The sequence below is a fragment of the Pseudorca crassidens genome, chromosome 1 (genome assembly GCF_039906515.1).
Source record: "Pseudorca crassidens isolate mPseCra1 chromosome 1, mPseCra1.hap1, whole genome shotgun sequence".
NCBI classification, from domain to species: Eukaryota; Metazoa; Chordata; class Mammalia; order Artiodactyla; family Delphinidae; genus Pseudorca; species Pseudorca crassidens.
This window is the reverse complement of record NC_090296.1, coordinates 130,929,625-131,217,982: the sequence shown is the minus strand read 5'-3', so window position 1 is coordinate 131,217,982 and position 288,358 is coordinate 130,929,625. Positions and strand designations below refer to the sequence as shown.

General features: G+C 44.9%; 2 protein-coding genes and 2 pseudogenes across 8 annotated transcripts; 3 read left to right on the top strand and 1 right to left on the bottom strand.

Annotated features, from left to right (window-relative positions):
• Positions 1–88,754: 88,754 nt before the first annotated feature.
• On the top strand, positions 88,755–125,239 carry ALDH1A3 (aldehyde dehydrogenase 1 family member A3). Of its 2 annotated transcripts, XM_067755861.1 has the most exons (13): positions 88,755–89,425; positions 94,983–95,087; positions 97,227–97,367; positions 102,082–102,211; positions 102,535–102,596; positions 104,697–104,825; positions 106,419–106,532; positions 108,984–109,086; positions 110,670–110,854; positions 115,497–115,661; positions 117,055–117,212; positions 117,989–118,063; positions 123,374–125,239. In XM_067755861.1, exons 1-13 carry the CDS (start codon positions 89,327–89,329, stop codon positions 123,444–123,446), a joined length of 1,539 nt encoding a protein of 512 aa, XP_067611962.1. In that variant the 5' UTR covers positions 88,755–89,326; the 3' UTR covers positions 123,447–125,239. The 2 variants fall into 2 exon arrangements, with proteins under 2 accessions (XP_067611962.1, XP_067611969.1); XM_067755868.1 differs by lacking the exons at positions 94,983–95,087; positions 97,227–97,367.
• Positions 125,240–128,608: 3,369 nt separating this feature from the next.
• LRRK1 (leucine rich repeat kinase 1) lies at positions 128,609–251,855 on the top strand. Of its 6 annotated transcripts, none has more exons than XM_067755850.1 (35): positions 128,609–128,725; positions 133,612–133,862; positions 176,208–176,371; positions 178,891–179,062; positions 183,454–183,633; positions 184,053–184,201; positions 202,592–202,818; positions 203,892–204,019; positions 204,111–204,274; positions 205,110–205,247; positions 206,410–206,522; positions 207,559–207,635; positions 213,043–213,172; positions 213,814–213,926; positions 214,356–214,570; positions 216,567–216,731; positions 217,238–217,410; positions 218,513–218,633; positions 218,891–219,050; positions 219,441–219,717; positions 222,867–223,038; positions 225,389–225,552; positions 226,568–226,707; positions 228,532–228,781; positions 231,212–231,378; positions 234,063–234,260; positions 235,235–235,512; positions 237,112–237,306; positions 238,087–238,238; positions 242,718–242,835; positions 244,083–244,199; positions 247,301–248,151; positions 248,538–248,639; positions 250,514–250,687; positions 251,331–251,855. In XM_067755850.1, the coding sequence occupies exons 2-35, from the start codon at positions 133,763–133,765 to the stop codon at positions 251,470–251,472; spliced, it is 6,186 nt and encodes a 2,061-aa protein (XP_067611951.1). In that variant the 5' UTR covers positions 128,609–128,725; positions 133,612–133,762; the 3' UTR covers positions 251,473–251,855. The 6 variants fall into 6 exon arrangements, 5 of the variants coding, with proteins under 5 accessions (XP_067611951.1, XP_067611959.1, XP_067611948.1 ...); XM_067755847.1 differs by lacking the exon at positions 128,609–128,725 and adding an exon at positions 128,741–129,005; XM_067755853.1 differs by lacking the exons at positions 128,609–128,725; positions 244,083–244,199 and adding an exon at positions 128,741–129,005.
• On the bottom strand, positions 146,959–160,264 carry LOC137207029 (large ribosomal subunit protein eL39-like; annotated as a pseudogene).
• Positions 251,856–263,194: 11,339 nt separating the features above from the next.
• LOC137219841 (polyadenylate-binding protein 2 pseudogene) lies at positions 263,195–266,471 on the top strand (annotated as a pseudogene).
• The last annotated feature ends 21,887 nt before the right edge of the window (positions 266,472–288,358 follow it).

The following is a 288,358-nucleotide window of genomic DNA, read 5'->3' as shown; positions in this document are numbered from 1 at the left end:
AACTGGATGGGGGTTCAATAGACAATCTTTGAGGTCAGTCTCCATTCTAGACTTCTAGGACCCTAAGACAAGTTCAGCAGACCCCACTCCTAGAACCCAGAAAGAGGTACTTCCTTAGGAGGCCTTAGAGGAGGAATGAGACACAGAGAGGATGAGGGCTGGAAGAGATCCCACAGGGGACCCTGCTTAGTCTCTTTTCTTCTCCCAAGTCATTCTTCTCCAGCCATCCAGCAACCTCAGCGTCCCCTCTGACCCGCTGGACAGACCACCTGCCTTTCCCGGGACACACCATGCTCTCTGCTGCCCTCCTTCCCTTCCTCGGCTGCCTGTGACTCTTCCTCATTCTTCTTGGCTCAGGCCCAATGTCCCCTCCCTGTGGCCTTCCATGCGCTCCCAGGAGAGCAGTTGCCTTCTCTTCCATAAGCCTGGGAATGGGGCTGCACCTCCACAGCAACGTTCATCATCTAGTGTGTCCCCAGGACAGGGACAGGGACCATCCATCTCCACAGCTTCCTCCCCTGCCTGGAGACCGGAACAGGATAGCAACATGATAGCTCAATGAAAGTTAGTCTGCATGAAATGAAGTGAGGATCTGCCAGAGGACAAAGAGATGGTACCAGAGTCAGGCAGAAGGCACACATAGGAAGAGGGAAGAGAGGTCATCTCATGGCACTGGGGCTGCAAGCTGGGCACCTGCAATTTGGGAACACTTAGACCTGCATCCTCTGAGGTTTTTATTTTATTTTATTTTTTTTATTTTTTATTTTTTGCGGTACGCAGGCCTCTCACTGTTGTGGCCTCTCCCGTTGCGGAGCACATGCTCCAGACGCGCAGGCTCAGCGGCCATGGCTCACGGGCCCGGCCACTCCGCAGCATGTGGGATCTTCCCGGACTGGGGCACGAACCTGTGTCCCCTGCATCGGCAGGCAGACTCTCAACCACTGTGCCACAAGGGAAGCCCAATTTATTTTTTAAAAAAAACAACATTAAAGTGTCAACTTTAAGAATCAGAAGATGATACTTAAAAATCCAAATTTCTGGCGTTGAGTGAAAAAAATCAGAGGATCCCAGCAGGAGAGGCCAGAGCTGGGCAGGGGCTGCCCCCTCAGCCGGGCTCAGCTTGACAGCCTTTTCCCTCAGTGGATTCTGAGCTGGGCCTGTGTGTCCCCTTCTATGCTGGGAGGTGCTGAGAAGGTTGTTGCCTTGAGGATGGGTGGACAGAAGAGAACCTTCCCCAAATTTGGCTTGGGACCTGCCCGGGATTTTAAATCACACTCCAGAGCTGCCTTTAGCTTCCCAAAAGGAAAAGAGACCTCAGAGGGTGGTTCAAAGCAGCCCCCGCAGCCCCGGTGCCTGAATCTCAGGTTCTCCCGCAGCCTGGGCCTGCAGGAGCTCTGCATAGCGTTGCTCCATGTTTCCCCTGTTTTCCAGAAAACCAGAGCAGGCAGCCTGCAGCAGTCCTCACAGGGGTGTGTGGAAGGCTTGCCCAGCTTCTGGCATGGACCAGAGAAGCTCATCCCTCAGTTTTTACTTCCTGTTGATTTCTCTTCATTACAAGTCCATTCAATGAAATTTAATTTGTTTTAGTTAAAAACATCAATAAAAGCAAGAAGCACAGACTGGGGGTGGGTGAAAGTGGGTGGAGGATGTAGGGAGGAGGGAGGGAGGGTACCAGAGGGGATCCAGGAAAGGTTGGGGTGGGGGGGTGACGATGTGTTCATTATTTTGATGGTGGTGACTGTTTCACGGAAGCCCACCTGAGTCTAAGTTATCAAATTGCACGCTTGAAATGGGCACGACTTGTTATATGTCAGTTATACCTCAATGAAGCTGTTAAAAAAAAAAAAGCACCAACAGAATTTAGTTAAAAGGTGATGGCTTGACATGGAAGCATAAACTTCATTTGTGACTCCTGTTTGAACAGTGTGTTGAGCATTTGGGAGAGTGGGTCAGTAGGGAGAGAGGCCCAGGGCAGGGTTCAGAGGCCCAGGGGCCAGGGAGGGTCCTGGTACCCTCAGGAAATCTTGCCTTTTCCTCACATATGTCCCCCCTTGTCCCCCCCCGGGGCTTTCTTCTCCCTGTCCCCTCAGAAGGGAGGAGTCTTCCAAACCCTGGTGGGAGGAGGAATCCCCCAGCAGATCCTGCCTCCCAGAGGCCCCTCTCTGGAAGTGAAAGGCATGGGACCCGCACCCTCCCTCCTCCTCTGCAGCCACCCATGTCCTATGAGAGCTGCCTGCCAGTGGTGGCCTGCTCGCCACTGCAGCCCCTCCCAGGGGCTCAGGGCTCTGTTTTTGTCTTTGTTGAAACCCACAATGTACAAATCAATAACAAGTGTCTACAAAACAACTAAAGAAGTAAAAATGAGCAGCCCTGTGCCAGTGACAGAAGTTCAACTCTACTGAGCACTCTTTCTCCGCCCCCCTGCTCACCAGCCCCTCCAAAGGCCCGCAGGGCAGGCTGTGGACCAACGTGGGTGGTCGGCTTGCCCAGAGGCCCCTCCAGTCCGGTTCCTGTGGGCAGCCTGGGATCGCTGCTCTCCATCTCCCTAATGAACTCTGACGCTCCTGGAAAGCATTTGTTTGCATAAAACATAGCTAGGGGAGGAGTGGGTGAGTGGAGAAGGAGGGGCACAAGGCCTCTAGGGAAGGTGGGGACAGTGCCCTTCAGGCAGATTTGCCCCTTCTGTGATGGTGCCGTTTGGGGAGACTGGGCTGGGCTGGGCTGCAAGGCAGGCTGGGATCTCCACTGTGGGTGGCCACAGGCCAGAGACAGCTGATCTTACTGCAGGACATGTCTTTAGAGGAGGGGGCATCGGTCCTGTGTCCAGAGAGGCTAGATGCCCTTGGCCTTGCTCTGGCCACTTCAATGGTACTCAAGGGTTTGGGGGGCTCCCAAAGGCGGAAGTGAGGGTGAGGAAGTATCAGCAGTCAGGCTGGGACAGCTCCTGGCTCCAAGTGGTCAGTATCCTAATCGTAGGGTGAGACTGTAGGAAATGGGGCAGTTCTTGGGGTCTTGGGGAGAAGAGGATGACCAGGGCCTGACAGAACATAGCCAAGAACATGTGCATTCAGCACAGGAGATCTGGGTCCAGATGCAGATACCTTGGTCCTACCCTTGCTCTCTGGCCATCTGTCCCATCCCTGCACCCTAGCCTCTCATCATCAAGCAGGCACATCACCCCCAGCCTGCCCTGTCCCCTTTCCCAGTACATCTGTTTCCCCACATCTGGACTCATTTCCTCCTCCTGGACTTGACTCTGAGAATCACCTCTTAGCTTTGCATATTCACTGCCCTCATAGCCCACAAGGCAGCCAGTCCCAGGGGCTACTCAGGTGTGGTGTCAAACACCCAGTAGCCCAAATCAGCTCTGGACCCTGTCTGGTAGCAAAGATCATTCAGGTGATGCCCACAGCTCCGCTCAGGCCTACAGGTGAGACTAGATGAGAGCCCAGTGGTGTGGACTGGACTGGCACCGCAGCCCGGAGCTGGCAGCTCACTGGAGCTCAAGATCCATCCCACCCCAGGCACCTCTCTACCAGACAGTGCTAGGGGACCCCAGGGGGCCTCTGTCCTGCTCTGGATTAAGTCCAGAATTGGCAGTGTTGGTTGAGCAGGGTGTTGGATAGAGCCTGTGGGAACTAGCCCCAGTGACCATTTGGTTACCTATTGCTTCATAGCAAAACACCTCCACTCATACATCAGGCAGCTGATGCTGGCTGTCAACTGGGCCTCAGCTGGGACATCTCCATGTAGCCCCTCAATATACATGGGCTTCCTCACAGTATGGCAGCCAGCTTCCAAGGACAAAGTGTCCCAAAAGGGAGCCTGGTGGAAGCTATCTTGCCTTTTATGACCATGCTTCCCAAGTCATGCTGCATCATTTCTGCCTACTTCTACTCATCAGAAGAGGGTAATTCAGCATGGTCCAGATTCAGGGAGAGGGGAAGCAGACTTTGCCTCTTGATAAGGAGGAGTGTCAAAGAACTTATGGACAGGTTTCAAAACCTCCTGGGTGACTCCTGCTGAGCTGGGCCTGGGAAAAAAAGGCATCGAAACTGAGGGTAATTTCTGGATTTTATCCCCCCTCATTGCCTAGAGGAAACCCTCCAGGATCTTCAAGGTCTCCTACTGATGATGCCCTTATAATAAGCTTGCAGCTCAAAGATGTCTGCTCATGGGCTCAGACACTAGGGACTCTTTAATGGGTGTGACTGGCCTTCTCAGTGAGTACCTGCTCACCTAGGCTGGGGAGTCACACCCTCAGTACACAGCACAGAGTTCACGCGTCGTGGAGAGGGCAGTCCTGCTGATCCCAGGGCCCATGCCCTCTGAGGGATGGTGTGCCAGTGAGAAGGGTCATGAGGCCCTCCTCTGGATTCTTGCCTTTGTGGGGGAGGGAAAAACTTTCCTCTACCCTCTTAGGTTCTTAACCTGGAGACCTGCAAATTAAACTTAAAAAAGACATGTTAGCAAGAGAAAAGAACAGATGGAATTACATATGTATGCACAGGACTTCATGAAGAAATGTGACTCAAAGAGACTCAGAATTTGGAGCTTGTAATACCAATTTAACAAGAAGCTGATAAAAGAAAAGACAAAGGAAAAGAGGCTGGGGCTTCTACAGATGGTGAATTGTGGGAAGATAAATATATGGGAGAAAGTAACAGAAGATAAGGGGTATCTCAGTAAGATTTGTTTATGCAGATTTAAGTCAGAGCAGCCTCTAGTAATGAGTGGTCTCTTCCTGGTATGGGAGAAGGGAGGGGAACACCTTCACACAGGGAAATTTATACCCTGCCTTTAGACAGATAGGGGCAGCGGAGAGAGCTTTTTCTGTGTCTGCTGTTTCTCCATTGCCTTCAGCTCAAAATAATCCTTATGTCCAAGGGGCCCGTTTTGGGGTGGCGTATTCTGATCCCTTCACCATCCTGCCACAGTGCTTTTGAATCTCCCCACCACACTGGCTTTGCTGCAGCAGGGGATGCATGATATGCATGATGGAGTAAGACAGTGTAGGTGAGATTCCCAGCTCTGCCCCTGACCAGTGGTATAATCTCTGGCAAGTCTGGCCAGCTTCCTGAGCCTGTTTCCTCTTCTGTAAAGCAGAGGGAGTCTCCAAGGAGGCAGTCTGAAGCCTTCCATGAGATAGGATGAGAACAGGGATTTCCGAGCCATGCAACACATCACCCTGAACACTCTAATGGATACAATCTCACTGAATCCTTAGAGTTCTTTCACTGTGTGGATGAGAACATGAAAGCTCGGTCCAGTGCTTGGCCCAGGTCACAGAGCCCATGGTGGTGGCTGGGGTTCCTGGTCCCACGCAGCCACTGTCACTGGCAGTGCTCACTAAGGCGATAAAGCCTGACATCCCTTTTTGGTGCCCAAAGGTCCTAGAAAGGTGTGGATGGACGGGAGGTTTGCAAAGGGCTCTTGGCCCTTGGGGAATGTGGGGCTGGGGTGGGGGGAATGTTGTTCTCAAGGCCAACCATCTGGAGTGTTGGAGAGGAGTGGAGCAAAGGGGGCTCTGCTACTGCCCAAGAGAAAAGAAGCAGCAAGACCACTCAGTGTGCTCCTATGTAGAGTGGGACCAGCAGCGCCCAGCTCCAACGATAAATGAGACACATGTGTGCCTAGGCAAGCAGCAGGAAGCCCTCACCAAACCTTGGTTGCTCCTGATTTTTCCTCTCTCACTTTGCGCCCTTTTGGCGTCCAATGATCCCCACCATCGTACTCACCAGAGGAGGTTCCCACATACCTAAGGAGGGTGTCCTCATGGGACTCTCCCCTGGCAGATCCCCACCTACTTCTGGAAACTCGCTCTCCTGCTTTTCCTTCTGAGAGCCTCCAGTCAGTCTCTGCCAATCCCACAGCAGGTCCCAGGGCTGGGGAACGGAGGGCAAGAGGGGGCCCTGAGGCAGGTGGGCAGGATGGGAGTGGGAAGTTGTGGCAGCCTTCTCTTGGCCGCCTGGAGCATCCCTGCAGCAGCTCTGAGACCCCAAGCTGGAGCTACACACTGCACATCTTGCATCTTTGCTCCCAGTAGTCAGGCAGTCCCGACAGACTGGGAGAGCATGCACGTCAATGTCGGTGAGCTAGCTGAACAGCGCCCTTGTGTGGATTACAGAAGGTGTCCCTCTGGGCAGTGGCAGCCCACAGGCATGGCTTAGCAAGTGGGCTGTGGGCTGAATTTCAAGTCAAATATGCCTCCCAGCTGGGCAACTTTGGCACAACACAACTGCACAGCTGAACAGAATGGCCCTGAAGTAATTGACACCTCTTTGTCACATGAGGAAACCATTCCCAGCAAGGGAAACTCCAGTTCATTCCAAGGCCTGATTTTCCATCTAGAGGAGGAACTCCTTGAGGGAGGCAATGGCCTTGCGATTCCCCTCCGGTCCCCTCTCTGCCTCACAGAGAGTGGATCTGTGGTCCCTGTACCTGTCTCTGCTCTGACACTGTGGACAGCCCTGAGTCAGGATCTCTCAGCAGATGCACAGGACCTGGGTGAACACGGGGACAGACACAGTCCTATGGAGGCAGTGTGGGCTCCTGGTTGCCACAGGGCAGTTCTATAGCAAGGAGTGAATGACCCCACACAGCTCAGTGCACCCCCACTCTCCACAGAGATGGGCAGTTCCAGGAGTGGGGGGGGGATGAGCTCTCACTGCCAACAGGCTCCAACTGGAGGACACAGGGATATCATGGAGTCTGCTGTGTGGCCTTGAAATCACAGCACGTTTATCCCCTGCCCATCCTTGGTTAGAAGCTTTGCCACAGTGTGTGTGTTGTAGCCCCTCCACACCCCTCTGAGGGATGAGAGCTCATGCACGTTTCACAGAAGAGGAAACTGAGAGGCAAGAAAGTAGAAGAGAAATCCTTGCTCCAGATCTCCAAGAGGGTCACATCACACCGGGATCTTTGGCCTCCATGTCCCCTGTTCCTTTCTCCACCCCTCCTCCCTGCATCTAGCCACCATGGATGTGGAAGGAGCGTGGAATTCTGAGTGGCCACTGTGCCTTCCAACAGAGGCACCCATCCTTCCATGCATTCTTCAAGGGCAGCCTCTGTAGCCAGGCTGACTGGAGACCTGAGAGGGCCCCTTAATATCTCTGCATGTCCATTTCCTCATCTGCAAAGTGCAGGTGGCCATTACTGCACCCAAACACTTTGAGAACTAGAGAGGAGACCCTGGCCAGCACACACACAGGCTTCAGAAGCACCAGTTATGAGGGGCATGAGTTGCAGCATCCATCCTCAAGCAGGCAAATTCACAGCAAGGACTCCCTGTAATATTTCTTTTATGAGGCTCCCTTCTTCAACTGGCTCTCCCCCTTAATGTGGGGGAGACGTCCCAGGCATCCAGTGACTTCCTCTGCCTCATAGTCAAATATGTTTCCTCTCACAGAAACTACTAAGACCTTCATCGATCACCACCTTGTAAAATTAACCAGTGGATGAATGGATAAACAAAATGTGGTATACTCATACAATGAATGTTATTCAGCCTTCAAAAGGAAGGAAATTCTTACACGTGCTACAACATGTAGGAATCTTGAGGGCACGATGCTAAGTAAAATAAGCCAGTCACAAAAAGATAAGTCCTGTATGATTCCACTTATATGAGTACCTAGGGTAGTTAAATTCATAGAAATAGAAAGTAGAATGGTGGTTTCCAGGGGCTGAGGGGAGGAGGGAATGGGAAGTTACTGTTTAATGGATACAGAAGAGTTCAGTTTTGCAAGATGGAAAGAGTTCTGTGGATGGATGGTGGTGATAGTTACACAACGAAGTAAATGTACTTACAACTACTGAACTATACACTTAAAAATGGTTAAGATGGTTACATAATAATTTTATGTTACATGTATTTAACCACAAAAAAATTTTAATGATTTCTATTAAAAAAAAGAAATAACTGTCCCCCAATCCTAAATTTGATAAGATATAAATTTGGAGATTCAAGAAGCTCAGCCAACTCCCAGAAAAACAAATACAAAGAAATCCAAGCCAGGGTACAACAGGGTCAAATTTTTGAAAACCGGTTTGTTAAATAAAGAATCTTAAAAGAGGCCAGAAAAAAAGAAAAGATGTTTTATATACAAGGGAACAAATATTTGAATTACCACTGACTTCCCATCAGAAACTATGGAAAACACAAGGTATTTATAAGTTTTTGAAAAGAAAAATGGTTAACTTAGAAGTTTATGTCCAGTTAAAATATCTTTCAAGAATAAAGACAGCATAAAGATGTCTTAAAAGATAAGACAAAAGAAAATTAAGAGAATGTATTGCCTGCAATAATGCAATATAAGAAGTGCTTAAGGAAGTTCTTCAGGCTGAAGGCAAGCAATACTGGAAAATACTGGAAAATTGAATATTTAGGAGGGAATAAACATCAGAAATGGTAAATATAAACACTTTTTTTCCTCTTAATTTCTTTAAAATGGAACTGTCTAAAGCAAAAATTATAACAACATCTTGTGGCATAATGTACGAAGAAGTAATACATATGACAACCACAGCATGAAAGCAAGGGAAGTGGTGAGTGGACCTATACAGCTTCAAGGTTTCTACATTTTATATAAATAGTACAATATTAATGGAAAGTAACTGTGAAGAGTTAAGCATGTATAGAGTAATCCCTAAGACAAGTATATAAAAATGCAGAGATGTAGCAGAAAGGCAATAGATAAATTTTTTTAAAAAGTATTTAAATACTTAACTCATAATTTTTTTAAAAAGAGAGGATGAACAGAGGGAAAAGAAAAAGAGAGAGAGAGAACAAACCCCAAACAATTAAGTGGTAGATCCAAATCCCACCTCAACAATAAATGTAAAGAAAATAAACACATGATGGATAAAAGAGCAAAACCCAACTATATGCTATTTATGAGACACAATTTATATAGAAAGACACAGATAAGTTGAGAGTAAATGGATGAAAACAGATGTACCAGGCAACCAGCAAGCACAGTAAGACTGGCATGGTTATGTTAATATTGGTTACAATAGAACACAAGACAAATAGTAATTATCAAAGATAAAGAAGGGCACATCACAACAATAAAAGGGTGAATACATTAGAAATAATAATCATAGATATATTTATGCCTAATAACAAAGCCTCAAAATACAGGAAGCAAAAATTGATAGAAATAAAGAGAAAATTAGATAATTCCACAAACAAAATAGAAAAGTTTATCTCCTAGGAGTAGTTAGAAAAACTAGACTAAAAAAATCAGTAAAGACATAAATGATATGAATAACCTATCAGCCACTTTGATCTAATTGGTATTTTTAGAACAAAATACCTAAAACTGCAATATACCTAAATTTCTTATTAAGTTCACATAGTTCACTCATTAAGATAGACCATAGGCTGGGTCATAAAACAAAGCTGAATAAATTTACAAGGATTTAAATCATGTAGAATATGTTCTCCGATTACTATGAAACTAAATTAAAAATCAATATGAATAAGATACCTAGGAAAACCCTAAATATTTGGCAACAAATAACACACTTCCAAATAACCCATGGGTCAAAGAGTAAATCGCAATGAAAATTTCAAAATACTTCAAACTGAAGGATTTTTTTTTAAACTACACATCAAAATTTGAGATTCAGCTAAAACATAATTTAGAGAAAAATTACAGCTTTAGAGGCTTATATTAGAAAAGAAAAAAAGATCTTAATGATCTGAGATTTCACCTTAAAAAGCTAGAAAAATAAGATCAAAGTAAGTAAAGGAAATACTAAAGAGCAAAATTGAATGAAATAGAAAATGACAGAGAAAAAATTTTAAAGCCAAAAAGTGCTTCATTGAGAACATCAACAAAATGATAAATGCTAGCAAAACTTATGGGAGAAAGAGAGAACACAAATTACCAATATATGAATACCAGGAGTGAAAGAGGAAACATCACTACAAATCCTGCAAATATTCAAAGAATAATAAGGAAATGTTATGAACAGCATTATACCAAAATATTCAACCACTTAGATGAAGTAGAGAAATTCTTTGAAAAATATGACTAACCAAAACTAACACAAATTCTGAATAGCCCTATGTTAAAGAAATTGAATTCTACTCATAAAGAAAACTCTAGGCCCAAATGGTTTCACTGATGAATTCTGTCAAACATTTAAGGATAAATAATACCAACGTTATGTAAACTTTTTGAGAAAATGGAGGATGAGGAAACACTTCCCAATCCACACTCACACGTAACCTTAATAAAAAGACATTACAAAAAGAGAAAGAAGAAAATTACAAGCCAATGTTCTTTATTAACATAGATGCCAAAATATTATCCACCAATATATAACAAGGATATTACATCGTGACCAAGTAGAGTTTATCGCAGTAATGCAGGGTTTGTTTAACATTAGAAAATCAATCAACTTAATTCAGCATATTAACAGACCCATGCTCCCCCCAAAAAGAAAAAATTCTGTCATATTAATAGATGCAGAATAAATACTTAACAAAATTTAAAACCTATTCACATTAAAACTCAGTTCTTAAGGAATCTTAAGTACTGTATCTTAAGTAAGTACCTTAAATATCTTAAAAAAAATACCTTATTTGCTACTTCCTTAATCTGATAAAGAGCATCTGTGAAAAACCTTCAGCTATCATCATACTCAATAGTAAAAGACTGAATGCTTTTTCCCTAACCTCAGGAAAAGTCAGGGAGGCCCCCCTTCCATTTGATTCAACATTGTATTGGAGAGTCTAGATATTCCAGTAGGGCAAGAACAATAAATAAAAAATATCAATATCATACAAGTGACACACTGCTTACATAGAAAAATCCTAAAATGACCTAGAAATCAACTACTACAAATAATAAGTATATTAGCAAATTCACAGACAATAAGGTTAATATACAAAAATCAGTTGCAGCAAACAATTGGAAACTGATTTTTTAAATATGATTTTATTTATAATACCTTAGAAAACATAAAATACTTGGGGACAAATTTAAAAAAGACATGAAAGACCTCCATACTGAAAAATATAAAACATTGCTGAAAGGAATTAAAGAATATCGAACTAACAAAATGGAGATGTATTTCAGTGTCACAGATTAGAGGATTCAACATTGCTAAGACATCAGTTTTCTCCAAGTTGATCTACAGATTCAATGTAATCCCTATTAAAATTCCAGAATGCTTTTTAAAAGAAATTGACAAGTCTCTTCTAAAATGTATATGGAAATATCATATAACTAAAATAGCCAAAGAAATCTTGAGGAAAGGAGAACAAAGTTGTAGGACATATCTTACCTAATTATGACACTTCTTTTAAAGCTATAGTAATCAAGGCTATGTGGTACTTGCCCAACTACCCACAGATAGATTCAAGGAACAGAGTAGAGTTCAAAGTAGGCACACATTCATCTAATCATTTGATTTTGGACCAATGCACCAAACTAATGCAACAGGAAAAGAAAATCTTTTCAAAAATGGTGCTGGAATAACTGGATATCTATCTAGGGGAAAGAAAATGAACGTTGATCCTTGTCTTAATTTTAAATGGACCATAAATTTTTTACAGGCAAAATATGATAGAATATCTTCATGGCTTGTGGGTAGGAAAAGGTTTCTTAGACAAAACAGAAGGCAATAACAACAAAAGAAGAAACCGGTAAATTAGACTTATTTAAAATTACAATCTTCTTCTCGTGAAAAGGTACCATGAGGAAAATGAACAGGCAGACCACAGAGTGAGAGAAAATATTTACAAAATATATACCTGACAAAAACTAGGACACTTAAGGTACTCGTACAACTTAAGAATGGAAAAGAAAAGTTAATTTAAAAATAGGCAAGTGTGAACAAAAGGAAAGCTAGATTAGAAATAACGTCATACAAAATAAAATTTAAAAAACAAAGTAAAAGTATGAAAAGACACACAGAGTTACATTTAATACTAACAAATGAACAATATACCTACAGGGAAAAATAAACAAATCCATAATTATGGTAGATGTTGGCACATCTCTCAAAAACTGATATACCATCTAGACCAAAAATTACAAAAGAATATAGAATGAATAATATAATTACAAACTTGACATAACTTTGCATCCAATAAACAAACAAACAAAAAATACATAGAAGAGTTATAAAAATTGATTACACATTTGGTCACAAAGAAAGTCTCAACACATTCTAAATATTCAACATCATGCAGACTGCATTCCCTCTTCATGATGCAATAAAATTAGAAATCAACAACAAAACATTAGCTAAAAACATCCCATGTTTGAAAACTAAGACTCATAATTTTAAGTAATTCATGAATTAATAAGGAATCATAATAGAATTATAATTTTTCAACAAAATGAAAATAAAACTATTATGTATCAAAAAATATGGGATACAGCCAAGATGATACTTAGAGGAAATGTTCCAGTTTGAATATATTTAGTAGAAAACAAGAAAGACTGAAAAGATGAGTTTAGAATAAATAAAGGGGCAGAAATTAGTGAAATAAGTAAAAATCAGGGTGGGAGAATCATAGATAATAAATAAAACCAAAGGTGTTTGAGAAGACTAATAAGATTTTAAAAAATCCTTTAACTGGACTAACTGATTGAAAAAGAAGGTAAAACCTAGATGGATGGGATAGGGAGGGTGGGAGGGAGATGGGAGATACAAGAGGGAGGGGATATGGGGATATATATATATACACGTATAGCTGATTCACTTTGCTATACAGCAGAAACTAACACACCATTGTAAAGCAATTACACTCCAACAAAGATGTTAAAAATAAACAAATAAATTTTTAAAAAGGCAAAATATCTTTCATTTAAAAGAGAAATAACTACAGATACAGAAATTTTTTTAATCAAGAAAGATGTTATGAACGTGTTAAATCTTTTGAAAAAATAAAGAAAATATAGACTATAAATTGCCAAACTTGACACAAGTAATGGCTTCCCTGGTGGCGCAGTGGTTGAGAGTCCGCCTGCTGATGCAGGGGACACGGGTTCGTGCTCCAGTCTGGGAGGATCCCACATGCCGCGGAGCGGCTAGGCCTGTGAGCCATGGCCGCTGAGCCTGTGCATCCAGAGCCTGTACTCCACAACGGGAGAGGCCAAAGCAGTGAGAGGCCCGTGTACTGCTAAAAAAAAAAAAAAAAGAAAATTTGAATAAATCAATAACAATTAAGAAAATCAAGTGGCAATCCAGAACTTCTTACTAATTTTTTAGGGTATGTTTAAATCAAGTTGTCAAAGAACAGATAATCTCTATTTTTACAAGTTATTTCACATAATAGGAAATAAGTAAATCTGTTTGTTTGTTTATTTATTTATTTATTTATCGTTCCTAACATTTATTTATTTATTTCCAACATCTTTATTGGAGTATAATTGCTTTACAATGTTGTGTTAGTTTCTGCTGTATAACAAAGTGAATCAGCTATATGCATATATATATATATATATCTCCATATCCCCTCCCTCTTGCATCTCCCACCCACCCTCCCTACCCCACTCCTCTAGGTGTTCACAAAGCATGGAGCTGATCTCCCTGTGCTATGCAGCTGCTTCCCACTAGCTATCTATTTTACACTTGGTAGTGTATATAAGTCAATGTTACTCTCTTGCTTCGTCCCAGCTTACCCTTCCCCCTCTGCGTGTCCTCAAGTCCATTCTCTATGTCTGCATCTTTGCTCCTGTCCTGCCCCTAGGTTCATGAGAACCTTTTTTTTTTTTTTAGATTCCACACATATGTGTTAGCATACTGTATTTGTTTTTCTCTTTCTGACTTACTTCACTCTGTATGACAGACTCTAGGTCCATCCACATCACTACAAATAACTCAGTTTCATTTCTTTTCATGGCTGAGTAATATTCCTTTGTATATATGTGCCACATCTTTTTTTAATTATTTAATCTGTATTATATTTAATCCAATATATGGAAAATATTATAATTGCACCATAAATTAGTAAGATTTTTACATTTTTTTAAGACTTTTTTTTGATGTGGAACTTTTTTTTTTTAACATCTTTATTGGAGTATAATTGCTTTACAATGGTGTGCTAGTTTCTGCTTTATAACAAAGTGAGTCAGTTATACATATACACATGTTCTGATATCTCTTCCCTTCTGCATCTCCCTCCCTCCCACCCTCCATATCCCACCCCTCTAGGTGGTCACAAACCACCCAGCTGATCTCCCTGTGCTATGCGGCTGCTTCCCACTAGCTGTCCACTTTACGCTTGGTAGTGTATATATGTCCATGCTACTCTCTCACTTTGTCACAGCTTACCCTTCCCCCTCCCCATATTCTCAAGTCCATGCTCTAGTAGGTCTGTGTCATTATTCCCATCTTACCCCTAGGTTCTTCATGACCTTTTTTTTTTTCTTAGATTCCATATATATGTGTTAGCATACGGTATTTGTTTTTCTCTTTCTGACTTATTTTGCTCTGTATGACAGACTCTAGATCCATCCACCTCACCACAAATAACTCAATTTCGTTTCCTTTTATGGCTGAGTAATATTGCATTGTAGATATGTGCCACATCTTCTTTATCCATTCATCTGTCAATGGACACTTAGGTTGCTTCCAAGTCTTGGCTATTGTAAATAGTGCTGCAATGAACATTGTGGTACATGACTCTTTTTGAATTATGGTTTCATCAGGGTATATGTCCAGTAGTGGGATTGCTAAGTCATATGGTAGTTCTATTTTTAGGTTTTTAAGGAATTTCCATACTGTTCTCCATAGTGGCTGTATCAATTTGCATTCCCACCAACAGTGTAAGAGGGTTCCCTTTTCTCCACACCCTCTCTAGCATTTATTGTTTGTAGATTTTTTGATGATGGCCATCCTGACCAGTGTGAGGTGATACCTCATTGTAAGTTTGATTTGCATTTCTCTAATAATTAGTGAGGTTGAGCATCCTTCCATGTGTTTGTTGGCACTCTGTATATCTTCTTTGGAGAAATGTCTATTTAGGTCTTCTCTCCATTTTTGGATTGGGTTGTTTGTTTTTTTAGTATTGAGCTGCATGAGCTGCTTGTATATTTTGGAGATTAATCCTTGTCAGTTGCTTCATTTGCAAATATTTCCTCCCTTTCTGAGGGTTGTCTTTTCATCTTGTTTATGGTTTCCTTTGTTGTGCAAAAGCTTTTAAGTTTCATTAGGTCCCATTTGCTTATTTTATTTTTATTTCCATTTCTCTAGGAGATGGATCAAAAAGGATCTTGCTGTGATTTATGTCATAGAGTGTTTTGCCTATGTTTTCCTCTAAGAGGTTTTATACTGCCTGGCATTACATTTAGGTCTTTAATCCATTTTGAGTTTATTTTTGTTTATGGTGTTAGAAAGTGTTCTAATTTCATTCTTCTACATGTAGCTGTCCAGTTTTCCCAGAACCACTTATTGAAGAGGCTGTCTTTTCTCCATTGTATACTCTTTCCTCCTTTATCAAAGAGAAGGTGACCATATATGCGTGGGTTTATCTCTGGGTTTTCTATCCTGCCCCATTGATCTATATTTCTATTATTGTGCCAGTACCATATTGTCTTGATTACTGTAGCTTTGTAGTATAGTCTGAAGTCAGGGAGCCTGATTCCTCCCGCTCCATTTTTCTTTCTCTAGATTGCTTTTACTATTCAGGGCCTATTGTGTTTCCATACAAATTGTGAAAATTTTTGTTCTAGTTCTGTGGAAAATTGCCATTGGTAATTTGATAGGGATTGCATTGAATCAGTAGATTGCTTTGGGTAGTCTAGTCATTTTCATGTTGATTCTTCCAATCCAAGAACATGGTATGCCTCTCCATCTGTTTGTATCAAATTTAATTTCTTTCATCAGTGTCTTATAGTTTTCTGCATACAGGTCTTTTGTCTCTCCAGGCAGGTTTATTCCTAGGTATTTTATTCTTTTTGTTGCAATGGTAAATGGAAGCGTTTCCTTAATTCCTCTTTCAGATTTTTCATCATTAGTGTATAGTAATGCAAGAGATTTCTGTGCATTAATTTTGTATCCTTCTAATCTATCAAATTCATTGATTAACTCTAGTAGTTTTCTGGTAGCATTTTTAGGATTCTCTATGTATAGTATCATGACATCTGCAAACAGTGACAGTTTTACTTCTGCTTTTCTGATTTGGATTCCTTTTATTTCTTTTTCTTCTCTGACTGCTGTGGCTAAAACTTCCAAAACTATGTTGAATAATAGTGGTGAGAATGAGCAACCTTGTCTTGTTCTTGATCTTTGAGGAAATGGTTTCCGTTTTTCACCATTGAGAACGATGTTGGCTGTCAGTTTGTCATATATGGCCTTTATTATGTTGAGGTAGGTTCCCTCTATGCCTACTTTTGGAGAGTTTTTATCATAAATGGGTGTTGAATTTTTTCAAAAGCTTTTTCTGCATTTATTGAGATGATCGTATGGTTTTTCTCTTTCAATTTGTTAATATGGTGTATCACACTGATTGATTTGTGTATATTGAAGGATCCTTGCATTCCTCAGATAAACCCCACTTGATCATGGTGTATGATCCTTTTAATGTGCTGTTGGATTCTGTTTGCTAGTATTTTGTTGAGGAGTTTTGCATCTATGTTCATCAGTGATATTGGCCTGTAGTTTCTTTTTTTATGACACCTTTGTGTAGTTTTGGTATCAGGGTAATGCTGGCCTCATAGAATGTGTTTGGGAGTATTCCTCCCTCTGCTATATTTTGGAAGAGTTTGAGAAGGATAGGTGTTAGTCTTCTCTAAATGTTTCATAGAATTTTCCTGTGAAGCCATCTGGTCCTGGGCTTTTATTTGTTGGAAGATTTTTTAATCACAGTTTCAATTTCAGTGCTTGTGATTTGTCTGTTTATATTTTCTAATTCTTCCTGCTTCAGTCTTGGAAGTTTGAGCTTTTCTAAGAATTTGTCAATTTCTTCCACGTTGTCCATTTTATTGGCATGTAGTTGCTTGTAGTAATCTCTCATGATCCTTTGTACTTCTACAGGGTCAGTTGTTACTTCTCTTTTTTCATTTCTAATTCTGTTGATTTGAGTCTTCTCTTTTTTTTTCTTGTTGAGTCTGGCTAATGGTTTATCAATTTTGTTTATCTTCTCAAAGGACCAGCTTTTGGTTGTATTGGTCTTTGCTATTGTTTCCTTCATTTCTTTTTCATTTATTTCTGATCTGATCTTTATGATTTCTTTCCTCCTGCTAACTTGGGGAAGTTTTGTTCTTCTTTCTCTAATTGCTTTAGGTGTAAGGTTACGTTGTTTATTTGAAATGTTCTTGTTTCTTGAGGTAGGATTGTATTGTTTTAAACTTCCCTCTTAGAACTGCTTTTGCTACATCCCATAGGTTTTGGGTCATCGTGTTTTCATTGTCATTTGTTTCTAGTAATTTTTTGATTTCCTCTTTGATTTCTTCGGTGATCTCTTGGTTATTGAGTAGTGTATTGTTTAGCTTCCATGTGTTTGTATTTTTTACAGAGTTTTTTCCTGTAATTGATATCTAATCTCATAGCGTTGTGGTTGGAAAAGATACTTGATATGATTTCAGTTTTCTTAAATTTACCAAGGCTTGATTTGTGATCCAAGATATGGTCTATCTTGGAGAATGTTCCATGAGTACTTGAGAAGAAATTGTATTCTGTTGTTTTTGGATGGAATGTCCTTTAAATATCAGTTAAGTCCATTTTGTTTAGTGTATCATTTAAAGCTTGTGTTTCCTTATTTATTTTTATTTTGGATGATCTGTCCATTGGTGAAAGTTTGGTGTTAAAGTTCCTTACTATTATGTGTTACTGTCAATTTCTCCTTTTATGGCTGTTAGCATTTGCCTTATGTATTGAGGTGTTCCTATCTTGGGTGCATATCTATTTACCATTGTTCTATCTTCTTCTTGGATTGATTCTTGATCATTATGTAGTGTCCTTCATTGTCTCTTGTAATAGTCTATTTTAAGGTCTATTTTGTCTGATATGAGAATTGCTACTTCAAATTTCTTTGATTTCCATTTGCATAGAATATCTTTTTCCATCCCCTCACTTTTAGTCTGTATGTGTTCCTAGGTCTGAAGTGGGTCTCTTGTAGACAGCATATATACGCATCTTGTTTTTGTGTCCATTCAGCCAGTCTATGTCTTTTGGTTGGAGCATTTAATCCATTTACATTTAAGGAAATTATCAATATGCATGTTCCCATTACCATTTTCTTCATTGTTTTGGGTTTGTTTTTGTAGGTCTTTTCCTTCTCTTTGTGTTTCCTACCTAGAGAAGTTCCTTTAGCATTTGTTCTAAAGCTGGTTTGGTGGTGCTGAATTCTCTTAACTTTTGCTTGTCTGTAAAGGTTTTAATTTCTCCATCGAATCTGAATGAGATCCTTGCCTGGTAGAATATTCTTGGTTGTAGGTTTTTCCTTTCATCACTTTAATATGTCCTGTCACTCCCTTCTGGCTTGCAGAGTTTCTGCTGAAAGATCAGCTGTTAACTTTATGGGGATTCCCTTGTATGTTATTTGTTGCTTTTCCCTTGCTGCTTTTAATATTTTTCCTTTGTATTTAATTTTTGATAGTTTGATTAATATGTGTCTCGGCATGTTTCTCTTTGGGTTTATCCTGTATGGGACTCTCTGCACTTCCTGGACTTGGTTGACAATTTCCTTTCCCATGTTAGGGAAGTTTTTGACTATAATCTCTTCAAATATTTTCTAGACCCTTTCTTTTTTTCTTCTTCTTCTGGGACCCCTATAATTTGAATGTTGGTGCATGTAATGTCCCAGAGGTCTCTGAGACTGTCCTCAATTATTTTCATTCTTTTTTCTTTATTCTGCTCCCTGACAATTATTTCTACCATTTTATCTTCCAGCTCACTATCCATTCTTCTGCCTCAGTTATTCTGCCATTGATTCCTTCTATAGTATTTTTAATTTCAGTGATTGTGTTGTTCATCATGTTTGTTTGCTCTTTAGTTCTTCTGGAACCTTGTTAAAAGTTTCTCATATTTTGTCCATTCTGTTTCTGAGATTTTTGATCATCTTTACTCTGAATTTTTTTTCAGGTTGGTTGCCTATTTCGTCTTCAGTTATTTGGTCTTGTATATTTTTACCTTGCTCCTTCATCTGTAACATATGTTTTGTCATTTCCTTTTTTTATTTATTTTTTTAATCAGTGGGGCTGTATTCCTGTCTTATTGGTTGTTTGGCCTGTGATGTCCAGCACTGGAGTTTGCAGGCAGTTAGATAGAGCTGGGTCTTGGTGCTGAGATGAGGACCTCTGGGAGGCCTCACTTCAATTAATATTCCCTGGGGTCTGAGGTTCTCTGTTAGTCCAGCAGTTTGGACTTGGAGCTCCCACCACAGGAGCTTGCCTGCAACCTCCAGCCTGGGAGCCAAGATCCCACAAGCTGTGTGGTGTGGAAAAAAAGAAAGAAGGAAAGTAGCAGTACAATATCAAAGAATAGAAAACAATAACATTTGAAAGATAAAACATATATTAGGAAAGATAAAAATATAATTGAAAAACTGCAACAAGGTAAAATAAAACCACAAAAAAAGGAGGAGGGGGAACAAGCCAAAAGGAGAAAACAATAACAAAGTATAAAGAATAAAATAAAATTAGAAAAATAAAAGATTTATTAGGAAAAATTAAAATATAAATGAATCAACAACAATGAAACAAAAAGGTAAAACAGAACCCCAATGTAAAAGAAGAAAAAAAGTCTTGGCTATGGGGGTGGAGTTTAGGCAGGGGCAGGGTTTAGGGTGGGGCTGGACCTAGGTGGGTGTGGGGGTGATGTTTGAGCATGGGGCAGGGCCTCTGCTTAGGACCTGTGGAAGGGGAGAGGCAGCACGTGGAAAGGAGGGCCTCTGAAGTGTGGAATTCTGGAGTTTGGAGGTAGGGCTCTGAGTGAGGGTGTGTGGGTGGGGTTTAGGCCCAGCACATTGGAGGGGGTCTCCGAGTGTAGAGATAGGGCCCTGGGTGGGGTGTAGGTGTGGGGCTTGGGCTGTGCACAGCAGGAGGGAGGCTCTGAGGGAAGAGGATTAGGTTCAGGAGCCCAAAAGGCCCCCCAGTGCCTAAGTTGACAGGGAAAGCCACATTCCCTTCCATTCCTCTGCACCCCACCCCCACCATCTCCCCCAGGATCTCTTCCATCACCGCTGGATCCCTAACTGTGGGTGGGTCCCTCTGGGTGTAGGAAATCCTCTCCTCCCCCAGCCACCTCTCAGGGGTACCGGTCCCATAGGTCCAGCCTTTACTTTTGCTCCCCTCTCCCTCCCTCCCACTCCCTGAGGACCCGCACGGCTGGAGGGGGCCTCGGTGGGCAGAGGATCAGGCCCAGGATCTCAGCAGGCTCCCTGCTACCCAAGGGGGCAGGGGAAACCTGGCCACACTCCCTTTTGATCATCTGTCCTCCCAGTGGTCCCCCATTTTCCCCCTTCGGGCATTGGATCCCTTCCCCTCCCCTAGCCGCCCCTCAGGAGTGCCAGTCCCATCCCACCTCCACTTCTCCTCTCCCTTCACTCCCCCCATGCCCCATGTCCTACCTGGTCACCGGGGGTCCCACCCATCCCCTTAGGTAGGTGTCCATGGTTCCACACCGGTGCCTGGTAGATGCCCTAGTTGTTCATTTATTTTTGAGGCAAATATAATCTGGAGTAAAATAAGAACTGGAGAGCCTCTAGAAGAAAAGAAAATTACAGGCTAATCTCACTGAGGAATATAATTGTGAAAATCCCACAGAAAATATTAACAATTCTAATCCAGAAGTGCATTAAAATAATAATTTGTCATGACCAAGTCAGGCTTTTATACCAGGAATGCAAAGATTGTTCTGCCATGAGAATAAAAGTAGATATAATTCATCTTATTAGTATGTTTAACATACTAATGAAAAATCATAAGGATCTCTCAAAAGATACAGAAAAAACATTCAATAAAATTTAAAATCATTCACAAAAAAGCCCATAGTGCCTAAACATTAAAAGAAATGTCTTGAAAATGACAACTGGTAGTTATCAAAACCTACTGCAGACAGATATCCAATAGTGAAACAGCATATTTAATAGAAAAAAGTATATATTATCACCACTACTATTTAGTATAGTACTGGAGTTACTAAATGATGCAATAAGCTGAGAATAAGAACTAGAAAAGTAGACAAAATTATAGATAATATAATCATCTACATAAAGAAAGAAAAAATCAATGGATAAAATAATAAAATTAGTAAAGCAGTGAAGAGAGGTATAGGATACAAAGTAAAATTATAAAAATCAATAATATTGCTTTAAATGTGCAATAAGTAACTAGAAAGTAACATTTCAAATTTCACAATTGCAAGACATAGGCATATAACATCCAGAAATAAACCTAACAAAAATGTGTCAAATTTACGGAGATAGTTACAAAACTATGAAAGATATAAAAGAGAAAAACAGTCACTGTTCATACATAGAAAGGCTCAATATTGTAGAGAGCTAGTCAGTTTCCCTCCAAATAAACATATACATTAAGTGCAATTCCAATGACAACTTTTGGGTCTTTTGATTCATCTTGAAAACAGATTCTAAAATTTGTCAGCTCTCTTTGGTTGTTCTTTATATTTTCTAAAAACTTCTTGTAACTTCTCACTCTGTGCATCCATTCTTTTCCCAAGTTCTTGGATCATCTTTAGATCATCACTCTGAACTCTTTCTTGGGTAGATTGCCTATCTCCATGTCATTTAGTTGTTCTGGGGTTTTATCTTGTTCCTTCATCTGGAATATATTCTTCTGCTGTCTCATTTTGTCTAAATTTCTATTTGTATTTTTATGTATGTGGAAGGTTAGTTATGTTTCTCGACCTTGGAGAAGTGGCCCTTTGTGGGGGATGTCCTATGTGTCCCAGCAGTACACTCTCCTCTCATCACCCAAGGGCCAGGAACCAGCTGGTCCCAGGGTAGGTTCTGATTTGTGTTTTCGGACTCTGTTCTGCAGGCTGCTGGATCATAGTTTTCTTGCTTCTGGTGTCTGCTCCCTGGTGGATGAGGCTGGTCTAGAGGCTTGTACATGCTTCCTGGTGAGAGGGGCCAGTGCCTGCCCACGGGTGAGTGAAGCTGGGTCTTGCCCCTTTGGTGGACAGGGCTGCATTTAAGGACACGTCTGGAAGTCGCTGTGGGCTCAGGAAGTCTTTAGGCAGCTTGTCTGTTGATAGGTGGGGCTCAGTTCCCCACTCCCATTGTTTTTTTGGTCTGAAGTGTCCTAGCAGTGGAACCTACTGGCTCTTGGATGGGACCAGGTCTTGGTACCAAAATGGCGACCTCCGGGAGAGCTCACGCCAACGAATATTTCTTTGTATGTCCACCACCAGTGTCCTTGTCTCCACAGTGAGCCACAGCCACCCCCTGCCTCCCCAGGAGACCCTCCAAGACCAGCAGGTATGTCTGGTCCATGCTCTTATGAAGTCACTGCTTTTGCCCTGGGTCCCAGTACACACAAGACCTTGTGTGTGCCCTCCAAGAGTGAAGTCTCTGTTTCCCCCAGTCCTGTGGAGCTCCTGTGATCAAGCCCCCCTGGCCTTCAAAGCCAAATGTTCTGGGGGCCACCCCTCCCAATGCCAGACCCCCAGGCTGGAGAGCCTGACATGGGGCTCAGAACTCTCACTCCCGTGGGATATAATTATCCTCCAGTGTGTGGGCCACCAACCCAGGACAGGGGGTATGGGATTGATTGATTATATCACAAGTGCACCCCTCCTACCATCTTGCTGGGTCTCTTCTTTATGTCTTTGGGTGTAGAATATCTTCTTTTGTAGGTCCCAATCTTTTTATCGACAGTTGTTCAGCAGTTAATTGTGACTTTGGTGTCCTTGTGGGAGAAGGTGAGCTCAAGGTCCTTCTGCTCTGCTACCTTGTCCCTCCTCCCAGATTCTATAAAATTCATATAAATTCATATAAAACAATAAAGGAATTTGAATAGCAAGATCAATTTTGAACACTGTCATCAAAGAAAACCTCACCCTACCAGACATTAAGCTATCTTACAAAGTCAGTGTGGTATTTGTGCAGACACTGGCAAGTAGAGCAATGGATTACAATGGAGCACACAGAAAGAGGTTGGGCATTTATCAGAAGGCAGTGCTTGGTAGTGGCAGCATCAATATGCTTGGGGAATAGGCACTCAGACACAGAAAGACAAATTCCAGATGAATGCTGTGAAGGAAAGGAAAGAGGGACAGTAACAGGAAGGAAATGTAGGAACAAGGCAGTTTTGTTTTGAGGTGTGTGTGTGTGTGTGTGTGTGTGTGTGTGTGTGTGTGTGTGTGGTGTGTTTTAATGACCTGAGTGCAAAAAAGCCAGTCAGAAGGACCCAGGTGACTGGCAGGGTGTAAGCTTAGCAGAGGGAAAGGGTGACATCTGGGCTAACTTTCTGGAGCACTTGGGAGGGGATGGGAGGAGGGCAAGTTTTCATCAGGTCCAGGAAGAGGAGGCAGTTTCTGTCTCTTTATTCACCACTGTTCCATGCACATTCCCTGGTGTACAGTACCTATCTACACTTTAGCATACAGATAGGTAGATTCCATGGGAGCCTTCATGTCTGTGAAGGTCAAACTCAGGGAACTTACCAGCTGCTGCCACTCAAGGACAAGGACCATGGATGAATCATCAGCTCCAAAATAAGGGAGGAAGGCTGCAAGCAGAAATCACCATTAAATGTCTACCCAGTTAACAACATGTCTGCATGTGCAAAGCAACTCCACTCTCACATAGTAAAGTATAAATGCATTCAGTGAGGGATGAGGTACATTACTGGGTTTGATTTAACGTTGGGTGGGACCCTTTAAAATATGATTCTGCTGAAGGAGAAAGGTCTCAAACTAGTCCCATCTGTCTCTCCACTGGTCATTCATTTTGTGAACTAGAATGAAACAAATACACAGATTAAAAGGGACTGAGAAGATACCTGGCCCTCATGCCTAAAGGGAGAATCAAGCTAGACCAAAGAGGTGGGGGACAGGTGAGGGCTTTGGGGAGACAAGGGGAGATATGTGACCCAGGGAAGCCAGGGAGAATAGAGCTAAGGAGTGAGTGAAAGCTAAACAAAAAGTCCTGGAATAAGCCCTGGGGTCAAAAGTCAGGCTGACCATTTCAGTTATTCTATCTGAAGGGTAAGCAGAGAGAAGGGAGATTGGCAAGCAGGACAGGAACATGGTAGGAGGCAGGGAGGAGGTTCTAGGCCTCAGGGTGGGCAGAGGGCATGGGCCCAGGACTTCTTTCCCAGGAAGGACTGGGTGGGTCCAGGAGAGAGGCACAGTCTAATAGGGGCATGCAGTGCCAAGGGAATGGAGAATTGGAGACAAAAATTATTCTGCAGACAAAAATCTGGGGTATCTGGAGCAAAATAAAAAGGAACCAGTGGCTATTTGGGGTCCAGAAACAACAGTTATAAAACCCAAGCATCTGTAAGGACTCAGAGTTAATTTGGCAATGTCAACTGTGGCCCCGTGGAGGTGGGAGTGGGGGTGGGGTTTGAGTGTTGCTGGAATCCTCAGATGATGCCCCCAAACCAATACTCCTAGGCCTGTGGAAGACATAATTACTGTCCATGTGGTTGAGTGTTTTATGCTCTGTTCATTCATTTTGGCTATTGTATCTGGGCTCTATGACAACTGAAAAGTTCCAGAATAGTCCCACCATACAAAAGATCCCCCTGGTCTTCGGAGCCGGATTGTTTCAGACCTATAGGAGAGGTGTTGGTGCCCCGGAATGAGGTTCACTTTCTTTGACAAGAAACCCAGCCACCATGGATTGTTTTTATCATTATCTCTGTAATTATCACCATTGGCAGATGTGAGAATTTCCTCCAAGCAAGTGGCTTTGTACCTGTGAGGAACAGGGCCCAGAGTGTGTGTGTGTCCCTCCATCCCCTTGCATGGTGTTGGGTGTCGGTTCTTGCATACGTGTCCACCGCCTGCCTGGGACAAGCAAGGCCCTGAAGCCTGGGGTCTAATGACACAGCATGAGCCTTCTCTGCTCTCATGTATCTAGGACTCTCAGGCACCCACCCCTGGGAGCACAGGCGATGTAAGCGCCGTCGGGCCATTCAGCCAAAACCTGGAAGCAGCGATTCTGACAGGGGTCCAGTTTCCCTTGTCACTGTGGGCAGAGATTAGCCACCCATCTCCTGCAGGACACACAATCCAGCAGGCTCATTCTCCGCTGAACAACAGACAACTGTCCCGACCTGGCGGGCTACTCAGCTGCCTGCCCAGGCCAATGCCAGACATGGAGCAGGAATCCCAGGAGCCCTTTCCAGCATCGCTGTCTCATGGGCGCAATTAGGGAGGTGGCCTGGGCCTCCAGGGATGTCCTTGCGTGACTGGCCCTGCTGCCCAGGCCTCTTTCCTACCACACATCAAAGGCGACCAGGTTAGAACCTACTTCCCCTTAGTCATAGGCACAAGTTAAACAGTCTCAGATGTCCTCTGATGTCCCCTCTGCCTGTGTTTATTTTTGTGTTTATCCCTACAAACAGGTCACAGCATTTCCTGTAATGCTGAAAAAGGCAGAGCAGGCAACAGCCTGGATTTAACAACAACCAAATAGAAAGCAAAACAAATGAAAAAACTCTCATCTTTGAAGCCAATACCCAGTATCTAGATAGTACCAGCAAACACTAAGACATTCCCTGGTCAGTTAGCTTTGAACTGAGGGGAAAGGTGTCCTTATAGCCAGCACAGCAGGGCCTGTGCAGTGAGCCATGCCTGCTTGCACCTTTCCAGCACTGTCATTTAATCACGGTGAAGGCTAGTGGCCACTTGTGTGAGGTTGGCAGCAATAGATCAGATGCATTTCAGCAGCCCAGAAGGTTCTCTGATCTTTGCTTGTCTCTGGAAACAGACGACAGGCACAGAGGACAGGATGGGGAAATGGAATTTTGGCTCTGAGGTTAGAGTGTGCCATTCCCAGCAGGGCCAGGCTGTGCTCAGGCTGTAGTTGCCATGGAGGTGGGTGTGGCTCAGGCACCAGTGTGCAGCCCAGCAGCAAGTCCTGGGGATGGTCGGCTGGGGGTGCCTGTTGAGCATGGCCCTCCTTCCACAACAGGTTAGGAAGCTCCCTGCCACGCCCAGCAAGCCCTGAAGCAGGACAGCACTGAGCATCTCAGGGCCCCAACTGCTCTCTTTTCCTACCACGCAAAAGACCTATTGATTTCATTTTGCAGTTTCCATCCTTGGGTTTAATGAAGCTCTTTAGGGCCCATTCTCCCAAGCTATTTCTTGAGCAGAGCTTAAGAATATGTCCTGAGACCTTCACCAGCTAATTACATGTGCACAAGGATCTGTGAGCTTGAAGCTTCCAGTGGCCCTAATGGTGGGTCCAGAGAACTTGTTTGTCCACCCTGGGTCACCCGTGGCTGAAGGCACCCAGAGGTCATTAAGAGCCTCCAGGGCTGAGAGGCCTACTTCTGCTACATTGGGTGTTTATTAAGGATGTCAATTCAAGCTCCAGCTCTTTGGAGGCAGTGGGTGCTTTATGAATAAAGACATTATACTTACTTATAGGGACAGTAAACCAACCTGGGAAATATAGCTCAAGTTTCCACCCCCAGGCTCTGGATGAACTTGGGATATCAGGCCAGAAGACATTATTTCCTGTCAACAATTTAAACTCAAATCTATCCAACCAGAAACACTGTGAATAAACACACAGGGACCTGTAAAACACGGAACTGTGGGCGAAAGTGAGTTTATCCCTCCCAAGGCCAGGTATCAGATGTTCACTTCCCAGTCTGTGGGGGACCTGGTAAACAGCCACTAGGGAGCTTCCTGTCCTTTTAATTGGAGTGATTCTTGAAGCAGATGTCCAATGTGAGGGAGATGTGGATGGCAGCTCTGGGTCCTCTGGCCCTTGAGGGTGAAATAATGGAGAAAGCCCAATAGACCAGAACAGGAGAGAATCACTCCATGGCCAAACCACTGGGCCTCAAATCTCCTACACAGAGTAGCACCTTCCTTAGTTTACAACCCTTTGTTATAATATGAAGAACTTAAAAATGTTATTAAATGTGTTGTTTTCAAGCCAGAGTCCAACCATGCTTAGAAAGGCTCTTCTGAAGAAAGCCTTTCTCAATCTCTTTTCTAAACGTCACTTTTCAGAGCCTGAAACACAGGCCAAAAGCTCTTTTCTCTCCCCCACATTCCCACCTGTCCCCACCATGGCTAACATAGATTACACTTGGTCACTTTGGGAAACTCTGGAAAATGCACATCCCAAAACTTGTATTAAAACTTGTTACCTGCAGCAAGGCTGCAGGTAAAAGAGCTTTTACAGTTTAGTTTGAGATTTGCTAGTGTTTAGTCTTTCCATGGAGCTGGAAAAGGGTAGAAACAATTAATATAACAGCAGGAATCAATGCAATATAAGACAGAAAAAAAATAGAGAAAACCAATGAATGTAAATATCGTTCTTTGAAAAAGTCAGTAAAATTGATTAACCTTTAGCCTGATTGACCAAGAAAAAAGATGGAATAAACAAATTACCAATGTGTAGCCGGGAGGTGGGGGGTGGGGTGCTTTTGAAGATATCAGAAGGATAATAAAGGGGTGCTATGAACAACTATATGCACATATAATTTTTATAAATTTATTTATTTATTTACTTTTGGCTGTGTTGGGTCTTCATTTCTATGCAAGGGCTTTCTCTAGTTGTGGCAAGCGGGGGCCACTCTTCATCGCGGTACACGGGCCTCTCACTGTCGCAGCCTCTCTTGCTGTGGAGCACAGGCTCCAGATGCGCAGGCTCAGTAGTTGTGGCTCATGGGCCCAGTTGCTCTGTGGCATGTGAGATCTTCCCAGACCAGGGCTCAAACCCATATCCCCTGCATTGGCAGGCAGATTCTCAACCACTGTGCCACCAGGGAAGCCCATGCACATATAATTTAACAATTTAGATGAAATGGACCAATTTCTAAAAAGCCACAAACTACCAAAATTAAATCAAGAGGAAATAGATTACCTAAATAGTCCTATATACCTATACCAAAGAAATTAAATTTCTAGGTTAAAAATCTTCCAAAAAGGTAAACTCCAGGCACAGACGGTTTCACTGGTGAATTTGGCCAAACATTTAAAGGAGAAATAATGACAATTCCTCATAAACTCTTCCATAAAATAAAAAAAAGAAGGGCCCTTCATAATTCATTTTAGGAGGCCAATATAACTCTTATTGTAAAATCAGACCAAGATAAGTATAAAAAAAAGAAAACCACAAACAAATATCCCCATGAATATAGATCCAAAAATTTTCAATAAAATGTTAGCAAGTTGAAGACAGGAATATTAAAAAGAATCATACATTGTGATCAAGTGGAGTTTATCCTGAGATAAAGGTGGCTCAACACTTAAAAAGTAGTTAATGTAATTCACCACAATAACAGACTATAAAAGTCAGGATTTTTCAGAAGAGCAGAACCAATGGGATACACACACATACACATTCATAACAAAATAAGGATGAAATATTCATGACAATTACAGTCCTCATTTCTGTAACTGATCATGTGGTTATAACTGGTATTCAAGCTACCTTCCTCTACCACCCAATCCATATTCCCTTTGCCTTCAGCCAGTCACAACCTCAGTTGGTCGTCATTTTTTATCTGGTGGTGTAACCCAACCCTTAATTCTAGAAGGGTTTGGACCATTAGTAGTGAATTGGTATATAATCACAGGTCTAGCCATGTCTAGTTCCAAGCAAAATGAGCAACCAGGTGCACTGTTTGAAGTTCTGCCGACTGGGAGGATTTCCAGAAGGAAGCTGGAGAGCTGTGGCTGTCCACTTCTGAGTGATGCCTTCATATCATGCAGAACCATGTGTAAACCAGGCCCAAGTTTTCTTTTCCGCTGTTAATTGATTGTAGGGAACCCCCCATGAGGCCATAGGCACAGACTGGGAGGGAGAAGGTAATATAGCAAGAGTAAGGAACACAGGCATTTGGGCCACTTCTTCATGTAATAAACTTGTGCCTTCAGGGCCTGCTCTGGCCCAATCACATATATACCACTTCCATTTGATGATGGACTGCTGCTGTGCATGCTCAACATTATGGCTTGGTGTGTCACATAAAACCCAGTTCATGGTGGACAGCTCAGGTAACATGGTAACTTTATGGCCCGTGGTTAAGCATTCAGTCTCCACTAAGGCCCAGTAACAGACCAAGAGCTGTTTCAGAGTAGTTATCTGCAGACGGTGGAAGGGCTTTGCTCCAAACATGAGTCTCATTGTAGCAAAGACGGTGTGTGTGTGTTGGCAGGAGTGAAGGGTGTGTGGGTAGGAGGGTCCTGAGGAGAATCAGAATTGTCTTGCATGGCAACTGCCTGGGGTCGGGGGACTCTTACAGTTTCCTCTGCCAATGTAGGGTTAATCCCCTCAGATGGGGTGAAAAGGTAGCTTTTACTGGGAGTGGAGAGGTTGTTTCCTACTGGAAAAGAAGACTCATCAGAATTTAGGGGGTCAATGTCCCCAGGTTCATTTGGGTCTCCCCACACATCCCCATTCCAACTTTCAAGAAAACATTCCTTCCCAATGGGATTACTTTAACAGTAGATGCCTTGCAAATTTGGAAACTCAATTTGCATTGTAAATCAGTCACTCACTGGATGAGATTTGGTTTTCAGCCATCTCAGCCCTGGGGCTACTGGAAATAAGGGTCTCTTTCAGGGCAGACATAGAAGCTTTTAGGTCATTTATTCAGTACTTGAGCTGGGAATTTGATTCCTGAGCTCACTCTTTTTTTTCACCACTTTACCCAGCAATGCTAGAAGCAACCAGCCAGCAATCTCATTATACTCATTAGTTTGACAAAAATGTTTGAAAGTATCATATATATGGCCACTCAGATTCTTGCTTCTTATAAGTGTTTGATTAGGAATATCCAATGGTGATATTTTACATATCTCTATTGGCCAGATCATGCCATAGACTATCAGTGCTCTTTTTACTACCAAAAATAAAGTGCTTAGTGTCCAGATTAAAAAGCCAAATCCAGAAAACTTGGAACCAATTCAGAAAATTTATTCTTAAGATTTTCTTCCTCTAGAATCACCCTCATTACCAAAATCTGTATTAGGCAGAGTTCTGTGGAGAAACAGAACCCATAGGAGATATAATATACACATTACACTTGACTCTAGAACAGCCCAAGTTTGAAGTGCATGGGTCCGCTTATATGCGAATTTTTTTAATAAGTACATACTGCAGTACTACACGATCCATGGTGATTGAATCCATGGATGTCGAACCGCGAATATGAAGGGTTGACTGTAAAATTACATGCAAATTTTTGACTGAGAGGGAGTTGGCATCCCTAACCCCGCATTGTTCAAGGGTCAGCTGTATATTATTATATATTATATAGAATATAATGTATATTCTATATAATATATATTATATAGAATGTATATAATTATGTAGTTACTAATAGAATTAATACATATTATATTCCTTAGAATAAATAGCCAATTCCTTAGAATAATTTTCTTTACATATCTGGCTAGCTATAGTTATAAGTAATATGTAAAGAGATTCATTCAGAAAGACTGGCTTCCCTGGTCAATATATTTTGTGTGTATATATATTTGTATATATATGTGTATATATATACAAATGTATGATTATAAACATAATAACTATAGAGATTTTATATAATAGAAGTGAACTTCTATATATAAATATAAAATATAAATATGTATATAAAGAGATTTATTCTAAGGAATTGGCTCACATGGTTGTAGGGTCTGGGAAGTCCAAAATCTGCAATGTGGGCCTGCAAGTTTGTGGCCCAGGAGAGCTCGTGGTACAGATGAAGCCCAAAGGCAGCCTGATGCAGAATTCTCTCTTGCTCAGGGAGGCCAGTCTTTTTGTTCTACTCATTCCTTTAACTGATTGGAGAGGGCCACCCACATTATAGATGGCAATCTGCTTTACCCAAAGTTCACTGATTTAAATGTTAATCCCATCCCCAAACACCCTCAAGCTGACAACATAAAATAGCCATCATAAAGAATTAACAAGGGGCTTCCCTGGTGGCGCAGTGGTTGAGAGTCCGTCTGCCAATGCAGGAGACGCGGGTTCGTGCCCCGGTCTGGGAAGATCCCACATGCCGCGGAGCGGCTGGGCCCGTGAGCCATGGCCGCTGAGCCTGCGCGTCCGGAGCCTGTGCTCTGCAACGGGAGAGGCCACAACAGTGAGAGGCCCGCGTACCGCAAAAAAAAAAAAAAAAATAGAATTAACAAGAAAAATCACACGATTATATGTGATTATATCAATACCCATAGAAAAAAGATCAAAGCATAATTTTAAAAACTAATCTAGGGGGCTTCCCTGGTGGCATAGTGGTTAAGAATCTGCCTGCCAATGCAGGGGACACAGGTTCGAGCCCTGATCCGGGAAGATCCCACATGCTGCGGAGCAACTAAGCCCACGCACAACAACTACTGAGCCTGCTCTAGAGCCCACGAGCTACAACTACTAGCCCACGTGCTACTAAAGAAGGCTGTGGGCCTAGAGCCTGTGCTCCTCAACAAGAGAAGCCACCGCAAGGAGAAGTCGGCGCGCCGCAACGAAGAGTAGCCCCCCACTTGCCACAACTAGGCCACAACTAGAGAAAGCCTGCGCGCAACAACAAAGACCCAACGCAGCCAAAAATAAATAAATAAATTTATTTTAAAAATTTAGGTAAACTAAGATAGAAATGTACTTCTTCAATCTGATAAAGAGCATATGTAAAACAACTACAGCTAACATAATTCTTAATAGTAAAAGATTGAATGCTTTCCCTCTAAGACGGGAGCTAGACAAAGATGTCTACTTTTACTACTCCTATTCAATATCATACTGGAACTCTTGCAAATATAATAAGACAAGAAAAAAATAAAAGATATTCAGATTTGAAAGGAAAAAAGACTATCTTTATTCAGAGATGACATTATTATTTTATGTAGAAAATTCCAAACACCTAAGCTTTAAAAAAATCTCTTAGAACTGATAATTGAGTTTATCAAGGTTATAGCACACAAGAGTAATATACAAAATCAATTACATTTCTGTATAATAATAGTGGACAATTGGAAACTGATTTTTTAAAAATAATAACATTTACAAGAGCATCAATGAAATTCTTACATGTAAATATAACAAATTGTGTGTAGGATCTGTATGCTGAAAAATACAAAAGATCTAAAGAAGACCTTAGAAAAAAAAAAAAAAGAAGACCTAAACAAATAGAATGACATACTCTGTTCACAGATGATAGGAAGACTTACTTAAAATGTCAATCTCCCTAAATTGATTTATAGATTTAGTCTTAACAAGATTCTTTGTACATATAGACAAGTTGAATCTAAAGTGTATATGCTAAAGTTAAGGAACTAGAATAGCCAAAACAATTTTGAAAAAAAAGAACAAAGTTCGAGGACTTATGTTACCTGAGTTTAAAATAGATGATAAAACTCCATTAATCAATACAATGTAATATTGGCGAAAGGATAGAGACACCCATCAATGAAACACAAAGAAAATCCAGAAAGAGGCCAAACAAATATGGTCAACTGAATTTTGACAAATTTGCAAAGGCAGCTCAGTCAAGAAATAACAGATTTTTCAAAAAATGATTCTGGAACAACTGAACACCATGTGCAAAAAAAAAAAAAAAAAAAAAAAAGAACCTCAATCTACATACACCTCACACCATATTAAAAAGTTAACTCAAATAGGATCATAGACTTAAATGTAAAACATGAAACTATAAAACTCTTAGGAGAAAAATCTTTATGACCTTAGATTAGCCAAAAAGTTCTTAGACATGACACCAAAAATAAATGTTTTTCATTAAAAAAATTGATAAATTGAACCTAATCGAAATGAAAAACGCTTGCTCTGCAAAGGATATTGTTAAAAGAATAAAAGAGCAAGCCGTAGACTGCGAGAACATATTTGCAAATCACATATCAAAGGACTTGTACCCAGAATCTATAAAGAACTCTCAATGATAAGAATAATAATAAAATGAGCAAAGCACTTCACCAAAGGAGACAGATGGATAACAAATAAACACATGAACAGATGCTCAATATCATTAACTATTAGGGAAATGCCACAACACACTTATTAGAATGGCAAAAAAATAAACAAATGAAAGACCAAAAACATGAACAACACCCAGTGTTGACAAGGGTAGAAAACAGCTTTCAAACATATATTGTTGGTGGGAATGCAGGATGGTACAACTACTCTGGAAAATAGATCGGCAGCTTGTTATAACAAACTGTGTTTACACGTAACAACTTGGATAAATCTTGCAGCCATTATGGTTAGTGAAAGAAGTCACTCTCAAAAAGTACCTACCGTGTGATTCCATTTATGTGACATTCTGGAAAAAGCAAAACTGCAGTGATGGTGAACAGATCAGTGGTTGCCACCAGCTAAGGGCAGAATAAGGATTTGACTACAAAGGGGCAACACAAGGGATTTCTTTGGGGTGTTGAAATTGTTCTGTATTCTGTCTGTGATGGTGGTTATAAGAATCTCTGCATATGTAAAGACTCAGAAAACTGTTCACAAAGAAAAGTTAATTTTATTGTATATAAATTAAAGCATTAATATATATTGATATATATATGTTTTAATTTATATATATAACATATAAATGTATGTATATAATAGATATATCTGAAAGTCATTATGTAATATGAAACTGTTACTGATGAGCTAGAAATTTTTTAAATGAGGAAAAAAGAAAAAAAAATCATTTTAGAATGCTTAATTATACATAATTTATTGATGAATAGTCTGTCCATTTTACAAAATTGTCGTGGGAATTGGATTCCTAAAATTACAGTTGTCACATTTCTTGGGTATAATTAGATATGGAATAGCATTCTACATTGTTTAAAAAGAGGGAGTGGGGGAGAAATGTCAAAACTTTTCTGTCTGGCTGAAATGATAGGTCAAACAGCACAGAAATTTCTTTGGTTTTGGAAACTGGCATTTGGGCCCAGATTGTCCAATTATCTGGGCCATCAGCCTCAAGTCTGAGCTGTCCACAGTGATGCTTTCTAGGCCCAAGGCCAAGGCCTCTAGGCCAGGAAAACCCTCACTGACGTCAGGAGCCCGAAACTGGAGAGGAAGAGAGGGAGGGATCCTCCCAGGATCCATGGCTGCCTTGAAGGAGATATTTGACTCTTACTGTACAGGATAAGAAGTTTACCTTTTCAAATTAGTTCACAATGATACAGCATGTGGAAATTCAGTAAAAATTTCCAGTGCATACTTTAAAAGGAGCCCAGGATTGTGGAGCTGGAAGGCTTCTGTCTTGTCCTCTTTCCAACAGTGTATCCCCTCCCCAACAGAGCCCACAATGAAATCCCTCCCAAACTGTGGAACCCTGAGGTGAAAGGTCCCCTTGAAACCAGCACAGTAGAGGCAAATCAAGTTGTGATTAGAGACGGTGCTCAACTTGGGACTTCAGTTTTTTAAAGAGGCTCCCATCTCCTTTATGAGTAGATCAAATCTTATTTTCATAAAGCCTTCACCAACTAGTGGAGGATGACTTGCCAGTGTTTGGCTTTGTCACAACTTATTGGGTGATTTATACCTTCAACTCTGTGCCAGCTTCTTGCAGCAACCCACATGGACTGATATGAAGGGTTCTGGAAACCACCTACTCTCCCAAATATCTCCTCCATTGGCCTCCAAAGGTACCCCAAATGCCTACAATATTTACCCTTTGAACCAAGTTATTAAAATGCAAATGTTAACCAGGATGGAGTAATCCATTAAGTCATCACCACCCAAGTGGTTGGCTATTCCATCGAGGAGGAGAGCCCTGGGGAGATGGGACTGCTTTGGGGGAAGAAAGCATTTAGAATCTAGGACTTTGGGGGGGTCCTATATTTGAGGGGGCTATGTCAATGTACTGGAGGCCTGAGAGAAAGGGAGCACCAAGGGACACATCTACACCTCACCATGTTTATCATTCCTTTCACAAAGATCTCCCAAAGCACCTGTCAGGTGCCTGACTATGCCTTTCCTTGAGTTGCTCACACAGAGTGAGTTAAGAAAACTGGTATGTTTTCCACCTCCTGGCAGCTGACACATCAGCACAGACTATACTGTGCCAGATTGAAATATTAGAAACAGACATCAATTAATAAACTGGAGGTTTATGTTTTTACATTAATGAAAAGCAAATGGGTCAGTGTGTTTGGTGGAGGAATGTGTGAGGAAGGAATTGTGGTAGGAAATCAACACCCTTTATCTAAATACTGGGGGAATTTCTTAGTGGAAACATATCTCAGAAATGTTTTAAGAGCTGGGAAGCAGAGTGCTTTAGTGAGCTGGCAGGGAGCGGGTATTCTAACACAGACATGGCTTTGGGAAAAGGGTGAAACAGGAACAGAATGTGAAAAGATAAAGGGCTTGAATATTTAAGTGCCAGGTGGATACAGGCAGGATGAGGGGGTGGATGACAAAACCCGAAGAGGATGCAGGCTGTGTGGAACAGGCTTCTGTCTTATCCCATTTGATGTCCCCTTGATCTGGGGACATCTCAGATCTCCAGCTCCTCTTCTTGGCAGATACAGCTCTCCTTGGCCTGGGATTCTAGGCATCCTGGACTAAGAACTGGCAACTCTGCTGGTTCATGCCCAGAAACACTCAAAACTCATTTACACCTAGTCAACCCATCAACAGCATCTCTCCCCTGACCCCTGAACCAATCCTGTGGCAACGTGGCCTGGCCTCCCTTGTTCCCTCAGGAACCTAACTTCTCTGTCTTTTCTAGCTTATCTTTGGGGTTCATTTAAAAAAAAATTATTACGGAAATTTTCAAATACACTCAAAAGTAGAGAGACTAGATGAATGCACCCACATGTACCAATCAACAGCTTCAATAAGTATAAGTTACAGATAAGCTTGTTACTTCTACACGCTGACTCTCCTCCCCACTTCCCCGACATACTAGATTATTTCAAAGCAAATCCCAGGCATCATACAATTTTGTCTGTAAATAATGAAGTATGCGTATCCAAAAAGTTAAAGACTCATTTTGAAGAACTAATAATAAGTTCAATATCAGGACCACACCTATTTTTTAACAAAAAGCCTAAGTGCCATCAAATATATGGGATATCTCCTCAATGTGAGCATGGAGTAAGGGATGAAAGAGCTATGGGTTAGGGCTCAGGTTCTGAGTTCTAGGATAGGGTTTTCCTAGAAATCTGATAACCTTGCCAGAATCCATTGTTCTAACTTTCAAGTCCCCTTGCTTTGCCTTCCAGGTCTGCTTTACTTGGTCCTACTCTTGTTGTCCTCCATCTCTGCTTTAAGTCTAAAATAGAAAAAAGAAAAATCTACCTGTGCTTGATGAGTGCCCGTGGTCTCTATTTATTAGCTGTCTGGTCTTAGGTCAAGACTTAAAGCAACAGTTTCCTCATCAATGAAATGAGTTTAAAGCATGATATTGTAAGGCAGTGGCGATCATTGAGGACAATATTTGTCAAACACCTGCTTCACAGTGGGAGCTCAGAACTGTCCCTCTGAATTTGATTCTGAACTTGATGACATCCTGATTTGTTGACTTAGCATCAGACATCAGCTCATCCTGTGCCCACCCAGGCAATGCCCATTTCCTTACCTATGGTTTACTTTCAACCTACCTATATTATTATAACTGAAGTAAGTTTCTTATAGATAGCATATTGATTGGGTCATGATCATTAATCTATTCTGCCAATCTCTGGTGAATTTAGATCATTTACATTTAATATAATTATTGATGTATTAGGGCACTTAGGTCCATTTTATTGTCTTCTGTTTCTCATTCCACTGTTTCCCTTTTCTTTCTTTCTTTCTTGTGAGTTACTTAGACATTTTCTAGAATGCTATTTTTATTTATCTGAAGTATTTTAAGTACATTTCTTTGTGTAGTTTACTTTGTGGTAGCTTTAGGTATTAAAATATGCATACAAAGCTTACCACAGTCTACTGGTATCACTATTTTACCACTTTGAGTGAAATGTAGAAATCTTACCATTTGAGTCCCTTCAGCATCCTTCCCACACTTTATAATATAATTGCCTTAAATATGTCCTCTATGTACCAGTGAGCACCACACTGAATGATGTTATAATTTTTGTTTCATCCACCAAACTTAAATTTTAAAACTCAAGAGGAGAAGTAGAGTCTATTTTATTTAACTCCATTTTACCCATTTCATTATTTCTGGTGTTTGAAGTTTCCTTCTATTATCATCTTTTTTCTGTTTGAAGAAATTTATTTAGTCATTCTTCTAGGATAGGTCTGTTAGTGACAAATTCTCCTGATTTTCCTTTATCTTAGAATGTCTTTATTATCTCTTCATTCCTGAAGGATATTTTTGCTTGAAATAGAATTCTGGGTTGACAATTCTTTTCTTTCGGCACTTGAAAAATATGCCACTTCTTTCTAGACTTGGTGATTTTTGATGAGAAATCAACAGTCATTCAAATAGTTGTTCCCCTGTATGTAATGTGTCATTTCTCTCTATGTTTTTCCTATGTCCTTAGTTTTCAAAAGTTTGATTATGATGTGTCTGAGCATGAATTTCTTGGAATAATCCTGTTTGGGATTTATTCAGCCTCGTGAATATAGGTTTATGCCTCTTTCCAAATTTGGAGAAATTTCAGGCATTATTTCTTCAAATATTTTTCCAGCCCCATTCTTTTTCTTGGGATTCTGATGACATGAATGTTAAATATTTTGTTATTGCCCCACAGGTCCTTGATGCTCTGTTTATTTTTTTCAGCCTATTTTCTGTCTTTTGTTCAGACTGGGTAATTTCTACTCATCTGACTTCAAGTTTACAGATTCTTTCCTCTATTATCTCTTCTTTGTTATCAAGAGCATTTAGAATTTTTAAATTTTGGTTATTATATTTTTCAGTTCCACAGTTTCCACTTAGTTCTTTTTATATTTTCTATTTTTTAATTTGTTTCAAATGTGCTCCTAATTGCTTATTAGAACATTTTTATGATGGCTGCTCTAAAATTCTTGTCAGAAAATTCCAACAACTGAATCATCTCAGTTGATTATTTTTCATGTTGTGATGTTCCTGGTTCTTGGTATAATGAATGATTTTTAAAAAATTATATCCTGGACATTTGGGAATTATGTATGAGACTCTGAGTCCTATTAAAATCTTCCATTTTAGCAGGGAGTCATCTGTGTAGACTTAGCATGCAGGTCCAATCTGCTTCTTTTATGTGTTACCTCCAGGCTAATCTGAAACCCTGGGTGGTATTCTCTACTGTAGTTCTCAAACTTTTTGTCATGTTAATTCTGGTTAGTTTCATGTGTGGGTCACTTGGAGTCACTTCGTATACAGGTTAAAGAGTCCCTTTCTCTAGTCCTCTTCACTCTGTAATCCTCCCAAATCTCTAGTTGAGAAAGGAGGAGTCCAATCTGCCACTTCTGTGTGGTGAATGGAAGTCCAGCCTCCCCACTCATCTTCCCAGACACCACTCTGGCATGGGAATCAGAGTGTTCCCTGCTACTGCTAGACAGGGGGTGGAAGTCCAGGCTCACTTTTCAGCCTACACTGGCAATTGGTGGCTGCAGGGAGCTGCATTTGTGAGGTATTGTCAAAATGATTTCTGCTAAGCAGCCCTTTTCTTGGTCCTTTGGCTAGAGACAGCAGACTTTTCTTGGATATTTAAAAAATCTGGACCTATTGGTGTTTCTGGGTTGTGAGCTTCTCCAGTGCCCAATCCAGGGTATATGAAAGACAGAAAGAAAATCCGGGATCTCACTGCTGTGTTATTCCTCAAGTGCTGAGATCCCTAGCCAGTCCTCTTCTTTCTACTATTCAGAGGTTTCTTATGTTTGTTTGTGTTTTATAGCAAAGATTTTCAGTTGTTCTTATAGGAGGGTTAGGGAGAAATAAGCCTCCCCCATCTTGCCTGGCTGGCTTACCACCTGCAGAGGATTCTCTGGGACCAGGTGAGGATAGCACCACTTGAGCAAGAGGGAGCTGCTTTCTGACTTGGGATGGCTCCTCTTGAAAGTTCAAGGTGCTTGGGAGTCTTGGAGCCATCATGGAACACATTCTGGATTCCACAGTCATGGCTGAAAATGACTCTGTGGCCAGAGGCATCCTGGCTTGTCTGCGTGCATGGTGCCCACCCCTCACTGTGCTGGGGAATCAACCGCAGTATCTTCACCACAGGACTTCTGTCCCCTGAACACAATAGCTGTGCCACAGAACAGTCCCAATATCCTGCCTTCAATACCGGGAGACTGCAAAAGCCAGCAATTAGGGAAAGGAAATCAGTCCCAGAGCTGCCATGTCAACCCTGTGAGCACTTGCTGACTTTATATATATATATATATATATATATATATATATATATATATATATATATATATATATTTATTTATTTATTTATTTATTTATTTATTTATTTATTTATTTATTTATTTATTTTATTTATTTATTTTTGGCTTTGTTGGGTCTTCTTTGTTGCACGCAGGCTTTCTCTAGTTGTGGTGAGTGGGGGCTCCTCTTCATTGCAGTGCATGGGCTTCTTATTGCGGTGGCTTCTCTTGCTGTGGAGCACGGGCTCTAGGCATGCAGGCTTCAGTAGTTGTAGCACGTAGGCTCAGTAGTTGCAGCTCATGGGCTCCAGAGCACAGGCTCAGCAGCTATGGCACACGGGCCCAGGGGCTCCGAGGCATGTGGGATCTTCCCGGACCAGGGCTCGAATCCACGTCCCCTGCATTGGCAGGCAGACTCCCAACCACTATGCCACCAGGAAAGCCCCGCTTGCTGACTTGAACTTCCCAGATTGTTATAAATTGAGGTGCCTGCAGTATTTCTTTATCTCTACTTTTGTCCCAGAGCATAAAAATCACAACTACATAGAGAAGTATTTGTTTTAAAAAGAAAAGATCATATGAAACTCCAGTAATTATATTTTCTCACAGAGGAAACTATTGCTATATAGCAATACTATCATTATAGGTAATCTTTTATCACCTCACCTTTTTTTTTTTAGTTGCTGGATTTATTTATTTTTTAATTTTATTTTATTTATTTTTTTATACAGCAGGTTCTTATTAGTTATCCATTTTATACATATTAGTGTATGTATGTCCATCCCAATCTCCCAATTCATCCCACCACCACTATCCCCCCCAGCTCCCAGCTTTCCCCCCTTGGTGTCCATACATTTGTTCTCTACATCTGGGTCTCTATTTCTGCCTTGCAAACCAGTTCATCTATAACATTTTTCTAGATTCCACATATATGCATTAATATACGATATTTGTTTTTCTCTTTCTGACTTACTTCACTCTGTATGACAGTCTCTAGATCCATCCACGTCTCTACAAATGACCCAATTTCATTCCTTTTTATGGCTGAGTAATATTCCATTGTATATATGTACGACATCTTCTTTATCCATTCGTCTGTTGATGGGCATTTAGGTTGCTTCCATGTCCTGGCTATTGTAAATGGTGCTGCAATGAACATTGGGGTGCATGTGTCTTTTTGAATTATGGTTTTCTCTGGGTATATGCCCAGTAGTGGGATTCTGGGTCATATGATAATTTTATTTTTAGTTTTTTAAAGAACCTCCATACTGTTCTCCATAGTGGCTGTATCAATTTACATTCCCACCAACAGTGCAAGAGGGTTCCCTTTTCTCCACACCCTCTCCAGCATTTGTTGTTTGTAGATTTTCTTATGATGCCCATTCTACTAGTTGCTGGATTTAGAAGTTATATCCCCAAATGGCCCATGTCAAATATCAAAAAAGCTGCAGAATTTAAATCTTATAATTCATAGATCTTGATGTACTTATCTCCAGGCTGACCTATTGGGATACTGCAAGTTTCCACTGAGGAAATGTCTGCAGTGTCCCAGCAACACCCTGCCTCGATGATGTCACTCCAGGAGTGAGCTTTCTGGGTTCATTTCCTCAGCAGCACACCTCTTTTGTCTCTGGCCCTTATGGAAATTCCTTTGCTTTTACTCTGCCCATTCTCCAAGAATTCCCCAAAGTAACTATTCCCTGAGTATCAGGGGCTCTTCAAGGAGTCTCTGCTTGTGGCTTGGATTATATGGGAATGCATAGGATCTCATATCTTCTATACCCTCTTTTTAGAAAAAGTTAGGTCATTACAAGTAGATGGCAGTAGAAAATATGTCCTTTTTAGTGCAGAATAAAATCAAGATCGGAATTCTTTTTTAAATTACCATTAAAGTCCAGGACAATCTCTAACCATCTCCCCAGGCTCTACTTCATCCCTGGAACTTTCCTCTTGTATTTGAAAGTAAGGAGGAGGGGGCTTTCAAAGGAAAAGCTCCACATTTTGGTGGAAATATTCCTATTGCTTCTTGATTCTATTCGTTAACTTGTCCTCACACTTTATCCTATTTAGATAAAGATGAAATTCAAAAGAGGTGAAGAAAATGGATTAATAGCAAATCAAGTCAAATCACTGATGGTTGAGAATCCACCACCCTCATCCCTCATTTTGGGGGCATCCATAGTTCCCAAACATTTATTTGTGGGTGAAACCTCTCATAAGCAACCTTGATTTCTCTTTATAATTAATGTAAAACTACAGAGTCTCCATCAACAGAGAAGTGAATTCCAGCTCCAGATTGGTAATAGGGGTAATTTGCCTTTGTAATGACATAGAGCATGTAATCAGATGGCCATGGGTAAACCTGGGCAGCCAGACCCTGGGAATTGTCCTGACTTCTGACTGTGGTCTTTTTGGGGATTGTCTCCTGGGGCCACTGAGACAAGACAAGGAGCCTCCAGACTGCCCATGAGCCAGGTCAGGGAGGGACCCCCTCTTGTGTCTTGTCCAGGACAATGGCAGAGGGAGTGAGTACAAGAGGTGGCTGGCAGGGCAATACCCTCACCAGGCAGGCACGTGTTAGGGGAATTCCTGGACACTCGTGTGTGGACACCAGAGCAGTAGGACCTTGGGACGAGCTGGGGACCAGTGCTCGATGATGCCGAGTGTGAGGAGCTGAGGGAGCTGTGACAGTCTGTTCAGCTAGCTATGGGCATCCATGTGCTGACTCTAAGGTGACCACTTGATAAGAGGCCCCTCGCAGAGCTGTGCGAGCTCATGATTCCAAAGAGTGAGTGAGGAGCTTTGACAGCCATGTGTCAACAGTGTAACAAAAATCAGAGATTCACATCATGTCTCAAAGCCACTCTAGACTCCTCAGAACAGTAAATTTGTTACCTGAGCTATGGAGAACATGACCTGCCCCTGGAGCCCAGGAGAGGAGGAGAAGGCTTTTCTCCCAGGGGAGGAAGCGTGGGCACACATGGAAGGAAACAGGTCCCAGTGGTTCTTGGGACCCCTCCTGGGAATGCACAGAGCACCTCCCCACCTGTGGAGCCCTTGCTGGGAAAGGTCAGCTCAGCCTTTGGGAACAAGGACCAGCAATGTCCTGCCCAATTGGGGAGAGGAGCAGGAGTCCCAACACCTCCCCCCGTACCCTGACCACAGGCACTCTTGAGGACAGGTGCCCAGCTGTCCACCCCAATGCTGGACGAGGTTACTTCCCAGGCATTTGAAAGAGGCCATGGTCACAGCAGCTGTCTCAGCATATGCATGGCACCTGTGCCACTGTTCCCCTCACCTGTCCTGTTCCTGTGCTAGCCTGGCCTGTGCTCATCTGTCCTCACCTTCCAGCCCCATCTGGTGTTGACCACCCTGGGGATCCTCATCTCCCTCTGGCATGGTCATCTCTCTCTGGCATCCCCATCTCCCACCTGGGCAGCCCACACCCTCTTGGTCCCCTGATTGGTTTCAAGAGTGGCGGTAAAAACAGGTTATGGCCTTAAGTGTTTGGAATGCCACCAGAGGAGAATGGGAAGGGGAGTGGGAATTGTGGGACCTTCTCCTTGGAGAAGCAACCATCCTCAACAAGAGCCCAGAATCCTCAAGTCCCAGACTGATTCAGACACAGCTCCATCCACAAAGATCTTGGCTGAAGCCCAGGATGCCTTAGAAAAGGACATGGAGCAGTTATGATGAATGCAGAGCCATGAGAGCCCCAAAGGACTGGAAAAGTACAATCCAGGTGTTACCAACCTGGGGCAGATGAAGAAACCCGAAACACCCTTGGAAATGCAGATCAGGAGGGAGTTAGGCCACTAGTTGGGCTGCCCCAGTGGCACTCACAGGGAGTGCCAGATGGTCGGTTCAATGGGAGGAGAATAGTGAAGAGTAAGGGATAAGGGGACAGGGAACTGCCAATTTTCAGGACTCTATAGGCAGCTCCACTAGCCTCACCAGGCACAGAGGCAAATGCCCTCAAGAAATTCATCCTTCCCTACCTGGCTTCTTTCCCAGGGAGCACAGGAAATGGGTACAAATTTCCCAGGCAATTTTAACACTTCTGGGATATTCCCTACGAATGATGTTCAGTGATGCTGACATTTTAAATGCTCATTGATCCACGATCATTAGGATTTAACTCAATAATGAACAGATCATAGACCCAGACTGGATTTTCTGAAATGTAGAGGATTTTTTTTCCACAATTTTTGGAAATCCATAAGAATTCCTTTATCTTGTTTCAAAACATACTGGTTTGAGTGGATCTTTTCATTACAGATATCAAATCAAGCAGTTGGCTTCTGATGATCTTTTCTCCACCATCAACCTGCTCTTTCTTTCTTTTCTCCCTCTTCCCCCACCCTCATTTTTGCAGATTTCCCTGGGTAAAGTCATCCAAAGATTATTCACAAAGCATCATTCTAGAACTTTATAGTAAGAAGTCTTTAAACTGTCATTAACTCACTTGCCTTCATTCTAAAGGAAGAAATTAGACCACAAATCAAGAATACAGGGCAAATAAATAATACCTTGTCTCAGCTAAACCACATTTAGAAACCAGCACACAAGTCACGTGCAACGTCAGACATTAGCAATGTCTTTAAAGATGTTATCACACCAATGACAAATTATGGTGAGTGAAGCATGGTGTAGCATCTGAGACAGGGACAGGAAAGAACATGAACCAGCCGTGGATGACTGCTATTTGATGATGGAATTTGCAGGGTAAAAATATCAAAGCTCAAGACTTGAAAAGCATAATATTCCACGTGAAAGACTTTAAGTAGCAGAAGAATGTTCATGACTATAAAAAAAAAAGGGTAGAAATAGTACACTGCAGTAGATTGCCAATGTTTGTTAAAAATTGATCAGAAATACAAGAAAGAGTGAGTGATGATTTCTAACTAATTATGAAAATGAAGCATATCTCAACTAAATGGTTAACACCCGAGACAAGTGACATTTCATTCAATGTGTGCCCAGATGATCTAACAGAAAAATTCCACTTCCTTTTTATTCAGGAAGCTATGGGAGGACATGTTGCACAAAAATGAGAGAGTAAAGCAAAAAAGAGGACGATGTGGTTCCAGGAAATGAGATGCAATGAAGAGGAAGGTAAAGGAAATTGGTGGAATAACGATGAAGGGAACTCTGAGGCCAAGCACTGTGCAGCAGGCCTGGAGTACGGTCTGTGAATATTGGGGTGGGATGGGGACTCTGGGTGGTGGGCTTCATTGTGCAGTGGTCCTAGGGAGCCGGCTGGCATCAGCATATGGGAGCCCACTGTTAAATATTCAGGAAATTTGCAAGCCATTATTTAAAATTAATTTATATAAACTAATATTTAACTAAATTATATTTTTAAACAAAGGTAATAAATATTCAAAATTCATCTCTTTCTGATTATTTTACTACTTTTTCCTAATATTTATGTTCCTGAGGTTACTTACGGTTTTTGTATCTGGATGGTAGAAGTATACCATATGTGCCATTGCACATCTCTCCCCAACTCTTTGTTCAGTGGTGTCACACTGGTAGCTTGAAATTGGCCAGGGCGGGAGTATTTATACTATGGAAATTGGCAAAAGTTACAAATCAGGCCTTGATTTATTATTTTGATGGTCTGTACTTAAGAAAATAATGAAGAAATGGTTAAGAATGTAGATTAAACTTTAAAATATGTCCTGTTTGAAGCCATTATATTGTGAATAGCAGGAAAAAAACAAGGAAGTATTTATTCTTCTAGCATTTGAAAATGAGTATTTGATATAGCAAAGAGTTCGCTCAAATCATTTAGGAACAAGACAAATGAAGTTCCAAAAAAATTCTTTTTTGTTTCATTTTTGTCTTAGTGATACTTAGTAACATAAATGGAAATAGCAACTAACAGTTATTTAAGAACTACACTCATTCGTTATGGATACAAGAGTTTGGCAAAAAGCAGGGGAAAAGTTCTATGAAAATAGAACGGCTATGTGGAAGTTACAACAAAGAGTATTGCATACTTTATGGCTAACTGTATATTGTTCGCTACATGTTTTTATGTCAGCTTAGATGCACTTTGGCCCAGGACAAGCAAGCTACCTTACAGAGCCACCGTGAGAAGGAACCTAGGGCAGTACCAGGTCAGTCTGCTGGCCCACCTTCTTTGCATTAGTGTCACATGTTCACATGCACATAGCCTGCTAGTGTGTACATGGACCCTTAGCATGCACATAGCCTGTGCCTGTTTATAGAATTTTCACAGCAGGGCAGGCATCATTCTTATTACCCTCCCCTTCCATTTACAGACATGGGAACCAAGACTCCCAGAGGTTCATGGGCTATACAAAGTCACACAGTGCGAGATTGCCTCAGCTTGCAGCCCTGCTCTTGTTCCCTGCAAAGCTGCACACCTCCCTGCGTTGGGGGGCTGGAAGCTCCAGAGGTGGCTGGGAGTGCGGGTGAGCCCACCCCGTCCACCCAAAAGGCTCTCTGTTCACCTAATGACATCATCTTCTGCTTTGTATGATTGTGGTAATCCCATCTACCTCATTCTTTCCCTGAGAAAAGAAATTAAAGCAGGGCCCTCTTGGTCCCCAACCCACTTAGTTGTCCTGCCTTCACAGTCTTTGTTTGAGAAACATTCCCCATGTCTTAAGACCCTTCAAGCATGTATCTGTCTTTCGGTGGTTATTTCTGGAATTCGGGCTTTGAAATTCCACTCCATTTACAAAACCTGTTTTATATGTGTCATGTATCTCAGTCACTCAGTCTTCTTCCACCCAGAGAAGAAGCTTCCAGCCAGTCTGCAACATAGGTCCCACAACCTTCACGGCAGATCCAGGAGACTTGCAGAACACCCAGGAGAGCATGGGGTTACACCAGCAAGGTCAGTGAACAAACAGCAGGGGGTAAATGTAGGTGAACGGGCACACAGACAACTGCCACCCTCAGGATTGGATGGTCCAGGCAGCCCCCAGCAAGCCTCATCTGGTTGTACTCCACAGAGTTGGGGCAGAGCCACAAATCAACCCCAACCTTCCCTGAATCACATTAAGGCTCTGAAACCGACATCTGATGCTGGCCAGATAAAGCCCTCTTCCTGCACTGTGTGCAGGAAGAATTATAGATTTTGTGCAGAATGCTTTTAACTTTTATGTATGTCAGGGCAATGCTTGTCTTAACTAAGCCCTAAGTTGTGTGATGACTAGTGCCAGGGCACCCTGGGTGGTCCTGATCAGGAGCACCGTCCAGTGAACCAGGATGGTCTTTTTCCATACTACACAGCTATCAAGAATCAGATTTTAACACTTTCTATATATCCAGAGAGTTGACTACTGGGGATGGCCACGGTCTGCTCAGCCTCCTGGCACACACCTGAGTCCACCTCAGTGCTATTTGCAGACCCGTCTGAACAGGGAAAGCCAGGTCTTTTAGTAGGAGACAAAATCCCACGCAGCGATTTGTGAAACTGAAGAAGATACTAAAAAAGCAAGTGGAAAAGTCATTTTAAGAGCAATCACCAGTGATAACATAAAGTTGTTCTGGGGTTTGGTATTTATTCCAGTTTACCTGAAAAGGCAGGTAGGTGAGGTGTGGTGGAAAGCTGGAATCAGAGAGACCAAGTTTGAAATGAATGAGTTACATGACCTTGGACCAACCATACTTAGAATAGGGCTTGGCACATAGTTAGCGCTCAATGAATGTTAGCCAATTGTTCATTTTCTTTTATTGTTAATATTTGAATTTACATATAGTAAAGTTGACTTTTATTTGGTGTACAGTTCTATGAGTTTTCCCACATGTAGATTTGTATATCCACCACAACAGTTAGGGTCCAGAGAGCTCCCTCACCCCAAACAATTCCCTCATGCTGCCCCTTTATAGTCAAACTCTTCCCCCAACCCAACCCCCAGAAACCACTGATCTGTTTTCCATCTCAATAGCCTTGCCTTTTCCAGGATGCCATATAAAGCAGTGGTCCCCAACCTTTTTGGCACCAGGGAACGGTTTCGTGGAAGACAATTTTTCCACAGACCAGGGCGGGGCAGGGGGGATGGTTTTGGGATGATTCAAGCGCATTACATTTATTGTGCACTTTATTTCTATTATTATTACATTGTAATATACAATGAAATAATTATACAACTCACCATAATGCAGAATCAGTGGGAGCCCTGAGCTTGTTTTCATTTGCCACTCACTGATAGGGTTTTGATATGAGTCAGCAAGCAATTGATTTATTATGGTCTCTGTGCAGTCAAACCTCTCTGCTAATGATAATCTGTATTTGCAGCCACTCCCCAGCACTAGCATCACCGCCTCAGCTCCACTCAGATCATCAGGCGTTAGATTCTCATAAGGAGCGCACAACCTAGATCCCTCGCGTGCACAGTTCACAGCAGAGTTTGTGCTCCTATAAGAATCTAATGTCGTCGCTGATCTGACAGGGTGAGGAGCTCAGGTGGTAATGCAAGTGATGGGGAGTGGCTGTAAATACAGATGGAGCTTCGCTCACTCACTTGCTGCTCACCTCCTGTAACCATGTCGTCCCTCACCGCAAACAACTCCCTCATGCTGCCCCCTGATACAAAGGACTCATACAGTAGGTAACATTTTGAGACTGATTTCTTTCTCTCAGCATAATGCCATTGAAACTCATCCATGTCATTGTGTGTATCAATAGTTCACTCCTTCTTACGGCTGAGTGTACCATTCTTACAGCTTATTCCATGGTGTACATTTCTGTAGTTTGCTTATCGATTCATCCATCCAGACAATGGGGTTATTTAACTTTGGGGCAATTATGAATATTGTGTCTATATGTGTTCATGAACAGGTTTCTGAACATTTTTTTGAACGTATTTCTATTTCTCTAGAACAAATATCTAGGACTGAGATTATTGGATCATATGGTAAGTATGTGATTGCATTTATAAGATACTGACACATTGTTTTCCAAAGTAGCCACAACGGCACCATTTTGCATTCTCATCAGCAACATATGAGAGTGACTGTTGCTCTGCACCCTCACCAGCAGTTGGTGCTGTCAGGTTTTTTTTAAATTTGAGCCATTCTCCTAGGTGTGGAGTGATATTTTATGATGGTTCTAATTTGCATTTCTCTAATGACGTTGAGCATCTTTTATGTGCCTAGTTTTTATCCTTACATCTTTGGTGAAATGTTCAGATATTTTGCCTATTTTAAAAATCATGTTGTTTATTTTTCTACAGTTGGTTTGGAGAATTTTTTTTATGTATTCTGGATCTTTTATATATTCTGGATCTAAGCCCTTTATCTAATAAATGATTTGCAAATATTTTCTCCCAGTCTGTGGCTTGTCTTTTCATTTTAATAAAGCCTTTTGCAGAGCAAGAGATTTTAATTTTGATGAACTCCAGTTTATGAAGTTTTTCTTTTATTGATCAGTCATGCAGTTGATGTCATATATGAGAATTTTTGCCTGACCCAAGGTCATGAAGATGTTCTCCTGTTTCCCCCTATGAGTTTTATAGTTCTACATGGTCTATTTTGAGTTAATTTTTTATAAGGTAATAGGCTTAGTTCAAGAATTGTTCTTAGTTTTTTAGGTTTTTGTTTTGTTTTGTTTGTTGCTTGTGGATGTCCAATTGTTCTGTTGGCCAATATTAACATGAACTTTGTACCCCCTCTTTATATCAATTTTTCTATAAATCAAAGATCATTTTACTTACCTAAAATAAGAAGATATATGTGAAAGGACATGGCCCACTGCCTGGAATGTTGTTCATGGAAAAATCAATAAATATTAGTTTAAAACACACACAGAAAAAAAATGCAAAACAAATCCAAAGATTAATATCTGTCATCTGAAATTAAATTCTGGAATCACAAGGTAAAGTTTGCAGCACTAACTCAAAACCACCAAAAAGTAGTGATCACTGGCTCCAAGGTGGCCCTCTGGAGACCCTCCTGGAGAAGAGTGCCCCCACGTTTCAATAGAAATGAGGTCATCCCCTCGTCCACTCCAGTTAGTGGTCAGATGGACCCGCTGTTAAAATGCATTGACCTCAACTGAGGTTGAAAACTGTCCTCATAAGGTGTGGAGTGTAGCTTGTGTGTGAGTGTGTGTGAGTGTGTATGAAACCCACTCCTTCTGTACAGATCCCCAGACTCTGCCTGTGCAGATCCCCTGTGGGAGCCGTATTCATGTGAATGATTTGCCCCAATGACTTTAAGACAATAGAACCCATGCAACAAAGGAGCACATTTCTTTTCTTTTTTTAATTTTTTTTAATTCATTTATCTATTTTTTGGCTGCATTGGGTCTTCATTGCTGCACACGGCTTTCTCTAATTGCGGCGAGCAGGGGTTATTCTTCGTTGTGGTGCACAGGCCTCTCATTGCGGTGTCTTCTCTTGTTGTGGAGCATGGGCTCTAGGAGTGTGGGTTTCAGTAGTTGTGGCTCGTGGGCTCTAGAATGCAGGCTCAGTAGTTGTGGCACATGGGCTTAGTTGCTCCGTGGGATGTGGGATCTTCCTGGACCAGGGATTAAACCTGTGTCCCCTGCGTTGGCAGGTGGATTCTTAACCACTGCGCCACCAGCCAAGTCCACATTTATTTTCTGACATGGTTAATGTCCTGATTTAATGATCCTCTTATATCACACACAGCAGCCTAAATTATAGGGCAGCCCAGGCAATTATACTTCAGGATTTCACCTGAGAGCAGCAGCACGGTTGTCACACAGCTGCCACTGGGGCTCATGTGAGAGTGGCTGATGGAAGCTTTCATCCCCTCCTGTGAGCAGCGAGCCTTGCCTCTCATTAAAGTAATCGTTTGCACCTCCTTGTTGCTCCAGGTCACTGTCTCCTGAGATTTTTCAACCACAGGAAATATTATGCTGAACATATAACTTCTTGTGTGAAAGTTTACAAATGTCTTTCTTGTTTTTATTACTAAAGAAGCAGAGCCCATGTTTCTTAATTACGTATTAAAGAAAAAAATCCCATCTCCTTGGCATGCTCTGAAATATTTCTGTTATAAAAGGTCTTTTCCATAATGACACTTTAAGATCAAAGTAGTTATGGCAAGGATTTCACAAATGGGAGTCCCTGAACTTGCTCCTAAACACTGCCAGGCTCAGAGTGAGGCCGATTAGGTAGGTTTAGTGCCTAACGAAAATTTGATTGGATGAGTTTGAGATGTTTACCTCCCTGGCATTAATTGTAAAGTTAATATAAGGTAAAAAAGTTTACCATATTTACCGTTTTTCAAGGGCCTACATCCAAGAAAACTGGTGGCAACCTCTGGTTGAATCTTTCTAAGGAGCATTTTTTAGCTTTGATCTATTTATTCAGTAAATAAAAAATGACCTTCAAGTAAACTAAACAGTTGAAAACATAAATTGTCTGTGAAATGAGATTTTACTTTTAAAAATAGGGCTTCCCTGGTGGCGCAGTGGTTGAGAGTCCGCCTGCCGATGCAGGGGACACGGGTTCGTGCCCCGGTCCGGGAAGATCCCACATGCCGCGGAGCTGCTGGGCCCGTGAGCCATGGCCGCTGAGCCTGCACGTCCGGAGCCTGTGCTCTGCAACGAGAGAGGCCACAACAGTGAGAGACCCGCATACCGCAAAATAATAATAATAATAATAATAATAATGTCACACTCTAAAGCTTAGATTCCACTTCATAAATATGGGAAACAAAATAATGTAGTTTCAATGAGACAAAATAAAGAATAACAGGTCATAAAAATTAGCATTCATAACAAGAAAAAATAGCCTAAAATCCTCTAATTATATCAGTTTGATTTGCTAAAAGCAGATCAGGTTGGAAGGAGGGCCTTCATGAGAGAGAAGAATTGCAGGTAGATAATAAGAGGACTGTATTTTCTGCTCCAGACATTGTTTCACTCCATTCTGAATCCTCAGACTCTCTGCCTGACTCTGAGAAAGGATATATTGCCACTTTGGGGGGAAGAGACTCTTAAAAAGCTATAGGAAGGCCTTAGTAATCATGGCTATGTCTTCCTTATGGCACTCCCACAATCACTGGTTATATGATCTGGGCTTTTATCTCATTTCCAATTTAGGTGAATTAGTTGCTGAGAGCCCTCAGTTTCCTCATGTGTAAAATGGGAATAAAAATGCCTATATTATAGAGTTGTTGTGAGGACTAAAGCCTTTAGTCCTCATGTAAAGCCACATGTAAATCCTTTAGCAAAGAATGCCTTGACATAGGGTGAAGATTCAACAAAATTTAGCTAGTATCATTGTCATGGTTATTATTTGATGGATGATACCTTGAGATCATTCGAATTGGGAAATGCTGTATTGTTTCCTGAGCTGATGGTTGACCTAATCAGTGACAATACCAATACGTCCTCATTCTCTTTCTCTCCCTCTCATACACACACACACCACCCACACACCCCACATACAACTGATTTTAATTATAAGCTATTAAGCATTAGAATGCCTGGTTGCTTTCTGGCTCTAAATTATAAAATAATAATTACTATTACTACATGGCACTGAAGTCAAGTACTGGTGGAATTTATAAGGGACATGAGCAAGCTGCCCTGAAATCCATATACAGCTGTTTTTGTTCTAAATAAAAGAAGCTGTGGAAAGAGAAACAAAAAGACATAAAAGGCAAAGTACAAGGGAGAAATAGCAGGTAATGTACTCTATCCCCTACTTTGAGCTGACCAACGCAGGGGACCCAGGCCACTCCCACCAGCTGGCAGCAGAAGGAAGGCCTGGTTCACAGGGGCAACTTAGAACCTTAATGGAAAACACCCCTCAGCCCCATTGGAACTGTAGCCTGCTGTAGCTGATAGCATGTAATACAAAACACATTTGTCATTTTTCTTTATACCTAAATAAATAAATACCCAGGAGGAAGGGGAAGCTCACTACATATTTGGATTTGGTAACGTGTCTTGAGCAAGAATGCACACCCAAGGGCTGGCACAGAAGATGTGGACAGTAATCAGCCAAATGAAACAACCAGAAAAGACCCACCACATTGGGACAGGGTGGAAAATGGTAAATGGTGCAGGCAATGGAACCAAATGAATCCCTTGAGAATTATATCATTTTCATCAGATTGAGTCATTGTGGGAAGATTTGGGGGAGCAAGTCAAAATCCATTACTTACGGAAGCACTCAGGGCTAAAGTCACAGATTTATAGGTTGTGTGCGAATACTAATAAAACCCACGTTGTGTTTTACATGCCACGATTCTGAATGATTTGAAGTAATGCCTTCTCTTGGAGACACACCTCAGATTGTGAAACTGTTGGAGATGCTCTTGACCTCTGCAGTGGCACGTGGGAAAGATAAGGGATGGAGTGTGACCACTCTGAAGGCCAAGGAGTAGAGTGGGGAGTATTGCCCATCTGGTCGAGATAAAGTTATCTGTTCTGAGGTTGTTGGCTAGATTGTCAATTTTCCTAGCTGAGAAATAGAGCTGAAAGTGATGTTAATGATATAAGTAATGTTGTGCTGCATTGTACCAAAGATATTATGTCTGCCAGGGACTCCAAGAACATCCTAGCTTAGCAGTGGAGACTGGAGTCACTTGGCTCCCTAAGATATGAAATACACAGACTTTGGAGCATATTTATGTCTTTTATATCTTATATGTCTCTAACATTGCAATTTTTTTTCTAACTCCTCATTGAACCTAAACTTCTAAACCTATACAACTTCTCAAAATGACATGATCTAATTGTGTATTTTCTTTCATTTAACTGAAATCTCAATCCTGGTAAATTGTGAAAGTAAAGTTAAATTAGTTAAAAAACAAAACGGGAATTGAAATCCTGAAAGTGTGGGGAGACATGGCAGAAATGAAGAGTTTTGTTCTATCTGCTTTTGATTTATCATGAACATTCAAGGCCAAACAATATTCATAGAGAAAAAGTTAACAGTGTTACTCATCTATAAGGACAGATAAATATTTTTCACAAATAAATGTAATCAGTCTTACAAGTGCTTTTTTTAAAAGCAACAAATTTCTGGTCCAAAATGAAATAGAAAACAGGACTGCAGAATATTAGAAAAAAAAAATAATGAATATATGTTACAAAAACTATATGATATAGCTAAAGCAATACTCTGAGGAAATTTCATAGCCTTAAGTACTTAAATTAATAGTATTTGCACTCAGAAATTAGGGAGAAAGCAATAAAATACATTTGAGGATATTACAGTGAGAGAAATAGTAAAAATAAAAGATGAAAAAGTAAAACACAGTAGAACTTCCAGAAAAGTCCAAGAGCTCTTCCCTCCCCTGCCCCAGTAAAATAAACAATTAACCAAATGAAGGAAAAAAACACAAAAAGAAAGAAAAATATGGAAATGAGAAAATTCTTAGTGACAAAGGAAAAATTTTAAATAATGATTACCCTGCTCAGTTCTACAAAAATAAAGTGGAAATCTATATGATTTTCTTAAAAAATATAAATTGGTAAAACTAGAAATCAAAAGAGATAGAAATAGAAACAAAAAATGATTTGCATGGTAGAAATGTTTAAAGTTATCAAAAAGGTACTTTCCCGAAAACACCCAGTCCAGTTGGTATCATAGATAAATTCTACCAAATATCCAAAGTACAAATACCTTCGGTGCTCTTTAAACTGCACTAGATTGTAAAAAAGAATGAAGGTTTCCAAATTACTTATTATTTCAGAATTTTTATTTTGATTTTAGATTAATTTTTAGATTTACGGAAGAGTTGCAAAGATAGTTCAGAGTTCCCACACATCCTTCTCCTAGCTTCACCTAATGTTAATGTCTTATATAACCTGAATACATTTGTCAAAACTAATAAATTAACACTGGCATAAAACTATTAACTAAACTACAGACTTTGTTTGGATTTCACCAGTTTTTTCACTAATGGCCTTTTTCTATTCCAGTATCCAAACCAAGATACTGTGTTGTAATTAGCAAATTATTTTTATGAGGCAAAAAAATTATATAGTGATCACAAAATTTGACAAGGCCTCCTAAAGGAAAGATATTAGATTTTGTTAGTGAGATTAATCTCACTAAGAAAAGCTCCAAAAGGTCTGAATAATCCAGCTGTGCTTTAGAAGAAAAATGCAACACAGCCAACTGGAGCTCATTACAAGATGTGAGACTGTTCCAACTTAGATAATCTATTAATATAGCACAGAATAGGTCAAAGAAGAAAAAGTAAATTAATTTATCCATAGTTTCAGAAAAGGCATTTATTAATTTCAACATAATTCATAATTTAACATTTTTATAAGATAGAAACAGGCACTCACCTTGATTTTACACACACACATGCACAACAACATTTTGCTTAATGAGAAAACATTAAAAGTTTTTCCATTGATGACAGGAAAGAGACAAGGGTGCTCACAATTCCTATGATTATGTAAAATTGTACTAGAATTACTAGCCAATGTAATTAGATAAGAGAAACAAAATGCATAAAAATTGGGAAGAAAGTAAATTTTTCATTATTTGCAGATGACAGAATAGTATGCCTCAAGCGCACACACACACACACACACACACACACACACACACACAAGAATCAACTGAAAAACTATTAAGAGAATTTTATAAGATGGCTGGTGACAAAATTATACAAAAATCAGTAGCTTTTTTATGTGCAAGCAACAACTCATTAGAAAATATAACGTAAGTAAAGAGTTATAATAAACAGAGAGAGAGAATATCTGGGACAGATATTCCGTCCCAGATATTCTGTCCCAATAAGAATGTACAGGTCCTATATTAAGAATCTTTAAATGATACCAATGGACATAAGACTTTAAAATGGGATAAACTGCCTTATTATTGGGTAGAAAAAATGTTGTAAAGATGGTAATTTCCCTAAATTAATGTGATTGCAATAAAAATACTAAAAGGATCTCCTTTTTTAAAAATTACACAAGGTAGTGCTAAATTCACACAGAAAAAAAAATAGACATTTGATCAGTTCCAGAAAAACTGTTAAAACTCAAGAGCAATGAGAGGATCGGCCCACCACATGTTAAAATATTACAAAGCTGTAGTTTGGTTTTTGTGTACAAATAGATCAAAAAGATCAAGGGGACTGTGTAATGAGTACAGAAACAGGCCAAATGCATATGGGAATTTGGTATATGATCAAAATTACATTTCAAATCAGAAGGTTAAAAAGGTCAATGATTCAAAAATGGAGTTTGGGCATCAGGGTAGCAATCTGCAAAGGATGATATGGAGATTTTTACCTCATTTTATTTAACCAAAATCTTCTTGATGGATGAAAAATTTAAACACATACAAAAGATAAAACTACCAAAATATTAGAATAAAACTCAGGAACATTTTAAAGAAATACCCTTGGATGAATAGATAAAGAAAATGTGGTATATACATATAATGGAATACTATGTTGCTAATGAACATGTTTAAAATTTCAGTTATGCAAGATGAATAAGTTCTAGAGACCCACTCTACAACATTGTGCCTGTAGATAACAATATGATATTGTGCACCTAAAAATCTGTTAAGAGCGTAGATCTCATGTTAAGTGTTCTTACCACAATATAAAAAAAAAACTAAAAAAATATATAGTGTAACATAAAAATAAAAAATAAAGCAATTGTTATATATAATAAATAAACAAATATCCTTGAGTGTTTTTGAAAGCCCTTTCTACACAAGACATAATATCCTGACATAATAAGAGTTATGAATCTGACCACACAATTCTGTTTAGGAAAAATTATCATAAACAGAATTAAAAAAAATGACAACCTAGAGGGAAATATTTGTCACAGATAAGATAGAAAAAGGGCTGATTTCCATAATATGCCATGATCTGTTGAGATTCAATAAGAAATTGAACCTTTTTCCATGTAAAAAGGAATATCCAATAAATGACTGCCTAACCTTAATCATAATTAAATAAACTTCATTTGATCTAAAAGTATAAAACTTTTACTTTTCAAATTGGCAATTATAAAAGAGTTTAGTTGTGCACGCTGTGGTGAAGTAGGACTGTCCTTCACCAGCTGTGATAGGTGTAACTTCTTGGGAGGTAAACTTCACACTATCTGCACTTTGACTCAGTTGATGTAGGATTTTATCCATCATTACACTCATAGAGGTGTGCAAGCACAGGCACACACAGAAGAAGATTCTTGGCTACAATGTTTGATCCAAACAACCTAAATGGTCATCAACTAGGAGACTGGTTAAGTAAATTATGGTACATCCTGACAATGGAATATTACAGTTGTATAAATGAATGAGGAAATACAACTCTATCTTTATAAAGGAAAGAAAAAGTAAAACTAAATGAGATATTATTTAGAGATTATTACGTATGGAGTAAAATGATTTTTATAAATTAAGAAACTATGCAAGATTTAGATAGGATCTGGTTCTAAGCTGTGTTTGTGGGTTCAAGGGTCTAGGTTTTATTACTGTGCTTAATACCGCATATTCCTCATATATTCTATTGTATCTGTCAAGTATTATGTAATAATACCTGTTTTTAAGGAAAGAGGTGGCTCCAGGCAACAACATAGGCAGTAGTCACACACAGGTTCTGGGGTCAGAATGCTGGGTTGGCCCTTCAGACTGGTGGCCTTGGGCAAGTCATGCCTTCGTTTCCACATATGTAAAATCGGCTTAAGTAATTGTACCCAGCTCATAAGATTGTTGAGAGGATTAAAAGTATATGTACAAGCACCGAGCTGGTATCCTGCCATTAGTGCAGTGGAGGAATAACCTGCAAAATACACGGAGAAGTGAAAAGAGCAGGAGGCAGATGTGAGTGAGTGGGCACTCCCTTTGGTATAGAAGGTTGGGGAGGACCACGCTTTGTGAATTCCTAGAATATTTACACTCACATCTGGAGAGAACTCAAATGGGAATTTAGGATGTAGGTAGACTTGCCTTTCATTGTATAGTTTGACATTTTTCCCCCCCATGTGTATGAACTCCCTTTTTAATTAAACAAATAAATCTAGTATTAAGCCAGTAATAAGCTGAAAGCTTTCCTGCCCTGGCGAGGAGGAATTCCACATGCCCACAGCCTTTCTCTCTGCCCACTGATGCTTAAGCTATCAATAATTGGAGAGCTTGATGTCATGCCAGTTCCTGGTGGTGTTGACAGGCTCCAGCTCAAAAGTCCCTTTATTAGATCTTGTCCCTCAATAAAGCTTGCAAATTACTCTGATCTTAGTAGACAAAGCCATTGCTCATTCTCTGAATCTCTGAGCATCCTACACAATAACGTAAGAATTGGCGAAAATTACCCAAGATAAAGTGTCCTTTAGAACATCAAAGTCCCTGATTTCCAGGCTATAGGCTGCAGGTATGCGACAGGCCTGACAGGCCAGATGGACGGCAGAGATAAAGCAAAAAGTGAAATTCTCCGGTCAGAGAGCCTGCGTTGGATTTGGTGCTAGGTTTTCTGTGTAGAGGATTAATGTTATCCTTAGAGGCGTGAGCACACATTGCTTTTACCTTCAAAACCAGGTAATGAGCAGCAGATAACAATCAGAGAAGGAAGCCTTTAAACCCTCTGTGAGCTGCAAAGCTTTTCTCCTGCTGGGTTTGTTTAATTCTGGACCAGGTCATCTCAAACTGTGTGCACATATTTCCCATGTTTTGGCTCAATTCCTTGTTTCTAACTTTATTTATGATTTGGGCATATTTCCCTCAGTACCATCCTCATTGTGCTTTCAGGAGCAATGGCAGCCTTGCCTGTGGCATGGAAGATGGTGTCTGGCAAACTTACCACTTTACTCAGTCAACATAAACACTGTACATAAATACAGCCAAGATGGAAGCTTGTATGCATTCCCCAAACTACGTACACACCCGATCTGAAACCAGCAACACGAGTTAGAAGTTTAGATATTCCCTCCGAGGAGAACATTGGTATCTTACAACTCACAGAGAAGTTGCTTAGCTCCAGTTGTCTTCCTGGAAAGGAAATATTTCACCATATAACAAAAAGAAATATGAAACTTTTTGTATTTAACAGCTGGACTATTGGCTTTACTCTGACTATTCCAGCATCAAGAGTTCTGTTCATAAAAATAAGCTCAAGTCACTGAATTGGAACGTGATCTCGTTTATGTAGATTATGAGAAACTAACAAGAAAGAGGTTGGTAATATGGAAATAGTAACAGAAGGTTCTGGTATAAAGTCAGAAGTAAAAAAAATTTTTTAGTTGAATTCAAAGTAATCTTGATGTAAGTATAATTTGTAAACATCATTGACCCACAATAGCCCTGGGACAATATTTTCAAGGAAAGCAGAAAATAACTCAAATAATTCCAGTGCTATGATCTCTGGCTGAGGAAATTTAGTAATTTATAGAATTTATTGTTTAGATAAATGCTTCTTGAACCTGGAAACAACATGCACGTGGCTTGATCTGTGGGGAAATGCTGTGAAATAGAGTGGACATCAAGCTGAGGTCTGTCTCTTGCAGAACACAGCTGTGTTGGAAAAGCATAAGGCATGGCGAATAAAATAGATCCCCAAAGAACGGAATCCAAACTTGCATGTTCAGTTGGGAGCTGCCTCTTTGAGAGGCTGGACACCCACTTCCATGATGGAGTTTTAGAACATTCTTGGAAATGCTATTTAATAAGCCTCCCTCAAAAAAGTGGTCTCATTACTTTTCTTAGGATAGCAAAATGATTTTAAAATAAAAAATGGCATTACCTACAGTGATTATTTTTTCACCAGATCTGAATGATTTTAGAACTGTTTTCACCCTTAAAAACAAAGATTTTTCATCCCAGAGGAAAATCAAAATCCTGCACCACCTGCCCTGAGCTCTTTGGTCATGCTGTAGACAGGGCTGGATCTCTGGAGCAGAGCGTTGTCCACGGAAGAGCCCACTTCTCCCAGGACGATGCTGGCTACTTGTGGAAGAGCAGTGTTTTTGAAGCATGGCCTTGTGGCCTCAGTTGATAACTGTGTAGTATGTGGTTCGCACTCTGAACGGCGTGCTCCTCTGGTGTCACGTCTGTGGAATTTGACTTACTGAAGGGCCAAACAGCCTTCGAATCGACAAGACCCAAACCACACTTAGCCATTGTCCCCAGATCATTTAGGACTACTTTCCCAAGGTCATAGGGAGTCACTTCAGAGGATTCCATCTACTGACCAAGACTTGCCCTTGAAGGAGCTCAGGTCACAGGTGCCAGACTCCAGCAGCTCAGAGGCCTTCTGGCATCATCAGAATAGGAGAGAGAGAGAGGTATGAAGGACCAAAAGACAGCTGATCATGACCTTGTGCATCACAACCCTCTCAAGGAGCAGAAGCCTGGACACACCAAAGCCCTCGATGATGTATTTCAGAAAGACAGCAGGACATCAGGAATTATAAGACTGCTCTGGCTTTTGGTTCATAGTTAGGTTCAGTTCAAGACCCTAATCAGAATAACTTCTTATTTACCTAAGGTATCTTAATCCAATGCATAAACAACAAAATGACATATTTTCAACTGAGAAGTCACTCACTTTCCTGAAGTAACCTTACCCAGAAATAGCTTCTTTCTTTCTATCCCCCCAAGAATTGACAGTTCGGAATGCTTTACAATGTCTTCTGATGTGGTTAAAGCATGTGTACATTTGGGATTTTAAACTTATTTTGAAAATGTGAAGAGAATGGGTGTCCTTGTGCACGTGGGCAGTGTCAGGGGGAGGGCATTGGGCAGGGCAGGAACCCATCAAGCGACTGGTCCTGCTTTGTGAGTGGTTATCATTATGATACTTTATAACTAAACAATGTTTCATACCATCTGTTGTGCATATTAATATATTTTTCAAATGAGAATAAAGGGGGAAATAAACATCTTCAATTGCTCTAAAACAAAAACTGTGGTGTGTGTAAATACATAATATATACAGTGGAAAATTATTCAGCCATAAAAAAGAAAGAAATCCTGCTATTTGCAACAACATGGATAGACCTTGAGGGAATTATGCTAAATGAAGCAAGTCAGAGAGAGAAAGACAAAGACTTATGATCTCACTGATGTGTGGAATCTAAAAACAAACAAACAAAAAACCTGTACTCATAGATACAGAGAAAAGATTGGTGGTTGCCAGAGGCAGAGGGTGGGGTGGGCAAAATGGATGAAGGTGGTCAAAAGGTACAAACTTCCAGTAATAAAATAAATAAGACCTGGGGATATAATGTACAGCACAGTGACTATAGTTAAAAATACTGTATTGCATGTTTGAAAATGGATAAGAGAGTCAATCTTAAAAGCTCTCATCATAAGAAAAACAGTTTGTAACTGTGTGTGATAAATGTTACAAAAATACAATTTTTTTAAATTTTAAATAAAAGAAAAGCTGTTATTTATTGAGTCCACACTCACCAGGTACATGATTACCAACCCCATCCCTGCACTGCACAGGCAGGTGCTATTCTCCCATTGCACAGATGTGGAAACTGAGGCTTGGGCCAAACAGGCCATCCAGCTGAGAAAAGTCCAAGCTGGGACTGAGGCTCAGTCCTGTCTGATCCAAAGCTGGCATGCTTGTTACCCCTTGTGCCCCCTTTGGGTGGACCAAGTATTGGAAAAACAGGCTCACTCATGAACAGTCAGTGACATGGCCCTGACTTTCTTTGTTTTTGTTTTTATGTTCCTTGTTGCTGGATATTTTAAAAAGTAAATAACTCCTAATGCATGCCTTAAACTAAACTGAATTATGAACCAAACCTGGGATATTAGTCAGACAGCATGTAATATTTTATAATTCTGATACATATCACTAAGTTACTTTCTCAAAATTACAGGATCAATTCCCAGTGCCACCAGTAGCAACCGCACAAGCAATACCAGTTTTATTACAACCTTGGGAACCTAAGTGAGCCCCTTCCAGATAACATTCACTGATTTTCATGATCATTAAAATATTTAAAATGTTATACTGGGACAAAGTGAGAGAGTAGCATTGACCTATATATACTACCAAATGTAAAATAGATAGCTAGTGGGAAACTGCTCCATAGCACAGGGAGATCAGCTCAGTGCTTTGTGATGACCTAGAGGGGTGGGATAGGGAGGGTGGGAGGGAGGCTCAAGAGGGAAGGGAAATGAAGATATATGTATACATATAGCTGAATCACTTTGTTGTACAGCAGAAAATTCACAACATTGTAAAGCAATTATACTCCAATAAAGATGTAAGAAAAAATGTTATATATTTTCTGAAATGATTACAGTGGAAAACAATAAAACATCAAAAGAAATATAAAACAGAATTCAGATATTATTCTGTTTATAGAATTTTAGAGCTCAAAAAGACCTTAGGAGGAGAGGAAAGCAGGAGACACTTCACCCTCATCCTTTATTTAGTACGTGAAAAATCTGAGACTCATTTGCCTGAAGTTACAAATCAGGTCAGTAACAAAACAGATGGACAAACCAACTGAGGCCTGCTGGGCTTTTGATGAGAAGTCCAGAGCAAACAAGAGACTCCACCTCCTTCTCCTCAGGCAAAAGCCCCAGAACGAGTAGGCCACTGCCTTTGAAAGGGAAGTCCGAACATTTCCCAGTGATTTCTGATGACTTGGATCAGTGTTAAAGGGCATTTCAAAAGCTACCGCAGAGAGTCTCTCAGTCCCACGGGGCAATGTATTCCAGACCTCTACCCACTTGGATCTCACCGTTTCTCCTTCCTCCTCCACCCTCTTACTTTTTGTTTTTAATAGGACCTTGGAACTAGCTCATTAGGTCAGATCTAAGTCATTTAAAGAACGACTTTCAAGTTGTACCTTTTAAGGAAAATGACTCTTGGTCTCGAGCCTCTATCTGTCATTACACGCTCATGCATCTCAGGGAAATTAGCAACTTGATTCTTCCCCCGGCTGTCATTTAAAATAAAAACATTCTTATTTGCCATTCAAGAAAAAGTACAGTAAACCTAGCACAGGTGGATAGGGGTAATGAAACACAATTAATTGTATTCAGCAGGCTTTCAGTATCATATTTACCTGCATGTTTCTCGGTGGTGTAACTTGGGTATGATAAGTATTGGCAACTGGCAACAGTGCTGCCCATGCAACATGCATGTGGCTGTGCAGTCTGTATGTGATGAAGGGAGCAAGGTGTCCCACAAAATGACCTCAGCATCCCCAGAGCTACCCACACTGTCCCTTTGCTAGATATACAGAACCAGCATGTGGTATCCGTTCAACACAGAGCCTTCAATGAACCCCGCTGTGTATGTATTGAGGTCTCTTCACAGAGGTGGTTGGAAAGGCACCTATATCTTCTGATAATTGATCTCCTCTGACTAAATACCTGTTTTTCCAAACCCCATATTCACCCATGCTTACTGTGTGCCAGGCACTGTCCTAAGCACTTTGCTGATATTAAAATGTAGTGAGTCCTCTCAACAAAGCTACAGGAAGATTCTGCCACTCTTCCCAGATGAGGAAGCCAAGGCACAAAGAGGGAGGATGGTTGTTGCAGATGAAAAGAGACTAGGAAGACACAGTGTGTCTTCTTAGATGATATTACAGTATCACAGGTGTTAGAATTATGATATCTCAGTATTGTTCATTCTCTCAGGGGTGACTGCTGTGTTGTGTCATGCAGGGGAAAGTCCTTAGTCTCTAGGAAACGCATGCTGAGGTCTTCAGGAGTAAAGGATCATGATGCCTGCAACTTAATTTCAAATGGTTTACAAGGGCACGCAGGATACAGAGATAAACCAGATATGGCAAATGCTCACAGTCACAGGATCTAGGTGGGGAGTGCACAGTTATTCATTGTATTGCTCTTTCACCTTTTCTGTGTGTTAAAATTTTTCATAATTTAAGTTGGAAAAAAAATGGATCTGATTATACTTATTTTGGAGTGTGCTGACTAAAAAGAGACCCATAACCAAAACTTAGAACATAACACTTTAGGGGCAGAAGGAAACTGAGACAGCCTATCATTTTAAAGATGAAGGAAGTAAACATATTTAATAGTTATTAAAATATAGTATTATAAATATTCCCATTAAGTGTTTATTTATACTTTTAATGGTTTTCACAATTTTAATAAAGTTGGAAAAAATTAAAATGTAAAGTATCTAAATATTTTACTAATTATTTTTAAATGTTTATTAATTTTAATAAGTTAATAATATTGATAGATAATTACACAGTACAAATATAAATGATTGGCATATTCAGCCCACATTACAAATCAAAGTAGAGAAAGAAATGTCTGGGACTTTACCAAAAGTATAAGTGGGACAGACCAACTTGAGTTTAGTTTGAAACAACTCTAGGAGAGGAAAGGCAAAAGATATTAAAACCTAGGAAAAAGGGGTGGAGAGAGGGTGGCATGTGATGATTTTACTGAGTACTTCTACTTTATTTATACCATTCAGACAACACCTGCTACAATATGTATCTGGGAAGCCGGGTCCAACACGAATGGGCCAAAGCACATCTCAGCTGTCATCAGCCAGGTGTCCAGACGACAACTTTGTGACCTGACAAATGTGCTTTGGCTGGACCAGTGCTGTATGTATAGGCGTCCAGCATGGAGAACGTTCACCTGGGGGACCAGGGTGGAGGTGGGAGACTGGGAACATGGAACTGAAAGTTGTCAATAACTCAAAGTGCCCACATTTGTGGTTTCCATCCTCTTCCCAAACCCTTATGTATGCCACCCTTAACCCCAATGTCCTCTCCCAGCCCCCAAATTGCTGACTGCGGGTCACCAGGAAGGCCCACTGTTCATCAGTCCTGGTCCCCCAACAAATGGACTCAAGAGAATGAGAAACAAAGACATAATCATTAGAACTGTGATTTTACCACAATACCCATCACCCAGATATTTTAAACGTCTCCAGATGTTGTCCCAGTTCTGCATCTGAGAAATTAGCCATGGGCACTCTTGGAATTGGGAGCAAGAGTGAATCAGGGCTTGTAGAGCTGCTCCAGAAAGATTCTCAATCCTTCAGCATTTTGCTGCCTGGCCCTGGACTCTTTAAGAGGCTTAAGTAAATGCATCAGCAGATCTGAGCACCAATAAACACCTTAATAACTTTCACATTACATGTACGTGTTTCTTAATGCTCTTGATTTTAGATAAAATATGTTCCAGTAAATTCTAATATTTTAAGCCCTTCATATATGTAAGTCTACATTATGAATTAATGTAGTAGTACTTTAAATAAAAATTCCTGGAAAGGCATGAATTAATACAATATGTTTAGGAAAACCTGAGGTATTATTTCAACTCATCTTGGGTACTTTATAAAATTATGTTCCACAGGTACCAAATACTATAGCACCCTCGACAAATTTGTAGCAAGTGACTTTTGACACTCTTAAATGTTGACTTAGTTCTGTTACATAATGCTATTTGTTCGGGCTTTAGAGCTACACATTAGCAATTACTAGAAAGACTAAATCACAAGGAATAATATAACACACTTTGGGGTGTTATACTTAGAGAAATGCTAGCAAAACTTCCATGGCGACCCTGACCTCAGAGGTGGCTGGGAAACTGGCAGCCTATCATGTGAGGTTCTGCTCAGAGGACTGAACACTGACCCCACTGAATGCTGCATTAATGAGCTGGGATCTTCCCCCCAGCTCCCTGCTTTGAGTTTTCCCAGTTACTACATGAATCAAATTACGGGCACCTCTGCTGGGTTTCCTGTGAAATAACAGATCTTACTGTAACCAAATATTACCATCTCGGAAAAACTTTATGCAACTAGCGAGGACACTTCATTCTCAGGCAACAGAGAAAAGCTTCTTTGTTTTGAGATTGAACACCTGGAACACGTTATCCAGGGGGGCCTCCCTGGGCCCACAGTGGAGAGGGGGCTCCCAGGACCCAGTCACACCCCTGCCTGTGGAGGGCCGGCCCGCCCAAAGCTCCGTGTGGCCCAGTTTCATCCGGCTTTGCGGTTAGCTGTAGCCACATGGCAGAGGGAACCCTGCATCTACATGGAAGGGCCACAATGGTGAGGACCACAGACCTGCGAGGCAGCGTTCCATGGGACAGAGGAGAAAGGGCTAAGGGTTGAGGGATGGGAGGCTGGGAACCAAATCTCCTGCCCCCAGACCGCTCTCACCCTCCTGAAGCATTTAACAGGTAAGAATGCTGGCTGTGTGTCTGAGAGAGCAGGCAGACACTTGGCATGGCATCAATCAAGGTGTGCAGCTGTGGAGGGCTTCCCCTGGTAACGAATGAAACCCAGTGTTTCCACATTTGCTTCAAAACATTGACTTTCTGTAAGAAAACCTGTGTTGCTTTTTTTATCTTCACACCATGGCAGATCCAGCCGTCACAGGAAGGAATCTAACTTGGGACATTTTGGAGGCGTAAGTTAAGGCTGGCATGTAGGGGTCAGGATGTGGCACCACGGCCTCACCCCTCCTTGTTGAGAGAACAGAAGGCTCCTCAGTGTGGAGAGCCAGGGGCCATCCTAAGGCAAATCCCGTCCAAACACCAGTGTAACTTTTTGAAGATAATATTCCATCTTTGTTCACATCTTTTAGCCTTATCGTAATGAAATATAAGGTCTTTGCTGGAGGGGACACTCATCTTTGGGCCCCTCACTTACGATGCCCAGATGGAGTATATAGTAGTCACCCCATGTTACTGGAACTAGTCTTCCCAAACCCTCCTGTGTACAGTAGTGCCCTGAGATGCAGATTCTGAGTCAGTAATGGAGTCAGGCCTGACGCAGCACTTTCCTAACAAGCTCCCAGGAGATGCTGCGGCTGCTGGTTCAGGCCACACTAAGTTAAAAAGGGATGTCCTAATGACAGTTACTTGCCTACAGAGCAGGCGATTTCCCACATTCAGTGAAATTCCTATCTTTGACTCTGAGTATCTAAGATAGTTGTATGAACATAGCTTTTTTTCACCCCAGCGAAAAACAATAATGTCTGTGTTCTTATTCTTGTGTCATTAGCTCAATTATTTACATGTGAATATGAAGAATAAATCTAAGCAACTCATCAGCACTTTAGATGAGGAACTGAGGAAACAAACTTGAGGAATGCACACTTTTTTACAGAAAGGTGGGAACTGCATGACCACTGAGCTACTGCAAATAGCAATGATCATTTTAAATAAATTTTTTTTTATTAAATAAATTTTAATAAAAACCATTAACTTTTGCTAAAGACTCAGAAATAGGGGTGCTTGTCTTTCTGCTGTGTTTTGAGAGGGACAGAAAACCAGGTAAAGCCACTCTTAAGACTCTATCCTTTGCACAAAAGTGATTGGGAGTCTACACCTCATTGACCCTTTAAAAGTGCGTTCCTTTACTTCTTAACTATTGATAGAGGGTTCTATTGGTTTGCAGATTATTTCCTCAAAATGGTGGGAGTACTATTAATTATTTCCAGCCCAGTGTTCTGTTTCCAGAGACCTGGTGTGCTTCTACTCATCTAAGCTGAGCTCTCTAGCAAGATGCAAGTCAGCTGCTTCATCTCATTTTAAAGCAAGTTTAATTTACTTGATTAAAAGTATGCCTATGTTCAACGCGTCTCCAAAGGGTCAGGGAGAGACATTCATGAAGACTTTCCCTTTGAAATAAAATATACAGATTTTGTTTCCCAGCGTTTTCACGTCGATCTTCCTTGCTTTCTTAGTTTTCATGTAGTATCCAGTATCACAGAGGTTGGCAGCAGACCGACAGGGAAATACTTCTGATGGGGGCCCATTCTCTGGGCTTGTAGGCGTAACATATATTTTACAAGAACAATGAGAAATCAGTGGGATTCACTTTTCACTGTTCCCCATGGAAGAAATTCTCTCTGCAGCAGAAGTGGGGGTGGTGGGTCAATGGTTGTGATATAAAGCCCTCAGCAGAAAGACAAGCACCCCTATTTCTGGGAATTTTCTGTCACTACAATCTCTTTCACAATGTTCCTTTGCCTAGATTGTTCACACAAACCATAAAAATTCGTGAAGAAAAAGGAGCCCTACTGACCAGAATTCTTTACACAATTTTTTTTTAAATGGAGTGTTTTCTATTTATTTGTATGTTTATATCTTTTGGAGGAAAATATGTGACATATATTATTTTTACCATGATGTGCAGAAATTCCTTAAGCAAATATGTGATTAGGCATTTTAAAATATAAGATGTATTTATATATAGCTTACACCCACACATTTATTTTTATTTAGCCAAAAGATTGAAACTGCACTTTCTTGCGCCTTTCTTTGGTTTCCTGTTAAAATATATAATTATGCAGATTTTTAATGTACCTAATAGCCCTGAGGAGACTAAGTAGTGATCTTTTTGAAACTAAAAATATTGGTAGGAAGTGGTTCTCTTCTTTTTTTCCCCAAATTCAATAGCTCAGCTATTCGTTTCCTGTTTCCAACAGCCAAGGTAATTAGACCATAATGAGAACTTTTTGCTTGGAGGATGACATCTGAAAGTTGAAACTATTTGCTGCACAAACCTTGACACAGAGGGAGGGGGCAGGGCTCATCTCGTCAGAGGGAGAAAGTTCTGCTACTAGAATGTCACTCCCCTCAGATTATTTCTTCCTGAAAAGACTCTAAAATCCAGGAGGTAAAGTGACACTATACTGTTTTTTATGGAATGATCAATTCTTCATTGTAGAGGAAACATTTCTAAAAGTTCCAGAAAGAGTCAGAACATGCAGGAAACCTGGTTACCACTTGAACTATCTTTCTTTCTAGGCAGAGCACACATACAATGACATGCACACGTCTGAAAGGTATACCTTGATGAATTTTTCACCTGGGTATATATCTGTGTAACCACCACTGAGATAAAAAATTACATTTCCCACGCCTGAAGGCTCTTAACCTCTTCCTGTCATCACCCCACCCAAGAGAGCCCCCATCCTGATTTCTATCCTCCAGAATGGTTTTGCCTGTCCCTGGATTTCACGTAAATGGAGCCATGCAGTATACATCTTTCTGTCTGACCTCTTTCTCTCAAGGTTATGTGTCTGATCTGTCCACATTGCCCTGGCTAGTTGGGCTCTGGTATCTTCACTACAGTGTAATTTTCCTTTGTGTGCATATACCACCCTTTGTCTGTTCTACCTTTTATGGATGTTTGTGTATGTCCCAGTTCTTAGGAAGAAAGCTGTTGTGAACATTCTCCTCTACATCTGTGGGTGATGTGAACACTTTGGTTCATGTCTTTGGGTGAACGTAAGCACTTGTTTTCCTTGGGTAAGAGTGGAATTCCGGGGGCATCCAGTATGTGCAGCTTTGGTAGATTCTGCCACACCACTTTCCGATGAGGTTATATCAACCAGCCCTGCCACCAGGAGCCCATTGAACACTTTTTGAACATCAATAATGGGTGCAATCTCACCATTGAACACAAAGTCTCAACTGCTCCCAAAAGGAGTCACTGTGTTTGGGCAACAGGAGAGGGAGGAAAAAATAATTCAAAAACTGAAAACTACTCCCAGGGAAGCAACTGTACCCAGGTTCACAGGCTCTGTCCAGGGTCTGACAGTGTACCATTTCCCACCCACTCTGGTCAGGGAGGGCGGGCCAGCAGCGCTGCCTGGGCAGCTCACATCCTTAGGGCTTTTGGCCGTGTGTGTGGCCGGGGCTCTCCCGGGACAAACAAGGCTTTCTGGGGTCAGGCTGCCTCTAGCACTGTCCAGCCCAGTTCATGGCCTTGAAGACTGACACTTGTGTGACTTGCCTACTTAATCCAGTGAGTCACCTGAGCCTTTCTCATTTAGGCCAAATTCCATATGCTCTCTTTTTCCAAAAATCTTTCTAATTATTGACCAAAAAGTAAATAGTGGGACTTCTTAAGGAAGTCTGCCACCCTCACAGCCAGCAGTCCCCCAACTCACAGTGGCCCTGCTGCCCTTTTTGGGTCCTGCCTGCCCTAGGGACAACACCACATCCTCTCCACTTTACTCAGACCCTCGTGGGGCCCAGAAAGAGGCCTTTGGGCTCTGGGCTGTAACTAAGCCAGAATCCCAAGGGAGATAGGAACCCAAAACGTCACTCCCAATCAATTTTAGAAATAAAGGAGACAGAGATTGATACAAGACAATTGTCCTTACTGGCAACTTTTCTGAACAGCCACCATGATGTCTTTTTTAAAACTTAATATACCTGCTGCTCTCTCTCCAAATTGAGAATTCTCCACCAACATCTGTGTGGGTTGCCAAAGAGTGAATCTGGTAGCCCTCTGACTGTCAGTGGCCAGACCCTCTGGGTTAAGGCACCTTGGCCACCTCACGTCCCGCTTCCATCACTCCATTTGCCTAATTCCTCCTAGGTTTCCCCTAGAGCTTCTGCTCCTTCCTCTAGACTCTAGTTTGGTTGGTTGAAATCTCTGCTGGGAGTTTCACATGGGCCAGGATGTTCATCAGGCCCTTGGCCTTGGAAGTTTCATTTGTAACTCAAAGGGTTGGGTGCATAGTGGTTCATAGTTTTGTGGTAGCATAAGGTTGGACCCCAGGCCCTGGAAACTTATGTGCTTAGTATATGCTTAGTTAGTGAGGGAGCCCAGCTGTCTGTTCACCTCTGTGCAAAGGGGCATCTTTGGCTGCTTAGGCTGAGATCCCTGACTCCAACAGTCCACCCACCTGTGGCAGAGTTGAGCTGGGTTAAGCATGAGAAAAAGTTAGGGAGACTTCATGGGCTTAAGTATTTCCCTTCTTTTGTTCTTTTTCCCTTTCAGCAGGAGACTGTTTTGAAAGGTATGCCCTGCTCTCCTCTCACCCTCCTCCTGTTGACCAACAGGGACTGATGGAGAGTCCCAGCTACAAGTGAAGAGGGTTGCACTGAGGCCAAATGGACTCTCAGCCCTGCAGATTGGTCCCAGAATCTGACAGTTAGCTGGGGAGCTCATGCAGGTGAAGGGATATTAAGCCATGACCCCAGATTCTTGGATACTCCTCCCTTTAAGAGGCAATGCTTAATTCCCCTCCACTTAAGTGTGGGCCAGACTTAATGTCTCCATTTTCACAAATAGAAGAAAGCAGAAGTGATGGTGTGTGACCCCAAGACTACGTCCTAAAAGGCATTGTAGTTTCTTGCTTGTTTCTTTTTTTTTTCTTTCTCTCTCTCTCCTCTCTCTCCTTCTCTCTTCCTCTCTCTCTTTCTCTCTTGGATCACTAGCTTTGGGGAAAACCAGCTGCCATGTCATGAATATTCTTGGGAAGCCCAGTAGAAAGACCCACACGGTAAGGAACCAAGGCCTCCTGCCAACAGCTATGTGAGGTGCCAAGTTGGTAGCAAACTGTCCAGCCCAGTCAAGCTTTCAGATGATGCAGGCCCAGTCAACATTTTGACTGCATCCTCAAGAGAGACCCTGATCCAGCATCATCCAGTTAAGCTGTTCCCAGACTCCTGAATAAGAAAATAAATACTTATTGTTTTAAGCCACTAAGTTTGGGGGTGATTTGTTACACAGCAATAGATAACTAAAACAGAAGGGCTTTAGTACTAATAACCAAATATTTCTGGTTCTACCTTCTAATAGCAGGAGGACATATCTTTCTTCTGTGGAAGTTTTAGATATGGATATATAACTTTCTTTGGCTTGTGAAATGTGAGCAAGACTGATGGGGGTCACCTCACTGAGGGCACTTCAAGAGCCAACACACTGTCACCATCTTTCTCCCTCTACCAAACCAATCATCAGTGTTTCCAATAAGGGAACAATGCTTCATCAGCTTAGGGCCCAGAGTGGGGGTGATGTGTCACAGAGCTCCTAGCCAACTGACCATGGATATGTAACAGAAGAAGAAATAGGTCTTTGTGAGTTTTAAGTTATTTATTGGGTGTTTGTTACTGCATCATGACTAGAACTATACTAACTAAAATAAGCAAGGCTACACAGGAACAGGAATCCTCCATCCCCCCACCTCCATCTCTTACCTCTCTTTGGGCAGGAGAAAGCCAACATCTCCATCAAGGTCAGCAGAATTTCACCCTTAACATGGGATCCCACCATCCACACAGGGAACAGCACTTCCTCATGGTTCAGGAGTGGGTTGGGAGGTTGGGTACTGTTGCCGTGGCTCTTGTTGTTTAGAAGCCAGTGGATAGGAAAAGCTTGCATGTGAGTTAGAGGAGTTTAAGGTGTTAAGGGCCCATGTGATCCAGTTCTGAAAGTCACAAAGTCAACGCTGATTGATCCTTTGCTTTCTTTTCCAGAACCATAAAGAATTTGGGGAAAATTACTGTCTGGCCACCCAGAAAACAAAGGCCAGTTAGGGTTTGTTTTATTTTCTCTTCTTAGCAGACCAACCCCCAGTTCCCCAAGGAGCCAGTGTGGTTTGGAGCTTCCTCTGTGCCTGCCTGTTCAGCTCTTCTCCACAGACCCCCTGCCCGGCCCCTCCCAACCCCCTCAACTGCTCTTCTCTCCTTCCCCAAAGCCCCTGCTCCTTCCCCCAGTCCTCAGGCTCCAGCCTCCTCGTTAGGAAGTGTTAGAAAGTTGCTGGAGTGAGAAATGAGCCTGTGAAAGCTCGTCCTAATTAAACTTCGACAAGGAGAGTGACAAGAGGCGACGGGGAGGAAACGGGTGCCACTGGGGTCTCAGCCCAGGCCCAAACTGGGGAGGCCTTTGTCCTGCAGAACAAAAGCTGCTGTTTGCATGTGTTAAACCCCATCAAACCTCATCAGACCCAGGTGCAAAAACCCATATCCCGAATGCCATCCAGGCTTATGCCACCTTCTCCAGCACTGCCGGGGCCCCAGTCATCATTCCTAATCAGGACAGGGCCCCACATCAAAGCTGCACCCCCTCCACAGACAGCTTCTTCTCCAAGATTCATTGTTGTTACAACTTCCTACACTCAGCCCTGGCCTGACAAATTAGGGCACAGAGCCCCACCGTGGCATGGCTGGTCCCTGCTGGCGTTGTTAATGAGGTAGAAAGGGCGGGTTTGTCCTAGCCTGGGACTAACATAATCACATAAAGCTGTTGCTTTGGAACAGACTGAGCTGCCCCCGAGTCAATTTCCCTGAAAGCGAAGCAGAGCAGAGCTTCCTGGGAGAAAACACAATGCTGCCTATTGTCTCTGTCGCTTCCTCTCCACCCTCCCAGCACTGAAGCATCTCCTCTACTCGGAGCCACAGCCCTGTGCACAAGCTGTTTGTGGACGTCCCGCCGCGGTTTCCAAAACCCCGTGAGAAGCAGTTTCTGGCCACAGTCATTGTTTCCAGACTGGCCAAGCCAGCTGGGGAGGAGAAGCCAGGCCCAGGGAGACTGTCTTCCCGGCCCTGGGAAGAGGCCAGGCTTGCAACACAGCACCCTAGCATCTTAGGGAGAACTAGATGCACCTCCATATCTGGGCAGCACCAGGGTGGGGCAAGGACCAGGAAGAGGCTCCCAAGAGGCCGGGTCCCTGGCTGAGGACAGAGTGTGGATCATCTAGCAAGTCCTCAGAACAATGCTGGGCCCCTGACGACGAGCTTCCTGCCAGGACCGGGCAGCCATCTGGCCTCTGCCAACCTAAGCACCTCCTCCTAACCATTGCCCAGTCCTAAGGGTGAGGGCCATTCCCCAGAAGTGGTTGAGGTTGGGAGGAAGTTCCCGTCACCCTCACCAGCTGTCCTCAAATTCATCTCTGCCACCAGTCATGTGGTCTGAAGAACCTAGTTGGGGAGAAGAGGGGAGTGGGCTGGGAAGCCCCCTCGGAGGGACCAGTGAGACAGGGGAGGAACCTGGGCAGGAGGCTGGAGGGCACGATGGAGCCACGTCTTCCCAGCTATGTATTCTTGCTGCATTCACTAGGTCACCAAAGAACCCTGGAAGGCCACAAATATTCTAGGTTGGTTAAGACGTGAGCCCTCTCTTACTAGTTGGGGAGAGCAACACGTGAATGACCAAATACACACAACCCAAGGCGGGGTTTACTGAGGGTTGTTTCAAAGGTTCAAGAGGTGTCCTGAATGAGGAGGAAATAGAAAGGTTTGGTCAGGAGAGAGGAAGCCTTCCTGAGAGGGGCTGTCCTCACTCAGCCTCGATGGGTGAGTGGAATCTTGCAGAGGGAATGGAGCAGAGGTGAGGTGACAGCTTTGCAAAAGCATTGCTTACGAAAGGGGAAAAAGCATGTGTTCTCTTCCCAGCCCTGGGTTAGCCTGTCTCTCCAACCTAGTCCTTGGCATCCATGGAAAACTGATACTTTTCTAATCTGCAGCTGGCCTACCATGTCTTCCCACCTCCCCCTTTGCAGTGTGGTATGTGTGGTGGGTACTCGAGGATACTCACTGATCCTGATGATGAAGCCATAGCACCGGGCCCCTGGAAACCCAAAGGGCCCACTTATGCAGATCACTCTTGGACGCTGGCAAGAGTGAAATCACTTGATAGGTATTTTGTCGTGTGTTTCTTTTTAACTATATAAAAAAAGGGTGGCTGTGCAAAACCCAACCCAAGAATATCTTGGCTCAGGCTCAACTAGATGAAACTTTAAAAAATGATTTAATGTTATGTTAGACTGTTGCATATTAAAGCAATGCAATGCCTTCTAAGAGATGAGAATCAGATCCTGGTAGTGATGACTCTGGTGAGTTTAAAGAGTTATATAGCTCACTTCTCAAAGGAGCAACAATAAACATTTCACCCAATGTGTACAGTGGCCTGGACCTCTCATGATAGTATGAAATATCCTTTTATTCCCAGATTATGATGCTACCACCTTCTATTTCCCTTTCTGAGCCTCACATTTCCAAACAGCAACAACGCGAGGGACAGGAAGCTCCTGGGAGAAGGGAGTATTCAGGCCCGCGTCAGCTGTAGAGCAGGGCTATGTGATCACAAAATCAAATCGCTTTCCAGTAAATGCCAGTTTCCAATGGCTCTCTGGCCAGGGTTGCCAGGGGTCTGTGTTGGGTATGGTGCATCTTGAGCTGTACAGCTGTGGAGACCTCTCTGTACAGAGGCATTCATGGAAAATGATTGGGCAGTCAGCCCACAGCAGATGTGATGGGAAATCAAGCCCAAGGAGCCAGGATGCAGCCTGGGAGGGGACACAAGGAACTGGGAAGCCTCACAAGGTAACCACAGGCGGAAACCCAAAAAATGAAGATATTTTCACCAGTTCCAGAAAATGGGGCTAACTTAAAATGCAGCTCCTTTCCTTGAAGTGGGCTTGGCAGGTCCAGTTGTTGAAAGGCAAAAAAAAAAAAAAAAAAAAAAAACCAACATGTTTTCCATTTGTCTGGCTTGCATATCTAGCTGAGTTCTCTCCAGACCCCCTCACATGCTGAATTGATGTGTAGGATCAGAACAAAAGGAATTTAGAGTAGGCCTTGCTATAGGGCCCAGAGCGCAGGAAGTTGTAATTGTAAAATATTGCTTCATGCATTTATGATACAAAATCAGCAAACAGATAGTGCGGTGCCAAGTCCTCTCGGAAGTTACCGAAAGTCTTACAGCTGTAGCTTCTCTGGCCACTGCTTTAGAGGGTCACATGTGCCCCTTGCCCTCAGAGACCACCTGAGGGTGAAGAAGAGGGAGGCAAAGGTCCATCTCCCCTAACTTTGCGAGTTCCTCTTTGTCCATCACGTTCCAGGGCCTCAGCTCTTCACTGTCCCTCAGCCTGCCAGTGTGTTCTGTAGAGTGGAAACTCGCTCATACCCAAGTGTGAAAGTGGACTCCAGCTTTTTTGGATGGAGGGGAAGGCTCATATTTTTACAGGTCTTAAGCTAAAGTAAGCTCCTGCTAGGCAGATGAGGGAACTATATTTAGGGACAAAAGGTCCATATTGGACTCCTGTGAGTTCCTGAAGGCTCCTTGAGATTTCTTACCTCTGAACTTTATGCAAAGGTTGCTTCTGCAAAGCTTTCTCCCTAATGAACTCATCCTTTCTTTCTGTTTAAAAATGTCACTTCCCCAGGATGGAACTTCTGTGATTAGGAAGTGGTCCCTGTGGCAGAAGCTGCTAGTTGCCAACCAATACCTATAACTTTTTCTTCTTGACTAACAGACCCTTATATTGTTGGGGGCAACAATGGGCCCAGCAAAAAAATTACATTTCCCAGGTTTCAGACATCTGTAGCCAAGGAGATGTAAACATCTTTTGGAGAGGGGTGGTGCGTCAGATAAAGTTCTTCAAAAGAGGGATAGTTAAACCTGAAGGTAGGCTTTCTGCTTTGCCTTTTCCCCTTGGAATGTAGTCATGATGGTTGGAGCTCCAGCAGGCCTCTTGGGACCAACTTGAGGATGGAATGTACAAGCTAAGATGGCTGAGCTGAAGGAAAGACAGAAGACGTCAGGCTTTCTGGTGATTGAGTGTGGAGCTACCTCACCAGCTCTTGACTTCCCATCTCTGCATTTCTTTTATGTGAAAATAAACCTTTATTTTCTTTAAGTCCCCATGGTTTCCAGTCTCTGTCACCAGCAGCTAAACTAAACTTAACTATGTCCTCCTCTTTCTGCACTTCCCCATACTGCTATTCACACTTGCAATGTCTCATTCTGAGTCTGACTTCTCCCTGGTCTGTAAGAGCTATGAGATCACCAGTGTATCTGTTTTTTTCACCTCTGGAGCCTCATCGCCTGGCTTGGAGTCTGGCACATAGTAGCAGCCCTATAAATATTTGTTAAATGAGAGGCCCCTGAAATATGGCTCTGCCTGTGGATAGGCACACTGGGAGCCCCTTTCTATAGAGTTAATCAAACTTCCAGAATATCAGGATTCAAGGCCCATGAGAGGTGAGTGTTTAGACTAATTAGGTCTCAGAAGAGGGAATACCACCTATTTATATTTATTTATAACAATAAAATGGGTATTTTTGAGCACCTGCTATATGCTAGGCACTATATTGGGACTTAACAAAAAATCTTTCCAATCCTCACAGTGGATACTGTGTAGATAGCTAGCATTTCTTACTTTAGTATATGCCCCAGGTCTTGTGATCTATTGCTACATAATAAACTGCCCCAAAACTCAGTGACTTAAAATAATAGGCATTTTATAATTTCTCATGATTCTAAGTACTGTCTGGACCTCAGCTAGAAGGTCCTTCTGCTGGTCTAGTTTGGTGTCTCTCATGTAGCTACAGTCAGAAGTTGGCTGGGTCTGGTCATCCAAGATGGCAGCTAGGGCTGATTGTTCAAGATGGTGACAGGTTTGGACATCCAAAATGGCTTCACCCACTTGTCTGGAGCTTTAGCAGGGATAGATGGAAGGCAGTCGGGACATTAGGATGACTGGTTTTGTCTCTTTCGTCTCAGGGCCTCTCTGTCTCTCTGTAGTCTCTCTACATGGTCTCTCTGAAGGATATCTGGACTTTTCACATGGCAGCTCAGGCCCCCAAAAGGGCAGAAGCAGAAGTTGCAAGACCTTACTTAAGACTGTAGTTAAACCAGAGGCAGGAAGAGCCCAGAGTTAGCATGGGAGGGACCACTCATGGACGTGAACCCCAGGAGGACCATTCATAGGAGCCATATTTGGGGATTAGCTGCCCCTGCCACACCCCATGAGTAGGTGTGACAATCTGTATGTTATAGGTGAGGTGGCTTAGGTTGAAAGGGGTGAGGGGGCTTGCCCAGGCCCCACACCATTGAGGGTGGGAATGGAACCCAAGGCAACCTGCCTCCACAGCCTGCCCTCTTCTTCACTTGGTCTCTCATACAAAGGGGTGTTCCTGAAGGCACATGTGAGGCCAAAGCACACACTGTCAAGCGTTGCATGCATGGGGTTGAGGACAGCTCTCTCCTCCATGTTTTAGATCTGTCATTTACAGCAGTGAGGAGGCTCTGGGAAAAATTTGCCAAGATGAAAGGTGACTTGATGGAAGGCTCACACACAGAGGGACAGGGTCACCCACACCACCCCACACCCATAGCCATTGGCTCCCTCTGTCTACTCCATCCCATTCTATTAAGATTTCTGCCTGTGCGTCATTATCGCAGGTGAAAACATATTCTCACACGCACATTACCTGCCTCACCCGCCTCACCCGCCTCACCCTCTCCCTCCTCAGCCAGGAATTTCCCAGTGGGATCTCTGCAGGTGCAACAGGAACCAGGGGCAGCAACTCACATGCTCGAGGGGTGAGGTGCTCAGAAGGGGGGAGATGGAAGCACGACTCCAAGGCTGGAAGGAGCCCCAGAAGCAAGGTCCCCACAGAGCTTGAGGGTTTCCTGCATCGATTTTGCACAAATGTGTTTTTGGACACTCAGTTCCCAGGGAAGAGTAGGCCAGGCCCCCTGGCCTCAGAGCTCAGCCTTCAGGGTAGGGTAGGAGAAAGAATGTAATCAGAGTTATGGCTTAATGAAATGAACCGTGATGACCGTAAACAGACGTTTGGGATTCGGTTTGTTATTTTGTACAAGGCATTACCTTTTGACGGTGTCTGGTGTTAGGGTCAAGCTTCAAACATTTTCACGTCACCAACAAAAAGACAGTGATGCCATTGTTACACTGTACTTTTCCACCTTAAAATGGGATTGGCTTTGTGGGTTGGGAAAGTTACCAAAAATAAGTTCTTTCAATCACAGAGGTTAACACAAAGGAAGTTGCTCCATCATTTGAAAGATGAGAGACTGTAGGTAAGTAAGTGCTGTTACAGACAAAGGTATGCCAGGTCACCTTTACTCAAGCTTTTGTTATGTTTAATGCCCATAAGAGACAATAAACCCAGTACAACTGGAGGAGAAAAAGTAAGTTTGTCTATTAGTCCCTATATACTGGGTAGAGCTGAAATAGCAGTATGTGATTGCTCATAGCTACATGCTATGTTTTTTTGTTGGTTTTTTTGTTGGGTTTTTTTTGGTTGCGTTGAGTCTTCATTGCTGCTCACGGGCTTTCTCTAGTTGCGTCGAGTAGGGGCTACTCTTCATTGTGGTGCACAGGCTTCTCATTGCAGTGGCTTCTCTTGCTGCAGAGCATGGGCTCTAGGTGCGTGGGCTTCAGTAGTTGTGGTGCACGGGCTTAGTTGCTTCACAGCATGTGGGATCTTCCCGGACCAGGGCTCGAACCCGTGTCCCCTGCATTGGCAGGTGGATTCTTAACCACTGCACCACCAGGGAAGTCCTACATGCTATGTTTTAAGAAAAGCAGTAACTAAAGAATGTTTTCCCTCTTGAGAACCAACACCCTAAACAGTATGCCCAACATGGGTGTGCCAAGCATTCTGACAACGCAGCTTCCTAAGTGCCAGTTCAGGGTGGAGGAGACAGATTGGGGGTGAGGTGCCTCTCTCTCTCCTTTGGAAGGAGGTTCTGCTCTAAGTTGGTGACCTTTATTTTGTGTCCCAACACATAGGCCAGATACCACCAATAATGCCCAAATCAGGCCTTTTTTCAGCACTTCCAGACTCTGCAGCCATTCGAGGACTCCCTGAGGAGTTGCCTATCTTTAAAGCACACACTAGAATGCCTTACGAGGGAGATGCTGGGGGCCAGGCAGAAGTGGAGGGTCCAAAGGATGACAGTGCCAGGCAATACATTGGGCCACAGCTCACCAGCCCCTTGGCCCCAGTGTAATGCACACAAGCCTCACGCAGACTTGAAAGTTGGGACTCTCTGGTATCTTTGGTAGAATTGAGCTGATGCTGCCTGCTCTTATCTTACCTAAGTGGGGTGACAATAAAAAGGCCCAAGTATGTGATCTTTGATTTCTTTCTTTACAAAAGCTTTCCCTATACTCAGGAGTACCATCTCTTGCCTCTCCAGAATGGCATAATATCTTGAATTGATAAGTAATTATGCTGCCTGGACATATTTTCCCAACTAAATTACAAACTCCTTGAGAGCAAAAGCCATATCCTATTTTTCTGTAGTCATGAAGCCCAGCTCATATAATGCTTTAACAAAGTGTCAAACCTTTTGGCTTAGCAGAAGTCCATTTTGCTCAGGATTGCCTTACTACTTTTTTTTTTCTTTCTGGTACGCGGGCCTCTCACTGTTGTGGCCTCTCCCGTTGCAGAGCACAGGCTCCGGACGCGCAGGCTCAGCGGCCATGGCTCACGGGCCCAGCCGCTCCGCGGCATGCGGGATCCTCCCAGACCGGGGCACAAATCCGTGTCCCCTGCATCGGCAGGCGGACTCTCAACCACTGAGCCACCAGGGAAGCTCTGCCTTACTACTTTTTAAAAGATACAAATCAAGAGGGTGCTTGGGCATTTATGCCTGGGGATCATGGATTTCCACATGGTGCAGAAGAAAACATCCTGGACTGGGAATCAGCTAGCTCTATGACTATGGACAAAGGCTACCCCTCCAAGTCCAGAGTTGATTTGCCTGTGAAATAAAGAAATAGGTTTTGGAGATCTGTATGGCCTCTCCCAGGTCTACTACATCAGCTAACCATTGATAATGTTATTTCATCAATTAATGTCCCAGGAATGGATGGGAAGACAAGCAGAATTTGTTTGTATTACTCCAACCCAAAGCCTCATTTTAATTTGTTCTAGAAAGAGAACTAGTCCTGATACATTCACTGCAGACCTACTAATAAACTACCCAACTCACAGTTGATGAATATGCCAAATATATAAATGGCCATTTGCATTTTGAATATTTTGGGGCCCCTTGCGACATCTGGTACCAAACTGTCCTGGGTCCACAACACTACTTGGTGGCTGGTGTGGGGATCTCTACAGTTGTGCACTTAGGTTCTGGAAGCAGGGTTCCAGACAATAAACCAACAATTTGAAAAGTATGAGAAGTGCTATAAAGACAGTAGAATTGGGTGCTGTGAGAGAAGGATGGGGACACTGTTTTAGACGGGTTATTTGGGGAGGCCTTTCTTATGAGCCAGCATTTGAAATAAGACTCTCATGACAGAAGAGGTCCAGAAAGACGCAAGTGCAATCACGAAGGCCCTGAGGTGGAGACATGATGACCATGTTTTCAGAACTGAAAGATACCCTGCACAGCCAGCGCCTGGCAAGTACACAGCATGGTGTGGACGTGGCGTAGAGCAGGAGGGCGGTCACAAGCAGCCTTGCAGGGTGGGAGGAGTTGCTTCATTGTGGGAGGGCTTAGAGTCAGAGAGGAGAGGGCATGGTCCTGCTATGCTGTGTTCCTTCTGTGTCTTGTGCAGTCAGTTCTACTTTAGACAGTGTTTCTTCCTAGTTCAGCCTTTGCTTGGGTATCTCCAAGCAAAGGCTGGACTAGGAAAAGTTCTCTTCCCTTAATCAACCTTCCTTTCCATCCCATTGGGAGCAAAAAGACCCTGACCTTCGTCAGTGAATGCCCTGTGGCATTGGAGAACCCCTCCTTGAGGAGATGAAGGGTGACCACATGCCTAGCCTGACCAGGCACCCTCACCTGGAGAGGCCCATTTCCAGAACAGCCCAGTAACACCAGGTCATCTACACAGCTGTGTGCTACTGAACTGTCCCATTTCACAGAGTAGGAAGCTGAATTTTAGAGGCCTGCCCCAGGTCACACAGCCAGCAACTGCTGGAGCCAGGATGCCCGAGAATATTTACTTCACCTAAGTCCATAATAAAATATGGAAGCAATGCATCGACTCAACATTCAGTGATTTTTTTTTGGCACCTCCCCTATGTTGGCCACTTGGCTTGGCAATAGTGGAGAGACTAGACAGTGTCCCTTTCTTCACAGAGCTCAGTTTAATAAAGAAGACCAATACTGAATCAGTGACTACACAAATAGATGCTTAATTATAATTCTCTATACACAAAATCATATGTTTATTATAATGTAGCTACCCCCTTAGTTGGAATATGTACAATGCCTAGAGCTGATGCTCTTACGAAGAAGCTGGAGGCCCACTGCCATCTCCATGCTCTGGCCTCCCACCACCTGCTTCGACCATCCACTGCCACACTTGCTCCTTGGATGTCACCACTTCAGCCATTCTGGGCAAACACCTTGTTGTAACCTGCTGTCCCCGGGAAGGGAGTCTCATGTCCCAGTGTGGGCCTCTGGGTGTAGTAATATCCATCCAAGCGCCTCCAATGGGCACAAGGCCTAACCACCAGAGTGCCCTAAAAGTCCCCCTACCTTCCCCAAGTCTGTATTTCTTCCTGTTAAAACCTGCCATCCTCAAGCCCCTGAATTCAAGATGGATATAAAGAGCAATTTGTATTCCATGTAATGAAAATATAATCTCTTCATAGTATTGTCCTGGTATTTCTGGGCTTTGATCTTGTAAAACTGTATTGATTTAAATTCTTCAAAGCCATTCCCTTGGGGGCAGCTGTAGGAGCCTCTGAAGAATTTTCTTGGAATTTCCTTGGGCTCATAGTGAAACGTAAAGTCATCTTCAATCTGAAAAGTAACAACTAGAAAGAGAAGAAGGACTTATTTCAGCCATCCTGACAAGGTGGGCTTCAGGTTGGGGATGCAGGGGGCACTTTTCACAAGATGGTGCCTGGTGTCCCTCTCCTGCCATGATGTGCATGTGAAACTCCTGGGGCTCCAGTTAACATGCAGATTCTTTCTCTGTAGGTCTAGGGCAGGGCCTGAGAGTCTGCATTTCTAAAAAGCTCCCAGAAGATGGTGATGCTGCCAACCTAGAAGGGTACTTTCTAAGATACTTGTCAGTAGCTTGTTAGTGGTGCAGAATCCTGAACCCCACCTCAGACTGATGAATGGAGTCTGAATTTTAACAACATCCCAGGGGATTCCTGTGCACCATACAATGTGACAAGGCTGGTTTCTAGGGCTTCCCTGCATGCTGTGCCCATAGCAGACATAGCTAATCTATCACCACTCTGATGATGAGTTGAGATGCTTCTTTGCACAGTGCCACAAGTGCCCTACTCATGCCTGACAGTCAGCCTGGGAAAGAAACCTTATGGCTGATCTGGACTAGTAAGATTAAGAAGAGTCAGCCCTCATAAGTGGTTAATGAAACAGGAGAGAGAAACAAGTCAGAGCAAAGTCTGGCTTGCAGAAGCCCCCAAACCAAAAAGATTTCTAAAAGGAGCCCAGGAAGTGTCTGCAAAGATGAGATGAAGCATAAATATATGTGAAGGGGAATGTTTCACGGGGAGTAGGTCTAGAGTCAGCCAGAGAAGGGTCTCTGAGGTCTGGACCTGCTGAAAGCCACTTGTGGCATTGATCAGGGAGAAAACCAGGAAGAAGGTTCTAGAAGGGTTGAAAAGCTGCCCACCCACCTGGGAGTTGCTTGGCCAGGGTTGAAGGAAGGGCTGGGGTCTGTCTCCCCAGCAGGAGAGTCTCAGGGGGCATAAATGGGGCATCCCCTACACAGCAGGCAGAGACCAGCCGTGTCACATCATGATCTCATTTAGGTCTCTTGACCTGTGATGGAGGTCCCACCATCCCCTTCTGACAGGTGAGGAAACAGTCCCAGAAGTTTTGAATAAAGAGGTTAGAAAATGCTTTAGTGGGAATCTGACCCAGTCTGTATGCTTACAAGGCCCATCTCCTAGGCTCATACATGTTTATCCTTTAGCATTAAAAAATCTATTTCCTGCAGTCTCTTGGCAAATTTCCATTAGAGAGTCCTTGGCTGTCTTGACTGTGTGAGGGACAGGGAGGGAGGAGGATTGGGTGGGTACCCAGGTGGGAGTGATGGTTGGGAGCTGAGGGCAGGCAGGACAGGGCTCTGTCAGATGAATGATGAGTTGGGCAGCAGTGATGTCTTCGTGTCTGTTTCACTGCAAGTGTGCTTGGTGTGTCACACCTGCTCTCTCGTTTAACCCCACGACCCCCTATCTGGGAAGGAACCATGACTCCCATTTTCAGAAGAGGCAGTAGAGGCCTGAAAAGCTCAGGTGCCGGGTCTGAGTACTCCCTGGGCAAAGAATCACACCCACATGTGTCTGGTCTCAAAAGGCAGGAACACTTATAGGCTCAATAAGAAGTGAGTGGGCTTTTGTGGGCTAGCCTGTACACTAATCTCCAGTTCTAGCATTGTGTCTATGATACAATTGAAATTTGAGGCACTCTAATGTCAACACCATTTCTTTGTAAGTTGGGAAAGTCCTATTTCTCACAGTGGAAAAAACTTCACTGGCAACTTCCTACTTAGCTTGGTCCCATCTAGTGGCCAACTGGAAGAGTGCAATGGAATCATTGGACATTGCTAGCAGGTGCAAAGACTGGCACTTCCTGGGATAAAAGATGGGCTGAAATTCATAATAATTGAAGTGTCCATGGAATTTATAAGATGCACATTTAAAACATGTGAAATCTATAATTCAAGTTTTGTTCTTAATGTTTAAGCTTATTAACTATTGCTGGTAGAAAATACACCTTATCCAATCCATCGTCTTTTAACTGATAAACTGTATTTGATGATAATATGATATGACATATAATTAATATAAATAATAGAATTAATAGAATATAAATAAAATATATAATATAATACAAGCCCAGTGCTTGCAGATATGCTTAATAATGAAAAACATAAATTTGAAAATGCTACAGGTCACTAATTAATCTAATCCCCTGAGGGTGGGATGGATGTGTTTGGATCACCATACTGCCATATCAAAAAACAAAAAACCAGATAAAAGTATACATAAATAGCCTTCCCATCTGTCAAACCTAAACATATGCTAAGACATGATGTACTTTCTAGAGACTTTCTAATCACAGGGGAACCTCAAGAGCTCTGCCTGAGCAACTCTTACACCACAAACACAAGTGCAGGAGAATCCCCAGGTCATCTCATGAGAACACAGATTTTAACAACCTCTCCCACCCTTTCTCTACCGCAGGATTCAAGTAATGGCAAAAATCCAAAGGAAGATTCTTTGGTAATTGATGCTTCTTTATAGGGATTCCTGGCTGAAAGGCAGGAGGAAAATCTTGTCACTGTGAGGTTAGGATGGATGAGACCAGGAGTGATTCGCCAAACTAACACACTCAAATTAGTTTTCAGACATTTTGGGTTTGGCAAACTGTATCTTGCTAAGCCCCCTTTCCCGACATTTTTATACCCCTGTGGATTTCAAGGAAAATTTAATATGTATGTTTCGGATTCAATTCGGCTTAACTCAGCACAATTGTTTAGTGAGAGCCACTTTGTGTCCAAGAATCTTCCAGAACCCTTTTATAAGCCCCTTAAACAACTTTCCTTCTAACCAGGAAGTGTGTTTTGTCAGAAGTAAATTGAACTCAAACGCCCAAATAATTCAAATTTGGTTCAGAACTCAGAATCCCTGAATTTTTAAGAGGGTTGGAAAGTTTACAAACAAATCTTCATGTCACTGAGGAAGTCCGGTGGCGGTACTAAGATGTGTAGAGTATTACAAGTGAGATGCAGTGATTACATGTGGTGACATTTTATGTGCTTTAAAGCCAAAAGTCTGACTTCTTGCTGCCTGGATCAAGTGCTGGCCTGGTCAAGCAGCTTCCAGGTCTGGGTGGCCCAGGACCCGTGCAGTCCCATCAGCTTTCTGAGTGCTGGTACCTTCCTCAGCAGGCTGGAGAGTGAAGCCACAACAGCTAACACCCACGGGCACCATAGAAAGGTGGGCTACCTGCCCAGCCCCATGAGGGCCTTTGCAACAAAAGGTCTCTCTTCCATAGATAGGACCTCACCATCCAATTTAGGCAGTTAAATCTGTAGATGAATCAATGAGCTAGCTTCATTTATTCTATCCCAGGGTTAGTTTTGTCTTTTCAAAAAATTTTACTGTAAACCTGAGCACAGAATGTTCAGAGCATTTGATTAAAGCCAAAAAAGTACAGATGGTGATAAGACTTTTTTTAAACGTGCTGCTCTTTCTATACAAACATGACATAATTATTCCAGTTGAGTTTAGAAGTTTGTTTTTCTAGTCATGGTGTTGGGGCATGGTTTAAATAGCCAGCTGTGTCACTTAGTAATGAGGTTCAGCCACATGTAGCAGAAAGCCCAAATAGCAAGCTTAAATAAGACAGGGATTTACACTTTGCTCACATGTAAGAAATCCAAGAAAGGAAATCCAGGGCATAAAGCCTAGTTCCAGGGTCATCAAGGACTTGGGCTCTTCCTGTGTGCCTGCTTCAACCTCCTTATCATACAACTTCCATTCTCAGCATTGCTTTATGGTCACAAGACGGCTGATGGAGGCCCAGCCCTTATGTCTATGTTCCAGGCAGCAGGAAGAAAGAAGAGCCTCTCAGCTGACTCAGTCCCATGTAACGAGCTTCTTTAGAAGCCCAAACCAAAGACTTTGGCTTATATCTAATTAACAACTACTGTCTACCAGAGAGGCTGGAAAATATGTTTTATCAAAGCACATTGCTGCCTTCAATAATATAAAGTTCTACCAGCAAGAAAAAAGTGAAGAACTGGGTGGTCAACCAGTTGTCTCTACCTTACCTGCCATGCTCTCTCCTGCCCTTTTCATAACTCTTAATCACAGCAGTTATTGGTAGAAGGTGGACCAGGAGAAAATCCTGGGAGCCATGAACTGTCAGGCTGAGTGTGTGAGACCTAATCAAGGCCTGATCCACAAAGATTCTGAGGTGTCTTCTTTGCTTTTAGGTACTTAGTTCTCTGCCTCTGCCTGGACTAAAACTGATTTACCCCAGATCAATATTGTGTGTGGAAGATCTTCCCTCAAGGCCAGAAAGGACTAGAGGGGCTGGAGGGGTTGGGTGTCAGCTGGCTCATCTTCCTCAGGCCTGGGCGTTCCTGCCTCTGGTGTCATCACTGATGAAATCTTGCAGGAAAGCAGATGTGTTTACATGTTCCCTGAGGAGAGAATAATGTAGTAGTATGGGGGTCTTAAGTTACAGGGAGCCTGAAAGGCAAGTAGTCCCCTACTCAAGTCAAATTTGGGCAACATTGAACAATACACACGAAACGTGGCATCCACTCCATTGACACCAATTGGGAGGTGCTCGCAGTAAAGTCTTTCCTCACCCCGTCAGCCCAGTTTTTAGCCAAGCAAACTGAGGTGAGGTCACTTGCACTGAAGGGCCACACGTTTCCCTTCTTTAGAGAACCGCCTTCACCCAAGGAGCCTGGCTTTCCATGAAAGGCTCCCACACGCCCAGGTCCTGGAGGCTGACGTTGACTCCTGGGTGCTGGGTAAGGTGAGTGGCCTGTGGGAGGCAGCTCTGCAGCTGGCCACCTGCTCTGGAGCAGGCCTCTGGGAACCCCTAGTAAGGCTTAGGTACCAGACTGGAAATGAGGTAAAACAAAAAGGAGTTCCATTATTATCATTCTCCTTATCATTATGAATTACATTTGCTACAGACCTCAATATCTCCTACAAGGTTTATGCATTTAAAAATGAATTAGGTTGAGATTTTGGAGGGGGTGGAATATCTAACTTAAATTTTATCTCAGTCTTTTATCTCATCTTTATTCATGATTATTTTTATTAAATGTTCATCAAACTAGTAAGCCCTCAGCATGAGATGTCCTGGACTTACATAATTTGAGATGCCAAGAAGCCAAGCAGCAGACAGCAGTAGCACCACCACAGAGTTGAATACAAAATACAAATGCTATTTTTACAATGAAATTAGCTGAGTGACTACTGCTTGACCAGGGAAGTTGGTGGAAGCCAGAGAGAAGCCAGGGAGACTTGCTAACTTCCCAGAAGAAAGCCTACTAAGAGGAATCAATCTCAAGGAAGAATAGGAAAATGTATACAGCACTTTACAGCTTATAAATCACCATTTTCTTACTTTAGCTTCCCTAAACACTATAAAGTGAGATTATTTTATGGAAAAAGAAACCAAAGCTCAGAGTGAAGTGTACAACCGAAGGGCACACAGCTGGAATCCAGGTCAGGGATGTGGTCAGAAGGGTTGAGCCTCTAAAGCCTTAGATGTTCAGACAATCCCCCTGCCGCCCAGACATCCAATGGCTGATAATGGGAGAAAACAGTCCTTCCTCCTTTCCTGGCACCTATAGTCACCACCTCTGAGGCTGGTACCTAAGGGTTTGATTTTTATACAAGGCACACCTGGAGGGATGCTGCTATCATTTTGCACCTATACGTTTGCTGTGCTCTCTGCTGCCCCAGTGACATGGGGCCACAATAGACAGGTGCTGCCCTTGGTGAAAGAAGGGTGCAGAGGAAGGTAAGAGAAATCCCTCCTCCACACCCTGCACCATCCACCCACACAGTCTGGCCTTGGTTCCTCCACTGCAGGTGATGTCTGGTACAAGTATCTGCATGCCTCTGTTTACTTACCCGTAAAATGGGGAGAAGAGCATCTTGCTTTCATCCCTCCTACTGAGTGGCAAGACAGGAGCAGAGGTAGCCTGCTGGTCTGAACAAATCTCGAGCCAGGCCCATCCTCCTAACCTGCTCTCTGGGAGCCGCCTCCTATGGCTGAGTACCCCACTCTGATCCCAGGTTCCCAAGATCATGTGGGTGGATGTCAACAGGAGGAGCCACAGGTGAGGTTGTTGGCCCCCAAGGCCAACTGCTGCTGGTCAGGAGGGTCTGCCTCCAGACCCTGCAGGCCCTGCTGGGCCCATGCACCCAGACGCTGGGGCTCAACATCCAGGTAGAGGCCCTGGCATGAGACATCTGCCCACATGTTTCCAAGAGGCCTGAGTGGGGGCCACAGGGCCAGCCAGGCAAGACAGGGAGCCCAGGGACTTGCAGGAGCAGCTAAGGAAAGAGACAGCATTGTTCTGGGACTCATCAGTGTCAGTAAACCTGGCATCAAGAACAGACTCACTGATGTCGGTCAGCCCCGGGGGACCCATTATCCCCTTTCCCTGCTTCACCTGTGCATTCTAAGCCACAACAGCATAGGACCCTTACATTCCCAGAAGGCAGGTGGTCTGATGACAGGTTTGCAAAAGTTTAAAAGCTTATTCCACTATCCAGGACACTCAGCAGCATTGCAGTGAGGAAGGAGAGAGAGGGTAGAGATGGACACTGAGAGCCCCAAAACAAACAGAAGGAGCCTCAGGACAGTAAGGAGTGTCCGCATTGCTTGGCACTTGAGATTACTCACAGAAGGAAATGGACTGAGGGGTTGAGGGTTCTGGGGATTAAACCACTGCTTTTGTCCTCCAGTTGATGCCCCACATCATCGTTCCAGAAACCTGAGGGATAACATACATGAGAAGCCGCTTCCATGTCTCAGATAGGACCTGGAGCAAGTCCCTGGCTTTGGTGGAACGTTTGAGAGGAGCTGGACGTGCTTCCTTGGCAAGTTGAGCAACCTACGCGATAAGCGCTTCAACACTTAAAGCTGCAAAGATCTCACGTGCTTTCTCTTTTGTTTATTATTTTTTTTAAAAATAAGGTATAATGTATGCCTTAAAAAAAAAAATCAGAACAATTGCATCCCAGGGCCTCGGGCTGGAGCCCCGCTGTGAGCCTGTGAAGGTCAGGGGCCTGGCCGCGCTGGGACGCCACAGCACGGGGAAGGAAGGGCCAAAGGCTCTTCCTTAGCCTTCTGCCCCTCGGCGTGTGACGCCCAGGGCCGGGGGAGATTCCGCGCCCGCTTGCCCGCAGTCCCGGCACGGGCCGAATGGGGCGCGGCGGACGTCGGTCCTGCAAGCCCGGCCCCGGCGTCTGGACTCTAGGCCGAGGCACGTGGGCAGCGACGCGGGGCCTCCCCGCGGGGTCCCCGACCCCGGACGCGGCGCAAGGCCCTCAGCGGGCGGGCGGGAGGGCGCGCCTTCCCGGAGCGCGGGGCGCGGACCGAAGTTGGGCGAGTGCACGGAGCGTCAGCGGGCCGGGGGCGGCAGGTGCCGCGGGCGGACTTGCCAGCCAGCGCAGCAGCCCCGCGCCCCCGATTCCTGCCCCGGCCCGCTGCCCGAGTCCTGGGACTTCCGGGGCCCGGCGGCGTTTCGGGAGCTCCTCCAAGGGCAGCCTCCCGGGCGGGGAGCGCGCGGCGCGGTGGCCGGGCGGGGGGTGGCCGGGCTCCCGCAGGGGCGGCGGGCGGGGTGGGGTGAGGCGGGCCGGCCCCCTCCCCTCCCGCCAGCCCTCCCTTCCTCTAGTCCTGCAGCCAATTAGACAGCCCCCTCGGGCGGGAGGCGTGGGGCGCTCCATAAAGCGGCGCGGAGCTGTCACCCCGCGAGTAGGCTGCGCACCGCCCAGGCCGGAGCAGGCGCCGAAGACTCGGGCGCTTCGGACCCGGGAGCGTGGAGGAGCCATGGCCACCACCAACGGGGCCGTGGAGAACGGGCAGCCGGACAGGAAGTCTCCCACCCTGCCGCGCCCCGTGCGCAACCTGGAGGTCAAGTTCACCAAGGTGAGACGGGCTCGCGTCCCACCCGACGGCCGCCTGGCTCCGCGCTGGGCTGCCCGGCCACGGTGGCGGGGACCAGGGGTCAGCAGGCCAGGAGCCCCGCTGCTCCGCTCCGAGAGTGCGGGGAGCTGGGGCGGCGCGCCCTCAGCTGAATTCGCCCGGCGCTCCTGTGACTCGAGCCTCTCCGCTCAGCCGAGCCCTCCCGAAGCAGCGTTCAGCACTGGGCATGCCGGGCGGGAGTCCACCGCGCACCCCCAAAAGGGACTCCAAGATTCGCACCCCCAGACGGGCTCTCGGGCGCGAAAACCGGGCGAGGGAGGCTCTGCAGCGGCCGCGCGGTGCCAGGCTGAAGCCCGGTGCGGCCCCGACGTGCCCCTGCAGGGCCCGCTTTGAAGGCGAGCGGTGGTGCGCCGTGACTTGGGCGCGGTGGTCTTCCCGCAGACCCTGCGGCGTAGTTTCCGGGGCTGAAGGGGTCGAGCTTCGAGAAGGTCAGAGGGTCCCTGCAAACACCAAGAGCCGACCTGAGAGGTCAGGCTGCCTCGGGAAGTGTCCGGAAACGTCAGCGGGAGCAAGCGGAGAGAAGTTGGGCACCTCCTGTGCTTAGCTCTTACCAGCTTACCAGTAGAACGAGGGCTAGTAGGAAGGTGCTCACTGATGAGACTGTCCCGGAGCCCAGAGACCTTGGTCTTGGCAGATCATGGTCTCAGATCTGGGCCTGGGAAACCGCGGGTGGCAGGGCCCCATTGCGCCGCGGAGTCCCGAGGCTCGCTGTCCTTTTTGCACTGTGGGCTAGGAGGCTGGAGCACCGGCAAAGCGGTGAGAACACCTGCCTAGGGCAGAAAGGAAGATGGCGAGGCCTGGAGCCCGGGCTGAGCAGGGCTGGGAGCTCTGTTGCCAGCAGGGAGCGTGTCCCCTCCGGTGGGAAGACACCCCGAGGCTGTTTGGAGGCCGTTGGGCTGGCTCTGGGGGCACTTCAGGGGTGCAGGCCAAGAGCCACAGTTGGCTTCATTTTGCCCAAGTTTGTCTCCTTTTATTTTTGCATCTTATCCATTGCCCCCAACTCCAGCTGACATAGCACTTAGAAAATTCCTCCATCAATTTTACTTTCACAAGTAGCAATTATGTCTCTCAAATAGTTTTAATCAAGCAGAGAAAGTTGTGGGCCACTATGTGTGGCCTTCACATTTTGATCTCTTGGCGCTTATTGTCGACTGGACCTCTGATCACATGACATTAAAATTAACTGTTTCCAGAGGGCTCTGTAACCAACAGAGACACTTCGATGGAGATTATTTTTAATGTAATTTCCTAAGTAGTATCAGCTTCAAAGTGCAAATTCCAACTCATATTCTGGGAACAGTGAAAATAGTACCTAAATTTTTTTAGCCCCTATCACTCGTGGTGGTCACCTGTTGTTGGTGGTAGTAGCGTTTTGTTTTATTTTTGTTTTATTGGATTTTAAAAAACAGTATAGAAACCAGAAAATACATATATTATTTTCCTATTCCTTTTTACATTTTTTTAGTGCTATCAGAGCAATGGAGCCACATATGGAAAGTTACCTCTCTGTCTGCAGTTCTTTCTGCCCCTTCACAAGTGTAAATGCAGCCTTTAAGTAGAGAGGTGGATTTTAGCACATTCACAGAGTGACCGGTGTTTGTTGTCCTGCTGGCTGCCCCCTCTTCTTAGTGGAACAGAACGGGTTGTGACTAAGGCTGAGGGAAGGGCATGAGATGGAGGGGGCTGGAGAGCCAGGATCCTTAGTGGCTCCTAGGCAATGATGACTGCGGCAGCCTGACAGTAGGCTGCTGTACCTTCCTTTCATCTGGAGGGCAAGGCCTCTGTCTCTCTGTCCTTGCTCCAGGCCCATCTCCACAGAGGCCTCCTCCTAGCAGTTGTGGGGTTGGGGCAGCCTGTGTGGTTGTGACTGAGGGTGGGGAGCCCAGGCAAGCAATGCTTAGGGAGCCCCTGGCTGCAGAGGCAGCCCACAGGGCTGAGGAAAGAAGCGGGAGAAACAGAACTACAGTATCGAGACCCCCCGAGGCCCCCGAGGCCCCCTGGCTGTGGAGTGTGTGAGCAGTAACAGTCTGTTATTTTTCAAACCTGACTCATGGTACTTCTTGTTAATGGAGGACAAGCTGGAAATGGTGGGTCTGAGCCCCAGCCTTGGGGGACCATTTCCCAGGGTAAGTCCAGACTCCAGAAGGACGAAATTCCTTTGTTCTCATGTTTTAACACTGGGCTCTGCTCTGTGATTTTGGTGAGGGGCCGTCCCCCCCAAAACCCCCACATAGGTCTCAGAGGGTAGCAGCCCCTTTCACTTCATAGGGCCCCTTCTTTTCCTTCCAGTAGCAGAAATTCTTTTTTAAGATTTTCTGGCTCATTAAAACACTGGTTTTTATGATCTCTTTAATGAAAAATAAAATTCACTCAGATTTCCTTTTCTGAAAATATGCTCCTTTTGAGTATAGCTGAGGTCCAATGGAAGCTTCTGTAAGTGGCGTCAGCAGAACTCACTTGTGTGACCACCACCTTCGCCTCTTCTGGGGCATCCGTATCTTGACAATAGCTGTGGTTTTCCAGCTCAGTCTGGATGGTATACCATTCCATTCCTTCAAAATGTGAGTCCCATCCACTCAATGTAACATAATTTTATTCCTCTATAAGTTTTGTTTCATACCAATTCACAAGTCAAGGGGAACAGTTTTTTTCTAGACCCATTTTCCTGTTTTGGGGTTCAAAACAATACAGCCAGCATAATTGGTAGGCCACACTTACCCCTTCCTCATTTGTGTTTTTGTTTTCTTTTATTGGAGAGAAAAAGCAACAGTAGAAACCACTTACAAAATTACTTACTAATGTAGTATAAAGAAAAAATTTTTGCTAAATTAGAAACATTGTGATGGGAAAATATGAGTAGAGTTGAGCCGTCTGAATTTTTTTTAAGTTGCTGGTTAGAAAGGACTATGGATCAATGTCATGAACGACCAAGTAATTTTTTTTTTTTTTTGGGAGGAGCATGCTTGGAGATGAAGTATAACAGACATCTGATCATTGCAATCTGTTTTTATCCCCTTATTTATATTCTCTTCTACCACCTTCTCATTTTCCCTCCTCCTTGGAATTGATACCAGGAAGGTCCTAGAATCAGCAGTTTTCACTGACAGTCTCTATTATCTAACCCACGAAATTTCATCTTCCGACAAATGGGCCTCTCTTCCTGGCTGCACTTTCCTCCCCACGCTAACTTAACTCCTCTTCTCTACTTATTAATTTCTCACTGTTACCGAGTGATTGCTTGCTGGATGGCAAAAGTGAACTCTTGGATTTGGTTTCAGCTGGAAGAATAAACCTGTAATTGTAGCCTGGCCTTTTCCGCGCGCTTCCCTGGGGGCCTGGCCTCACGTTGAAGGCGCTGAGCTTCCAGAAGTCAGATGGGCACATCCCACGGTCGAGGGTCACTCTCAGCTCTGGACCCCACACAGGGAGGCAGGGGCCCTCTGCCCACCTGCCCAGCCAGAGCTGGCCTTCTGTGCATTGTCCCCACTGCAGTCAAATTTCCCTGCTTTCCAGGGAGAGTTATCAAAACAGTGCACCAGTGGCTTCCCAGAGCGGGCTTCCTTCCCTGTGAGCTTAGGATTTTTTACAGGACAGCCCAGGACAGAGAACATAGTCAGGTTGCACACTGGATGAGTTGGCTCCCCTCTAATCCATCCTCACTGGGGAGTCAAGTATTCCGAATGAATGAAATTCACAGTCATTGAAATTAATCCTTGTAGTGATGCAATTCTCCCTTTAAATGACTCAAAGATATGCATATAGATATAGAGATAGAATAAATGCGTATAGAGATGTGCATATAAACATATGCATATAGATATAGAGATGGAATCTGATGAGCTAATTCTGTACTTAGAAATTATTGATGGCATTTTACTTGATGGAAATGCTTCTAAAGCATATCAGTCATGTTTGTGACTGGGGTCTCTCTGATGCCACGATGGGCTCTGATGACAAAGGTGTCCCAAGCTGGTACAGCAGGAGATTGCCTGTCCTCTCACTGGGTAGCCAGGACCTCCATTCTGTCAGAACATGTTTTATGTATTATCTGTTACCTCTGTTCCTAGTTCTTTCCCAAAAGCCGGCTCTTTTAATGCTTTTTTAAGGCAGTTAGAACTTAGGGTAAACTAAGAGTAAATAGTACACACATTTCAGTGCATGGACTTGTGAATTCTTTTTAGTTTGCTCATGATGTCTTTTTCTTTTTAATGTCTCTATTCTCGGCTGTGTTCTAGATAACTGAGTCTCTGAACTAAGTGATTTTTGTGAGTTAATTCTTTGGTTCTGGATATAAGCCGTTATTTGCTACATATGTTAATATAACCAGAACATTTCCTAACACAGATATTTATCTTTGTATTCCAATACTGGCTTTTATTAAGCCCAACATGAAAATAGACATTTTAAAGGGAATGGGGGAGGGGGGCTGATGTGCATTAATGAAGGCTAAAGGGTTATAGTAAGATCCTTGTATAATGCCAGTTCCTTGGTGATCTGGCTGGGGCTTGCAGCAGGAAAGAGGGAGAAGGTAGTGCTCACTGCTGACATACTCTTCAGGGACAGGTGGATTTCTTGGCACCATATATATATACACATATATATATGTGTGTGTATATATATATATATATATATATATATATATACACACACACACACACATATATATATGCATGTTTAATCTTCCCCTGAACTTGCTGAGTGTGTAAAATTCAACTTATACCCTTTATGTAACTAACCCTGCTATTTCCCTGTGAATCCATCTTATTGTTTAAAAAAAGAGAGAGAGAGCTTCCCTGGTGGCACAGTGGTTGAGAGTCCGCCTAACGATGGAGGGGACACGGATTCGTGCCCCGGTTCGGGAAGATCCCACATGCCGCGGAGCAGCTGGGCCCCGTGAGCCATGGCCGCTCAGCCGGCACATCCGGAGCCTGTGCTCCGCAACGGGAGAGGCCACAACAGTGAGAGGCCCGCGTACCGGAAAAAAAAAAGAGAGAGAGAATATTTTACATTTTTTTTTTTTTTTTTTTTTTTTGCGGTACGCGGGCCTCTCACCGTTTTGGCCTCTCCCGCTGCGGAGCACAGGCTCCGGACGCGCAGGCCCAGCGGCCATGGCTCACAGGCTCAGCCACTCCGCAGCACGTGGGATCTTCCCGGACCGGGGCACGAACCCGTGTCTCCCGCATCGGCAGGCGGACTCTCAACCACTGCGCCACCAGGGAAGCCGAGAGAATATTTTAGAAAAAAATTCTAAATTAGTTTTATTGTGACAAAATGTAGTTCTCTGAAAATGTATTAAAAGTCAGGAGACTTGGATTCTAATTCTGAGTGTGCTCCCGGTTGGGCATGTGGCTCCATCCCCCTTCCAGGTCCTACCTATAAAAAAGGCAGACAGGTAGGTTGGAGGGACAGAAGGAAAAGACGTTACCTAAGGTCCTCAGTATGTTGGAATTATATGATTTTGATTTAAGCCTAATGCATTACAACTTCCTTTCCTGGTTAGATATTCATCAACAATGAATGGAACGAATCCAAGAGTGGAAAAAAGTTTGCCACATATAACCCTTCAACTCTAGAGAAAATATGTGAAGTGGAAGAAGGAGATAAGGTGGGTGCCCCCCCTCCAGTAATTCAATTACAGATCACTAGAGGAAAAGGAAACGCTTCAGCTGAGTTATAAGGCAGAACGGGCCCACACTGAGATTGGACCTAAGCGAGCTGCTTCTCAGACACTTGGCCCAGAATGGGATCAATTAGGGACGATGTGCTGCAGAGTCACTCTCCTTTGATAGATGTTTCTCCATCTACGAGGATGACCTCAGCTATCCTTTTCACGTGGCTTAAGGAAAGGTTTTTATCAACTGTTTGATACTGGTGGCATTAAATAATCTTTCCAGAAAGCATTTCCGGCTGTTGTGTTTCACCAAATGCAGCATTCTGGCAGGAGACACTTTAAAAAAAAAAAAGACTTGAAGGAAGAACGACTTGCTAAGTCATGCAGAAGTAATAATGTCATGCAACTGCCAGATTTCTTTTCTACCAGAAACTTAAATTATCTTGTAAAGCTATAGTCTATAACCGTATTTGATAGTGCAGGGTATATTTTATAAGCTATATTATATGTATACATTATATATGATATATATTATTATATATAAAGCTAAGGGACTTCTGGAGGTGTCCTTGATACATTTCAAACCATAAAGTATCTTTTGAATATGTATCATTGGGGGAAAGGTTGAAGGTACTGCTTTTGTAAGGAGCGAAGGGAAACGTAACCCTCTCCTCAACCACTAGAGTACTCATCTGATGTTCTTAAGTGTGTAGGTAATGTTGAATGTGAACAGGATGAATGACACATGTGTAAAATAGGCTTGAATTTGATCCTACTAGTGATGGTTTTGTGATAGGTATGCAATGCAGAGTGTTTCCACCTATACATACCCTCCCATGTGCAGCGCCCCATGCTAAGCTCTGTTTACAAAGATACTAGCACTGAGGAGCTCGTGTGAAGATGTGAAGGTGTAGGGGTGGAGCATGATGCAGAGCAGGACTCCCAGGTGCAGTATACAGGTATCAGGGAGGAGAGTAAGATCCCTGCCCCTGGCTCTGGCTCGTCCCATGGTCCCAGTGACTGTTCCAAGCACCAGAAGACAGAGGCTGCCCTGTTCCTGCATCTGGAGAGGTCCTGGCCTCCACTCCAGAGCCTGGGACAAGGAATTCAAAGACCTAATATCTCCCTTGCCAAAGCTTCTGCTCACCTCCAAGCCCACTTTGGAGACACAGAATCTTGGTGGAGTATCCCTCTTGACTGGTGCCAGGTGTCCACTGCTGGCTGCACCTCCCTAAGGAAGAGAGGCTCAGAGGGACCTGGGGGGTGAGCCCCTGCCCATCAGCAACCAGAGCCTCAAACCCCATTTTCCTGAACATAAGAATGGGTGTCAGGGAATTCCCTGGCTGTCCAGTGGTTAGGACTAGGCGCTTCCACTGCAGGGAACCTGGGTCTGATTCCTGGTTGGGGAACTAAGATCCTGCATGCCTCGTGGCATGGCCAAAAAAATAACAATAAATAAAAATTTAAAAAGAATGGGTGTCATTACTCTAAACAGCTCTCATTCTTTCCCAGTAAAGAAGAAGTTTTGATTGTAATTCTTCTATCAGTGCATAGATGATCCAGTTCTTTTTCTATAAAATCATCACAGTTCTGCCCTCAGAGGGTAGGTGAAGTGAGGCTAAAGGGAGAAAAAGTCCCTGATCCTCCCCATCTAGGGACTTTTTCAGTGTGGTCAGTTCTGAGATCCAGAGGAGGACTCGTACCCCCGTTCTTGCTATTGGACTGCAGTCCTCAGCTGGAGTAAAATGCCAAGACAGACATTTCCCACCTAATTGGTGAGCTGTGGGAGTGTGTTTGTATCCACACTGAGATAGCAAGTAGATGATCTTTTCCTACTTTGGTCACCAAGAAAAATAATTAAGGTCAGTGGTTTTATGACTATTTTAAATGCTTTGCATAATCAGAAGGAAAGTTAATCTTTGGCCATTGTAGAAAACTTGAAAGACTTAAGATATAAAGAAGAAAAAAAACACTTGAAAGCCCCCAGCCATTAAAGTGATTGGAAACCTAGCTTTTGCTCTGAGCTGCCTGCCGCCCCTCCTTCCTCTGCAGCGGGCGGAGACTCTGCTGTTCTCTGACAGCTGAGCCCTCAGCAAAAGGTGACACACTCTCTCTATTGTTTCGGCCGTGCAGCTCGACGTAGACAAGGCCGTGGAGGCTGCACAAGCCGCCTTCCAGAGAGGCTCGCCGTGGCGCCGGCTGGATGCCCTAAGCCGCGGCCGGCTGCTGCACCAACTGGCGGATCTCATGGAGAGGGACCGCGCCGTCCTGGCCGTGAGTACATGCACACAGGGGAGGCGTGGGGCCAGCCAGCCTCCCCGAGGGCCCACCCCCCTCAGAGTGTGGGAGAAAGGACCTAGGGTGTTGTTTTGTGTGGCGGTGTTTTGGTCCTTTGAGGTGTGGTTTTCCGGCCATAGGCAGGCATCTATGCTATTGGACGCATACTTTTTGTTTTGAAGTCGGACTTTTGTCCCTTGCAGCTCATCTTCTTGGCCTGGAGGAAGTTCAGCTCCATTAGTGGTTCCCAGACTTGAGATGTTCACAGACAGCTAGGCTGGGCTGGGCTGTATCCTGGACCCACCTGCACAGTTATGAACTTAACTTGTTTTCTTACGTGAACTCCCTTTTAAAGTGAAATTTAACCTCATCCTAAGTGACAGTATCCATGAAATTACAGGTTTAATGTGGTGGTGTATTTTTTCTAATACTTATTAAAATAAATGCTACCACTTGACATAGAAAAAGTGTCCCCATATAGCTTAAAAATCACCCCTATTTCACCCCTGAAATGGGCAGTGGTGAGTGTGTGTGGAGTGATGGTGAGGGCAGGATAACCTAGCTATAGGAAACCTCAGAGTATGAAAGACCTAGGTTCAAACCCCAGCTCTGCCACTTACTAGCTGTGTGACTTTGGACAAGTTGCTTAACCTCCCTGAGCATATGTTTCTTCATGGACAATATCACAAATAATGATATCTGAGTCTTGTGAGAATGATCCATTTAAAATCCTTAGCAGTCCCTGTCATGCAGTAAGCACTAAATAGATGATAGCTATTATTAGTAATGCTATCTCAGGCTTCCCTGGTGGCGCAGTGGTTGAAAGTCCGCCTGCTGATGCAGGGGACACGGGTTCGTGCACCGGTTGGGGAAGATCCCACATGCCGCGAAGCGGCTAGGCCCGTGAGCCATGGCCGCTGAGCCTGTGCATCCGGAGCGTGTGCTCTGCAACGGGAGAGGCCACAACAGTGAGAGGCCCACGTACCGCAAAAAAAAAAAAAATATATATATATATATATATATATATATATATATATATATATATATATATATATATATAATGCTATCTGAAGACCCAGGTTCTAACCTCAGCTACTTGTTCTCCTGGCCAGCAAATTTCTAGCACCTTAGTTCCCCAGCTGCAAAACGGGGATCTTTATTCATCCCACTGCATGAGGTTGGCCTGCTCTCATGAGATGGGCTATGAAGACATTTAGGAGTTGTAAGTACAGAATTGAACGAGATCCTCAGACCTTCTTTTGGTCTTGCGGTGGGTGCTTGATTAGAGGAAATCTTGGGGCCTCCTTGTGCCTTGAGGTCCTTTGCAGCCTGCACACACAGCCCTCATATGGCTCAGACTCCTGTGTAAAACTTGCCCCAGACCTGGAGGCCCAGCTGGTAGGAAAGGAAATCTCCTTTTTGGTCTCTGATTTGGAAAAATGGTTTTTTCCTTTCTTGATCTGATGCTGGGAATGAGTAGTCAAGTGGACACCTGCATGGAGGTCAGTCAGTGCCAGCTAGGACTCTGAAATTGCTCTTGACCCTGAGTGTGTGTCTTGGGGTGGAGGGTGGAGAAACTACATTTCGGGTGCTCCTCTGGGGTGCGTTGCCCTGAGGGTGCATCCACACAGAGAGAACTGCACCTTCCTTCCGCCCTCCCCAGCTGGCCAGCCTGAACCCGGATGAGAAGAGCTCCCTCCCAGGGTCAGCGTCTCTCTCCGTAGAGCCTCTGGTTTCTTCCTGCAATGAAAGCCAGTCTCAACTCTCAAGCTGCCAAACTGGCTTCTTCAAAAACATTTCTGTTTTCACCCAGCATGAGCTCATCGGTCTGCAATGTCCGTGAGGACTAATAGCAGGCGGGAGAGGATGTGCCTGGGCACCCTCCCCACCCTGTCCTCAAGTGTCAGTATCATCTTGGGGAGCAGTGGCTTCAAGGCCACCTTTACCTTCAGCCCTCCTGGCTGTCCTGGCAAGACTGGTGTTAAAGCACATAGAGCAAGTCCCCTCTGCCATCTGACCTCGCTGCCCACAAGAAATAAGATCCAGTTCTTCGCCACATTGTGAAAGGGACAAGAGAATGACTGGCAAATACAGTTTTTAAAACCCAGACCACATCACGGGAAAGCACGCCCTTGATGGGGTTTTCCTGCATTCTCCCGCACAAAGTGCCGCTTTCCATCATGTTCTCTTGCCAGTTTGGTGGCTTTGACAGAGCTGGGCAGTTACTTTGTGTTCAGTGTTTGGAGACCATGTGGCAGATCCAGCAGCCTCAGCTCTCTCCCCTCACTAAAGCACCTGCACCCAGACTCTGGCACTTCGGGCGCTCATCTTGGGAGCCTCGAAATAGGGGCTGTCCCTGTTTGCTGTCTTCTCAAGCAGAGCCCCACTTCTGAGCCCCTCATTTAAGCCTTGGCACTGGGGCATCTGAGGCATGTCCCACAGCACTTTTCCTTCATTCTTTAGTATCTGAGGGTTACCATGTGTTAATTTTTCAAAAGGCATATTTTTCTCCTAAAATGTTAAAAGAAATAAACTTAGAAGCAGCTGTGGTTCCCACATGGTCCAGACACAATAATTGTGTAGAAGTCCCAATGAGTAGCTAACACTTGATCTCTCAGATTCAGGCCTGTGTACTCACCTGCGAATCTTTTTTGATTTTTATTTTTTTAAAGAACTTCCTTTCTAAACCTGTTGTGACCCAGTTTTGCTTGGACAAATTCCATAACACCAACCTGGCAAATTCCTGTTGTCATTCCAGTAAACAAACGTGACTAAGTTAATAATAAAAAACAGTCAATGCTTGTTGAATGCTCATCAGGTACCAGGCTTATTGTGGGCACTTGACCTGTAGTATTTATTATCCTATTTGGAGAATGCTGAGGCCCAGAGAGTTTAGGTAATCTGTCCTAGTTTATCCAGCCAGAGAGGGTAAGCCAGGGCTGGATGTGGGCAGTAGCTCCAGGCCTCGCACGTCCCCACAAAGCTCTGTCCCAGTCTCCTGCCTTTCTCTCCCATCCCAGAAAAGGGCCAAGAGTAAACTCCCCGTTCCACTGACAGACATGTGGATGCTGTATGGAACAGCTGGGCCCTGGAGAATTTTGGCATTATTTGCAATTGTTGGGTTTCCCCTGGGAAAATGCAAGTTCCAGCTTAGCATGTAAATCACTAGGAGCCAAAGGTACAGTGTACTGGCTGTCACACCGTCCTGACTCGGTCCCTGAGCAGCATCTGCCAGGGGTGAGACACACCGGAGACCCAGACCAGCCCTGTCATCTCTAGCAACACACAGCCCTGTCTCCTTGCTGTCCCCAGCTGAGGATTGTGGAGCACCTGTCTGGCCCTAAAAGGGAAAATGACAACAATAGTCAGAGCTGTTAATTATCATCATTTGAGCAGTGGACAGTGCTGTTAGTGCTTTATGTATAGGACAGTGCTGTTAGTGCTTTATGAGGTAGGTGCCATTACTGTTATTGTTGTTGTTTTGCAGATGAGGAAACTGAGGTAGGGAGAGATTCAGGGACTTGCCAAGGCCACTCAGCTAGGAAAGTGGTTGCCTCCTGTTCAGAGAATTCTTGGTTCATTCCTAAAGCAAAGATAGAGTAGCCCCAGCCATTCATGCGGCCATCCTACATCCTTTCCAGATGCAAATGTACAGGGGCAGCAGCCTAAAAAGCAGTCACTGCCCTTACTGAAAGTCAGATGCCCCAGATTCAGTGCCAGCCATGCCGCCTACCCTCTGGATAACACAGATGAGTTTCTGGGCTCTGTTAGCCCCTGTGTCTGCACCTTGAAGTGGGAGCAGAGCCATCCATCTCGGAAATGAGGCATATGCGAGTGCACACGGAGAGGCCTCTCTTCCTTTGTAAATCATTCTCTCAGCCCAGTGACTCTAAAATGAGAATCCTGCCCTGGGCTATGTGTCAGGGTGGCCACTTCCTGCAGCCATGGATGACGGGAGGTTTCAGTGCTGGGCTCAACTGGGGCCGCTTGTCTGAGGGACAAAGGGGTTCTCTTCAGCCCAGCTGGAAACAGAAAAGAATCCCTGCCATTGAGTGGCTGTGCGCTCGCCTGAGGAGTCGCCCCTCACCACCAAAGGCCAGTCTGCTCCCTTCCCACCACGCAGCGCATCCGGCTGGCAGCCCAGTGCGGGAGGAGCTTGGAGTGCATCTTTGTGCTGGTGGCACGACCCCTCTGGGCTCCGTCACTCTTTCCACAGCTGTGCTGGTCAGCAGGGCCAAGAAGAAGGAACCTGCGTCCCCCTTTCTCTTTTGTTAGAGGAGCCGGCCCCTCCCCAGCCACCCCCCCAAGTCCTTGAACCTTCTGAGAGCTCCCCGGAGCGCACAAACCCATGTGTCCAGGTCCCACTGCTGGGGCAACAACACTCCAGACAGATGACAGAAGACCAACACTGAGGCGTATTCCTTCCCAGCGAGGCTCCAAACCAGCCTTGTACCCTCTGTCCTTCGTGGGGACCCGTGCCTGTGCTCTGGCCAACCGTCCAGGCTGAGGTGTTTTGAAAGAAAAGCAGTCCTTGACAGCCTGGGACAGGTCTTATCTTAAATGAGGTATCTTGCTTTCTGATGAGTCCCATGGCTGTGAGGTACTGAGAGCAATGTTCTAGGATTCTGCTCTCTCTCCCTGCCCTGTCTTTAACAACCTGACGGTTAAAAGGAAAACTGTGTCTTAAAAATATTTTGTCTTATTATTGCAGACCCTGGAAACGATGGACACAGGGAAGCCGTTCCTTCACGCCTTTTTCATCGACCTGGAGGGCTGTATCAAAACCCTTCGATACTTTGCAGGGTGGGCAGACAAAATACAGGGCAGGACCATCCCCACAGGTGAGCCAACTCAGGACTCTCAGCCTCGTCCGGGGTCTCTTAGGGGTTCTGTCTTCTCACTCCTCTAGCTAGCCTCTTCAGAGCACCCCCGGGTCTTTTCCCCAGAGCATCCTTCCCACACCCAAAAAGGAAATGGCACTGTGTCAATCCTTCCTCTAAGGAATTTTACTTTTGAAATTGAGTTAAAAATCGCTGCATTATGGAAGAGATAGGACTTAGAGCTGACACTTGGTGGGCTTCTGGGTTTCTTTCTTGTCTTTTTACTCCTTAAGATCCTTAACCTAGTTTCATGCGAGCACGTTCTCTGTTAATCTCTTTTCCAGATGACAATGTTGTGTGTTTCACCAGGCACGAGCCCATAGGTGTGTGTGGGGCCATCACTCCTGTAAGTATGGCAACTTCTCTAGATAGATCTGTATAGATCCCACCCCATTCCCCTGTGGCCTTTGGAACCAATTTCTAGTGGGTTTTGATTCGATTGCACTGGTATTAATTGAGCATTTGCTCTGTGGCATGGAGCTTGGTGCTTGAGGGTCATCAAGATGGATCAGACCCCATGCCTGCTCTCAAGGGGCTGATTCCAGGAGTGCAACAGGAGACACATGGATTCAAACCAAAGGGGTCAGGGATGGCCAGCTCCCCTCGGGCAGTGGTCTCTCAGCTGGGCCTTGAGGATAAGAAAGAGTTGTTCAACAGGAAAAAGGGGTTTCTGAGCAGTAGGAATGGCCTGAGTGAGGGTGTGGAAGTGTCTGGACTACTTGGAGGGCAGTAAAGATAGCTGGTGAGGTCAGAGCTTAGGTGGGGACAAAGTGAGGAAGAGGAAGAGCAGCCAGCAGGTGGTGCTGGCTCAGCATCCAGTATGCCTTGCTTCCCAGGGCCCAGGACTTTATTCACTGGGCCATGGAGAGTCTGGCAGGTGCTGGGGATGCTATGATGCTGCCATCTATTGGAGGAAACACCAGGCCACTGCACCAGCGGGGGAGGCGGGCGGCAGTGTGAAGAGGGTTGGAGAAGGGCTCTGCAGGGGCCAAGCAGACGTGTCCTTCAGCCACCAGTCTTGAGAGCCGGGAAATAGTCAGGCCAAATGTGCTCTTGCCCATCAAGTTGGGAGGGATCACCTAAAGATGGGTGTAGAGTGAGAAAAGAAGAGGGCCTGGGGCCAATCCCACAGACCACCAGGGAATCCCATGGAGAAGTCTGAGCAGCCAGAGTCAGGGGCCTCCCAGGGATGTAATACATTTCCAGAAAGAGACTGTAGTCAGTGGGGTCATCTCCTATGTAGGAATTCAAAAAGACAGAAACACAGCTGTTAGATGTGCTTCCCAAGAGAGGCATCGGGGGAGTTGGGGCTAATGGAAAGGGAGCTGGGCACGTGGGGATGGCCCTTCCAGAAGCTGCAGTGAGAGAGAAGGGAGCTGCTAGAAGAGGCAGAGACCAGGAGAAGATGCAGATTTGCTTGTAGGTGAGGAGAACTGATGGCATTTATGTGCTAAGGAGTGGGGATCCAGAAGAAGAGGGAACCCCGATCACTATTGGGGGAACCCTAAGACAACACCTGCTGTCATTAGCCAACCACACAGGCCCCTGGGAAATGGGATGTTATATTTGTTGTCTAGTTGTAGGAATTCCAGACAGAGCTGGGGGGAGAAATCCAGCTAGCCATTGGTCAGCCCTGCAGGGGGGACGTCATTGGAGTATAAGGAGCCAAACGGACTGTTTGGGGGGTCGGAGGTGAAGCACGGCTAGAATCAAGCTAACTGCGCTCTTGGAGATGCTCGGTTTCATCTCGTCTCATCAAAGATGTTACTTAGGCAAGCTGTGTAGTGGAGGAAACAAGCCTGGGCATGAATCCTGGCCTTCGTCTGAGGCACAGTTCCTCCGTGCCTCAGTTCCCTCTTCTGTCAACAGGAGCGGTAATATGACTGCCCAACGCAGGTGTGTGGGGATCAAATGAGTTCAGATTTTGGAACCGCACCTGGCACACAGTGGACACTCAGTGGGCGAGAGTGCTTGTCAGGCCTGATGTCACAGCAATTTCGATATCCCTGCCTCTGGGGTGAAAGGATGACAAGAAAGCATTTCCCAAGGTGTATTTCACCAAACACCCATTTGGTGGGGGTTAGTATGTGTTCTGTAAAGAGAGAAAGAGATCCTGTGGCGTTTGCGTTTAGGAGAGGCGGGGCTAATTTCTGTGGGACTTTTCGGAGATGTTAACATGCTGATGGCATTGTAAACCTCCAAGAGGAGAAGGTAGTACACCTATAGCAGAATCCTCTTTGCAGTGACCACCTATTAGCATCTCCCAGAATGCAGTTTAGGAGACGCCAGGCAGGAATGCAGTTCTGATCATCGCATACTCCTACGTTACCTCCTATACCCCAAATCTAAACCATGCAAAGCAAGTGCTCCATGGAGGCATCGCAGGGCCTCCAGGACAGTGTAGTAGTGGATCTGGGCCCCCCAACCACTCTGTGTTCTGCTGCAGTGGAACTTCCCTCTGCTGATGCTGGTGTGGAAGCTGGCACCCGCTCTCTGCTGTGGGAACACCGTGGTCGTGAAGCCAGCGGAGCAGACTCCCCTCACGGCCCTCTATCTCGGCTCTTTGATCAAAGAGGTAAGATATCCAAAGAGAAAATATTCTGTGTCCTCAATTACATTGCCACTCCCAGGAACCAGGCCACCGTCACAAGATGAGTCTGCCCCATGGAGCTGTGCTGTGCTTGCCAGCGCCGGCCAGCTCCTGGCCGAGTGGGAAGGGAATGCCTCCTGGGTTTCACTTGGCAGCCGCTCATTCCCTCTCCTGCTTGTGGTCACTGAGATAGAAGAGACTCCATTCCTCCCACTGATCCTAATGAGAATGATTTACTCTTATTATGAGCTCAAACCCATGGTTTATGACCAAATATTTTGTCTAGAGAATTTACAGGAGGGTTACTTGGGAGGCAGGTTCTTTGGGCCCTGCACATGTGGTGTACAAAATGGTCCATTCTTCTTGTGGGTGGGTGATCTCGCCAGCTCCCCCTGGAGGGGCTACTGCTGAGCCCTGAGCCTCCTCACCAATGCTCTGCTCTCGGGTGACCGTCCTCTTCGTGGCAGCCACCGCGTAGGGAAATGGACAGCCCAAAGGGACACCTCCTTCCAGACACACCTGGCAATGTGTTTCAGTCATTTTGTCCCCAACTCGTATGTTGCAAAGAGTTTTAAAAAGAAACTCGAAGAAAAGAGGGATAGGAAGTAAGATCCATTCATTCCACTTCTCAGCTGGGCTAATACGACAGGAAAGCAAGACCTTTATTACTTAGATGTAAGGCTGCAGAGCCAATAATTGACCAATTTCCCACTTTCCTTTGACCCGTGATGTAGGACCTTATGACATCGTAGTAATCAGACTTACAGATTCTAAAGTCACAACTGTTTCAAAAAGTGTTTAGGAAAACTAAAGACTCAAGCACGATGTTGTAAAATCTTGCCTTACTAAAATAATGTGTTTTAATGAAGACACTGGCATCCCCCAGGGGTTCAGCATGCCCCAGTGGTTCAGCATCCCCCACCTGTTCATTTGTGGTGCTCTTGGTTAATAAAGAGGACCCAGCATATGAGGAGCACCAAGCATGAATGTGAAAGAAAAGTCGCTCCCTACCTTCAGGATGTGCTGGCTCTCAGCGTGACCCAGGTTCAACAGCAGGGATTCTGAGGGAGTGAGACCATATTGCCATTTGGAACATTAATGGGGCAGATTTTAAAAATGAAAGCTGAAGCCCAGGAAGGGTATTTTGCAGGTACCTCCGAGTTGGGGACTGTGACCAAGGTGTCCCTTCTCCCCCCAACACACAGACAAACACACACACACACAGACACACAGAGACAGACCCATATAGACACAAACATAGACACACACAGAGACAGACCCATGCAGACACACACACAGAGACAGACCCATGCAGACACACACACACACACACACACACAGAATGGTGCTCTGCTATGAAATGGCCACTGCCGTTTTGCTCAGAAGCCCTTTGGGGTAGGCAGGGCCGCCCAGAAGGAGGGTGTGTGCCTTGCCTTGGCCCCACCCGCACACTGGCTGACTGGGTCTGGTCTTGGGGTGGCGATAGGAACCGGGCCCAAGCTTCCAGGTGAGGGTGCTGCTCTGCTCAGGGACCTCACCCAACCTCCTCTTCTGAACACCATCTCAATTTCCTCCCAGGTGGGATTCCCTCCGGGCGTGGTGAACATCGTGCCAGGATTTGGGCCCACGGTGGGAGCAGCAATTTCTTCTCACCCTCAGATCAACAAGATAGCCTTCACTGGGTCCACAGAGGTAACCCTCCTCGCCGACTATGGGGGACAGTGGCTGTCGCTGAGAATTCTCTGTTTAGAGGCTAAACTATGATGACCCCATTTTAGTACATATTTGTACTAAAAAAAATAGTACTTTTTTTTAACAATCAGTTAAAAAAAAAGTTACTGGTCCAGTTTCCAAACTAAATAAATATCTAATTCATTTACTCAGAAGCCTCAGAAGAAAATATTCATAGATAAGATAAAATAAAAATTGAAATATCCATAGGATAAACAGCATAATCAAGGTTAAAAAATAAGCCTAAGGTGATTGGCAATATTGTAGTATTGATCGTACATTTGAAAGTGTAAACTTTTGTTTCAGAAATTCCATTTTGAAGCAACTACTATTCTCATGAGCATTCAAGGACATACTTTCAAGTATATTGTATCCATCCTATATGACGTTTTACAGCCATTACAATAAGGAAAGCTGTCCATGATCTATTGCTGAAGCACAAAAAAAAAGTAAATTGTAGGGCTTCCCTGGTGGTGCAGTGGTTGAGAGTCCACCTGCCGATGCAGGGGACACAGGTTCGTGCCCTGGTCCGGGAAGATCCCACATGCCGCAGAGTGGCTGGGCCCGTGAGCCATGGCCGCTGAGCCTGCGTGTCCGGAGCCTGTGCTCCACAACGGGAGAGGCCACAACAGTGAGAGACCCGCGTACCAGAAAAAAAAAGTAAACTGTAAGAAAGTATATACTATATATATGTATATACCATTAGTAAAAGGGTGTGTGTAGAGAAATAGAAATTACCTGGAAGGACTCCCCCCAAAAATTCTTACTGTGGCCTCCTCTGGGGCAGGTCCTGGGGCATTAACAGAGTGAGGGAAGATAAAAACTTTCCCCTTTAATTTACACACATCTATATGTGGGAATTATTTCTAATGAGAAAGTACTTCTTCTGTACTTAAAAAAATAAATGGATAAAATTTCCCCAGCAGTAAGTGCTCCCATCTCCCTCCTAGTTTAGTCCAGCCAGAGGCCCAAGACCCAATCCTATGGCTGCTGGACAATAGCTGGAAGACAGGGGACTGAGGGGGACGGAGGGGCAGAGAGGGTCCTGCCCCTCAGCGGCTCCTATGTCTTCCCAGTCTTCTCACCCAACAGCAGAAGCATCACTGCCCCTGCCCCTGCCCCTGCCCAGCTTCTCTCTCTAGGCGACTGCAGGGCTACCCATGGGTCCAGCCGGGTGGGGCTATCACCAGGCAGCCAGCCTCCTGCACAAGAAGGTGGCTTCTGTGACCCCAGGGATTGCTCAACTGACAGGCATCTCCCTAAGAGGGGTGCTTCCCACCGAGGCCCCCAGCTGTGCCTCAGCCTCACAAGAGATCGCAGGCCCACAGCAGGCTGGTTTGCTTCAGGTACTCTCCCTGGAGACAGTCCTTATCACCTGGATCAGGCCATCCACACCTCCTTCAGGCCATCACCCAGGAGCTGGCCGAGTTTTAAAATGCACTCTCGGGGACTTCCCTGGCAGTCCAGTGGTTAAGACTTCACCTTCCACTGCAGGGGGGGCGGGTTTGATCCCTGGTCAGGGGGCTAAGATCCCACGTGCCTCGCAGCCAAAAAACCAAAACATAAAACAGAAGCAATATTGTAACAAATTCAATAAAGACTTTAAAAATGGTCCACATCAAAAAAAAAAAAAAAAAAAAACATTAAAAAAAAATGCACTCTCACCTTAGTTTTGAGGAAATAGCCTCAGCCCTGAAAGAGCCTAGCTCTGCCTCCTGCTGGCTATCCAGCTCTAGGCCCCTGTGTGCACACTGGTCTCTAAGAGTCTCCCAACTCAGAAGTTGGTGGCACCCGGCCCAAGACAAGTCACTGCTGTGTGCTGGGCCAAGCCCACCTCTAGCAGTGCAGGGGATGGTAGGTACATGCGGGAGGTTGGACATCACAGTTTGTTGAGTGGTCCTCCCGTTACTTCATAGGAAAGCAATTCTCTCCCTACCCGCTGGGGGCCCTCAGTCTTAGGGTGTGTTTCCCATCCTAAAGGTTAACTCCCCTATTTCCCTAATTCTCAGAGGTGCCCTCAGATTATACCAAAGGACCACACAGACCAACCTCCCCTTGGTCCCTTGAGCTGGACCAGCCTGATGCCGGGAGGGACAGGCACCAGGACAGGTGACAGCCAGCTCCACCATTAGCCAGCTGTGTGGCCGTGGGCAAGTCACTGAGCCTTCGAAGGCTCTCCGTCCACCCCAGTACGTGGAGCAACTCAGATCCGGGATTCCAGCCGTGTCTGATCCGAGAGGGAATGCTGGGAGAGGCCAGGGGAGTGAGGGGGCAGCATCAAGGCCCAGGGTGCCTGGGTAGGGAGGCCGCAGCCCAGGCCATGCCACACTCATGCCTCCAGGCTTGTCCAGAATGTGTGGGCCACATCCAGCTGTGTCCGAGGCTTAATGTGGTCTGGTTTTTATCCTGAAGGTTGGAAAGCTGGTTAAAGAAGCCGCCTCCCATAGCAACCTGAAGAGGGTGACACTGGAGCTTGGTGGGAAAAACCCCTGCATCGTGTGTGCTGATGCCGACCGTGAGTCTCTCCCCTTCCGGGCATTGCTGGGGCTTTATGGGACCCGTAAATCTCTCCCCACTTCCTTGCCCAAATCAGAACCAATTGAGAAAGACAAGCACACACACAATGGGGATGTTTCTCCACCTCGGGTTATCCCTCCATAAATAATAGGCAGATGGAGATCCAAACGCCAGCTTTACTGCTGGTAGAAAGCTGCGTTGGAGGAGGACATGTTTCCTGTGGTAGCCAGAGAGGCCGCCTGTTTCTGCCCTTCATGAGTTTGCCTTCCCTGTCCTTGCAGAGCTGGGGCCATGACAAGCGGGCTGGGGTTCTTCTCCAGAGCCCCCTGTGTCGGGGGAGAGGGGGAAGGCCAAGAGGAGGAGGAGAAGGGCATGTGCTCCCCCCACAAGCATTCATCATTCTACCCTCCAAGTCGGTACTTCCTATGATGCTTTCAGGCTCTCGAAGACTTGAAATATTTCTTCCTTCTTTGTCTCAGATCTGACAAAACAGAGGCCAGTGGCAGGTGACCCTTAAAGATATCCTGCTGGCCTAGGTGCTGTCTCTCCCTTCACTACCTCTTCCCTGGGAAAGCCACCCTGCCCAGCAGCTTGGGGGCAGTTTGTGTCTCATGACATAATATTAAAATAGACACTCTTCTTGGTTGTCATGTCCAGAAGAGGGAAGGAAGGGCCACATCAGACATTCATCGACCTGCTGACATGGTCCGCTGCCAGATTTTTGGTGTGACTTCCCAAGTACACTAAAACACCTTTGCCTTAAAGAACAGCCTCCCCCACCTGCCCACTGGTGCCAGGAATTCCTTTCATGGAGTACAAAGCCTTCCACTCCACACTCAGATAAGTTTGGAATTGCAAATATCCCTGAGAAAAATGATCCTAGCACAATTTCTCGCCAAGGTGTAAATAACTGGTTTCAGTTCTACTCCTTGAAGCTGGCTTTCAATGGGAGAGGACTGGGTGAGGAAACAAGCCCCAAGGAAAGAAAGGGAGGCTGGGTGTGAAGGTGGACTGCTCATTTTTGCCTGGTTTGGTGCTCCCTGATGGAAGCCTCATCAGTGTTGCTAGTGGTCTCTGGAGCCACACGGAACAGTACTGGGTATTGCCCCACTGTGACCCACATTTGGAGTTCCAAAGAGCCGGACTCCTGTTTTGCATTCTTGTGCCTCCATATCTGGGTGCCCCTTCTGCTCACCCCCTCAGCTCACCCTCTTTCCCTCCCAATGAGGAAAACTACAGCTGAAACACAGGACTCCTGTCTGAGGGTTGGTTTGATAAGGGTCATGTGAGCAAGTGAGGTCATGGGCAAGTGAGGTGAGGATGTGACAAGTCTCTGTGCTCATTAGTGCAGTAAAGACACTAAGTCCTGCAGTCAGGGGACCTATTTAACCCCAAACTCCATGGATCGAAAAATCCCCTTTCCCATGCTCTCTGTTTGGGAAGTGCTGAGCAAAATTAATTTCTGAAACGTAGCCATCCCGGGGCCTGTTTTCTCATGTGGGCAATTAGAGTTGCAGCTGTCGCCAGTCCGGCCTTAACAACTTAATCGCTTCCTCTTCCCTCGCCGCCCCCTCTCTCCAGTGGACTTGGCAGTGGAGTGCGCCCATCAGGGAGTGTTCTTCAACCAAGGCCAGTGCTGCACGGCCGCCTCCAGGGTATTTGTGGAGGAGCAGGTCTATGATGAGTTTGTCAGGCGGAGCGTGGAGTTCGCCAAGAAACGGCCCATTGGAGACCCCTTCGACATCAGGACCGAACAGGGGCCCCAGGTAACCTACTGACGTATCAGATCTTGAGGTGCACGTCTGGGGGCTGAACCAGGCAGGCCTCTGGCCCTGGCCCTGTACAGCTCTGGTCCTCTGTGACTCCAGGGGACTCCCTTACTCACTTGCCCAGCCACTTGAGGCTTTTGTTCAGACGCTGATCAACAGTTCACTCCCATCAGGTCTTGGTAGTGTTATGAAATGGGGGTGTACACACAGAGCTCTGCTCTTTGCAGCAGATAATGCTGAGCTCTAGGCCTTGGTGGAAGGGAGGCATTCCCGGTTCATAAGTCCATGTGACTGCACCCTCCAGCCAAAGGACCAACCCTTCTCTGAGCCACCAGGGTCCCCAGGAGAGAGCCTCAGGCAGAGGCTGTCTTGCCTGGCTGGGCTCCCTGCAGAAGCGAGTTGTAACCCTGGCTAAAATGCAGCAGAGTACAGATGGAGGCAGCAGCTGGAGCCAGAGGCCTCAGCCTGGAGGCCCTTGAGCTCATGTGCATTATAGGACAAAGTGACCATCAGAAACCAAAGAATCCCACTGGAAAGGGCTCGGAGGATGGGGATACATCTCCAGGCAGTAGGAACACATCTCTGGAGACCTGGTTTTTGAAGCTAACGACAGGATGAAAATGATCATAACCACGAGGTTTAATAACCTCTTTAAGAGGGCAGGTCCTGTATCACTTTCTTACTAAGTATGCAGTGCGGCAGATGGATAAATATTTAAAAGAGGGCAGCCTGACCATCCCATGCATTATTAAAATGGAGTTCAACAGCAGCCTACTTTGCTTGTAGCCAAAGTCCTGCTCCAGCCAGGAAATTTCAAATCACATGTCAAGACTCACCCAATTTGTGTCTGTTCCGGGAGCTGGCTACTTACCCACTGCGTTGGCACCACGTGTTTCCACGGGAAGCCATGGATCTGAGGGCAAGTTTGGCTCTGTGATTTTGTGAAAGCCACAAGCTCCTTCCAAACCTCAGTTTCCTCATCTGGAAAATAGTGTAATTGATGAATATTATGAACATTTCAAGGCACTTAATACGTTTTTATTTTTTAAGGGGGGGCATTAAATGGCAGGCCCCCTGATCTAAGTGGCAGCAAATGTCTGTGCATGACTTCAAGCCACATCAGTTAGGTCTTGCTTAACCATCTTGGCTGGGGATAGGGGAGGGCCATGTGGAAAAGGTGTGTTTCTGGCTATAGTGCCCACCCCTGCCTTGCCCCATCCCACATGCTCTGTGGCTCTGGAGCCACGTGACCCTGGTGGAGAGAAACATCTCCACTTGCGGCCAGCACTCCGCATCCTGTCAGACCTCAACCCCAAACCCAGCAGCCAGTGACACAAAGTTGTCCATCGGCCTTGGTTGGATTTCAGGTATGAATACAGACATGGCCACAAGTCATTATCAAATCTGCTGTGATTGTAAAGCTAACCCAGAATCCGTGGGAAATATGTGAGCTGATCCCATTCTAAGGAATCCCTTTTACCCCATCATTATTCATAAGTCTCTTTCCAAGGCTTCAGGCTTGACTTTTGAAGCCAGATATAGAAATCTCTTCCAAAACAGCACAGTGGTGTTGATTTCATCAGTGCTTTTGATGCTGCTGCTGAAAGTCCTTTTGAAAACTCACTTAAGCCATCTAACCTCAGCATATTATTTTAGGATGTTGTTGGGGTTTTTTTTTCTGCCAAAGTGCTTTTTCATCTACGTTAATAAGGCTTTACTCCAAGAGGATTTACAGCTGTCTAAATAGTTCTGTCTGTCTCATGCCTGTAAAACAGCTAGCTGACCAGATAGGTGTCCACTGCAGGCAGCCAGAACACTCCAGAATTATTCAGGTTTGTTTGGCAACTGAGCAAAGATATGCACAGACTCACGCAGGCCACCTGGTGGGGGGCGGGGTCCTGCATCCTCTCTGTCCTCTCCTCTCTGGCAGAGCCACTCACAGCCTTGGCCGTCTGCAGGACCCTGTTTCTCCGTCTTTGGTGCTGTGCCCTGGTGCAGCCTTCACTTCCCAGCAGGTCCTTCTCTCGCACTGTGAGGCACCAGCTGACATTCATGGAGGATTATTAGATTTAAACAACACATTCACACGGACTTGCCAGGAAGAGTTGAGTCTGGACGGTAGAGTTTCCATGGGGCCCTCCGCTGGCTTCAGGACAGACAGTCTTGGAGGCAGAACATGGTCAGTGGCCGCTGAGGGTCTGTAGTTTGATGAAGCCCCACAAGCCTCTTGGTCTCCAAGGAGGAGGAGAGAGCAATCCTGGCACTTTTAACCCAAGACTTGGTTAAGACTTCCCAGAGAGAAGTTGAGGGAACCTTGAGATATTATGAGATATGCTGCAGTTTGAGTTACTTTTTAGGTGGCAGTACTTAACACACGGTCAAAACCCAAAAGACATATAAAGGTCAGTAGTGAAAAAGTTTCCTTCATAGGCATGGTTTTTACCCTTCCATCCATGGGTATCCTGTGTTCTTAGTTCTTAGAAGAAAATTCTCCAGAATTTCTGTATATACAAGCAAAACTGAGTATGTATACAAGAATGTAATATGAATTCTGGTTTCCCTTGTTTTTACTCAAAATATCTATACACAGTACTGTTTTGCACCTTGATTTTTGTCCCCTAACAAGAAACATGAAGAGCTTTCCATATCATACCAAACCATGGGAACCTGCCTTGTTCTTTTTTATATGTACATACACTTCCACTGTATGAATCCAACAGAATTCAAGTAACACGTACTGATGAGTATGTGGGTGTGTGCGGTCACGCACGGTGCCACAGAGTATGTCATTCCACACATACACAAGGAAATCCACAGGAGGGATTGCCCAAGTGGGACTGCTGAGTGAAAGCACATTTATGATTTCTACAAGCATTGCCAAATTACCTTCCAAAAACATGAACCAACTTACGTTCCTGCCAACCTTGTATGAGCTTGCCTGTTTCTCCAGCCTTACTAACAGAATATGTATGGAGTTTTGCCCATCTGATAGTTAAAAATGATATCTCATTTGTTTTTAATGTACATATATCTCTTATAATGAGTAAGGTAGAACATCTTATCATGTTTAAAGGCCATTTGTTATCATGTTTATCATGTTTAAAGGCCATTTATATTTACTTTTCTATCAACTGTGCAAGTGCTTTGCATATTTTTCTCTTGTACTGCTGATCATTTTTTTGTCACTTCTAAGAATTCTTTATATACTAGAGAGAATTCTTTACATACTAGCGCTATTTCTATGATATGTCAATTTTTTCCAGTTTGTTGTTTTGCCCTTTGACTTTGCTTATGCTGTTTTTGCCTTCTTTTTTTTTTTACGTTCTCAAATTTATTAATCTTTTCTTTTGGCTTCTGGATTTCAAGCCATAGAAAGGCCATCAGCACTCCAAACTTATGGAGGCATTCTCCCACATGAGAGAATTTGAAAACTTTTTATGACTTCATCTTTCATGATTAAGTCTTTGATCTACCTGGAATCTATCCTGGTACAGAGTGTGAGGTATGGATCCAACCTGGTGTTTTAACACTGGGTCCACGTTTCATAAGATGACTGGTCAAGGGGCTTGCATGGTTTGTGCCCACCCCTTCCAAGAAAGCCAGCCTACTCCTCAGGGACAGACAGTCATCCAAATGCACCATTGGGTTTGCTTATTTTTTTATTCAAATTTGCTTAAATTAAACCACTTTTTTATCTGAAAGTCACAGCTATAGCAAACCTATCTAACAAAGCTCTGTCTCTCCCAGCCAGAGGGAGGGGATTTGCAACAGGGTCAGGGTCAAGAACAGGGTTCCCACGGATTTGGGAAGAGGGATCACTTTTGGTGGGAAGAGCACTTCCCCCCTTGAGTCTCCCAGAGAGGTGCCCTTTGCCAGCCGGTCGAATACAACATCCACAAGCTGGGTGTTAGGCTGGTGGTACAGGGTACACCCCAGCCCAGGAGACCCCTAAACAAGGTGACAGAAGATGGAGCCCTTCTGACGAGCTGGCTCCCCATCAACCAGGAGCAGCCCCTCTACCTCACCTTGAGCCTCTACTCTGTGTCCAGGGGTGATGAGTAAGGTGGTCAGATTTACTTCTCACTTCTCTGCACTCTGGATGGAGAATTCCAATAACTGTTGGTGCCCTAGGAGCAGGGTGCAGGGTGGCCAGTTAGAATACATGGCACCCAGTTCAAATAAACAGTGAATACATTTTTAGTGTAAGTGTTTCCCAAGTATTGTTTGGGATATGCTTATACTTTAAAAATCATTCATTGCTTTTTAGGAATTCAAATTTAATTGGGCATCCTGTGGTTTTATTTGCTAAATCTGGCAACCCTAGAAGGATGGAAGAGTTAGAACAAAGAATTTGACTACTTCAGATCTTGTTTCACCCACAGATTTGCTTAACAGCATGGAGGGTGTATGAATAAACCTACACCTGGAGAGGATGAGAAAAGCCCATCTCTCCCCTGCTCCAAAGAGCCCAGATTTGTGCATCGGAGGAATATTTGCATACAGGGAACATCTGGTACATCAATTTTTTCTTGGCCAAAACATGATGGGTAGGACAGTGATCACATAGGAGGCCGTTGGACACATAAGTTGATAGTCACCTCCCAGAAGGAAGCCGGGCTTACCTCTCACTGTTTTACAGATTGACCAGAAGCAGTTCAACAAAATCCTCGATCTGATTGAGAGTGGAAAGAAGGAGGGAGCCAAGCTGGAATATGGGGGCTCGGCCATGGAAGACAGGGGGCTCTTCATCAAACCCACTGTCTTCTCAGAAGTTACCGACACCATGCGGATCGCCAAAGAGGAGGTACTGGGGCTGCAGGAAAAACCATGTCCTGTGGGGCCCTGTGCTGAGCTGGGGCCCAGGGGGGTGGGGAAGGGGGCTGGGCCTTTCAAACCTGAGTCTTCTCCAGGGCCCAGGGATCCCAGAAATCTTTGTGAAGGGACTGTTTTCCTTTTTCCTGTGGCCTTTTCCCTCTCCTTAGGGGTCCTTTGGGAAGCCGTCCTGCTCCTGGGACCCCTGAGCCCTGTGTAGAGTTTGTCCTAGCCCCCAGTTCCACCCATTGCTCATTGTCTCCGGGGAACAACAATCCCTCTTCTGTCTTCTAACATGTCCTCAGGTTAGCCTAGGGTGGAGGGCCATTGCAACCTGTGCATTTTGTCAGGAATTGAGCCATGGATTCAGGGCCCAAAGCTGCCTTCAGTTCCCCCAGACCGAACTTAAATGACAAGTGTTCATTCCAAAAATATGTCCTGGCTAGAAGTCTCTTTGAAGTTTTCCATCATGGGCATCCTTAAAAATGGTGGAAATTAAGATGACCCCCAATAAGAGCGTAATTCTAACCGTGTCTTTCAGTGCCACTGTTAAGCTAGTTACAACTGGTTCGCACCTGAGTCCCAGGTGCTTGGACCCCGGAATGTGGCCTTTTGGGGCACACGAAAGAGTGAATCATTGCCTAAGTCTTCCCGGTTCGAGCCTTTTATACACTTTCTCCTTGAGATTTTTATGCGTTACTAACTGTACCCTGATGGCATGAGACTCAGCTCTTTAAACCTCTCTATGACAAGCTCTGTGGGAACCAGGGCAGGTATTTCAGCAGGCTGACCCTGTCCTGCTGGGCTATGGTGCTGAGCATTGAATCAGTTACAAGCTCCTTTCAAAATCACCTTTAAATGTTCAGCCTGTAGCTCTTTCCTTTCCTTTGCTATGTTGTAGATGGTGAGGAACACTGCCTCATCCCCTCCCCTGGGAGTTATTAGGGAAACATTTTAGGTCATCTTCATTGATAGAAAATGCAGCACCAAAAGACCAGGGCCTGCAGTCTGTGCCTGCAAACACCCTTCACAATAACTTTCCAAGAATGACTTCCAAGGTTTTGTCTTCAGTGCATCCCAGCATGCAGGGGCTCCTCCAAAGCTTGAAGCTGGGGCTTCTAGAAGCCCTGACCACATTGAGAGAGCTTCGACCCAACGTATTATTTTGGTTGTTATTTTTTATTTTTGTTTAATTCAGTCTTTCCCTTGGGATTTCAACCATCACACAGCTAAAAAGATGTTTGAACTCTCTCCTTCAGTTATCCTCTTCGTGCGTGTGAGCACTGTGGGTGTTTGAAAAAAGCATAAACGAAGGAAGTGCCTGCTCAGGGCATACATGCTTCATTCCAGCAGGTTCTCACTGCCATTCTTCCAATTAATCATAGATTTTTGGACCGGTGCAGCCAATACTGAAGTTCAAAAATATCGAAGAAGTGATAAAAAGAGCAAATAGCCTTGAATACGGACTAACAGCAGCTGTGTTCACAAAAAACCTCGACAAAGCACTGAAGCTGGCTTCCGCATTAGAGTCTGGAACTGTCTGGTGAGTAGAGCATGAGTGCCCGGCCCCCCTGAGCTGCCGGCCAGCTGGCTTCCTTACCCTTCTGTTAACAAAGAGCTTTTAGTTGTACATTATGCGCCAAGCACTGTCTAAGCACTTTGCTCCATCCTCATGACCACCTTCTGAGAGGGGTACTGTTATCGCCCCCATTTCACAGATGAGGAAATCAAGAGACAGAGAGACTGTGTGACTTGCCCAGGGTCACACAGCTAGTATGTGGCAGAGCAGAGCTCAGGACCAACTGTCCAGCTCTGATGCCCATGCTCTTGACCACCGTGTTAGGCCACCCCTTATTTTTTATTCTAATTCTAAGAGCAGCACATGCTCTTGTGCAAAGTATGGATGAAAGTTCCTGTTTCGCCAATAATTCTGCTGATTACACTATCCCCATTTTAAAGATAATATTAGAAGATAAATATGAATTGGAGGCCAAGAATCAGGAGAACTTTGAGGTCAGGCCTGTCTCATTTCAGAGCTAATTCTTATTCCCTTCGCCATAATTTTCCTCTCCCTTTTTCTCCCTTTGTCATTCCCTTCCTATCCCAGTGAGAAGCTTTATACTTCAGAATATTCAAATTTTAGTTTCTGGTGGTAAGAGCAAGAAGGCAGAGATCAAAAACACTGTTTTCATGATTAAAACCTTGACAAAAAGTCTCCTTTAGGTGACGCTCTACACCAAGTGCCTAGTAGCTGCAACACCTGAGGTCCAGCTGGGTCCTCTCCTGGTGACCCTGAACTTCTCTTTATTCTCTCTCCAGGATCAACTGCTACAATGCCATCTACGCACAGGCTCCATTTGGTGGCTTTAAAATGTCGGGGAATGGCAGAGAACTGTAAGTGTTTCTGTCACTCCATGCCTGTCAGCAGGGCCGATAAAAGATACACTAGGTCCGCAGTGTATGGTGAATGGTGGCCCACCCTCCAGTCCACTGAGCTCTCCCCTGTGCTGTGCTTTCCCCCTGGGCTGGGCCGTGTCCCCCATCTTCTCTCCCCTTCCTGCCCTTCCCTACCCTCATCCTCACGCCACCCCAGGACCGACCCCCAGCCTCAGCATATGTGTCCTCCCCAGCACCCATCCCATGTGGAGATGTTCAGTAGGTACTTGACCTAGGCTCACTGCAGGACAGGGCAGAGCTGGGAAGTGCACTTTCCACCAGACGCAGGATGTCATTACTCACTCAAATCCTGGCCCTCAGCAGGGAGGATGGGCTGTCTCCCAGGTCAGGCTGTGGCCCTTCTGCCCATAAGTAAGTTCCCAGGGACAGAGCGTGGGTGACTCTGGCTCCTCCTCAGTACCTTTTCAGAGGGATACTGCAACATGCTGGACCTCCGAGCCTCTGTCAAACCCACCGCACACTCCTTCATGGTGCCCTTCTGTCTTGCCCTTTGGGAGATTGTGCTCCATAGACCTAGACTAATGGATGGATCTTCTGTGTCTGGCCCAAGATAAAAGACCCAGGCCTAGAGCTGGATGGAGTGTTCTGGGGGTGGGCACGCTGTGGTTTCCAGCCAGATGCTGCCTTCTCTCCCACATCTTTCTTGGTGGTCGTTGGGGTTTTATTAGCCTTTGTGGACAAATAGCTTGTAGGATCAATCTTCCCAGGGAAACCATCTGTGACAACACACAGGGTCATTCCTGGAACATCTCAAAGGACTCTGAGCTCTTCCTCTTATTTAAACAGTTTGTATTATTTATATACAGATGCATCACTTCGTACTTATTTGTACATCTTCCAGTAGGAGCACTCAAATGCTTCCCCTTGGCTTGGGCCTTAGTGGGGCCTTTGGGCAGCTACCCTTCCAGATTCTTAATCAAGATGTATGAAGGAATGAACGGGGCTGGCTTCCATCCCTGAGCACATGCTCTTGACCAGTCTCCAGGGAATTGGGGGCCCTTCCCCCTTCTCAGTCCTTCTTTCTCATTCATCCTGACTCGTGGCAATACAGCAGAGCCATCTGAACATCTGAGTAGAGTGTGTCCATTTGTGTCCCCCTAATTCCTAAAATTGGTTTGACCTTCCAGAACCTCAGTAAATTCTTGGCCATGAAGACCCTTTACAGAAACCTTGTTCCCTCTGTTGAATGGCTTGTTTGTGTTGTGTTCTGTGAGCCTCTGTTCATTACCTCTTCACACTCACCTGTCCACCAGGGACATGAGACCTGGGCTGGGATTACCTGCATCACCTCTAGGGCCCACCAGTAGCACTGGCCACAGCTGACATTTGCTGAGCACAGACTCTGCCGACCTCTATCTGAGAGCCTTGCACATGTTAAGGCATGCCGTCCTTACAACAGTCCCTGGGATAATCTGAGTCCATTCAGGCTGCTGGGACAGAATACAGTAGACTGGGTGGCTTAAACAACAAACATTTATTTCTCCACTTCTGGAGGCTCAATATCCAGGTGTCTGTTGAGGACCCTCTTCCTGGTTCACAGGCAGCCGTGTTCTCTCTGTGTCCCGAAGAAAGTGTTCTCTGGGGTCTCCTTTATAAGGACACTAATCTCATTCTTGAGGGCTCCACCCTCTTGACCTAATCACCTCCTAGAGGCCTCACCTCCTAATTTCTTCACATTAAGGATTAGGGCTTCAACATTTGAATTTCAGGGGGACACACATGTTCAGTCTACTGCAGGTAGGTACTACTGCTACCCCTGTTTTTGGATGAGGAAACTCAGGGATGCCCAGAGAGGTCCTGTGCCTTACCCAGGTCACACTACCAGTAAGTGACAGAGTTGGGATTGAACTCTTAAACCCACCACACCACAGGGCCTTGCTCAGCAGGGGTCACCTCTGTGAGCCACCTGGGAGGAAGCCAGCCAGGGTACACAGAGTCATTTGTCTCCTCGCTCTGCTGCTTCAACCAGTCAGGTTGTGACAGCTGGGGGACCCAGAACCCCACAAGGCCTTCCTCACAGAGGCCAGGCACAGCCTCCTCCCACAGCAAGAACTTCAGTTCCCAAAGCAGATGTCCTTGGATGCAGTAAGGGTGTGTGGGGCCCACCTGACTTCTAGGCAACTGACTCACACCCACTATTACTGCTTTTCTCACCTGCATCTCCCTCCGCATCCCAGGTGGCACCGCCTGCCCGCTGCAGAACAGGGCAGGGGAGTATCCGCTGCACTCAGTCCGTGTGTCATCCTGCCGGTTAGCCAAAATTGGGACTTTTGTCTGTTTTTTCGACCCTTGGCATATATTTTCCCAAAGCTTTTGATAAAGTACTTTAACATAATTCACAAGGAGACTGGAAGCTGGCTTGAAAACAAATTTCCGTTTTCAGTTGTCTCTAATTAATGTCTTCACGTTGCAGTGAGTTCCCCTTTTTTATGCTGGAGCACTATGCGGTGGATTCCATGGTTTTCCCCATCCCCGGCCGCCTGGGTGGGACTGGCTATCTGCCGCCCACCCACCGGCCCCTCTGGGATCTCTCCCTGTACAGGTCTTGGGATGAAGCCTGCAATTTCTCTTCCTCCTGGACACTTTTCTTAGTTCTTTGTTTTGCTTTGCAATATAGTAACAAAAAAAAATGCACACTGTAGAGACACGTGGGAAGTCAAGGTCTCCCTCCCCTGACCCTCAATCCCATTTGTTAGAGGTAACCACTGTCCCATCATCCATTTTATTCATTTTGTTCACTTGTTCATTTGTTCACTGGCATATATTTACTGAGCACCTTTGATGCCCCAGGCACATGCTAGGCTCTGAGCACACAGTAGTGAACTCTATAAACAGCAGTGCCAATGCCCCCAACATTCTGGTGAGGTCCAATGGGAGAAAGGCTGAGCTTATGGATGAGTGAGCGCCAAGGCGGTCACAACTGGGTGAGAAACCATTTAGGAAGGGCCACAGGGGGTCAAATAAGAATGACAAGAACTTGAACTAGGGCGGTGACTGCAGGAATAAAAAGAATGAGGTGATTCATGCACTTAATCTTACAGGAGTGATTTCATATTGGACTTACTAGTTATGTGCTAATTCAGCATGATTTTATCACTTGGTTTGCTTTTCTTTCTTTATGCAGTTGAGAAATCATTAACTGCGTTGAATTTTTACAGTACAATACGATGTGCTCATTTTTAAAGGTTATTGTACATTTTCTATACATACAATGGATGTAAACATGTGTTTTTTTTCTGTTTTCAAATGACTTGGGAGGAAAATACTTTTTGCTCTTAAGAATGGGTTTTGGATATCCTAACCTTCTTTTTATTGGTGGTCTCCTATGATGGACTTTTGAGTTATTTCCAAGGGGTTTTGCTGCTACAGACCATGCTGATGTTCTTCCTTGCGCATAAATCTTTATGCACTTGTGGGGAATTGTTCTCAGAATAAATTCCCAAAATTGGGTAATCCAGCAAATGAAAAATGGGCTCCCACTCTTTTGGTTTGCATTCCTTTAATTGTAAGGGGTTGAGCACCTTATTAACACTTATTGGTAATCTTTATTTTTCTTCTGCAAACTGACTATTCATGTCGTTTGTTGATTTTTCCATTTGTTTTTTTAAATTGGTTTGTAAGAGCTTTTTGTGTATTAAGGAAAACAGCACTACGTTTCTCACACAGTGTTGTAAATGTAATTTTTTTCTAGTTTATAATTTGCCTTTGGGTTTTTTAATGGAGTTTTCTGCTCTGCAAAAGTTGAATTTAGCATTCTGTATATGGCTTTTATATTTTGTTATGTTTAGAAAAAATTACAAAATAATTCACCCATTGTCATGTATCATTCTTGAACTTCGTTTTAGGACACTACCAAAGAACTCAATGACATATTAACAATAAAATAATAATATTACTTTCTACCATTTACTTTTTACCTAGCACATAGTAGGTAAATTTGCTCTATTTGAATCAACTCTAATCATTATAACTGTAGGGAGGTGATGGTATTCCAATTTTACAGATGATGATACTGAGGCTCAGGGAAGGCAAAAAAACTTGCCTTAACTGCATAGATCCAAGCCAGTAGTTATCCAGCTTGAGCTACCTCAGAATCCCATGGCTTGTGAATCCCCTGGCTGTTAAGGCACAGATTTCTGGGCCCCACCCCTAGGTTCAGTAGGAGTATTAATTTTCTATTGCTGCTACAATAAATAACCACAAAATTAGTGGCTTAAACAACATTAATGTATTATCTCACGGTTCTGAAGGATAAATATCTGACATGAGTCAGCTAATTAGCAATTTTAATTCCATCTGCAACCCTAATTCCCCTTTGTCATATAACCTAATATTTTCAAAGGTTCAGAGAATTAGGATGTGAACGCCTTGAGGGGGGGCATTATTCTGCCTACCACAGTAGGTCTGGGGGACCTGAGTCTCTGCATTTCAAGCAAGTTCTGAGGTGAGGCTGGTGCTGCTGGTCTGGGGGCCACACTTTGAGAAGCTCTGGTCTAAGGGATGAGATGGGATTCTGTCTCGAGTGTTTCTAGCTACAGAGCCTCCATGGCCACCTCTTTTCCTAAACAGGTGCACATTCTTATTTACATAATGGCAGAGCAAGTCTTGTAGAGGCTTTTAAATCGATCCAAAGCCACCTCTCGGTTCTGGGAAGGGGATCTGCCCTAAGGATGACTCATGATGCCTGAGATGGGTCACTGGGCTCTGCAAGACTTAAGGAAAGGATGTATACCAGAAACATGGACTCAAAGGCTGCGGACTTCCTCATGTCCACTCTGCTAACGTCCGCGCCCCTTGCCGCTCCATACTGGCCTCACTCTTCTTACAGCTGGTCCCCAGCTCCAGGTCCTCTATGTCCCTGCCCAACATGGATGCTCTGGCCACATACCCGGTCAATAGCTTCGGGCCTCTGCCTCTTCTGTCTCTTCAAGCAGCTCCACCCAGGGATTTACCACTTTGTTTTAAATCCCCTTCATCCTTTGAAGGCAAACCCTTAGTCCTTCTGAATATTTCAGAAGCATCACACACACACAAAACTTGACATTTAACCTTCAGTTACATATCCAGGTACTTAAACTTACTAATGGTCTTACAGTCCTTAGACTCTATTAAGTCCTCACATTCTGGCCTTTGCACAGACTCCAGACTGCCCAACAGAGTACTAGCCTATGAAGCATTAGAACTCGGTTCACACAGAATGGCTAAGTGCCTGCCCATGTTATATCTCCCTCTTTTCTGTGATCACAGAGGTGAATATGCGCTGGCTGAATACACAGAAGTGAAAACTGTCACCATCAAACTCGACGACAAGGACCCCTGAAGGAAAGGCAGGCTCCTTCCTCAAACATCTGACAGCTGAATGTGGCAGATCTAACTTGCTGAAGAAAACCTACATTCTGACCTTCCTGGGATGCTTTCTTCTGGAGACTTTAAATCTACTGGATTTGAACGATTTTTATTTTCCTCTCACACTCCTGTTTTATTGACCAAAATGTTGTGTGTGAAATTGTAGTCCTGCTTGGGGATGGGACTAGTGGCCATTTCTGTTTTCCACTTTCCACCAGATCCCGGGGACAGTGAGGAGGCTCAGGGTGTTGTCAACAGGAAGTGGTATTTGAAGTATCGAGCAGTAGCTTAAAAATGCTTTGTTGACTCTGACTTCAGTAAGAATTTGGAAAAAAAAAATCCCTGCGTGTTCTGCAAACAGGGCTCTGTACCTGCGGGTTCCTCAGGGTTACCTGCCCACAGAACAAGCCCCTCCTACCATTCAGTGGGAAGGAATAGCAGTAAGTTTAAAAAAAAGTTAAAAACAAGGTTGGGAGTATCAGATGTGGGGAGCTTTGGGGAAGCACGTACCATGGAAGGGTCCTGAAGGCCTTGGATGTGAATGGTCTTCAAGGACTGTATGTTGACATTGACAATGGAACTCAGCTTAAAACCAATACTGCCTTTGGAATGTGACCAAATCAACAGCCCAAAGAGCTTATCTAATGCTATGTCATTATCTACCTTAACCAAGGCACTTTCTTAGGCAGGAAATGTCACTAGTGTCACCATCGCTGCTAAAGACCCAGTGCTCTAACACTACAACAGTATAGCAAATCCTAGGATCATTAAGTCCCACATTTTACAAATTAGAGCCATAATTTGCTTTTCCCAGTTATGCATTTCTACCACTTGCCTATGTAGTTTTCCTTTTCTCCAGTTGGGGTATCAACACTTTAGTAAGACGTACACAACTGAAAAGACTGCTGTTATAATACAGCCCTGGTTTTTCAAAGTCCTACTTTGATATTAATTAGTGATTGATTAACAAATAACATCTGGACTTCATGGAGGAACTGGGTCTGCTACTACAGTGGCCTGAGCACAGCAATAACAGGTTGTGAATTTTTCTTTTCCTCTGTGTATCCAAAGGATGTGCAATTCCAAGTTTTAACTTGGAAAACTGAAAGTGTTCCCGTATAGCTTTAAAAACACAAAACCAAACTGAAATTGTGTTATTCAGATACTTTTACTATTACTAACTAGTACTTTTCTAACGGTGCTTATGTTTGAGAATTAAGTTATGTTTGAGAATTAAATTGGGGCGGTAGTAATAAAATGGAGGTCAGTGTCAAAACCAGTGTATGTATAGAGAAAGTCTTAGGTGAAGTGAGGTTATCATTCTTGGTGGAAATATGCACTATGCAATTCACCTTCTCTCAATCAGTTAACACATCACTTAGACTATCAGTCACTTGTTAAATCAGGATTTGACTTCATACACTGAATTTTCAGGATTTTTCTCAAGTAACTATAAACACTAACCTTGATAATAATACATTAGAGGGTTCTTATTCTTTCATTGTACAATAATGCCTTTAATATGAAATGCTACATTATTTATAATTGGTATAATGTATCTTTTTATAGTTGTAAGTAAACAGAGGTGATGTATTTAACCTTCTGTAATATACTGTATTTATCTATATAGTATTAGATTTCACTTCTGTTAAGGTTTACTCCTGTGGTATGGTTTAAAAAATCTACTGGCCTGGGAATTCTGACCCTAACTGCAGATTGTGTTCAACAATGCAACAACTATAAAATAAAATCAGATATTTGAGAAAATTATGTTTTTTCATTTAAAGATCAGACCCCTTTTCATTCTGAGGCTGACCTTTTTCTTAGAACTTTGGTACAAAATGGCTTGTAATAAAGTGGTATCAATCACTTAAGGACAAAATTACATTTGCTCAATCCATCAAGTCCCACTCTTAGCTTGAGTGTGAAACTCACTTCTATGGTTTTGGGGGTGGACCAGGCAGCAAGCTTGGCCTCAGAGGCTCTGCATCTTAGTTGGTGAAGTTGAAGCTGTCATCTGAGCTGACTCAGTCCCTTTTTATCATAAAGTGATGAAGAGATGTGAGTGTGGGAAATGGTGGGGAAGATTGCACGGGGATTTAGGGAAGACACTGTATCCTGCAACTGTGTGCACAAGCATCCATTTTTGCCACTTCTCCACGAGGATCTCGGTGTCTGGGTTTAACTTACCTAAAGTTTCTAAGGCTTCAAACCAGTAAGCCTCAATCACCAAGTCATATGCTGACACTGAAGTTGGATCGAGAACATTCCTGTACTTGGTTAGGTCCACCAAGTTCAACCATGCCCCTCGTGTTGAGAGTCCATATCATTTTGGCCATGTAGAGGTAAAGCTCCACCCTTTCAGAGAAAATTTAAGGGAGGCTTGGATCAGATCCCTTTTAATATATGCACTTGTGTATGCTTTAATGCATTTAGAAACCTCCCATTTCCCAATCAAAATGTGAGCAGAAAATTCAAGGAAAATGGCATTACCTTCATTTGGTTTACCATGAAGTTTTACCATGAAGGTAACCATTCTGAGGACATATACTGGCTGTGGTGTGTGTACATGTGTGTGTGTACACACCTGCCCTTGTGTGCCTGTCGGGGTGGGGCACAGTAGGTTGGCACATTCTCTAAAAGTGGACCCTTTGGAATGCCCTAGCTTCTCCTGATGGTGGACCAAGCCCTTTTAATGTTCTTGCTCCTAGCATGTGGCTGACTTGAGCTTGAAGGTGGATAATTAGGGACATTTTTTAAGTGTCCAAGGAGAAATGTCTGAGGAAACAGAATACCCAGCTGAAGGGAGGTGACTAGAAGAACTGAGGGGTCAGTCAATCACTATACCTTCAGAAAGCAGAAAGGGCAGGTCAGGGAGGTAGCTTCCAACTGACCCCACCTTAGGAGGAGCCAATTCAACATGAGATGCTGGTCAGCGGGGGTCAAGAAGCAGAAAGAAATCTTAACTGACCTGTAGCAGTCACCTCATGCAAACCTGTAACACATGCCAATGGATAGAGTTAAATGCTGGGATACAACCAGCTCAAAACAGGCCACCCGTGTGACAAGTGTCCTGGCTATTTTCTACAGTGGAGACACTTCCAAGCCGATTCCCAAGCTCATTTAAAAGGGAAATTGGGGCTTCCCTGGTGGCACAGTGGTTGAGAGTCTGATGCAGGGGACACGGTTTCATGCCCCGGTCTGGGAAGATCCCACATGCCGCGGAGCTGCTGGGCCCGTGAGCCATGGCCGCTGAGCCTGCACATCCGGAGCCTGTGCTCCACAACGGGCGAGGCCACAGCAGTGAGAGGCCCGCATACAGGAAAAAAAAAAAAAAAAAGGAAATTGCCCTGAGAAAACCATAATTCAAAAAGAGTCATGTACCACAATGTTCATTGCAGCACTATTTACAATAGCCAGGACATGGAAACAACCTAAGTGTCCATCAACAGATGAATGGATAAAGAAGATGTGGCACATATATACAATGGAATATTACTCAGCCATAAAAAGAAACAAAATTGAGTGATTTGTAGTGAGGTGGATGGACCTAGAGTCTGTCATACACTGTGAAGTAAGTCAGAAGGAGAAAAACAAACACCGTATGCTAACACATATATATGGAATCTAAGGGGGAAAAATTGGTTCTGAAGAACCTAGGGGCAGGACAGGAATAAAGACGTAGACGTAGGAATGGACTTGAGGACATGGGGAGGGGACGGGTAAGCTGGGATGAAATGAGAGAGTGGCATGGACTTATATATACTACCAAATGTAAAATAGATAGCTAGTGGAAAGCAGCCGCATAGCACAGGGGGATCAGCTCGGTGCTTTGTGACCACCTAGAGGGGTGGGATAGGGAGGGTGGGAGGGAGACGCAAGAGGGAGGAGATATGGGGATATATGTATATGTACAGCTGATTCACTGTTATAAAGCAGAAACTAACACATCATTGTAAAGCAGCTATACTCCAATAAAGATGTTTAAATAAATAAATAAATAAATAAATAAATAAATAAATAAATAAATAAATAAATAAAATAAGAGGGAAATTGAATTGCCCCCATCCCCGTGGGCTATGTCAGCTCCCTGGTCGGCGCACTGGGCATGCGCTTCCTCACGGTATCGCTAGATGGCAGAGCCGCGCGCCTTGCAGGAGGAGCCTCACCGCCATCGCCGGGCTCACCCAGAACCGTGGACGCCACGCCCTGCAATTTATTAGAAACTTTTCGGTAGCAATCATACTGCCTCCTTTTGCATACTGGAATTAGAACCGCAGTGGTGAGGGCAGGATTGCAAAACTGCACCCACCCTTTTGGAAGGGCGTCTGGTCTAGGAGAGCTGGAGGGGCAGCCTCTAGGGAGCAAAGCTAAGCTGCCCCATGGCCACCTCGGCAAACAGGGGCCCAAGGAGCTTGTCCAAGTGGTCACTGCCTGGATTGTCTGCAAGGTCATAGGTGGAGGTGGGGGTGGGGGTGGGGCTGCAGCTGCCCGGCTTTTGTGAAATAGCAGTGGTGGCAATTTGTCTCTGTTCCTTGAGAATGTTCCAGTCATAACATTACATAGGAGGAGCCTGGGGTGCGGGTCCTGCCAGGGTGCAGAACCATCCGCTTTTTTCCAAGCATGTTTCTCTTTCCCCGGTGGGCACGTGGAGCCGAATCCGATGCCTGCCTGCAAGCATGGACGTGCATCTTTATGATCTGCGTTTGGATAATGGCCTCAATGGTGGTAACATACTTATATTAGGTTGAAACATAATAAATTGTCTACACTCCCTCATGTTTATCTACCACACCACCCACCAAAAAAAACCCAGACAATTTAAAATGATTCACCAGTGACATCTTTGTATATATCCATAATTAAAGTAGTAAATTCATGTGGTGGAAGGGGTTCCACCTTCCACCAAACTGGAATAGTTTGCAAACTATTAAAGCTTTAAAATTACATATTTCTAGTCTGCTCTATAAAGAGGTGTACACAAATGAAAATTCCCGTCTTTTTAATATTTACTGCCAGAATCTACGACCCACATATACTAGTCAGAAGTTCATCAGCGAATCTTGCTGCTGAGCGGAACAGAGGGGCAGGGAAAGCTGGGTTGAGCCGAAAACCAACCAATCTCACCGCTGCTCCTGCCCCGCGTGGAGAGCAGGGTACCCAAACTTGGAGGAGACCTCGCGCTAGAAGGTCTCCCGCGGGCCCTGTGGTCACCCGGGCGGGAGCAATGAGTGTGATCACCCGGGGTTTACGGTGAGGGAAACTGAGGCTGGCGGCCGCAGGGACTCCTCGTGCCCATTGTGGGGAGGCCTCTCAGCGGCTGACCCTCGCCCCGCTCGCTCTTCGCGCCGCCCGCCGCCCGCCCTCCTCAGGATTGAGGAAGTGCGTCTGGCCCGGCCCGGCCCCAGCGCGCGGCCCGAGGCGCAGGGGCGGAGGGCAGAGGGGCTGCCCGGCCCCGATCCGCCGCTGTCCTCCCGGTCCGCGCGCAGCCCCGCGTCCCAGGCGCCCGCGGCCCTGCCCGCAGTCGCCGCAGGTAAGTGCTGACCCGGCCCGCGCCCCGTCGTGGACCCGCCGCCTCCTGCTGCGACCCCGCGTGGAGCCCTGGGCCCTGCAGTCCAGGCCCGGGGCGCGGGGCGATCCCGGGCTCACGGCCCCGCCGCATCCCGCCGCGCTCGCGGGGTGCCGGGTGTGTGGGCCGAGGCGAGGAACCCGAGGCCTCGCGGGACGGCACCGGGGCGGGGGGAGCAGACACCAAGCAACAAAAGGAAAATACACCAGGACGTCTACACATTTCCTCCGCCTTGGGAGAAAACCCCTTGCTTCAAGTTGGAGCGGGCCGTGCGAGCGCGCGTGTGTGCGGGAGTGTGAGTCTGAGTGTGTGGGTGTCGGAGAGGCACTGCCCGGGAGGCTGTCTGCCGGCACGGCCTGGCAATGCAAGACGGCCGAGCGCCTTCGCCCTCTTCGGAAAGTCCGGTGCACGCTTCTCGCCCGAGGGTCCGGATAAAACCCGCCATCTCCTTGGTGGTCTCTGCGGCCGACCTTCCAAGGCGGGGGCGCAGATGAGTGCGGTCGGGGGTGGCGGAAGGCTGGGGTCGGAGGGAGATGGTAACGGCGGAGTATAGGGATCTCTGCGGTCGGTCCACCCTGCTCCTTCACGTTCTGAGGCCATGAAGTTTTTCTCCCACAAGCACATCCCCCTGCAAGGATCAGAGAAGTAGAAAAACAGGAGCGTGCAGTTTTGTTTTTAGCGAGCCTCTCACCAAATGCACTGTTTTGAGAGTTTGCTACTCACGCCCATTGTATTCAAATTCCTCGGGCATTAAAGGGGCAACTAGAATATACAAGATTTTGAAAAATGTTTAACATTCAACTCCTTTTGTGGTCTGACTTATCTTTGTTTATGTCCTGGAAGAATAAAAAATTAAGTTAAAAACATACAAACCTCACACCTAATGTGTCCCTACAGGAGATTTGGGGATCTGCCAAACCTCTCCCTCCCCCAGGCTTCCACACCTCAGGGAGTGGCCCGTAGTAAACGCAGATGCTCAGATAAAAAACGTTGGAGTTGTCTTCCATCCCATTCCCTCGTCCCTTGAATTCAGTTGTTAGCAAGCCCTGTTGGGTCTACTTCTCACATATGTCCAGATCCATTCCCTTCTTTCCCACCACCCTGCCTAGTGCAAGGTACTAGCTTCTCTTTCCTGTACAATTGCAGTACTTCCCGTGCCCCACCCCCCGATTCTCTGTTTGGCAGCCAGAGTAATTTGTTTTTTGAAAAAGGTAAATTAGAGAGTGTCTGTCCTCTGCTTGGAACCCTTCAATAGCTTCTTCTTGTGCTTGGCATGAAATCCAGAAGAACTCCTTCCCTGCATATCCCCCAATTGATCTGGCCTCTGCCATCTCAGACCACCTGGCCATTGCCCCCCCACACACACCCACCCAGCCACCCTCGCCAAACCCAGCCTCACTCTCACATCCCTCTCTCTATGTCCTTTGGGTTGCCACTGTCTGTGTTCCTACTTTATCTGTTTAATTACTCCTTTAACTTACCTGGAAGTCTCTACTGGCACTCCAGGTGTCAGAGACTCTTCCTATGTGCCTACCTTGCTCACTGTTTCATCTTTACTCCCAGAGTTGTCCAGGAGGCACCAAATGCATGCAGGTATAGAGACTGAGTGGTGAATGGACAGCCTTAACTTATTTGTGGCTTTAGACTCATGAAGGGCTTCTGTTCTCATCTGGGATTGAGAACTACACATTTCTCCGGTTTGTAGCTCTGTAATATTTTGATGTCCACAAATGCATTAAACACGTTTTGTAGGCAAACCAATATTGGTCAAGGGATGCCAATAGTGCAAAGACCATGCGCCAACCAGCTCGACCAGCCTTTTCAAAAAAGAGCTGGATGATAAGAACATTTCTAACACATTTCATTTGCAAGTGTCTTCCAGCTCTTTGGCAGTGGCAGCCCTTTCCAAGCCTCCTGAAAAGACAACTGAGCAGGTTCAGGATGTTTCTTCCATGTCAGGAAGTTTACTTACTTAACTGTGTCCTCCCCACCAGCTGTAAGTTTCATGAACTCATGAAGCTCACTCCCCATGGAAAGGTTCCAATAAAAACATTTGTAGAAGGAATATCAGGTTCCTTTTTTTCTTTTCCATCAATGGTGAGGTTTTAAAAATTATTAAAATAATTACTATTGCAGGACACTTCCTGAAACCCTCTTTAGGATATATATACTATAATGTAAAGAAAACATGTAACTTGCAACCATTATTTGTTGCATTGATCGGAACCCAAAAGAAGCAGGAAGAAGCAAAGATCCTTTAGAGGGCAAAGATTGAGCAAAACTTGAGTTACTTCATCTTAAAACTTCTACCTTAGAATCTAAGCCAAAATACAAATTATAACTGAAAAACTGTTCCAGTGGCAAAATCCTCCATTGGTAAAATGATTTTCAAAAGGAAACTGAAAATGAAAAGGGGAACAAAATGGCTGGGTGAAGGTTGGCCTAAAATATTCTTAAGATTTTTTTTTTAACTTAAAAACATATATGGTAAGACACTTCTGTTTTCAGAAGGAACATCTACTAGCATTTGGATTTTTTAGGTGTTGTTGGGTATAATTTGTAGCTGATATCGAGAGGCGTTTGAAAGCAGATAACAACTGTGCGCCTTCGTTTCTGAATGTTGCTGTGTGATTTGGAGCCTTTATTTTAAAATGGAGATTCTGTTTTGCTACTTCTCCCTGTCCCCTCTCAAGTTGATTTTCCAGGTTTTGCAATTTACAAAGCTTTGATTGTCTCCTAAATAGTGTCCAGATTGATCATTCCTTCCCTCCTTCTTGGACTTTTCAGGCTCCCAAACTTCAAACATGGATTTTCCCAAGTGTGGTTTCTCTAAACCTTTTGCTCTTTAGTTCGGAAAGGTGCGGGCTCACAAAGGGCAAGACCTCTGGTTCAGGGCTTTCCCAGCCCCACCTCCCCTTGCCTATAAGAGTACAGACCACCTGGGCCAGGGGCCTGATTTCCAGGCTCTAAGATGAGAAAGTTCCGGTGCTCTCACAGCCTTGTTCTGGAGCATACTCAGTGCCCACCCTGTTCAGGGTACCTTCTAGAACCTGCTCACTGGGGAGACAGTGGGTCTGCCCTCCAGCATTGATTTTCTGAGCTTGTGTTTTTTGGGGGTTTTTTTCTGTGTAGCATGTGGGGTCTTAGTTCCCCAACCAGGAATTGAACCCATGCCCCCTGCATTGGAAATGAGGAGTCTTAACCACTGGACCACCAAGGAAGTCCCCTTCTGAGCTTGTTAATCAGAGGGCAGGTGGGAGACCCTGCTGGCTTCCCAGTCCTCCCACTATTATTGCAAGTAAGAACCACCTCCAGTCCTATTGTAGAAAGTATCTGCAGAAACTTGACCTTGCTGGAAATCTCACAGCAACTGGGAAAAGTTGCCTGGGTGCATGTCTGTTTTTAATAGATGATGTTGTCTTAGGCATCATTTACATGACCTTAATTTTCTTTTTGGACTACACTATCACCCTCTAATTCAGAGTTGTCTATCTCAGAGAACAGCTGCTAATTACACCATACTTTTTATGTCTATACTATAGACTCCACATGAATGCTGGGAGAGACACATGCATTTCATATGGTCATCCCTTCCCATCGTGCGTTTCACCCCGGGCCCTGCCTAGTTGAGCCTGGATCTCACCCTCAAGGTGCTTCTGGTCATTTAATCAGCATAGCAGCCTGTGTCCTTGTGTCAGGGACCCAAGGTCAGTGGGAGCCCAGCATGTGAGAGCAGTGACTTGCCTCATCACAGTCTCCTTAGTCTTAGGAGATGTGTCTTAATCTAACTCAGTTTCTCTGGATAATTCTCGGCTGTGAGCGGCTGTCCTGTGTGCTGTAGGATGTTCAGCAGTGTTCCTGGCTGCTACCTGCTAAATGCCTTTAAGCACCCCCACCCCCAGAGGTGACGACCAAAAATGCCTCCAGACATTGCCAAAGATCCCCTGGGGTGGTGGGGGCAGGTAGAATGTAGGGAGCCCCTTTCTGTTATCTCCCAGGGCTCAAACTGACTTGGGTTCATAACCGGTACCAGTGCCTTCTAGACCCTTCTCTTTGAGATTGCTGTGTGATTACCTCTTTGTCATTACGTGCCCACCTCTGGGCTTCCAGGAGAGTCTGTCCTGGGCAAAGGGAAGCCTTGTTTTGTGTACGTGTGTGTCTGCCCCACCCCAACTGGAGCATGAGCCCTGCAAGGAGGAGCCTCATTTGGTTGTCTTGGTGTCACCGTGCCGGTGACTATGAATATGTGTAGATGGAGCAGTGATTGCGCCCTTTACCAGTAGGTGTTCTACAGTTGTTTGGAGTATCCGGACTCTTCTCAGGCAGATTGGAGAAGCTGGGCAGATTGGAGCCCAGCTGTGAGGTGGGGTGGGGGAGCTCTGTCTTTTCATTGCCACCATCTGACCGGGTGTGACTGGATAGATGGAATGTTAAGAGAAGTGTTGCAAAAAGGGGGAAGGGGAGCACCAATGCGTATTTACGTGACCTTATAAATAAGTATGTGCTTGGGTGCAGGAAGTGACTTGACAGTTAAGAAAAGCTTTCTGACTTGATGTTTTTTCACCACTAGGACGAGACAGCTTTCCACTCAGCCATGACGCTGTGTCTGTGACTTGGTCCACCCTGGACTATAAGCCATGACTTAGTCCACCCCTCAGGGAGCTGCAGCTGCTGTGACCACTGCGGGAACTGACTGGGGAGAGCGGCCACCTCGAGGCTTGATGGTTGGAATGTCTCGGCGACCACCCAGCATGTACTGGTGTGTGGGGCCAGAAGGGTCAGCCGTGTGTCCAGGACACGCCATGGAGACCCATAACAGCGGTAAGGGCAGGGCTGGCCAAGCCTGCTTTGCATGTTCTACGTACGAACAATGGGTTCTCAACCAAAGGATATAAATTGCCAATTATTTGATGAATTGTATGGTTTTTCAATATAAAACATATCATGGGATTCTCACTTAAATTCTAAACATTGAAGGAGCCATGGGACAAAATTTATGTGGACTTAAGATTTATGTGGATCTTAAGAATCAGGGCATCATTTCATGTTTGTTAAAAAGATTTTTTTTAATGGGGATTTGGTTTTGTGTTCTCACTATACAAATGATACGTTTATTAAAGAAAAATTGAAAAAAGAAAAAAGAAGTAGAAAGAGTAATCACCCAGAGTCCCACTGCCCTAAACACAGTTAATATCTAGGTATGTTGTTTTCTAGTCAGCTTCTCTGGGCTGCAGGGACTTTGTTTTAACTTTATTTACTTATTATAGTGTATATACTTCAGTGTCCTACTTTTTTCCCCTAACTTTGTGTCAGTCACCTAGCTTGTGGGATCCAGGGAAATATCATCTTATTTGGGTGCACTGTGTAAAATGATTGACCTAATTCTTACTCTCCCACTGGATGTTTTGGGACATTTGTGTTGCTTCTAGTTTGTTTGTTTGTTTTTGCGGTACGCGAGCCTCTCACTGTTGTGGCCTCTCCCATTGCGGAGCACAGGCTCCGGACGCGCAGGCTCAACGGCCATGGCTCACAGGCCCAGCCACTCTGCAGCATGTGGGATCTTCCCGGACCGGGGCACGAACCCGTGTTCCCTGCATCGGCAGGCAGACTCTCAACCACTGCGCCACCAGGGAAGCCCTGTGTTGCTTCTAGTTGCTGACTCAGGCCAAAATCATTCCATGTCCATCTTTTTATACATGGTTTTGAGATTATTTCCTTAAGATAGATTTACGGATTTGCAGGACTATTAGATTTGAATGTTTTTAAGCCTCTTTACACATATTGCTGGATTGTTCACCAGAGTTGCATCACTTTTATCCCAAATAGGATATCATTGATATTGTTAACAGTAAATATTTGTTAAGCCCTTAGTACATATGGGGCACTGGGTTCGGTGTCTTAGGAAATAACCTCATTTAATCCTCACGACAACCTATAAATGGTACTTCTATCCCCATTTTATAACTGAGGAACATGAGAATAAGAGAGATGTAGAAACTTGGTCAGGGTCAACAACCTGTAATGGGCAGAACTGCCCTTTGAACTGTGTCTTAGCCCTGGACTGTCGTCCTCAAAGTATAGGTCATCCTGTGGGATTTGAGAGGACCTGTGGGTTTGTACCTCTGTGGAGTTAGCGATTCAGTGTTGTACCTGGCTCAGTAGACATTTTGTTCAGTTACTTAGTGTTTTTTCTCCATCGAAAATGCCCAAAGTCTAACTAAGGTGATGTTTCTGAAAGATTTCTTTACACATAAGTCAGATTATGAAATGAGAAAAGAATTTGCTTCTTGACATTGTCCAGCACTAAATGTTCCCAGAGTGTTTGACTTGCATTTTTTGAAAGGTTTTCTTTTTGTTTTTTCAGATGTATGCCTTTTTTTGTTTGTTTTTGTTTTTTTGTTTATTTGCGGTACGCGGCCCTCTCACTGTTGTGGCCTCTTCCGTTGCGGAGCACAGGCTCTGGACGCGCAGGCTCCGGACGCGCAGGCTCAGCCGCCATGGCTCACGGGCCCAGCCGCTCCGCGGCATGTGGAATCTTCCCGGACCGGGGCACAAACCCGTGTCCCCTTCATCGGCAGGCGGACTCTCAACCGCTGCGCCACCAGGGAAGCCCTGGATGTATGCCTTTTTTCAGTTGCTTGTTAGGAAGGCCGTGTCTTATTAGCATGAGATCAAGGTGACGTGCGTGGAATGCTATTCCTGATTTTGGGTAGAACCTCTTTCCAGGGCACTCTCAGCTGCAGTATCCCATCTGCCTCTCCTCAGCAATCCTGAGAAATGATGGTGGGGGCAGGGATGCTGGGTCCTTCTGGGGCTCACTGGATGGGTGGCTGTGTCATCTGAAAAAGTCCCAGAGGAGACTCTGCCCCGTCCTCGTCCTGGTAAAGAGCGGTGGATCTCCACCCTGGCCCCCAGAAACACTGGGAAGTGCCTAAAGCTATCAGTGCGCAGGCACCCCCAGCTCCACTGGAGCAGCATCCTGGGGGTATTTTCTAAAAGTTCTTGCCTCCCCACCTCCACGATCCTACTGTGCAGCTGGGGTTGAGAATCAACTGGTCTAAATGATTTGGACCAGCAAATTAGAGCAGCATTTCTCAAATTGCAGTATATACTCCAGTCCCCTGGGGATCTTGGTGAAATGCAGATTCTCATCCTGTGAGTCTGGGGGCACCGAGAATTTGCGTTTCTAACAGGCTCCCAGGTCGTGCCAGTGTTCCACCAACAGAGAGGCAAGGCTGAGACCTCAAGGTGCCCAGGAATCCTCACTGACTCTTACAGTTCCTGGGGACGTGGGTCAAGGGACCCTGGACAGACCTGGAACCAGCCCTGCCTCCAGGCCTGAGGTAGGGCAATGACCAGGGAATGTTCATGTGCACGAGAGGCCAAAGTGTTGACTCCTAGCCCTCATTTTTCTCCTTTGAGGTCTGGATCTGAACTTTACACTACTCCTACAGCCAGTTGCCTCTCCCTGACAGCTGTGATCACCAGGTGGGAGGGAGCAGGCTCAGAATGGTCTTTTCTGCCTCAGGGGCCTCTTTCCCCAGTGGAATCTCAGGACTCCACACCTCCCTGTTCTGGCTGAGCCTCAGGACACACACAAAGCTTGAGGAGCCTATGGGAATCGTGCAGCCCCCACTGGTACTGTTCTACTGCTTAGGGCTGGAAGGTGCCGACAGGGGAGGTGGTGTCTTGTGAACCCTGATGCTCAGGGATATGTTTATGCACGGAAGAAAACACATAAACACAGAGTTGAAGAAGATGAGAAAAAAGTGACCTGAAATACATTGTAAAATTCTGTCCTATGGCTCAGCATTATGGAAATTATGAAGAAAGTACAAATTTATGCCCATTCTTCAAGAGTTGAAAGGTCCCATAGGTGGTAGCCAAGGAGCTGAGTGTGGAGGGCTTGCCCTAGGACCCCCAGGGATGAAACCCTACAACACTCCCCTCCTGCTGGCAACGGGCTGCTTACATGGCTTAGTAGCCCGACATCAGGCCCCTCCTGGCCTCTTGCAGCTACCGTTCAGCTCACCTGAGAGCAGTGAATGAGGGCAGCAGAGAACCCACCCTGCTTTCCTGCCAGGTCCAGGGGAAGACAGTGACACCACGGGGACCTTTGTGGGTACTGGGAATGCTGAATCCATTACCTGGGCTCTGGATTAAGGAGCCATTACTAACTACCTGTAACCTAGAGTGATGTGTACTTCTGTCACTGTCTTGTTTAGAACCCCACAGCCGGTTTATGACTGTTTCCTTTCACTGAGTGAGAAGGGGTGGGGAGACACTTCTGGGACTCACACAGTGTGATGAGGGCTCAAGAGCCTGTCTGTGGGGTTCATTAGGCCTGCATTCAATTCTTAGTTCTGGGTGACCTCAGCTGAGTGGCTCAGCCTCTCTGAACCCTGATCCAGACAGACACAGAATCTTAGTGGGATGTGCCAATCAGCATCTATTTCTGGCCTCCTGGCCAGCAGGGGTCCGGGGGGTCTCTGCTGTGTGCTGCAGTCTGCACTCTGCTTCATGTGGCTCCTAACCTCCTGAGACCAGCAGGCTGGCAGGGCGCCTTCTTCCCTGCCAGTTGCAGAGGTACAAGCGGGGAAAGCAAAAACATTCCATGTCTCTTAAGGCCTAGGCTCAGAGTGGCACGCTGTTGCCTCCATGCCTCTGCCCTTGGCCAAAGAAAGTCACATGGAGGAGCCCAAGTGAAGAGCTCCCTGCACGAGGAGGCCACAGCCAGGCTGTGGATTCAGGCAGAGGGGGAGGATTGTTGTCCATCATTCATTTACCATGATAGGAGTGGGTGGGCTTCAGTACTTTAAAATTGTATCTTATTTATGTATTTCTATTTATTTATTTAAGCAGCCCACAGAGCTTTTCTCTCATGAAGCTTTACCTGGAGCCCCAGCCCACATAACAGCTATAACAGTGGAGTTGCTTTGATGGACAGTCGTGGAGGGGTGGGGGTGGTGAATCCCACCGCTGATCTTCACCTTGACTGCGGAGCTCTGTGGGCCCAATTTTAAAATATCGCATGTTGGATTTCATTTTCACAAAATAGAACTATATACACCAAGACCATAGCCTGGGAGCAGGTGACACTCAAAGAGTAGCACAGTCACTGGGGATTATAGCCACTGCTCTTTGCTTACCCATAGGGGTACAATGTGCATGCGTTCTTTTGTGGTTGTTTTGCATTACTTTTGCAACCAGAGAATAATATTGCAACTTATTTTAAAAATTGTTTTCTCTTTAAGTACGGAAGTTTTGTGATTAGGATCCAACCTGCGTACCTCCTCCCTCGTTGGGTGCTCATTTCCAAGATCAAATTTGCTTTAACTGGCCTCTTTCCCACGAATTTCTTTCTGGATTAAATGGGGCAATATTTGACTCCAGGAACCTGCAGCTGTGCTTCCCATGGGGCCCACCCTCTGAGTTCTGTCCCCATTGGATGAGCTGGATTTTTTTCTGCCCCACCTTCTCCCCAGAGGAGTCATGCCTCCCCTCCCCTTCCCCCCAGTCCACCAGCCTCACCCCAGGGATGACCGTTGCAGACCTGATTCGCAGCACTGCCTGAGGGAAACTGATTGTCAGAAAGAGGACCAGTGGATACCCAAGTTATTCTCAATGTAGGAGCAGCTCTCTCACCTTTTAAAAATCCTTGGAAGATACCATGCTTTGGAAATAATGTTATAATTATACTTCCAAGTAGAGTTAGGAAAAGATCCAAACTTTAATAAAATTAGTAAAAAACTAACTTTTTACCTTTGGGCTTTTGGTAGTGGTCTTGTGTGTGTGTGTGTGTGTGTACTGGGTGTGTTTGTTGGTGCCTCTACCTGTTTTGACTTACACAATTCACCTTGTGCTTATTGAGAATGGTTAACCCTTTCAGCACCCATGAATATGTGAGTGCTTCTCCAACTAGTACTGTCAGCATTCAGCTGGGCTTCAGTGCAGAAGGAATGTTTAGAGCACGTGGATGGGTTCAGAGTGTGTGAGCTGAGAGAACGAGGGTCAGTGAGATACTGGGCCAGGACTGCAGACCCAGCCAGTTTGACAAACATGTCATTAGACATTCTTCCACATCCGTCTCACACCAGTCAGAGTGGAAAAACCTGTCCTGTCAGCTGAGGTAAGGCTCCTGGGGAGCAGAGAAATGAGGAAACTTCTAGATAATTCAGGCTAAGAACGCTTGGTGAGACTCTTCAGGATCTCACCAAGGGTAAGAGGCGCTTGGACAGACATCACCTGAGGTGGTCCACATCCCCCACCTCTCTGTGAGTGGTCCTGACTTCCGCTGCCTGCCTCTCACAGCATGGACCAAAGAAGGAGAAGGAACATTCCAGAAGGCCTTCAAATCCTAGGTTTTTACATAGCTACTTCCAATGTCCTTTTCTTCTTCCTTTGGCTTTTTCAAATCTGTTTTGAAAATAACTTTTTAATACAAGAGCCAAGTAGATTTGCCTGAGTGGGGGCTCTGCCTGGTTTCCAGAAATAGAAAAGGAAGTGCCCCTCCAGTGGCAGCATGCTTTCTTAGTGAGCCACTGTAGGAACTCCTACAAGGGGCAGATCCATCGTTTTGTGTGCCTTTCAGAGTGTAACCACCAGCCCACATGTTAAGCTGTTCCTGGACTTGGTGTCCTGCTCATGCCTGCTGGGAGGACAGGGCTTTGCTAGGACTGTGGTCAGCAGGGTGCCCTCTCCAGCCTGGCTGCAGGAGCAGCACTGGGCCCCCCAGGGACCGTAGCCATTGTCCAGTAAGGAATCCCTTACTTCGAGAGGTGAAGAGGAGGGAAGCTGTGTGGTGGCCTAGGTCACAGGAGAAACGGCCATGGGCATCCATCCACGTGGGAGCAGTTAACACAGCTGTGCTTCATGCCTTCAAAGTCCTGCCCAATGACAGAAGCTCTGGGTTTGATGGGGCTTTTAACATTAACCTAAATCTGAGGCTTAGATCATCTGATTATTTGTTCGGAATACGCTTGCTTACTTCTAGCAACAGGGAGCTGACTCCTTCTCGAATATTCCAGCCTTTCTGTGGGCTGCTCTGTTGGGAAGTGTGTGCTGCTGCAGAGGCCAGTCCTGTCTCCACTGCCTCTAGCTCCACCTGCCTAGGCCGATTGGCATCCCTTAACCCCTTTCTTGAAATAACTAACTTTGATGCCTTGCCCTCCCTGTGGATTCCTTTTTAGGCTGAGCAAACCATCCCACTGCCTTCAAGAGCAGGCAGCCCACAACGTTACACATTTCACTTGGATATCACCAAGCTTTTGCCTTTTAGTCTGTGGACTAACCGTTAGGCCATGACCACCTGGGCCAAGGGGAGAGCAACCTCCCACCCCTTCCCTCCACCCTGTGTGTGGGGGCTCTCTAGAGCACCCCATCCTCCCACCCCATTCTAGGCGGCCAGAGCCTGAAGTTCACCCAGGGCCTCAGCCCACCTTCCCCTTCCCATTCCCCACATTTGCCCCTGACTCCTTCAGCAGGGCAGCTACTCAGTGGCCAGGGGAGGAGATTCTCTTTCCAGCTCTGTACCCTGGCCTCCACGAAGAGGTCAGTGGCCTGTGAGCAGGTGCCTGCGTGGACGTCCCCAGGCCCCAGTGCAGAGGGATAAGGATTTTCTCCCACTTCCCTGGTTTCCTGGTCCACATCAGCCAGACTCTGAAGAAGCCATAACTGGGATTTTTATGAAATTCTTTAACTCTGGGAATTGAGAGAACTAAATAACATATAAATTATCACACCCGATAACATTTAAGTCCAAACTCTAGTATATTGATTTCACACACATATTCAGGAACTCTGATGAACGAAAATAGGGGCTTCCAATATTCCTTAGAATTCCCGGTTCTGAGTCTGTTCACCATCCTAGCCGCCCCTGTGTTCAGTTCCTCCAGATTCTACTTAACCATCTTGCTATTTATTGACATTTGTTATAAAGAATAAAAGATAAAAAAGCAAAAAACAGAAGTGTGCATCTCAAGCAGTACAATCCTTCCTAAGCCCATAACCCTAATGTTATAGAAGGAATCACACATTAGTTAGAAATTATATTTTCAATTGTAAATAACTTTTTAGGACTGTACTTCATTTTGCTAATTCTTGCTATGTTTGTGCCTCGCAGCTTTTATGTCATCTACATTGTCCAGCATCCAGTGGCCAGGCATGTCACCAGGTGTTGGTTTAAAATCAATTGCTTACCTATTCATTTCAGGAGAACCAAAGCCAAAAATAACTTAGTTGGGGCACTTTGAATTTTTCAGCAAATAGAGATATTTAAAGGCATTGAAAAATTTAGTCCATTATTTTGAATGTAGAACCAAGTGATGATGCAAATTTGAGGTTAGAATTTGAATACATTTTGTATTCAAGAATGACATTCTTCAAGTTCCTTTTAGTAGCTCATTTTGGACTTCAGATGGCCCTGTGAGCTCTTAGACAGGTGGGTGGCCACAAGTGGCCTACACCTGGGAGTTAGAGGTAGAAGAGGCCAGGGCAGAACCTTCAGGCTGTTTGCACCCCTCCCTTCTGCTCTCAGAATCAAAAGCCTCCAATGGGTGGTCACCCGTGTCCCCATGCAAACATCACCAGCACTTCTGGGTTCAAAAGCAAAAACCAAGCAAAGAACCCCTGCCTGATAGCGGGCAGGGGCCTCCCCGAAGTTATGAAAAAGTTACTTGTGTGTAATCACACACATTCTCATATAAAATCAAATGCCATCCTGCCCAGGTGACCACTGTTAGCTGAGTGTGCTGCTTTTCCATCCTCTTCCTACACTCATGTCCACACACACACAATTCTTTTTTGTGTATATTTCTGGGTTTACATGCATGACATTGAATTGTACATGCGTTGTGCAACTTTTGTTTACTTGAGTGATGTACGTCTTGGAGTCTTTTTCATTTGCATCAAGTTCCATAGTGTAAATACAACAATATTTATTTAATCAATCTGCTATTAAGGTGCCTTTAGATTCTTTCCATATTTTGCTTCTTACCATAAGAGTTGAGTATACCCCAGCAGAATGGCAGGATCAAAGAGTAAGCACATTAAAAATTATCAAAGTAATACACAGCCCTGGTTAAGGAAGCAAGTGATACAGATGGACAATAAGGCAAAGCCCCAGTGGCAGCTCCCAAAAATGTCTCTATTTCCTGTTTCTGGTTCTAGTTCTTCAGGTCATCACCATTTCTCTACATAAAGAATATGCCTGCACATTTCTCTTGCTCCATCCGTTGAGACAGAGTCTGCTGCCTGCCTGCCAGCCTGCCACGATAGAGGACGATTTCTTTCCCCTTGCACCACACCTCCCAGATGCTCCCTCCCACTTAATTCTATCAGTGTGGACTCATCTCTGGGTTGCTTTTGCAACATTAAATGATATGTTCTCATTGCTATGACTTGGCCTGGGGACTCAGTGTCATCCATGTTCTGTGGGGCTCAGGAGACGCACACCTCTTCCCTACTTTTTACCTCCACCTGGTTCCCACCTCTTACTCAGAACTCTTATTTTTTTTTATTTTTTTATTTTTTTGCGGTACGCGGGCCTCTCACTGTTGTGGCCTCTCCTGTTGCAGAGCACAGGCTCCGGACACGCAGGCTCAGTGGCCATGGTTCACAGGCCCAGCCGCTCCGCGGCATGTGGGATCTTCCCGAACCGGGGCATGAACCCGTGTCCCCTGCATCGTCAGGCGGACTCTCGACCACTGTGCCACCAGGGAAGCCCAGAACTCTTATTTTGAGCCCTCATTTACCTGGAGCACATGAGTAAGAAAACTCAGAAAGGGCTGTGGTGGCACATGTGAGACTCGGTTTTCCTGAAAGCATCTTCCATTGGTCTTCCCCGTGATCCCAAGTGGAAATCATTTGCCTTTAGACCTTGGAAGAGCCTGCTCTGTTGTCCTCTGATGTGGTCTGATTCTCATCGCTTTGTGGGTGACTTGTTTTTTCCTCTCTAGAAGCCTTTAGAATCTTCCCTGTATGTCTGGTCTTCTGAAATTTCATAACAAAAGACCTGGGTGAGGTTCGTTATCCTTCATGCTGCTTGGTACAGGGTAGGCCAATAATTTATCCCTTTCAGGCCTGGAAAAGTCCTTGTATTTTCATTGATAGTATTATCTTCCTCTGCTTTTTCTCTTTATTGTTTTGGTTTGTTTGCTTTTCTGGAACTCCTGTTGCTTATCTTTTCCCTCAGGTTTTCCAACCCTTCTTAACTTCCAGAAGCTCTTTCCTATTCTTGATTGTTTCTTTTCATAGCATTCTGTTCCTGTCACATATATGCAGTGTCTTCTTGAATTCTCTTGAGGATCCTAATAGGCATTTATTTTATTTTGATATCAATCTTACTATCTTCTCAGTTAATTTCTTAATTTATTTCTTAATGCAAATTCATTGATTAAAATAAACATTTTTACAATGAATTCCAGATAAACCAATAATTATAGGATTCAAAGCATTATTAGGGAAATTTGCAATCAACTAGAAGGCTGTTACCAGAGCTCTGGAAAGAAGGCCCAGGGTAGCCCAGGACGGTGGGGCAGGAAAGGAAGAAGAGGATGGAGTGGGAATCTTTTCTGAGGACTTATGTAACAAACTACTGCATAACTCACTGGCTTAAAACCACAGCAGTTTATAGTTTCCTGGGATTCTGTGAGTCAGGAATCAGCAGGGCTCAGTGGGTGGTTCTTCTTGCCTCACTCACATGTCTGATAATTCGGTGCTCCTCACCGTGACTGCTCTTCCCACATGCTCATCCAGACATCCACCCCCAGCCTGTTTACAGCTTAGCAGTTGAATTCCCAGAGCTCAGAAGCAGAAACTCTGAGGCCTTACTAAGGCTTATGCCTGAACTGTCTCTTCATCGCTTCTTCCGCCCTCTGTTGGTCAAAACAAGTCAGAAGGTAAGTCCGGATTCCATGCAGGATTGGAAATATTAGATTCCAGCTCCCAAAGGAAGGAATGCCAAAAGTTTGTGGTCATCTTTGACACAGCACACCACAGAAATCGATAATGCATTAGATGTGAGGAGTAAAAGAAAAAGGAATCAAGGATGTACACACACTCAGATTTAACTGATATTAATATTAAGCCATTTTCACTTCAACAATTATTTTAAGAAGTAAAACATGACAAGAATAGTTAGAGCCCCCTTTGGAACTCTCCCTGGTAACTGCTCTTCATAAACCCCCAAAGGTGGCCATTATTCAAAGTTAGTATGGACGTTTTGCCATGTTTTATACCATTGTTAATTATGTCAGTGCCTATAAATACGTAGTATTGTTTCTGTCCCACCAGGCAGTCCCCTCTGGTCAACAAAAATTCTGTAACATCACCTGCCTGGGTTAAGGAAGAGGCTTCATTGAGGGAGAGGAAATCACAAAGCCTGGGTCTGCAGGATGGGTTGCCTGTGGTCCCCAGTCTCTCATCCTCTCACAGGGAGACTTGCCAGGGCATCTGCTGCATGGGAGTGGGTTCCAGTCCAGCAGAGGGTCCAGCATGGACCTCCACTCCCAGAGGCTAGCCTCTTCATGATGTGGCAGGGTGGGTGCTGGCTGCCTATAGGGGAATCACTTGGGGCTGTGGGATGTTATAGAACCTCCAGGCACTAGACCCATGGAAACTGAGCTTGGATGCCATCCCTTCATCCAAGGGAGAGGTGGGCATCCCTCAGCTGGCTCATTGTCCAGGTTTGAGGAGTGGCAACCAGAGTCACGTTTGGGCAGTCCTGCTCTTTTCAGAACAGTCTCCATATTTAAGATTTTAAAATAAATATTTTCATACTGTGCCAATCTTTTTGTAATTTAATTTTTTAATCAACACTAAGTTTGTACTGTATAAGAGCTTTATTTTCCAAGAAGCTGGGTAAAACCTTTTACCTATAAAACCGTCTAGGCCTGGTGCTTTTTTATGGGTAGACTTTTACATTATTGATTCCATTTCATTAAAGACTGTAGGTTTATTTAAATTTTCCATTTCTTCTTGAGTTAATTTTGTGAATACATTTTTCTAGATAGTCACCCATTTAATCTAGATTTTCAAATGTATTAGCATAAAGTTCCTAGTGGCTTCAGGATTTAAAATATGTTTTTAGATGACATCATTTAGTTTTCATAGATACATCATACACTCGATATAAAATTCAAAAGTACAAAAAGGAATACAGTGAAAAGTATTCCCTCCCACTCTGGTCCCTAGTTTTCCAGTTCTCCTTTCTTCCAAAGAATCAGAGAAAATAGTTTCCTCTCTCTTTTTTTCCCTCAGAAATCAGTTTCTTAGGCCTAGATTCAAAATGGCTTTTTTCTTTTCATAAATCTTTAGCCTAGGCAGAATTTTGAAATTGTTATGTTTTTATCTCAGTTTTTTTTTTCCATCTTTTATATTATGGAAAATTTTGAACGCATCATAAAAGTGAGAGAATACTGTAATGGACCTCTCTGTATCCATTGCCCCAACTTTAGCAATTACCACACATAGCCAATCTTGATCTATTCATATTCCCTTCCATTTCTCTCTAGATTATTTAGAACCCAATTCCAAACGTCATATGTTAAGAAGTGTTTAAAAAAGTCCAACTCAGTACATTTTATATACATTTTTTAAAATAAAAAATATGGGCTTAATAACATCAGATATCTAGTCAGCATTCTAATGCCCTTGATTGTCTCATAATTTATTTTTATCAATGGTTGACTTGAATCAGGTTTGTTACTGAGTCTCTTAATTTCTACCTTTCTCCCTCACTTCCTTTTTCCTTGCAATTTAATTGTTGATAAAACCACATTGCTTATCCTTTGTAGTTTCCCACAGTCTGGATTTTGGTGATTGCATCCAGTGTGGTGCTCCTCTGTGCTTCCATAGATCCAGAGGCTTGAATACATTCAGTAAGACTTGGCAAGAACACTAAATAACTAGTGTTGTGTATTTCCTATTGTTTCACCACAGGAGTCAAATGATGTCTAATTGTCTGTCTTTGCTGTTCAAATTTTTCAGTAATTTTGGTGTTGTCAGCATGATACTTCATCATAAAGGTTGTAATGGTTTTTCAGCTTTTCACCTAATGATTTTATCAGTCATCAATCATTGCTTTATATCAGTTATTTCTTTGGGGTTGTGAAGTGGTGATATTTTAAGTCTACCATTCTTTCTTCATCTAGCTGAAATGTATCTCTAAAGAAGGACTTTCTCCCATCAACTCTGTGGTACCTTGAGATACGGTTTGTATGTGAAAGTCAGGATGAATGAATCTTTCCCTTATTTTAATTATTTCATTTTCTGAAAATGGATCAATTCCCTAGCATCTTTCAAAGGTGACCGATAAAGTGTGTCCTTTTAATATTATTGCTCATTCATGAATTTTTACTTTTTTATTTCTGATGCTAAAATTATTCATCTTTTGCCAGCTGAAGCCCCTTTGGGTTGGTTTCTCTATCTTTTGACATAACCCCAGGAGTCTTTGATAACATCCTTGCTTTCTGATGTGACAAGATATTCCAGGCTCCTGTGGTCCAGTTCCTGTCCCAGACCTGCCATCTCTCATGATTTAATTCTCTAGTGTATATTTTTGTCTCCTTTCTCATTCCAGATATTGTCCGTACTTTTGCTACCCCCACCCTCGTTTCTTATTTTTTTGATCAATCTGTCAATAAGATTGTTTCATGAGTCCTTTGAAAGAAGCAGCTTTGGGTTTTGTTGTTGCTTTTTTTAGTGTCTTTGCTTTCTATTTATTTTTTTCCAACGAAAGATCTCACATTTATTACTGAGCCAACCCACTAGTGCAGAAACATTGAAACAAAGAGGAAAATTATTTTCCCAATAAAACACATCCAGCTGTCCAAATAGTAGTGGTTTTCAGAGTGATATGGTTAAGATGCACATGACCTTGATACAGCAAAAATACGCATGCCATTTCATGTGTGATTCCTTATAGACCCAGATTGGGTCTTCTCCAATGTCTTCTCTTGGAGTTGTACCTGATTTTATTACATTTTCATCTGAATCCACTGGAGAATAAGACGATTCTGCTTCTGTTTCTTGGCCAGGAATCGCTTGATCCTGAAAGTCTTGGGAGAGGACAGGGTGAGGAACAGAGTTAACCACACACACCAAGATGGCGGACAAAAACTCTTTGGTTTCTATTTAATTAATTTTTTTTTTTTTTGGCTGTGCCATGTCTTAGTTGCAGGATGTGGGATCTTCCTTGCCACCTGGGGGATCTTTGTTGTGGCATACGGGCTCTTAGTTGCGGCATGCGGGATCTAGTTCCCTGACCAGGGATGGAACCCGGGCCCCCTACATTGGGAACGCAGTCTTTTTTTTTTTAAGTTTAACATTGGAGTGGTTTATTATATTAGAAAGCTTCTGTAAGTCTCAGAACGTTAATTCTTTTTTTTTTTTTTAGCATCTTTATTGGAGTATAATTGCTTTACAATGTTGTGTTAGTTTCTGCTGTATAACAAAGTGAATCAACTATATGTATACATATATCTCCATACCCCCTCCCTCTTGTGTCTCCCTCCCACCCTCTCTATTCCACCCCTCTAGGTGGTCACAAAGCACGGAGCTGATCTCCCTGTGCTATGTGGCTGTTTCCCACTAGCTATATATTATACATTTGGTAGTGTATATATGTCAATGCCACTCTCTCACTTTGTCCCAGCTTACCCTTCCCCCTCCCCATGTCCTCAAGTCCATTCTCTACATCTTCATCTTTATTCCTGTCCTGACCCTAGGTTCTTCAGAACCTTTTTTTTTTTTAGATTCCATATATATGCGTTACCATACGGTATTTGTCTCTCTCTTTCTGACTTACTTCACTCTGTATGACAGACTCTAGGTCTATCCACCTCATTACAAATAGCTCAATTTTGTTTCTTTTTATGGCTGAGTAATATTCCATTGTATATATATGCCACATCTTCTTTATCCATTCATCTGTTAATGGACCCTTAGGTTGCTTCCATATCCTGGCTATTGTAAATAGTGCTGCAATGAACTTTGTGGTACATGATTCTTTTTGAATTATGGTTTTCTCGTATATGCCCAGTAGTGGGATTTCAGGGTCATATGGTAGTTCTATTTTTAGTTTTTTAAGGAACCTCCATACTGTTCTCCGTAGTTGCTGTATCAATTTACATTCCCACCAACAGTGCAAGAGGGTTCCCTTTTCTCCACACCCTCTCCAGGGAACACAGAGTCTTAACCACTGGACCACCAGGGAAGTCCCTCTATTTAATTAATTTTTGCTTTTATCTTTATTTTCTTCTTTTTCCTAAATTTACTCCTCCCCTCTTCAACTTCTTGAGTAGTATGCTCTAACTTCTGAGAACCCATCTTTTTTTCAACTTGAGAATGTTTCTTATTTATTTGAGTACATGGTTCTGGAATTCTTATTAGACACGTTTTGAAAAACATCAAGGATCATCTTCCATGTCTCTTTAATTTTTTTGTCTGTACTTTAACTTCTTTGTGTCTTGCTGCTGCACCCTCTGCTTGGTTTTCCACGTTGCTGATTTGTCCTCTAGCTCTCTCCATTATACTCTGCCACCCACTTACTGTGTTTTACAGATCAACTCTTTTGTTTTAATCTCCTAGCTTTTCAGTCAATTCTTGTGTATGGATGCTGCGTCCTCTTGTATCTCTCCAAGACGTCAGTCATATTTATTCTAAGGTCTTGTTCTTGCTTTACTAACACTGGTACTAGATGGAGATGGGACCCCGAGATTCTGGAAAGCCAGAACCCGAGATCCGCTTAGGGGGGCTCAGGCACTGACTCGGTCTTTTCCTCCCAGATGAGAGTAGTGGTTGCTGATAGCAAGTTAATCATCAACCAAAGAGTCTAGAGTTTGTCCACACTCCTTATCTCGGTGACTGGGTTATTTGTGTAGGTTTTCCCACTGAACAGTAATGTAAGGGTGCAGCAAGAGATACAGGCTCTCAGATCTGGAAAGACCCTACCTTGCCTAAGCATTGTCACTGTCAACTGCTGACTTCCCCTTGGGGACTCTGAGGCCCAAGGGGGAACTGCGGTGGGATATGCCTCATCCTCTCCTGCCCTGGGGGGGTCAACATGCTCCCAGTGGCACTGGGTCCTTGGCTAAATAAGCAGAGAACTCAATTTAGCTTCACTTTCTGTGTGTAGGGATGGGGGTGGGGAGGGGTCTCTTCCTGCCCTGCTTGCAGGCTCTGTTATCGGAATTGGGTGCTTCTCCTTTATGGCATTCATCTTCCTCAAATGTTTGTGGGTACATGGTTGGATGTTGATCTTTGTGTTTGGGATTCCCCATAGCTGTCTGTGAACGCAGTTTTGGTCAACGCAGCCTGCAGATAGGGGGGCAGGGAGACTGCAGTGGACTGTCCTGGGGGTGCACCCAGAGTATATCTTCTGGGTGGGGGGCTCCACGAGCTGCCTGAGTGTCACCCACCACCTAAAGTTCCACACTTCCTCTCTAGTGCACAGGGGGCAGAAACCTCTTCCCCCCACTGCCTGGCGCAGGCTGGAGAAAGGCTTACTGTGAGTTTCCCCTCCGAGCAGTCCCCCTGCTGGTGGCTCTAGGGGCCTTGCTTCCCCTATGCTCTCCAGGCAGCCTTGGAGCACTCCTGAACCTTGCCTACCTCATGCACGATGGTTTCTGGACCTATTAGGTCTCCTTCTTGTTTTCTGTGTTCACATGGCTTGTTGAGTTTGGTGTATATATATATATATATATAAATAAATAACTTTTAAGGACTTGGGGCAGGAGGTTGTGGCTACAGCCAGGGCTCAGCCTCCTGTCTGGATCCTATCTCAGCCTGCTGTCTGGATCCTATCTCCCAGCATCTCCTTGGCATCTCTGAGGTGTGCAATTTGCAGGAGAAACTGAGTGATGGTGTCAAGGATGTGGACTTTGCAGTCGGAAGGAGCTGTGTTCAAATCCTGGTCCCTCTGCACCCCAGTCCTCATCTGTAACACAGAAATGGTTAGAATCTGTTTGCAGAATGCTTAGCACCATGCGAAGTGTGCATGCTTGGTAGTTACTCAGTAAATTATGTAGCCTCACCTGGACTCTAGTTCTGTTAACTGAAACTGATAATAATATTACACTGATAAAAATGGGGAGGTCCTTAAAAATGGGAGGCCTTTGATTTTATTGGGCTTGAAGCCATAGAAAGCATGGAATTTACAACGTGTCCAGTCCTCATTTTCGAATGTGTCTATCACTGAAATGTGATGACCCCTAATCTAATCATCAAAATTGTTTTAATTAAAACTGTTTAAATTTTAATTGAAAATGTTTTCATTAAAGTCAAAATCTTTCCTTGCCTTATCTTCAGAATGCTTTTTTGGACCAGATTAGCAAAATCTGTTTGTTTCCTACTAAAGCTTGAAGTTCTAATACTCATGAGTATCTTTTAAATGTTCAGCTGAAAACTGTCCATAAGGAGTGCCTTGAACTCATCGAGAAATAGTGACGGCTGAGTCAGGTTTCGGTGGGCAAAGGGCCACAGTAGCAGAACCCAGGCATTCTTGGGATGTTTGCGGTTTCTGAGGAATCGTGGAGCTTCTTGCTTTAATGATCAGAATATCACTCATAAAAACAAAGGGCCATATTGTTGTCTGGCCAGGGTTTGTATTAACTGAAGAAGTTTGTACTATGTGAGTGGGCATTTCCATAGAGGAAAATAGCTGTGAATGTGGCAATCACAGAGCGGTCTGGTCCAACTCAGCCACAGGCTACAAACCCAGCCGCAGAGGAGTGCGGCACCCAGGAATGTAAACTCTTGCTCAGACTGAAGATCTTCTCTGCGTTTTTGTCTCAGGGCAAAGGGGTGAGGCTGCAGGCGTTTGCTTCTATTAAGCATTATCCTTTATGCAGATACATTTGTGGTGTTTGCTTTTAACTTTTCAGCGGCCACGTTGTAATCACCCAAGGGCTTCCCTTCAAATCTACGAGTTAAATACATCAACTCATAACTCTGCGAGCTACAGAGGACCCCTGATCCTGGCTTGTTGCTTTTTTTGGTTTGCCTGCTTTGGGATTTAGAAGGCAGATGGCAGTCCCTGTTTTGAGGCAAATCAGCTGGAGTCAATTTTTGTTGTTTGAACTCAAGGGTGTGTATCTCTGCCTGAAGACATGCAGAGGAAAAGGCAGAGCAAATGACTTCATGTATTTTTCCTTGCCAAGATCTTAAAACTTTAGTTGTTTGAATATAGTCACACAGCTCAAAAACCATTCTTTGACTTTTACATCCCTACAGAATGTCTTTATGTGTATACAAGCAAAACAAATATAGATTCTTATTTTCCCTCTTTTATACAATGTATAGCTGATCACACACACCGTTCTGTACCTTGCCTGTTTCTTTCACACATTCGTGCTATCATCATCATCATTCTTTTGACAAATGCACAGAATTCTATTATGTTGTACCTCAGTTTATGTAAGCAGTCTCCTTTACTGGACATTTGGGCTATTCTTAATATTTTGTTACAACAAAAAATGCTGTGATGTCTTTTCACATGTATACAAGCATATCTACGCAATAAATTCTCAAAGTGATGGGTCAAAGGACATATGCTTCTGAAAATCTGCCAGATAGTGCCAAATCACCCTCCATGGGAGTTTTTCCTGTTTACACCCAACCTCCACAATGTATGTGCTTGCCTGTTTCCCTATAGGCCTGACAACAGTGTTTGTTATCAAATTTTTGGTTTTTCCTAATCTGATGTGTGAAAAATGGTGTCTCAGTATAGTTTTAATATGCATTTCTCTTATGATAAGTGAGGCTTAGGCATGTTTTAGTGTGTGTAAGAGCTGGTTATATTTACTTTTTTTGAACTCTCTCTTCATATCTTTTGCTTATCAACCTCTAGGACTTCATTGATCTTTCCTTATCTTTCCTAGGAGCTCTTCGCATTGACATTGTATCTAGTGGGTAACTAGATGCCCTATCCAGATCAATTTACAAGCCCAGAAGAACTGAAATGAGAACTTTGAATGTCCAAGGGGCTATAAGTAGAAATGTTTTGCTTTTTTCTTAATTATTGAATTAATATAAATTAAATGTACACTGTCTAGGGGAATTCATGATAAATATACAGGATCGTATGAAGGAAACTTTAAGAATATTTAAGTAAATCTGATAAGGGGTAAATATCCAAAATATATAAAGAACTCATACAACTCACTATAAAAAAAAAAAAACCTGATTAAAAAATGGGCAGAGGACCTGAATAGGCATTTTTCCAAAGAAGACATACAGATAGCCAACAGGCACATGAAAAGATGCTCAACATCACTAATCATCAGGGAAATGCAAATCAAAACCACGATGAGATACTACCTTATACCTCTCAGAATGGCTATCATCAAATCATCAAAATGTCTACAAATAACAAATATTGGCAAGGATGTGGAGAAAAGGGAACACTTGTGCACTGTTGGTGAGAATGTAAATTGGTGCAAACACTATGGAAAACAGTATACAGGTTCCTCAAAAAATTAAAAATAGAACTACTATATGATCCAGCCATTCCACTCCTGGGTTCATATCCAAAGAAAATGAAAACATTAATTCAAAAAGATATATGCACCCCAATGTTCACAGTAGCATTATTTACAATAGCCAAGATATGAAAGCAGCTTAAGTGTCCATCAATAGATGAATGGATAAAGAAGATGTGGTATATATGTACAATGGAATATTACTCACCCATAAAAAAGAATGAAATTTTGCAATTTACAACAACATGGATGGACCCGGAGGGTATTATGCTAAGTGAAATAAGTCAGACAGAGAAAGACAAATACTGTATGTTTTCACTTATATGTGGAATCTAAAAAAATAAAACAAACAAGTGAATATAAGAAGATAGAAACAGACTCACAGCTACAGAGAACAAGCTAGTGGTTACCAGAGGGGAGGGTGTGGGGGGAGACAAGATCAAGGAAGGGGAGGAAGAAGTATGAACTACTAGGTATAAAATAAATAAGATACAAGAGTGTAATGTACAGCACAGGGAATAAAACCAATATTTTATAATAACTTTAAATGGAGTATAATCTATAAAAATCTCGAATCACTATTATTGTACACCTGAAACTAATATAATATTGTAAGTCAGCTGTACTTCAATTTTAAAAATGACAAATAGTCCTCTTGTATAGGAAGACAACATTGTAAATATGTCAATTCTCTACATGTTGATTTTATAATTCAGTGCACTTGCAGTTAAAATACAAACAGGATTTCTTTTTAGAACATGAACAAAGAATAATAAATTCTACCTAGAAAAATAAGCATATAAGAATAGCCAAGAAGATTCAAATGAGGAGGAGGTCAGTTGAGAGGAGGGCAGAGTAGTTCCATCATATGTTAGAATTATTACAATGCCATAGTAATGAAATGTGTTGGAGAGTAGAAATGGAAAGGACAGGGAAAGCAATGGGACAGAGTAGCAACTCAAAAATAAGCCAAAATGGGACTTCCCTGGTGGTCCAGTTGTTAAGGCTTCACCTTCCAATGCAGGTTTGATCCCCGGTTGGGGAGCTAAGATCCCACATGCCTCGCGGCCAAAAAAAAAAATAGGTCCAAATGCACATTGCTTTTGCTTTACTATTTAGGATTTCAAATTAGTCCAGAAAAGAAAGTTTACTTGGCAATAGGACAAAAATAACATATTGCTTTCTCACTTCCACACCAAAATCAATTTCAGATGAATCAAATATTTAAACATAAAAATGAACACCATTAAAAGTCTATGAAAATGATAAATTAAAATAATTTTGGAGGGAGAGGGACTTTTTCCTAAGCACAGCACAAAACCCAGATATCATAAAGGAGAAGATTAATACAATGATTACATAACAGTTAGAACTATTCTGTAGAAAAGCCTCTCAAGTGACAACCAACAAATAGGTAAAAACTATCTTCAACATATACCACAAAGAGCACTGGCAAATCAATGATAGAAAGAATATTACAATTTTCAAATGAACCAAAAAATAGAGTTTAGTTCATTGAAAAAGATAGATGATGGGTAAACTTGAAAATATGCCGAATGTCATTCATATGGAAAGAAATGGAAACCAGAACCAATTATGAGATATGTTATTTTGCTTTGCAGATTGGAAACAATCAGGAAGTTTGATATTATTTAAGGCAGCAAAGATATAACTTATGCTGTTTTTCATATTTTATTTTAAACTAATATTGAGTTGATAATTAAGTAAGGATATAATTGATGCAACTTTTGGAAAAGCAAATTGGCAATCTTTATAAAAATCAAGGCTGACTATATCCTCTGCTCCTTCCACTGCTAGGAATTTAACCTGGAGATACAGTTCAGGTGAGAAATGCACAGGTAGGGATGTTCAGCACAGCAGTGAAGGGGATTACACAGAACTAGACATGCCCTAAATGTCCATCAATGAGGACAAAGGGCTACCATGAAAACAGGTATGATGGATCTCCATGTGCCGACACAGAACTTTTAAGTGAGGGAAGCAAGTTGTAGAACATAATCATAGTATATTCCATTTGTTAAAAAGGAAGAAGAGGAGAAATGAATATATATGTGAGATTCAGGGAAATCACTCATAACCTCTGTATTCCAAGGAAACTCCAGCCTGGAATCTTAAAACAAAATCAAAAAGAAGTTTAAATCTTTACTGAAGTTTCTCAACAGGACATCCACAGGGAATTCCATTTAAAGCATACAGCTAAGCCTCTGAACTCGTTTGCCCAGATCTTTCCCAGAAGTTCACAGAATGCAGTCTCTATCCTCAATCTCTAATCTTGTATTCTCAAGAGACCTCCAGGTATTTCCCCCAAAGCCCACCTGTCTTGTCTTGGTGAGTGTATGTCTGTCTGTCTGCCCTGCTTCTGCTCTTTCCAGTGCAGATACCTCAGCAGCCTGCCCTGACCGCCCTGCACCAGAAAAGTGCACTCTGCCTAGGAGAATGAGGAGATAGAGGCAGGACACCTCCTTGCAGGTTTTCTCCTCACCGTCAGTACTTAAGGATGCATGGAGATTATGGACGGGCATGGGGAGAATCCTTGGCAGTTACCCATAAGTACAGGGCGTGGGCCTCTCCCTCTTTCAGGAACCACAAGTGCTGCACTTGTTCTTCTGCACTGTGCCAGAGCTGCCACTTTGGGGCATAATTCAGGCTCCTCATTTGCCCTCAGCTGAGCCTCTGCCTTCCCAGCTCTAGGATGGGGTGAGCAGACCCAGCACACAGGGTCATTGGGGGCTGGGATGTTGTGTGTCCCATCCAGGGGGGAGGTAATGGGAGCTGCCCTGAGAATCACAAAACAGTAGGAGATGACGCCCCAGTATATAGAACTCTTTCTCTTTCCTTCTTACCTTTGCATAGGACTCTGATTACAGAAGTCCCATAGTTTCTGTAGCCAGTTCTCTATAGATGGACATCTAGATTGTTTCCCCTGCAATAATGATGCAATAAATAATCTTGTGTAGACATCATTTTGCATTTTTGCTGTTGTATCTTTGGCATAAATGTCTAAAATACAGAGTGTTGGGCTGAGGGAAAATGCAGATGTAATTTTGCTAGGTATTGGTAATTCCCCTCCATGGAGGCTGTGCAATTTTGTATTCCCTCCAGCAATGTAAGAGCATGCTTCTTTCATCATATTAACCCTTTGTCTGTAGTATAGGGTTTTCTTTTCTAATTGGTCATTCTAATTTTCCTTTCTCATTTGTCATTTGTCCTTTTATCTAGTCTGTGTGTTTTAGGACACATAGAGTTTTGTGGAGATTTTTCTTTATGTGTTTAAATTGTGTTTGTCCATAAAACAAGCCTCAATAAATTTAAAAGGATTGAAATAAAACAAAATATGTTCTCTGACCACAGTGGTATAAAATTAGAAATCAATAACAGAAGGAAATTTGGGAAATTCACAAATATGTGGAAATGAAACAACATGCTCCTAAATAACCAGTGAGTTAAAGAAGAAATCACAAGGGAAATTAGAGCACACATTGATATGAATGAAAACAAAACACAACATGCTAAAACTTAGAGGATGCAGGTAAAGCAGTGCTTAGAAGGAAATTTATAGCTATACCCACCTATATTAAAAAAGAAGATCTCAAATCAATATCCTAACCTTCCATCTTAAGAAACTAGAAAAGAAGGAACAGATTAAACCCACAGCAAGCAGAGGGAAGAACAAAGATTAGAGCAGAAATAAATGTAATAGAGACTAGAAAAACAATAGAGAAAATCAGAGAAATCTACCAAAAGTTGGTTCTTTGAAAAAAATATTTACAAATTTTCACTTAGAATGACCAAGAAAAATAAGCGACAAGGCTCAGATTACTAAGATCAGGAATGAAAAGGGGACATCACTGTCAACTGTACATAAATAAAAAATAATTATACGAGAATACTATGGACAGTTGTACACCAACAAATTCAGTACCTTAAATGAGGTGGATAAATCCTTAGAAAGACACAAACTACCTAAACTGACTCAAGAAAGAATAGGAAATCTGTACAGACTTATAACAAGTAGAGAGATTGAATTAATAATTTTAAAAATGCGCCACAAAGAAAAGCCAGGCCCAAATGACTTCACTGGTGAATTTTATCAAGCATTTAAAGAAGAATTGGTGGAAAGGAAAATCCAGAAGGGCCTGAAGGTGTCCTTCTCTTTTACCAGGAGAATTCTGTGCCCTGTGGCCATCCTGAATGATATTGCAGATGGGCAAGATTAGAGTGAACCCCTCCCTCACTGACACACAGAGAGCTCTGGAAGCCCAGTGAGTTGAATCCAAGAAGTTGTTAATGAGCACCTACTATGTGCATGGCACAGTGCTAGGGACACACGATGCTGACTGAGTATCTGCAGGCCCAGCTTGCCGGCACCACCAAGCAGAAGGGAGGCAGACAGATCCTCACAACAGGGGTGGTCCCAGTCAGGCCAGGTGCAGACAGAGGGAGGAGAAGGAAGCCCATGGGAAGGGCCCCAGGGCTCCCTGGGGGGTAGCATCCATACTGGGCCTGGAAGCAGGGAAGGGGTGGGGCTCCTTCCAGGAGGGAGAGACACAAGAGTGAAGGCTGAGGGAGCCTGAGGTCCACAGAGAAAGTGGGGGTGCAGTGTCAGTGCCTCACAGTTGCCTGGAGTTGGGGGGAAGGGGACAGGCATTAAGGAAATAACCCCCATTTGTGTGCCAGTCCTTTTATTTTGGGGAGCATGCATTTTTCAGCATTGTTATATGTGTCATTTTTTGTTTGGGGATTTTGTTTTCGTTTCTGTTTTTCACAAGAAGATGACAAGATTCAGACATCTCAAATACTTGCCAAGACCATGCAGCTGTTGAGCAATAGACTGGGACTTGAACCCAAGTCTTCTCATTTTAGTACAGTTCTATTTCTGTTGCCACGTGTGTTAGCATGGTTCACAGTTCTCAGTAAAAGACACGACTGGAAAAATCTTGGTGCCTCATCCTAAATTTCCCTCTGGATTGAGATATTTTCTTCTTTCCTTGTGTCCATCTTTGCCCAGAGGAATTTGGATTTAGTTAGAAATTTCACGTTGTTAATCTGAAAGGTGTATTTTAAAAAACTATTTTTCCATTATAGCAGTAACAGAGAAATAACTGGAAAATAGAGGAAATGGGGAAAAGATAACCTCAAATTCCATCACATGAGAAAAACCAAAGTTATAATCTGGGGTCTTTCCTTCCGGTCAGTTTCCTGTGTTGTGGGGTCCCTCCATGTGCTCGATGTGATAAGCATTTTAATGCATTTAATAATTTACAAAACCACCATTCTTTGCTATACTAAGCCATGCAGAAATCAGCATCTTTATGCATGTTTCCTTTTGTTTTCCTGCATAGTGCTTTTTTAAAATAAATTTATTTATTTTTAGCTGTGTTGGGTCTTCGTTGCTGCGCATGAGCTTTTGCTAGTTGTGGCGAGCAGGGGCTTCTCTTGTTGCGGAGCACAGGCTCTAGGCGTGTGGGCTTCAGTAGTTGCAGCACGCAGCCTCAGTAGTTGTGGCTCGCGGGCTCTAGAGCGCAGGCTCAGTAGTTGTGGCGCACGGGCTTAGTTCCTCCGCGGCATGTGGGATCTTCCCAGACCAGGGCTCGAACCCGTCCGTGTCCCCTGCATTGGCAGGTGGATTCTTAACCACTGCACCACCAGGGAAGTCCCTGCATAGTGCTTTTTAAATGTATAGAATTATTCCCTTAGTCACTTCCCTGGAAGCAGGATTGCAGTGACAGAGGTTGGCCCAGCCCTCAGTGGGCCCAGCCCACAATCATCTCCCCAGAGATCAGAGTATGACTATTTCTTTTTATATCTTCAGATTGCACCTTTTTATATTATGTGAGTATTAAATAAAGGAACTGTCTTACTTCTGTGATTTTTGTTTCCTCAGAAGGATGGTTCATCTTTCTTGACCAGGTCAGTGTCTGTTGACCATCCCAAGTCTCTCGAGCGTGGCATTTGTTGTAGATGTTTAAAAGTAAAATCTGGACTTCCCTGGTGGTCCAGTGGTTAAGACTCCGCACTTCCACTGCAGGGGGCACAGGTTTGATCCCTGGTCGGGGAACTAAGATACCACATGCCGCACGTCACAGCCAAAATAAATAAATTAATAAAAATTTAAAACCCAGTCTTCTTTAAAAAAAAAAAGTAAGATCTGGGATAAACAACAAGGTCCTACTGTATAGCACAGGGAACTATATTCAATATCCTGTGATAAACCATAATGGAAAAGAATTTTAAAAAAGAATGTGTGTATATATATGTATAACTGAATCACTTTGCTATACAGCAGAAATTAACACAACATTGTAAATCAACCATACTTCAATTACAAAAAAAAAAGTAAAATCTGGGAAGAATACAGCTTCACACTCTAGCTCTTCCTGCCTGTCTCATCAAGGTGTGTCCTCAGGCTCTAGCTCAGCACATAGTAAGTATTGTTTATAAAATGAATGAGCAATAAATAAATGAATTTTTGGGAGAGGAACTAAGTGTTGGAAAGAATTCATCTTTGTAGCTCTGTATTTCTGTGTCTCTCTTCCACTGCTACTGAATTCATGGAGGATCTGTTTTTTCCATCTAATGAGACAGAATCATCTCACCTTTTAGTTCCTACATGTTTGCCAAGGACATTACATTCTGAATAATTGCCCCATGTTTGGTTGGGCACACCCAGCCTGGGAAGTAAGGGGTTGGACTTTGACGACAGGTGCCCAGGGTTCAAGTCCCAGCTCTGCTGTTAGGAGCTGGGTGGAGGCACTTTCACCAATCACCTGGAGCACTGGTCATCTGGTGGAAAGTGGTGATGAGAACCCTGCCTTGCATGGGTGTTGGGAGGAAGGCAGATGTATGCAGGGCGTTTCTTATAGCATCTGGCAGTACTCAATAAATGGTACCAATTACTGATATACTAAATGTTATCATAGACCATTTTATTTTCTCTTTTAAAGTCCATGACACCTTTGCCAGTTATTTTCTGGGAAATTTTCTTGTTCTCTTTATTTCCAGAGCAACTGAGTCAAGACTTGGTATACCCAAGAGTTGCTTTAGCTTGAATAATACCATCAAAGGACTAGTTCATTAAGTCAGACTGAAAGTAGTCAACTTTGTGCTGGATACACTTCATCATTTTCTTTTTCTTAATTTCAAAATCAATACAAACTGATGAGAAAAAGGGAAAGATATTGGCAAACACAGAAAAACACAAATAGAAAAAAATCTCTGATCATTTCACCTGCTGCTATCATGTACTTGTGTTCCTCAGCTTTTCTTTCTAAACAGAGAGAAACAGACAGACTAAATTTTTGTAAACAAAAATAATAGACTATACTCATTAGAACTCTTCTTTTTTCCCAAAATAAATTCTTTCACTTTGCGTATTTTCAAATGACATCAACCAATCTTCTGTATTATATACTTTTTCCATTTTTCACTGTCTGTGTTCCATATTCTATTCTTTTAGCTTAATATTGTATAAGTCTTTTCTGTACTTTTCCTTAGTCTCCATTATCATCAGTTTTAATGGCTGCATGGTAGCTCCTCATTTTGAAGTATCTTGAGGTTCTACTATTTTCGTCGGCTCAGGCTGCTATAAAATTGCCACACACTGGGTGCCTTAAACAACAGGCATTTACTTCTCACGTCGGAGGCTGGGAAGTCCAGGATGAGGTACTGGCTGATTCTGTTCTTGGTGAAGACCCACTTCCTGGTTGTGGATGGCCATCTTCTCATCGTGTCCTCATGTGGGACAGAGAAGTAAGGTCTCTGTCTCTTCTGGGAGGGCACTAATCCCACCATGGCAGCTCCACCTTCATAAGCCAGTCAGTTCCTGGAGACCCACCTCCTAATACCATCATACTGGGGATTATGGTTAACATGAAATTTAGGGGGACAAAACATGCAGTCTATCTCAAGTATTAAACTGGAAAGAAGAGAGACACAGATGTAGAAAATGGACGTATGGATACAAGGGGGGGGAAGGGGGGGGTTGATGAATTGGGAGATTGGGATTGACATATATACACTACTATATATAAAATAGATAGCTAATGAGTGCATACCGTATAGCACAGGGAACTCTACTCAATGCTCTGTGGTGACCTAAATGGGAAGGAAATCCAAAAAAGAGGGGATGTATACATTTAGCTGATTCACTTTGCTGTACAGCAGAAACTAACACAACATTGCAAAGCAACTATACTCCAATAAAAATTAAAAAAAAAAAAGAATGTATAGGGGAATTCCCTGGTGGTCCAGTGGTTAGGACTCAGTGCTTCCACTGAAGGGGGCACAGGTTCGATCCCTAATTAAGGAACTAAGATCCTGCACATTGCAAGGGGTGGCAAGCCCCCCCGCCCGCCCCAAAAAAAGATTGTATATATTGTATAACTGAATCACTTTGCTGTACAGCAGAAATTAACACAACATTGTAAATCAAGTATACTTCAATTTAAAAATGTTTCCTATGGGAAAAAATAATAAACTGGAAAGAAGAGTAGTAGGATTTCTATGGGCTCTAGGGTCACAAAGACTTGCTGCTGTCACTCTTGCCCCTGCTCCTTGCCAGCCTGTCACTGTGAAGTGTCTTCATCTTGGCCTCCGTCATCTGTAAAATGACAGCCATGACACCTACTCATAGTGTTGCTGTTGATACCGACCAGGGTTCTTGGCCTTCCTTAATCAATAGAAATTGATCAGAGGCCAGACAAGAAATTCAGCAAGACTTTATTGGGACCTCTGATGCAGCAGTGGGGAGCAAGAACAAAGAAGAGTTTCCCTTTCTTGCTCTGCTCCCTGGGGGGGGGGGTGGCGAGCTGGTCCCTTATATGGGGTGAGGGTAGGGGTGTGTCCAGGAGTTCAACAGGAGGAGTGGCTTAGGTGTTTTGCCCACCTCTTTGGTAGTATTGTGTGCAAGGGGCATGCGCAGTACCCTGCTTTTGCTCCCTGCTCCTCAGAAGTGGCAGTTAGCTTTTTTGGTCTTTTTGTATCTTTTTGTCCATAATTTGCCCCAAGTACACATGCACACAGTTATTTTTAGTCCCTTATAGTTTCTTTGTATTTTGTAACTCCAGAAGACATATGTCCAGGTGCCAGCATTGCAGCACTACAGCAAAGGGTCCCAGTCCCAGGCTGTCTCAGTAAGCCTTCCCACATTGACAAGTGTACAGTTTTCACCACACTCTGGCCAGCAGTGGATATTAGAACTCATTAAATTTTTCGCTGTGTCAGGTGGACATAACATGGAATCTTAATAATTAATTGTATGTTTTGTTTCTAAAGAAAACTGCACTTTAATGTGCGATTTCCCTCTGCACAGCCTGCTCATAGGTATAACCGCCCATGCCCCTTTTATTAACAAAAATTTATTTCCAGTGATTTGGTGAGAATATCCACAGAGAAGTTTTACATCTGTGCTGGGAGGCTTTGCTGGTATGAGAAACGCTCAGCCTGCGTGGCTGGAGCTCTGCTCTACGTGAGCCGTGAGCGAGGCCCCTGGTGAATGCCACTGCTATCTTTGCTTTCTTTTCTGGTGCTGGGTCTGATGGCCCAGCTTGATGGGACTGAGCACCAGCCATCTGGAGTCAGTGAGGAATTACTGCCGAGAGTCACCCTGGGGTCATGTCGCCCTCTACACCCCCCCAACCTCTGCCTCTTCCCCGAAGAAATAAAGGGTTGGATTTCACCGTAATGTGACCCAGAGATGAAAACTGCTGCTGAGGCTAAACCCTAGAGTGACAGCTGGCAAAGAAAGAAGCATCCTTCTTGCTGGAGGCCGGTAAGCCCAGGGCAACAGTGGGTGAGCCACTGCAGTGCCAGGAGGGCGTCACCTCTGGGGAGGGACAGCCCCCAACCCCTGGGTTTGGCCACACAGGGACTCGATGGAGGATGGCACAGGAAGGTCATTAAACAATTATGACCAGGTCAGTAGCATCCTAAAGTTTACTCTTGTTTATTCTGCGGTGAATTCTGGGTTGTTAGGTATATGTTTACCTTTTGCTACTCTATTGATGGAGGTAAATGTAATTTTTGAAAAAGTATATATTCAAGTAAAACGTTAGTGTCTTTTCCAGGATGTACAGAAGATGCCACAGATTTTGAATCAAGAGAGAGCATTTGCCTTCTGTCATGCATGCGTTCTTTGACGGGGACAAGAGAATTAAATGTATAATATATATACGTAAGAGACCAACATTTAGAACTGTTAGAATTAAAGTCACTTTCATATTACCTCTCCATTGTCCTAGACTCGTAGGAAAAAAGCAGTAGGGAGAGAATTTTATTCTGATTATTAGGTTGGGAGGGATGAGTTAACAAACACTGTTCTAGAAGAAAAGGGAAGAATGTCTCCTTAGGATTTAAGGACAGAACAGACTCAGAATCAGCAGACAAAGGAGGACTCTCTTTAAGATGGGGAAGGCCACAGTGAACTATTAGTGTAAGTGGCATGGCTTGTATAGCCAGACATCATTCTATAACATTCATGGAATTCTGTTTTATTACTTTCCCAAAATAAAGGAGAATAATAATTTCTGTTAGTTTTCCTGTAGTCAGAATAATTTGTTTTTCTACAACTTGAATTACAGAAATAACATTTAGAGATTGAGTTATTAGCAACTAAAAACATTTCTCCTAGAAATGGCTGAATATGTGAAATATACAGTGTTACTGAAAGTATTTTTTTATAAATAGAATATTAAATTGAAAGTGATTATCAAGGACTAAATGATGTTCTGGTTTCATAGGTTTTTAAATATTTTTTAACCAAATACTTTTTCACATAATGAACTTTTAATTTACTGTCCGTGTCCAGCATATTTAAATACCAGGCTGTGTAGATATTAACATTTATCACCCACCAGGAATATGTTCACTTATCACCTCACAGCTTACCCTAAATATTTCTTGTATTCTTGTAGAGTAAGTCTACATGTGCTGAATCCATAATGGTACTCATTCACTACATTTATAGCTTCCCCTCACTCGTTCTTGCTTCTAATTACTTCTAATTGACACTTTCCTAAAAACAAACAAGTAACACTGACCAAACCTTAAAAATAAAAATGAACTGTGCTAATGGTTTCCCTTTCTCCTAGTTTTTTGTTACCTTTTTGTTATGCATATTAACTTTACATTAATTCAAGATATAGAACCATCACCCAAACAATTAAGATGCCTGGTTGTAGTATATATATGTATATGGAATTTTCATTGCTATTTAGGAAAATAATTACACCTATTGTAATAAAGAACAAAAAGGATTTTTTTAAAAATTTGACACTGAATCATTCTAATGTTCTACTATTATTTTCCTACTAGTCCTAGTTACTTGTTTGCTACATTAATATTGTATTGAAATAGAGTAAGTTTGGGGGGTTATATTTTTAGTATGAATTTTAAGTCTGTATGAGCAAAATATTTAGAACTGTGATGTTTTACTGTGTAAAAGAGTATAATTACAGATAATGGTTGATTAATAGGCACAAATAACTAAATAATCTCAAATAGTATACATACATACAATTACCCCGATTTAAGTTTAAATCAAAGGACACCAATTCTCAAATATAAAACTGTAGTATTTTTGTAAAAAAAAATTACTATTAAAGTAAATATTTACCTCCAAGAAAAGGTGTTTCATGGTGGGGAGGAGGGGTTCTGCCTTACATGATGTATCTCTGTACTATTTAATTTTTTTCAATGAGAATGTATTCTTTTATTACTTATCTAACTTCTTTAAAGTTTTAAATAAAGCAGTCATATAATTCCATTACAGGGAATTTAGGAAATAAAGAAAAATCTTTTCTAATCCTATCACTAATTCCCCCCAGCCCATCATTAATACTTATCATTAGCATTTTGGTCTTTTTTTTTTTTATTTAAATATATGTTAACCATTCTCTTTATGATTTCAGGAAATTAAATGAAGTTAGCAGAGTAAATTAAATGCACATGCATTACCTGATGTTTTCCCATAATGTCTTTCCAACAATTTGATTGGACCAGACCCCCCAGCTCTTGGGTCAGTGAGAGTGTACATGTGTTGTCCATGCAACTTAAGAAAATCAGATTCAAACTGAAAACACCACAGCATTAAATATATATATATATATATATATATATATATATATGTAAATAGAACTGAGCAGAGTCTTGTTTCTTAGTATGTCATTTATTCCACATATGTTGCATTATTTATAAATCAAGTTAAAGTAAAACCACCCTTGTAATTTCACATGCATCCTATGTCCTTGGTTCTACCTTCTCAGTGTTGCTTAACTTGGGCAAAGGTGAACTTTTTAAATTTATGTTCCCAACGTGAACAGAAGAGGTTACTTTATACCTCCTCACACACATGCACCTGTCTTTTACAGAGATAAGGAGGATATTTGTTTAATTCTGAAAGATGAGCAATGACATAATTAAGTGCCTCTTCTGATGGATGACGCAGCCGTGGATTCTGCCTTCTTCTTACCCTGCCAATGGCTTCTCCCTGCAGCTGACTCTCAAATGTCTTAGTCTCTGACTGTTAATAATTAATGGGGACTGTTAGTGTGTGATGGGATGTGAAGCTGCCTTATTCACATGTATAACCACTTACACACTAAGCCCTTTTTTGATACGCCTTTCCAAAAATGCATAGCCAAAAAAAAAAACCAGTAATCTCCATTCAGACACAACAGTCTTGTATTGGTGTTTCAGGAAGGATGCAGATTGTGCGTGACACTTATGAAATCCACTTAACATGGCTTTTCAGAATGGTTGCCTTTGAAATAGTCATGGCTTAGAGTGAGCTGTAAAGACCCTGGATGGTATCAAGGGGCTTCACTGTAAGCAACTTGTCTTTCCCTTTTTCCAGAGCAGGATTTTTCTGGGTTGGTGGTGGAGCTCGTTCAGTATGCCATATGGCAGGCCTTCCATTTAGGGTATGTTATTCTGATTCACTTCTCCCAATATTTTGTTATGAAAAATTCCAAACATACAGTGAAACTGAAAGAACTGAACCATGTACATCCATATACCCACCACCTAGATTTTACCATTAACATTTTCTAAAATTGCTCTCATTTCTATCTGTTCTTCTATCCATCCATCAATCCATTATTTTTAATGCATTTCAAAGTAAATTGGAAATATCTGTACTTTTCACCCTCAAGTGCTTCAGTATTCATATTATTGACTATAGTTCAATATTATTTATAATTTTTTAGGTAAAGTTTATATAAAGTAAAATGCACATACCTTCATTAGACTATTTGATAAGTTTTGACAAATACCAACACCTGTGCACTAAAAACATCATCAAGATAAAGAACCATCACCCAAACAATTTCCTCATGCCCCTCCGCTGGTAAACTTCATGACTGTTCCCACCCTCAGGACCCACTGTTCTGATTTTTTTCCCACCACTGATTAGAATATAAATGGGATCATTTTGTGCAGTCATTCTTTCACTCGGCATTGTGTTTTGAGATTCCCATCAATCATTTCATGGATCAGTAATTTATTCCTTTTGATTGCTGAGTAGTTACTATACCACAGTAGTTATTTATTCATTCTCCTGTTGTTGGACACCTTTGCTATTTACAGTTTGGAAACACCATGAATAAAGTTGACATTCTTGGATATATTTTTTACACGTATTTTTCTTGGGTAAATACCTAAGAATAGAATAAGTGAGTCATAGGGTAGGTATATACTTAGCTTTGTAAGAAACCACCAGACTTGTTTCCAAAGTGGTTGTACCATTTTAGACACAAACAATAAGGTATGAATGTTCTTGTTGCTCCATATCCTCACCAAGTATTGTCAGTATTTTTAAATTTTAGTGATTTTGGTGGGAGTGTAGTGGTGTTTAACTTGCATTTTCCTAATGACTAATGATACTGAGCTTTTAGAATATCTTCTGCTGTTCAAATCTTTGTTCATTTTGTTTGTCCTTTATTATTGACTTATAGGAGTTCTTTCTTTTCTTTTTTTTTTTTTTTTTTACATCTTTATTGGAGTATAATTGCTCCACAATGGTGTGCTAGTTTCTGCATTACAACAAAATGAATCAGCTATACATATACATATGCCCCCACATCTCTTCCCTCTTGCGTCTCCTTCCCTCCCACCCCCACAGGCGGTCACAAAGCACCGAGCCGATCTCCCTGTGCTATACGGCTGCTTCCCACTAGCTATCTATTTTACGTTTGGTCGTGTATATATGTCCATGCCACTCTCCACTCTCTCGCTTTGTCACAGATTACCCCTCACCTTCCCCATATCCCCAAGTCCACTCTCTAGTAGGTCTGTGTCTTTATTCCTGTCTTACCCCTAGGTTCTTCATGACATTTTTTTTTCTTAAATTCCATATGTATGTGTTAGCATATGGTATTTGTCTTTCTCTTTCTGACTTATTTCACTCTGTATGACAGACTCTAGGTCCATCCACCTCATTACAAATAGCTCAATTTCGTTTCTTTTTATGGCTGAGTAATATTCCATTGTATATATGTGCCACATCTTCTTTATTCATTCATCCAATGATGGACACTTAGGTTGCTTCCATCTCCGGGCTATTGTAAATACAGCTGCAATGCACATTTTGGTGCATGACTCTTTGTGAATTATGGTTTTCTCAGGGGTATGCCCAGTAGTGGGATTGCTGGGTCGTATGGCAGTTCTATTTGTAGTTTTTTAAGGAACCTCCATACTGTTCTCCATAGTGGCTGTACCAATTCACATTCCCACCAGCAGTGCAAGAGTGTTCCCATTTCTCCACACCCTCTCCAGCATTTATTGTTTCTAGATTTTTTGATGATGGACATTCTGACTGGTTTGAGATGATATCTCATTGTAGTTTTTTTTTTTTTTTTTTTTTTTTTTTTGCGGTATGCGGGCCTCTCACTGTTGTGGCCTCCCCTGTTGCAGAGCACAGGTTCCGGAGGCGCAGGCTCAGCGACCATGGCTCACTGGCCCAGCTGCTCCGCGGAATGTGGGATCCTCCCGGACCGGGGCACGAACCCGCGTCCCCTGCATCGGCAGGCGGACTCTCAACCACTGCGCCACCAGGGAAGCCCCCTCATTGTAGTTTTGATTTGCATTTCTCTAATGATTAATGATGCTGAGCACTCCTTCATGTGTTTGTTGGCAGTCTGTATATCTTCTTTGGAGAAATATCTATTTAGGTCTTCTGCCCATTTTTGGATTGGGTTGTTTGTTTTTTTGTTATTGAGCTGCTTATAAATTTTGGAGATTAATCCTTTGTCAGTTGCTTTATTTGCAAATATTTTCTCCCGTTCTGAGGGTTGTCTTTTTGTCTTGTTTATGGTTTCCTTTGCTGTGCAAAAGCTTTGAAGTTTCATTAGGTCCCATTTGTTTATTTTTGTTTTTATTTCCATTTCTCTAGGAGGTGGGTCAAAAAGGACCTTGCTGTGATTTATGTCATAGAGTGTTCTGCCTATGTTTTCCTCTAAGAGTTTGATAGTTTCTGGCCTTACATTTAGGTCTTTAATCCATTTTGAGCTTATTTTTATGTATGGTGTTAGGGAGCGATCTAATCTCATACTTTTACATGTACCTGTCCAGTTTTCCCAGCACCACTTATTGAAGAGGCTGTCCTTTCTCCACTGTACATTCCTGCCTTCTTTATCAAAGATAAGGTGACCATATGTGCGTGGGTTTATCTCTGGGCTTTCTATCCTGTTCCATTGATCTATCTTTCTGTTTTTGTGCCAGTACCATACTGTCTTGATTATTGTAGCTTTGTAGTATAGTCTGAAGTCAGGGAGCCTGATTCCTCCAGCTCCATTTTTCGTTCTCAAGATTGCTTTGGCTATTTGGGGTCTTTTGTGTTTCCATACAAATTGTGAAATTTTTTGTTCTAGTTCTGTGAAAAATGCCAGTGGTAGTTTGACAGGGATTGCACTGAATCTGTAGATTGCTTTGGGTAGTAGAGTCATTTGCACAATGTTGATTCTTCTAATCCAAGAACATGGTATATCTCTCCATCTATTTGTATCATCTTTAATTTCTTTCATCAGTGTCTTATAATTTTCTGCATACAGGTCTTTTGTCTCCTTAGGTAGGTTTATTCCTAGATATTTTATTCTTTTTGTTGCAATGTTAAATGGGAGTGTTTTCTTGATTTCACTTTCAGATTTTTCATCATTAGTATATAGGAATGCCAGAGATTTCTGTGCATTAATTTTGTATCCTGCTACTTTACCAAATTCATTGATTAGCTGTAGTAGTTTTCTGGTAGCATCTTTAGGATTCTCTATGTATAGTATCATGTCATCTGCACACAGTGACAGCTTTACTTCTTCTTTTCCGATTCGGATTCCTTTTATTTCCTTTTCTTCTCTGTTGCGATGGCTAAAGCTTCCAAAATTATGTTGAATAAGAGTGGTGAGAGTGGGCAACCTTGTCTTGTTCCTGATCTTAGTGGAAATGCTTTCAGTTTTTCACCATTGAGGACGATGTTGGCTGTGGGTTTGTCATATATGGCCTTTATTCTGTTGAGGAAAGTTCCCTCTATGCTTACTTTCTGCAGGGTTTTTATCATAAATGGGAGTTGAATTTTGTCGAAAGCTTTCTCTGCATCTATTGAGATGACCATATGGTTTTTCTCCTTCAATTTGTTAATATGGTGTCACGTTGATTGATTTGTGTATATTAAAGAATCCTTGCATACCTGGAATAAACCCCACTTGATCATGGTGTATGATCCTCTTAATGTGCTGTTGGATTCTGTTTCCTAGTATTTTGTTGAGGATTTTTGCATCTATGTTCATCAGTGATATTGGCCTGTAGTTTTCTTTCTTTGTGACAACCTTGTCTGGTTTTGGTATCAGGGTGATGGTGGCCTCGTAGAATGAGTTTGGGAGTGTTCCTCCCTCTGCTATATTTTGAAAGAGTTTGAGAAGGATAGGTGTTAGCTCTTCTCTAAATGTTTGATAGAATTCATCTGTGAAGCCATCTGGTCCTGGCCTTTTCTTTGTTGGAAGATTTTTAATCACAGTTTCAATTTCAGTCCTTGTGATTGGTCTGCTCATATATTCTATTTCTTCCTGGTTCACTCTCAGCAGGTTGTGCATTTCTAAGAATTTTTCCATTTCTTCCAGGTTGTCCATTTTATTGGCATAGAGTTGCTTGCAGTAATCTCTCATTATCTTTTGTATTTCTGCAGTGTCAGTTGTTACTTCTCCTTTTTCGTTTCTAATTCTATTGAATTGAGTCTTCTCCCTTTTTTTCTTGATGAGTCTGGCTAATGGTTTATCAATTTTGTTTATCTTCTCAAAGAACCAGCTTTTAGTTTTTTTGATCTTTGCTATCGTTTCCTTCATTTCTTTTTCATTTATTTCTGATCTGATTTTTATGATTTCTTTCCTTCTGCTAACTTTGGGGTTTTTTGTTCTTCTTTCTCTAATTGCTTTAGGTGCCGGGTTAGGTTGTTTATTCAAGATGTTTCCTGTTTCTTAAGGTAGGATTGTATTGCTATAAACTTCCCTCTTAGGACTGCTTTTGCTGCAACCCATAGGTTTTGGGTCGTCGTGTCTCCATTGTCATTTGTTTGTAGGTATTTTTTTATTTCCTCTTTGATTTCTTCAGTGATCACTTCATTATTAAGTAGTGTATTGTTTAGCCTCCATGTGTTTGTACTTTTTACAGGTCTTTTCCTGTAATTAATATCTAGTCTCATAGCGTTGTGGTCAGAAAAGATAGTTGATACAATTTCAACTTTCTTAAATTTACCAAGGCTTGGTTTGTGACCCAAGTTATGATCTATCCTGGAGAATGTTCTATGAGCACTTGAGAAAAATGTGTATTCTGTTGTTTTTTGGATGGAATGTCCTATAAATATCAATTAAGTCCATCTTGTTTATTATATCATTTAAAGCTTGTGTTTCCTTATTTATTTTCATTTTGGATGATGTGTCCATTGGTGAAAGTGGGGTGTTAAAGTCCTCTACTATGAATGTGTTACTGTCGATTTCCCCTTTTATGGCTGTTAGTATTTGCCTTATGTATTGAGGTGCTCCTATGTTGGGTGCATAAATATTTATAATTGTTATATCTTCTTCTTGGATCGATCCCTTGATCATTATGTAGTGTCCTTGTCTCTTGTAATAGTCTTTATTTTAAAGTCTATTTTTTCTGATATGAGAAATGCTACTCCAGCTTTCTTTTGGTTTCCATTTGCATGGAATATCTTTTTCCATCCCCTTACTTTCAGTCTGTATGTGTCTCTACGTCTGAAGTGGGTCTCTTGCAGACAGCATATATATGGGTCTTGTTTTTGTATCCATTCAGCCAAATCTGTGTCTTTTGGTGGGAGCATTTAGTCCACTTACATTTAAGGTAATTATCAATATGTATGTTCCTCTTCCCATTTTCTTAATTGTTTTGGGTTTGTTATCGTAGGTCTTTTCCTTCTCTTGTGTTTCTTGCCTAGAGAAGTTCCTTTAGCATTTGTTGTAAAGCTGGCTTGGTGGTGCTGGACTCTCTCAGCTTTTGCTTGTCTGTAAAGGTTTTAATTTCTCCATCAAATCTGAATGAGATCCTTGCTGGGTAGAGTAATCTTGATTGCAGGTTTTTCTCCTTCATCACTCTACATATGTCCGGCCAGTCCCTTCTGGCTTGCAGAGTTTCTGCTGAAAGATCAGCTGTTAACCTTATGGGGATTCCCTTGTGTGTTATTTGTTGTTTTTCCCTTGCTGCTTTTAATATGTTTTCTTTGTATTTAATTTTTGACAGTTCGATTAATATGTATCTTGGCATATTTCTCCTTGGATTTATCCTGTATGGGACTCTCTGTGCTTCCTGGACTTGATTAACTATTTCCTTTCCCATATTAGGGAAGTTTTCAACTATAATCTCTTCAAATATTTTCTCAGTCCCTTTCTTTTTCTCTTCTTCTTCTGGAACCCCTATAATTCGAATGTTGGTGCATTTAATGTTGTCCCGGAGGTCTCTGAGACTGTCCTCAGTTCTTTTCATTCTTTTTTCTTTATTCTGCTCTGCAGTAGTTATTTCCACTATTTTATCTTCCAGGTCACTTATCCGTTCTTCTGCCTCAGTTATTCTGCTATTGATCCCATCTTGAGTATTTTTAATTTCATTTATTGTGTTGTTCATCATTGCTTGTTTCATCTTTAGTTCTTTTAGGTCCTTGTTAAATGTTTCTTGCATTTTGTCTCTTCTATTTCCAAGATTTTGGATCATCTTTACTATCATTATTCTGAATTCTTTTTCAGGTAGACTGCCTATTTCCTCTTCATTTGTTAGGTCTGCTGGGTTTTTATCTTGCTCCTTCATCTGCTGAGTGTTTTTCTGTCTTCTCATTTTGCTTATCTTACTGTGTTTGGGGTCTCCTTTTTGTAGGCTGAAGGTTCGTAGTTCCTGTTGTTTTTGGTGTCTGTCCGCAGTGGCTAAAGTTGGTTCAGTGGGTTGTGTAGGCTTCCTGGTGAGGGGACTAGTGCCTGTGTTCTGGTGGATGAGGCTGGATCTTGTCTTTCTGGTGGGCAGGTCCACGTCTGGTGGTGTGTTTTGGGGTGTCTGTGGACTTATTATGATTTTAGGCAGCCTCTCTGCTAATGGGTGGGGTTGTGTTCCTGTCTTGCTAGTTGTTTGGCATAGGGTGTCCCGCACTGTACCTTGCTGGTCGTTGCGTGAAGCTGGGTGCTGGTGTTGAGATAGAGATCGCTGGGAGATTTTCGCCGTTTGATACTATGTGGAGCTGGGAGTTCTCTTGTGGACCAGTGTCCTGAAGTTGGCTCTCCCACCTCAGAGGCACAGCACTGACTCCTGGCTGCAGCACCAAGAGCCTTTCATCCACATGGCTGAGAATAAAAGGGAAAAAAAAGTAGAAAGAACGAAAGAAAGAAAGAGAGAAAGAAAGAAAGAAAGAAAGAAAGAAAGAAAGAAAGAAAGAAGGAAGGAAGGAAGGAAGGAAGCAGTGAGGGAGGGAGGGAGGAAGGAAGGAAGGAAGGAAGGAGGAAAGGAAGGAAAGAAAGAATATAAAATAAAGTTATTAAAATAAAAAATAATTATTAAGAAAAAAAAATTTTTTAAAGAAATAAAAAAAAAATAAACAGACGGATAGAACCCTAGGACAAATGGTGGAAGCAAAGCTATACAGACAAAATCTCACACAGAAGCATACACATACACACTCACAAAAAGAGGAAAAGGGGAAAAAATAATAAATCTTGCTCTCAAAGTCCACCTCCTCAATTTGGGATGATTCGTTGTCTATTCAGGTATTCCACAGATGCAGGGTACATCAAGTTGATTGTGGATCTTTAATCCGCTGCTTCTGAGGCTGCTGGGCGAGATTTCCCTTTCTCTTCTTTGTTCTCACAGCTCCCGGGTCTCAGCTTTGGATTCGGCCCACCTCTGCGAGTAGGTCGCCGGAGGGCATCTGTTGTTGTTCGCTCAGATAGGACGGGGTTAAAGGAGCAGCTGCTTCGGGGACTCTGGCTCACTCAAGCCGGGGGGAGGGAGGGGCGCGGAGTGCGGGGCGAACCTGCGGCGGCAGAGGCCGGCGTGACGTTGCACCAGCCTGAGGCGCGCCGTGCATTCTCCCGGGGTAGTTGTCCCTGGATCCCAGGACCCTGGCTGTGGCAAGCTGCACAGGCTCCCTGGAAGGGGGTTGTGGATAGTGACCTGTGTTTGCACACAGGCTTCTTGGTGGCGGCAGCAGCAGCCTTAGTGTCTCATGCCCGTCTCTGGGGTCCGCGCTTTTAGCCGCGGCTTGCGCCCGTCTCTGGAGCTCCTTTAAAGCAGCGCTCTTAATCCCCTCTCCTCGCGCACCAGGAAACAAAGAGGGAAGAAAAAGTCTCTTGCCTCTTCTGCAGGTCCAGACTTTTCCCCAGACTCCCTCCCAGCTAGCCGTGGTGCACTAACCCCCTGCAGGCTGTGTTCACGCCGCCAACCCCAGTCCTCTCCCGGCACTCCGACCGAAGCCCGAGCCTCAGCTCCCAGCCCCAACCGCCCTGGCAGGTGAGCAGACAAGCCTCTCGGGCTGGTGAGTGCCGGTCAACACCGATCCTCTGTGCGGGAATCTCCCCACTTTGCCCTCCGCACCCCTGTTGCTGTGCTCTCCTTCGCGGCTCCGAAGCTTTCCCGCTCTGCCACCCGCAGTCTCCGCCCGCGAAGGGTCTTCCTAGTGTGAGGAAACCTTTCCTCCTTCACAGCTCCCTCACACTGGTGCAGGTCCCGTCCCTATCCTTTTGTCTCTGTTTACTCTTTTTTCTTTTGCCCTACCCAGGTACGTGGGGACTTTCTTGCCTTTTGGGAGGTCTGAGGTCTTCTGCCAGCGTTCAGTAGGTGTTCTGTAGGAGTTGTTCCACATGTAGATGTATTTCTGGTGTATCTGTGGGGAGGAAAGTGATCTCCGCGTCTTACTCTTCCGCCATCTTCCCCTAGGTACGATGATTTCACGTGGCTGTAGGTAAGAGGCCTCAGTTCCTTGCCACATGTATCTCTCCTTAGGGCTGCTTGAGTGTCCTCATGACATGGCAGCAGGCTTACCCCAGGATGAGTGATCCGGCCCGCCGTCCCCACGACTGTCGCGGCTTCGGGCACCGGGGCCCCTCCAGAGCTGGCAGCCTCAGTGAGGCCGCCCTCCCCTCGGGCTCTGGGGCAGTTCCGTGACAGCGGAGGGAAGAGACCCTGAGCCGGGAGTTCCAGCTCTGCCAGGAGTTCTTTCTATTTTCTGAATACCATTCCTTTTTTGGATATATGTTTTAGAAATATTTTCTTCCAGTATGTAACTTGCCTACTCATTTTCAAATAGTAAATAATTTTTAAATGGTAGATCAACCTTCTGATGAGCAGGAGTTTTAAGTTTTGTTAAAGTCTAATTTAAGAATTTTTTTCTTTTCATGGTTATTTCTGTGTCCCATCTAAGGAAGCTTTGCCTACTCTCAAGTCATAAAAATATTCTGTGATTTTTTTTTTCCTAGAAGCGCTACAGTTTTAACTTTTATGTTTAAATCCATGATCCATCTCGAAGTAATTTTTGTGTGTGGTGAGAAGTAGGGGTCCGAGTCTCTTTTTATTCAATGGATGTGCAGTTGTTCCAGCACCACTTATTGAAAAGATTTTTGCATTTCTCATTGTGTTGGCCCCCTTTATCAAAAATTAATTGGGTGTACAAGTATGGGTCTATTTCTCAACTTTCTATTCTGTTCCACGGATCTATTACCACACTGCCTTGATTATTATAGTTTTATATAAGACTTGAAATCAGGTAGTATATGTCCTCCAACTCTTCTTTTTCAAGATTGCTTGGGATATTATAAGTCCTTTGAATTTTCATACAAATTTGAGGATCAGATTGTCAATTTTTACCCCCCAAAAAGCCTATTGGAATTATGGTAGGGATTACATTGAATCTATAGATAAAATTGGGGTGAATTGACATCTTAACAATATTGATTCTTCTAATCCATGAACATGAGATTTCTTTCCATTTATATAGGTCTTGTTTAATTTCTCTCAGCAGTGTTTTATAGCTTTCAGGGTATATAGATCTTGTCCATCTTTTTAAAAATTTATTTCTAAGCATGTAATTTTTATGCTATTGAAAATAAATATAAAAAAAATTTTTTCCAAATGTTAGCTGCTATAATGTGATTTGCTTTTGTGATGTCAATGTTTGGAAGCCAACCTTCCTCAGCATTTACATTATTACATTTAAAAAACCCTGGTTTTTTATCCCTTCAAAGAGGTAGCAAAGAGATGGAGTGGGTTTAGCCCCAGCCTGAGAGCTCGTGAACCAAACTTCAGTCCCAGTTTACCTCTTACAAGCTGTGTGAACTTGGTCAAGAATGATAGAATTTTGTCCCTGTTTCTGCTGCCACTCAACACAATCAAAATTTAACTCCTCATTCATTGTAGTCGTTTCTGTAATATCTGTAGAGATAAAACTTTTAACTCTGGTTCACTAACACATTTGAAAATCTGGTAGAAGCCTTGAATTTTCTCCCCAGAGAAATGTATATACACACACACACACACACACAGAATTCTGTGTGCAACTTTAGGATGTGCAGGAAGTCTCTGAAGCCTTTTGGGATCCACAGACCTCCTAATTATGAAGCGTTCTAGAGTGGGAGCTCTAAGGGCTGATTGCTTTCACTTCTGCGTCTTCAGACCCAGCACAGTATGGAATGAGGGCTACCATTCTAAGTCCCATGCCTTTGTGGAGTTTTCTAGGCAGAGAGGGTCTAGATTTCCACACCCACAGGATTTGACCTGCCTTTCTTCCTCCACTAGATACCATATCCCTCTGAGGGATATAGCAGTGGGACAGTTTGGCGGGCTACTAGCTCTCTCACCAAAGCCTTTGCTTCTCTGTTGCTGTTGGTAAGGTCAGCCTGGCAGCCGCAGTTTCCTGCCAGGCAGCTCGCTCCAGGCCATCGTCTAGCTGCAGAATCTTCCCCGAGCTGTGTTCAGCTTCCCCATGCCTTCACAGATGGCCCCATGCAGGAAGGGCCTCCAGCAGGGTGCAGGTGCCAAAGTCTGCTGTACTTGGTGACACTGGCAGCATTTCAGGGCAACCCCTTTCTCTTGCTAAAGCCTCCAGATTTATGTCTTGGAGAGCATATCCCACTCTCTGATGATTCCCAAGAGCAGCGCTGGCAGTGGAGGTCATGCTATGTATGTGCTTTTGTCCACCCAGGTGCCGGGGACATGGGCAGCAAACTATCCATGCCAGGTGGCGACCCCACAGCACAGAGCCCCAGGACGGAAGGCATTCATGCCGCATACAAGCGAGGAGACGCCAGCAGAGCCCAGCACCTGCTCAGAGAAGCTTGTGATGAGAGCACGTCCCAGCTGGAAAAGGTAAGGTCAATGCCAGCCCCTCTGGCCAGAACTGGGGACCCAGGTTGGGCGAGGGTTACCACTAAAGTTGTTTTCTTGTTATCATTATAATCATAATGAGGATTTCTATTGTGTTATGAATACCTTGTTTCTCATATAAACTTACGGGTGCCAGTCCTTTCGAGTGGACTTCTCAGCCTGTCATCACCTAAGCACACTGCTCCTGCCTTCCCAGGGGACAGGGAGGGGGTCACAGAAATATAAAGGACAAAATGGCAATCTGAAGGTTTAACTTTATTCTTTTACACTTTTTTCCACTATAAAAATAGTACATGCTCAAAAAAGAAAAATTTTTAAATATATAAAAGTAAAGAAAAAAAGAACAAGAAAGTAATCATATTCCTAATCCATCCAAACAATCCCACTTAGCATTTTTGGTATACTCTCTTCCAGGCTGCTGATCTGAACATTCATTTTGTCGTTGTTATTGTTTCTAATATAGATACAAGCCTATTTATGTATAGTTTTACATACTGCTTTTTCTCACATAATATTATACGAACAATTTTCTGTATAAGTTCCTTATGAGCGTCACCTTCAATGGCTACATGACATTCCATCTAGTAGAGACAGTGTCACTTACCTGGCTGTTCCTTTTGGTTAGATATTTGTATTGTTTCTAATTTTTTACTACTGTAAATCATGCTGTATTGAATGTTTGTTGCCTAATCCTTTTCTTATTGTCAATATATTTTCTCAGCCTAGGTTAACAGGAATTGAGAATGTGGGTATGAGCAATTTTTAAATTTTGAAACACATGCCAAACTTTTCCAAAAAGCTTGTAGAGATCAACCATCTTGCCCACCTACAGCTTGAGAAGACCATTGCCACATTCTGGTCCTTGTGGGAAATTCTTATTGGCTGTTAACCATGGAAGCACTTTACTGATGCAATACTTTGATTAGCACAAGTTTAATGTCTCCATATAATTAATAGTTGGAAATAACTCAATTACTAAACCTGTTCTCAAAATTGTAAGAGAATTTTTTGGGGGGAATTGGCAAGTACATGTGCTTGAGAATTATTGAGGGGAGGGCATTTTTGATTCCTCCTATTATGAATTCACAGCATATATGGCCAAAGGCCTCTCTTCTTATGGGGAGAACTGGGATGCACACATGAGCAGGTCAGACTTTTTGGCCCCTTGGGTTGACACTGGGTGGCTTCCCACAAGGAGGGCTGTTCAGCAGACAGCCTAGAGTCTGTGCCTCCCTCCGCCCATGTCAGTAGTCTGCCCTGGTTGTGATATCACGCCCATGCATTCATGGGTTGGCCCACTCACAAATTCGTTAGCATGGCTGCCCTCTGTGAGCTGGGTTCCTTATACCCACTTCCCTCAATGCCTTCCATGAAGGAGATTAAGGGGAGTTGTAATGATCCCCATTTTATTATGAAGGAACTGGAGTACAGTGCTGTCAAGGCACTTGTCCAAAGACACATAGGTGGTAAGTGGCAGAGCCAGGATTCAACGTGGCATGTCCATTTGGCACCTACGTCAGTGTCCTGTGCCTGACTCTTCAGTCGAGAACCAGCATGACACTGGACCGAGGAACCCACAGTCTAGCAGAGGAGCCAGAGACATGGGGGTGGGTACACACAAATACAAGATGGCTTTTGGGGGACAATGGAATAGTCTAGCTCTTGCTGGTGGTGATTGTGATTGAGTTATACCTAGTCAAAATTCATCAAAGTGCAGTAAAAAGGGTGAATTTACTATGCATAAATTATATCTTAAGAAACCTGACTTTAAAGCAATACAGGAGAGCATGTGTTCAGGCTCAAATGACCTGTGTGGCAAGATGAATAAGTGTCCATTCAAGGTACCGCAGCCTCGGTGAGAGAGCCGAAAAAGCTTTAGCTATGCACAGACGGTGACAGAGGCCTCCCAGTGCAAGGGACGCTGTGAGCAAGGAGATGGGGCATGTGCTGACCTTTGACTGAGAAAAAGACCAGGCTTCCTGTGAGAAGAGGGCTCTCAGAGGCACAAACCTAAGGCAAAGGACAGCAGCCCTGGCTTGCACATTCAAATAACATGAAGAATTTTGATACCTGCCTGAGATATCTTTCATGATGCTGTTCCAAAGAAATAGAATACGAGACATTTATAAGATCAAACTTTCTAATAGTCACATTAAAAAAGTAAACAGAAACAGGTAGAATTTTAATAATCTATTTTATTTAACCAGCATATATTAAAGATCATCATTTCAACATGTAATCAGTATAAAAATTGACAAGATAGTTTACCCTTTTCGTACTAGGTCTTTGAAATCCCATGTGATTTTACACGTTCAGCACATGTCACTTTGTATGAGCCACATTTCAAGCCTCATCAGCCACATGTGGCTGGTGCTGCTGTCCTGGGCAGCACAGCTCCAATCTTGCCCATGGACTTCGTGAAGCATTTAGAGTCAATTTTCTTGGCAGTTCCCAACAGCACTCGTCTTGCTGACATCTTGGCCCTGTTCTGTTTTGACCAGGGCCAGCTCCTGAGCATCTCTGCGGCCTATGGGGATCTGGAGACCGTCCGGTATCTTCTCACTGAGAGACTGGTGGAGCTGCCGACGGAGCCCACCGACGACAACCCAGCCGTGGTGGCAGCACAGTTTGGGCACACTGATGTCGTGCAGGAATTACTCGAGTCTTTGCCAGGTAAATCCCAGAGCATGAGCTCTTCACCACCTCTCAGGGACCCTCTTTTCTTAGGAACCAGGCAGGTATTTGGGGGGGCTGCACTTCAAAATGTTTATGTCTTCACACTGTTTACCAGTCATGAGATCCAGAAATCTGGGAGTATTCTTTAAAGCAGTTTTAGGTTCACAGAAGAACTGATAAACAAGTACCGAGTATTCTCATATACCATCTCCCACAGTTTCCCTATTATTTGCGTTTTGTGTGAGTTGTTAAAATTGATGAACCAATATTGACACGTTATTACTAATTGAAGCCCATAATTGACATTAGGGTTGTATATCTCTGGCTTTTGACAAATGTGTAATGACATATTTCCACCATTACTGCATCATACAGAATTGTTTCACTGCCCTAATAATCGTCTGTGTTCCACCTATTTATCCCTCTCTCTCCCAACCCCTGGCAGCCACTGATCTCTTTACTGTCTCCATAGTTTTGCCTTTTCCAGAATGACATATAGTTGGATTCATACAGTACATAGCCTTTTCAGATTGACTACTTCCACTTAGCAATTTGCATTCAAGTTTCCTCCATGTCTTTTCATGGCTTGAGAGCTCATATATATATTTTTTTATTACTGAATAACATTACATTGTCTGGATGTACCATGCTATGTTGCTTTTTTAAATAACAAGTTAATTTTTTCTCTGGTGGACTCAAGGTGTCCTGATCTCCTTTGATTTCATATGATGGCCTTGGATCTGTGACACTGTTTAAGTCCAGGCATCACTACAGCTATAGGCTGAGGCATTGCCTTAGAGTGGTCTTGGGAGTTAGGATTTTGTGAGGGAGTGGGGCCAGCTTCATGGGTATGTGACAGTGCAGTCACACAGAGCCCTGCACTTAGAAGGGCCCCACACTTAGTTTAACACTCTGCAGTTGCACCCTTGAAATTTTTTTTTAAAGATTTTTTTTTGATGTGGACCATTTTTAAAGTCTTTATTGAATTTGTTACAATGTTGCTTCTGTTTTATATTTTGGTTTTTTGGCTACGAGACATGTGGCATCTTAGCTCCCCAACCAGGGATCAAACCCACACCCTCTGCATTGGAAGGCAAAGTCTTAACCACTGGACTGCCAGGGAAGTCCCAGCCCTCTTGAAATTTTTAATAATTTTTAAACAAGGGACCCCATTTTTTTGTTTTTTCTGGCTGCGTTGGGTCTTTGTTGCTGCTCACAGGCTTTCTCTAGTTGTGGCGAGCGGGGGCTATTCTTCATTGTGGTGCACGGGCTTTTCATTGCAGTGGCTTCTCTTGTTGCAGTGCATGGGCTCTAGGCACGTGGGTTTCTGTAGTTGCAGCACGCGGGCTCAGTAGTTGCGGCACGCGGGCCCTAGAGCCCATGGGCTTCAGTAGTTGCGGCATGTGGGCTCTGTAGTTGCGGCGCGTGGGCTCTAGGGCGTGTGGGCTTCAGTAATTGTGGCATTCAGGCTCAGTAGTTGTGGCTCGCAGGCTCTAGAGCACAGGCTCAGTAGTTGTGGCACATGGGCTTAGTTGCTCCACGGCATGTGGGATCTTCCAGGACCAAGGATCGGACCCATGTCCCCTGCATTGGCAGGTGGATTCTTAACCACTGCACCACCAGGGAAGTCCAAGGGATCCCATTTTTAAATTTTTCATGGGACCGCACAATTATGCAGTACTACTGTTAGAGGGTGTCCAGCTATGTGCTTTGAGGTAGATTTGTGCTCAGATTTGGTTCCAAGCTGGCATGCCTCTCCTGTGGCTGGAAGGAGAATGAGTTTATGAACAGAAATCAGGGCACTGTTAGGGCCCATAGATGCTGTTTGAGTCGAGCAAGGTATAGGAGGGCAGGAAGGAGCCAAAGCTGATTCCCTCTCCTCGGAGATCTCCAAGAGTAGCTCTGTTCTAGTCCCAAAGAGTCTATGCCAGCTGACTCACTCATCTCATTGGACAGCTTACGTTTATTGAGCATTTTCCAAGTACTGGCCACACTGAAGAACTTGATAGACACAGAGCCTTTCTAAAAAGGTGATCCCAGCCCTTTAGTAGGTCCTGGTCAAGCAGAGGAAATTGAGGCAGAAAGGTGTAACCATGCGAAGGTTGAAATATTTACACAGTGGTCTGCAAGCACACATCAGGGAATGGTCTTGTCTGGGTGCAGGCTGGAGTCTTCAGAGGGAACTGACATCTGAGCCAGGCTTTGCAGGCTAAGTAGGAGTTTACTTGGCAGACAAGCAAGGGAAGAGCCTGGTTTGCCTGCTTTTGCAGAGCAGGGAGCTTGGGTGGACCTGAGCATGGTTCTCAGCTGCTTGCAGGGGTGTCCTGTCTTTAACTCAACTCAGGACAGAGCTGCTGAGGACTGAAGGAGTCCAGTGCGTTGTGCTGGGCCCTGTGGGGAGTGCAGAGGTGGGCAAAACAGTTTGTGTTCTCTGGGAATTCCCAGCCTGTAGGGAAGGTAGCCACTGTCGAGAGTAAGGTAAGACAAGAGACAGCTAGAGAATGAAGGCAGGGTTCAAGAAGAGGATGGATGAGAGGTCCATGGGGTGTGGGTACATCATTATGTAATTATGAACATCATTTGAAGGACATCATTAATGTAATTCCTGGTCTTGTAGCTGAGCACGGCTGAAGAGAAGGAGGAGGTGGAAAGATGGGCTCTATGAGTGTTGCTGGATTTGGACCTTATAGAATACATGTAGGGGTTTGTACGGTTAAGAGAGCACCCTTTGGTTTTAGATAAAGCAGAACTTAAGGCTTGACTTTACCATTTACCAACTGTGGGACCCTCAGCAAGTTCCCAAGTCTCCCTGAGCTCCGGTTTCCTCATATTAAAATTATGACTGTGAAATACAGGGCTTGCCTCCTAAGAATGACACATTTACATCCTCAACAGAAGTTAGCAGCATGATGACTGCACTTCTCATAGCCAGATATCTGGTAGTAATGGAGAGGGGTAATTTGTTTTCTGTTCATATACCTCCTCCTTTGAATTGTTCATTTTTGTTATCAGTTGAGGGCAAAGAAGGGACATTTATTTAACACCTGCTACAGCCCAGGCATAATGCCAGGTACCTTATGTGGTGGGTTTTAATTCTTGCCTTCTCTGCCTCACCCCTATTTCCTGGTCAGTTTCCTATCACAGAGGGAGGTTCACTCTCCCCAGGCTTCAGAGCACTTTGATTCCTGAGGACTTTTCCGCCTCTGGAAGTGAGACAGTGTTATGATGCAATTGGGAAGTGTCCGTGTGGAGGATGAGATCGTTTTTCCATGGCAGCTAGATCCAAAAGTCATTGCACTACTTTGAACTTGAAGATATTGTAACATTTCAGCCCACGCTCTCTCTGTTCATTCAGTGTGTTAAGTGTTATTTTATCCCGGAATTAAGTAGGCAGTTCTTTCAGGGAGTAATTCTCTAAGTTTTAGGCTGATCTATTTTTTTCATCAAAGTATTTTTTTAACTTATGAAAGTAATATATGTATATTACAGTAATTTGGAAATGCAGAAAAGTATTACTTTAAGAACATAATGACATATCATAATGAATTATGTCAGGCACTTGACAGAGGTTATGACAATTTATTGAGGCAGGCACTTGACACACACTATGTCATGTAATCCTCACATTAAACTTGGGAGGTGGGGTGTTATTATTCCCATTTTACTGATGGGTAGACTGAGTCACGAAGAGGGTAAGAAATTTCCCCAAGATGACACAGCTGAAATATTTTTTTTAATCTTTATTTTTGAGGTCAGATAAATTCACTATGTTTTTTTAAAAATATTTATTTGGTGGCACCAGGTCTTAGTTGTGGCAAGCGGGCTCCTTAGTTGTGGCATGCAAACTCTTAGCTGCAGCACACATGTGGCATCTAGTTCCCTGACCAGAGCTCGAACCCAGGCCCTCTGCATTGGGAGTGCAGAATCTTATCCACTGTGCCACCGGGGTCCCACACAGCTGAAATATTTCAATCCTGAACTGCCTATCTCCAAAACCCATATCCCTGTGTGTAATGCTGCTCTAGGGATGAGGTCAGGGCTGGGGGTGAGGAAGAGAGTAAGGGGATGCTCACAATCCCACTACCCAGAGATAACTCTGCAGCACTGAAGGTAGTTCTTTCTAGTCTTATTTCCACTGTTAAGATCACACTGTTTTGAATGCTGCTTTTGAATGCTGCTTTTCCTCAGTTGGTGTTATTCGATGAGCAGGTGGGTTTATAATGATGTGGGGAAATGTCATATGCAATTCAGAGGGACTTCCATAGACACTGTCAACTGGACGGAAGCAAATTTCAGCTGGAAATAGGGCCGTGATCAAAGGGGATTTCAGAGCAGGAACAACCAGTCCCTTCAGCCACCCTCTCCCTTTGTCCTGTCATCCCTGCCAGGTCCCTGCAGCCCCCAGCGATTACTGAACTGGATGCTGGCCTTGGCCTGCCAGCGGGGGCACCTGGCAGTGGTGAAGCTCCTGGTCCTGACGCATGGGGCCGACCCAGAGAGCTATGCAGTCAGGAAGAATGAGTTCCCTGTCATCGTGCGCCTGCCACTCTACGCGGCCATCAAGTCAGGTGGGTCCCCAGTCAGTACGCCCATGAAAGCCATCACCCTGTCAAGATGTGGGCCCATCCTTCACACTCAACTTCTGCTCTCCAATGGCCTTTGTGGAGGTTTTTGCAACTCTATTCTTTGCTTCTTCAAAAGGTCTGCCTCTTTCCTCCTTCCCCCTACTCAACTCCTGCAAGGGGATTTCAGTGACAGGGGCCAACCGTGGCAAATGGGACCATATTAGGAGGCACTTCAAAGGGCAAAGCCCCACAAAAGTTCTGTCACTAACAGGAACCTTCCGGCGTCAAGGGAGGTAATAGAGAAGTTCAACAGCACCAGTGCCCTTTTCATTTTTATTTCACATGTGAGTGTCTGCCCTTTTAGACAACTGTGACACACCTTGCATCCAAATGCCCTTAGCTCTCCACTTTCTGTCCTTTAGGGAATGAAGACATTGCCATATTCCTGCTTCGGCATGGGGCCTTTTTCTGTTCCTACATCTTACTGGACAGTCCTGACCCCAGCAAATATCTCCTCAGGAAGTATTTCGTCGAAGCAAGTGCCTTGCCTAGCAGTTGTCCGGGAAAAATGGTGAGTAGTCACTGTGGATGAAAAGAAGAGGTGGTGTATATATACAGTGGAATATTTTTCAGCCATGAGAAAGAAGTACATCCTTCGATTTGCAACAACATGGATGGACTTTGAGGACATTATGCTGAGAGAAAGAAGTCAGAGAAAGACAAATACTGTATGTTTTCACTTACATGTGGAATCTAAAAAAGGCAAACCATAGAAACAGAGTAGATGGTTTGCCAGCGCCTGGGGGGTGGGGCAAATGGGGAGATGTTGGTCATATAGCCGAAGTGTTGGTCACTTCAGCTAGAAGTTCCAGAGATCTAATGTGCAGCACTGATTACAGCTAATAGCACTGTATTATATACGTGAAAGTTTCCAAGAGAATAAAGCTTAAATGTTCTCACCACAAAAATGAAATAGTAATTAGGTGACATAGTACAGGTGTTAGCTAAGGCTACAGGTGGTAATCATTCTGCAGTATATAAATGTATCAAATCAACAGGTCATACATCTTAGCTTATACAATGTCGTATGTCAATTATTGCTCAATAAAACTGGGAAAAAAACACATACAGGAATTAGTTCTAGTTAGTTTACCATTTTAATAACAAAAATAATATTGCATTGTTTACATTATCTTCAACTTGACTTTTTAAATTTAGCACTCTATCACCGACTCCCCCTTTTGATCAGTCAATGTGGCTACATCTCATTCTTTTAAATACATGCCTTAAATCTAGAGTGAATGTAGCTTAGTTGACTCAGCCCTTTTCCTGTTGGTGGACATCTGGATTATTTCTGGTTTCACACTTTCACCAGCTTTACATGGGGATATCTATCCCCATACTTTGTCCAGCACTAGATGTCCAGGAACCTTTTAATTTTCATCACTCTGATGGGTAAAAATGGAATCTCCATGTTTTAATGCCCACATTTCTATTCTTAATAATATTGAGCATCTTTTCATATCATCATCAGTTATTTGCATTTCCCTTTATGTGAGTTGCCTGTTACAGTTTGTTGATTATTTTTCTCAAGGATTACTCACCTTTTCCTTCTCATTTTGGAGAGTCTTTTTGTATGTTAGAGATTTTAAGCCTTTGTTTATCATACATGTTGCCAATATTTTTCCCAATCCATTATTTGTCTTCTGTCTGTTATCTTTTGAGATAACAAAGATATAAGAATATATAATCAAATATGTTTGTTTTTTCCTTTATGGCATTTGGGTTATATAAGAAAGTCATTTCACCCTCGATTTTATATAAATATTCTCCTAGAGTCTTTTATACTATTTTTACTCTTTTATTTTTTATATTTTAAGCTTTAATTTTTCTTGTATTTATTTGTATATGTGGTTTGAGGGAGGGAATCTAGGATTCCTCTCTTCTAGGTGGATGATCAGTTATTCCAGCACAATTTTTAAAATAAGCTTTGATTTTCCCTCTGAATTGAAATGTCACTAATGCCATTTCCCCCAGTATATGCCTGTATACATTTTGGGATTCTCTGCACTGGTCCACTGGCCTATTAATCTGTTTCTGTTCAAATGCTATACTGTGTTGATTATAGGCATTTCATTTAAACCTTACAACCTGCTAATGCAAGTTTTCTACTCCTTATTTGCTTTTTTCAAAAATATCTTGACTGTTATCAGACATTCGTTTTTCCATTTTGTGCATTTCCCATGGTGACTCCCATGGCAATTTGTGCTGCGTTTATGTTCTTTGATGGGATTTTATAGTTTTCCTCATAAAGATTTCCTGAACCTATTTTGTTCATTTATTATTGTTTTTGCCACTGTTTGAATGGAATATATATAATTCTTATCCATTTCCAGCCTAATGTTGCTGGTATGAAGGAAAGCTCCTCTGTTTATTTATTTGTTTTACCCAGTCCCCTTACCAACTTGTCTTACTAATTCTAGTTTTTAGAGGAGTTCCTTGAAACTTTTAGGTATATTATCAAGTCATCTGCAAATTTAAAGCAGGTTTGTCTTGTCTTTTCTAATATTTATTTAACTTACTTTATTTCATGGCTTACTGATTATCAGCAGAAATGTCAAAAGTTGAATCATCTGAAAAGAGCAGATGTATCTCTCTTCCTGTTTTTAAATGTCTTGGCATCAGCAGTTTATGGTCATTTACTGTAGATTTTTGGTAAATAGACTTGTTATATTTAGGTAGTTTCCATGTATTCCTTTTTGCTTAGGATTTTTATTAGGAAATGTTGCTGAATTTTGTTGGATCTCTTTTTAGCAGCTATGGATATATTCACAGAGCTTTTCTACTTTAATTTGTTTATGTAATGAATGATGATGATAGATATTGACCCAATATTGAAATCTTGTAATAATGCTAATTGGTGTTTTTATGGCTGGATTTGACCTATTGATATTTTATTTACAGTTTTTGCATCTGTATTTATAGGTGAATTGATCTATAATTTTCTATTTTTATTATCTTTATGAGATTTTGGTATAAGACTATGTTAGCTTTACAGAATGACTTAGGGAACTTCCCATTTTATTACAATCTGGGGAAGTTTCATAGGAATTATTTATTGTTAAAGATTGATTAGATAAAGCAGGTCTTTGTTTTGGGACTTCTTTTGAAGTCATTGATCAATTCAGGTTGTCTGCTTTTGCTTATGTGCAGTTCAGGAGGTTATATTTTGGTAGAAAATCATCCATTTCCTTTAGATTTTTTAATTTGCCATCATAGTGTGTTACATTTACCTTTTTTGGTAATTCTTTTCTTCTATATTAGTAGTTATTATATTCCCATTTATGCTGTTGATTTATGATGTTGAACAGTTTTACTTTTTCTCTTTTGAATTTAATCAGACCAGCCAGGGATTTATATATTCTAGTGGTCCTACAAAGGACCTAGATTTTCTTTATTTTTTTACGATTTATTTTGTTTGTTCCTTCATTCATTTTGGCTTTTATCTGTACTGAAACCTTCTTGATATCTTCTCTGAGTGTTTGGTTGATGGTGTTGTGGTCAAGGTGAGGCTCTGGCAGGAGACTTCCTGGCTCTAATCTGGGCTCCAGGCTTCACTGCTCTAGGACCTCCATCTGGTTACTTACATCTCTGGGGCTTGGTTTCCTCATCTACTGATTTTTATCTAGTTCTTCATATAATTCTAGAAGTTTTTGCTTCATACACCTGGTTTATGGCTTTATGACCCATTTTAACATATTTCATTATATCAAATATCTGCCTTAATCCTGTCGATGCTTCTATCCTTAAAATTGGGTTTGTCTGCTCTTCACATGGCCACACTGCTCTTTTTTCTTTGCATCAACCTTGTTTAAGTTTCCCCAGCCTTTACTTTCAGTTTTTATTTTGTCTTAGGTGTATTTTTTGTAAACAGTATTGAGTTTTTAATCCCATTCGAGACTGTGTCTTTTGAAAGAGGAACCCACCCAACTCACATTTGTGTGGGACCTGTCATATTGGTTTATTCCTCCCATTTTTTTGATTATATGTATTGCTATTTCCTTTTTTCTTATCATTGCTGGTTTCCTAGTTTCTAGAGAACACTGATATTCTATTTTCCATAACTTGTTAGCTGTCTGTGCCTTGGCTGGTCTCAGTTATAAACAGAGTTAATCATTGTATCTACCTTGGAGGCCAGGTGTGCACTTAGCACAAGGCCTGGAACATAATAAGAGCTCAATAAACATCAAACATCAGCTTCATGTTGCAAAAGGAAATAAATAGTGATCATCTAACCCTTACATGTGTGTAGTGTTCAGTGTTTTTCCCAGCACTTTCTTTTCATATTTGATCCATACAACACTTTAGTAAGAATTGCAAGAAATATAATCTGTTTACCAGATGAAAGTATTGAGGTTTACAGATATTCTGTTACTTGTCCAAGAACAGAAAATATTAAACAGTGATACTCAGACCAGAATCTGAGCCTTCTTAACTTGGGGATTTTCTCATTTCATGATTCCTGAACTGTACCTCCCAGGTCTTTCATGTAGATCAGTGGTTCTCACACTTTTCTGTAATTGGAATTCCTGGGGGCTTTTTAAAAATCCTGATGCACAGGCCATACCGTACGCTAACTAAATCTGAATCTCTGGGATGGGACCCAAATCAGTAGTTTTAAAAACTCCCCAGATGATTCTAATGTGTACCCAGTGACTTGCATTTTCTTGGCTTAAGGTTAAAAGCAGAAATGGTTGACATCTGTGTCTGTGATCTTTTCTACGGGTAACTCCTGCTAATTTGCCAAGATAGGGATAGAGCATGGAAGTGATTATTGCATTCTGCAAAGGAGAAGACAAAGAAAAGACAATGTTGCTTTTCTTCTCCTTTGCCCTTTTGGGTAGAATTGGAAGAGAAAATGAAATTACAGTGCAGTCTGAGTCATAAAGACTCCTTGGGCTTCCCGAAAGCAGGTGGTATTTTTTTTTTTTATTCAAGTGAATTTCAGACTCAAGGGCCTTGCAGTGTGTGCAGCCAGTGTGTGCAGTGTGTGCAGTGTGTGCAGCCAGTGTGTCTGGCTGCCATGATCTCTAACCTGTGACAACACTTTCCTTCTGTGCTGCCAGCAGAAGAGAGGGGGTTAGCGCGGAGGGGTCCAGTGTCAGGAACGATGACTCAGAAACCAGAGGTAAGTGCTTCGACCTTCCCAGGTGTGCAGTGGAATTGAACTGGCATTTTTTGTTCAGAATATTAGACAAGGGCAGGCACTGAAAGGGTGCTTTGCTGCCATGTGTACACAGCCTGAAAACTCCCTTGCCTGCTGGCATTCATGGCAGTGATCTTGCTGAAGCAGTCGTCTTGTTTTTTTCTGTATTTGTGTTCTGCCTCCCCGACTAGCTAGTTGATATTTTTTAATGTAATTGCTGCCTCTGTGGAAGCCACGGCCAGTCGAGGTTCACCACGCCTCTGTGTCAGGCACAGCCTAGTTCTCAGGCTGCCAGAACCTGCCTCTGCTGGCAAACGGGGAATGGCCGAGAAGCCCACGTTGATTTTCCACTGGCAGCGGGCGGGCTGCTCAGTTAGGTTTTGATGGTGTTTGGAAAGGAAAGTCTGAGAGCCCACACCACATGGTCTGGACACTTTTAAAAGAGCAAAACCAAAGCCAAGTCAGACCTGGCTAAAGCTGTTCCTGGCTCTGGCTCATGGGTGCCCTTCTGGAAAACCGCCAGACCTTTGCCTGAATGTTTAATGAGTTGGCCTGTGTTCCTGGTGACTGTCCTGTCAATGTTTGCTTTGTTGCCATGAGAAACAACGCTTTGATGCTGGCACACCCGGGAAGGAGCAGGAAAACAGAAATGCCAGGAGAGGCCTAAGCAGGGCCTGAACTAACCACGGTGTTTGTCCCATTCAGCAGTTAGAGGGCTGGGCCGGAGGGCACGCTGGGCTGTTCTGAGTATAGGAGTTAAGTCCACAAGAGCTGAAATTGATTCTGAAACTACACAGTTGGGGAATTATTAATTTTCTTTACAAGTCCCTAATGATTTCAAATCTGGCAGCAAACCTAGAGAGGATCACTTATTACTACTACTACTACTACTCTTGTCATTTTTGGATCAGCTCTGGCTTATGATGTACGTTAAACATTCCTAGTGACTGGCCATTCAGATGCCTGTATCTGTGCCCAAGCACAAACATCCTGGCTGCACATTCTGGGAGCTGAAGCAGCCCTTCTCCATCAGAGTGATCTGGTGGGTCTGAGGATTTGCATACATGGGATACTCAGAAAGGGCAGGCTGCAGCAAGTGTGGTTTCTCAGCCTTTGCTGGGGCCTTCATGAGCAGCTGACCAAGGGCTACTGACATTGTGAGCACTAAGGTTTCTGGGGAACATCCTTGCCCAAGGTTAGGCCTAGTGTTTGGTACAAGAGTCTTATTCAAGAATTTTATACTTTCCAGAGCATTTCTACATCTGCACCTTGCACCTTCTCAGCTCCTCACGTCCTCCTCACAGCAGGTGGTACTGTCTCACAGAGCAGATGTAAGTCTCTGGGGCAGTAGGGCCCCGGCAGGTGAGAGGCAGACTGGGAGCAGCCTGATTGCCTGTGGTTCGGCCTTTTCACTGCTGGCTTGTGTGAAGGGAAGAGCCTTCACCTGCCGTCTGAGAGTTATGAGATCAAACTCAGAATTATTATTATGGGCCTCTTCCATCAGCTCCACTTTTCCTGTGCCCTGAAATTTAGCCAATTATCCTACTGTTTTCTCTAGTTTCCAAATACCAAATCTTTCCCCACTCGCATGCCCCATTCATACGCTTTCTCTGTGGAATAGACTCAACACTGTGATGTTGTCCACATGGTGAGTGCTTCCTAGAACTTGAGAGCAGATAGTGAGGGTCACAGGGTAGAACAGCTGAGCAGGTGCACTGTGTAACCGTTCAGGTAGGTGTTCCTGGTGGCCTGTCCCACTAGATCATCAAACATAATACAAAACAGCAGTTATACAAACCACTTACATTTAGTTTACAATGAGAAAATGATTCATAGAGATGCAGAAATACTAAAACTATTATTTGAACTTATGTGACAAACTAGAAAACACAATAAGGACAGAATAAGAAAACATTATCAAATGTCATTGGAACTATTGGATATCAGCATAGACAAGTACATTCATAATGATATGAATAAATTCCAGACAGGTAAAAGTTAAGCACTGGAAATTCATCAGAATATACTTTGAAAAAGCACATTTATTCCAGTTATAGAAGAAAATGATTCCATTTCAAAATTTTAAAGATATATGAAGATGTATAAAGACATATAGTCACAAATAAGATAAACGATATATATATATTAAACTTATTTATAGTAAAATATAATTTTACTATAGTATACTAATATAGTAAAATTATATTTTTAAAGAAATTTAAAAAAGAAAAACATTAGCAGATACTTGAGAAAAAAGAATTGACAGAAACTGAAATCCAAAAAACACCATTGACTCAATTGTATGTCAGTTGATAATTGAGTTTAATTCAGTCAGTGTTTATATATCACCTACTAGTTGCTTGGGACTCAGCAGTGCCCAAGCCAGAGCCACGGCCCTTGCTGTCACATTGCTCACAAATGCCCTTGGGTAAGAAGTTAGGAGAAACGAACAGTTAATTTACACATGAGAAAACACAGATAGTAATTCATGGCATGGAAACATATACAATCTTATTGGCAATTACAGAAATTCAAATTAAAATGACTTGAAAGTACCATCACATACCTATTAAACTCGCAAAAATAAATATAAATGCTGAGTTAGGCACTTGGCAGCGTCAAAGAGAAAGGGACACCAAAGCCTTGCTGCTGGCACTATAAATTGGTTCCGTATGTGTGGAAAGTAATTGGCGTCATGTGACAAAAGCTATAAAACTCTTTTCTCCCAGAGAACAGCTCTGAATTTGGTATTTCCTTTCTGAAAGATACCTCTAGGATGTAACTCAAAAGAAAAAAAAACGTAATTGCCACAACTGTACTGCTCAAAGCACTGCTATCTATAAGAGAAACTAGGAGGACAAAACCCAAATGTCCAGCAGCAGGGGGAACTCTACTGGCCATGATTACCCACAGGGTGGACACCACACAACAGGGACAAGCGTGCCTGTCTCCTCATGCTCAGCACAGCGCTGCTCCCGGACACCAGCTCTACCTCCACACCTCAGCCGTACGCCACGTCCGCAGGAAAGCCTGCCCCAGCCCACAGGCCAGGTCACATCCCCCCTTCCATCTCTTAGAGCTTCCTGCCGTTTTATTCAGAGCACTTAACAAAGTTTGGGCTTGTCTGTTCTGGTGACATTCTTGTTTAATGTCAATTCCCCCATTTGACTGGAAGCTTCGCGAAAGCAGGGATTTGTCCAGCTTTGCTCACCCTGTGTTTGCCCCTCATTGTAGGGCCTGGAACAGGATGAGGAGTTGGTTGCTTGGATGGATGGATGGATGGATGGATGGATGGATGGATGGATGGATGGATGGAAAATGGGTGGGTGGGTGGACAGATGGATGGATACCTGGATGGATGCATGGATGAATAGGTGAATAGATGGATGGATAAAATTTTATATATGTAGTAAACTTCCATTTACATAGGACTTCATGGCTAACAAAGTACTTTGCCAAATATTCTACTTTAATCTTCTATACAAGTCTGTGAGGTAGAAATTTTTGTCTTTATTTAAAAGTTGAGGAAACAGGGTTCTCTCAACAGTAAGTTGAATAGCTTAGTAACTGCAGAGATAGTATTTTTATTTCTTGTTTTTTTCTCTCTCTTGCATATTGCTATTGGCAAAATTCTTGAGTTGGAAGGGAGATTTTTTTGGTAAGTTTCCTATTTTTCAAAGGAATGACTGAAATACTACATGGAAAAAAGCACAATGTTGATTTAAAACAAACCTTGTTTATCTATTTTTAAGAATTTTAGCGAAGAAAAAGTGATAAATTTTATTAACTATGTTTTGGCATTCAGATGATTAAAAGAGGGCCACTTTTCTTTAACAAAATGTGCTGATGGTTTTCCATAAGTTACTACCAGCAGTGCTATTTTCTTGGTATAGATCCTCCTTGGTTGCAGAACTGAAACCTTTGAGTTCATTTGTTGATTTCCATTAGAGAAGATTTTGTTACAGTTTTTGCATCCATATGTTTGCATGCAGTTGGCTAGAATTTTAATGGCTCTTGCAAAGTAATTGGTTTTACTCATAAAATAAAGTGAGTCTTCTGTTAAGTAACCATGTATGTAACACAGAGACTATTTGTTCTTTGAAGATTGGATTGAAAAAGAATTATATTGAATTAGGAGCCTTTGGAGAGTGATTCTTTAGTTTCCTTATTTGTTTGTCTCATATACATTATTTTGTTTTTTCTCTTATTGTGTCACTTTGAGAATTTTTTATTTTGGAATTAAATTTTGCATTTCAACATCATTATTTGGTTTGTTAGCTCTGGCTGAGGACATCTCCCACAACTTAAACATTATTTTTCAGCTGTTGTTAGATTGTCATTTTCATTCTTAGATTATTAAGGTACTTTTATTTTTAGTCAATTGATTATCAATTTTATTATTTTCCAACAACTCTAGAATTGGTTTTATTTACCAACTTCCTTGTTTTTACTTCATTTTGGTTTTTCTATTTTTAGTCTAATTTTGTTTTCATTTCCCTGCTTTCTTTTAGCTTTCCATTCTAAGCAGGGCAGAGCTAGTTTATCATGCTTCACTTTGTCCTTTTTGTAACTGTGATCAGAGTTGTTTTTTTTTTCCCCATTACTTGTGACGTTTCTGTTGTTCTAAAAATGTATTCTACTGTTGTGAATTGGTTTTCTCTCCTACCCAAGCATTATTTGAAAGGGCATTTTTAATGGCCAAATAATTGGACACCTTTTAATTCTGCTTTCGTCATTGGTCTCTACCTTTACTTTGCCTTTGTCCAGGCATAAGATATGTAGGAGGCTTGCCCTTTTTCCCCCTTTTTCTCCTTTTACTTTTGCTTCTTACACAGAATGTAATCAATTTATGTGCAAGTTCATACTGATTTGAAAACAGAATTCGTTCTCCTGTCCCCTAGTATTTGGTCATCTCCCATTCTTATTGTAGTGTCCTCCATTCATTTTTTGCATATTTGACCTATCATATCCTGCTAATATTTTTCTTGAATTTTCATGGGTTTGTTTTTTACAAATTTGACCTGTGTTGGAACACAAAGATTTAGCATAGTTGTATTTTAGGGGTTGTGGTTAAGTGTCTTTATCATTATTGAGTCACCTTGGTTATCTCTCCTAATGCCTTTGAAATCATGTCAGCTATTCCATGGCCATGTGAATGAACATGGTGCCTGGTAGGAAGGGACCAGACAGAACATTAGGCACTTGAATCGTGATCCTGGTTCTGTTACCTTCAAACAGGTCACCTCACTGAGGCTCTTTATGTGCAAATTGTGCTTACAGGGTTACTGTGAGGGTCATTTGAAAAAGTTCTGTGCATGCATTGCAAAGAGTCACCAGGAAGGTATTATCATGTGATCACAGCTCAACTTCCAGAAGATTCCCCTACAGGGTTCAGGTTTGAGTGTGCCCTTGGAGGCAACAGACTGTTCCGTGTTGACTATTTAAAATGCCATTGTAGGTTTGCTTGTAAGTTATTTTTGTACTTACATTTCTCATTGATCTGGCTTCCTTGGTTATGTTTCCCTTTTTGTTTGTTTGTTTGAAATTATATTGGTAGCTAACCACTACTAATTCTGACATTTATAATATTTTTAGCAGGCAGGCTTTTGTCAGAACTGATTTCATTTTTTTCCTTTCACTAAGTCGTTTAATTTAATTTAATTTAAGTTGTTTAAGTGAGTCATTTAATTTATCTTCCTTCTGAGTTTAGAAGGAAGGCTGTCCTCCCCTTTCTCTTTTCCTCTCCCTTCTCTTACTCCCTTTAGTATTCTCAGGTCATTTTCGAAATTCTCCTTTTGTACCCTAGAGTCCTCCCAGGCTTTTCCCTAAATTAATGACTGGTTTTACTGTCCTTTTCCCACCTTTTTATTATGTTTCTAATCTGCTTATCTTAAGAGACATCCTTCTGGCTTTCAAGAATCTCTGCTTCTTTCATTTCCTTTCTTAATCTGTGGGCTTCTGTTGATGGAATGTTCCGGATTCTCAGGTCTTGACTTCTCCAATTGTCATTTGACTTGTTACCATTTGTATCAGTGCCACCATAACAAAGTACCAAACACTGCTTGGCTTAAAATAACCGGAATGTATTGCCTCGAGTTCTGGAGGCTGGAATCTGACATCAGGGTGTTGGCAGGGCCGTGCTCCCTGTCACAGTTCCAGTGGATGACCCCTCCCTGCCGCTTCCTAGTGTCTGGTGGCTGCTGGCAGTCCTCAGTGTTCCTTGGTTTGTAGACCCATCACTCCAGCCACATGCCATCCTCCCCATGTCTTCTCATCATCTTCCCTCTGCACATGTCTGCCTCTGTGTCTAATCTCCCCTTTCCATAAGGACACCAGTCATACTGGATGAGGGCCCACCCTAATGACCTCATTTTAACTTGATTACCTCTATAAAGACCCTGTTTCCAAATAAGCTCAAATAAGCTTTTTCTCAGGTACTAGGGATTCAACATATCTTTTTCAGGGACACAGTTCAGCCCATGACACCATCCTTATGGCTGTTGCTCCATTGCCCTTGGCCTGGTTGCCCGCCGTGGCCACCTCACGTGCACAGGCAGATGGCCAGTCAAGGTCCAGGCTCCTTCTCATCCGTTCACTTTCAATGCCCCCTCCCTCCTGAGAGCCTATCCCTGCCAGGGTGCAGGGACTTGAGCAGTAGGCGTTTGGAAGCCTTGCATGGAGGGTTCTCCAGGGCCGAGGATGTGGGGCATAGTCCCCGTTTGCCATGGCCCTCACCAGCACAGGGAGACTGGACCAGAGTTGCTGTCTCCAGCGTGCTGATCCCCTGTCCAGCTGACTCCACCTCACTTAGAGCCTCCTCTGACAGTCTGGGCTCCCGAAAGACACTTGTAGGCTTGAAATTTACCCCAACTTGTTGGCATTCGTGCACAGATCCCCTTCTGCACAAGCACTGACATCACTCAGGTGGCCTGGGATGTGTCTTCAGATTCTGTGACTGGCTCTGCTGCTCTGAGCACCTTCATTTTTAGAGTTTCTTTTGGCTTGTTCTTCAGACCTTTTAGTGAGTCTGCTCCTTTCAGATTAGACCTGTTGGTTTTGCACTCCTCCGGATGTCTGGTGCCCTGAATGTTCCTTCACATGTCAGAAGGTGGCTCTTGTCTTCCTGGCTGGTTCAACAAGGAACCACCACCCAGGAATCTGCTTACCCACAAAAAGAAAGTTTTGGGTTTTATGTAGGCCAAGGGTTCATTAATACATTTTAGAACATTCTATGTATTTCTCCCCCGTTTTAACACGTGTGTCTTGACTGGAAAGACTAATTCTACTGACTGCCTTTTTTGTGTCATGCTGTGCTGTCATTGAGCTCTCGTCTGTCCCCTCAAGGGACAGTGAGATGGGAACACAGGGAGAAGAGATGCAGATTCTGCTTTGTGGGCTCAGTAGAGACCTAGTAAGGAGGCAGTGTTGGAACTTGCTCTTGTGGGTTCTCAAAATTGCAGAGGCACACCCCTCCCCCAGCATTGGGGCAGAGAACCCTTCTCTGTGTCTGCTCAGGGCCCAGTTCCCAGCCCCACATCTCTCAAGGTTAAAGCCAGCCTAAAAACATTGTCAATTTCAGCCCTTCATGAACAATTATATTCTTCAACCATAAGGGTTGCACTGACATAAAAGCATGAGAGATGTCATTGTAGTCCACTGGCTCATTCACTGTGTTATTTTTGTATGGAAGCTTCAGGCAGCATTATATAAAGGCAGGTAATTGCCCTCCTGGACCACAGCTTCCATCACAGAACAAGGAGACCTTCTTGTGCAGAGGTAACCCCAAACATCACTTTCTGTAATGAGCCAAGTGCCCTAGTCCTTCTTGAACTGGTCCTGGTCACCACCACTGCCTTGGAAAGCAAGTTTCTTAAGTCATCATACAGTGTCTCTTTGGCCCAAGATTGAAAGGGCTCATGCTTAAGGACCAGCATGAGCATATTCTCTGTTTCCTCCAGAGAGGTGTGCCTTAACCATGGCATTGTTGAACTTTGGGGATCTCCACAGTGAGCTGTCTTTGATTTTGCAGTTCAGTGTGCATGGATTTAATTATACAGTTGCTGGCTTCACCACCTCAGAACCTGGTTTATTGTGATCCTGCCCAGACTAAACATAAATAAGTAATGAGGGCTACATTTCCCAGCTACATTTCCATGTCAGGTGTACTGTGCACCCTTCCTCCTTCCTTCTTCCTCTCTGCCACTTTGGAAACACTTGTGCACCCTATAATGTTTGTGCACCAAAAGGAAAGTAACTTGTATATGTGAAAGTTTTCAGACTAACCCAAGACCAGGTAGAAATCCTACATGTTTTTCTAACCACCATCCAGCCCAGAAGTCTTTTCACAAACATGTCTGAATTCTGAGTGTGTCATCATGTTTTCTGACTTCTTGCTTTTTGCTACCTCTCCCTGGGCTTGAGTTTCACAAATTTCAACACTGCAGAAACTCTGGTGGATGTAAGACCTAGAAAGAGCTCAGTTTTAGGAACTGGCAGCATCTGCTTCCTCCTTTTCCTCATGTCTAGAGAATTCAGTGCCACACACAGCCACTCGCCTGTTATTGACGATTTACTTCTGATAAATAGTACCTCCCAAAGAAGCACAGGAGGCTTCCCTGCAGGTGTTCTTTCCTGGCTTTCTGGTCAACATCACATACTCTTAGTCCTTGAAAGGTGACTAGATGCACGTTCAATACACACACAGCTCTTCCCTTCGAGACATAAACTCCCTGAGCCGGTTCCGTCTGCAGCATCCATATCCTCAACCCCAGTGCCTGACAGGCGGGCCTGCACTTGGCAGTGCTCAAGTAAATGCTGCTGACTGTGAAGCAAGATGGCATCCTTGTTACCTAACTGGGGGCTGTAATGCAGACACTTACTGGGTGTGAAGAAGGTGGTCCTTGCCCCAGGGCTTTCAGGATTAGTAGGATTTAGATAGGAGGGAAGAGGTCTGTGAACTCCAGGGAAGAGAAGGCAGAGCAGGGAGCACCCTTTTGCCTTTGTCGTGGTAGCAGGACAGAGTGCAAAGGCGGAGGCCAGCCCGCCTGCAGAATCTGGGATCCCTGAGTGACCTCATGACACCCACGATCAAAAGGAGACCAGCTCTCTGGTGAAAACTTGCAAAACTCTCTTAGCTCCAGTCCCACCAACCTTGTGTCTCCTGCAGCCCCAGAGCACCCTGGCAGCCCTGTGGCACATTGGCCACTCAGGTACTGACAGTAAGCTCACTGTCAGGCCCCCACAGCCTTCCTATGAATTCCAGTCCACTTTCTGAACCCTATGGGTCATTTATGACAGGCAGTTTCTGTACTTTAGTTGGCAATTTCCCTTTGGTCTTGAATCCTCTGCTCTAGGAGTAGGCCCATTCCCCAGTTTCTTCTACCTAGAACAAATTATTAACCCCACCAGCCATCTGCCAACAGGAGCACAGAGGGTGGGCAGAGGTCGTGGAGGAGACAGTGAGACAGAAATTTGGGAAGTGATTGGGGCAGATTGTGGAGGTGTGGGGCTTTCTGGGGAGGGAGTTCAGGTGTTCTGCTGCAGGCGGGCTGGGGTGCAGGAAGGCTGAGGGGTTTGAGTAGACCTTGGTATTTTAGGGTGATCGTTCTGGTTAGAGGTGTTAATAGATGGATTGCTGGTCCCAGTGGCTTGATTCTTTTCAGCACACAAACATTTACTGAGTGCCTGCTGCATGCTAGGCACGGTGCTGAGCTTCACACGCAGTCAGACAAGGTGCAGCACTGGACATGCATGCAGTCGGGTTCTGGATGGCCACACTGCCTGCTGGGGCAGTGGAGACAGAGATGACCCTTGGGCTGACTTAGTGCAGCACAGAATCTGCAGGCAGGTTCCTATAAGGGGAGTTGAGCCTGATAGCGCCTGTGAAAGTACCCACCTCCACCTCGACTGGCCCAAGGCCCCACATGGGGTTAGTTAAGCAAACACAGGGCTCCAGTCTCCCAAGGCTGAGCCTCTGCTCCTTATGTAGTTCTAGGCTGCAGCTCCAGGGTCAGAGGACAAGAAGGAAATGCAGGAGGAAGATTGCCATTGTCAGGACAGAACATCTCAGCTGATCCTCCAAAGATGTGCTGCAACTAGTTTACGTCACAATAACAACCTGAATCTTTCCTGTTGTTTTATTTATTTTTGATGGCCCTTAGAGAGTTTTATTTATAGACACCTAAGGTTTGTTATTTAAAACCAAAACCAGCCTCCTTTTCATCTTGCATTTGACTGCCATTTCAGTTCAGGTCCAAACTATTTGATATTGAATGACCAGAATGGCCACACAGGGTGAGTAGAGAAAGTTAGACTGCAATCCGGACACCTTGGATTTATGTCCAGCTGTCTGGCCCTGGACCTGGGGCCTGGATGTGTCTTTGAGAACCCAGGAAAGGGAGGCAGCCAGACCCTTAGAGAGCCTTCTTTGACTTGGCATCGCAAAGACTGGCATGGCTCCTAGATTGGCTGTCATGATTACTCCAAGGCTCTCTGTGGGAAGCCATTGTCCTTCTCAAGAGTATAAGCCAGAAAGAATCCTGGGTCCAGAAGCGACCTAGATACCATCTGGTCCAAGCTGATCATTTAGCAGATTAAAACCAACAATAATAAGGTGAAGGGTGACACAACTATGAATTTTTATGGAAAGATTAGGAAGAAGCCGATGTGACTGGATTCAAGTTGGAGGCATCAGAATGCACTCATGTTAAATATAGGGTTGTGTTGGATCAATGGGCCAAGAATCAGTGACAACCCAATAGCAATGAGCATACCCAACACCTAGATCTTGGTTTCTAAATACCATTTTCTGTTAAAGGGAATCAGGGATGGTACTTGGAAAGGACCAGAGGAAACTTGAACATCTTATTTTATCAGGAAGTAAGGGAGTGCCCAAAACTGATAGGGATATGTCAGAGGAACACAGGAGTCCCCTTGATGGGACTCCCAGTGGTCAAACTGGGGACTACCTGAGCATTGGAAGAAATGATGATAATAATGAATTATAATACTTTGAATTTAAAAAGGATCTGTGAGTCTATAGTAATATTTAAACAGGTGGGGAGGGACATACTTCTGTACAGAAGAATGACACGTAACAAATGTAGACAGAATGGAAGTTTTAGAAAAATTACCACCTTGTAACCACCAATGTACTAAGTGAGTAAGGCCCTGATCAACAATGGATGCTGAAATCATTGGGTAAACTGATGTAGGAACATAAAATATTCACAGATAGTCTCAGAATATCACCCCACAGATTGCTGATTAATCACAAAGAGTAAAATAGAACTTAACCCAAGGGATCAGACCATTAGTGAAATAACCTGACATCAGGTGCCCTCTGGTGGAGTTCAATTGGTAGGACTAAACATTGTCTGAGATTTTTGCCAAAAATGCTTAACTTGAATCTAAACATTAGGAAACAACTCAGTAAATTCAGATTATGGAATATTCTAGAAGACAACTAGAATGACTTGAAAACTTACAATGCCAAAGTTGGAAAAGACATTAAAAGGCATGAGGATTCTTCTAGATTAAAGAAAATAGAGACATGTCAACTAAATGCAATGTGTGATTCTTGATGGGATCCTGGATCAAGATACAAAATAGTTATAAAAGACATTTCTGGGGTATTTGGGAATATTTGAACATGGATTGTGGATTTGATAATGTATTGATTTCATTTCTTGAAAATGATAAATATATGGTTGTCACGTAGGAAAATATTCTTGTGGTACGCGGGCCTCTCACTGTTGTGGCCTCTCCTGCTGCGGAGCACAGGCTCTGGACGGGCAGGCTCAGCGGCCATGTCTCACAGGCCCAGCCACTCCGCAGCATGTGGGATCTTCCCGCACCGGGGCAGGAACCCGTGTCGCCTGCATCAGCAGGCAGACTCCCAACCACTGCGCCACCAGGGAAGCCCGGAAAATATTCTTGTTCTTCAGAGATACATGTTGGTGTAAAGTGCCATGATAGCTATAATTTACTTTCAAATGACTCAGCAGATAAATGAAAAGTATGTGTGCTTGTATGTGTGTGTAGAGAAAAAGAAGAGAAAGCAGATGTGGCAACATATTAACAATTGGTGAGTCTACAGTGCAGGGTGTATGAATGGGTAATCGTGTGTCCTAGTTCAACTTCTCTGCAGTTCTGAAATTTTTCAAAATAGAAAATTATGGGGGAAAACAATAATGACAACAAAAACAGGCCTAAATGTCAAGTCTAAAAAAAACCCAAAAAACAAAACAGAACAAAAAACTGAGACTAAACTCCATTCTCTTGACCCAAAATCCAGTATACCATCGACTGTCTCTCTTCATCCAGGTGAATGGAGAGACAGGCAGACAGAGACAGAGCCTCATCTGCTTGGTTCGAAGACCAGAGCTTTTAGAGGGTGTTAGTAGACCCAGCCTTTCCAATCCTGGCAAGTTAGCTAAGGGGGCGACAAAGATAAGGCACATATCGCCACCTTGTGGCCAGATAAGGAAGTCTGTCTGCTGCTGCCAATTTTGAAAGCAAACTTACCCCATGTTTCTGGTGTCTTTTCCAGTTGTTACCTTTTCCCATTAGTGAAGAACTAATCTTTGTTTCTCTAATTTTCTGATATGGATTTCCAGCTGCTTTAGAGAAAAAAGCCAAAAAGCCAATTTCCTTTCCCCAGAAACCTCACTGAGCCCTAAATTCTTTGATGATCAAGAAGAAAGAGAAAGCCCTGCATACACATTTAACCAGATCTCTTTTACCACCATATGCCAGAAAACTGCTGGCCTTTCTGACCCAATCAAATGAGAAAAGCAAAGGAGATTTATTCAGAGCTTTTGGTGGCAAGTGAGTCAGCCACTGTCACTTGCATTTTGTCAGAGGAGTGGGGAAGCTTTATGGTGGATAAAGGGAAGGCTTCAGGTGTGCCCTGACTAGAGGCTGTTGACGGGGAAGCTGGAGGCAGCTAACTAGAAGGGGGGCATCCTACATGATGGGTTAGGGGGCATATTTGCCTTTCCCTGGTTAGTCTAAGTTGGAAGCAGGGACAAAATTAGGGAAGTTGTCACTTATCAGTCAAGTCCTGGACATTTGGGGCCAGTTGTTACAGAAGTTATTGTTTAGCTTCCTGGATTGTTACTAGACATTGCAGTATGGCTTCTGGCAAATTTGGCTTCCTGGACTCTTTATTATAGATAAGGGGGTTAGTTTCCTGGTAGGTTGCTGCAGGTTGTGGGTCAAAGTTCTCTTTTTTATATATGGTCTGGCCATTGTCTGTATATTCAGTCTCTCACTCTGGAAGCAGCTCATCCACAAAGCACCCAGCGTGGTGTAAGCAGCTGCAGGCGGCAACTCCTCTAATCACAGGGAAGAGTGCCGTGAAGGGAAGTGAGAAGACCCAGGTTTGGGTCTAAGCCTTCTTCTGCAGTCTAGGGAGGCTGCTCCAAGCTTGGGTGGGCTCCTCTGTACAGAGCAGGGGCCATTCCTGTTGTGTTTCCCCCCGAGGGTGATAGCTCTCTAAGAGGTGATGCTAAGCCCACATGCTCCCTCTAGAGGCTAGAGAGTGAGTAGCTGTAGCTGTGCGGAGATTACCTTCAGGTTGTAGGTGCAGGAGGGCTTAAGTACCTTCTCAGGGGCAACGTGGTCCCAACCTCTCGGGACTCTGCTGAGATGAACAGACAGATTCACACTTGAATAAATCATTGCTTTATTTCAAGTCTGCACGAGCCCTGGGCTCATCGCTGGTGTGTGCTTTCCCCTTGCTCCAATATCCAGGCTCTTCGTGTGAAATGGTCCCACCTCAAGCTGCCCTGGGTGGATCTGGACTGGCTCATTGACATCTCCTGCCAGATCACAGAGCTGGACCTTTCTGCCAACTGCCTGGCATCCCTCCCCTCCATCATCCCCTGGGGACTCATCAACCTCAGGAAGCTGAATCTCTCAGACAACCACCTGGGGGAGCTGCCCAGCGTGAAGTCATCAGACGAAATCATCTGTTCCAGGTGGGCTCCTGCCCTGCAGCCCCTGGGGTGAGCCCTGGCCATCTGAGCCCCGGCTGCCACCACCACCCTCCTCCTGCACTGTCCTCTTCCTGCAGTCATGCTCCCTGATCGTAGTTGTTGCTTTTGAAAACAGATTTTCAGCTAAAATAAGAGAAGGAAGTTCTGCCTGCCATTATGCAAGCTCTTGGGCACAAGGTCCCACCTCCTTTCCACGTGAGTGCAGAAAGATCTGTCTAGTAGGGTGGCTTGTCTGGCCCACGTTTCCACCACTCGCTGGCAGCCACGCAGGCCTGCTTGTCCGAGGTGCCCAGTCTTGTTCCTGCACACAGGAGTCAGAGGAAAGGGGCTGGTGGAAACAGTGGCACCCAGACAACCCAGCTTTTGGTCCACCTCCCAAGGAAAGTGGGCAGGGCCTCAGAGAAACAGTTAACTTCCCAGGACTCTGGCAGCAGCCTGATGGTGTAGGCAGCTCCTGTCTCCTTTTCTGGGAGGCCTTGGGAAGAGGCCCAAGCCTCCTGCTGAGGCTGCATGGGGAGAGGAAAGACCTTACCTTCACTGATGTATTGATAATCATACCTGCAAGGCCTCATTCCATATGGGATTTGAGCTGATTTCAAAAGCTAAGGCTCTAAGTTAAGTAAAAAAGAATGTTGGAAAGAGCTTAGGGTCAGCAGTAACTCATGGGAAAGAAACCTGCACAAAAAATTAAACAAGTGCCACGGAGTGGGGGTCTTTAACCTGGACAGACTTGAGGGTCCAAAAGGTTAAAAGCAGTGCTCTCTGGACTTCCAGTAACTTCCAGGGCACCAGCTTGTTCTGTTATCACATATGTGAGAAAGGTTACATCCCTTGGTCAATGAGACCAGGATCCACCAAAGAGAGATTTGGTTTTCTTTGTCTACACATGACATAGTGACAGTAATGCAATGAATAAAAATCATATTGCTGTATTTCAATGCACATTCTTTATCCTTGTGCAAGGAGAAAAAGAAACATGTTTACAGAGAAATATGTACCCGTGATGCTTTACCTCTTTCTTCTGATGCCTTGACTTCCTTCTCCCCCAACTACAGGCTACTCGAAATTGATATTTCCAGCAACAAGTTGTCCCACCTCCCACCGGGATTCCTGCATCTCTCAAAACTTCAAAAACTGACAGCTTCAAAAAATTATTTGGAAAAATTGTTTGAAGAAGAAAATGGTATGTTTTAGCATCAATAACCTGACTTACTTTGTCATTTTCTTCTTGATTGGGCTGTTTTTACAATTCATCCTCTTTTATTTTCCCCTAGCCACGAACTGGATTGGTTTGCGGAAGCTACAGGAACTCGATATTTCTGACAATAAATTGACAGAACTCCCTGCACTTTTCCTTCATTCTTTCAAGTCACTCAATTGTCTGAATGTCTCCAGAAATAACGTGAAGGTGTTTCCAAATGCCTGGGCCTGCCCTTTGGTTAGTAACTTGCCGAAGATCATGAAAGGAGCTGTCAGTCCACATCCATGCCAGCCTCACAGAGCTGTGGGTGCGGTGCATACCGCGTCCCCTTGGCGGCCACGCAGTGGTGTCCTGTGTTATAGACAAACATGTTACTCAGCATCCAGCAGCTGAGGGTCTCAGGCAGGTAACTCACCCGAGAGCCAGCGCACCTGGCTCTGGGTTTGAGATTCGCACCGTAACACCCACAGGACTTTCCACAACTACAGCCTGAACTTCTGGCCCAGGATGAGTTCTGTCCAAAAGGTGGGGTCGTTCCTTTAGGACAGCTGTAAAATAAGAATAAAGAAGAGAAGAATAGTCTGCATCCATAGTGCTGCCCATTAAATCATGGTATTTTCTCTTGGGAAGTTTGCTTGTTAAAACAGATGGAACAGCATAAAGAATATTTGTGTTTTATTGCTGTTTTCAATAGCAAATATGGAACTTCTCCGTCTCTAACATTAACATTTCTAGTTTAAGCATATTTGTGTGGGACATGGGCTCCTCTTCAGAGCACTGTCCTGAATTGTCCCATTATTTCCAAGGACAATGGGCCAGATGTTCTTGAGGGAAGGGAAAGGACCATGAGCCACCTTGGTCTCCCCAGGAAACCATTCCCATCCCTTCCTTGGAGCAAGGACAGGAAAATGGGGCAAGGATAGTCTGTAGCCTCTTAATTAGCTGAATTGTATTTATTACAGAGCCTTACTGTAATGGTCTTGTTTTTAACATTAAATTTGGAAACAGTCTTTATCATAGACACCACGGCATTTAGAAAGCTAATTAATTCTCTTTCTCATCAAATTCCTAGAAATGCTGCAAAGCATCCAAAAATGCCTTGGAGTCTCTACCAGACAAAATGGCTGTGTTTTGGAAGAACCACCTTAAGGATGTGGACTTCTCAGAAAACACACTCAGAGAAGTTCCCCTGGGACTTTTCCAGCTTGATGTAAGTCTAATAGCACCTTATTTCTCCTTTTCAGCTTTTGTAAGAAAATCACTCCACATTGCAGTGAAACCTGTATGCTTCTTCTGAGCTTTCAAGACAAAAAAAGTTGAAAGAAAAGTTTAACTGTCAAAGTCACGCATGGTTGTGTGCAAAGAGACTGAGAGGAAATGTGCAAAATGAAACAGCTCTGGGAGGGTGGCGGGATGATGAACTTTTATCCTCCAGAATTTTCTTCAGTGTTGACAGTTGAAGGCACAGCCCAGCAGCCCCTCGGACTGACCTCTGGCTCTGTTCCTTCCCGGCTCCAGGGTGAGCCCACCAGGCATTCTGGTGTGTGAAGCCCTGGCAGCACCACAGGGCAGGGCCTTCTTGTCCCTGCCTCCCTCTCTGGAAGTGGCAGAACTGGAATTCCCGGATGTGAATTCAGGAAGTGCCTTTTACCAGAGCCGTGTGTGTGTGTGTGTGTGTGTGTGTGTGTGTGTGTGTGTGTGTGTGTGTGTGTGTGTGTGTGTCCCAGCACGGGGCTGCCTTCTACCTTTAGCTTGTTCACACATCCGTCTGTTTTTCCCACTCCACTGAGAACCTTTGAAAGCAGAGCATGGATCCTATTCACCACTTGGTGCCCAGGGCCAGCCCCAGGTGGGAAATTCTGCATTACTCTGAAGGCATCAGTGTCAAGCCAGCAGAGGGTGCACGACTGGGGTGGGTCACCTTCGGTGTCACTGATGCCACCTGACCCCTGTCCAAGGCATCACCTGGGCCAGCCCAAGGAGGCATCATGCTGTGCCCACTCCCCTCCTGTGGTAACACAGTGGCCTCCAGGACCTTCAGACTCATCCACTATTCCCAGGACAGGTCCACAAATAATTGTCACTCTTAAGAAACCTCAATTCTGAGAAGTACTTAGATTCAGTTCTTTCTTGAATAATTGCATCCCATTGATCTGAAGGAAAGGATCTTCTATTAATTATCCCATCTGCTTTGTTCGCTATAATTTTATGAGTTTTAAGACACTGTGAAACCCCACACTGTTGGAATCTTTGTGACAGTGAATCGGTTATAATCATTTGGCTTCTCTTTGCCAGGGAACTGACTTTCCCTTCAGGTCTTCTGCCCCTTTGGTATTTGACATCGTCTTTGCTTCTCTCTCCCTCTGTCCCAGGCCCTCATGTTCTTGAAGTTACAGGGAAATCAGCTGATGGCACTGCCACCTCAAGAGAAGTGGACCTGCAGACAACTCAAAACCCTAGATCTCTCCAGAAATCAATTTGGCAGGTAAGCAGGGGTCTCTGTCCCCAGCAAGTTCTCAAATGTGTGTGTAGCCCCAGCCAACAGACGCATGGGATGGTGTCTCTACCAGCTTGCTGAACAGCCATGAAAAAGTGCCATAGGCTGGGCAGCTTAAACAACAGGCATTTATTTCTCACAGTTCTGGAGGCTGGAAGTCTGAGATGGAGGTGGCGGTGGGGTTGGTGTCTCCTGCGGCCTCTCTCCTTGGTATGGGGACAGCTGCCTTCTCCCTGTGTCCTCACACAGTCTCCCTCTGTGCCTGTCTGTGTCCTGATCTCCTCTTCTTATAAGGACACCTGTCAGATTGGATCAGGGCCCATTCTCATGACCTCATTTTAACTTGATCACCTCTTTAAAGGCCTATCTCCAGATACAGTCACATTCTGAGGTGCTGGGGGTTAGGACTTCAACATATGAATGGGGGTAACACAATTCAGCCCAAAACAGTGTCCTCCCATTTCTAATTTTTAAAGGATCCTGGAGAATCTCCTCATTTTAGCCTCACCTATCATTCTGTTCAAAAGTTTTTGCCAGTCACTAACCAATGTGTATAGAGATTGAATAAAAAGTACCCTCAAAGGTCTTTTAATAAAAGGGGAAAATCTGGGGATGAGCCGTGCTGGTCCTTGGGGCCCTGAAGACCAGCCTTCCTGGTTCACTTGCTGAAGGCCACTTCTGCAACATCTCAGTGGAACTTATGCTCCTAAGAGAACTCCCTCAGTGAACAGCGTGAAGTAACAGCCTCTGATATGGGCATTCCTGCCAGGTACAGAAATGCTAGCACCTGCCTGAGATGGAAAAGCTCAGGAGTGGAAACCACCAGTCCTGCCAGCTTGTTCTTTTCCGGAAAGACTTCTGAGCACAACTGGTGCTGTCCATGCTTACACGTCAGCTGCAGGAGCCCAAACACCCTGCCGATGGAATTTTCTCCCTTCTCTATGTGTGGCATTGTACAGTCACAGCCAAAATAGAAATGTCTTTGCCATGCTTTCCTCAAATTTTGACTTTTTTCACCCTACAGAAATGAAGATGTACTTAAAACAAAGCGAATTTCCTTTTTCACCACCAGAGGCCGCCAGCGTTCCGGGACAGAGGCAGGTGTGTGTGTTGCTGCTGGGAGATGAGACAGCTGGGCGGGGACCTGCCCCTGCTCCCCTACAGGGGGATGGCCCTCCTGTTGGGCCTTCCCCTGCAGTGCCCTGTGGGAATGCCAGAGATGCCCATGCTTGACTCAGAACCCTGGGAGTGCCTGTGCCCATGGTTCATGTCACACGGATGGCCTGCAGGTGTCCTGAAACCCCCTTTCCTGTTTGCAGCCAGCAAGACTAGTAGCTACTGTGTGTGGATGGCCTGCTGGGTGTGAGAACTGCCCTAGATACCTTACATGTGTCAGTCTTTCTTTAACCATCACATGACGTATGGGTTGTGGTTTTCCATTTTGTAGATGAGAAAACTAAGCCTCCAGAGTGTCTTCAATTCAGGCTTCCCTAGCAAAGTACCACTGACTGGGTAGCTTAAACAACAGAAATATATTTTCTCACTTTTCTGGAGGCTGGAAGTCCACGATCAGCGTGTGTCAGTTTCTGGTGAGGGCCCTCTTTCTGGCTTGCAGACAGCTGCCTTCTTGCTGTGTTCTCATGTGGCAGAGAGAGAGAGAGATAAAGAGCCCTCTAGTATCTCTTCTTATAAGGACACTAACCCCATCATGGAGGCCCCACCCTCATGACCTTGTCTAAACCTGACCACCTCCCAAAGACTCCATCTCCTAATACTATCACATTGGGTGTCAGGGCTTCCACATATGGACTTGAGGGGACACAATTCAGTCTGTAGCACAACGGTTGACTGATGTGGTCACATGGCTACTGAGTGCAAAAGCCAGGTCTCAGCCAGCACTGTGGAATCCAGCACTGGGGCCCGGGGGCAGTACTATGAAGTCCTTAACTGCCACACTATGGCATCTTGTGAGGTCCACATGGGGACACAGCCACCCTTGGCCCTGCAGGCTGTCCTGGCTGGGCTGAGATTCTGGAGGTCTTCCTCCAAACTCATTAGAAACACAACTTTTCCTAGGGTGTTTGTATGGTCACACAACAAGGCCAGTTCAGCAGAGAATGTTTCTAGGAAAACAGTTCTTTTTGTTCGTTATCTTCTGTAAGGTGCAGGGGGAGGTGTGGACCTGTCCCTCAAGTTCAGTCACCAGCCCTCTTTTTCAACCTGAAAACCAGGAGTTCTAAAGCCAACAACACTCACAGATATATCCCTCTGGATACTGTCCCATAGAACTGGAACAAATATTTAGGTTGTTTTAAGTGTAATATAACTTTTTTCTTCAGCTTGATCAATCTATATTGACAAGTGCTCTTTGAGTATAGATGGTGTGAGATGGGGATAAGAATTGCCACAGAGGCCAAGACACATTTGCAGGAGGTGAACTAAGTAGTCTGCTTACCTGATGCCCTTTTTTGATGAACTACTGTATACATATGATATGCATATATCAGTCATGTAAGAGTGTTTTTACATAGGATTGAAAAAGTAACACATCATCAGTGGAACAGAGTCCAAAAATAGACCTAATATAGGAATTTAATATATGATAAATGTGGCATTTCAATTTAGTGGGGAAGAGAATGTTTTATTGTTTCAATAAATAGTGCTGGTATAACTGCTTGTCCAGCTGAAAGGGGGGAAAGCACAGCACTAGATGCCCTACCTTACATCAGTTACAAACATCCCCATGTGGATGTTAGCTTGAAGCATAAAAGAAAAATAACATTTAAGAGAATAAATGTATAATATGGGAAAACCTTTAAAAGCTAGGTGGGAAATCCAGAAGTCATTAAAAAAAGAGCAAAATCTTGGGTGTTGTAAAAATGGAAAAACTTTGTTCAGTAAAAGGCATCATAAACAAAGTCATAACACAAACAGACTGAGAGGAAATATTTGCAACAAAAATTGTTACAACATAAATTGGCTTCAGCCCCTAATACACAAAGATGGCTTACAAATTGATTTTTTTTTTTAAAGTCAAACCCAATAGGCAGAAACTGGGCAATGGATATCAACAGTTCACAGAAAAGGAAGTCCAGATGGCCCAGAAAGAAAGGAAAGGCCCTTAACCTTGCTACTAGGGAAATGCAATCTGGAATTTCATAACTGATCCTTTTCAAAACAAAGGGCCTTAAGACTTTGTAAATTGAGTCCAGACACAGGGATTTCACTTGGAAGGAAGGAGAAGCAAACACTTTTTTCTCATGGATGCCCAAACAGGAGGGTAGGCACGAAAAGAGCTGCTAGTGTGGATCTCGGCCACACTTCCATCGCTGTGGGTCAAGCCTCAGGGGTTGCCGTTGACTAGAAAGGTGTCTCCAGTCTAGAAATGCAGAGCATAGAGATGTGCACAAGGAGGTGCACCCAGCACCCTGCAGGAACAGCCACTTTCTATTGAAACTGCCAGAGTGCAAGGCCAGAGGCACACAGTGAAAAGTGGGACAGAAACATGTACCTGTGTTCTGGAGACCCTGCTGGTGGCCCGCAGGAATGTGTCTGGAGCTAAGGGAGGGGCCACACCTCTGGGAGTTTCCCTGGCAGAGATGGATGGTGCTGTGCTGTTGGCACATGACAAAAGCCTCTTGATTTTTTCAATTTCGAGTAGAAAGTTGAGGCCCACACCTGGTGAAAAGGAGAGACCCGCTGCAAACCCTTTTCCTCAGCAGGGTTATTCTCTCAGGCTGTTGACCTCGGGTAAGGGATTATCTATACTTGTTTGCAGATGGATAGTAAAACTCCAGGTAGATTTATGTACATTCAAGTAGTCATGTTGGCACAGTGGCCTTGTCCAAAAATAATTTGGACAGCCATTTTTACAGTAAAATTCAGACCAGCTGAGTCATAAATAGCTTATGAATAAATAATTACGGCTCATAAATACCTTGAGCTGTGCTCTGCCCAGCCCAGTTTCCAGAGTTTCCATTCTGGGCCAGGAGGTCTGTGTCAGGTGTTGCCTCTGTTTGCAGTATAAATCCTTTATTCCATCCATCCGTTACTTAAAGAGGCTTCATAAACGCCAAGGTGAAACTTTAAAATTGGAAAGCACAGAAGCCATGTGTTCAGAACGTGTGTTCTGGGAAGAAAGTGAGCCTTTCTTATTCTTGATGTTCTTTCCATGGGAATTAGGGCTGAAGTTGATCATTCTTTTTCATTGGAAAAAAAAAAAAACTCTTTTTGAACATTTTTCTTGTAGAACAAGGACTAGTACAAAGCTGTCTTTAAAAGTCTGTTACACATTTATTTCCATAGGGGCCATTCACGTGGCACTAGCTGGGCAAATTTTCCAGGCGCCAATATCTGTATTCCGTTATCGTCTCTCCCAGAACATTCTCTGATACCAGGTTACCCCATTACCATTGAGACTGCAGCTACATGTGTGGAGAAAAGCCAGAGTTAAGGGAGGAGCTGTGATCAAGGGCAGAGGAACGTCGTTTCAGCCCTGCAAAAGAATTCTAGCTTCTCTATCTCATGTGTCTGGCAGAGAACCGGCTGAGAGGGCTTTGAGGCAGTTGTTTTACCTTGAATTTGAGCTGAAAGGGACCCTCAGGGGTGTGCTCTCCCTGCCTTAGGAGAAAGGAAAAGGAACTTCAGAGATTCTGCTGCAATCCAACCCTCTGATTCCCATCGGTTTCCAAGCCCTCCCCACATTCTTTCTCAACTCACACACTCTGGTGCTGTGGAAACAGCAAATTTGATGTGATTTTAATAGTAATCTCATAATTAGCCTAATTAATGAAATCACTTAAATATACTAGAGTTGACTTGTTTTTCAGAGAATGCCATCCTAGGAAGCATAAAAACCAAGCTCACATTATTATTTTTCAGTTAACTAGCTTTTTTAATTGATCAAGTAATACATGTATATGGTAAACAAAATTTCTGAACTGCACCAAAGGCATGGAGTGAATATTCAGTCTCCTAGTGTTACCAAAACAAACTCAGGTCCACTCGCCCACATGCAGTAAAGCCAATCTACTGACACCGGGTTTTAGTGAAGGAAAAGTGCAGTGTTTATTGCAGGCACCAAGCAAGGAGTCCAGGCAGCTAGTGCTCAAAAGGCCTGAACTCCCCAAAGGCTTTCAGGGAAAGGTTTCTAAAGACAGGGTGAGGGAGGGGGATTATGGGGTGTGTGATCAGCTCGTGGACATTCTCTTGATTGGTTGGTGGTGAGGTAATCGGGAGTCAATCTCATCAACCTTCTGGTTCCAACCGGTCTGGGGACTGTGTGCTTGTGGGCAGCATACAGTTAACTTCTTCCACCTGGTGCGGGATTCAGTATCTGCAAAACAGCTCAAAGGACATGGCTCAGAATATTATCTATAGCTCTTGAGGAGGAACTAAAGATCCTTGACTTTGTCTAATAGCTAAACTATTATTTTGTCTTGCTTGACTGTTTTCCTTTCTTTCTGCATTTTCTCAACTTCTCTGATGAAATGTACTCTTTAGAACTTGGGGAAGCCTAAGAGGCTACAATTTTTCTACCGACAAGGGGCAGGAGGAGGACATGGGGTTGGGAGGGTCTGTTCTGGGAAGGCCCCATAGGGTCCTGCTCCATTACACTAGTAATTCCCTTCTCCAGAGCAAACTATGGAAGTTCATGTGTCCGTGGTAGCAACTGTGTTTGTGTCTGACATACATTATAACATATACACCACATATGTGTATTTGTGGTATGTATACACATGCCTATAACAGCATGCAATGTATACATATGGTTGTGCATGTGTGGTATGTGTACGCATGCCTATAACACCTTATAACATATGTGCATGCACATAACTTCATATGCATGCTTGTGTGCATTGTGGTGTGTGCACGTAACATCATATAGCATACATATGTGCACATATGTGTATGTGCACGTAACTTCGTGTAACACATGCATGCGTGTGTGCATGTGTGGTGTGTGCACATGCACACAACATCATATAGCATGCATATGTGCATTGTAAGGTGTGTGCACACATGCATATAACATACCTAAATTCATGGGAGGGTGTTTGATCTCATGTTTGCATATGTTTTGTGGTACACAAGTTAAGCCTTCTAGATACCTAATTCCACACCTTGCTTTTTTGATTTACCAATAGCTCTTGAGTATCTCTTCATACCCATACATGTAGACCTGCCCTGTGCTTTGTAATAGTTGTATATAATCCCATTACTCATTTAACCAACTCCCTGTGGGTGGACATATAAGCTGTCTTCTACCTTTACTGTTACAAAGTGTGCCACTGAGTGTGCTTGTTCTCACATCTTTGCCATACGTGCCAGGATGTCTGTAGGACTGTTTCCTGGAATTAGAATCCCTGGGTCCATGAGATGAGCACCTTATTCTGATAGACTTGTCAAAAGTGCCCTCCAGAGGTTGTACCAGTTTATACACCTCCAACACTGTGATGGTCCAGAATTATTTTTCAAATGTACAGTCTGCTTTGCCATTTCTTTGCAGCATGTGTACTGGAATTTCCTGCCTTCCTAAGTGAGTCTTTGGAAGTCCTTTGTCTGAATGACAACCACCTGGATGCAGTCCCACCCTCGGTTTGCCTACTGAAGAGCTTATCAGAACTCTACTTGGGAAAGTAAGTACACAGCCAGAGCAGTTGCACTGGCTCTTCTGGCCCAGGGAAGCAGAATGTCCTTGTGTAAACCACCTGAGGACACGGAAGCCAGGGAGAAATAATCCACCTATGTACCAAGAAGCAGCAGTTGGATTTTCAGAGCCAGGCTTAGTCAAAGAGGCGAGGGAAGGGAAGGCAGAGGTAGTGATACAATGATGCCTTCTTTGCTATTTCACTCATTTATAATGAGAAGGACTCCTCAATCGTCCATCCTTTCATTTACTAAGTTCCTACTGCCAAGCACTGCTGGGGGATTCAGACAGTGTGCAAAACTTGATGAAAATATAAAATAATTCAGGTTACATTGCCTTGTCAAGAAGAGGCAGTGATCATCCTTAGGATAGTGTAAATGATAGAAAAGATGGGAAAGTTGGGGGAGGGGACCCCGTTCTAAGCCATGGGGATTTGCAGAAGACAAAGCTGCCATTTGTACCACTGGCTTCCCAGGGAGAAAGGCTTTGGAATTAGTATTTAAATGGAACACTTGAAATCAGGGCCCAAGATGTTGGGCTTGGGGTATAGACTGTCAGTGGCCCCCACAGGCCCCAGAGGCTGATGGGCTGCTGTGTGTGTGTTCTTCCATGGTGTGTGTGTGCCCTCAGCAATCCTGGCCTCCGAGAGCTCCCTCCTGAGCTGGGGCAACTGGGCAACCTCTGGCAGTTGGACATTGAAGACCTGAACGTCAGCAATGTGCCTGCAGAGATTAGAAAAGAAGGTAGGGCTTCCTCAGCGTCACCCCCTCGAAAAGGCACTCAAGTCCAGTTGTTAAGGACCTGGGGTGGAAACAGCTCGGGAACCTGTGGAGCCCACCTCTGGCTCCCGTGTTTGGGAAGATGCTGTAAAGTTATCCAGAACTCAATGGTTGCTCTGGACCGTTGTATTGCAATTGACCATGTGATCAAACCAGCTATGACCTGTAGCAGCAAGGATGCTGTCTTTAGATCCTTGACTTTTAGACTTCACTTCTGGGGTGATTCATATCACGCCTTCCCTCCATAGACCCAATAGTCTTCTCAACTCACCCAGTTAGAACACACAGAAAGTGTTCTCTCCAGATAGGACTTTGTTTCTCAAGAGATATGAGCATGTTCCCACCTATATGGCAGCAGCAGCATCCACCCTCCCCAACTGTGATTTTGCACAGGCCCCAAAGCAGTGCTGTCTTATCTGCGTGCTCAGCTGCGGAAAGCGGAGAAGTGTAAGCAGATGAAGATGATCATCGTGGGTCCTCCGCGTCAGGGCAAGTCCACCCTCCTGGAGATCTTACAGACGGGGAGGGCCCCCCAGGTGGTGCACAGCGAGGCCACCATCAGGACCACCAAGTGGGAGCTCCAGAGGCCGGCTGGCTCGAGAGCCAAGGTCAAGGATGGTTGGCGTGCAGAGTCCCTGTGGGAGGGAGGGAGCTTCCAGGGCCCCTTATCTCTCCTCTCCAGAGAGCCCAGGAGTTTCTCAGCCTGGTATCTGAGGCCCAGGATATTTGCAGGGGTCACTGTGTGTGTTTCAAACCAGCTCCTGCCAAGGGCAGTGAATAATTTCTTAACGTGTCCTTGTAGTTTTTCTGTTATAGCTAAGCTGAGGTTCCAGGCCAACCCTGGCTGACGGTTAGACTGCTTTGATGAGCTTTTAAAGACAGCAGTGCCCAGGCCCCAAAGACTGTGATTCAGATGGCCTGGGACGGGGCCCCTCCCCAGAGCTGAGAATGAACTACTGCTGTAGGAGTGAGATATACTAATACCTGCCCCTAACAGGAAGGCTGAGAAGGCAGCCCCGGCATGAATGCACTGTCCTCCTCAAAACCTGCTTTCACCCCAAGTTCTGAAAGGTCTAGTTTCTAAGCCCTAATTAAAATGAGTCCTTCAACGAACCTATTAATCATCCTGTTTTTCATTCAGTATTAGACAAATGAAAATTGTCTTGCACTTGAATCAGAGAAAAGAGCCTGTGGAATATTGGTGGGATGGACTATAGCACAGGTCTGAGCTATTTCTCCCGGCACAGGGGGTGAATACATGCCAATGATGCCTCCCTTACCTGTTGCTGTATTTGTGGGTATACGTAGCCACACAGCGATACAGGTGCAAGGAGGCTATTTGTGGAAAACTCAGCGAACTTGAGGCCAGAGGCTGCACGATTTTCCCCACAGCCCCCAGCACAGGGCGAGCTAGAGATCAGTTTTATTGCAGAGTCTTTCACACAAAATCACTTGAAGTCAGGGAAATCCAATTTGAGTCATGAAACATTTAAGCTGAATGTATATTTTAATATGGACTCAGAAACTAGTTCTCTAGAGAATGGAGATCTGCCCATTAGGGCCAGATAATTAACACCAGCCCTGCCCCCTTCCCCAGAACACCCCAGGAGTGAACCTAGCTAACGCATGTCCAAAGGTTCTCGAAAGTAACCAGAATCTGGATTCTCTCCTGCTTTTTTAAGCAATTATTCCACGTCACTTTCTTCCAGCAGTTCTTAAGCAAATAGCTGTCCGAGGTCTGAGGGGTGAATTAGTATTTCCACTTTTCCTGACCTTCGGCTGCCCCCACTTCCTTTCTGCCATCATTCAAGTTTCTCCCCACCCCTTTCATTGAAGGACAACCACCTGATCTTGTGAACACTGAATTCCGTAATTCTCTGTGTGGCTGGGCCTTCAGCCAGTTTAGAACAGCTGTCCATTTTCATCTTTACACCAAAAAAGCAGGTCAGCACGCTGTGTCTTGGAGTCCAAACTGCAGCATGGTGTGAACGATTCTTTGCCACAGAAAAGTGCAGCCTTAGCTACTTGGGCCAGACCCTGACCTCATAAAACGATAGAGAAACCACCATTTACACAGCCTTTCCCCAGAGCCCAACAACTAATCTTTTGTTAGATTCCCACATCAGGGCCATTTCCCATCATCCTTGGTGGGCACTGCCCTCTGACCTGCACAGTTCAGAGGCCTGTCTGCTTGGCCTTGCCCTCACTCGGATGGAGGTTAAGCCTTGGTGTGAGCACTGCCGTCAGCCCCTGGCTTCTTCTGGCAGGATGTCTCCTAACAGTCTGCAGCTGAGATGGAGGCAGACAGTGCCCTCCGACGTTCTGCAGACGCCTCTGCCCACGGGACCCAGGCTTCCAGGACCCCCTGCTCCCATAGCAGTAGATGGAAGCCCCTAGAAGCCCACCTCCAAACCGCTGGGCCCCCTTCCCTCCCTCAGATGGCTGGTTCCTGAGAAAAACAGCAGGACAGGCTGTGCTTTTCCACGGCTGTGCCTTTACCAGGCCCCCATGTACAACGTTCAGAGTGATCAGTTATCTCAATTTGATTGACTAAAACCCTGGTTGCTAAAATGTCTCCCTGTTGCTGCCTTGTTGCTCAAGTAGGTTGAGTCTGTGGAGTTCAACGTCTGGGACATCGGTGGCCCCGCCAGCATGGCCACGGTCAACCAGTGCTTCTTCACAGACAAGGCCCTGTATGTGGTGGTTTGGAACCTGGCACTGGGGGAGGAGGCTGTGGCCAACCTTCAGTTCTGGCTTCTCAACATCGAGGTGAGGGGGTGCCAGCCCTTCAGCTCTCAGTCCTCAGGACATTGCAGGGGCCCCGCCGCTTCTCAGGGGGAAAAAGGAAAAAAGGAAATGGTTAGGGAGAAATGCTTTGCACTTTGCTGGGCTGTCACGAGGCCCCAGAATCACAGGTCACTGTGAAGTACTTAAAACCCTCCTGGGCCACATGGTTGATGGTGCTCTTGTACTTTTCTGCTTCCTTAAATTTAAGAGCCCCACATCGTGGACCCAGGAGGGGAACGGGGCTCCCCTCTTCCAGTGGAAAGGTGACGTGGGCCAGAAGCTGGGGCGCTGTCTGAAGGGATCAGAGATGGAGGCCCCAGGGAGTGTCACAGGCCCTCACACACCCCCTAGTGCGTGGCAGGCCCTCGAGGTTCTCAGAGAGGAGTGCGGGGTGCAGCGGGGTGATGGTTGAGGGCCAGGCCGTACAGGGTTGGCACATCCACCACCTAGGGAATTGTTCCCGTCCCCAGCCAGACTCTCTCTCACAGGCCAAGGCCCCAAATGCCGTGGTGCTGGTGGTGGGAACACACCTGGACTTAATCGAAACCAAATTCCGCGTGGAGAGAATCGCCACGCTGCGCGCCTATGTGCTGGCGCTCTGCCGCTCACCCTCCGGGTCCAGGGCCACCGGCTTCCCGGACATCACCTTCAAACACCTACAGTGAGTGTCCCATGGCATCCTGCTCGTCCCCACCTGTCGCGGGGCTGTGGCTACTGGCCCCTCACTTGTCCATCTCCCTGGGGACGCCTGCTCTGCCTGCAGAGGGCTCCTGAGGCAGGGGCTGTGCTCCTCTGTTGCCCTGTCCAGGGTGAAGGGTGGCAGCTGGGCCCCCAGAGCAGATGCAGCCCTAGGGAGGGTGAGGAGCTGCCAGAGGATCTGCAGGGCAGGGCCTGGAGACACTCTCTGTGCTTCCTGTCCAAGCCTCCCCACCCCCAGGGCCAATGCTGAGCGTGCACGGCCCCAGTGGGACCACGAGATAGAAATTCAAATACCACCCATCACATTTGTTGATCATTGATCAAGAACAGACCCCAGGTGTGGTCCTGGTCCTCCCAGTGTATCTGAGTGGTCCAGAGGGGCTGAGATGGGGGAGGGCCACAGGGTGGGATTCAGGATGGGCCAGTGCTGGTGGGACCAGTGTCCTGGGCATGTTGATTCTCCCACTCCTGTCCTTGGATTCTCACGACAGCTCTGCAGGTTATGGAGACTGTTGTGCCCACTTTGAAGATTATGAAACTGAGGCTCAGCTAGTAAGTGTTCTCTGACTGCTACCCTGGTGGCTCTTGGGTTCCCTCGCTCTGGGTGAAGTGCCATGGGCATTGCTGCATGGGTCAGCCTGGAGACATGCCATGTGGCTCAGAGTACAGGATGGGGCTTTCAGGAATTCCTCGAGTGCCCTTGAGAATGCCCCCTGGGGCCTGCGATGATAGGAGTGCTGGCTCTGGGTCAGAAACCTGAGTCCCACCCAAGCCTGCTCCTTTCCAGCTTGTGTCCTTGGGAGTCACCTTGTGCCTGCATGCCTCACTTTCCTCCTCTGTAAAGTGGGCACGTTGGGAAGACAGACTAAAGCAGCACATTGTGGTGCCCCCAGCACCATGCTTTGCATCAAGTAAGGCCTCATTAAATTTCTGTGTCTATCTCTCATGAGTTTTCTCAACTTGCCAGTGTTTGGGACGAAACACTTAGGAAAACAGAGGCACTGCAGTACTTGTCAGAGAGGGGAGGTACGATGAATAAGCACGGTTCTTTTTTGCACTCACAGCGAACTTTCCTGTAAGAGCCTGGAAGGTCAGGAAGGGCTGCGGCAGCTCATTTTCCACGTCACGTGCAGCATGAAAGACGTGGGCAGCACCATTGGTTGCCAGCGACTCGCGGGGAGGCTGGTGGGTACCTCTCATCCCCTTGAAGCCAGAGGGGCCTGCTTCCCATGTGTCAGGGGAACTGTACCTCCCTCTCTCTTTCTACTGTAAAACACATGTGCTGTATATAGTGTGTGGTCCCCATGTGAGCAGTTTCTTGGGGGAAGAGAGGGGTGGGACAGTGACAGGAAGCATTCCACCTACTCCGTCTTCTGGAGGGTGGCAGGCGAACCAGGCTGGCTGGGCACACCTGAGGGCCCAGCCTTTCCCACCTGTCCCAGATACCCAGGAGCTACCTGAGCCTCCAGGAGGCCGTGCTGGCAGAGCAGCAGCGCCGCGGCCTGAGCGATGATGTGCAGTACCTGACGGACAGGCAGCTGGAGCAGCTGGTAGAGCAGATACCTGGCAATGACATCAAGGACTACGAGGACCTACAGTCCGGTGGGTGGGCTGAGAGGGTGGGCAGGGAGAGGGGATCAGGTGGGTACCAGCAGGCACAGGCACAGGGCCCTGGGGAGGGGCACTCAAATTTTTTACCACTCTGCGCATGTCTGCAAATGACTGCAAAGACACTTCAGGTATCAATTTCGGGTTACAAATCAATTTTAACGAGTAAGTGAATTTGCAAAGATGGAATCCATGAATAATGGAGATCAGCACATTGGCAATAGTTACAAGATGCCTCTTGAGAACATGTGAAGGGCCCCATGTGTTGGGAGTGTTGGTTGCTTCCTAAGAAGAATCTGTAAGCTGGCCCCCTTAGGAGGAGGTCATCCAGAGTCCCTTTTGCCCTTTGTTTGACACTGTTCCCTCATCCCCTCCCCTGAGCAGCCATCAGCTTCCTCATTGAAACCGGCACCCTGCTCCACTTCCCGGACACCAGCCACGGCCTGAGGAACCTCTACTTCCTCGACCCCATTTGGTTGTCTGAATGTCTGCAGAGGATCTTCAACATCAAGGGCTCCAGGTCGGTGGCCAAGAATGGGGTGATCAGGGCGGAGGACCTCAGGATGCTGCTGGTTGGGACCGGCTTCACGAAGCAGACAGAAGAGCAATATTTCCAGTTCCTGGCGAAATTTGAGATAGCCCTGCCCGTCGCCAACGACAGGTGAGGCCACGGACTGGGCTGTGCCGGTTGCTCCCTAGAGGAAGGAATTAGGGCTGGGACCACTGGTGGCTCGAGCAAGATTTCCAGGGATGGGCCATGATAATGACCTGCCTGCCTGGGCTGGGGCAGCAGGGTGTGGGCTTGGCCGGTCCCCCGGCTTGCTGCTCCTTCCTGTGCCTTGGATGTCCCTTTTCAGGGGGTTCAAAGAAATCCATTTATTGAAAAGGTGTAGGAAAACATGCAAAAATAGCAATGGCATTAAAGGTAACTTTGGGAAGTTCACGCTTTGGGAGGTTGATTGCTTGGTTATTTGATGAATAAAAATGGAGTAAGTAACAAAGATGTGTGTGCTAATTATACAGACCAGCTTCAAAATGCAGGGAGGGCAGGGGCTGGAGGGGCATGTGGGTTAAATCTGATGATGCTCTGACCTAAACCAGCTTGGTTCTCAGGGCCTCCTTGCCCTATTTTCAGTTTCAGCCATTTCCTGGGTCTGATGCTGATGTTGGCCCTGAGGCAGTAGCCAGGATGCCAAATCCACAGACCTTTTCCATTCATCTGTCATAGAACTTGTCACCACCCTGCCCCTCAACCCCAGAGCTCTGGGGGGATGCCCACAGGAGACTCCCAGGGAGCTGCCCTGGACCCTGTGTGGCCAGCCCAGCAATTCCATCAGCACAGACTGGGTCTCCTGGGAGCCAGCCCTGGGCCATCTCTCTCTGAGATTTCCACTTGGTCTTATGACTATGGGAGGGGGCCTCAGTTCTTCCTGTTCCAGCTTCGTGACGGCCAAGATTGAGTCCTAAAAAGAGAAACCCCAAAGAGGAATTCAAAACCCACATGATCCCTCACACCATGGCCCCGGTGTATCCTTGACTTTGGCCCATGAAAAAGCACACAGTGAAGCAGCCTGTGAGTTTACAACACTGCCAGAAGCTGACAATTTTCTGGTTATTTTATCAACAGATTAGAGGAATGAGGAGATATTAGCACTATGTAAAAGCAAGTCCCAACCTCCTTTCTTTTCTCATCTGTAAAATGGGAATAATACTCTTATCTACTAGTATTATAGTCATTGTGAGGATTAAATTTGATAATACATGTAAACTATGAGAAGTGTCTCCTGCACCTGTGAGCTTCAAGGACATCAAGGATTATCAGTACTGTTATTGTTTCCATCTTTGTGTTAAGTGCTCATAGCCAATGGTGTCTGGTTCCATCTAAAGTCAGGAGTGTCCAAGCATTTTCCATCTTAGCACAGGTATAATCGTTCCCTTGTGCCCCAGGGACAAGGAGTTCCAGCTCCTCGCACCATAAGGTTTTATATGGTCAAAGACACTATCAACAAAAACAAAGGCATTTGCTGCTCCTTTTAGAGCATAGTTTTCAACTGCAGCCCTGAAAGCTTCCAGTCCCTGGGAAAACCTTCAGGGTATTTCTGAACCTCCCTACACTTCTGAGTGTTTGTGTACCTTCCAGGGGGGACTCGCTGGCTCTCAGCACTCAGGGAAGGCTCCTGCCCGACTGCTGAGACAACCTCAGGGACATACTGTGAGCCGGCTCCGCAGTGCCCAGGTCTTCACAGACTTAATGTTCAACAGGCACATGAAGAACTCACCTCTTAATTCCCCAGGCTCTTCCCCTGGGACAGCCTTGCCCTACCAGTGATCACTTTTAAGGAGGTGCCAGTGGTCTCCCAGGGCTCCGCTCACCTTGAGCAGGGCTTCCATTGCCAGTCAGTTTAAATCTCTTCACTTGCCATGCTGGCTTCTAAGTCTCCTCTGCCTTCAAAAATATTGAGCACCTGCTCTGTGTGCTGCGTACTGGGGCACCTGGGTGCAGAGCGTGCTCCCTCCCCTTGCCCAGGGGACACCTGCCAGGTAGAAAGAAGCAGGAAGCTGCAGCACACAGGCAGTGTAGGGGCTCCTGTGAGATCCAAGCTGAGCATGATGCAGGCAGAAGAAGCAGGATAAATCACACTGGGCACTGACGAGAACTGCCTATTTGGGGAGGTCAGAGAGATAAAGAAGGACTTCTCAGAACTTAAAGGACTAAATCAGGGCATCTGTTGGACATCACCTGGCTGTGGAGAGAGGCACTCTAGCTGGGGTAGTTGAGAAGGTCCTTTCACCCAAGACCTGTAATGGCTGAAAAGGACCAAAAACTTCACCATCTGCCCCCTGTCCATCCTTCTCTAACCCTTTGAGGTCAGTATCCATTCTCTTCCCATGTCAGGGAAGCAGAATCGCAATGAGCTTAAGCTGTGTGCTGAAGACAGAGCCAGGATCGATCCCTGGGTGCTCTGCCCACCAGGCTGTCACTGAATTTTCCTTCTACAATACTTTCAGCGCTTCCTTTCAGAAAGTTCTAAAGACGTTTTATAGGACCTAAACTGATGTATTTTTAAAGGATTAGGAGAGCTGAAGGCAAACCTTTAAGAAAAGGGCACATCCAAGGCTCTGCCCAAGGCCGCCTTAGCTCCAGGGCACACAGAAGATGCTGGTTGTCAGGGAAATCTTAGAGGGACCTCCCCCGTTTCAGCTGTTTCCAAATGATCAGTCATGAATGGCTCACTGACACTGTGATTCAGCGCTTTTATGAGTAAGAGTGCTCTCATAAAACATCGCTCTTTTGCACAAACAGCCTCATTCGAACTTTTAAGGCAACTGTGTTGTTTCAACTGGTCAAGAACAATAAATAGCTTCTAAGGCCAAAAACATTTCTCTGACCCCAATATCTACATTGTCCTTAGAACTGTGCAGCTGTATTTGTTTTTCCTTCACCATCCAAAGTTAATTTTAAGTGACTCCCCAGTCGCAACCCAGTTTACAGAGAATTAACTACTATTTGCTCTGTTTATGACCACAGATGTTTCCACGTCTTCCCTTAGCCGTATTCTAGTCTCTATCTTAGAAACGTCAATAAACAAATTCACTGTGCCTATCTTCATTTTCTCTTGGAGCATTTATTCGAAGCATATAAACTACCCCCTCTATCTAAAAATAAGATTCCAAGGCCCTGGAAGGAAGGCACCCAGCAGCCTGAGCTGTTTCAGCAGAGCCTGCCCCAGGCCAGTCCATCTGCTGGGGTCAGGGCCCTGCAGCAGAGCTCAGGCCCCTGGTTCACCAGCCCCCTTTGGTGTGTTTCAGCTATCTCCTGCCACATCTTCTTCCATCCAAACCTGGCCTGGACACCCACGGCATGCGGCATCCCACAGCCAACACCATTCAGAGGGTGTTTAAGATGAGCTTCGTTCCAGTTGGCTTCTGGCAAAGGTTTATAGCACGGATGCTGATCAGCTTGGCCGAGATGGACCTTCAGGTAGTTGCATTTTCTGCATGGGGCAGTTTTTGCTTGCATGCGAGGCACTTGCAACTGTGCCCTGGTGGGAGGGAGGGAGGGAGGAAGGGAGGGAGGGAGATGCCGTTTGCTGGAGGAGCCTGGCTGAAGACCCTTCTCCTGCAGCAAATCTGCTGACTTAGGGCCCGGAGGCCAGTACAGCATGGCTGCCTTCTCTCCTCTAAGCCACAGACCCATTTGAATCATTCTGTGAATACCAAATCAGTGCCTAGCTGGCTTGGACAGAATATCCCATCAGGGTTCTAATCTAACCAACATCAACATCCCCTGGAGGGCTTGTTAGAACACAGACAGTTAGGCCCCACTTGGGTTCTGGCTCCGTGGCTATGGACTGGGACTCAAGAGTCTGCTTATCCAACCACTGCCCCAGGTGATGCTGCTGGTCAGGGACCACACCTCGAGAACCATGGCCTCAGAATCATGGCTTTACCATTCAGGCTGTGACTAGACTCCCCTAGGGAGCTCTAACAGACACAGACCAGACACAGACACAGACCACTAAGTCAGAATCTGTGGGTGTGGTAGCCAGGGATCAGTATTTTTTAAAGCTCTCCAGGTGACTCCACTGTCCAGTCAAGCTTGAGAACCACTGGCATAGAACGTTAACTTGGTCTGGGAGCAGTGAAGACCTAACCCAAGGAGTTCTTTTCTGTGGGTTCACCTGGTGTTGTGTTGAAGGAAGTCCCAGCTGTCAGTCAACATTCATTTCATGCAAGACAATAACATGGAAATAGTGGTTGGCTAGAGTGGTGGTTCTCAAAGTGGGGTTCCTGGGCCAGCAGAATCAGCCTCACCTGGGAACTTGTTAGAAGTGCAAATTCTCGGGCCTGCCCCAGAACTGCTGCATCAGAAACTCCAGGATGGAGCCCAGGGCTCTGTTTTTCACAAACCTTCCAGCAAATTGTAACTTACTTTACAGTGTGAGAACCCCTGACATAAGCCAGGACTGTTGAATAATTGACATTAAACTCAGTATGAGTTTGCTTTTGCCATGTTCTATTTATAAGGCCCTTATGGAATTAAACTTCTTGTATTAAGTAAAGATATTCTTTGATCTTCCCATTTTACTGAAATGTTCAAAAGTAAATGGTAGAGCCTGAAAATGCTTTGGCATCTTCTCTCACAGCTCATGTTAACAGGAGGGAGACTTGTTAGCAACACAGTTGGGTGCACTGACAGATGGAAAGAGTGGGCGCATGGGTCACTCTTCCCTCCCTTTGAACTCTTCCTCCTGCCACGTTCTAAGTGGAAGGTCACCAAGCACCAGCATCGTGTGAGGCCTGAGCTTCCAAGTGGGCTCCGTGGCTGGCGGGGTGTGGGCCCAGCCGGGTGTGGAAGCAGGCGCCCTTCCTGGCAGCATCCCTCACTCAGAATTAGGAAAGAAGTCCTGTTGAAGTTCAGATGAGGAAAAGGAGTTCAGTCTCAGAAGTATCAAAGGCATGCAAATTCAAGCATTGATAAGATACCACTTGGCACCTATCAAATTAGCAGAGAGCTAACAGCCAGCCCCAGAATCAGGAAAGTTCACACACCATGGTCAGTGAATATACAGCCTATTCACCTTGAAAGCGATTCCTCACTAGGCATCCAGAGCCTGAAAATGTTCAAACCCTTTGACCCAATAATACTACTGCTATAAATCTGAACTACAGAAATCATTTGAAATCAGAGAAAGCTCTGTGGTTTTTCATGTTCATCTGGGCTATCTGAAAGAGCAAAAGATTGGAACCAACTTAAAGTCCAAAGAAGAGAATGATTCAGCAAATTACTATACTTAATAAAATATTGAGCTTTAGAAAAATGAATTTTATGAGTTTTTAACAACATAGGAAAAGCAAAGTTTTTTAAAGTATACACAATTAGACATTTAGAAATAAAAAATTACAAAATATGACCTCAGCTGTTTTATAAACATACAGGTAGATAGGAAAAAAACCTGGAATAAAATATACCAAAATTTTCATGATCTATGTATTAAATTGGTATTTTATTTTCTCTCTTATATTTTTCTGTATTTTCCATATTTTCTAAGGTAACTTTTTGCTTGTAAAATCAGGGAGGGAAAAGATTTGAAAAAGAAAATCCTGTTTTCAATCTTTTAGGGAACATGTGTTCCCAGAGTATCCTGGAGACCCCCTCAGATAATGCAGCATTTCATTTGGCAGCAGGATGAGCAGTGCAGGAGGGAGGGGGTGGGAAGATGGATGGTGGTCCCTTATCACGATGGGGCCAGGACAGCCTCTTCACAGCTCTGCCCAGGGCCAGTGAGGAGCCCGGTCTACTTAAGTAGGGTCTTTTCTCTGTCTTTCAGCTTTTTGAAAACAAGAAGAATACTAAAAGCAGGCACAGGAAAGTCACCATTTACAGTTTTACAGGAAACCAGAGAAATCGCTGCAGCACGTTCAGAGTGAAAAGAAATCAGACCATCTATTGGCAGGAAGGGCTCCTGGTCACTTTTGATGGGGGCTACCTCAGGTAGGAACATTTGGGAGCTCACCTGACTGGGTCACCACGGTGCTACAGAAATGGGCCCCAGGGCAGCCTCCGCCGGGAGACTGTCCACTTGATGTCCAGAGTTCTGTTCCCAAGGGCAGGTCATCATGGAAGCTTGCTAGAAGTAGGAAACTCCCAGCAAATGTCCCAGAGCTTCCCCACCTTCTCACCCCTTCCTCTCTCCCCTTACAGAACAGGAAAGGCAAGGGAGGGTGTGGTGACCACAGCCCAGCACTGGAGGGAAGTGGGTGGCCACTGAGCTCAGGGGTGAGATTATCTAGCACCCCCTAGTCACTTAGGTGGGACCTACAGGGGCCTTGCAGCCATCCAGCATAACCCCCTTGTCCTAAGAGATGATGCCCCAGATGATGACACTGGTTCCCCAGCCTGTACCCCACAGTACCTACCTTAGCTCCTTTTTCCTGTTCTCTCTCTTTTTTTTTTTTTTTGAGAGAGAGAGATAAAGTCAGCTCAACAAGTTAGTAATTGATTTTTAATCAGGTTTAGTTTAGTACATACAAGATTATTTCATACTTACAATTAATTTTTCAAAATATTTTTTTCAGCTCTGTGAGAAGGAGGGGGGAAAGGGGAAAATAACTTTTTTGAGGGCCTGCTTTGGGCCACTCTTGGTGCCTGGTGCTTTCATATAGATGTTCCCACTTAAAGCTCACAGTTGCCACTTGGCAGATGAGAAGCCTGTGGTTCAGATGGAAAAACCTTCCCCAGGGTCACACCTAAGGGTCGGATCCCAGCCTGAGCATCCCTTCCTGCAGTCCTCATTGTGTCCGCTTCACCATTTTGGGGACAGCGGGGGGACAAGGCAGGGCCATGCATGGAAGTACACAAACGCAGGAGCCTCCTCTGACAGTCCTGCCTGGGCCCCTGCAGAGGGGGTGATCCCTGGGGGTTGCACCCTCACCCTGAAGGCAAGGAGATTAAACCAGGGCCCTTCACAGCCGATAATAATGGACCCCTTTTTGTTTCTGGGTTGCAGTGTGGAATCCTCGGATGTGAACTGGAAAAAGAAAAAAAGTGGAGGAATAAAAATCATTTGCCAATCGGAAATAAGGGACTTCTCGGCAATGGCTTTTATCACAGACCATGTCAACTCCTTGATCGATCAGTGGTTTCCTGGTAAGAAAATGTTTTTGAACCAGGTCTTGGCTCATGTTAATATTTCTTTATAAATCGGGGTGGGGCTCCTTATTTGGAGAACAGAAATCCCACTGTGGTTCAGCCCAAGGGGACCAGAGGGGTCCTAACAGACCTTTGGCAGAGTCTTAAGCCCCGGGGGGAGTCCAGCTGTGGGCATGGGTGGAGGTGCTATGAGGAAGAAGTGGGCCCAGACCCACAGGTCCTGGGAGGGATTTGGCCTCTGGCTGCCCACAGCGTGGGGGAAGAAGAATGCCCCGGGTACCGCACATGGTCTAGGAAGACCCTCGATGTGAGCCTCACGTGTTTTTGTTTACATGGTGAGGACAGGGCTGCTGAAATCCAGGGGGGAGCCTGCAGCTGGAGATTCATCCCTTGTGCAGGGGTGGGAGGGAAGGCACCACACCTGCCAAGGGCCCCCATTTTCCTTCCCTGCCTACCCCAAACCCCTGAATCCCAGCGGTGATCAGCCACCCACGTAGCCCTTTCCAGCCCCTTTGATCAGTTTCTTCATTGACAGTCCACCCAAAGAAAATACTTTTTGAAGTGAAGCTCTTGAGGTCCTCTGTTTGTTTTGCTACTGAAGTGGAGACAAACCCACTGCGGGGCATCCTGCAGGGAGGAGGCTATCCAGTCAAAACCAGGCAGCCTCTTCCCTGTGAGCCCTCAACTCCGGAAGCCTGGAGACCAAGAGAGCAGAAAGCGAGTTTGGGATCCTAGTGCCGCCTCTGGCCTGCTAGTCCAGTCCTCTGGCCTCCTGAGCTGGCTTTCTCACCCGTACACCATCCCTGCATCCTGGGAGAGCATCAAAAGAAATGCTTAAGAAACAGTGGCTGGGCGTGCTCCAGATCATACTCTGGACACCCGGGTCTGGGGTCCTTTGGGTGTTGATGGGAAAGGTGACATACAAGGAAAAAAACTTAAAGGAGCCTAAGGGAAGGTAGTTTAGTGTGTGGGTTGGGCAATTGGGCGGTGCTTGGCCGTACAATGGGGGCCTCTAGACCATTTGAACCCTACGAGCCCTTTGTGATCTCCCCACAACAGGTGCTGCTGGGGATTTGACTAGGGCCTATAAGACAGGAAGGACTGAGCTGAGGGCCTGAGACAGGGCTGCCTAGACACAGCACCACCAGCCAGCTGGCAGGATGTGTTACACACATGTGCCCAGAAAATTCCACACGTCCACCCTGCACAAAGCAGGACATCAGCTCACCCTTCTGGCATCTCCACGGGACAATTTAGAGGGTGTTTCTTTGTACCTCCTTTCAGGGGTGTGCAGAAAAGCTGTGTCTCCTGCCCAGGGGAACACAAGTAAAATGACTAGATTTTTTCTATTATAATTTGTACTCATTTCTCCTCCTGCATTGCTCTTCTAGAAAAGATCATAGTAATTGCAAGCCTTATGTTTCTAATTTTAAGAACGGCTCCTTACTGGTTGTGGTTTGGTCATTGGAGTGTGGCATAGCTCACACAGCCTCCAATGTCCTTCCAGTGCCCAACTGTGCAGGAGGGATCCCCAAACTCTCAGCACCTCCTAGGCCAGCTACCCCTGGGTCTAGACGCCCTGGCGACTGTCCAGTGCATCCCTGGCTCCTCCCTGCAAGTGTATTTTAGGATCGAGGATGGTGCTCCCCAAAAAGGAACCCAAGTGCGGCAGTCATGTTTCAGCCACTCCCAGGGGTCCAGGCCAGGGCAGACAGACACCCTCCTGTGAAAGGCTCACCCAGCCTGGGGGTACAGATGCTGTTCAGGGACCCGCCTGCAGCCGCCTTTTTGTAAGCTGACTCCTGCTGTGTCCCCATTTAGCCCTGACGGCCACGGAAAGTGATGGGACCCCACTGATGGAGCAGTATGTGCCCTGCCCAGTGTGCGAGACCTCCTGGGCTCAGCACGCCGACCCAAGTGAGAGATTGGAGGATGTGCAGTACTTTGACATGGAAGACTGCGTGTTGACAGCCATCGAGCAGGACTTCATCTCCTGCCCCAGACACCCCGACCTCCCCGTGCCTCTTCAGGAGCTGGTCCCTGAGCTGTTCATGACCGACTTCCCGGCCAGGTATGCCACAGCGCCGATGCACAGGACCCAACCCCAGGTGACTTTTAGGTTCCCGGCCTAGGCTGCCGGAAGGGAAACAGGCTGTCAGCTTTCTTTTTGAAGCCACACAGGCCCAGCCAATAGGCAGAGCACTTAGAAGTTGAAGTCATCCTGGGACCCCACACCATTTCTCCCTCACATTAGCTGGTGCTCTTTTCCACTGAGCTGGCCCTCGTCTCTGATTCCTACTTTGCTGCTGGATCAAGGAATAGAAGACAAATATCCATTGGTGTCCAAAAAGGGGGCACTCCCAGATGTACCGCCTCATTTTCCTTTCTTGGCAAATGCTGACTCCTCACTGCTACCCTGCAGCTGAGCATTTAGATCCCCTAAATCTGTTCCTGGAGATGAGTCTACCTATATTAATCTAAGATAATAACTGGGGAGAGAATGCTGGAGAAAAGAGAAAACGTTTTGTGGTCCCACCCTATAGGAAACAGTCACAGAATCCAAGTGCTTGGTAAAAGATGGAATCTTCTGTAGTCATGGAAACCAGAAGCCATGATTTGGTCTCCCTGGAGATAATTTGACATTGGTGGTTAGCAGTGTTTTTGGAGTTGTGAAATCCTGTTGTTTTCTTATTCAAAGGATTGCTATTTGGTTTCTTTAAAGAAACGCTTGGGGGCGGCGAAAATATTTGTGTTGTCATTTTTCCAAATTGCTCCCCCACCCCAAGAAAATGGATATGGAGTACTCTGAGATATTGCAGGATTGTGGTTCCAAAACATGCTTCTGGATGGGTCTATTAAATTAAGAAATCACTTCCTACATTGGAAAAATTTCCCCCATAGATCTTTTTAATATTCCCATTACCTCATTGGTAGAAATGACAATTAAATACCACTCTTCTGAAAAGTGACTTACCTTTATCTCTAGATCTTTAACATGAGGGTTGTCACCTCTTGGAGACCATATGCAGAGATTTATATATGTGCGAATCAGATTTCATGGTGGGGTGCCCAATTAGGCAGCTCCAACTTTTAGAATTTTCATTTATTTGCTGAACCTTGTTATGTTTTATGCCCCCACTGAATCTGGGCTATTGAGTCTACTGTATGGAATCTGGAAAGCAAAGCCAGATTGGTTGTCCCTGTTGGTTTGGATCTAATTGCAGGCTATAGCATGGTACTCGGCTGGGAGTTGAAATGCCCAAGAATCTGAACAGAATTCACAATCCAGCAGAGACTCTCTGGAAACTTTAGCTATGGCCCAACCATGCCCCAAAGCATCACACTCCCTGACTGGGAGTTTAGGCAGGTGGGGGCAGGGGCAATCTGGCATCCACGGAGCCTTGTCCTGTGTCCCCAAATTACAGGAGTCCTAACAGAAAGCCCCAAGGGATCTTCAGCATAGCCACTGTTCCCTGTCTCATGAGGCTTCCAAGTGCCCACACTTCCCGAGCGGTGGTTTTGGGGTGGGCACTTGGAGAACAGCCCAGTTCATCTTCAACTACATCACCAAGGTCTACAATGGGTACCGTTGCATCTGCCAGGAGCGTGATGTGGTTGAGCTGTGCAGAGTCTGAGCAGCTGCAAAATCTGTTCCTGGAAGACATGGGCAACAACTGCATGGTTGCGGGGTGGGAGAGGGGCATTGGTCTATTGGGCCAGGAGAGCTCCAGGGGAGGCACCCGGCAGAGGTAGCTGAAGAGGAACACTGGGGGACCTCAGCAAAGCAGGGGGAAGCCCGGAAATGGGAGGGCATGCGGCTGCCTTGCCCACCCTCCCTCCCTCTTTCTCTCCCTTCCTGCATCTCTCCCTCTTTCCCTTCCTTCCAGGAGTGACTTGCAATATTTCCAAAAGCCCAACAGAAGTCCCCCTTTTACCTAGGATTAGAACACACAGACAGGTGAGAAGATCTAAACTCCCTGCCTTTGGGTAAAATCCTAGCCATCAATTGTGGGGACACTGGCCATGCCGATCAGAAGCTCTGCATGGCCATTTATATAATTATTGGCTTAATAAAAAGAAATGAGGAAACAACTAACCTAGCAGTAAATAAATGCAGTTTGTCTGATGGATACTAGCTCTCAAAGCATAGAACCTTTTGAAGGAAAATGTCCAAAGGAATTCTTTTTCTGTGTCTGCCACCTTCAGAGGCTTCACTCACCATCCACACCTCTGAGGCCATTCCTGTTATGAGCCCATTTTATAGAGGATACCAAGGCTTGTTAGGGCTGAGTGACCTGCCCAGGGCTGGGGTTTATCCCAGATCTGTGTGACCTCCTGGTGGCTTTGAACCCTGACTCTCCTCAGTGGGAACTAATGGCCAAGCACATTCTTGTACCCGCCCAGCCCAGGACCCGCCTCCCACCTCAGCAGGCCTCTCCAGGTTATAGGGGGCGGGTAAGGAGGTCTGTTCTAAACCCCCCACATACTGTGTTTCCGGCAGGCTCTTCCTGGAGAACAGCAAGCTGGAGCACAGCGAGGATGAGAGCACTGTCCTGGGCCAAGGTGGGAGTGGCACCATCGTTTACCGGGCCCGGTACCAAGGCCAGCCCGTGGCTGTGAAGCGATTCCAGATCAAAAAATTCAAGAACTTTGCTAATGCCCCTGAAGGTAAACAGGGCCCTGTATCGTTTCTTTTCATATGTGTTTTCCCTTGGTCCAAACTTGCACCACCTTAGAGACCCCTGAGGCCACACAGGCAGGGGAGGAGGGTGAGAAAAGCCGATGTGGGCCCCAGGGGTAGCCCCGCTTTATGCCTGGCAAGAGGTGGGCCAGGCCTGAGAATCAGGCTGAGCAAGGCCTAGAAATTGCTTTTGGAGATTACTTTCTTGTCTGGACCTGAGCCCCCAAGAGCACGGGCCATCCTTACAATTTCCATCCGCTCCGTGTCCAGCACAGGCCTGACACGTGGTGGGCACACAGTCAGACCTCAGGTGGACCTCTCACCCTGGGCCACCCCACCCAGCCACTAAAGGGAGGACGGTGGGCACTCCAGATGGATGAATTGGAAAGCCAGCATGGGTGGCTTCTCCCTTACCCCCTCCACCTGAAGGAGGGCACACCCTCTTGCCTTGGCATGCTCAGGTCCACACATCATGTGCAGCTCAGAGATGTTCTAGAGCAACACGTCACCACTTAATGCCCAGCTAGGGCAAGTGCTAGGAGGCTTCCTCCCTTCCAGCCGGCTGGATAGCACATTTCTCACTGTCCCTGGCTTAGCATGGTTATCTTCATGATCACAAGAGGAATTTACACTCTTGGTAGAAAAATTAGAATTATAGAGCAATATAAAGAAACAGATCAGAAAGAAAGAGACATGGGGCTTCCCTGGTGGCACAGTGGTTGGGAATCCCCCTGCCAATTCAGGGGACATGGGTTCGAACCCTGGTCCAGGAAGATCCCACAAGCTGCAGAGCAACTAAGCCACAACTACTGAGCCCACTCGCCTAGAGCCCATGCTCTGCAACAAGAGAAGCCACCACAATGAGAAGCCCGCACACCACACCAAAGAGTAGCCCCCGCTCGCCACAACTAGAGAAAGCCCGCACCTAGCAACGAAGACCCAATGCAGCCAAAAATAAAATTAATAAAATAAATTTTTTAAAAAAAGAAAGGAAGAAACAAAACCATAGTTACATGCAGAGAATGTAAATCTAAGAGACTTTATTGACAAACACCATAGCCAATAAGAGTTTGATAAAATTGTTAGACGTGAGCTCAGCATCAAATTTGGCAACAATGACCCATTAGAAAATGCCTTCCATGGCAGCAATTAAACCATAAAATATTGAGGAATAATTAATATTTATCATTCAATTTAGTTCTCATCTAAATTCCAGCAGGGTGTGTGTGTGTGTTAAATCTGACTGATTCTAAAATGCATGTGGGGACTTCTCTGGTGGTCCAGTGGTTAAGACTCCATGCTTCCACTGCAGGGTGCACGGGTTCGATCCCTGTTTGGGAAACTAAGATCCCTCATGCCGCGCAGTGTAGCCAAATAAATACATAAAAATGTTTAAAATAATGAAAATAAAATGCATAGGAAGTGACAAAAACCCAAGAACAGCCAAGAAAATCCCACAACAGAAGACAAAGGAGAGAGGCTTGCCCAGCAAACGACTGACTTATAAGTCTCCAGGCATTAAGGCAGTGTTTTCCTGGGGCACGGCTGGGCCTGTCAAGGGAACGGAGAGAGGCTGCATGTGTGTGGGAGGCGAGGCTGGCACATGGCAGAGGTAACATCAGGAGTCAGTGGGAAAGGCTGACTATTCGCTAAACTGGGGCAGACTTGGGTCAGCCTTCGACCATAGTCAGAAACATTCTTAATGGTCTAAAGACCCAATGTGAAAACTAAGACTTTTACACTTAAAAAACAAGTTTGTCTGGCACACACATAGATCTGGCACAGTTGATACATTTTAACTGCCAAGATTTTCTTCAGGCTGTTTAAACTTCCATGTCCAATGATTCCTGATTTTAAAATCTGAACATAAGGGAGGGACAGATCAGGACACAAGAAGACAAGCAGGACCTGGTGGACACTGCTCAGTGACCTCAGGGCTGGCAACAGCCTGGTGGGTGACCAGTTGGTGGGAAAGGCCCCTCAGGGGGACTCAGGCAAATGCCTTACATGTGGGATGCATTTCAAGGACATTGGGAGAAGGTCCCAGCACAGCCCACCACTGCCCATAGACCTTTCTCCTCTGGGCTGAGATGACGTGTCACAGGCTCATGGCTGCCCCATGGTTTTCTCTCTGGCTGACAAGAGGGCAGTAGTTCTTTCTGCCCTTCATTGTCCTGGTTCCTGGCAGGGAGTAAGGTGAGCAGCAGCGACCAAGCCCCCAGCATCCCTGCAGATGAGCAGCGGAACTTGGTTACATGCCAGACATGTTGCCTGAACTCTGGGTTACACTCGGGTATGCAGGATTGGAATAAGATCCAGTTGAGACCCTCAGGCAGCCAGCAGCGGGGTGGGGTGAGGGCTAAGAGAGTGGGTGACAAGGGTGGGAGCGTGTGCACCAAGGGGATAGGAATGCCGAGTGAGACAGGACAAGTGTAGACCTGGGGAGGGGGCTTGATACCAGCCCGGATGCCTCAGGAATGCCTACATTTGGTGCCAAAATTGGGTGACGATATTGCAACCCCAGTTATGTTGAGTGACTTAAAATGTAAATCCTGGCCCTGCCCAGCCCCTCGAGTCCCTGTGAGGCAGCTCTGAGTGTGACAGGGCCCCCACGCAGAGTCGCCCTACACAGGCTCCCCAGGCAGTCGTGACAGCTGTTCTCTCCCTGCAGACACCATGCTGAGGCACCTTCGGTCCACAGACGCCATGAGGAACTTCTCGGAGTTCCGGCAGGAGGCCAGCATGCTGCACGCCCTGCAGCACCCCTGCATCGTGTCCCTCATCGGCATCAGTGTCCACCCGCTCTGCTTCGCCCTGGAGCTCGCCCCGCTTGGCAGCCTCAACACCGTGCTGTCCGAGAATGCCAAAGGTACCCACCATGCCCAGAATCTTCCACAGAGTGCTGGGAAGTGCCCGCCCCGGCCCAGTCCAGCCTGTGGGAGGCCAGAGAGCCCATGGTGGGCAGCTCAGGTCCTGGGGAGCCATCTGTGGCCGGGCACAGCCACCTGTGACTCATGTGCCACTCCCAGTGGGTGATAAAAGGGCTTCTCCAGGCCTAAGTGCTGGGCAATGGTGTTGGCGAGGCTGCAGGAGCTCACAGTTAGGAGTCAGACAGAGCCATGTTCCAAGTCCAGGCTGTCTGCCATAATCCAGGAAGTTGCTTAATTTACTCATCCATAAAAGGAGGATGAGATGATAATAGCCCCACTTGGAGGGCAGTGAGAGCATCAAAAGAGGCAGCCCAGGGAGGCCTGATCAGCAGCAGCCTGGTGAGCCCAGTAGCCACATAAATCTCTCCTTTGCCCATAGCTCACCACATCTGTCCACGATTGTTAAAAATCTGAGACCCTGGGGTCAGTTTTATCCTATATTATTTTTTAACAGAAGTTTTAAATATTTGCCCTGAGAAATGGGTAACTAAATTCCAAACAGCTGACAGAGGGAAAGAGGTAGATGTCTTTTAACTCAGCAAGAGGAAATGCAGTTAAAATCAATTATTCCTCCCCCAGTGGAAGAGATTTTTTTTAATGGAGTTCTTATACCTGCAACTCACCCCTTGACATTATAGCAATCTTGGCCTGAGATGAACTCTAGGAATTTTGAATCCTTGCTCTTTTTAGTAAAAACACCAACAATTGCAGAGATGCAATTCATGAGATGCCATGAAGCGGTAACAACAAGCATTTCTAACCTAAATAATCTTTAGAAGGTTGTTCTCTGTCTCTTCTGGCATCCAGCCTGGAGAGCAATGAGAACGTGTCAGTAGAATATAAAGTATTTGGGGAGACAGAGGTAAGAAAAGAGTTGTTATGATGATAGTTTGATAATTTTTTCTTTGCAAAGATTCTTCCTTTATGCCCCTGGGACACATGCTCACCCAAAAAATAGCCTACCAGATAGCCTCCGGCCTGGCCTACCTGCACAAGAAAAACATCATCTTCTGTGACCTGAAATCAGACAACATCCTGGTCTGGTCTCTGGACGTCAAGGAGCACATCAACATCAAGCTGTCAGACTACGGCATATCCCGGCAGTCATTTCATGAGGGCGCCCTTGGCGTGGAGGGCACTCCTGGCTACCAGGCCCCAGAGATCAGGCCTCGCATCGTGTACGATGAGAAGGTACAGACCCTAGCCCACTGCTGTCCCCTGGCCCAGGACTGCATAGTCCTGGAGGCACCTGCAGCTTCTGGGCTCCACATGCCCCCAAGCACACATTTCTCCCTCTCCCGTGCTCAACCACAGGCACTGGCTTGAACCACAAGGGCACAGAGGCCTGTATCTACCTAGTAATGTCACGGGTGACTTCACCTTAGCTTCAGAGCAGTGACCTAGCCTCAGAATACTCAAACCTCAGTTCAGGAACATAGTGAAGGCTGTGCACAGTGGACAAAAAGTCCAAGACAGAGATGGGTCCGGATTTGTGTCCCAACTCTGCCATTTAAATGTGCAAAATGGAGACAGAGGACCAGCCTCACAGTGGCTTGTGAGGAACAGACAGATAAGGAGGCTCCTGGTCAAATCAAAAGGCAGCATCACCAAAGCCAAGAGAAGAGAGTGAATTCTGGCAGGTTAAGCATGGCCTCCCAGGTGGCCGCATGGCCAACCTTGGCTGAGACAAAGGCTAAATGCTTGCCTTCTTCCCTGAGGGCTGTTTGGTAGATGCAGGCACACAGACAACTTAAAAGCATCTTACAGTGCTCGCCTTGCATCTCGTGCCAGCCCTGGTTAATTAATCAGCCAGCAGTGAAACTCCCCTGGTCTGTAATTTCTCATTATTTGGTGATTTGCAGATGGGTCATTGACTAATCGCTTCAAGAATGACCCAAGCATATGTGGGTTAAGTTGGCATCTGTAGCTATTAACCAAGATAGAAAAGACAAACCAGAGTGACAAAAATAAGCTTCTTAGTAACAGGTGACAAGGCACCTCGTAACTAAATTTATAACAGAACCTTCACATTGAAAACTCTCAGGTCTACCTTAGCCATTCTCCTGCTAAAAGGTTATTTCTTGACCCTCATGGAGACCTGTGTAACTCTCTCCTTTAGGCACATTTTCATGACATTTAGAGGAATCAAGATGTTGTGATCTGGGAGACTTTCCCCTCTTTATGATTTGCATGTACTCCTACTACCAAGCATGTTAAACCAAGAGTTTGCATTTTCCTGCCTTGTTTTTATACTTAAGGGAAAGGACCATGGCATCCTTCGAGCCCTTATCCAGTGCCTGACAGCAAGCTCTCATTATGTGTTTAGTGGATGGATGGATGGATGGATGGATGGATGGATGAGTGGATGGAAGGAAGGAAGTATGGGGGGATGGATGGGTAAATGGACAGAAGGACAGTCAGATGGATGCATATATGGGTACAAAGGAAGATGCATAGATAAATGTCCAGAAGGACAGGTGATCAGGTGGGTGGCTGGCTGGATAGATGGATGGATAGAAAGAAGGGAGGGAGGGAGGAAGGAAAAAAAGGAAGAACTGGAAGATAGATGGATAAAGGGACAGAATGATGGTTGGTCAGATGGTTGGTGGGATGCTTGGACAGGTAGAGAGAGGTGGATGGATTGGTGAAATTGATGATTGTCTTCCTTTGGATAGGGCCCACGTTTTCCTCATCTAACGTGTCTCCACACTCCCTCTCTCTCTCAGGGCCAGCTTGCAAGATCTGCTGGGCCCAGGAAGGGGGTCTGACTTGGCTTGCCTCTCTGCCTAGGTAGACATGTTTTCCTATGGGATGGTGCTCTACGAGTTGCTGTCAGGACAGCGGCCTGCGCTGGGCCAGCACCAGCTTCAGATTGCCAAGAAGCTGTCCAAGGGCATCCGCCCGGTTCTGGGGCAGCTGGAAGAAGTGCAGTTCCATCGACTCCAGGCGCTTATGATGGAGTGCTGGGACACAAAGCCTGAGAAGGTACCTGGGGGCACAGAGCCTGGGGGCCTGGCAGCTCCTGCCAGCTGGTGGAGGCTATGGGTCTCCAGAGTGCACATGTATGGCTGCCTGCCCACCCTTCACTGAGGGTCTAGAACAAATTGGGCAACCCTTTTCTGCTCATCTCTTCTACAAAGAGATATGTATTACTTCTAATACATCCAGTTCATTTTCTTTGAGTGGGTGTCACTCTCAGGAAAAATGAAGTTTCTTTTCCTCCCCAACTTTTGTGTTACATCATCATGCGAATAAAGCAAACCTTTATAGTGATACAGCCCCCATCCAAGAGCAGAGAGAATGTACGTATCTCTTTTTAAAGTATGGGAAGAAAGTTTGCTCATGAGAAGCAGGAGCCATATTATCATTTTGAAGCTAGTTGTTTTGGGAAGAGACCAATGGTTTCAAGGTTAAAACTCATTTATCAAATTAGATGATGCTAGTTTAATGTATGGAGAGTAAATGAGGTCTGAGAAAAAATATTTTCCAGATTTTGTGTCCCTGGGCATGGGGGTTGGAATATCAGAGTTTAGGCTAACCTGACCACCTGACTTTGAGTTGCCATGGATAATGGTGACCCAGACCCTGGAAGGGTTTGTTTCTGGTATCTGAAGTTGTTTGGGCCTCTTGTTTTGATTGGGTGCTGAATAAGCAGATTCCACTTCTTCCTTCCTGGTTCAAGACTCTTAGTTTCAAGGAAAGAACGGGCATCCATCTGGTTGTAAGTGACCCTTGCTTATGACCCTGCTGGCCTCTCTCCCTCAGCGACCACTGGCCCTGGCAGTGGTGAGCCAGATGAAGGACCCAACCTTTGCAACCTTCATGTACCAGCTGCCCTGCGGGAAGCAGACGGCCTTCTTCTCGTCCCAGGGCCAGGAGTACATGGTGGTGTTCTGGGATGGGAAAGAGGAGTCCAGGTAACGTCTGAGGCCTACCGTGCCCTGCTGGTATCAGAATGCGGGGGGGTGACCGTGGACTTGGGGAGCAGTCATGGATGACCATGGTGAGAGATGTTTAGTGGACAATGTGTTGAAAGCCTGATGAAGTCTGCTTGAGAGAGAAAACAGTCCATAGACATGCACATGTGGGTTTGTGGATAAGAGAAGCAGAGAACATGTGATGTCTGCCAGGGACATGGTGGGTGGGGGTCAAAGGAGGGTTTTGTTTTAAGATGGGAGTTATTTGCAGCTTGATGGTAGAGGAAGTAAATGATGCTGGGGGTCAGGAAGAGAGGAAGGTACTGGAGTGGAGTTGCTGAGTAGAGTGAAGGGAAGGGGTCCCAGGAACAAGCAAGAGGGATGCCCTTAAATAAGAATTCATGCCCCCCCCCACCTTCCAGGTGCATCTCTTTTTCTTAGTGATGTGGCAGGAAGGACAGGGACTTTGGGGAGAGGCTTTGCGTATTCGAGGAGAATGACAGAGAGGCCAGGGACTTGGAAAGATAGCATCAGAGACTTAGCAGAAAATCACCATCCTGTGTGAGACCCTTCAGTCCTGGCCAGGGGTGTGGCCTCTCCCACCTACCTAGAGTGACATCTTCAGAAGCAAGAGAGCATTTCATGGCACAAATAGTCTTCTAGGAAGCCTAGTGCAACATTTGCAGGTGCTCAAATCTGATAAGGCTTAGGTAAAGCAAAGCTTAAGATGCAATGAGATAAATGGAAGGGACTTTGCCATTTCCCTAGGTCACTATTGGTAAGGTTTTCATCAGGTTTTATGTCACTGGGACTGAGTGTTCTGACATAAGACGTGCTCTAAGAAAAACAAAAATGTCCTAAAAAATAAAAATAAAAAAATATATAAAAAGTGTATACATATATGTCCACATATATGTAAAAAATACATATATATGTAGGTGTGTATATACATATACACACAGTAATTATAATGTCGGTGGTAGTGTTGCTATTTTAAGGCATTGCTTATAATTGTAGGGTAAAGTTAATGAGTAATTATGTTGGTGCCATGCATTGCAAATTGTGATACTCAGCATGCAAAATATAAAAGATAGGTTAAATGAAAATACTGTAGTTCTGAATTTAAATTGGATGGATATGTGAGTATTTTAGCTTTAAGAAAAATGAACTTATATTTCATAGCTCTGCCCATTGAAAGGGCCTAGAAACAATGACCAACCAAATACTAGTGAGCACCACTAGGATGCAGATGGTAGTCTCTTAGTGCCAAGGGGAACCAAGGCTTATTGGACAAGTGGCTGACTCCAGATTTGGGGCAGGAAGTGGACCTGAAACATCTGACACACTGGAAACAAGGATGCCATCAGAGACTTGTGAGGGTGGATCAAAGGGACTCAGGAGCCAATGTGAATAGGTTCCCACTGGCCAAAGGGCAACCAAGGATCAGTAAGAATAAATATCTGCAATGAATTGAGACACATCAAACTGTTTAAATTCATTAGTTTCTAATGCCACTTAATAAAAAATAATAATTTAAAATTTTTTTAACTTATAAAACTCTTCATTGATCATCATTGGAGGCTCCTAGGGAACAAACCTATTATTTTGAAAACTAGTCTATACAGAAAGAATCAAGGTTTTATTCTGCCTTTCCTATGTGAACTGTGCCCCATGGTAGCTAGCAAAAGAGATGATAGGAGGAAGTTTTTCTTTTTAGAGTAAATGAAGCTAATAAATGAAGAAGAAATGCTAGAATTAGAATGTCAGCATTTTGTAATCTCTATTGAAATAATGGATGTAGGCAGTTATCATTAATGATCACAAAAGGAGCGAGAACCAGACATTGTGTGCCTCTCAATAGAAATACACAACCCCAATGAGGAAGTATTCTTGCCTAAAAATTCAGATGTAATCTAATCAAGACTCCAGATCGGGGACAGGGGAATGAGGTAGATGAAACCCTGGGATGCAGGAACTCCACAGGACACCTCCCAGTGTCTTCATCACATGACCTGCTAGGGGAGAAAGAGAAAGAGGGAAGGAAAACCTATCAAAAGACTGAGACATAAAAATCAGTGGAAATGTGGGCTTTCTTTCACTGCTGATTCAAGCAAACTGAAAACAATAATGAGAGAGTTGGGGAAGTTTGAATACTGGATATTCATATTAAGGAATTATTTTCTCTTAAGGTGGGGTCATGCATTGTGGTTAGGTTTCTAATCATCTTTTTTTTCTAATCATCCTTTAGAGATAAATGCAGAAACATTATACATAAAAGATGATTTGGGGGATTTGCTTCATAAGAATCTGGGGAGAGAAAAAAAATGGATGGGGGCAGAGATGAACTGACATGGCCATACGGTGATAATTACTGAAGCTGGGTGATGGGCACATGGTCTGTGATATGCACACTGTGAAAAAGAAGAAATGAGGGAGAGATTGATAGGTGGGGCCTGGGCCCTCTGGTTTGAATGACAGCACATGGTTTTCAAACTCCTTTATGGGCACAGCATCCCGATATCACAATGCTTTTGGTGGAATGTCACAATCTCAGAAGACCAGGAAATATAGGCATATTGCCTATCATGAAAATAAAGCCCTCTTACTATTAAAGAGTATAAATGTACACATAAAATAAATTGAAATGCTCACCAGTGTATATAAAAATAAACCCAATTTTCCCGTCAATATTTATTTCCTCAACAGACTCTGTAAAATCTTTTAAACAAATAGAGAAATTTTTAAACTATTAATCTTTTTATTTCAGGGATTTTTACAAATCAGTGGGAAAAAATACTAAAATCCAATAGTAAATAGGCAAGGAACATAAGTATCCTTTGAAAAAGGTACACAGAGAACAATGAACATATTTTTTAACAATTGAACTTACTGGTAATCAAAGAAATATAAATTCAATCTGCAAGATAACTTTTTTTTCTTGCTCATCATGTTGGCTAACTTTTTTTTCAAAGATAATAATGGATGCTACTGAGGGTGGGTCATACCTTACTGGTGAGCATCTAAATTTGCACATCTGTCTGAAAACCAATTTGTCAGTATGTCTTAAATGGCTTCGAGATACTTATACCCTTTGACCTAGTAATTGCCAGTCTAGGAACCTTTCCCAAGGTTGCAGGGATGTTGGGGTGCTCAGTGCTGCTTCTGGCATGGACCCTGCTCCACCCCACCGCCCAGCAATACTTTCTTCACCTTCTCAGTCTTACAGACTCACCCAGGTTATTGGAGACAATACTGCTCAGAGCTGTAAAAGCTTATCTCCAGAGGGAAGGGGAAGCCTCTCTCTGTGACTTGGGAGGGTTTTAAAAGCTCACCCCCAGCCTGAAGAAGGGGCAAGCTCACTGGAGGGTGAGGGGAAGAAATTATGGCCAGAAGCACAAAGGGCTGTGAGCCTGGGAAGTGAGAGTGGAGAGGGAAATGAGACCGAGACCATTCTGAATTAAGGAAGGGAAGTGGGTGAGAAGAAAGCGGGGACATGCAGAAAACAGGATACACATAACAAAATTCTTGTTGGATGGAATAGGGGTGTGTTATCCTTTAAGTTTCTCTATATTTTTAATTTTTTCCAAGTTAAATGTAAAGTTATTTATAATATCCTAGTTTTATTTTTTCAATGCATAGAAAAAAGACTGGAGAAAAAGGGGGGAATATAACTTTGAAGAAAGTTTTCATTTGCAGATTTTTCACTCATCTCTCATCATCTGCGAATACACGTTATCAGTCAACAATGGCAAGGGTTTCCAAACTTTGATGGCAGAAAAATGTTACATTAAGAACTGCTATCCACTCACTTGACTTATTCCCTTGGACTGGGGAAAAGATCTGTGTGGCCTGGGTGAATAATCGACCCCTGCCCCAGCTGCAGTCTTCCCTCCAGGCAGTGAGCATGCTGGATGCCTATCAAGGATGGTGGGGAGATGGCGATGCTGGGGAACATGGTGGGGCGGGTGAGTGAAGGGCCACTCTCATAAACAACAGCTTGTTAGTTCTCAGAGCACTTATGTTGGGGGCCCGTTTTGAGACCCCCAGTCTACTCTGAAGTTCCCCCATCTGTCTCTGGTTGACCTGAGGTACTCTGCTGTGTGTGTGTGGCGGGGGCGCAGGGGGGGAGACATGGCCAGTGGGAGGGCAGGGAGCGGCCTTAGTGCAGGTACAGCCCCCTGGTGTCCCTTCATGCTGTGGGCAACTTTTTGAGCCCTCAAAAGTCACAGAAAGAGGAGGGTCTTTCTTCTGCTTGGGAATGGCCTTTCTCTGCCCAAATGTTCAAGCATTACCAGGCAGGCAGAACCAGGCTCTTCCCCAGACATGAACAGTCCTTGAGTCTCTTAAAACATGCGAAATTGGACCCTGGGCTGGAAGGGGTGGACAAGGCCCACAGCTGATGTCCTCCTCCAAGGCTGCTACAGGCCAGGCCAGGGAGAGGGAGGCCTGAGCTGACTGCACAGTTGTTGCTGATTGTAGGAACTACACGGTGGTGAACGCGGAGAAGGGCCTCCTGGAAGTGCAGCGCGTGAGCTGTGCGGGCATGAAGCTGAGCTGCCAGCTCAAGGTCCAGAACTCTCTGTGGACGGCCACTGAGGTAACCACCCCCCTGCAGGGCTCTCATTGAGGTGGGCGACACCAGCCCCTGGGGGGTCCCATTTAGCAACTAAATATGCAGGACACCCAGGTACATTTGAATTTCAGATTTAACCCCAGCCCACAACTGTGAGACCCCAGAGCAATGCCAGCAGCCCTGTGAACAAGCAGCATATCTGGGATTCAGCTAAGTGTCAAGTGCAGAATCCCGGCAAGAGGAGAACCCCAGCAGGTTGGCGAAGTGACTGGGTTTCTTATAACATTACCTGTCTACACAGCAAATCCACTCAGCTCTGAGGCCTCGTGCCTTCATGTAAAAAGGTCAGCAGAAGGCGCAAGGAACTGTCTTCTGAGAACTCCAGAGAGGAGTGCCCCAAAACAAATGCTCTGAAGCTACTGGGTGGGGGTGTATGAACTGGTGCAGGCTTTCCAGATGGCAAGTATGGTTCAAATATGCATCAGAAATCTCAAAAATATTTGTACCATGTAAGCCTCTGCAATTTTAGCTTTAAGAGTTTGTTCTAAGGAAAAAACCAAGACACGCACACACACTCAGACTAGATAGGTGTATAAGAATGCTCATTCCAGTATAATTCATAGTAGTAAAGACTTGAACAGAATAAACATCTGACAACAGATGAGCCAAATTCTGAGCGATAGACATGCATCATACCCTCACAGACCAGGTGGACAGGGCCTCTGCCTGCACTGATCATCCTGGGAGAAGAAAAGTGTGGAAACAGCATAGAAGTGTGGTCCCACTGTTGGGAACACGCACACACACCAATACCCACGGAAAACTGAAAGTCTGGGCCCCAAATCCCAAAAGTGGCTTTCTCTGGGTATTGGAGTATGGGCGATATTGTTTTTCTTCAGTATATTCTGTAGTTTTCCAAGTTTTTACAAAGAACAGAAATATGAAAACAACCAACCAGAAAGCCTCAATAAGTTACTTTCCAAGGCGTAAAGGGCCTTCTGAGACGGAGTGCACCCTAGGAACCGGCAGGCCTGTTGCAGCCCAGCTCTCATGTTTTTTTTGTTTGGTTTTCTTTGGTTTATTAAGTCTTTATTGAATTTGTTACAATATTGCTTCTGTTTTATGTTTTGGTTTTTTGGCCGTGAGGCATGTGGGATCTTAGCTCCCTGACCAGGGATCGAATCCACACCCCCTGCGTTGGAAGGCAAAGTCTTAACCACTGGACCGCCAGGGAAGTCCCCCGGCTCTCATGTTGACTGTCTCCTCCGCAGGACCAGAAGATCTACATCTACAGCCTCAAGGGCATGTGTCCCTTGAACACGCCCCAACGGGCTTTGGACACCCCAGCCATTGTCACCTGCTTCTTGGCGGTGCCTGTTATAAAAAAGGTGAGGTAAGGGGGAGGTGGTGCCTAGGTCTCTGATTCTCCCTTCCCCATTCCATTGGGCGGGTGGGGAGGGAGCAGAGCCATGCTCTTCTGGATCACCAAGCCTAGGTCACAGTCAGCCTTAGAGAGACAGGAGATCGGGGCCATCATTAGTGGGCTAAGTGGAAGGCTTGCATTCTGCATGCATATGCCACAGCCCCAGTTCAGGTGAGATGCTTTTCTGGTGCAACTGGTGTCAAGGAGCAGTTGCATGTGTGCCCTTCCCCTTCTGAGAGCAGGGACCTCAGGAGCCTGGCCCAGCACCTCCCACAGCCACTTGGTCACCGGGCCCTGGCAGGCTGCCACCCCTGTCAGACAGCCAGCTCCCCTCCCCCTTCAGCTCTGCCTCCTCTGGAGTGCTCAGCCTCAGTCCCAGAACTCAGTCCCTCTTTGTCCAGCATGGCCCTGAAGACTCAACACCTCAACTTCTAGCCCCTGCCTTTCTCAAATGAGTCTGCGAGTGGTGCCCTCCCCAGCCCTGGGCCCCGGCAGGGCTGCTGATCCTCAGGATCAGACCCAGCCCACAGGGCCGGCCAGGGCTCACCCCCCGCTGCCCCCTCACACCCCTCCCCACCCAGCACCGCACTCTGAGCAGGCCCTTCCCTCCAGAATTGACCCTGCCGCTCAACACCTCTTCCTCTTCATTTCTGAAGATCAAGCGCCATGACCACCCCCCCAAGAAGCTGCCCCTACCCTCGCCCCAGCTCCTCAGTGGCGTCCCCAAGGCTTCTCTGGCCTCCAGAACCCCTTTGTGGGCCCTGAGGCCCCTGTTTGTGCAGCTCCCTGCTCGAAGGGTCATTATTGGTGAGGCTTCGTTAAAACATGTCGGCTATTATCATCTGATTCCAGTTCTCCCACCTGCAAAATGGGTGTAAAAGAGATTGAGAGGAGGCTCTCTGGGCATAACGTACCCAAATCTCTGGGCCAGCGCACTGAGTAAATTTGAGCATTATTACTACTTCCTGACAATCGTGAAATATATGCACTCTCCTCTCCACCCCTCTACAGTTTCATTTCTTAAGAAACTGAGATCAGGGACTTCCCTGGTGGCTCAGTGGTTTAGAATCTGCCTGCCAATGCAGGGGACAGAGGTTCGATCCCTGGGCCAGGAAGATCCCACATGCCGCACACAGAGCAACTAAGCCCGTATGCCACAACTACTGAGCCTGTGTGCCACAACTACTGAGCCTGTGTGCCACAACTACTGAAGCCCCCGCACCTAGAGCCCATGCTCCGCAACAAGAGAAGCCACTGCAATGAGAAGCCCGCACACCACAACAAAGAGTAGCCCCCGCTCGCCACAACTAGAGAAAGCCGCACGCAGCAACGAAGACCCAACACAGCCAAAAATAAATAAATAAATTTATTTATTTAAAAAAATAGAAACTGAAATCAACCTTAGAGTCATTTTTGACTGTGGCCCCACGGGCAACTGGGGAGCTCGGGACCTGGTTGCACTGAAGCACAGAACTCAACACAAAGTGTTATTTAAAGCCATGGCTGGCCAGAGCCCCAAGCCAGGGCACCACCACCCACTCGACCGGCTGGAATAAAGCTGGCTCTGTGCAGAGCCTCCCTGCCAGTCTGCCCCTCAGAGGCCATGCTGCCCTGTGGCCATGGATGACAGACCCCTGCATTCTTGCACGCACACATCCACACCCATCTGGGATGTGGGACTCACCGCCTGGCTGGGGCCCAGAGCCGGGACTGATAGAGACCTTGCTCCTATTTGCTTTGGCTGTTTTCTTTCCTTGAATCCTGAAGGTGGATTTCAGTAAGCTAGAGGCTGGTTCACTCATCACCTTGGATAGCCCAACTTCCCAGCTCCCAACAAGGGGGCTTTCTGCTGCTCACCCTCCCTGGCACAAGGCCCACGTCTCTGCTGTCTCCCAGCTCTGGCTTTGTTCTCCTGAACTCTTCCTGGCCACCCCCCAACCCCACCCAGGCATCTAGGCTGCTAAGCTGCTCTCCATTCCCAGCTCCGCACGGATGCTCCGAGGAGGCCTGGGCTGGGCCCAGCATTCAGCACAGTCTCTGCAACTTTGGCCTCTGCCTGATGACCTCTGGTGGTTGTAGAAGAGCACATGCTTCATTGTGGGGGCAGGAGACACCCCAAGACCCCATCATTGCCTAAACCACAGGCATTTCAGAGTAGATGTGGTAAGCGGGGAATGTGGCATAGTGGCCAAAAAGTGCCTCCACAAGAGGGTTGAATTTGGAAGTGATTTCTTCAAGAATTAGTTCAGCAGCATGTGTTGTAACTTGAGCATAAAACTGGGGGGAGTCACAGAGGTGACTGGGACTCAGCCCTTCCCTGTGCAGGCCAGTGCCGGGGGCAGTGGTGGGCACGCAGACCCAGGCCTGCTCTTACGGAGCACCCGGCTTGTGGGGCAGCAGGCAGGAGGCCAAGAGCAGACCCATAGGGTGTCCACAACTGCTGTCACCTTAAGGAGCAGATTTCAGGGGAAGGAGGGCGCCACACCCTGCCTCAGAAGGAGGCCCTGGTGACCTGAAGGAGAAGGCAGCTCCCTCCTGCTGGCATTGCAAGAAGCCCAGGTTGGGCTTCCCTGGTGGCGCAGTGGTTGAGAGTCCACCTGCCGATGCAGGGGACGCGGGTTCACGCCCCGGTCCGGGAAGATCCCACATGCCGCAGAGTAGCTGGGCCCGTGAGCCATAGCCGCTGAGCCTGCGCATCCGGAGCCTGTGTTCCGCAACGGGAGAGGCCCGCGTACCGCAAAAAAAAAAAAAGAAACCCAGGAAGAAAAGCTGTGTGGTCCAGGCAACATGTGCCCCTTGCTTGGGTGCCATGGACCTTTTTCCTGCTGCTCACAGGAGGGGGGATGGGTGTGGCTTTTCTGGGCCTGAGCTGCACCTCCTTTGGGAGCGTACCCAGAAGCTCCCGCTGGCAGCCGCTGCCTTTTTAGGAGCTGGCTTCTCCAGGAAGTGCTGGTAGAAAGCGCATGCCCACCTAGAGTACGTGCAGAGATGAGTCTTGCACCGACTGTTTCTGTCCCGGGTGCGCGAGACGCAAGGGCATCAAGCATCCCTGTCTTCTCCCCGCAGAATTCCTACCTGGTGCTGGCAGGCCTGGCTGATGGGCTTGTGGCGGTGTTTCCCATGGTGCACGGCACCCCAGACCACAGCTGCTCCTACCTGTGCTCACACACAGCCAACAGGTCCAAGTTCAGCATCCCAGATGAAGACGCGAGGCAGAATCCCTACCCCGTGAAGGCCATGGAGGTGGTCAACAGTGGATCCGAGGTCTGGTATAGCAACGGGCCGGGCCTGCTGGTCATCGACTGCGTGGCCCTGGAGATCAGCAGGCGGCTGGAGCCCTACTCAGCCCCTTCGGTGGTCACGTCAGTCGTGTGCGGCTCTGAGTGCCATGGGGAGGAGGTCGTCTGGTGCCTGGACGACAGGGCCAACTGCTTGGTGATGTACCACTCCGCCACCTACCAGCTGTGCGCCCGATACTTCTGCGGGGACCCCAGCCCCCTCAGGGACGTGTTTCCTGTGCACCCAATGGGCCTGGAGCCCCTGGACTGCTCCACAGCCAGCCCGAAGGAGCCCAAGAAGGACTGCATTGCAGACATGAGCATCATGTACAGTGAGGAGCTGGGCACGCAGATCCTGACCCACCAGGACTCGCTGACCGACTACTGCTCTATGTCCTCCTACTCCTCGTCTCCACCCCTCCAGGTGCCCACATCCCTTGCAAGCCTACCCTGCTCCCCCGCAAGCTCTTCCAGCTTGCCTTTCTCCACTGACTGCGAGGACACCAGCAGGCTGCTCGAGCCCACCACGGGCTCTGACAGGTCTGAGCATGACCTGAGCCCCGTGGATGGCGAGGCGTTCAGCCAGCACCTGCAGGCTGTGAAGATCCTTGCCGTGAAAGATGTCATCTGGGTCCCCAGGTAGGTTTCCCAACAGGGAGTACCATCCTGCACCACCCACTGCTCTTGCTTTGGGGGCAGAGTGAGGGGAACCTTAAGGTACTGTCAAGATCCATCAGGAGCTATTCCCTCTCTTCTGGAACTGGAGGGAATCTCTTTAGCAAATCTAAGAAGGGCTGCACGAAAGCCCATCAGCCCTCCAGAGAACTCAGGGCACCACAAAGGAGAGCCACGGTCAGGTTTCCTACTGGGAAAGGCCTCCTCGCCCTGCTCCGGGGCCCTCTCGGTAACTCAATCCATTTGCAGAAGCTGTGTTTGTTCCCGTGCCTTTCTGCACACCAGCTCTGTTTCCCTTGGAGAGTACAGCCCTAGACAAACGGTTCCCCTTCTGGGTTTTGGTTTCTTAGGCGTGGTGGAGATGTTATCGTCATTGGCTTGGAGAAGGATGCAGGAACCCAGCGGGGCCGAGTCATCGCTGTCTTGAAAGCCCGAGAGCTGACTCCGCACGGGTAAGACTGAGGGCAGCTCCTAGAGAACCCAGGGTGTGGCATAGGGAATCGAGGTCTCACTGCCACCTCCCTGCATGATGGCCACCACCCTTCTGTCCTCCACCAATAAACATGGTGTCCACCACTGTGGCCATAGACGGAGGACAAACAGGCAGCTCCTAGGCGATCAGCAAATACCAGCTGAACCGGCCATCACCCACTGGTCATGGATGCCTGTTTTTGGGGTGCCCAGAGCACCTGTGGACCAACTGCCCTGCCTGGGGTATGCCTCCAAGCTCAGCTGCAGTTGAAATGGGGATCCAGTTGATTCCCCGTCCCTCCTGCCAAACAAGAGAGCCCTTCCTGAGGTGCCTCTCCTCCCATACAGCACCAGGTGAAGCCACACAGCCAGACCACACCAACCTTTGCCATGCCTACCCTCGCCATGCCCATTCCCAGGCTCAGCTGTACCCATCTGCTGGGGGTCCCACCAGGAGGCAGGCCAGACTCCATTGTGAGGGTCATGCTGGGCAGGACAGCCTGTCCAGACACAGTCTGCCTGAATATAGAGATGGGAGGCTGGTGCCAGCCAGTGTTGGAGTCGTCAGGCAGCTGGCAATGTCCGCACCCCCCACTTTGCTGAGTCCCACGTGGTTAATCTCCCTTTTGGAGAAATCGCATTCAGCCTGTTTTCCCCAGAGTAGGATGATGACAGAGGAAATGTCTATGGCACCCGGGCCAGTGACCCTTGCCCTGCAAGTGATACTGGAGACAAGACCTGGGTTTGCTGCTGAGCACCAGCTGAGTTTGTGGGCGGCAGTAGTTCCCAGATCGCAGGTCAGGCTTCCAGGGAAGCAGGCAGGTCTGTAGAGCCCGGGTCTGTTGACCTCAGAGTGCCCACCATTAGTTCCCCTGAATTTTCTCCTGGTGTTGTTTTTCCTATTTGCCCCCCAAAGACAGGTTTACCAAGAGCCAGGCACACTCACTGTAGGGAGTAAGCAGCCCAGGCAGCCAGCAAAAGGGAGGCCAGCTTTTTGAGATGCACCTGAGACGTTTATTCCCTTGGCAAATAGCTACCAAGTGCCCGAGACATGCAAGGCCTGAGGAAGTGGAGGCCCCTGCACGTTCCAGTTTACATGCTGGCCTCAGTGCCAGGCAGGGCACACGGCAGTGTGTGCTCGGAGGTGGGACACACAGCCCCGCGGAGGCCCAGAAGGAAACTTGCAGTGTATGCCCGGATCATGCAAAACAATCCACAGGCTCAAAAAAAACGTACATAGTTAGGACTTGTTGGTACAGGTTTTTTGCCTAATATATTGCCCTGTATTTCTTAAGTATGTGGAAACTTAGAAAGGGAGAAGAATCATGCCTGGGCTGGGTGGCAAGGAAATTGAGTTAAAGCTTAAAATCTGTCATGGACCATTGATGAGCAAGAATTATTAGGTAGAATTGATAATTCTGTCCTCCCTCAGCATCTGCAGGGGATTGTTTCCAGGACCTCTGCAGATACAAAAATCCGAGGATGCTCAAGTCCTTATATGTAAAATGACACAGTACAGTCAGCCCTCCGTATCTGAGGATGCCAAACCTGTGGACACAGAGGACTGACCATTTTTTCTGGGCTCTTTGGGGTCTGAGGTGCATTAGGGAGGATACCTGCTCTGAGGTGAACCTGAAATGATGCCCTAGGCCCCTTTTTAGGCTTTAGAAAGACTGCCCACAGGCTGGACCACAGAGAGAGAAGCAGTGTGTCCCAGCACATTGGTGGTGCCAGGCTGGGGTGCACAGATGCCCCCTTAACCAGGCTGTGTCCTCCGAAAAGGTGCAGGGTGAGGGTCACAGCCCCGACCAAGTGGGTACCCCTGTGGGTTTTCTCAGACCCCCTCTCTCTGCAGGGTGCTTGTGGATGCTGCCGTAGTGGCAAAGGACACAGTTGTGTGCGGCTTTGAGAACGAAAAGCTGGAGTGGTGCCTGGCTGTCTGGAGGGGCTGGGGCACCCGGGAGTTTGACATTTTCTACCAGTCCTATGAGGAGCTGGGCCGGCTGGAGAATTGCATGCGGAAGAGAAGGTAATTCCTGTGAAATGAGCATTTCTCGGACCTGGACAGCATGGGCCAGCAGCCTGACCTCTCCACCTGCAGCCTGCAGCCCTCTAAAGACCCAGGAGGCAGACTGGGTTCTCCTCTGAACCACTTGCTGCTAAGAAGTGCTGAGAAGTTCCCACCCCGCCCAGGTTGGGGGGGTTGAGGGTTCTCCTATCCTAGGGCTGAGTTCCCTGGATACCCCCATCCCCCCAATGCTGGTTTTACAGCCCAAGGGAAGATGGTGGGGTCTGATTGGGCCAAAGTCCACCTGCCTCTTCCATCCACTCTCAGGGCTGGGCTGGGTCACACGAAGTGGGGCTGGGCCTTGCTGGCATAATGGGCCTCCCCACTTTCACCCCCAGGTCTGGGGTGGAATTACACTAGGGGCTCTCAGTTGGGGAGCAGTTCGGGGCAGGGAGGGAGGAGGGCTGTGACCCCTGCCCCTTCCCCCGGTGGCTCACAGGCTCTCAGCACATTTCTCAAGCTCCTGAGTCCCCGGGGCCCGGGGCCCCGCTCAGGCAGGCTGAGATCAGATGTCCCCGCTTGGGAAAGTCTCTGTGTGAAAAGCCTTAGAAGGACCCCAGCGAGGAGCACTGCCCAATCTGGGGAATGAATGAGTTTCTTTAAGTGACAGGGCTGGAAAGCCAAGAGCCAACACAGGGCCGAGAGCACCAACTCAGCCTTTACATTCCTCTCCTGTCGACAGAAGGCAGAGAGACTCAATCATCAGGACTCGAGAAAGGGCCTGTGTTTACAGCTTTGTGAAATAAATTTGGATGCAGCTGGAGCATAAACCCTGTTTGCACATAATAATCTTGTTTATCACTTTAACAAGTTAAGTCATATCTCAATGGTTAGGACTCTGTGAAATCACATCGTATGAGGCTTATATCAAATTATGTATTTACTACGCAACACATACAGCAGAGTAAAAAAGTGAAATTGTTAACAGGGTGATGTATGGGTATGATGGCAAGAACTTTCATAAATTGCGCACACACTTGCATGTACGTACCTATGCACAAATGTTCACATCGTTATCAAGAGTAACCATTTGAGGCTGCTAAACCCAGAACAGGAGTGTGAATGTGAGATCATCCTCCAGTACAAGCTGTTGACCTTTTTCTAAAATTAAATTATAAAAATCAAACAAGATTTTGCTTGTGTATGTGGGCAAATGTGATTCCTTTCATCTCAAGAGTGAAGTCATGGCTTTCTGTCTGTAGAGTACATGTAATAACAGCGCAGACTCTTCCCACCCAGGCCCACTCACTGCCCCAGTGGAAGGGGCAGCCCCTCCTTGGCCCATGGCAAGGCTGCCCCTAAGCAGTTTCTGTGGGCAGAGATGGGCTGTGGTCTCCCCACTTCCTTTTAGTGGCCTCAGGGGGACTAAGGGTCTGAGCCTCCCCATGTCACAGCCATTGGCCCCTCAGCAGTTTCTTGGAGGTCACCACTCCCCCTTTCTTCTCATCTTCGCACCCGATAGCTGCCTAGTTAACTTCTCAAATGCAAACTGGGTCCTACGCCTCCTCTGCCCCAAACCTATGGTTCACATCCCCCGCAGCCAGACTGCTCTGAGACACTCAGGGCCCCACGATCGGGCCCCAGCCTGCCTTTCCACACTCGCCCAGCCCCAGGACTAGCACAAGCTGCAGTGAGTGAGGGCAGGAGCTCAGCTCGTGGCCTCTCAGAGCCAGCTGAGGGGGCTTCTTCACGAACTTAGAAACCATACGGAAATGGTCCATGAACTTGAATACCTAAAACTTAGACACTTAAGTGGAAAAATTACCACAAACTCAAAAGGTGGACAATCAGGAAAAATATATTTGTAACAAAAATGAGAGACAAATAGTTGGTTTATCTTTTAAACGAAGAGTTTGTACCTATCAATGAAAAAGAGAAAACGTGAGAGGAAAACAGGTAGAGGATATAACACTCAACCTCACCCAACAGTAAGATGATAGTCATGGAGACAAAAATAAAATGCTATTTATGGCCCTCATGTTGGCATCCACATGGAGCTCTGAGGGCACCAGGCAGAAGGACCAGCACCCGCAGAGGCCCTGTGGTGGGATGAGCTGCTCTGCTGGAGGGCAGGTGAGAAGTGGGTGTGGCTGGAGCATTTGGTGGGAAGGGAGATTGCGGGGAGGGCGGACAAGGCATAGCATCAGAGGCGTGGGTACCCATCGAAGCAACTGGGGTATTAGCAGGGGTATTCGATGATCTATTTTTTTATTTTTATTTTTTAATTAATTAATTAATATATATATATATTTTTTTGGCTGCACTGGGTCTTTTTTGCTGCAGGCGAGCTTTCTCTATTTGCAGCAAGCGGGGATTACTTACTCTTTGTTGCGGTCCGCGGGCTTCTCATTGCCGTGGCTTCTCTTGTCATAGAGCACAGGCTCTAGGGCATGCAGTCTTCAGTAGTTGTGGTGCGCGGGCTTCAGTAGTTGTGGCTCACAGGCCCTAGAGCGCAAGCTCAGTAGTTGTGGCACACGGGCTTAGTTGCTCCACGGTATATGGGATTTTCCCCGACCATGGATTGAACCCGTGTCCCCTTCACTGGCAGGCAGATTCTCAGCCACTGCGCCACCAGGGAAGTCCCTGATCTAACTGTCTTTAAAAATCACTTTGGCTGCTGAGTGGAGGATGGACTAAAGGGGAGGCACTCTACAATGGGGCTGCTCCTTCAAGGGCATTTGGGCTGTATCTACCTAAATTTCAAACACACATACCCCAAGACCTTACCTTAGCAGTCCCACTAAATATTTGATCCTTAACTTCTGTGAAAATGTTCCAAGATATAGAACAAGGATGTCACTGCAACATTGCTTATAATGGTCCCAAACAAGTGACAGCCTAAACCTCTATCAGGAGGGAAGTTGTATAATACCTGTATCTCCAATAGTGCCATACTCTGCAGCCTTTCAGAGACGGGGCAGTGCTAATGGTGCTGGTCTGACGTGTCCTCTGAGGTATAATAAATGCGTTGTTTTTATAAAAAGCAACTTGAAGTACAGTGTGTATAGAGTTACTACTTGCATTAAAAAAAAAAAAAAGTTGTACAGCTATATGTGCATGCACAGGGAAAATATCCTTGAGGATGCCCAGGAATCAGGTAGACATTTGTTGCCCCTGGGGAGGAGAACTGAGGAGTAAGCCCTTTATTTTTACTTTATACCTTCCTCGGCACTGTTTGAATTGTAAAATAGCCTTCTTAGGAAGGCTAAGCCAGGCTGGACCCAGGAAGGGCACACCTTGGCTTTGGTGTCAAGAGGTAATGGGAAGCCCCCTTATGTCCCCTCTCCTCCGTGGAGGCACCTGATCCCATCGAGGGGGTCAGGTTCCAGGGGCAGGGCCAACAGTCTGTCATGTCCTTCTGACCCCGGGGCCATGGCTGAACCAGAACTCACCCTGGCTGTCTTGCGGATGCAGGCAGAGTTCTGGGCTGAGGGCCGGGCAGAGGGACAGGCATGATGGGCTGGGGACAGTTGACCAAGATCAGTGGGCTCTGACCCCATTCCACTCTTGCCAAGAGCACATCCAGCCCAGTTGCAGGTCAGACTCCTCCCCTAGCGGAGGGCAGCCCAGCCTCTTCCTGCCCTGCACCTGGGAAGCAGCAGCCTTTCTGATGACTGGTTACCAGCTGCACCACCACCACCTTCCAGCACCACCGATTGCTCAGACCTGCAGAGTCTCTGCAAGGACCCTGCCTCGTGGCAGGGGGGCGGGGGGAGCACACCAGACCCCACCTCCCTACACAGCGCCTTCGAGGCTGGGAGTACATCCTCGAATCCTGCAAAAAGCATTCAGTGAGCCCCAAAGGGGATGCGAGGTGACACACAAACTCCCCCAAGGCTCAGGAAAACCAGGAAACATGGAAATCCTGCCCTGGAAGGATCCACATCTTCCAGCATGTCAGGGCCTGGGGCCTCAAGTTCTCTGCATCCCTTAGTACCTGACACTGTTTCCCACCCTTTGCAGAATGGAGCAGTCAAAGGGAAATGGAGGGGGTGTATTAGTTATAACAGCACTTGGAGAATCACAGAAACTGCTCACTGCACCCACTTCTGCTCAGTAACAGACCCTGCTTTTGTTGGTGCATCAGCTCCCAGCCTCCCTTACAGGGAGCGGTGGCCCTGGGACTGAGCTCAGCCAGGGACAGTGTGGAGATGTCTGAGTAGGGCTTGGGGAAGGTCCATCAAAGGGCTGACTCATCAGGAGCCTCTTTGACCCTGCCCCTGCCTCCCTGGTCCTTGCTGGAGCAAGAGGGCAGGGCTCCCCTGGGGGTGCAGGGAGGGCCTGGGAGAGTGATAGAGAGGCAGCCCTCCACGCCAGCCCTGGCTGCCTCCCTTCAGGCTCCTTGTCACCTCCTAGACAAGGAAAGTACTTTCTTGTTTAAGAAAATATTTTCCAGCTCTCTGTTACTAGGAGCCAAATGCAATTCATAAACTTTCAGGTACATTTTCCACTAGCCGAAACACAGCCCTGAGACCTAACAGGTAATGACCTGGAGCTGGTCCTAACAAGCATCTGTTCAACTTTGGGCAGAGGGACCTGAGCAACAAGGGACTGGAACATTCTGTGGCCAGACAAGCCTGAGAGCTTACTTCTGCATCGTGAGCGTTGGGTATGGCCTGTAGATCTTGTCCCTGGAGCAACCACAGTTACAGAGGTGGGTCTGGGGCTTCATCCTAGTTGTCCAAACGCCAAAACTAAGGCTGTGGCATCCTGCAAGTTTAAACCTTCTACCCCAGGCAAGCTACCCCTCCCCTGTGGCTCTGTTTCCTACTCCGTGACATGGCCATGACAGGTCTTACCCTCCGTCAGGTTTGGTTCGGGACAAAGAGAGATAAGTATGTGACAGTCCAGCCCCACTCCTGACCTAGGGCCAAGACTCCCTCCCTGCCCCCCAGTCATGATTACCATGTCCCCTACCTGGGATGGGTACCCAGGACCCTCACCCAGGGGGACACAAAAGTCCTCTCTGCGAACTGCTTAAGGGAAACACAAGTGGTTCTGTTCCTGTGAAACAGCCCAACTTTAAGAATAAATCTGTTTTTTTCTGAAGTATCAAGAAGACTTCTCCTAACACCTTTATTTGAGAATTGAGTTAAGGTGTAACACACATCACAATAGATGAAAGCTGGTGTATGGATGTTAAGAAGGCAATAGGAGGGCTTCCCTGGTGGCACAGTGGTTGAGAGTCCGCCTGCCGATGCAGGGGACATGGGTTCACGCCCCACTCCGGGAAGATCCCACATGCCGCGGAGCGGCTGGGCCCGTGAGCCATGGCTGCTGAGCCTGCGCGTCCGGAGCCTGTGCTCCGCAACGGGAGAGGCCACAACACTGAGAGGCCCACGTACCGCAAAAAAAAAAAAAAAAGAAGGCAATAGGAATGTTTAGGAGTCCTGTTGGGAGCACATACTTTAAAAAATGAAATAGGAGTAATGAATAGGCACACAAATAAAATAAAATAAATTTCCACTTTGCCATCCATGGTCTGTGTCATCCTCAAGGCAATCACCAATGCTCCCCAATCTTCTGGGCCTGTGATCTGGCTGCATCTTGCACCCCCAGCCTTCAGGAGAGACCGTGTGACTAGTTCTGGCAAACAGGGCATGGGGTGAGTGGAAGGAGTGCCCATCACCTGGTGTGAGAGCACTGCATTATCTGTGTGAGACCCTCCAGGGTGCTCCCCACTCTGTCTCCAGGACCTGCAGCTATAGTTGGTCGTTGTTCAATCAGCCTGAGTCCTGGAGAGGTGACTCAGAGTGCCCCAACACCCCGCCATGGACACAGAGCAAGAGCAAGAAGTGAACCTTGTGGTTTGTTACCCAAGTTCACCTGGCCATCCTGCTTGATACAGGATGCCGACGTCCCATGCCCACCCCCCCCAGCAAACTCATACGTGGGTATCACGCCCTTGGCACCAGGCTCCACGGTGCTGTCCACTCTGCCTTGCTGTCTTCCCCAGACTGAGAGCTTCTCGAGAAAAGGGACAGGCAGGAGAGGTCTAAATGGGCAAAAAAGGCTCATCCTAAAAGAAAGGTAAGGCATGGGGGAACAGCACAATAATTTGTGAAACTGGGAACATCCATGTGATATCACAGCCTTCAGCTGTGAGACCAAGAGTTGGGACACTTGGTTGCCTTGAGAGGTGAGTCAGATAGCTAGGATGGGCTTTTTAAATCATGAGTGTTACTTATTTAAAAAGTAAATCAAAACTAGTATATAAAATCGTCAAAAACATTTTGGAGCTCTGTCATTAAAAGTGACTTATATAGTAGCCCTTTCATACATCACCATTCTCACATACGCCTCTAGCTCTTAGATCTGGACCTACTGCACTTCTCCACCAAAATGAAGCAGGGCTCTTTGGAAGGCAGCTGATTCCATGTCTGCACACACTCACACACATACGCACAGACACACAAACACATGAACATACAAACACACACACAAAAGCATACACACACTATTTAAATAGAATGGACTTGAGGCAAGCTGGATATCCAAGGATTTCAGGGGTAGTATTCAAAGGACAAAGGGGTCCACCTTAAAGGGAGGGGCTCACTCAGGCTGAGTTGTGGTGATATGTTAACTAGTTAACTGAATAGTACGTGTTAGGGAAGCATTGACCAAAACCACCCACCTTGACCAGGCACAGTGATAACCACTTGCGTCAGCTGTCTTACAACAGGAGGTCCTGATAAGGAACATGGTGCTGCCACCAAAAACCAGGAGAATATGGGAGGGGCTGAAAGGAGGAAGGAGATACCAGTCCATATGTCCTACCAATCTCCCAGAATCCTTCTTTCTGGAATCCATCTTGGCTGAGATGTGAGCGCCACCAGGAAGAACCCTGAGTCAGACTGTGGGCCAAGCAAAATGGCAAGAGACAACCCAGAAACTAACCCCATTACCATAAAACCTGAGACTGTGAGCCACATGGCAGATTAGTTCTCCTGGGTTTCCTTACCCTGCTGCTCTCTGCCCAGGCACCCCTTCCCAATAAAGTCTTTTGCTTTGTCAGCACATGTCTCCTCGGACAATTCATTTCCGAGTGTTAGACAAGAGCCCACTCTTGGGCCCCGGAAGGGGTCCCACTTCCTGCAACACAAGTTGTAAAAAGTTGGAATGATACTGTTACTAAGTCCAAGCTTGCTCTGCTCACCACACGACAAGCCAACAAGTCGGAGATGAGCTGTTGAGGCAAGGAAGACAACTTTATTTGGAAAGCTGGCAGACTAAGAAGATGGTGGGCTAGGGTCCCCAAAAACCATCTTATCAGGGTCTGGATGCCAGTTTCTTTTATAGAATCAGAGAGCGAGAGGCAGTGGGGAAGTAAAGTAAAAAGGGCCATCAGCCTTGCGAAACATCTCCTGGGGGGACCAGCCTCAGTGAAGGGATGTGTTAATTTCTTCTTTCTTGCAGCCATTCACATGTGGGCAGGATCAGATTGTCTCCCTGTGAGCTGAACAGAGGCACTTTAACATTCTGGCAGAGGGGCAGGCTTCCCTGAGGCAGGGTATGATTATAATAACAAAAGCAACGAAAAGCAAAGTTAAAGTCAAAGAAACAGATCCAACATGGAGTCCGATTTAGCTCTTCCCAGTTACAATTCCCCACTGTCAATATCCATTCCACAATCTTGTAGGATAAGGGGCAATGACCACTCTTAGCTACTTCCTGCTGTGTAGGGGCAGTGATGGGTGATCGTGGAATGGAATTCATCAGCGCTGGGCAGGGGATAATTCTTAGAATTTTTAGTAAATAGTACAATTCTCAATTATTTGGACCTGATGCTGTGCTATTCAGTAGAACAGGATTAAACAAGTAGATGGACCCATCCTTCTCCATCTATAAGGAAATTGCAATCTCAACACATCCTTTTTGAAGAGCAACCTTTAGTCTTCTAAGGGTTCACAAACCCACTGCTCTCCAAGCCTCTCAGGAGTTGGGTCGTCTTCTGATGATGGTGGTGCAGCTTTAATCCAAATATGATGAATCCAAGGTTTTATCCCAGCCAATTTGACAGATTAATGCATGGTGAGTAATACCACATGTGGTCCTGTCCACCTTGCAGTCAGCTGGTGCTCAGGCCCTTGTTCTCTCCAGGTTTTAAGGAGGACTCGATCTCTGGGTCAGAAAGGATGCAAAGCTACCTCAGTTGGATAGGCAGATCTGCTGGAAGCAAACTCATGAACAGAGGTTAGTATAGTGCCCAAAGCTTTAACATAATTAGCAACAGCTATGTCTTTCAGAGCATTTACAGATTCCCCTGCCCGGGCAGACACCTAGAATGGCCTACCATACAATATTTCATAGGGGCTTAATTTAACCCTGCTTCTGGAAGCCACTCTGATCCATAACAGGGTAACTGGCAATGCCTTATCCTAAGTTATATTAGCCTCTTGACATATGTCAGCAATGCTCCTTTTCAACGTATGATTCATTTTCTCAGATTTTCCTGTTGATTGTGGTCTCCAGGATGAATGTAACTTCCTATTAATTTGCAGTGCTTTAGCCACTTATTGGGTTATGCTAGAGACAAAAGCAGGTCCATTATCACTCTGGAGGGTGTTAGGTAGTCCAAACTGGGGAATAATTTCCTTAAGGAGGACTTTAACCACTTGGGAGGCTTTTTCTGTCTGGGTGGGATATGCTTCCACCCATCCTGAAAAAGTGTCCACACACACCAACAGGTATCTGAAGTTTCCCTCAATTTAAGGTATTTGAGTAAAGTCTATTTGCCAGTCCTCTGTGAGGCAGGTCGCTCTGTGCTGGGGCCCCATCTGGGGAGGTCTGACAACAGTTTTAGGGTTATTTTTAGAACAAATCATACAATTCCGAGTGACTCGCTGGATGGTCTTTTGTAGGTGAGTTCCCATTATATAATTTTAAATCCATTGCAGGAGGCATCTCTCCCATAATGGGTACTGTCATGAATGTGCTTCAGCACAGTGTCCAAGAGGGCCTCAGGAATCAAAACAGTTCCTAGTGCATTACATTTCCAGCCAGGTGAGTTACGGTCAAGAGTGAAACCCCACTCCTTGGCCCTCTCCTGTTCTTTTCTGAATACACTGGCTGATATTTTGACAAGTCAATCTGCGGAAGAAGTGACCCTATCATGGCTTGATAATTACCTTTCTTTGCTGCTTTCTTTGCAGCTTGGTCAGCTAACCAGGTGCCCTTTATTGTGTGAGTCTCACCCTTCTGGTGGCCTGGGCAGTGCATTACGGCCACTTGTGAGGGATTATGGACTGCTTCTAATAGTGACAGGATTTCAGAAGCATGTTTTGTGCCTTTATTGTTTGAAGTGAGAAGCCTCCTTCCTTTCCAGATCGCCCCCTGAGCATGCACCACAGAAAATGCATAGCGAGAGTCTGTATATATTTACTCGCTTCCCTTTAGCGAGGAGCAGGGCTCTTGTCAGAGCAATGATTTCTGCCTTCTGAGCTGAGCTCCCCGGGGGCAGGGCTTTTGCTTCAACAATCCTTTTAAGTGTTACCACCTGGCTTGTGGTTATATACCCGTCATGTCGCCTACCTTTGTCCATGAAGCTGCTTCCATCGGTGAACAATTCCATATCTGGCTCAGCCAAGGGTAGGTCCATTAAGTCTGGTCTGCTAGAGTACACTAGCTCAATGACGTGTAGGCAGTCATGCTCTGGGGATTGTGCAGCATCAATCAGGAGCAATGTGGCTGGATTTAGGGCTGAAGTGACTTGAAGTCTTACGTTGGGATTGTCCAGGAGAACGGCTTGGTACTTTCCCATTCTCCCAAAAGTCAGCCAATAGGCCCCTTTCTGTTCCAGCAAAGAAAGGACATGGTGAGGAACATACACAGTGGTGGGTTGCCCTAGGGTAGACTTCTCAGCTTCCTGAAATCTGTCACAAGTAGCTGCTACAGCTTGAAGGCCAGGAGGCCACCCCTTAATAGTCTGTTCTAGTTGTTTTGAGAAGTAAGCAACAGGTCGGGGGATATTCCTCAGAGTTTGAATTAACACCCCAAAGCTTATGCCTTGTCTCTCATGTACATACAGTTTGAAAGGTTTCTTTAAGTCTGGTAGTCCCAAAGCCAGGGCTGAGACTAACTTCGTTTTTATCGTTTCAAAGGCTGTTTGGCACTCTTTAGTCCAAGTAAGGGGCTCAAGATCATGTCCCTTCAGTGCCTCATAGAGGGGCTTTACGATGAGCCCATTGCTTGGGATCCAAATCCGACAGAACCCTGCCATTCCCAGAAAGCCTCTCAGTTGTCTGTGGGTCTTGGATGCTCCTAAGCCTGCAATTGCCTGCTTTCTGTCAGGCAAAAGATCCTGCTGTCCTTGAGAGAGGACAAAGCCCAGATACGTGACTTGCTGTTTGCATATCCGGGCCTTTTTCTGGGAGACCTTATATCCACAATTAGCCAAATAGTTCAGGGTTCTGATAGTATTTTGTAGACATTTATCGTATGTAGGGCTCACTATGTGCAAGTCGTCCACATATTGGAGCAAGAGTCCTTCGTCCAATATTAAGTCTCTAAGGTCTCTAGACAACGTCTCCCCAAACAAGGTAGGGGAATTCTTAACTCCTTGAGTCAGGACTGTCCAACAATACTGTTGGACTACCTGCGTTTCTGGGTCTTGCCATTCAACAGCAAATAGCTGCTGTGATTCTTCTACAATAAGAATGCAGAAAAAAGCATCTTTCAAGTCCAAGACTGAGAACCAGCCGTATTCTCCCAGAATAGTTGTGAGCAGAGTGTATGGATTAGGCAGTACAGGGTGTAAGTCTTGGACTACTTCATTAATAGCCCTCAAGTCTTGGACAAAGCGATACTCTGCTGAGTTTGGCTTTTTGACCGGAAAGATAAGGGTGTTATATGGGGACCTGCAAGGTCTAATCAGTCCTGTTTTCAAAAACTTCTCCAGGATTGGCTGAATTCCCTTTTTTTTTTTTTTTTGCGGTACGCGGGCCTCTCACTGTTGTGGCCTCTCAGGTTGCGGAGCACGGGCTCCGGACGCGCAGGCTCAGCGGCCATGGCTCACAGGCCTAGCCGCTCCGCAGCATGTGGGATCTTCCCGGACTGGGGCACGAACCTGTGTCCCCTGCATCGGCAGGCAGACTCCCAACCACTGCGCCACCAGGGAAGCCCTGAATTCCCTTTTGAGCCTTTTGTTTCAAAGGATATTGTTTTAGATTAGGTGTTTTTGGCCTTCCCCGGAGTGCCATCAGCTCACACTTCCAGCCTTACCTTTTCGTAGACCTCTGTGGGAAAAAGCCCTGTCTCCTTCTCTGGGGTTTCCATGAGTACCATTTGTAGGCTTAAAGTGTGCTCCGGTGGGACCCTGATGTCAAGCTGTTCTGGCGAAAAGGTTACTTGAGTGTTTAATTTACAAAGGAGATCTTGTCGCAGAAGGGGAATTGGACACTCTGGCATATATAAGAAGCTATGTCCCCCAGTTGGCATTCTAGAGCTTATAGAAACAAATGGTTCTCTACTTCTCCAGAAACTCCCATGACCAAGATAGACTGAGATGTTTTCTGTGCCACCTTGGTGTTTACCACAGAATATGTGACACCCATATCTATTAGAAAGTCAATCAACTTGTTCCCCACTGTCAATGTTACCCAGGGGTCTTGTGGGGAAATTAGAATCAGACGCCTCAGGTCCAAGGACCTCTTCATTCATTATCAGATTGCTCCTCTCTTTCTACCATATGAGAGGCTCCTGTCTTCTATTATTCTTTCATCAAGGGCATTTTCTTTTCCAATGCCCTTCCTCCTTGCAGTAAGCACATTGCTCCTTCCCCAGTGGTGTCTTACCTTCCTTTAGGTTACTCACCTTCTGGGAATTCAATGCTGCTGCCAGAAAAGGTACATTCCGTTTTGCATCTTCTTGCTTTTGTCATTGTTCCCTGTTGTTGAATACTTTAAAAGCAACATCTACTAATTGAGAAGGGTTCATTCCAAATACACCATCTAACTTCTGTAATTTTTTCCTAATATCTGGGGTGCTTTGCCCAATGAAAGTCATACATTCTCAGGGGTCTCGGGGTCTGCATCCATGTAGCGCTTATAAGCTTGATAAATCCTTTCCAGGAACTCTGATAGATCCTCATTTGGCTTTTGTTTTATCTCCTGAATCTTGTTTAAGCTCTTTTGTCTAGATACCCCCTTTTGAAGACCCACTAAAACACATCCCCTGTAGTGTTCTAGAAGTGGCATGCCCCCATTATTAGGATCCCAGTGAGGCTCAGCAATAGGGACTGCCAAATTTGCTTCTGGCGTTCCATTTGGACCCACTAAATGGAGCTGGTGCACTTCCTCTCTACCATCCTCCTTTCATCCTCAGTAGTCATTATATTCATAAGAGTGTGAATGTCTGCCCAAGTGGGCTGGTAAGTGGCAAATATTGAGGTGAAAAGTTCAGCCATATGGAGTGGGTCCTCTCAGTAAGCAGGGTTATGGTTTTTCCAGTTAAGCAAATCCTAAGTCGGGAATGGATTCTGCATCCATAGGAGCCCAGCTGGCTGGCCATTTGCATTACAGACTCCTACAGGGTATCAGCGCAAGGGAAATTGCCTTGCTGCGGAAGTTGCTCTCAGTCCAAATTGGGTGCCCTGTCGGGTCTTAGATGGTGATACTAAACCAGGTCCCTCTGCCACCGGGGTTACCATAGAAACTGCTATTCAATCCCCATGAGTGGGGGAAGCAAGAGGTAGTGAAAGGGGTGAATATGTTGGCGCCATAGGGTGGGGCAGTTGGAACAACTGCCAGTGCATGCAGCCTGCTCGGCCAGTGGGGTAGCTGGATGGGCCACAGCGGGTGTTTAAGCACTGGAATAATATGTCCCCACTCTCGTTTCCCCCCCCTTCCCCTTGTAGAACAGGTTCTCCCTTGGGTTTCCTTTCAGACCGTTGTACCATAAGGTGGCAGTCCTCTGACTCCTTCTTCCTGATGCAATAGCATAAATGCTTCTACATATGGAATCTGACCTCTTTTCCCTGCTCTTTTGCAAAACACTTCTAACTGCCAGATCGTATGATAATTGAGTGAGCCATTCAGGGGCCCGTCGTTCTTCTGATCCTAACATATATTGGGTCCATACCCTATTACAATAGTATATCATGTCTTTCTTAGTCATAGGCTCATAGCTATGTTTTGCCCATTTATCTAATATATGCCCCAAAGGGCTATCCTTCAGGATAGATGGAGTATTTCCCTTTTTGATAAGTTTGATAACACCAAAACATGAAAGACGCAGACAAATTCCAACACAAAAAGCACAAACAAATTCTAGCATCAATGCACACAAAACCAAAAGAAAACCAAGACCAAAACCGACGAACTAGTTCCCAGTGAACCAGTTCCCAAAATCAGGTAGAGTCCAACAACAATTCCCCTCTCCAACAGGGTACCCCGACCAAACTGGCTTGTCCCGTAAAGGAAAAGCCCAAATTGAGGGGGGAATATGTTCCCAGTGTGCACGCCAGAGCGACTTACCGTCCAAAATCAAACTGAGTCCGACGACTCCTAGAAGTTTGTTGGTTCCTTGCTTCAACTGCCAAGCGCTGGGGTAGCTGGTGTCGCTTCAGGGTACTTTGAAGTGAAGATCCTCAGGACAAATGGACCTGGCAGCTGCTAGGGTCTTGCCCCAATATTCCTTGACTGGGGCCAGCTAGCCATGAGCCACAAGGCTCCTGACTGGCTAAGCCAAATTTGTTACCGAGTCCATGCTTGCTCTGCTTGCCGCACGACAGGCCAGTAAATCAGAGACAAGGTGTTGAGGCAAAGAAGACGACTTTATTCAGAAAGCCAGCAGTCTGAGAGATGGAGGGCTAGGGCCCCCAAAAACCATCTTATCAGGGTCTGGATGCCAGTTTCTTTTACAGAATCAGAGAGGGAGAGGCAGTGGGGAAGTAAAGTAAAAAGGGCCATCAGTCTAGCAAAACATCTCCCTGAAGGACCAGCCTCAGTGAGGGGATGTGTTAATTTCTTCTTTCTGGCAGCCATTCACAGGTGGGCAGGGTCAGATTGTCTCCCTGTGAGCTGAAGAGAGGCACTTTAGTTTAACATTCTGCCAGAAGCAGCAGGGTTCCCTGAGGCACGCCATTACGTATGATTATAATAACAAAAGCAACGAAAAGCAAAGGTTAAAGTCAAAGAAACAGATCCAACATGGAGTCCAATTTAGCTCTTCCCTGTTACAATACCAAAAAAAGAAGTTATTTACAGCATGTAAATTGTAGCTGTAATTTAAAAGATAAGTATAATTTATGAGCACTTTTAAAGACAAGTATTATATAAACCGGTATTGGCTCCTTCTAGTAAGTGTAGAATATTAGCTTGTAAAACATTTTTTTGAGCGGCAGCGGCGGCCGCAGCAGCGGGGTCTGCGGGCGGTCGGGGCTCCGGCCGGGGCGGCGGCACCATCTTGTGCCCGGGGCCGGTGGGGAGGCCGGGGAGGGGGCCCCGGGGGTCGCAGGAACGGCTTGGAGTCTGAGGAACTGGAGCCTGAGGAGCTGCTGCTAGAGCCCGAGCCTGAAGAGGAGCCGCCCGGCCCTGTGCCCCCCGCCCCGGGAGCTCCGGGCCCTGGGCCTGGCTCGGGAGCCCCCGGCAGCCAGGAGGAGGAGGAGGAGGAGCCGGGACTGGTCGAGGGTGACCCGGGGGACGGCACCACTGAGGACCTGGAGCTGGAAGCGATCAAAGCTGGAGTCAGGGAGAGGGAGGAAGAAGCTGAGAAGCTAAAGGAGCTACAGAACGAGGTAGAGAAGAAGATGAATATGAGTCCACCTCCAGGCAATGCTGGCCCAGTGATCATGTCCATTGAGGAGAAGATGGAGGCTGATGCCCGTTCCATCTATGTTGGCAATGTGGACTATGGTGCAACAGCAGAAGAGCTGGAAGCACACTTTAATGGCTGTGGTTCAGTCAACCGTGTTACTATACTATGTGACTAATTTAGTGGCCATCCCAAAGGGTTTGCATATATAGAGTTCTCAGACAAAGAGTCAGTGAGGACTTCCTTGGCCTTAGATGAGTCCTTATTTAGAGGAAGACAAATCAAGGTGATCCCAAAACGAACCAACAGACCAGGCATCAGCACAACAGACTGGAGGTTTCCCGCGAGCCCGATACTGTGCCCAGACCACCAACTACAACAGTTCCCGCTCTCGATTCTACATTGGTTTTAACAGCAGGCCCCAGGGTCGTGTCTACAGGGGCCGGGCTAGAGCAACATCATGGTATTCCCCCCACTAAAAAAAGTGTGTATTAGGAGGAGAGAGAGGAAAAAAAGAGGAAAGAAGGAGGAAAAAAAAAAAAGAATTAAAAGAAAAGAAAAAACAGAAGATGACCTTGATGGAAAAAAATATTAAAAAAAAAAAAAAAGATATACTGTGGAAGGGGGGAGCATCCCATAACTAACTGCTGAGGAGGGACCTGCTTTGGGGAGTAAGGGAAGGCCCAGGGAGTGGGGCAGGGGGCTGCTCATTCACTCTGGGGATTCGCCATGGACACGTCTCAACCGCGCAAGCTGCTCCCCCTGTTTCCCTGTCCCCCTTTGCTCCCTTGCGGGCTGCTCAAGGGTAGGTGGGCATGGGTGGTAGGAGGGGTTTTTTTACCCAGGGCTCTGCAAGGACACCAAACTGTTCTGCTTGTTACCTTCCCTCCATCTTCTCCCTAGCTTTCACAGTCCCCTCCTGCCTGTTCCTGTCCTGCCAGGTCTACCACCCACCCCACCCCTCTTTTCTGGCTCCCTGCCCCTCCAGATTGCCTGGTGATCTATTTTGTTTCCTTTTGTGTTTCTTTTTCTGTTTTGAGTGTCTTTCTTTGCAGGTTTCTGTAGCCGGAAGATCTCTGATCTGCTCCCAGCAGCTCCAGTGTAAATTCCCCTTTCCCCTGGGGAAATGCACTACCTTGTTTTGGGGGATTTGGGGGTGTTTTTTGTTTTTCAGTTTTTTGTTTTGTTTTCCTTTACCTTTTTTTCCCTTTTATTTGGAGGGAATGGGAGGAAGTGGGGACAGGGAGGTGGGAGGTGGATTTTGTTTATTTTTTTAGCTCATTTCCAGGGGGTGGGAGTTTTTTATTTAATATGTGTCATGAATAAAGTTGTTTTTGAAAATAAAAAATAATAATAATAAAAAACATTTTTTAAATCTGTGTAAGAGGAAAACACAAACTCAGGAAAAGTCATCTTGAAAGGAGATGACTATTGCCCTTGATGACCAGCTAGAAACAGGGTCTGCCGTGAGTGGTGGGCAGATCCAAGAGGAGAGGGGCCTGCACTCTCACCCTTCTGCCTGGAAAGGAACCTCAAGTTGTCCTTTCTGGAAGATGTGAACAAGATGTGTTTCTCATGATGCTAGCAGAGCAGATCATCATAGCCTGTGGGTGGGACAAATGGCAGTTAAAGAATGCCTCACTTTGGGAGGTGGACTACAAAAAACACAAAGCTTCATGAAAAGCTTGAGCTTGAAATGTCCTACAGATTCAGTGAGCAAACGCTTCATGAAGCTTGTGCAGTCACCTTGGGAGGAGCTGCCAGAAGCCCTGCCCAAGGGAATTATCCACAGCCCAGGTCCTCCATTATCAGCATCTGAGATCTTTTCTCACTGGGGTCTGGAAATAGCATCCTGTGATGTGATTTATAATAAGAAATGTGTATTTAATCTTTGTCTCAGTTTCTGGCACAGAGTTCCTAAAACCCTTGGAATTTCCTATGTGATAAGAGGGATAAAGGTGTCTTTTTTTATGTTAATGAGTGACCTTTGGATGCACCTAAGGGTAGGGACTGGTTGCCAGGAGAACCAACCATGTGATCGATGTGATTAGAGAGTTGGAATTTTCAGTCCCACCTCCTGACCTACAGGGAGGGGAGAAGGGCTACAGTTTGAATTAATCAGGAATGACCCATGATTTAATCAATCATACCTTTGTAATGAAGTCTCCATAAAAACCCAAAAGGACAGAGTTGAAGAGCTTCTGGGTTGGTGAACATATGGAAGTTTGGGGAGGGTGGGTGCACCCAGAGAGGGCATGGAAGCTCCACACTCTTTCCCTGTGCCTTGCCCTATACATTTCTTCCACCTGGCTGTTCTTGAGTTACATACTTTTATAATAAACTGATAATCTAGTAAGTAATATGCTTCTCTGAGTTTTGTGAGCCACTCTACCAAATCAGTCAAACCCAAGGTGGGGCTCATTGGAACCTCCAATCTACAGCCAGTCGGTTAAAAGCGCAGGTGATGACCTGGACTTGCAATTGGCATCTGAAATGTGTGTCAGGGGCAAGGGGATGGCAGTCTTTTAGGAATCTGATGCTATCTCTTGGTAGATAGTGTCAGATTTGAATTGAATTGTAAGACCTCCAGCTGGTGTCAGAGAATTACTTGGTGGTGTAAGGAAACCCCCTTCTCCCATATTAGAGTGCAGAACTCATACGTTGCAACCCTAGAAAGGCTCAGAAACCATAGGAAGAACGATGAATATGAATAAGAAGAAGGTTAGTGCAGAACAAGGAAGAAAAAGGTGAATCTAAGGCAGTAGGTAGCATTTGGATCACAGTTTTATAGTGAGTACAGCACTCGACTGTTAGCATGTTCAAAGCACTGAAGGTGGTCTGTATTTTAGACTTCGATTTTAATTGTTTATAAGTAGGATTCAATAAAATTTAAATAATGTTTAATTGGGGAAAATTGCCAATACTCAGGTGTTATGTGTTAGATATATAAGAAGTGTATTAATATTTAGAGATGGGTTATTTTTGCATGTTTAATAGATTCATGAGCCAGATAAATTGGGCATCAACAATGTACAGACAGTAACATGTGAGCCCAACAGCATGCACATAGCTGGCTCCCAGACTCACACCCAGGAAATGCTCACAATCCCAGAGTTAAATGAAGGCAGAGGGATGGCCATGGAGATGCTTTGGTTTTGCTGTCTTAAAATGCTGGAAATCCCCCATTTCTCTGACCTAGGGGCCAGAAAGATCCAGAGTATGACAACATCATTTCCAAGCCACCCCACTCCAGGATAGACACCCCCACCTTCCCTGCACCCACAAAGGACCCAGAAGAAGTGAGTAGTGGGAAGAAAGATCATCACAGGTGCCTTGCTGGGCACACCTGTGTGATTCTGCAAAGGCAAACCTTCAAGGGGTGACACAGAGCTGCAATTTGGGAGGTCAGGGATGGCCTGACACCATCCCATGGGCCATGCACCTCTAGGACTTCCCTTCCCCACCCTGGGGACTGCAAAAAGGAGACCCAGATGGGAGCCCATGGTCTGCATCATGGCCCACTGTAGGTAGAGTTTTTATATGTGTTCTTATCACCTTAAGATAGGTTGTTATAAGATGTTTTCTGTAAGCCTCCTGGTAACTACAAAGAATAAACCTGTAGTAGATAACACAAAGGTTAAAGAGAAAGAAATCCAAGCATAACATTCCAAAAAAAAAAAATCACCAAATCACAACGAAAGACAGTAAGAGAGGAAGAAAAGAATGAAAGAATGAGGGCTTCCCTGGTGGTGCAGTGGTTGAGAGTCCACCTGCCAATGCAGGGGACACAGGTTCATGCCCCGGTCCAGGAGGATCCCACATGCTGCGGAGCAGCTGGGCCCGTGAGCCATGGCCACTGGGCCTGCACGTCCAGAGCCTGTGCTCTGCAACAGGAGAGGCCACAACAGTGAGAGGCCTGTGTATCACACACACAAAAAAAAAGAATGAAAGAACGACAAAAAAGCTAGAAAATAATGGAAAAGATGGCAATAGTCCTTACCTATCAATAATTACTTTAAATAGAAATATAATATTTTATAAGAACTATAAATGGAGTATAACCTTTAAAATTGTGAATCACTATATTGTACACCTGTAAATTATATAATATTGTACATCAACTATACTTTAAATATATGATTATAGATATAGTATATATATATATATATATATATATATAATTCCCCAATCAAAAAAACAATGAGTGGCTGAATAAATAAAAAATAAGACCCAACTATATGCTCTTACAAGAGACTCACTTCAGCTTTAAAGCACACATATGCTGAAAGTGAAGGGATGGAAAAAGGTATTCTAGGCAATAGAAACCAAAAAAGAACAGGGGTAGCTATACTTACTTATAGCAGACAAAACAGACTTTAAGACAAAGACTGTAACAAAAGACAAATAATGTCATTATACAGTGACAAAGGGGTGAATTCATTAAGAGGATATAACAATTGGAAATATACATGAACCCAACATCAGAGCACCAAAATATATAAAGCAAATATTAACAGATCTGAAAGGAGTAGACAGAAATACAATAATAGTAGGGGACTCCAATACCCCATTGCAACAATGGGTAAAACACCCAGACAGAAAATCATTAAAGAAACATTGGACTCGAACTACACTTTAGATCAAATCTGCCTAACAGACAAATACAAAACATTCCATCCAACAGCAGCAAAGTACACATTCTTAAGTGCACATGAAATATTCTCCAGGGTAGATCATATGTTAGGTCACAAAACAAGTCATAACAAATTTAAAAGATCGAAATTATAGTATTTTTTATAACCACAATAGTAAGAAACTAGACATCAGTAAGATAAGGAAACCTGGAAAATTCACAGATATGTGAAAATTCAACAACACATACCTGAGCAACCACTGGTCAAAGAAGAAATCAAAAGAGAAATTAAAAAAATATCTTGAAACAAACAAAAAATGGAAACACAACATATCAAAACTTATGGGATGCAATGCAGCTCTAAGGGGGAAGTTTATATTGATAAACACCTACATTAAGAAAAAGAAATATCTCAAATAATCTAACTTTACACCTCAAGGAACTAGAATAAAAAGAATATAATAAGACCAAAGTTAGCATAAAGAACAAAATAACAAAGTTCAGAGCAGAGGTAAACAATGGACTAGAAAAACCATAGAAAAATCAAAAGTGAGCTTGCTTTTTGAAAAAATAAACAATATTGACAAACACTTAGCTATACTAAGGAAAAAAACAGAAGACTCAAATAAATAAATCAGAAATGAATGAGGAGACATTACAACTGATACCACTGAAATACAAAGGATCATGAGAGACTAGTATGAACAATTATACCCCCAACAAATTGGATAACCTAGAAGAAATAGATAAATTCCTAGAGACATGCAATCTACCAAGACTGAATCATGAAGAAATAGAAAATCTGAACAGACAATAAAAAGTAAGAAGATTGAATCAGTATTCAAAAATCTCCCAACAAAGAAAAGTCCAGGACCAGGTGGCTTCACTGGTGAATTCTCCCAAAGATTTAATGAATTAATACCAATCCTTCTCAAACTTTTCCCAAAAATTGAAAAGAAAAGAACACTTCCAGACTCATTTTACAAGGTCAGCATTACCCTGATACTGAAGGCAGATAAGGACACTGCAAGAAAAGAAAATTATAGGCCAATATCTCTGAACATAGATGTAAAAATCCTCAACAAAATACTGGCAAATCAAATTCAACCGAATTCAAAAGATCATATACCATGATCAAATGGGATTTATCCCTGGGTTGCAAGGATGGTCCAACATATGCAAATCAATGTGATATACCACATTAACAGAATGAAGGATAAATATCATATAGTAATCTCAATAGATGCAGGAAAATCACGTGACAAAATTCAACAACATTTCATGATTAAAAAAAAAAGCTGTCAACATAATAAAAGTTATATATGACAAGCCCACAGCTAACATCATACTCAACAAGACAAGGATGTTACTATCACCACTACTATTCAACATAGTACTGGAAGTCCTATCCAGAGCAATTAGGCAAGAAAAAGAAATTAGAGGCATCCAAATAGGAAAGGAAGAAGTAAGATGACCTCTATTTGCAACTAACATGATTATATATATATAGAAAACACTAAAGATTACACACACACACACACAAACACACACACACACACACACACACAAAACTGCTAAAACTAATAAACAAGTTCATTTAAGTTTCAGGATACAAAATCAACATATAAAAGTTAGTTGTGTTTCTATACACCAAAAACAAACTATCTAAAAATGAAATTAAGAAAATATTTCCATATTCAATAGCATTTAAAAGAGTAAAATACTTAAAAATAAATTTAACCAAAGAGATGAAAGATCTGTACACTGAAAACTATAGAACATTGATTAAAGAAACTGAAAAAGACAGGAATAAATAGAAGGATATCCAATGTTCCTGGATTGGAATAATTAATATTGTTAAAATATTCATAGCAATCTACAGATTCAATGCAACCCCTATCAAAATTCCAGTGGTGTATTCCACAGAAAGAGAAAAAAAAGTCCTAATTTTATATGGAACCACAAGATCCCAAATAGCTAAAGAAATCTCAAGCAAGAAGAACAAAGCTGGAGGCATTACACTTCCTGATATCAAACTATATTTTAAAAATATAGAAATCAAAACAGTATGATTCCAGAAAAAAAAAAAAAAAAAACCAGACAGACTTGTGGGACAGAATTCAGAGCCCAGAAATAAACCCACTCATATATGATGATCAACTAATCTTTGACAGAATCACCAAGAATATACAATGGGCAAGGATTGTCTCTTCAATAAATGATCTTGGGAAAATTGAATATCCATATGCAAAAGAATAAAATTGGCCCCTTGTTTTACACTGGACACAAAAATCAACTCAAAGTGGATTTAGGACTTAAATGTTAGCCCTGAAATTGTAAAACTCCTAGAAGAAAACTCATTGACATTGGTCTTGGCGATGAATTTTTGGATTTGATACCAAAAGCATAGTCAACAAAAGCAAAAATAAACAACAACTACTACCACTACAGACAATAGCCATCAGGTATATGAAAAGATGCTCAACATCACTAATCACAAGGAAATGTGAATCAAAACCACAATGAGATATCACCTCACACCTCTTAGAATGGTTTTATTATAAAAAGTCAAGAGATAACAAGTGTTGGTGTGACTGTGGATAACAGAAACATATACTGTTGGTGGGAATGTAAATTGGTACAGTTGTTATGGAAAACAGTATGGAGTTTCCTCAAAAAAGAATTTAAAAGAGAACTACCATATAATCCAGCAATCCCACTTCTGGGTATATATCCAAAGAAAATAAAATCGATATCTTGAAGAGATATCTGCACCACCATGTTCACTGCAGCATCATTTCTAGTAGCCTAGATATGAAAATAACCTAAGTGTCTATCAACAGATGAATGGATAAAAAACAAATGGTATATATATACAAAGGGATATTATTCAGCTTTTAGAAAAAGAAGGAAATCCTTCATTTGCAACATTAGAGGTTGCAACACTGGAGGACATTATGCTAAATGAAATAAGCCAGAGGCAAGGGTGGACGCAAGATGGTGGAGTAGGAGGACATGGAGTTCACATCTCCTCACAACTAGGGTACCTAACAGGCACTGGTGGGGGACCCCAAACCCCTAAGGGGACAGGAGGAACCCCCAAGCTACCAGACCAGGGGTCGGGCCTGAACTCCTGTGGTGGGAGCACTGAGTCCGAACCACTGGACTAACAGAGAACCTCAGACCCCAAGGAATATTCATCAGAGTGAGGTCTCCCAGAGGTCCTAATCTCAGCACCAAGACCCAGCTCTACCCAACTGCCTGCAAACTCCAGTGCTGTAAGCCTCAGGCCAAACAACCAGTCAGACAGGAACACAGCCCCACCCATCAAAAAATGAGACAACAAAAAAATATGTCACAGATGAAGGAGCAAGGTAAAAACTTACCAAGACCAAATAAATGAACAGGAAATAGGCAACCTACCTGAAAAAGAATTCAGAGTAATGATAGTAAAGATGATCCAAAATCTCGGAAATAGAATGGAGGCATGGATCAAGAAAATACAAGAAATGTTTAATAAAGACCTAGAAGAACTAAAGAACAAACAGTGATGAACAACACAATAACTGAAATGAAACATACACTAGAAGGAATCAATAATAGAATAACTGAGGTAGAAGAATGAATAAATGAGCTGGAAGATAGAAGGGTGGAAATAACTGCCGAGGAACAGAATAAAGAAAAAAAGAATGAAAAGAATTGAGGACAGTCTCAGAGACTTCTGGGACAACATTAAATGCACAACATTTGAATTATAGGGGTCCCAGAAGAAGAAAAGAAAGAAAAAGGGTATGAGAAAATATTTGAAGAGATTGTAGTCAAAAACTTCCCTAACATGAGAAAGGAAATAGCCACCCAAGTCCAGGAAGCACAGAGAGTCCCATACAGGATAAACCCTAGGAGAAACACACCAAGACACATATTATTAAAACTAACAAAAATTAATTTCAAAGAAAAAATATTAAAAGCAGCAAGGGAGACTTCTTTGGTGGTTCAGTGGTTAAGAGTCCACCTGCCAATGCAGGGGACACAGGCTCAATCCAGGCAAGTCCCACATGTCGCAGAGCAACTAAGCCCCTGCACCACAACAACTGAGCCTGTGCTCTAGAGCCTGTGAGCCACAATTACGGAGCCCACATGCCACAACTACTGAAGCCCACATGCCTAGAGCCCACACTCCACAACAAGAGAAGCCACCCCAATGAGAAACCTGCACACTGCAACGAAGAACAACCCCTGCTCACCACAACTAGAGAAAGCCCACGCACAGCAATGAAGACCCAACACAACCAAAAAAAATAAAAATCATTAACCTCTAAAAAGTAAAAATAAAAGCAGCAAGAGGAAAAAATATTCAAGGTAATCCCCCTAAGGTTATCAGCAGATTTTTCAGCAGAAACTTTGCAGACCAGAAGAGAGTGGCAGGATATATTTAAAGTATTGAGAAGGAAAACCTACAACCAAGATTACTCTACCCAGCAAGGATCTCATTCAGATTTGGCAGAGAAATCAAAAGTTTCACAGACAAGCAAAAGCTAAGAGAATTCAGCACCACCAAACCAGCTTTACAACAACTGCTAAACACAAGAGAAGAAAAAGACCCACAGAAACAAACCCAAAACAATTAACAAAATGGTAATAGGAACATACATATTGGTAATTACCTTGAATGTAAATGGATTAAATGCTCCAATGGACTGGTGGAATGGATACAAAAACAAAACCCATATATATGCTGTCTACAAGAGACCCACTTCAGATTTAGGGACACATAAAGACTGAAAGTGAGGGGATGGAAAAAGATACTCCATGAAAGTGGAAATCAAAAGAAAGTTGGAGTAGCAATACTCATATCAGATAAAATAGACTTTAAAATAAAGACTGTTACAAGAGGTAAGGAAGGGCACTACATAATGATCAAGAGATCAATCCAAAAAGAAGATATAACAATTATAAATATTTATGCACCCAACATAGGAGCACCTTAATACATAAGGCAAATGCTAACAGCCATAAAAGGGGAATTCAACAGTAACACAATATTAGTGGGGGGTGTTAACCCACTTACACCAATGGACAGATCATCTAGACAGAAAATAAATAAGAAAACACAAGTTTTAAATGACACAATAGACCAGATAGATTTAATTGATATTTATAGGACATTTCACCCAAAGTGGCAGGATACACTTTCTTCTCAAGTGCACATGGAACATTCTTCAGGATAGATCACATCTAGCATCATGAATCAAGCCTCAGAAAAATTAAGAAAATTGAAATCATATCAAGCATCTTTTCTGACCACAACTCTGAGATTAGAAATCAATTACAAAAACAAAAAAACTGTAAAAAACACAAACGCATGGAGGTTAAACAGTGTGTTGTTAAATAACCAAGAGATCACTGAGCAAATAAAAGAGGAAATTTAAAAATCCATAGAAACAAATGACAATGAAAACACGATGACCCAAAACCTATGGGATGCAGCAAAAGCAGTTCTAAGAGGGAAGTTTAAAGCAATTCAATCTCACCTCAAGAAACAAAAAAATCTCAGGTAAACATCTAACCTTATACCTAAACCAACTAGAGAAAGAAGAACAAAGAAAACCCAAAGTTAGCAGAAGGAAAGAAATCATAAATATCAGAGCAGAAATAAATGAAATAGAAATGAAAACAAGAGCAAAGATCAATAAAACTAAAAGTTGGTTCTTTGAGAAGATAAACAAAATTGATAAACATTTAGCCAGACTCATCAAGAAAAAAAGGGAGAGGACTCAAATCAATAAAACTAGAAATGAAAAAGGAGAAATTATAACTGACACTGCAGAAATACAAAGGATCATAAGAGACTACTACAAGCAACTACATGCCAGTAGAATGGACAACCTGGAAGAAATGGACAAATTCTTGGAAAGGTACAACCTTCCAAGTCTGAACAAGTAAGAATTAGAAAATATAAACAGACGAACCACAAGTAATGAATTTCAAACTGTAATTAAAAACCTTCCAACAACAAAAGTCCAGGACCAGATGGCTTCACAGGTGAATTCTATCAAACATTTAGAGAAGAGCTAACACCTATCCTTCTCAAACTCTTCCAAAAAATTGCAGAGGGAGGTCATCATCACCCTGATACCAAAACCACACACAAATAACACAAAAAAGAAAATTACAGACCAATATCACTGATGAACATAGAGGCAAATATCCTCAACAAAATATTAGCAAACAGAATCCAACAACACATTAAAAGGATCATACACCATGATCAAGTGAGATTTATCCCAGGAATGCAAAGATTCTTCAATATACGCAAATCAATCAATGTGATACACCATATTAATAGATTAAAGAATAAAAACCATATGATCAGATCGATTGAAGCAGAAAAAGCTTTTGACAAAATTCAACACCATTTACAATAAAAACTCTCCAGAAAGTGGGCATAGAGGGACCCTACCTCAACGTAATAAAGGCCATATATGGCAAACCCACAGCCAACATCATTCTCAATGGTGAAAAACTGAAAGCATTTCCTCTAAGATCAGGAACAAGACAAGGATGTCCACTCTCGCCACTCTTGTTCAACATAGTTTTGGAAGTCCTAGACACAGCAATCAGAGAAGAAAAAAAAATGAAAGGAATCCAAATCAGAAAAGAAGTAAAACTGTCACTGTTTGCAGATGACATGATACTATACATAGAAAAGAAGATACCACCAGAAAACTACTAGAGCTAATCAATGAATTTGGTAAAGTTGCAGGATACAAAATTAATGCACAGAAAACTCTCACATTCTTATACACTAACAACGAAAGATCAGAAATAGGAATTAATGAAACAATCCCATTTACTATTGCAACAAAAAAATAAAATATCTAGGAATAAACCTACCTAAGGAGGCAAAAGACCTGTACTCACAAAACTTTAAAACACTGTTGAAAAAAATCAAAGATGACACAAACAGATGGAGAAATATACCATGTTCTTGGATTGGAAGAATCAACATTGTGAAAATGACTCTACTACCCAAAGCAATCTACAGATTCAGTGCAATCACTATCAAATTACCAATGGCATTCTTCACAGAATTAGAACAAAAATTTTACAATTTGTATGGAAACAGAAAAGACCCTGACTAGCCAAAGCAATCTTGAGAAAGAAAAATGGAGCTGGAGGAATCAGGCTCCCTGACTTCAGACTATACTAAAAAGCTCAGTAATCAAGATAGTATGATACTGGCACAAAGACAGAAATATAGATCAGTGGAACAGGATAGAAATCCCACAGATAAACCTACACACCTATGGTCACCTAATCTATGACAAAAGAAGCAAAAATATACTTGGAGAAAAGACAGCCTCTTCAATAAGCGGTGCTGGAAAAACTGGACAGCTACATGTAAAAGAATGAAATTAGAACACTCCCAAACACCATACACAAAAATAAACTCGAAATGGATTAAAGACCTAAATGTAAGTCTGGACACTATAAAACTCTTAGAGGAAACATAGGCAGAACACTCTTTGACATAAACCACAGCAAGATCTTTTTTGACCCACCTCCTAGAGTAATGAAAATAAAACCAAAAATAAACAAATGGGACCTAATTAAACTTAAAAGCTTTTTGCACAGCAAAGGAAACCATAAACAAGACAAAAAGACAATGCTCAGAATGGGAGAAAATATTTGCAAATGAAGCAACAGACAAATGATTAATCTGCAAAATATACAAACAGCTCATGGAACTGAATATCAAAAAAACAAACAACCCAATCAAAAAATGGGTGGAAGACCTAAATAGACATTTCTCCAAAGAAGACATACAGGTGGCCAAGAGGCACATTAAAAGATGTTCAACATCAGTAATTATCAGAGAAATGCAAATCAGAACTACAATGAGGTATCACCTCACACCAGTCTGAATGGCCATCATCAAAAAATCTACAAACAATAAATGCGGGAGAAGATGTGAAGAAAAGGGAACACTCTTGCACTGTTGGTGGGAATGTAAGTTGATACAGCCACTGTGGAGAACAGTATGGAGGTTCCTTAAAAAACTAAAAATAGAACTACCATATGACCCAGCAATCCCACTACTGGGCATATACCCAGAGAAAACCATAATTCAAAAAGACACATGCGGGCTTCCCTGGTGGTGCAGTGGTTGAGAGTCCGCCTGCCGATGCAGGGGACACGGGTTCGTGCCCCAGTCCGGGAAGATTCCACATGCCGCGGAGCGGCTGGGCCCGTGAGCCATGGCCGCTGAGCCTGCGCGTCCAGAGCCTGTGCTCAACGGGAGAGGCCACAGCAGTGAGAGGCCTGCGTACCGCAAAAAATAAATAAATAAAAAATAATGTATTGTGTGCTTGAAATTTGCTAAGAGATCTTAAGTGTTCTCACCACACCAAAAAAAGTGGTAACTATATGAGGTAATGGCTATGTTAATTAGCTTGTGTTAATCATTTCATAATATACACATGTATCCAAACATCATGTTGTACACCTAAATATGTACAATTTTTATTTGTCAATCCCACTTCAGTAAAGCTGGGAAGAAAAATAACGTGGGTGTGGCAGGGCAGGGCATGTTACAAATCTAGGAGGTGCTTCTCCTAGTGCCCTGGAGAGCCTTGTCTTGCCTCTGACCTTCAAGCACACACGGGTCCCTTATGAGAATCCTAAACAACTCTGCACGGTGGCCTGGTTTCCACTGCACAGGAACACAGGGACCAGGAGCTAGCTTCTCACTTCCTTTGTGCTACACAGAACAAGGTGACATCTTTCCCACCCACCTAGAACAGATCCTCATCTTCAAGTCCAGGGCTGGTGTGAGACTAGGGAAGGAGGGAGCAGGGAGAAGGGGGCAAGAGGAGAGTGGAAGATTCTACAGGCGATGTAGATGTAGCAGAAGGACCTAGAAAAGACCTCCACCTCTGAAATAGCTGGGTCAGGTCACTGAAGCTTCAAACCAACTGCAGCTGGAAAAGTGAAAATAAATTAGCCTTTAATCTGAATTGTATTTATAACAATGGCTTAAATTTGATCCAACGTACGCTACGTGTTTGCTGCCTTCAGTGGAGCCTGGAGAGCAGAGAATGGGCTCAAACTCAACCTACTCCTCAGTGAGGGTGACGTTCCTCCCCAGGAGGCTGTTGGGTGGGAACCCAGGGCCTTTGCCATCTCACGAGCCAGGGGCTACACCCCTTCCAGCAGCCAGTCTGCCCATCCCCTAACCTCCTGCCCTTTAAGCTTAGAACTAGCAATTTCCTTTTCATTCACTTTCATTTTCAGGGATTGGAACTGAGAGAACATTGAACTAGTGCGATGTGGTAAGCAGCAGCTGGGGCGAGAGTCAGAAAACCAACCGGGCCTTCTTTCCTTCTACCACCTTATGGCAGGGTGGCCCCCACAGCCCCTCTCCTGTGACCTCCAACCACTCCATCCTGCCCACCTCCCCGGTACTAACAAAGAACCCATGGCATGTGCTCAGTAAAACACTGAGCCCAGCATGAGGAGGCTAGAGGGGTCCTTAGGACAGAAAGACCACCCCCTGAGCACAGGGCAGGGGTCGCCAAGAACAGGGTCTCTGCCTGGCCCTAAGGTCGGCCTCTCTAAACCCCAAAAGCCAATGCCCAGGGCTTTCATCCCAAACCTCCTTTCAGGGTTGCTGAGGACTAAGGGAATCTCTGTTCCCCAGTGTGGTGGCTATGGTGGGTCTGGAGATGCAGGGAGACCCAGATTCAAATCCCTCTTCTGCTGACTGCCCTGAAGGCCCAGGGTGGGCTTCTCAGGCTCTTAGGTCCTGCGTCCTCCTTCACAGAGGGCAGTGACTTAGTTCTAGGCTCACAACAGGGGTAGGTTAAAGGGAAGGTCTCTGTGTCCCAGCAGTGTGTGTGTGTGTGTGTGTGTGTGTGTGTGTGTGTGTGTGTGTTTGTGTGTGTGTGAGTGTGTCTGGGCAGTGTTCACACAGGCCTGGAACAGCAGATTGTAAGGATGTGTTCATAGGCTGACCTTCTGCTGTGGAGAGAACAGCATGGGTGTGAAAACCCTCAGGAGACAACACCCCTCGAGGATGGGGTTAGGGGAGGTGCCGCAGGCCCCACCCTGGTCCCAGTGCGCAGGCCAGGTGCCAGCTGGAGGCTTCTGAGCCTTTCCTATTGATACTTCTTGGATGACATCCACAGAACATAGCTGAAAACCCCTATCTCTTTCTCTCTCTCTCTCTCTCTCTCTCTCTCTCTCTCTCTCTCTCTCTCACACACACACACACACACACACACACTCGCGCATGAGCTTGTACACCTTTCCTCATGTTGGCACCATTGGGGCCGATGGTGGTGTCAGTCCCTGGTGGGAGAGCCTGTCTGTCTTTCTGTCCACTTCTGCTCATGCCAGGGAGGAGACCGGGCCCAGAGGCATGGCTGTAGGCATGCACCTCTTCACCTCCTGCCCATGGCTGTCCATGATAAGGGATGAGAGCTGAGGCGCCCAGTTCTCCAGGCAACAAGGCCCTAAAGAGGAATTCCAAACGCTTGAAGCAGGGCAGGCTGTATACAAAATCATGACAGGACATTCCCTTCTTCATCCCCTCCTGGTCCTCAGGAATGGGTTACATCAAGGTCAGCAGCTGGGCTTGGAGGACCTATGTTATGGGGAGACAGCTGGGTGAACCCTGAGCCAGGGGAACATGGAGGTTGGGGTACAGATATCTCTCTCGGAAAGTCACTCCTCTCCAGCCATCTTTAGTCCCCGGATGGAGATGGTGGCACCCTTGGGTAAGGCCCAGGGCTGGGCCCTGCCTCTCCCACACTGGAGGAAGAACTTGGCCAACCATGGTAGCCAGCAGCCTGGGGCTTGGCCAAAAAGACATGCGGTTTCCCAAAAATACAAGAACTCCTCTCCCTGCCTGAGCCCAGGAAAGGAGGGGAGTTGCAGAGGGTCTCTCCAGTGTCCTGCAATTTCACTAGGCTGGCAGGAGAAGTTCCCTGACCCGTGGCCAGAGGGCGCCCTGCTCCAACAGACCCAGCCCCTGCCCTCCTGCACGTCTGCCTGCCTGGCCCAGCCTCCATGGCCTGCAGAGAAATGGATGGCCCTCTGAGAAGAGTTTGTGGGCTTGATGAGTTTACTTTACCAAGTATTCCCAAGTATGATCCCATCTGGGGAAGAAGGAATCCTTGTGGCTGTGTGTGGACGTATGTAAATACAGACACTGAAGCTGCTGGGGCAGACAGAGGCCCAAAGGAGCCCTGGTGTGCCTGGGGGGCCAGCTGAAGGGGAGTCAGGGCAAACTTTCTTCTCTGAACTTCTCGGAACTTTCTAATCGAAATTTTGCATTCTTTGTGTTCTAGAAAAATTTTTAAATGTAATTTTGCTTTTCTGCGTATGCCACAGGCTTGTGAAGAGTATTTCCTGTGTGTGTGTATGTGTGGGTGTGGGTGGTATGTGTGTGGTGTGGGTGTGTATGGTGTCAGTGTGCATGTGCATGTGGGGATGTGTGTGTGTGCATGTGGGTGGGTAGGTGTGGGGGTGTATTGGTGTGTGGTATGGCTATGTGTGTGGGTGCCTGTGTATGCATGGGGTGGGGTGGTGTGCACGTGTGTGTGTGGTGTGGGGGGTGTGGTATGTGTCATGTGGGTTTGTATGTGTGAGTGCGCTCACATGCTTTGCTTTCATTTCTAGCATGTGGCCCAGGTGCAGGCCCAAGTAGAACCCTGTGTCCACTCTGGGGATTTGCACGGGGTGAGGGTCAGCAGCACATCAGGAGCAGGCCAAAGAGTGGAGGGGAAGTCTGGAAACCCAAAAACTTTTCCTGTGAGAGTGTCTCGATACAAGCAGCTTCTGGAACTGTGAAGTCTCCACAGCCCTCACAGCTGGGACCTACTAATCCTTGTACTATTCTCAGCTAAATATCTCAGAGCTTCTCAACCAAACATCTCAGAGCTTCTCAGCCACCAAAGGCTGCAGGGAGCACATCTGCAGTTCACCCCCACAAACACGGTTCCATAAAGAACAGCCTGCCCCCTTACATGACAGCCACCGAGGAATCTCAGGGCCACTGGGGGCTCTTGGAACCCCAGGCTCTGCTTGGCTTCCCTCATTCCAGAGCTGTAGGTTGAGAGCCAAGAAACACAAGACCCAAAGCCACATGAATTGCTGTGGATTCTGAGAGGTAGGTGGGTGCAGGCAGCCAGGGATCCTCCACAGAACCAAGTGGCCCTCTGAACTCCACTTAACCCTGAACGCGCCTCTTTAGCCCAGCCACAGTGGGAAGGGCAGGGGCTTCCCCATGCCATGTGGTCGGGCTCACTGGTGGGCCTGTGAGGACCTGCCCCACAGAAGTGAGGAAAGGAAGAAGGCACTGGAGAGGCCTGGCCATGGCTGTCTGCACAGTTAGACTGTGGCTGGGACAGAGTGGGAAGGAAAGCCAATGAGTGGTCTGTCCCACTGTGTTTTCCAAAGATCGACAGTATCTCCCATCTCTGTGCTTTACTGCAATTGGCCTTCACATTCTTCTTATCAAGGTGGGGGGCGGGTATGCCCGACTCCCTTGAATCTGGGGAGCCTGTGACTTGCTTGTAACCAATGGAATGATGTTGTGTGACCTCCAAATCTCACAGTGTGAAGCTGCTCATTCACCTCTGGAGCCCTAAGCCACCAGGTAAGCGTCTATGACGAGGCCACCTTGTTGTAAGGAAGCCCAAGCCCCACGGAGATGCCATGTGTATGCTCTCTGACCAACAGCCCCAGCTGAGGTCCCAGTCAACAATCAGCATCATGTGAGGGAAACAAGAGGGAGGTTGTCTTCAGATGATTCCAGCTGTCTGGTCACCCTCAGTCGTCACCTGAGGCCTCAGACATTACAGGGTGGAGGCAAGCCAGCCTGCTGTGCCCTGTCCAAATTCTGGACCATAGAACTATGAGTATAGGAAGCTGGCTGTATGCTACTAAGTGTGGGGTGACTTGGTATGCAACAATAGAAACAATACAGTTGGCCAAGGAAAGTGTCCTGAAAGCTGTGTCAACCACCCCTCCTCCCCTTTCCCTTTCACAGATGCTGCCAGGACCTGAGAGGCCACCAGTCCTTTGGAGAGCTGGCCCCTCTTTAGCAGATAATGACCCAGGCTCAGGGCCATGGGAACTGTCTCCTACAGGGCAGCTTTATCGTGAGCGCCCATGGCCCAGGGAACCAAAGTGAGCAGGCCCTGCCAGGCAGAGCTGGCCTGCATCTTCCCAAGCCCAAGGAAGGCACTGGTGGCTGAGAGCTGGCTGTTCACACTGGCTGAGTTCCAGGACTGGATTTGCTGGCCTGTGCTCAGTGTTTCTGAGCCTGATGCGTGAATGGAGCTCAAGTCATGAGTTACTGCAGCAACCAAGTCCTCAGGATGGGTGGGAGCAAATCACTGCTGCTGTGGAAAGGTGAAGTGGGATGGGGAGCAGGCCTTCTCTTTTTTTTTTTTTTTTTTTTTTTTTGCGGTACGCGGGCCTCTCACTGCTGTGGCCTCTCCCGTTGTGGAGCACAGGCTCCGGACGCACAGGCTCAGCAGCCATGGCTCACGGGCCCAACCGCTCCGCGGCATGTAGGATCTTCCCAGACCGGGACGTGAACCCATGTCTCCTGCATCAGCAGGCGGACTCTCAACCACTGCGCCACCAGGGAAGCCCCAGGCCTTCTCTTTGCCCCTTGTTCCTGGCCTAGGCTCGGCTCTCCTCTCCAGACTGCTTGAGAGTGGATGGATGGGCAGAGGTTTCCAGGAAATTGTAGGACAGCAGGTCCCTGTGGTTGTAGACGTGGGACTGGGCAGCGGGATGGACAGCCTGGGCAAGCACTCCTAGGTCCAGGGGCCAAGGGGTCAGCAGCAAACAGGGCCCTGGGCGGTCAGCAGCCACCATCGTTTGCCATCAGATGATCTGCTCCCGGGCAAGAGACCCTGGGAATCCTGCAACACAGATTGCTCTATTCTCCCTGCTGCAATGCCCACCAAGGGGCTAAGGGCAGGAGAGAGGCCCTGAGGTATGGGTTTGGCCTCCCAGAAAGTGCAGCCGGAAGCAAGTTTGACCTTCTCCAACCCCATTGTGCACCTGGGAAACAAAGACCCAGAGGAGCGGCCAACCCAGAATGTGTTGTCACCAGGGGCAACCTGGACACAGTTCTCCCAAGCCTGAGAAAAGTTGTTGTTCATCACAGTGGGGGTCGGTGTTTGTTTTGTTTTGATTTTTTAAAAGCCTGAACCAAATCAGCTTTTTAAAATGCTGCTCCAGGATTCAGTACTTAGAGAGGGCCTGAAGGGGCAGCTCTAGGCAGAGTCGACAGCATTCTGGCAGAAACCCTGGCAGCTGTCCAGACACCCTGCCTGAGACCAAGGCGTCCTGTGGGTATTTGTCTATTTTGTTCAATCAGCAACTCTCATGGAGGAATGAAGCTAAAAGATCAGGTTTTTTGCCCATGATGCAACGTAGTTCTCCTCTGAAAAGTTAGAAATCTTAACATGGAGGGGGTCATTTGTCATGATTCCATGTTGTCGCACACATTCAATTAATTGTTACATTAGACCAAAAAGCAGCACTAATCCAGCTATGTGGGACATGACTCCAGACTTCTTTGTAAGGAATGGAGATAATTATGGCAGAATTCCAGCCTCCCTTATTTCAAAATAATCAAGTCAGCAGAGGCCTGGCCGGAGGTTCCTTCCACTCATTAGTCCTGAGCATCTAGATGGGGCAAACCAACCAGGGATTACCACCTTCTTTTAACTCCCAAGTGCCCACTGTGGCACTGGGCATAGGCAGCTATCTCCCCAGGCCCTCATCCACCCTCAGGGGGCTGCACTGCCTTCCTCAGACCCCACATTTCTTCCTGTTGCATATTGTGCAAACAAGAAAACTGAAGCCCACAGAACACTCTGTCACATAAATCGCAGCAATATTTTTCTGAATCTGTCTCCTAGAGTAATGGAAATATAAACAAATGGGACCTGATTACACTTAAAAGCTTTTGCACAGCAAAGGAAACCATGAACAAAACGAAAACACAATCTATGGACTGGGAGAAAATATTTGCAAATGATGCTACTAACAAGAAATTAATTTCCAAAACATAAAAACAGCTCATTCAGCTTAATATTAAAAAATAAGCAACCCAGTCAAAAAATGGGCAGAAGACCTAAGTATACATTTCTCCAAAGAATACATACAGATGGCCAACAGGTGCATGAAAGGATGCTCAATATCGCTAATTATTAGATAAATACAAATCAAAACTACAATGAGGTATCACCCCACACCAGTCAGAATGGCAATTACTAAAAAGTCTACAAATAATAAATGCTGGAAAGGGTGTGGAAAAAAGGGAACCCTCATGCACTGTTGCTGAGAATGTAAACTGGTGCAGCCACTATGGAGAAGAGTATCTCCATACTCGTTAAAAAACTAAAAATAGAGTTACCATGTGATGCTACAATCCCACTCCTGGGCGTGTATCCAGAGGAAACTCTAATTCAAAAAGATACATGCACCCCAATGTTCATAGCATCACTATTTACAATAGCCAAGACATGGAAGCAACCTAAATGTCCATCAACAGATGAATGGATAAAGAAGCTGTGGTGTGTGTGTGTGTGTGTGTGTGTATGTGTGTGTGTATATATATATATATATATATATATATATATATATATATACACACACACACACACACAATGGAATACTACCCAGCCCTAAAAAAGAGTGAAATAATGCCATTTGCAGCAATGTGGATGGATGTAGGGATTATCATATTAAGTGAAATAAGTCAGACAGAAAAAGACAAATATTATATGATATCTATTTGTCCAATCTAAAAAAATTATACAAATGAACTTATTTACAAAACAAATATACTCACAGACATAGAAAACAAACTTATGGTTACCAAAGGTGTGGGGTAAACAACAAGGATGTACTGGGAACTATACTCAATATCTTGAGTATATATCTTGATATACTCAATATCTTGAGCCTATAGTGTAAAAGAATCTGAAAAAGAATATGTGCGTATGTATATGTATAACTGAATCACTTTGCTGTACATTTGAAACTAACGCAACACTGTAAATTAACTATACTTCAATTAAAAAAGAAAGTAAAAAAAAAGAAAGAAAGAAAGAATGCCAAAGCCCAGAGAGGTTAGGTGGCTTGCCTGTGATCACACAAGGAGTGGTAGGCTCCAAGTCCAGGCCTCTCTCCAAATTCCGCTGGAAGAGAATCCACATGAGAACAGGAATCCTACATTCAGGGCTGAAGGCAAAGGGTCTTTCTCTTGGGATTCAGTAAAGTGATTCAATAAACCTGATTTGGCTGGAACTTCCAAGAAGAAAACTAGCCTCTTTCTCCCAATCATGTGGGTCCCTGGCTGTATGAAGACCCTTTCTAAGAGGATGTCATCAGAAACTGCACACTCTCCCTCAGCTGGGACTTGGCATGGCTTCCCCTGCTGGGCAGAGAGAGCAGCTGGGCAGCTGGAAAACTTAGCCACTCTTAGTCTGTCCCCTCAGACTAAATGGTCACACTTCTCAAGAGGACAGCCGGGGTCCACTCGACTTGCACTGGGGCTGACACAGGCTCCGAGGGTGTGGGTGGCTGTCACAGCCTCTCCTCACCAGGGGAAGCTGTCTGGCATGGACCAAGGCTCCTGACTCAGCTGGGTCACACCACCAAGGCTGGCTCTGGAGCTCAGCTCCACCCTAATGGCCACGGGCCTCAGTGCCAAGGGAAGTGGGACAGATGCAAACTCTCTGGTCCTCAGGAGTGGGGCCAGAATTGGCAGCTGCCCTGAGATGAGTATTTATGGGATGCGAGCTCATTCATTCCAGGGCAGGGTACTGCTGAGGCACAAGGGCAGAAAGTGGGATCAGGAAGTGTTCTGGGGGCCCCTTCTCCTGCTCCCAGACTGCCCAGAACTGGCCTGCTCCAGCTGGAACAGCTCTTGGTTGAAGTGCTGAGAGCCCAGTCCAACTGAATATTGCACACATTTCCTCTGAAGCACATAGATTCTACATTTCAGCTGAAGCTCTGAAGGCACCTAAACTCACCCACACTGCGGTTGTAAAGTATCAGGGGTAGCTGGGATGCAGAGCAGAATTTTGGAAAGAGCCACTGATGTCCTTTGAGTCTTCTCTCTACTCCCCAGAGGGGAAGAAGAGCAGAGGGTGCGTCACCCTTCACCTCAAATCTCACGAGCAGAGCCCTGAGAGGACCCATTAGAATCCTCTTATTGTCCCCCTGCAATGTAGAGTCAGTGTCCATGTGATTGGACCAGCACTCTCCTCTGATGGCAGAGTCAGGGCGAGCACAGACTACACTCCAAAGCCACTCCAAAGGTTAAGTACCGTGGGCCAAAATGCTAGAGAAAAGCTGGAGGTTCCAGCCCTCTGGAAATGTGCTCACCCAGGTCAAGAGCCCTCAGCAGAGCCTTCCCTGGTGAATGTGGGGTGGGGTCCCTGAAGAACTCAATGCCCAGAAAAAGGACTCCTTTAAAAAATGCTGCCCATGTGAGATCACAATGGTGGTACGTCCAAGCAATATCTTTGTGGCGGCCCAGCTCTCTTCTCCCTCTCTGCTCTTGGACCAGGAACTTAGGGCCTGAGCAAGTTCGGGGGGAGGGGAGAGAAAACACCAATGACACCCCTTCCTCTGCTCTGGGTTTCCTGTGAACACCACCAGGAACAGGTGATGCATCACCCAACACAGAGAGAGAGGCAGACACCTGGGACGACTGAGGACATCTGGGCAGAGGATGTGGAAAGGGCTGAGGGCTTGGCTTGTGTCAGGGCTTTGGGTGTCCAAGAAGTGGGACTCTGCTCTAGATGGGGGTTTCCAGGAAGCGGGAAACATTCTGCAACTAGGTGTCTGAGAAATGATAAATGCTGTGTGCAGGGGTGCAGCCTAGATGGATGTGAGGAAGCAAGTCGCTGATTTGAACCCAGAGAGAAGGACGTGTGCTGTTCTGTGGTTTGCAGCTTGACTTTGTGTCTATGCTTAGACAAGATTTTCAAGTGTCCTCAGTCTGTTACACTTCATCATAGCCTTGGGGACATCTCACCTGGTGTTGGTGCCCATGAGGTTTTTTGTGTCTGTGGGATACCTGGACCAAGCTGGGAGCAACAGGCCAGCTCCCACCAACACGCCAGGGGCCGGGCCATCTCCTGGACTCCTGGGGCTGCGTTTCTCTTTCTTGGTGAAGACATCAGTTCTCAGCACTGCCTGCACTG

Bases quoted from the DNA above. Each gene is read 5' to 3' on its own strand.
- LRRK1 (XM_067755850.1), top strand. From the start codon at position 133,763: ATGGTTGGAATGTCTCGGCGACCACCCAGCATGTACTGGTGTGTGGGG. The intron at 204,275-205,109 runs GTTAGTAACTTG...TCAAATTCCTAG, and splicing joins ATGCCTGGGCCTGCCCTTTG to AAATGCTGCAAAGCATCCAA. The intron at 217,411-218,512 runs GTGAGTGTCCCA...TTGCACTCACAG, and splicing joins ATCACCTTCAAACACCTACA to CGAACTTTCCTGTAAGAGCC.
- ALDH1A3 (XM_067755861.1), top strand. From the start codon at position 89,327: ATGGCCACCACCAACGGGGCCGTGGAGAACGGGCAGCCGGACAGGAAG. The intron at 89,426-94,982 runs GTGAGACGGGCT...TTTCCTGGTTAG, and splicing joins TGGAGGTCAAGTTCACCAAG to ATATTCATCAACAATGAATG. The intron at 104,826-106,418 runs GTAAGATATCCA...ATTTCCTCCCAG, and splicing joins TCGGCTCTTTGATCAAAGAG to GTGGGATTCCCTCCGGGCGT.